Source organism: Carassius auratus, chromosome 1, assembly GCF_003368295.1.
Source record: "Carassius auratus strain Wakin chromosome 1, ASM336829v1, whole genome shotgun sequence".
NCBI lineage: Eukaryota > Metazoa > Chordata > Actinopteri > Cypriniformes > Cyprinidae > Carassius > Carassius auratus.
In genome coordinates, this window is record NC_039243.1 from 122,904 (window position 1) to 411,261 (window position 288,358).

Genomic DNA, 288,358 nt, shown 5'->3' on the forward strand with positions numbered 1-288,358 from the left:
TCCTGATAATGTTTGGAGTTCAGACACACTCTCTCTGTTTAAATCTAGATTAAAGACAAAGATAAGTTACTACCAAACATTGTAGAACTTTAATTTTCTGTAAAGTTACTTTGCAACGATTTGTATCGTGAAAAAAGCGCTATACAAATAAACTTGAATTCAATTCAATTGAATTGACAGATTTGTCATTTTTGAGCGAACTACAACTTTAAACGTCTGTACAGAATATGAGTACAAGTATAAACATTTGTCTGACTCATTCACTAAAGGCGCACACAAATTAGACCCATATGGCACTGTGCCGTGATGACTATCACATTGCATCACAGGAAATAATCTTATGGGATGCGTCTTTTGATAAACAGAACCTGTGATGATAAAAGGACTTTGGACTTAGGGACATATTGCGGGGTTACAGTGAAGGAGTGGAGAGAAAGAAGAAGAGTAAAGGAAGGGGGGCAAGAGGGGGAAAAGAGACAAGAATAACAAGAGAAGCCAACAATGTGACAAAGAAATGAAAATGATAGAGTGCCTGCGAAGAAGTGATGAGTGAGAGAGAGAGCATAAATAAGAGGTTATTTTGATGTGAGTGCCTCAGTAGGAAGACAAAAGAGAGGGGGTGAAAGAAGAAGGGTGGTTGGCAAGGTTGGGAGGCCCTGGCTTAACTCTGAGTCTGTCTTCTAATGGGCTCAGGGCTCCCTCATTTTCAAAGCCAGAGGGAAACAGACTCCAACCTCAGCATTCCAACACACATACTCTCCCAGACCAACCTCGATCTCTCGCTCTCTTTCCGTTTCCCTTCTCCCCATCTTACAACAAACATTCTCATCCTTGCGTTGCCTTTCAATTCAACCTCAGCCTTACCAAACACACTTTCCCTCTCAAACCCACTTCACCCTTAAATGAATAGTTCACCCAAAATGGAAATTCTGTCATCATTTACTCACCCCTAATATCTTCCTAAAACAGTATGACTTTCTTTCTTCTGTGAAACACAAAAGGAGAAATGTTGCTGTGTGTACTTTTTTCAGTACATTTGCATTTAATAGAGTGCTGCAGAGATGGTGTATTTTTGTAGGCCAACCCATATGTTAGTATCCCCCTAGTTCTCTTGATTAAAACCCAATAGGATTTTTTTTCATTGGCTTTTGGATTTTGCAGAAAATAAGCTCTGTGACCAAAAGAAGTTTATGCTCCTCACATGTTTTTTACATCAAGACAATCTTCACAAATGAACACAACTTCAATGGCATTTGAACCCCAAATACAATTGCCAGAACTAAAAAGCTGCATCCTGCATCACAGTCTAAGAGTTCACTATCACCACCACCACCACCACCAGGTTTCCGAATATTCTTTTAATTTTAATAGAATATCTACAGGTTAGATTTTTTTATTTTTTTTTGAGTTTGCAAGAGCTCGAGTATAAACAAAATGACCATGTAAAGGTGCACTATAGCCAGTAGTTGAGTTTAGTATGATGAATTTCAATGTCCCCAACAATTAGCCACTTTTTAAAAAACACCTTTTTAAAGACAAATAAAAATTGGGTATCACCATTGCATTACATGTTATAGAAATAAAACGTGAAACTATGAATGTGAACTTTTGTTAGACTTTATTTCAGGCATTTAACCAAAAACACATAAAAAAATGTGTGTCATACTAAGTCTTCTGAAGTCATGTGATGGCTATGTGTAAGGAACTGACTCTAATTTAGTCATTTAGCTATATGTACAAATCATGAACCAATCATTCTTTGGCTTCAAATAATTTCAGTGAACCATCTGATCCAATCCTAAAAACTTTTCAGATTGATTAATTCACAGCATTCATTCACAGTGCGACTTGCACATGCCATATAGTGGAAAATTGTCAGTGAATAAACACTTTTTGTACTATGTTGATGTCATCTGTGGACTTGGAATATAGTAGACAAGTTGAGTACTTTTATGCTGACGCCCGAATCCTCCAGTCCCTATTATAATGGATATATAAATGCAAACAACGACAACAACAACAAAACATTTTGTAAGCCATTCTGATTTGGAATAACTTGAGACAGAGTAAATGAAGACTTGAACTGCACTACTGCCTCATTAGCATATACTGAGTCATTGTTCTGTTGGTGCCTTATTGTATTGACCATTGTACAAATAACAGCAGCAAACTGTCACTGGCTCATAGGCACTCTGACATGCATCCCATGATTTATTGTTGTAAAACCAAGCCACTGACACACTTTTTCTCTGTGGCAATGCCTTCATAGACTGCCGTCTGCTGCCTCACCACAGCCTGCAAAGCTTCTGTCTCACCTACCTTAAAACCGCCTCACTACTCTTCTGAGTCCCATCAAAGTGCCTCATGGGTTATATTGACTCAAGAGTGAGATGTAAAATGTTATCAAATGTGTCTCTCTAATTACAGACACTGGAAGTTGATTAGTTGGTGTATACGTGAACTCTCCTCCATCTCACACATCAGTTTGTTCTCACCCTTCAAACACCACAATGCATCACAATAGCAACCTCTCACTCTGTCACCTTCCTTTGGCCTTGTTGAGAATGCATGACATGATAGCACACATAAACACACATAAGGTGACTCCATCACATCCATGTTGTTCATTAGAGAATTGCTTGGTCAGGACATTTTAATTAGTTGGTCTTGCATCATTTTATCTCTGTTCCAAAATCTAGTTGGCTGATTCACAACCTTTGAAGACACCATCCTAACCATCATGGAACCTCATAAGTGACTGATCTGGAATGCTCATTATTAACAGAAACTCAAATAGCACTAACAAATAGGCCTGCTGTTTTCAGGTCTAAGGCTCAATTCCATTTCCAGTTGGAACAGCCATTTATGAGCACTATTCATACATAGCACACGTTTAAGCTAAGAGTTTAAAAAGCAGACTGCAATATTTTACAGATTCATAAAAGATGAATCACTGTCTGGCCAACTGAGATATTCGGTAAGGAGATAAAGGTTGGGATCACCATTATTTTGGTAGTATAACAGCACACATTAAGTGAATTCTGACACTGTATGTTGTTTGCTTTTGGCATCTGATCACAAAATTAGTTTGTCTGACATTAGCATTTTGCTAAGCTAATGACAATTCAAACAAAGCATAGAAATGCAAACATATATTGGGTAAACTAATAAGTCTTTTTAATCATGTAGAAATATATATATATAATATATATATATATATTTTTTTTTTAACAATGCCTTGCAGTATTACATTTGTAATAATCTTGTCCTATTCCAAGAAACAGAGAAGTTTCCCCTAATGTTAGCATATTGTGCTCATTTGGTTGTTTTTGAGAACTAATCAATAACAACAGAAAACTCTTTCTAGGCTATTTTTTTTCTACACGAAAACTAATATTTAGAGAAAGTTCAGTAATTATTAGCTGAATCTTATGGAACTTATGGTTTGATTAAGCCAATCAACCAAACTATCTGGGGATGTTCAAACAACTAAGTAGATCAATAGCATCTAAAACAATATTCAAAGTGCCCATCACTTTTCCAGTAGTTTGTGTATTCTGGACATGGATTAATGATTGAAGTTATTATTATCATTATTATTTTAAACATTTACAAATAATTAAAGGGATACTCCACCCCAAAATGAAAATTTAGTCATTAATCACTTACCTCCATGTCGTTCCAAACGCGTAAAAGCTTCGTTCATCTTCGGAACACAATTTAAGATATTCTGATGAAAACCGGGAGGATTGAGACTGGCCCATAGACTGCCAAGTAAGTTACACTGTCAAGGTCCAGAAAAGTATTGAAAAGCCATCAGTTGTTCAACCGTAATGCTATGAAGCGACGAGAACACTTTTTGTACACAGAGAAAACAAAAAATAATGACTTTATTCAACAATTCCTCTCTTCTGTCTCTTCTTACATCACCGTAGCACCATTTTGGTGAATCTGAGCTGTACACAGGCGGCGTACGCTCTTCTGTGTCAGCCGCGTTGCACTGATGAGCTTGTTTCCTTCAAACCAAAGCATAAATAAACGTGGAAAACGTATACTTGTGGCCCTGTGAAATAACCCTTTAAAACCTGTAGCTTGGCATAACTACACTCATTATATTTTAATAATTTGATTGTTCCAGTTTTGTGTGTGTTTTATTGGGATCTTGTTTTTTTTAAGTGTTTTGACATATTTAATGCTCGATTTGTCTAATTTTAGTTCATTTTAAGTCATCTTGAGGCTCTCTTGTAAGTTTGCTGAGGGCCCCCGATTGAAAACCACTGATGTAGACCACAGAAGTAACTGCTTTGAGAACAGCATGTAGCAACCACCCACATCATTTGGGCTCCATGGTGAGGTGAGTTTTGCACCGTCAAGCACCACTCACATTTTCTTCAGAAAATGTACAAAATATAGATATTAATTCTAGCAACTGTTCTACATTATTTAGGGCCAAATGGGTGAAATTATTCTTGTCAGTTCTGATTCAAACAGTTTTGACATTGTCATGAAATATTTGCTGAACCTTGTAATGGGAGTGAGTCTGGATGCTAGTGTTTTAAGATGTGTGTTAACAGGAGAGAAATGTGCCCTTGACTGCTGGACTAACATATCTGGCTCTCCACCTTCTCTTCTTTATCACTCCTTATTCTCACATGTCTGCTGGGCAATGCCAGATCAGGACAAACTACAGTGTTCAGGGAACTGTACTACTGTTTCAGTGCTACAGCTGGGCAGCTCCAGGTGAAATAGACCACCAGTCAGTGGGCAGGCAAATACATTACATTTATGCATTTAGCAAACGCTTTTATCCAAAGCGACTTACAGTGCATTCAGGCTATAATTATTATTATTTTTTTCAGTATGTGTGCTCCCTGGGAATCGAACCCACAACCTTTTGGAATACTCTACCACTGAGCCACAGGAACACATATAAGCATAATAAGCATATATACATGCACGCACTCTAAAGCAACTATGAGGCACTTTAGAAGGTAGAATATAAATCATATTTAAAAAATTATATAAATATGCTTACTGGTGCAAGATAATGATATTTCACAATGCATGTCACAAAACAACGGTTTCATTCCATCATGTAGCTGAAAACAATAGAAATGATCCCTCAAGAGATGCAGAAAAACGACTAATCACAACCATTGTGAATTGTAGCGCTGGCTCCGGTTAGATGTTTGTTTTATAACCAAACTTCATTGTTGACTGAAAAAATATCTCTCACGCAAACATGCATTGCCAAACCGACATTCACTTATCTATTCATTTCTGGAAAAAATAAAAATAAAAATAATTTGTATATCCAGCATATATCCAGTAAGTAGGAGTTAGAGCTAGAGAAACATCACCTCTTCTATGTGCGGTCAACCTCATATAGCCCCTCTGAACTATAAACACATTTTCTCTGTATGTTTCGAGTTTATCTCATTCCATCCAGCGGCTTCAGAAACCAAGAGTTGGAATCAAAAACACACATTTCAAGAGAAGTCTATGCTAAAAGATGTGCAAAAGATTATTAAATCCTCTTTAGGTTGCTAAAAATTCTATAGAACCTCTAAAATGTTTACTCAAACTCTAGTCTCTTGGCTGGGTAAAACACCAGCTAGGACTGATGATGAGAACCCTTTCTGAAATATCAAACCCAATAAGGAATCCTCTAATTTGCTTCAGCTTTGCACCATTTTTATTCAACTTGAATCAGTGTATTGAACATTGCCAATCAAACTAGGGCACTCAAAAAACTTGAACTGACCTTCAAATCATTTTGTACATTATTTACACTAAATAAATAAATTCTGACTGACCTAAGTACAGAGATATGGAAATATTTGCTCTATTGCTAGAGAACATAGCAGATGCTTCTACAATTGTAAATGACTTCATTTATGAATTATGAAATGCATTTGGCCTTTTAAACAAAAGAAGACTGCAATCTGACCATCTGATGTGCAACACATCCACCTTAAGATGCTACATTGTGCTGTATTCTCTTATAAGTAAATCTATATACAAGACAACCAAACTATTTGACAAAAAAGTGCATTCAAATATAGATATCACCAGATTTCTTCACTTATTTTTATCATCACAAGTGAAACTGCAAAACTTTAAGATCAGCAGTAGAGGATACCTTTTACCAACATCCTGTGAAGTGCTGCTAGCATGCTTTGAAACCTATTGCTTTCTTAATGTTCCTCAGATGACAACAATAGTGTGATAAACTGTTGGTTGTCTGACAGCAGACTAGTCACACAGGAAACCAGTGGGCAGACAGGCTTATACATTGCTCCAGCTTTGGTTAACACTTCCTGTCACTGGATGAAGCACTTCCTGTTTTAGTTCCAGCTGTTGAAAGCACCTCTCAGTGTAAGTTATAAGCACGTAACTGTTGCAACAAACTGCTGCAATTGCATCTTACCTAATTGCATGCATTATATTTTTATATTTTTGGGGACTTCCTGGAACTTAACAAGCATCAAAAACTGTTTTTTTGTGTGGGAAAGAGATTTTTGACAATTCATGAAACATGTATTTTATTTTATTTTATATATAAACTACCAATTTGCATCTTTGGGTAAATACATGATAATACGATTAAAAAATTCTAATATTCCTTTAACATATACAGCAGGTGGGCCAAATAAGATCTGTCAATAATTAGTATACAGATAACTGCTGATATTGTGGTGTATCCTGATGCAGCAGAGTTCTGCCCAAAACTCATGTGAGGTTAAAATCTCTTAGCAGAGCAGACCACAGTCTAGACCTAACACGTATACTACATTTTTTTTTCTTTTCTGGTCATAGATCGTCTAGCCTAGTTTCCCCAAAAGCAAACCAGCGCCTGTGTTCATATCCAAATAAAAATTGAAAGGATCAAATATTCATTATGATTTCATTTTCATGGTAAATCTTATAAAAACATTTAGTTTAATGTGTGCGGTCATTTTTATAAAATAATGTCATTGATAAAAAAAAAAAAAAAAAACTGAAATCCCCTGACGTTGTATTAAGGGTTAATGTGCTAAGATGTAGTGAAACAATGTTTTGGTCCCTTTCGTTCAACAAGATGACAACGTTGCTGAAGTAAATATTTGTCGCCATCTGCTGGTCATTGCTGCAGTAGCACACGAGTCCATTTCATCCGAGTAAAAGCAGCAGGGGGCGTGGCATATATTTAAGCAACTCATCATCACCACATATGCACTTGCCTCTGCAAGCACGCAAACTGTCCTGTCTGCTCGCCGCCTCTGTTTCATCACCGAACAAGGACTTTTCTGTTCCTGCACACTTCAACACGCAAGTTTGGTGGAAAGAGAGCTGCACGAGCCAGTCTCCTGCGGGGACTTCAAGGTGAGAACCTGAAGAGCAATCAATGTCTGCAAAAGATTAAAAGAGTTGTGTTGAAGGCACGCGCGCTCTAGTAGCAGGAAACACCTTGCGCTTTCGAGTCGAGACATCTGCGAAGTCAAATATAAGATACTAACAGGAAATCAATAAACGATTGAAAAAGAGGCTAACAGGTAAGTTTTGAGTCGTTCCACCTGAGATGCTTGTAGGGTGCAACAGGTGCGCCCTGTTATGAAGCACATGAAGCATATTTTGGGGTTGCAAACATGGAAGTGATGGAAGTTCCTTTTAACCCTTTCAGAGTCACGTTTCTCTGCTGGTGGTGTTTTTGTCCAAATCGCAAATTATTGTTCGATTAGATGCTGCTAATATAATATTGATTGATTTTCTGTAATGCATACCGTTTTGTCTTCCACTGTTTTAAATTATAGCTATGCTTCCAACACTGAAACTCAAAATCACTGCTGATTGTCAGCTGTTATTGACATCATCGTCACCATCATCATTATAGTACACAATTTGATAAAAGCAGCCTGGATCTGAAATGGTTTTGTTTTAAGTAACTTTCAATAGTATATAAACTGTATAGTCCCCCTGTCCTTGAATGTGACTGGTCTGTAAATGGGGTACAAATACTCACAGGAGTGTTCATTGTGAAATGCACACAGGTGTGATGGAGTGGCGTCAGCAGTCTGCAGTCAGCTGTGAGCTGGCGTTCCAGGAGGCACAGAGATGGATTGAGGTAATGACATTATCATCAAGCACTTCCTCCATCTGGCTGCAAAATTGCAAGTCTTTTCCCCCTTTAACCTCTGGTGAGGTATGATTTTTACTTTTGCGCTCCGGGAATTTAATGCTTTGCATATGCGACTCCATTATAAAAGTTTTTAAAATAACCTGACAGTTGTTATTGGAGCTTTAGCTCAATAAGCCCAGCTTTAGTTTCATGTGCTCTTTTTAGAATGCCAAAAATAAATAGACCGTTTGGTGCAAGTTCTCTGGAAATGCTTTATCTCTTGAATAATGTTATTTTAGGAGGACTAATGAAATGGAAACTCATGATGTTCCCTTCTGTCTTGAATGCTAATGTTTTTAAAGCAGTCTTCGATAACCTGCACCATTTGTGGTTGTCTTCCTTTATCAGCTTTAAACCATTTGCAAAGTAAACAAAGTGCCATCAACTTCATCGTCTTTTATGAAACCGTCGATTGTTTTGAATAATGATGTACGGTTTTGTTTGCTTTTATCAAAGTGCCTTTTATTACGTCACTTGCAGTTTGCAGCAAGACAATTTGTTCTGTGTTTGCAATGCAGTAGTGTTTTACAAACCCAGTTTACAGTAGCTTTGCATGATGAATGCTGCTTGTTTTCAGCTAACTGCACTGATGAAGTCTCGCCCCTAAGATCTAACCACCATTTCCCGGGTGAAGTCACTCCTATGCCACCTAGAATAGAGGTGTTATTTATAATTTCTTTTTGCATGCGATTCAAACAGAAATAAGAACTTCTCTATGCTTTGAAGTGTTTTTGGAAATGTATAAGCCGGGATAAAATAATGCAACTGTCAGTAGCTCTTAGATCTTTTAGATTGTGCCTCGGCTCTCTCGGGTCTCTTTTGATGTGGACCGTACACAAGCAGCCATTGATGGATTACATTCCATGTGCTCAAACAAGCTGATGATCAGGATGCAGAATTGGGCCGGCATCAGCCATAGATGCTTCAGTGCATCTCAATCTGAACACAAAGGACCCCTGAGTTGTTTGCCGATTCTGCTTGCCAAATGTCCACTCCACCACATGACTGGTAGCCTGTTCCTGTAGCTCAATTGGTAGAGCATTGCGTTATCAAGCGCAAGGTTGGGGGTTCGATTCCCCGGGAACACATGATAGGTAAAACTTGATGGCCTGAATGTGCACTGTAAGTCGCTTTGGATAAAAGCGTCTGCTAAATGCATAAAGTTATGTGCACAACATGACAGAAATTTTCTGAAAAATTAATGCAAGATGTAGTCAACCTGGCTGAATGATGGGAAGGATTGATTTCTGATTGTGCCGTCTGAGGTTAGCAGTGGAGAGAGTTTTTAGTAGTGCGTTTTTTGATAGTGTTTTAGATAGTGTTTTTTTTTTTTTTGTCTCATAGTTTGTTTTGCTTGCTTAATGGCAGTAAAAGCAATAATGTGGTGTGCTATTGCATATGATGACTGAAGATCAGAACGTGCTGTGAAATATGTCTGGTTGGTGTAGAAAGTAGAATGTCTCGTGTTTGAGAGGGCCTGTGGTTTCCTGTCTATGGACATTCACTCAATGATACTAATTCTTACTCCGTAACCGGTATGTGTTGCTGACAGGATTTGCTCTTGTTTTTATTAATAAAGTATTATATATGTAATGTTACACTAAATATAAACACTTACATTTATTTATTAAGTTTTGGGCCTGTAAATTATCTTTGAATGTTTTTCAAAGAAGTCTTCTGTTTTTCAAAGAAGACTTTGTGCATGTGATCTGTTTTGGTTCTTTCATTAACAGGAAGTGACAAAAAAGCAATTTGGAAGTAAAAGTTTTCGAGTGGCTTTAGAGGACGGGGTCCTTCTGTGCGAGTAAGTAAATTTTTTTCAGTTTTTTTTTTTTAAATTTTTTCTTTTATTTCTTTAAGCATAACAATATGTTGGTTTGAAAATCAACATGACATTTTTTTTGTAAGTGTACTTAAAATAAATGTCATCTGTTTTCAGCCTGATCAACAGATTGAAGCCGGGCATCATCAGACGAGTGAACAGGCTCTCCACTCCCATTGCAGGCTTGGTGAGCAAATATAAAAGCGTCTTTATCTAAGAATTGGAAATTAGTCAACCAGTTGGTCTCTAATGAAACAAATATTTAATTATCAAATGGTTCAGGTATACTTGTATAAACCCATGTGAGTCTAGAGGTTTCCAGTAGTAAATGCTGAGAATGTGTGGGATAGCGCCCAACGACTATCTGCTTTTCTTCCCACCCCTTTTCTGATCCACTTGTCCATCTCTTGTGACGGTCTGTTCTTAGTGGAGCTTCGTCGTCCACTCTTCTCTGCCTTCGCTACTGCCTAAACTGTATTATTTCACTGGGTGGTTAAGAATGGAGGATGATGTCTACCTTTTCATTGATACTAGCTGCAATTGTCAATTCTGGTCTCTCTTCAGGACAACGTGAATGTGTTTCTCAGGGCTTGTCAGAAACTAGGGCTTAATGAGGCACAGCTCTTCCATCCGGGAGACCTGCAAGATGTGTCCACACGTGTGACTGTCAGGTGAGCAGAGGGAAATGAAAGCAGAAATTCTTATTGCCATTTATATACCCCCTTTGTTACACTGCTATGAAGTAAATGGTTGATCTGTTATGAACTGTCAAAGCTGGATTTGTCTCCTGTGCTTTCGAATGTCTCGTTTGCATTATATTTCAATAATTCAATAAGCCTTAAACATCTGATGCAAACCTCTCTATCTGTATTTTTACTGCTTTAGCTGTTTATGTGAATATTAAGGAAGTATGTCTTTTATATACATTTGAATACATTTGAATAATGTCTGCAGTCCGATTACATTTAAATACCAAATGAAAGGCTGGATGGGTCCTGTCACACATTATATGTCCAGCATCAAACTCAAACAATGATACCTGACCGACCCAGACAAATGTTTTAGCCAAGTTCCCTTATGAAAATGTATTTTGAATAAAATCTAAAGGCATTCAATGGCAGAGCAGTCATTCGTGATGCATTGACTCCTAGTCTGTCATTATTATGATCGGGGGCCAGAGAAGATGTATTCGGAGCATAAACCTCTCTTGGGATTAAACATTAGTCAACTTGAAATGACTTTCATGGCTCAGTTCGCTTTCGATGGAATTGTTCGTTTTATCTATATAATGCATGATTGGGGAAAATATTGAAAAGATTATGAAGACAAACGTTCCGTGATGGAATAACATTGTGAAGATATTTAGAAGAAATAAATTGTTTAAAGGGGCCATATGATGCTACATGCTCTTTTACAAGCTGCTTGAACTGAAATGTGTGTGTACACAACCACAAAAATCCACAAAATCCACCTAGTGTTTTTTTAAATTAAATATTTAACCTGCTTATCTTTACCCATTTCTCAAATCAGGTCGATCTCAGATGCCTGTCGGTGTGATGTCACAAAACAGGCCCCTCCCACGATAGTTTAATTGACAGTAGCGTTTCAGCACAGACTGGACTGGCGTCTTACCTTAGACCCGTCCTGAGTGAGCTGGAGCAAATTCTGAGTCCCGTCCTGACTCAACCCTGAGCAATAAATCATGTTGTCCATCCCACTGAGAGCTTAAAGTCCCTACCATTGGTCATGTAGAGGGATGGGTGGAGCGGGGGCACAGTGACCTCTAAATTTAGCTCCATATGACTGTCCCTTCAAACCAAATCCTATGGTGAAGCTACAGTATAGTGGATCTGACTGCTGTTTTTAACCTACATACTTTCTCGCGGTCATGTTGGTTTAAGGCTCAATGAAATGACATGTACACTTTCACTTAACAATCTTAGAACCGCAGCTCAAGTTCTGTTTTCTTACAGCCTGTCTGACTTTTTCTCAAGTCAACATTTCGCATTTGTGTACTGAGCGTCTGGTGTTAAAATGGCTAAATTCCTTTGTAAAAACATTTGCTAGTTATTGGAGATGAACAGATGGCTCGCATGTCCAGCTTCAGCATGCTGTGGGAACAAGTATGTTCCTCTGGCAGATAGTTTAGAGTTTCTTTTGAGCACTTGCTGATTACCTTTTGTTAAATTAGCACTGCAAGCTCTGCATATCATGCTTATTGTAAATACAAATCAGTGTGCATGATTAGTGACTAACTGTAAAGCTTATGTGCTTGTAGTTGAGGTACATTTATAGAAATGACTTAATTTATTGGAGGGTATGGGGTGGATTTAGTTGCTGGTACTGTTAGTGTGAGCTGGAACTGATCACACATTTAACTTCCTTCTCTATTTCTGCTTAGACGCGAAGAGACAAGCAGGAGACTGAAAAATGTAAGTTTTTCTGCTATTAAGATCTTGTTCTTAATCGCAAACCAGTAACTTCTGAACTAAATGGTGCATGGCCTGTGTTTTACTGTGTGCCCAGTTTGGCCTTTGACTCTTTAGTTTGCATACCAAACAAGTTTTTTCTGTTATCTCATTGCGCTCTTCTGCAGAAGGTGTTATTAGGGTGCCATTTAAAGCCGCTTGATGCACTGCTTTGCATGCACTGTATGAATTAATGACTCAATCCAAGTACAGCATTTTGAAATGGTAACAATTGTTTAATTTAGAAAAGTGTTTTACTCCTCCATATGGTTTCAAATCACTAACTGTATATGCCCATGAGTCCCCGATTGTTCTCCAGTGCACTCGTGATTGTTTCAAAGTAAGTAATATTAGGGGCAAAAGATTCTTTGGTAATGTTGATTTACTAATATTTGATTTCTCATTTGAATAATTCATCTTAGAGATCCAACAGGCACCACAAAGCCCTGTTGTCTCCATTGTCTTATGTTTCCACATTCCTGTTTCGTTGGCCCCCTGTATGTACTGTGTGTGTGTGTGTGTGTGTGTGTAAACTGTTATAGTTGTCTAGATGAAAACAAGAATGTAACTGGGACACAGAAGCCATTCATGCCACACACAACCCTGAATTCTCAGAGGCTTTTATGCCATCTTATGTTAAAACTTAAAATTACAGATTCAAATTTGTCATCTTTGTTTTGAATTATTATATTTTGTCATTTGTTTGACTGTTTGTTTGAGGAACACTTTTTTTTCCCTCTCTTCTCTTTCTATCATGCTGGTATTTCATACAGGTTTTGATAACTATATACTGGTTGGGCAGAAAGGCCCAGTCTGATCCGTTTTACACTGGACCACAGCTGAATCTAAAAGCCTTTGAAGGTTTGCTGGGCACAGCATTATCTAAGGTATTTACCTTTATTTTTATTTTTTTTCAATATTCAGGGATAAGTTGATGTGTTCATGACCTAAAATACCTTTTTAATAAAATTAAACTATTTATTTTTTATTATTATATAAAATAAAGTATGTATTCATCAGCGTTGTTCCACAAAAGTAAGAAATGTCTGTTTTTATAGTTTAAAATGCCTTCAATGTAATGAATTTACTAAAATATTTTAGTAAATATTTAAACAATGAACAACTCAGTTGTCACACAAAAAAAAAAAGTTTTTATAGCATAAAATACCTTACTTTTAAAAATATTTAGTGATTATTATAGAAAATATTTATAAAATGAGGATATGTCTTAGAATTTTGAAAATTATGACATTTAATAATTTGCCAAATTCTAAGACATATCCTCATATTATAAATATTTTGTTTATAGCTTAGTACCTTAATTGTTTTATTATTATTATTATTATTATTATTATTATTATTAAATATTTATAAAATCAACAAGGGTGTAAGTCTGAGATTTTGTTGCGTAAATTTGTAAAATGTCTATTTGATGCTTTTTATAGCTTAAAGGGGGGGTGAAATGCTCGTTTTCACTCAATATCCTGTTAATCTTGAGTACCTATAGAGTAGTAGTGCATCCTTCATATCTCCAGAAAGTCTTTAGTTTTATTATATTTATAATATAATAATTTTTTTCCCGAAAAACATGACCGACTGGAGGCGTGACGTGTGGGCGGAGCTAAAGAATCATGAGAGCGAGTAGGCTTTTGGGTTGAGAGCGTTTGGAAGCTGTGACTTTACCGTGAGGAGAAAAAAAACATCATCCAAAACAAACCATGGCTAACAGTCAGATTCAGCCGTTTATTTATGATCCAGAATCAGATCCAGAGGCTGAAACGGAACAAGAGCAGCAGCAGCAATGACTCACTAACAAGGAGGCAGAGATATTTTAAGCAGTCTTACTCACTGCCTGCGGTTCCAACACACGATCGTGACCCTTTTTCGTTGGGATTGCATCATCCGTAAGAAAAAAACGATATGCAAATTGGTCGTCAAACTGGACCTTGTTTGTAAAACAAGCATCTTCGAAATGCAGGGAACAAACAAAAACACTTGCACAACTCTGTCGATGCTCTGTAAAAATAAACTCCATCCACTGGTCCCTTAATGTGTTTTTTTTTTTTTTTTTTTTTTTTTTTTTTTTTTTTTTTTTTTGTAATCTGTGCAGGGTTGTCTTGCCCTGGCAACCAAAAACACACTTGTTTTGTGACATTTCGCGACGCTCTCGCTCTGATCAGTGAATCGCTCTGATCAGTGAATGCCTGTTGTGCTCTCAGTGCTCTGCTATATGGGAGCACGCGCTCTTCCGGGAGAAGTGACCTCAGGACCCATATAAGGAAATTCTGCTCCATCTAACGTCACACAGAGCCATACTCGAAAAAAAAACTTTCCGAAACTTGTGACAAACCGGAAGAGGTTTTTTTGGAACAAAAATACTCCTTCAAACGTACAACTTAATTTTTTTAACTTTGTCCATGTTTAGCATGGGAATCCAACTCTTTAACAGTGTAAAAAACTCAGTATGCATGAAATAGCATTTCACCCCCCCCCCTTTAAAACACCTTGTCATTTAATTTTAAACATTTCACACAGTTTTACAGTTACATTTCTGTTAAATGTTTATGCATTGCATGTGTGTTTTACAAAGGTCATCATTCAGGTCCAGAACTTCCCATTAGTTGTGGCTACTGATAAAATGATTCAGTCAAGCATAAGTCAGTGTTGTCGCTCCCCGCATAGTAATAATCACTTGCCGACTTATTACTCTGTATGTAAGTGATTTTTCTTCAGTCAGTAAAATAAAATAAAAAAACACGGTAAAAGTCTACTGGAGCTCATGTCTGTTCTCTAAAACTCATTTTTCAATCCTCTCTGAGCTTTTGGCACTTTCTTCACTTTCTTCCAGGCTCTGGAGGAGTCAGTGCAGTCCAAGTCGAGTGTGAGGGACAGTGGGTACGCGGAGGGCTGGTTTTCTGACCGGGAGGATCTGTTCAGTCTGAAGCAGTCGGGCTACAGGAGGGAGGACTCAGTCGAGAGCCTGGAATCAGTGGAGTCTCGCACACTCAGTCTGGCTTCAGACTGCACACTTACAGCCGGCAGTGAAGGTAAGACTGGATGTGCATGCATGTTGATATTATTAAATGTGTACAGTAATACCCTTTTTTACTGTACTTGTGATTTTTTTTTGAGTTGGCCATCACTGTGGAAATTTGCAGTGGACAATGGGTGTGCTAGCATGCACTGATTTTCAGCAATCTGTCTGAATTTAAAAGTCTGTTTATATACACACCTTCAGAAGTTTTAGGTCAGGAAGTTTTATTTTTAAGTGATTTTCAGAAATTTCCTTTTTTTTTTAATGTTATATTCGTAGTATCCTGGAAAAAAAAATCAGCATATTAAAATGATTTCCGAAGGGTCATGTGATATTTTAAATTGTAATAATATTTCACAACTGTAATAATTTAAATAGTTTTTGATTTACAAGAGACTTCTGTTCTTGGTTTTGGTAATCTGCATTCCCTAAAATCTTGGTAATCTGCATTCCCTAAACTGGGGATCTGATTCAAATATTAGATATGGTCATTGAATCGATTCAGAACAACATTTCTGTGCAAATCCAGTCTGTCAGTTTGCAACTGAGAAAGCCACTGTGAGAATGTCACTGGAACTAACTAATATAGCTACAAAAATTATATTATTGCCTTTTCCGAATATATTGTGACTATTCATTGTCCTCCATTGACCACTTTGTAAATAAATCAAGCACATAAATGTAAAAGTTTGAATGACCCAAGTAAATATACACATTGTGACCCCAGGAATGTGCACAAGATTTTTGAATCCAGTTGAGCAAGTAGTTTCGCCCTAGGTTTGCATGGCTATATTCATTTTTACATCAGCCCTTTAAATCCGATTGAAATTGCATTCCAATCAAACTCATTTGGATCAACGGAGGTGTTTAAATGAATCCTTTTCAGTCCCATTGAGGCATTTATCAGATTATTAACAGATTTATTAGGTTGCATCCAAGTGTACCAATTATTTCTTTACCTCAACTGAGCAAAATCATCAGACATTTTCTTCAGAACATGATGGTCCATACTGTTGCTTAAATATCTCCAAGTGTAATCCCCAAAATCACAGTGTCTTGTTTACTTTGTGACTTCCATATTGCATCTCTCAAACACTTGAATGTACCGAATGTTCGCTGCTTCTACCTTCTCCCTTTGCCCTATCCATTCACGTAAGTGTGACATTGTTGATCGTTCCACACCCATTCTGTAATGCATAATGTGCTGTTTAAAATATATGAACTCTACACTCATACAAAAAAAGACAGTGACATCATGTAGCCTGCAAGAATATCCTGGTTTCTCAAAAAAAAAAAAAAACTGTTCTAATGAACAGTCAGTAATAAAAGAACAGCAAAATGAGCCATAGACTCTTTAATAGTAACTGCTCTAGACCTCTTCACATGATGTCTCGCTTGACTGTTGATCTTGTTTATCATCTTTCTTTTACCCTCTTGTGTTCTCCCAGGTTGGGGTAGTGACGCAGAAGCAGAACATTGCTTCAGGATGGCAGAAGGCAGTAAAAGTGATGCCCCCATCAGAGAAAGAGTGCATGTCCCATCTGCCCTGAGGAAGATAAGGCAGGAAAACCGGCAGGGAGACAGGAGTCATGCAGGCAACCTCACTAGGTATGATTACTCTCATTACTGGCTCACTTCACTTCAGAAACTGACTCTGCATAAAACTGTGGACTTTTGCTTATAACATCTAAACTTACAACAGATATACAGCATGGCGTCAAGGGGTTTTTAATTTTTCAAATGTTTTAAATTCACTTATGTCTTTATATAGTAAAGTAATGTATAGTAATATAATAAATTACAATAAAACACAAAAGCATTGATGTAACTTCAGTTTCAATATATATATATATTTTTTTTTTGGGTTAAACTTTTAATATTATTTGTCTTTTAATCAGGACATTGAATATCATTAAGAGTTGGATACATTTTTAACTTATTTTTAGATTTCAATATATATGTGTGCGCGCATGTATATATATGTATGTATATATGTATGTATATGCGTGTGTATATATATGCACACACACAGTATATTGTCCCGTCCTATTCACCATGTGTTTAGTTCAGCTGATCACTCTCTGGCATTAAAGGTTGACCTATTAAAACTATTTTTTTCATTTCATTAAACGTTTATATCTTGCTTGAGTTTTGAGATCATGCAGGATTGCTGTTAAAATAAAAAAAGAAATCTAAATTATTAATATCCAATTATCCAAATAAAATAGTCTTTTCTTTATTATTATGATTTATTATGCAACCAGGTTGGCTTTAGCAAATATATTGTGCGTGTAATTGGAGGTGGTTTTCATAGTCTGTCCACCATCTTTTTGCTGTAATGAAAGTGGGAGGGGCTTATACCATAACCTTCCTCCAATGGGCAAGCAGTTACCTGAGTGACACTGACGCGGATCTCCCTGAACCAGACCTTGTGCAGGATGACCTAGCGAGTCGCAGATTTCACTCTGTAACCTCCGTGGCCCGTGAACTTTGCGATCCCTTCAAAGCCTCTAGCCCCCAGGGTGACCTCTGGTGACCCCAAGTGCTAGGAAGACACTGCTCACCTTGTCAGATGCCTCACAGCTGGCCGCAGTGCCGCCCCAGAGATCAAACCAGAGGTCAGAGTTCAGAGAGTGTAGTAGTGCATATATATATATATATATATATATATATATATATATATATATATATATATATATATATATATATATATATATATATATATATATAAATATTTGGAGAAGGATATTTTATGCATATTAAAATGCCGATGTGCAGAATGTTTATATGCAAATGTGTAAAATATTAAATAATCACCATAATCTTTTTGTGGGGTAAAAGCAATTTATACAGCAGATATCCAGCTTCTGTGTATGTTTGCACCAAAACTTTGCTTCCTTTTAATGGAGCATTATTTAAGCCTAATGTAGCGGTTGTGGCCGAATTGAGATTGTAACATTCTTAATCTGGTAACATGCATCTAAACTCTGAGCCTAATTTGAGTGCTTCCTTTCCCCAGCCTTATTTATTTTTAGGTGTGAGATGACTTAACCAGAGCAGTGTAGGCCTGAGCACACCCACTGTAAGCACAGATAAAATGCTGGTCTGGGTTAAGCTGAACTTAAACTTGCAGCTTTTATGGTACAAGACTGAACAAAGTCCGTATTGCACATATACATCAAATAACTGTGAGAACAGCCCCTAAGACTGCATTTGCGCATTCATTTCTAGAAGATCTGAGCAAAATGAGACCTAGAACATTTGTTTTACGATACGGTGTTTTACAGTGGACTTTAAGCAAAAGATCTCCAATAATGAAATATCTCTGGGGCGTTAATGGAGCTGAGTGTTAAAGAAGATTTTAATAGTTTTGCTTCATAGTTGTCATGATGTAATCAATTATATGCACTTTCAGTCTTGACAACTGCGGGTCTTGATGTTGTTCATTCAGTGGAATGTTTGTCTATCTGATCAGTCATAGTATGAGGTCAAACAAATTGTACTGAAATGTCAAATTAACTTTTTTTTTTTTTTTGGGCCAATAAAAATGGCAACTCAGTTGCACATAATTTGTGTGTATAATTTATATGTATTTATTTTTATTTTAGTTATTATTTATAATAATAATAATAATAATAATAATAATAACAACAATAATTTATTATTATCAGCAGCTTATCTTGTAGGCCTTTTAGTTGCTTTCTACAAAAATGGTTCAACCTATTTTTGTTTGTGTGTATAAAGCTTGTCATGCAGATTTTGAAAAGCATGAGTGGGTAAATGAATTATTTTTTTGTTTAATATATGAATATTATTTGTGTGCACTATTCTTTTGAAGCGTTCATCCATGGGCAGAAACAAATTATATAAATGTACAATTAAAAAATAATTTTACATTCACATATTTCATGGTTTCCCAGATTTCCCATGAGACCCTCTCGGTACACAGGGTGAGTTCAGCTAGTTTTGATGTTGCTTCAGTGTCATCTTGCAATAGCAAACGCTTGATTCCTTTTGCATTTGGGGCTTCATTACACAGGCTTCTTCTGAATGGGTTTATTTATTTTTTTAAGGACTTGTCCCTCAAGAAAAATTATAAAATCAACCACCACGCAGTATTTTACAAAATGCTACGTTATAAAGCAGTGCCTTGCATGTTGTCTCCTGCAAAAATATTTGTTTTACGGCATAAACTGTAATGTAACACTTGTTATATAGTGATATTTTACTATTATACTTCCATCATTGTGTGGAGTTTCTGCTTGTTCATCTCTCTATTTACTTGATGCTAATGTCTTTATGACAGCTTTTACAGGGACAGGATACAGTTCAGATCTTAACCTCCAGATGTCAGTGTAATACAATTATAATTGCTTAAAAGCCAGCATTGCAAGCTTGTTTTCTTTTTTGTTTTTTTTTGAATGGAGATTATCATTTAAATGAGCATGTCCATCTCCACTCAACAGAAGCAAATCTATGGGTGACATCCCACTGGAGCCCATTCCACAGGAATCTGACCACTGCTCCAGCTTTGACCCGCTGGGGTCACACCGTGTTCACCAGAGCTCTGTTGGAGAGGTGACCCTTGAACCCTCAGCCATTCAGAGGGTTCAGCAGGAACAGTTACAAAGCATCCGGGACAGAATAAAGGAAAGTGAAGCCAAATGGCACGAAGTAAGTGATGCTTATTTGCGAAGTACTTTTTACATCATGGTGGTGGAACTACTTATCACACAGACTTTGTGCAGGCAACCTTTACTTACCCTCATGTCGTTTCAAACCTGTCTGTTTCTTTCCTTTGTGGAACACAAGATCAGAGGTGGAAAGAGTACAAAAATATTCTACTCAAGTAAAAGTACCATTACATTAATGAAATTTTACTTAAGTATAAGTAAAAGTACCAGCCTAAAAATCGACTCAAGTAAAAGTAAAAAGTAGCTCATTTAAAATTTACTCAGTGTTAAAATTACTTAGTTACATTTTAACAGTGGGAGGGAGTCAAAAATGGGACAGGCCAAGGGTGTCAAACTCAGTTCCTGGAGATTCACAGTGCTGCACAGTTTAGATATAACCCTAATTAAACACACCTGATCCAGCTAATCGAATCATTTAGGTTTATTTGAAAAATACATGATATATGTGCTGGAGCAGGGTTAGAACTAAACTCTGCAGGGCTACGGCCCTCCAGGAACTGAGATTGACCCCCCTGGGATAGGTCTATTAATCTCAAACTAGTTGTTTATAATTAAAGGAATAAGTTATTTAGAATAATAAAACATTTGGGCTGTAACCAGGCAAATCAGTATCAACAAATTCATCTTTTAATGCAGAGGAAATGCAGAAGCTTCATCGGAAGTGGCATTTAAATGTATTACACTGTTTAGTGCAGGACAAGAATGCATTTAACCTGCAGTTACAAATGCATGAATAATGTTTTGATATACAAGACATAAAATGTTGAATACTCATTTGAAATGATAAGAAATTAATTATTTTAAAAATATCAAAAGATACTTTAAATGTGAAATTAAAATGGCCAGTATGTGTCAGCAAGTCACTGTTAATAAGCGAGTCATTGCGATTGAACCGAATCATTTAAACGGTTGATTCATTCAGGAACTAAACGGTCATGTTGCTCAGAGATGCAAAACTGTGCTTTGGTGGCTATGTTTGGAATTATTTTCTGTTGTAGAAATAGAGCTAAAAAAGCCAATATGGTGTCTAAAACGCAAGTCTCTTAATTAACTTGTTTACTGAACTGTTATATATTTGTATGTATAATGATTTTTGGAGGAAAAGACGGCATTATTTGTGTGATTCTGATTTAATATATGAAATTATATAAATATGTGAATTTTCTGCCCATATATCTTCAATTTTGTGATCATTCTAAATGCATTTTAGGAGACTGAATCACACAGTGAAAGAACCCACTATAAATGTGCGCACAGCTGCGCACATCATTAAAACAAAAATTATGATATTATCGCAAACGTTATATAAAGCACACTCCTCACCACTGTCTTTTTGGCTAATTTGTGCAAAACCTCTTGCTAAAATGTCAAAGCTTCATTTTAACCACCAATGCAACGATGCAATTATTTAGCTTACCTCTTTTTTATAGGTTTTATAAGCTGCTAGTTTGGTCTTCCTAGGCAAGTACAGCTTACACTGCATAATGGAGCATACATATGGCCAGGGGTTCACTTAATTTCCTTCGAGTTAGACTTCAGAACATGACGGGGTTTAGTTTTCAGCGGTGTCTGCACCACTAACGCCTGTTTTGTCCGTCTGCATTTTTCTTGTGATTTTAGCGCCAGTTTGCCCTCCTGCCCATTATTTACTGCCGTAGTTTCCAGGGAGCGATTCATTTTTTTTTTTTTACTCTGTAATTGTGTTTTAAAATGTAGCGAAGTACAATACTTCAAACAAAGTATACTTGAGTAAAATTACTTTAAAAAGTATTAGTCCACAAAAAAGATACTCCCAGTAACGCGAGTAAATGTAATTTGTTACTTTCCACCTCTGCACAAGATTTATTAAAGAATATTGGTAACCAAACAATTGTTTGGACAAAAACAGTATATTGTATATTGTTAATATATTTCTCAGAAATGTGTATTTATTTTGGCTGTTTTTGGAGCCTTGGGTTGTCGCAGAGGAAAACTAATTTCTTAGGACATCCGATTCTGGAACATTTCTCCTAGATGTTGCGGTTTCTCAGTTGGCATTGTGGGAGTCCTCAGAGAGCCAAATAATACCCGGAATGGTTGTTGACAGTCAGGATCTTTTTTTTTTTTTTTTTTTTTTTTTTTTTTTTATAAAGGTCATTCATATGTCACACTAATGTTATTATGAGACAGATTTTTTTTTTTTTTTCTTTCCAGGTATTTCTTCATTTATCACTTAATTTTCTCATCGGTCATTGCAGGATCTGAACAGGTGGAAGAGCCGGCGACGTAGTGCGAACTTTGACCTCCACAGGAAGCGTGAGGAGAGGGAGCAGACTGAACCCATTACCGATGGGGGAGAGGCCAGTGCCAACAGGACTGCACAGCTCACCGGGGTGCCAGAGGAGAGGTAATGCATTTTACTCGCACAATCATACATTTTCTGTTTGTTTTAGTACACTTATTTTTTTTCAACCACAAATTAAAATTATTTCTTTATGCAAAGTGACTGACAAAGTAGGGAATTAAGCAGAATGTCTGAGCTTCTGTCTTCTACACAATAAAAGTGAATGGGGACCATGGGCTGTCAAGCTCCAAAAAGAAGAAAAGTAGTTCTGTCATGACAACTCTCAGAGAGTGTAGGATGCTAATATACATGACAATGTTAATGTGTTTGGTCTTGGTGGAATAGATCTGCTACGCTGCTGCTGTGGCAGAGCAAGTACTGAGTCCTCTGAAACAATGGAGCAGTTTTGCGTTAAGAACAGATTAAGAGTCATTTACTGAAATTGTTTATTGACAGCCACGGTGGCCATTTACTTTCATTATATGCAAAGAAGGGGCTCAGTCATTTTTTCTAAATAATGCATTTCGTAACAAAGAAAGTGAGTTATGTGGGTTTTAGAAGACATTATGCTGATTAATAATGACTGAATTTGTATCTTGTCTCCAAATAATCTTGAAAAGCGCTGGCAGAATATAATTTTTATTTTATTAGATTTTTTTGCATGTGCTACAGTATATGCTGATTTAGATCATGATTTGATAAAGATCAATCAAACATGCCCATAAAATTAGTGTTGATGGTAATTTCCATCTGGATAAAATTGATGCATGCGTACATATAAATGGAATAATATGGTCTTTGGAATAATATATATATATATTTTTTTTCTTTTTTTTGTGAACAGTGCAATTTCTAGTGAGCCTAATTTATATAAGAGGCATGTTAGTACATAAAGAATTGCTGTGACTTTACTTAAATATTGGAGACAGAGCACAATTTCTGAACTGCACCTGCAAAGCTGGATTGTGGGTAGTTAGGGGACAAGTCCCAGGCTTTTGCTCTGACACACCAGATTAAATGCGCCACAACGGTTTAGTGAATCCCATTAGTTGATATCACTTGACAATAAGGTTGCATTTGTTAACATTAATACTATTAGAGCAGTCTTTATACTGTATATCAGTTAGTGCAAAGCATGCATGTGACTTCACAAAACACTTTTTCTTAATGTGTACCATACTACTGAATGCAACCAACAAGGAAGAAAACTTGGCTATATTTATAAAACAACATCAACAAATGATTTAGTCCATAATACCTAAAGCATTAGCTGATGATAACGATTTGAATGTTACTCTAAAGTGTTTCCACTTGGTGTTCACTTGTGGATGATAGAGACATTTGATAGTTACACCTGTCCTCTAAGCCCTCTCCACCCCCTACTTCACTTCCCACCCTTTAGTGCACAGGTGACCACTAATAGCCATGTGCTTTCCAGTAGAGTCCTGCCCCATCCTTAAACACCTGCCCTGGGATCAGATCAGGCATTCAGTCTAGTTACCATTTCACTCTCTTCCAGCTCCAGCATGCCTGGACCCATGAGTGATGCGGGCTCCAGTGTCAGCAGTACTGGGTGGTCCACCAGCTTGGCTTCACCCCTCACAAACGGGACCTCTTTTGCTCCGACCAAAGGCACGGATGCTGAGACTACTGACTCGGCTGGTGAATTCTTCACCCCTCCAGCAGCTGTTGTCTCTACACAGAGTTCACGGAGCAGCCAGGCTACTGGGGATCCAGAGCTCTATGAGCAGCAGGGTCCAGACTTCAGCCACCGCGTGATTCCCCCGGAGAGCTTTTGTGCAGGGGGAGCGCGCATATCTGCCACTCTACCCAGAGGTTTCAGAAGGTCCGAAGGTTCCTCACGCCTCTCCACAGGTGTCACACCACGTCCATTTGGAACCAAACCCTCCAAAGTGTCCTCACTGCCCAGAGTATATTCCGTAAGTTGCCATTGTTAGTCTCACACAATATAGATCATGTGTTCTTTTATTCAGTAAAAAATAAGGCTTTTGATTGTAATTTAATAATATTTTTGCTATCTCTATTTCACATGGTAACTGTCTATTTTCACACAGCAACTAGAATGCTTTCTCTGTGGTGTTCTCTTTATAGTGTAGTTTTATTTTTCTTTGCACTCTAAATATTTCACTCCACCAGGACCATGATGCCCTTGAATAAAACTTGAATAAAACTGCTTATTTCATGCCTAAAAGCAGGGGTCACCAAACCAACTTGGCTCCAAATTGCCTCAGCACAGCTGTCTGGAAGTTTCAGGGATTGCTAGTAAGACTTTGATTAGCTGGTTCAGGTGTGTTTGACTCTGCAGGACCAAGTTCAGTGACCCCTGCCTAAAAGGTTTGACATTTTAATGTATATAAAGGCTCAGTTTCTGTAAGGATGGGCAAAAGTACCCGAGTACTTGGAAGTGAAAATAATCAATCATGAAAAGCATCACATGATTTAAAGTGTTTTTTTTTTTTTTCTTTCAAGCAGCCATTATAGCTATTTGACTTTACAGTATTTTGACCAAAACATACTGACTCAAACTGTTTCAAGTCATTGAATATATAATGACAGTAAACTGCAGGGGCTCTTAAAGTATTCTTTCAGCGCTGAATACTGACCTACAGTAATTGTTTGTTTCTAAACGGTGCTTAAACACACCTGATAAAAGAGTGAGGGATGAGGAAGAGTGATAGTTTGTGTGGTGTTGTGTGTGTGAGGTTTAGTGTTCCTCCTCAACACCTGATCATCTAGCGGCTGGCTTATGAATAATGGATAAAGCCACTACTACTGCACTCCGGGTGCTTCATGAAACCCAAGCTGTGACTTTATTGTGTGTGTTCTCTTTTCCATGACGAGCTTCTCAACCATGCATGGCCGCATGTTGTGTTTGGTCACTTTGTCTTAGAAAAAAGCAATTATGTATTCTCTGTCAGTTATTGTATTGTATGTTGTTCTTTTTTTTATTAAGAATGTGGCTTTATAAATTTGAATTGAAGATTAAAGTAAAAAAGAAATGACACCTGAAGGTAGTTTGAGAGGTGGAGCAGGTTATTTGTGTTTTTGCTTTAACAAATGCATATATGAAGACCAGGGAAGGGATAAAATTAATACATAATAATGATAATAATAATAATAATAATAATAATAATAATAATATTAATAATAATAATAAAAAGTGATCATGTTCCTTTGAGGCATAATCCATTTTTACAGTACTTTTTAAATTGATCATTTCCTTAGAATGCTCACAAGGGGAAAACATCTAAACCATCAGTCTTAGTCTCAATATCAAGTAGAATTTGCCATTGCTGAAGTGATCGTAGAAGGAAGTTACCACTATTTGCCTTTATCTTTGGTTTCTACAGATGGATGACTCTCATAAAGGCCTGATCTGTGGAAACGGAGATAATTCAATCATCCCCTCGTACCTCAGCGGTCAAGGAAAGGTCACAGCCTCTGTTGACAAGGGCCACTGTCGTTCCAGCACTCATCCAATCCACCCTAAGAAGGAAGAAGAAGAGAGAAGAGATAGAAGGTCATCAGCACCTCCAATTAACTGTTTTGTCACTAAAGTGACAGTGGCTGCCTCTAATGTGCAAACATCTCCCGTTGTCGCCGAAATCAGGGACATTAAGGTAAGTTGCATACAGTTATTTAAAATGTTTTTCTCATAAAGAAAAAAAAAAAAAATATATATATATATATATATATATATATATATATATATATATATATGACTGTAGCTGACTGTAGCTGATTTCTTGATGATGGTGTCATGGGATCCTCAGGTGTCACTATCTCTCTCTCTCTCTCGGTCTCTCTCTCTCTCTCTCTCTGAGGTGGGTCAAAGTGAAATGCGAGTCTGCTTGAATCAGAAGCCTAACAGCGGTGAAGACTTCGGATTCAAGGCTCACTGGGACTCAACTGGTGCTTGTGTGAAATCTGTTCAAGCAGGTAAGACTTCTAATTTAAAATGGTTCCAAGCAAACGGTTTAACTAGAAAATTGCCATTAATTTGAAATGCATCCAGGCTTTGCCATTGAAGTTAATAGATGGTGTAATGTGAACTGTCTGTCAATCAATCAGGTTAGATTTAGAATATATGGATGTTTCTTTCATACAGAATCTCCATTTAGAGAAACAGGATGTATTGGTGCAACTTGGCGGTGTTGTGTGTGTGTGTGTGTTTATGGATGAATGGAGGTGTGTAGACAAAAACTGTATTTATTTGTGTGTGTAATATACATATATAAAGAGAATTTTAATAACCTAAAGGTTTTTTTTTTTTTGGTGCCTGTATCACCAAGTATGCTTTTGTTGATCCACACGGTGTCATTCTCAGGATTCTGGCGTGAGACTGAGATGAATGATTTATAGAGAACAGTGAAGGTGTTTCTTACTGTGCATTAGTCTGATTGGTTAAACTGAAGAAGTCCTGTGGGGAGTCTGGTCCTGAGCTTAGGAAATATATCTTCATGAACAAGAGGAGCTTTAGCATTCATCTGTGTGCTTCGAAAAGCAGGTCGGGGCAGCCATGCACGCAGTAACTATAGCTTAAAGCACATCTCTGCTAAATTAGTTTTTGTCTGAATCATTGTATAGAAGAAAGAATGAGAGCCTTTGGTTTTGCTTTTTGTTTGGGAGGCTTTTAATCCGCAGTGTCGTGTGGCGTTATTGGATCAGGATGGGCTCAGGTTGATCTCCTGCCCCACAATTCTAGTAAACACACACTAACCTACATGTAGAGCCTCCTCACTGATGTATGATGAACCCGTTCTGTTGTTTTCTGTACCATTCAGGGCTGTCAATCTGGTAATTTATTATTATTATTATTATTATTAATTATATTTATTATTATTTTTCTTTTTTTATTTACTATTTTTATTTATTTTTTAGTCAATGGATTTTGATCTTTTTATAGAAATAAAACCTTGCATGCACAATGCACAAATGCTGGTTTCAGTCATTAAATGTGGTAAAATGTATCTGCACCATAAATAAATTCAAAACCGCAGGCAGAAGTAGATTTCTGCAACAGTGCACTTGTCTCACTTGCACAAAAATGATGGAATCCATATATGAAATAAATGTCCTTACACTTTATGGACTTGCATGTGGTGTGATGTATTACCTTACATTTAATTAATTATAACACTTTATCTTAAGGTGTCGTTGTTACAAGTTACATAGACTTACTATTATAATAACAAGGACACCATAAAATAGTGTTTTTTTTTTTTTTTTTTTTTCTGAAAATGTATTTCACATTAAGAACAAATAATTATTGAGTTACACTTTATTGTATGGTGTCCTAAAATATGTTATATATTAAAAAAAAAAAAAAAACCTTGAGTAATATTAATCAACTACATGTACTTACTATATGGTTAGGGTCGGGATTTGGGTTTGGCTTAGGGTTACTTGCATGTAGGCATGCATAATTAATTGTCATTATTATAGTATGTAAATGTAGCATGTTTAACAAGGACACCTTTAAAGTAAAGTGTTACCAAAAATAGTAATGCTGTAAATTATTGCAAATGGTAACACCCCAATGGGAGCCCTAATCTGTGCTAAAACGGATTGTTCAGTTAGGTTATTGGCCTACTGGTATGGAAGCTTGTTGACTTTATTAATCCCAAAGTGACTAGTTAAATCAGTTGTGGGCACACATAGTTGACCCGATGAACAAATACTGGGGGACAGGTGAAGACATAAAGGTATATGGTGACCTGTAGCATCAGAATATTAAAGGTATATGGTGACCTGTAGCATCGGAATAATAATATTAGAAATGCACAGAAGACTAAATACACTTAAATATACTACTACTAATAATAAAACATGTTGTTAAATATAAAAAAAAAGAAAAGTAATTGAAATGACTGCTAGGACCATAAATATACTGTGAACTATTTACTATGAAACTGTTACATAAAGAACTGTACAATTTAAGTTGAATTGAATGGAAGCCTTTTAGAACTAGATTTTTCAATAGTTGTCCTATTGGTCCAGATCTGGAAGTAAACTTGATTCTGTACACTCACAAACACTCTCAGTTTGGCTTAAAGGCACCTTTTTTTTGTTTTTGGACCTGCTTCACTTTCTTATCCCGCATCACACAGGCAGCCCGGCAGAGTCGTGTGGTCTGCTGATGGGTGATGAGATCGTGGCCCTGGCTGGATGCAGGGTGGCTGAGATGAATTATGAGCAGTTTAAGAGCAGTATGGACACCGCACAGCAAAAGGGCACTTTACTGATGGACATCCTAAGACACGGCCAGAATGGTGAGGGTGTGGAACCTGTTTGTGAGAATATAAACCTGTTTAAAGGAATGGTTCACCTTAACTTTACTCGCCCTTAGGCCATCAAGATGAGTTTTTTTCTTCATCAGATATGTTGTTATATCAACAGATGTGGAGAAATTAAGCATTACATTCTAACTTTATTCTTGCTCACCAGTGGATCTTCTGCCGTGAATGGGTGCTGTTGGAACGAGAGTCCAAACAGCTGGAAAAAATAAATAAAACACAATCCGAAAAGCCATTTTTAACTTCAAACCATTGCTTCTGTTGCTAAAAGACAGATCCTCTTTCCATAATAGTGCTTCACCAGTGATAGTCTATTGCTTATTGTCCTTTCACATTAAAATCCAGCAACTAATTTGTTTAAAACTGTTTCTAAACGCAGTGCTTGCTCTGTGCATATTTCTCTCCTGATTAAGACAACAACATTTTCACTTGAGAAAGTGATATTATTGATAGGGGACTCAGATCTTAGCGGGAAGTGAAAGTTACTAACTTCTTGATGGTAGATTTGTTTCCCACAAATCCACAGCTTATGGAATACTTGTATCACTTGTGGATTATTGCAATGTTTTATCAGCTGTTTGGACTCTCATTCTGACGGCACCCATTTGCAAATGATGTATTGGTGTGCAATTGATGCTAAATTTCTCCAAATCTGTTCCCAATAAAGAAACAAACTCTACATCTTGGGTGGCATGAGGGTGAGTAAACTTAACCTGCATAATTTAAAATGTCAATTTGTTTACGTCTTAATTTTGGTTTGCTACAAATGAATGTTTTTAACACGTCCCACTCACAAATGAAATGGTTATATATTTTAAGTGCTTCTTAAATCAGACTTTTTACATTTCTTGCACAGTTCCTTCTGCTTTTGTCAGATGCTTTATCTATTGCTTTCTGTCACCGTGGGAAGGTGGTCTTTCTGTCTGTAAGTCAGTCTCACTGTCCGACCTGAATGGTCTGCATTTTTTTTTTCTTACCATTGGATCATTGATCTTTGCTTCAGCTTCATCGAAGGGAATAATTATGGGCACCCTTTAATTTCATTAATGGACATTTATATGAAACAGTATAATTTTAACCACTTTCACAAATTACAAATCATGAGGCTAAATCACTAACAAGTTCACTTATACGTGACTTCGTGACTTGGCATTTCTGATGTTTTCGGGTACTGGACAGACTGGGGCAGTGACCACCCTTCCCTACCGTACAAGAGCCATAAGACCATCAATTTGACCAGTGCCAATTCAACCCTTACAGGACAGCCCGAGCACGGTGTCTCAATCAGCACGACCTCTCCGGTGGAGACCGTGGTGAAGGCACAAGTCAACGGACAGCCTGCCAATGGGAGTCAGGTCAGGAATATAGTGAATGTGTTGGATTGTCCGAAATCAATCTATTTAACTGCTGCTCTTGTTGTTTGAATGTGTTCATTTTCAGTACTTTCAGTAATTACCAAGTTGCTAATTCATATGCTTTCTTGTGCAAGGAATAATAAAAGGGTACGCTGTCGTTCAATAGAACCAATAATATTTAGTTTAAAGGAAATTAATACTTCGATCCAGGATGCAGTAGATTAATAAAAAATGACAGTAAAGACATTTTATTATTTGTATTGTTTTTAAGGGAGTGCTGTCAAAAACAGTGAATGGACGTATTCAGGATAATCCAGATGCTCTAAGAAACAAAGGTGGGTGCTTTAAGACCCTTTTTGTTCGGGCAAACTGAAGAATCTTTGTTAATTTAAAAATAAAAGTTACCAAAACATTTGAAAATGACTCGTATCTTTCCAATGTTCTCTGTTGTAGACTATGAGAACATAGTTTTGAAAAATAATCGAAGAAAGTTAGAATTTTTCATGCGACAAGGTAACGGCATTCACTCAGGCTGTAGCAATTGAATGCTATGCGGGTAATTGATCACTGCAGCTTGTTCATTTAATTATGCTGTGACTTATTTGTATTGAGCACACTCTTAATGGAGTGCATTGGTGAGGTCTGTTCTGTGGAATATTAATATCTAAATTCAGTCAAAAACAGATGGGTTTGCTTATTATTCTGCATTCTAAGGGCCTGACTTACTAAAGCATTTAGTACACACAAGAAATCTGTTTCCCATTTAAGTTGGGATGCTCTTTTCACACTGCTGTATGTACCAAAAGCTCTTAAGTCAAGCTCTAAGTCTGAGCAGGAAGATCTGAAAGTGCTCTGTGGGTTTCTGTTGCTTCCTGTTCTTCTGCTCTGTCCTTCAGGTGCCACGGTTAGCTCCTGGGTCTATCTCTGTGGTAAATAAAGCTGCGTGCTGCCTGTGTGCTGTGATGCACTGTAATGCGTCTCTATGTGAGGACTACTGTCTGTTACTCTTTCTCTTTCTGTCGGTCTTCTGTATCTGTGTAATCCCTGTCTTGTGTCTTTGCACAAAATATTACAATGAGAATTTCATGTTCGCTAGTTCTTTATAATTTAGTCTTTCCACCCAGAAGTGCCCATCCGCGATTTGATTCCTCGCCAATTCAAGTGCTTTTAATTCTGCAGCATGCGCTACTCCTCAGAGGTGTTTTTTTTACACTCTCTCTCTGTCTCGCATGTTGTTTAAAGCCTGCATACCAGCGTTTGAGTGTGAAATTTGTTGTGTGCTCACTTGACCGTGGTGGCTTTGGTTACAGTTTTGTCATCTGAGCAGAGGGTGTGTGTCAGAATCCATTGAGCGGCATGAATCAACCGGTTACAGGCATGGAAGACTCATGCTATGTGTGTGCTCTGTTAATGCGATTTAAATACATAATCATTGTCTCTACCTTTTTTTTTTTTTTTTTTTTTAAACTAGGTGGCTCAGAGTCTGCCATCTCTGATGTGAGTCCCATCTGTCATTTTCATTTAGTCTATCAGTATTAAATTCAGTGCTGATAGTTTAGCTTCTGGTTTCTTTATCGGTGATTTCAGCTGCAGGTTCCCTCCATCAGTAGCACCTCATCTCGCTGGTCATGGGATCATGAAGAGGAGAGGAGGCGGCAAGAGAAATGGCAGATGGAACAAGAGCGCCTCCTGCAGGTACCACCGAATTTCACACACATTCTATACTGAATCCCAGATCTTGTACACGAGCAAGAAGTTTCAGTATAGATTTCGTTTTATGGTGGGATTGTTTAATTTTGTACATTTGTATTTTCAGTTTAGTTAATATAGTCCCTTGTTTATTATAGTTAATAAATTGTTGCATCATTTTATAGGAATAGCCTACTGCAGTAACGCCCGTTTCACACACTTCTGTTTAGAGTGTGTATGCTGTGGTGCTGAAGCAGCACAGGCTCATAGTGTTTCACATAGGATGCGTTTGCAGTCCGCTACTGATCCATGGCTGTTTGCCACAAACACAACATTATAATTTTGTTATTACTGAAAATGCTCTTTTTTTTAGAATTGCAATTCTCTTTTTACACAGTGCAATAATGCACTCATAGACAGCTATCCACGTTTAAACACAATAAATACTATAAACCATGCATTATACAAAGCATTTTACTTTTAGATCTATTACGAATTTGCTCTAGCAGGTGGTGAAACATTTAAACATAGCTTTAAGCCTACTTTTCTTATACGTTAAAAGGTATCACAAACCTTTTAAAATAAACGTACAAAAACATCTGACTCTCGTGCCGTTTCTTTTGCGATTTCCTTGTGGACTTTTGTCTGAAATGGTTTCAGGAGAAGTATCGACGTGATCAGGAGAAGTTAGAGGAGGAGTGGAGGAGAGCTCAGCAGGAGGTCTATGGAGAGGAGCACAGTGCTACTGAGGTCAGAAGATTGTCATAACTCTTGCTTCATCTTTCTCAAATTTCTCTCATGTTAATTGTAATGTTTTATACAGTGGTTCCATGGCTTTTTAGACTCTCCAGCATTATAAATTGTGAATAAGAATAACAACACTGTTATTATTTACCTCCTGCCGTTTCTAGGAGGAGATATGCCCTGATGTGCTGTCCAATGGAAATACCACTAATATTCCACCTTCCTCCTCCAACCAATTCTTTGCTACCACTTCAGTGGCATCCAATCAGAATGCAGAGAAGGTGGAAGAAACACAGAACAGACTGACCGCTGTGCATACAGCAGCACGACAGCATTCACTAAAGTCAGAAGTGGAGTGTGATTCAACCACAAAGAGCCTGTGGTAAGAAGTATGCCAAACAACAGTTGGAAAAAAAAGTTGTAGATGTTTTTTGAAGTTAATGCCAAAAACGTTTTTAGCTGTTTTCCAGCATCTCATGCCATGAGCACCATATTTTTAAGATGCCAAAATTAACAGTATTAGGTATTAGTTTTTTTCTTTAAGCATATAAGCTTATTTGGCATTTGTTGTTTATTTGGTCCAAGCATGTGTATGTACATCTTATTGCTGCTTTGGTCTCTGTCTGTCTGTCTGCTTCTGCTCTGTCCTGCATCAGCTCAGAGGAGTGCTACGGGTTTGCAAAGTTTACAGTTTCTGACAGGTTAGTTTGCTTTTGGGGCTACATTGTTCTTTTACTGTCTTTTGTGGCATAAGAAAGATGTGGCGATTTGTACGTACGTGTGTGTGTATGTATGTTTTTTTTTTTTTTTACGGTTTCATTATAATGTGAAGAGAAATCTAAACAGTTCCAGTTCAGATTACATTTCCATTTAGTAATACAGTATTTCATGTTAACCTCATCTCTCAGTTCTGTCCCCATTGCCATAAGAATGCAGGGATTTATTGTTGCAAAACTTTTAACAATTAGTTTCCTCGATTCCCAAACAATTAACCATTGTAATTAAAAGTAAAGTTGATGTGACACAGTGTTAAACATGCCTCTGTCCCAACTTTTTTGGAGTGTGTTGCAGCCATCAAAATGTGTTTTATATTCACAAAAAGTTAAGTTGGCCAGTGAAAACTTTGGAATTTCTTTGTGCTTTAGTCTATTAAATAAAGGTTAAAGAGAATTAACAAATAACATATTCTTCCATAGCATTATGCATAGCATTTCACAAAACGTCCCAACTATTCTGGAATTACGTGTGTGTGTGTAATTAATGTATTAATTCTGCATAGGACAAAGTCAAAATCTACTCCTGCACTTCAGAGCCTTCACAAACAAGATGCTAAAGGTCTGAATAGTTTATATTGAGTTATTTTTATCCAAATTCCTGAATATTCGAATGCCAGGTACAGTACTAGTCTTCTGGGCCTTGTCTCTTCATTGGCTGCAGGAAGCGGTAAAAAGAAGGGCCAGCTGTCGCAGACAGAAAAGGAACGTCTGCAGATCCTGCAGGAGATGAGGAAGAAGACTCCGCTCCTCACTGACAACAGTTGGATCCGTCAGCGCAATGCCAGCCTCAACAAAGAGCCCATCTCTGTGGGAACATCTGTCAGGAGGTCCTGATGAATGAACTCTTTTATTATATTGTTTAGCATGGGCTTACTCTGTCAGCTCTACTCTACCGTGCACTAGTGTGGCACTTGGAATAATGGCTGCTGAAAATTGAGCTTTCACAGCAACAGAAATGAATTGTATTTTAAAATGTATTCAAATAGAAAACAGTTATTTTAAATCTATAATAATGTTTCACTACATTGCTGTTTTCACTGTATTTTTGATCCAATAAATGCAGCTTTGGTAAGCATAAGAAACCTCTTTAAAAGCATTACAGAACCTTACCTCAGCCCAAACTTTTGACCGGTAATGTGGTTTCCTTTGTCATCCAGAACACATAATTTTCAATCTTGAAGGCTTTAATATCTCGATCTCTGCATCACAGATATGAATCTCTGGACAACCTCCAAGCAACCAACTCCTGGTCCAGGCAGTCCTACACTTCAGGTATCGCAAACAGGCCCCATTCTGCTTTGGGAAACACTGGCCTTTACAGAGGCGGACGCAGCAGCCTGAGCCCTGGTTCAGCCATCTTCTCTACCGGTCTTAAGCAAAGCTCCAACGTTCCCGCTCCACCCATCACAACTACGCCTGAGCCATCAGGCCCTGGGTCCTGTCCACACTCTCAGCAGCATGGAAGGTATGGGCTAGTGTGGGATTTCAGAATGAAATGGTTCTTTGCGTCTTAACTGAAGAAATCCAAAGCATTGTTTCATGTAAATGCATTTTCAGTGTGTTGTTTTTTTCTTTAAGAAGGATTTCACTCTACCTGACCTTTAACCCCAGGTATTTAAGAAAACATTGGCTATACTCTGAATGCAATACTAGTATACTGCAGTGTATAATGTAGTGTACTCTTACAGCTCAAAAATTTGGAATATGTATGATTTTTTTTTTATTATTATTATTATTATTATTATTATTATTATTATTTAATAATGCTTATATTCACCAAGGATGCAATAACTTGATTAGAAGTGACAGTAAAAACTTATATTCTTACCCCAAAAAATACAAAATTAATTTTACTCGAATCCTGGAAAAAAGTAATTGTTTCCACGAAAATATGAAGCAGCAAAAATGTTAACGTATTCAATATTTTTTTTTTTTTAATGGCAATTATATGTCACAGTATTAATGTTTAACTGTATTTTTGATCAGATAAATGCAGGCTTGGTGGGCTTCTTTCAAAACATTAAAAACAAATCTTACAGACCCCAAGCTTGAACAATAGTGAACAGTATATGCTGCAGTGTATATTGTATTGTAAAATACATATATTTTTGGCTATGTTATTAATATGCAATCAAGATCGAAATGTTAAAATTGTTATTGATTAATTTTTTTTTGCACTGAAAGCCCAAGTGGAACATATTGCATTGTGGGATACACTGTCACACATCATGTTCTCATCATGTACATTTTGCAAATTCAGTATTTCATGCATGCTTAAACTTACTGTGTACAGTGTACATGCAGTATAGTTTGGTAGTATGCTATTCCGAGCCTTTCAGTACTCCGCCACCAACCTCTTCTTTTAAATGTAGTCGAATCAGTGCAAGGGCAGAGCAATGCAGTCTTCTGTCAGACATTGAACTCTTGACACTGGCATGTGGTGCCTGTAGGCTGGTCAGTGGCAGGCGGATGTGCTCGAGGTGCGAGCAGCCTCTGGGGAAGGGAGCTGCCATGGTCATCAGTGCCCTGGAGCTCAGCTTTCACATTGGTTGCTTCAAGGTGAGACTGTAGGTCACCTTGAAATGAGAGCGTGGATTGGTTGCACCTTTGCTGGATTTTTTACCTTCGTCATTTGGGCCGACAGGAGATCATTAGTCACCTAATATCAGCAAATGAATCTATTTTAGTGTAGGCAATCAGATTACAAACATGCAAAACAAATTGGAAATGGCATAGATTTGTCTGAAGTCCTGACTTGAAATCCAGGGGAAAATTATGTAAAGGAATATAACAGTAGTGCTTTAACTCTAACTTGTGTTTTTCTTAGTAAGTTAATAACATTATCAAATTGTTTTCTGATTGACTCATTGCCAATAAACTTGGTGAAATGAACTCCCCTTTGGCTAAACTCAGCATAACCAATACCAACCATTGCATCACCAGAACCCTGCCCGTCACTGATCACACAGGCTTTTCCAAACACAAAACCACTGGATTTTCCGGAATGTTACTTTTTTGTAAATCCTCTGAAATGTTTTGTTTCTGTGCCAAAGCAACTTACACGAGCATAACTCCCATACCCACAAGTAGTTTTAGTTTTGCTTTAAATAAATGAAGTAGAGGCTTTATTTATTTCCGGTTTAGAATAATTGTTTATAACGAATGGTTTGATAACTCTTTTTAATACTTATATTTTTCATTAATCATCTGTTCCGTTAAATTTAAAGGGTTTGTTGTGGAGTGAGGGGAAACAGAAACGTTTGTGTACATGAATATATAAATACTTTTTTACCGTATATTACATTATTTCAAAATAATACAACTATTTATCTAGTAATAGAACTTTACTTCCACAGCATGCTGTTTTTGACCTGGTACGACCTATAGTCAAGTGTAACTTTATTTTCTGGAAAATCCAGTGTTTGCTTTGGTCTCTTGCTTTCCTTCTAATGAAGCTTGTTCCTTTTAGATTCCTGTGTCCGGTTGCAGGGGTTGTTTTGTTTACAGTATCTCCTAGTTTCTTCGCTGCTGCGCAGGACCGTTGCATCACCGCTTCACCAGCCTTCACTAAAGAAATCACCTTTGCAAATCTAACTAGCTATGGTGGAGGATCTACCCACACTGATTATTGGATTGCTTATGATTCAATCATTTTACTTTGGGAGGCTTTGAATTCTTTGGAGTCATTGGAATATAGGGTTGTATCCTGTCATCCTGATGTGTGTCCAGACTCGCTGTTTCTTGTTGATCTTGCAGTGTGTCGGCTGCAGGACTGAACTTGGGAGAGGGGCTGAGTCCGGAGCTCAGGTCAGAGTCCGACACGGACAGCTCTTCTATAACAGCTGCTACAGCAGAATCAGAGGTAAGAAACAACCAACGTGCCATTTAGAAAACCAGATTCAATTCAGGGCTTGCTTTGAATAACCATCTATTAACTTATCTATTAAAAATACCAACCTGCAGACTAGCCTTTATTCTTAAATTAATTACACTGCTAACGGTGCTTGGCCCTGATTAAAACCAGCCTAATTGCAGACATTTTACAAAAGTCAAAATCTTACATTTATATATAGATTTTTTTTTTTCATGTACAATAATCATTTTTATATCATTATTATTATTATTATTATTATTATTATTATTATTTTGAAAGATGGTCATGAAATACATTTTAATTAATTATTCAGAGATGATCTCAACTGAAACTCTCTGAAATATATCTTTCTCAATGTGATCCTCAGTGTCCACAAATAGACGACTTTCAGAAACCTTTGCTTTTAGTTTTTCGGGAACAACATGCTTACTAAAAGACTGCATTTTTTTCTCTTAGTCTGTTCCTCCATCTCCAAGTGACCAGAATGCATTGCAACAGATCATGGAGGAGTGTACCACAGAAGCGGCCTCAGGAATCACAGCTATTAACACAACCTAACCACTGCAGCAGGCTTTACCCACTGCTTTGACAATCATATAAACTGATATTTCTCTGATTGTTCTCATGGTATGGCCGCTACAAAGTGACGAGTTCGAACATGTTATTTTGATCATTGCTGAAGGTTGTTTCTGTGCTGGCTGTCATCAATGTAGTGAGATGAACATGCATTACTGAACAGTTATGCATTCCATGTGGCAAGTAATAACAAGTCTGATGTCTCTCATGACTTCAAAGAACTGTTTTATGTTCTTTTTTTATGTCCTTGCTGATAACTAATTTCTTTACCATATCATCCCCTTTCTTTATAATACAAGCTTTCCTCTGATAATTATTTAATAAATGTTCTAGCACACTTTATTTGGCACTTTTTCCCTTTCATTGGTAGAAATCACATAGTGGTGATGGTAGACGGGTTAAGTTCCAGTTAAGAGGAACCATATGCAACATTTTTAAACAATCTGCTTTACAATAGAAATGTATTTGGTCTGTCTTCCTAATAGATGTTGCAAAGTTTAATCCAGTAGGTGGCACCCTTGTCGTAACTGCCTTTTTTTTTCTTTTTTTTTCCTATTTAGATGAAATATTCTGCCAATCGGATGGCATGCATATAAAGGTTGTATTTCATATAGTTGTAAGATCAAATGACTTGGAAATGCTTCTTTTCACGCCCCATAGGCCAGACTTTTCTGTTTGAAGTTTACATGTCTCTCTCGTTGTATGTCAAAGTCTAGTTCTAACTGACTAAATGAATTAAATTAAGTGTTGCCTTGGAAATAAAGCATAATTTTAAATGGAAACTACTGTGCTGAAACTAATTTTACTGAAGAACTAAAGCCTATACTGAAGCCTATTTTTATCCATCCGTATCATTATCTCTTTATATCCTAGCTGAAACGGACGCATACTTTGTTCCAAATTTGGATAATTTAAGAGTTTCTGTAGAACATGGCCAGACCCTTTTTTTTGCCTCCTGTCATTAACTTGCTCCCACAGTCATTTGCATTCCTCATTCCTACAACTACAACATTATTTTCAGTTCCTCTACGGTGCAGATTTGTCAGACTTAACCGCCCTGTGCAGTGTTGGAATAATAGAAGCTACCTGCAGAGCTTTGTTCTGTTTGTTCTTTTAAAACCCGTATGACCAAGTGCTCCAAAAACAACCCAATATTTAAACAAGGAACACCATCACCAACCACTGAAATGTGGTGGTGTTCTGGTGTTTTTGTGATGGATTGCATACCAGGTGCATATCTGCCACTTACTGTACTGGAGTGTGAAGCACTGGATTTTTGGATGAACAGTTACTTTAAAAGTGGTTTACTGCTTTTATTGACCCCAAAATGTATATTCTTTATTTTGTTTACTCGCACTCATGTATATACAAACTCTTATGGCACACAAAAGACTAATATCCTGGAATCTCTTTTTTGTAATTTAAATAAGAACTGGTGCACAGCAAAACAAAAAGTCACCGTAATTGTTCATACAACAGTGGGTTGGAGCCGTCATTCACTGAAGATCCAGCTTAGTTTCTTCTTGGCATCTTGCGAAATGTGTGGGTACAGAAAATAAAGTAATCGCTCAAATTAATCCGTTCACCAGAGTACCTAAATCAGTCAAAATGATTTCATGAATCCAACTGTTTTTGTTCTTGAGTTCATCTCACTGAAAAAGTCACAGAGCGATGGACGATCATTGAATATAAAAGTTTATGACTACATCAGAAACATACAAGCTTGGAATATAAGCAAGTTTGAAAGCCAAAGACACCATTCTTTCAAAATGCATGGGGGAAAAATATGTATGTCTTCTAAATGTCTTTATTTAAAAAAAAAAAATATATATATATCGATATAAAGCCATGAGAGAGTAAAGACCTGTATATTAGTATCCAGATAGACAATAAAGTGTTTAATACTTTCTAATCATGCTGCAGTTTTGTAGTCTGCCACTTAAAATACTTGTGGTCATTATGCTTGGTGAATTATGTTTGGCTGACATTGTTTTTATTGTTCATAAACTGAAAAAAAAAAATCTGAAAGTGATTCCAATGATATTGCTCCTCCGTGCCATTACCGTTATAGTAGACTTCACTGTTCTCATCCAATTAAAACCGTTCTCATCAAATAAAAAAATAAAAATTCATTGTAATTATCATGCTTAAGTTTAATATTTGCACAATTGCGTCAATTATGATAAACAGATGGTGCTCTTCCGTCCCTCTCCATACATGCAGATACCTCTTCCCTCAGCAGTGCAATCTTCCCAGAATTGTTCTGGAAGTCATGACCTTAGTGCGCTAGCCGCAAGGGTCCACATCACCCATAAAGCACAGCATTCCGTTCATGCGTGCAACCAAGTCTCAGATGTGTCCTCATGCTTAGTTTGCTAGGGATGCTCAGTTCATGCAATCTGAGCTTTATATCTGCTGGCTGAGGTCAACAGACTCCCTCTGAGAGACCAAGGAACAATTGGGATCATTCTTCACCTGATTTAAATATACCCAAATAACACTGGAATTGAATTTTGTATATGGTGACATAAAAGCCAGCTGGGGTCGCATGATACTAAACAAAAGAAGACCTTCTTTAATACTGCATGCCACGGTTTGTTTTTCTTTGTCCCGTGATTGCAAGTGTCTTCCTATTTATTAGCATAACCTATTTCGCCCCCCCTTCCTTGTTTTTCTTTATGCACGTTGACATTTAATCTCTCTGTCTGTTGTGTTTTCGAGATCTGTATATTTTTACCATTCCCTTCAAGCTAGTTCATGACACATGGCCTTTTTGAAGGGCACAGTAGCACTTCTGTGTCTTTATATGGGAGTGCAGTGAGTTTAAATTTATTTAGCTTATTTTTTACTGCCATGGCAGATCAAGAGCTGTCCCTATAAACCCCTAAAGCAGAATAAGAGTTCTCAGCCAACTGAAGGATGTCTTGTTTTCCCTTGCAAAGCATTTCTGCAAACAAGAAGCAGTTTGGGTAGCTTGGGAACAGAGTTGGAGTAAATACAGGATGGTTTGGAAAATACCTCCCGCCCCATGTATGTGCGTATTGTGGTCTTTCTGTGTATCCCTAAGATAAGGCTTCTCAGAATATTACAGGAAAGTCTGAATTCGCATTACCACAGATCAGTGAAATTGTTGTGTAGATGAAGGCATGAAATATAAAAACCTCATTGGTCTCAGCAAGCACTGTCCTGTTTAATGTTTTTGTGAAGAGAGTATTCCTGGAAATCCATGTAAACTGAAAATTTGAATGACTGAATTTCCCATAGGAGTGAATGGGAATTCAGGACACTTGCTTAAACTATAACAACGTGAAGTTACACATAATGGAGGAGTGTTAACAGTTCAAATGTAATTAAATGTCCGGTGGGTCGAAAGCCTTTTCACACTTTTTTTTTTTTTTTTTTTTTTTTCTCAATTTCTCCAGACTGTATTTTCTGGGTATTCAGAAGCAGGTGGGATTTATAACTTTACGCCATTTTTTGGTGGCATAAAACACAAAATAACACCATTAATTCCCTCTGTCCACCAAATGTTGTATTTATTAAGTATAGTTTAGCATGGACGGGTCGTCTTGTGTGATCTTTGGTTGGGTCTTAGAAAAGCAGGTCATGGACAGGGTTTTGGGCTTTGGCCTCTGGACAGACCACAGTCTTGAAAAACCTCCAAGTAATGACTAGTAACAATTTCCACTCGCATGAGCACTCCTACAATCCTGCATTTTTTTCTAGACTTCTTCTTTTCTTCAGTTGATATTAATAAAAGTTTCTAAACTGGTTTTGGCTTTGTTTCTAAACCAGGTATGTCAAGCTCATTTGCTAGAGGGCTGCAATCCTACAAAGCTTAGTTCCAACCCTGCTTCAACACACACACACACACACACACACACACACACACACACACACACACACACACACCTGTAGTTTCAAATCAGCCTTAAGGACTTGATTAGCTGCTTCAAGTGCATTCAAATAAGGTTGAAGCTAAACTCCAGGACTATGGTCCCTCCATGTGTTTAACACATCTGAAAAAGTCCTTGTATTCCTTGTTTATGTGGTTAATTTTTTTTTGTTAGCATCTTGGAAACTTTTCCTCTCGCTAATTTCCCACAATGTTTTTGCAGAAATGTTCTGTTTACTCTTCTTCATAGGGATCCATTGTGGTTTTACACTTTACGTTAACTGGACATGTTTGACACTCTTCATTTAAAGGAAACTTGACTGATGTCCATTTAAGAACATTAATTCATATGTTTGGTACGATGGATCACATCTACTATCTCAGAGGCTGATACAGGTCCAGGTCCAATTTGTGTGTACTTGACTACAGTAACCAGCTAAGAGATATAGCACCTGCTTTGTACGGCATGTAGGAGGGATATTCTGACTCAAAATATGTTTTATTATTAAATGACTCCATACCAGCTGTCATTCTGTTACCTACAGACAGTTCCTGGATTAACATGTTTGTCCAAAAATATAGACTTAACCCAATCCCTACCCCTACCCCTAAACCTAACCATACCCATAATGTATTCCTTAAATCAGTGTGCAATGATAGCTGATCAACAAGGGCGTAGAAGCACCTAACCCTGATTTTAAGCCTAAAACAGATATTTCCTGGAAAGTTATATATCAATTCTGATTGGTTGATTGGAATGTTGACAATGATGTTGATCCAGGAACATGTTGTACTTGGTGAAATCACACTCATCGTGGTAGGATACAGAACTTTTCTGCATGGAGAAGGTGGATGTCATATCATGCACTCAAATAAAACCAGTGGACACAATATTAAAATGTCCATTATGCGCGAAAAATTAAGATTCAACCATATTGCCTCTATGCAGTTGGGTACAGTATTAATAATAAATAGATTATTCGGGGGGAGAGCTAATATTTAATATAGTAAAATAATTCAAAAAGCAGGTGAATAGGACGGTGAACAAACATTTCTATGGAACTGCTACAACAAGCGCCCCCTTATATATTATACATGTGCATTTTGCTTTTTTAGTTTAGTTTTGATTTTGTATGAGAGGTGGGAGGGAAATTACACTCACACACACACACACACACAAAGACAAAAACAAAAGAAGAGCAAATAAAAAGAGGAATCCCTATAAAGAAATGCAATGTAAACAGAATTAACGAGAACTGTGTTAAACTGAAAGATTTTATCTCATGAACTGCGCACTACAGGAACGGAGGGATGAATATCCAGATGCCTTAAAAGAATGGAATCAATTGAGAAATGTTCAAGACTGGGACAAATGTGGAATATATTTAAATACCAAGAGACATTTGTTCTTTCTCTTCGGTCAGTATTGTAGGCTTTGTGGTAGTGATGCCATGCATAAAAAGCTATTTCCATTGTTGTGTAACGTTCCGGTTTTAGAAAACTGCAGCGTGAGCTAGTTTTATCACACTACCCAGAGAATCATTTGAAACGAGCTGGTTTTTTTATACATGCAGAGAGAAAAAGGAGAATGGGCTGCTGCTGATCCATGTGTATTAATGCGAATGTGTTTGTGGGCATGGAAATGGCCGTGTTGAGCAGGTCAAGTGCACTGCCATTTTGTAAATGTCACAAGCTAGCATTACAGATCAGTGTCTTCTGTTGACCTGAGATTGTTTTTCTCGCTGGGTCACTGATATTTCAAATCAGAGAGAGAGAGAGAGTGTGTGTGTGTGTGTGTGTGTGTGTGTGTGAGATCAGCCCACACAGAGCTCATTTCACACGCTCTTTGAGTGTGGAGAGTTCACAGCTGTGCAGCAGACATTCAACCCCTCTCTGGTATCGTTAATTGCTCTATTATTTTTTCTCATTGCTTTAAAATATTCTTTGCTATCTCTTGATTGTAAAGGTGTCTTTTAAATAGGGTTGCACCGAGGCCTCCATTAACACACTGTGTTCTCTTCTTATCCGTTTTGAGGGGGGAAAATAGGAGAAGGGCTGTGCCAAGGGCTGCAGGAGGAGATAACACTTTTGTACAGAGGCCTCCATTAGAAGGATAATTACTTGGGCCTTGAGTCAAGACATAGAAATGGCTTGGTTAGATGTTTTATTGACGGAGAAGAAAATGATCCATGGAGGAAAGAGGTTCAAAGGTGGAAAATATCTAAAACATTGCATGCCCAAAAGTGATAGAATGGATTAGTGTGCACTTGATCCTTTAAGTTGCACTTACAGTTTGCAATAGGTTTGCATGGCTTTTAGTGTTATGCCACAGTGTATTGTGAATGCATTGTCCAGTTAATTTCCACATTTCATTAAGTTGTAATGTTGCTTTCCATTTGACCAATGGTTTTCCATGAATGAGCCCTGTGTACCATTGTGGTAAGCTTTTAAACAAGGTCAGATCTACCATTGCATGCATTGTATCTAATGTAGCTCTTTCTAAGACCCTGATAAAAAGTATCTTCTATAGCACGTGTCCAATGCAGATAATCTCATACAGTTCTTGCTCAACTCTTGCAACTTCTTCCATAACTGAATCATATCTGCCATACATCTCTGCCTACACCGCAACAAAACTTATGATTGAGTCATCTCCACATGAAGAAATTCTACTTGCCCATGTTTTGAATTAGTTAGTTTGATATTTTCTGTTTTTTTTATTTTAACTTTTCTTTTAGTGATGTTCTTGTGCATTGTCATTTTGATCTGTGATCATATTTCTGTTTAACTTTTTCTTTTTATTTAGATTTGCTATTTATACCTGAATTTTATATCCATTAAAGTTTCTATATTATATTATTATTTCAGATTTATTTTAATTGACAGACAAGTTTTAGTTTTTATTAACAAAAAGGATATCTTAATCACATCCATCCTTAAAGGGTACAGGTAAATAAATACATTAATATTGTATGTGGATACCCTTTTATAATTTACAGGTTTGGCTATATTTCAGCATTCTATGCCAAAAAACATTTAATTTTTATGCCATACATTGACATTATAGTGTGCTTCCAACTTTGCTGCAAAAGTTTGGGGAGGCCCGTTTTCTCTTTCAGCACAACAACAGCCCTATTCACAAAGAAAGGCCAGTTTACACAGAAACGGTATACTGGGTTTTGTGTAGGAGAACATGACATGATACAGATCTGATGGTTGTGACCTAGAACACCTTTAATGAAAGACAAGGTGCAATTAACATATAGGCACATTTATGACCCAAGGACTGGTTTTTATTAAAACAAATTTCAACTTCAGGTTCTATTAAACTGACATGAACTTCATGGATTTTTATTTATATATTTAATTGTATTTTTTTAATGCCTTCTTCACCTAGCTTTAGTGAGAAAATAAGTCAGACAAAATATACTTTTCAAACAATACAAAAATTGTGGTAGTTGAAAAACACTCATAAAAATACTACCATTCAAAAGTTTGTAGTTGGTAAGATTTTTAAATAAGTCTTCTGCTCACCAAAAAAAAAAAAAGAAAAAAAAAAAGAAATATATATATATATATATATATATATATATATATATTCTGTTTGAATATATTTTAAAATGTAACATATTCCAATTATCAAAAGGACAGCATTTATATGAAACAGAAGTCTTTCCAGACAATTTTGATCAATATAATGCATCCTTGCTGAATAATGAAAAAATAAATAAAATAAATGGTACCCTGGATGGTACATTTATAAAAAAACATTAATTAAAAAAACACATTGTGTCACGTGCTAACATTAGTTAAGTACATTAGTTAACATGAGCTAACAATGATAAACAGCCTCTTTTTTAAAAGCATCTATAAATAATGATTTATTTCAGCATTTACAAATACATTATTAAAATGTTTTTGGACATAAGAATGTGAGGGAGTGACACAGAACATACTGAGACGGCTCCAGTTCGTGGCCTGATCTTAGTTTGTTGTAGTGTTTCAGTGGTTAATTGTGGGGTTTGGTGGACTCTTTTGTATTATTTTTTTTAAGATTTCCAAATTTTTCATTGCTCATTGTTAGCAATTTTATTAAATGTGAATTAACATATTTCCCAATGCTACCTTTTAGTCATATTTTCTTTTTATATGGTCACCACTGATTGCTAGACTAACCACTGACTCTCTTTAGACAAAGGAGTCTTCCCATTAGAATGTGAGGGAGTGACACAGAACATACTGAGACGGCTCCAGTACATGGCCTGATCTTAGTGTGTTGTAGTGTTTCAGTGGTTAATTGTGGGGTCTGGTGGACTCTTTTGACTTGGGGTCAGTGACCAGCCAACCGCAGTCTTGGCCAGTTGTCATGGAAACAATGGTCCAAGAAGTCAGACAGCTGAGGGGAGTCTGGAAAGGTATGTAGATGACTCACCTCACTGTTTGTGTGCGTGTGTGTGGGAGTATTCTTCTGAGATTTTCAATTGACTTCTCCACTGAAGGTTTGGCCGTGTTTTCCTTTGTTTTGTTAAAAAGCCTGCAGAGATTCTGATATCACTAGGTGGAGGACATGTACAAATAAGATTATGCATCAAATATTCACAAAGTTAGATTTTCATTTGGCCTGTTCTTTTTCTATCCCTTGAAACACGTCATTAAAAAGTGCACAGGAGACAAAAAAGGGTAAAAAAAAATATATATAATGAGGACTTTTTTTCATAAACACAATTTGCTTGGGCCAGTGCATTTCAATGCAATTTGCAGATATAAATAGCCAGACTCTTTTTCATTAGTGTGTCAATGCTGATGAAATCTAATGTAATTCTCTCTTGTGTCTGCCTATTGCATTATAATGTTTGTTCCTGGTGTCTCCGGAACAAAGTGAGACCTCAGATGATGGTCAGCTACACTAGCTGTTGTTATTATTTTGCTCAGCCAGGCACATTTGGACCCTTACTACCCTCATTCATACAGAATTTTTAATTTATTTGTATTTCTCACAGCAAATCACTGTCTCACTGTAGTCTCATCTGGCTCTATGTGGGGACTTTCCAGTCAAACCCAGTACCTCTGAAGGCTTACAAGAAAATTCACTCATTATGCAATTTTTTTTTTTTTTTTAATCTGCATAATGAAAAATGAAGACTGGCACTTGGCAAGCATTTGTTTGTGTTGGGATTTTCTGTAACAAGGCCAGACTCTCTCTTTCTCATTATCTTGTTGCTTTCCCTGTCCTTGCTTAGTATGAATGATTGTGTGTATGTGTACAACAGAAAATGTAATACAGACATATAATATCTAAAGGTGTTAGACTAGAAACATGAATCTGGAAAGACAGCATTTGTCTGTTATTGTTGAACTGGCCTCTTTTACAAAAACAGCAATACTGTAATAGTAATGCTATATTTTATGAAAGCTGTGTAGGTTTACATTGAGTACAATGGAATAACTACATAATATGTTGATGACATTATAATACTTGTATTCAGGGAAAGGCATTAGAATGGTTTAGATCCTACCTGTCAGACCATTACTGTTTTGTTTATTTAAACAGAATTATTTGGTTAATGCCAATAAATGATGGAGTGCAGCAAGGATCTGTTTTAGGCCCTTACCACTTTCTATATACATGCATCTCCTTGGAAATATTATGCATTATCATTATTATGGTCATGATACTCAGCTATATATTTCATAAAGACATAAAAATGTGTTAAGACAAACATTTCTTATTGGACCAAAAAATAATAATCCTTCAATCTTAGAGGCATTGCTTATGTTTTTGAATTCAAAAAGTTAAGAATGTAGTAAAAGATTTGATGACCAGAAATTAACCTTGTATTATAGTTATATCAGATCAAATGCACATGATTATTTTCTTTAAATATTATGAATAGCAGCTATGCTAATTTTCTCTGAAGCTGCTGTGAATCAATACTGTATGTATTATGAAAAAAAGTGCTATACATATAAATGCGAATTGAACTGAACATTAATTTTACTCATATGGCTTTGGGTTGCTAATATTTTATTATGTCCATTATGCTCACCAAGGCTGCATTTATTTGTTCAGACATATAGTAAAATACAATATTAATATTGTAATATTGTAAGCAAAGCAGGTTTTTTCAGCAGTCATTACCCCAGTCTCCAGTGTTGCATTATCCTCCAGAAATCAATCTAATTTCCTGAAAATTTATTAACCTTAATTAATAAATGCTGTTCTTAGTTTACCTATCAAAACTGAACCTTTCTATAAAGTGTTACTGGAAAAGAAAACACAAACAACAAACAGTTGTATAATAGTGGAAGATCAAAACTCATTCTTGTCTCTACCCTTAAAATCAAAGCATCCCGTGATGCCCATGCTTGCAGATGTTGGTCACTGAGCAGTTATAGTCCCCATAGTACTAATATACCATCGCATTTGAAGGCAGTGACAGATGGGAAGACACAGCTGTTATTCACCAAGGCCAGAGGGTTAAACCCAGAATCTTTCCATCTCAGACCCAAACATGTCAGATCTCATATCCTTATGCTTATGTGGATCATTCTGTCGTAGCACTGCTGCATTCCTGATAATGGAAATATTTATTTCTCAAGGCGAATGATATTTTTAAAGGCTTTTTATTTTAGATGAAAGCTTAGATTTAAAAGTTCAGCTTTAGCTCATAGTATCTTTTGCAATAATATTCTGAGAACATTTCATTGTATTCAAGGTCGAAGCAGTGTGGATGTATCTCTGTAGGGACTGCATTCCTTTTAGCCCTGAGCTCCAGGAATATATAATAGTGGCCTTTGTTAACAGACAGAGATCATATCATGATTTTAAAAGTCGGAGTGTGCGGTGTCTGATTATCTTCTGTGAAATATAATTTCCACAAACAAGCAGCCCCTCTCAAAGATAAGCACTAGCGTGAGTAGAACTGATATAAGCAGCATGGCACGTAAATTAACATTGATATGAATAGTTCCTGTGATTATGCAGCTGATCATCATTTTCATCCTAAAATGTTGTGCGTCACGAATCGCCATGGAGACTGTCAGCAAAGCCTCAGTGAGAACGTCCATCTCTTGTGATCAGAATTGTTGAGCTAACCCTACAGTTGAAGAAATAAGAAAGGTCTTATCAGTGCCGGATATAAGCTACAGCTCGAGCAAATGTGAGCATCTGCAGAATATCTTGTCTAGTAGTTCCCCCAAGCTAACACTATCCAGACACAGGCACATTTGGCTTGCTTCGCATGATGACTAACTGGCTTTGCGTGCAACCCTGCAACATCTCTTTTCTACCACTAGGGTTTATATGCGGCATACTTGGGAGAGTTCATAAACCTATTCTAACACTGTGTTGTAGAATAACTCCTGCTGAAGCTATATTCCTGTCCAAAACAGTGCATTATTTATGACTTTTAATGGTCAGACATTAGCCTGAGGTTTCAGCAGATGCTAGGCCTGCACTAGAGCACTTGTTTGCCTTTAGTGTGAAAGAGACTTTAGGGGAAACAATTAACTTTAACATAATCATAAACGCACTGTATGTTACTGTACATGGATAGTTTTGCTGTTTACTGCACTCATTCTTTGTTAAATGGAAGCTAATGAAACAAAAGTCGAGCACATTCTCAGAAATAGCTTATTTCCATTTTGAAAAATAAGATGGATGTAAGTCTTTGCAGGCAAGATGTTTTTGTTCATATTTTGGTTAAAGAAGTTTATTAAGTTATTATAATAAATAGGTTATTAAAGTGAAAAAGTGATCTGACGTGTGACCAAGTGGTGTCCCATACTAGGAATTTGTGCTCACAATCCCAAAGTTCACCAAATTATTAGCTGAAATGAATTAACTTTTAGCTCCTTTCATCTGTTTTTCGGGTGTATTGACATATGTGCAAAAATGTTAAGGACAGAATATTAATTCTGACAACTGAGACGGTTATGGAAGTTATGGTGTGTTGTGAAAGTGTATTTCCTGTCCATAAGTTGATTATCATCATTACACACTTACTTTATCTGTCACCTCCCTATCCAGCATGGTTATGTGCGCATGTGCATAAGCCTCAATTTGTATTTTTTTTAGTTTTTTCATATGAACACTCTTGAGTTCTGGGACAGTAGATTTCCTGGCCTTTTTACGGTCACCAGGGGTTCCTTTTTCTCCAAAAGAGCCTTGTGTCAGAGCCAGCGGGGGCGCAGGATGCTGGGAGGGGTGCGCCTGAGCGCCTGCTTTTGTTCCCCGCCGCTGATTGATGCCGGCGGCCTTTACCATGCTCAGAAAGAGCAGCGTGAGGCTAACCGGACCTCCACGGTGCGGAAGACACAGTGAGAGGGGAAAGCAACAGCGACATTTACAGAGGACACTAGCACAAGCTAAAAATTCCCATTTAGTGACAGATTCAACAGCTGAGTCCTGATAAAATTTGAATATTAACTATTATATTCACACATCTAGTCTATGATGAGTGTGTATCCATCGAAGCTGATACTGTCTGCCCTGATGGCAGAACACCTTGTCTTTTATAACTGATCCGAGGTCAGATTCCCTCCTCATAATGGAAATATACACACTAAAGACAAGTTTAAATCTTAAGTCATCTTAGAAGACCACATTCTACCCTAACCGTATGTGAAGGAAAAGATCCAATCTGCTTTTTATTAAACCCACAAGGCTATATGGAGGAGCTTTATCTTGAATTGATTTTTTTGATGCACTCAGTGATTGTTATGTTAAAATACAATACTGACCGGCTCCTGCTGAACATGCTGAGATGTATTCATCGAATCCTCCTCATTTTAACAGTCTGCAGTGAAAACTCATGAATCATGCCCGTGGTTTTACACAGAGCCTTTTTCTATTGCCTATATTCTCCACGATCTTTGTGTAATAACATAACCTGGGCCACTTTCAAAGAAAATCTGCTTTGTGAAAAGACGTCGAATCACATTTGGCCAAAGGCAATTATTAGTTAGGGGTAAAAACAAACCTCTAAATCCTTCTCCTTAGACTGGTGGATTATTGGACTTTGATTTGTAGTGTACTTTGTCTCTGATGTACAGACCCTGGGCAATGTTCTGCTCCAGAAGCTTTGGGATGTCCCCCACACTGGCACCAGCAAAGGACTCCCAATTTTCCAAGCCTCCTTGTGACCACTATGCTATACCGTACATGCTGCCAACATAATGTGCAGGTTTGTTGTACAGCCCCCAAAAAATACCTTCCTTATTTGAAGATGATATGATCAGGCTCATATTTGCACTCTAGATATGAACACAAAGCAAGTATAGAAAAGTCTCATTTGAATAATGACAACATCCTCTTCAACATAGGCATTTACAGGTGCAGGTGGCTCGTGCAGCCATAAAGCGATTTTGTAAACACACCAAAAGTGGTTGTCATGGTGATGACGGGAAGTCTTCGCCATCCTTCTGATTCTCTTCTGTGAGTCAGACGGAGTTCGCCGTTAAAATTGCCCTCATTAAGCGCGGCGATTGTCTAAACATATTCAAAGCCTTATAACTGACAACACTAGGATTCCTGATTCAGCCACTCACCCGCGTTGGTTATTAGACAAACAGAATGAAGGTAGGAACCGGAGAATTCAGCAGGACATTCGATTATATTGATCTTGGCTTGTCGCTATGGAGTTGGTTTACATAGAGGCAAAGGCTCTCTGTGGTTTATGACAAAGGCTCCTGGGGAGATATGTCTGAATGCTGGAAAATCCTCTCGACCATTCATAACTGTGCACTCAGGTCCTTCTCTAAATAAACAGTGCGTGCAAATATTGAATATACGGGGACATATATATTTGTCTTGGTCAATAGCAGGATAAAAGGCAATAAAGTGTAAGCATCCTCTCCACATTTGCTGCAGCACTGCATGGCATTTGTCTTCCAGGTTTTCCAAATCTGCGCAAGACCATTAATGTGTGCTGTCATTCATTTAAATGTCTAAATGATCTATTCATGTAATATGAAGCTAACGATGTTATATTCTAACAACATTTCCTTCCCCCAGTTCATTATGGAAATATTTTCTCATAACACAAGGCCTTCTGTCAGTGTTCCCTCTGCAGCAACGGGACTGGAACAAAACACAATCTAACAGCTGTAAAATTTGTAAGAGAGGACAGTAAAGCACTTGGGATTAATGAAATAATGAATGAACTAAACTTAGGGTATGTTTACACAGCAACATTCTAAAAACAGAAACGTTTTCCTTTGCGGTTTTGAAAAGCTCCACGAATACCGACGGCATCATCAAAATGATTCCTGTTTACACGGATCTGTGAATATTACTGAAACATGGTATTATGCATGCCAGTCACTTTGTAAACAAACACTACGCACCTGCATATACCTATAGACTGAACACATAATATGCATGCGCATGAAATGAAACCTGTATTCAAAAGTCTGTCTAAACATCACACAGGAGTTTTTTCCAAAAACGTCTTCATAATCCATCTTTAGTGTGTTTAATTTTGGCTGACTGAAAGAATAAATGAATGCATATGTCTAAAGGAAATCAAAAGTGCAAACAGAGTGTCTTCCAGTTAAGGAATGTAATGACCAGGACCATCTGCTGTCTCCTCCATAGTGTATGTCTCCGGTCTGGCAGAGTATTCCACTGAATTATTACAAGCCGTAAGAAAGATCCACAGATACTGTTATTTAAAACACTGGAAATGAGTTTTAAAATATATCATTTATCTTTTCTTTGTCTTCTGAAAAGGGAAGGTGTACTTTAGGGTAACATGCATGTTGAAAACACCTTTTGCGTATAACAGGAAACTTTTGTTATAACTGAAAGGCACAGTGTAATGCTTTTCCGAGATTCCTAACCTATTATGCACATCCTTGTATTTCCAGAGTGTAATGAAAAACTTCAGCATGGTACTCTTTTCTTGACCACATAAATCTAGACTTACCAAATTATATTGCAACTCTGGCCTTTAGTGTGACCATGATAGCAAAGCAGGCTGTTTTTACTTTTGTGTTTATAAGTATGGTAAGATCTATTTTCAAACAAGTTAAAGCAGAGGGAAGGATTTATGTGTGTTTTGAGGAACAGATGTAATGCCATGATGGTTTGTCACTTGTGTGGGTGGAATGCAAAAAGAAGGAACCACAAGTGTGACAAAGGTATATCTGCAGAAATTCTTATGTCATTGCTACTGTAGTGCATTACCTACACTGTCATGCATGGCAGGTAAAATTTTGAAAGGCAGTGTGATAATATTGCAGTATGAACAATTGTGTTGATTGCAAAGTGCTTTGTACACTGATCTAATCAGTAGGTTAATAATGTGAAACAACGGATGAAATAGGCCTATTTTTTAATTACTCCAGAATATTATCTTACACAACTCTCACAATGCAATTCACATTCAAAATTAACACTGAAATCAATGTGCTTCATTTTGTTTGTATATACCGCTTTACCAGCTAACAAAACCATGTTCTATGAACATTTTTGCTACTTTAACAGTCCCATTAAGTTATAAAAATGTTGTTTCTGAATGTTCTCTGAATGTTCAAAACAAGTTTTTAAAATATTTCACAATTTTCTTGGCTATGCAAATGTTAAAACATAGAGGGGAGATTTTTTATTTTTTTCATTTTACAAACATTTTGAACATCTGATTTTTCATGAATGTTAAAAAAACAAGCAGTACGTATTAACGAAAAAAAACAAACAAAAAAACTTTTTGAGAGGATTTTTTAAAAACCGGATATTATCTGCTTTCTCTCTTCCTCTTGATACAACTTCCTCTAGAGAGAGAATTTGTTCCTGTCTCTGTGACACTGACACTCTCCAGGTGGCCCAGCATCGTCAGTCATTTACTGGCCATAACACCTCACAGTTATAAAATAAAAGCATGTTTATGTGTACTATGATTTTCAAACCACTGATATTTGCATATTTTGGTTATATCTGTGTAACGATGAAGAGGAAGTGTCTAATGCCCTTTAGATGGTGTGTGTGTGTGTATGTGTAATCACAGGACTGCTGGCAGACACAGGCCTAGTTCCTGTTCTCTGTCTCCTTGTAGTCCATCTGTTTCCTCAGGCCCGACAGAGTTTCTTCTCCACTCACATTCACATCTCCTTTTGCTTCTGAGCCTCCGCCCACCAAATCTTGTACCATCAACAAAGGGGTTCAGTTTGTGCACACCACAGTCTTTAACATTGTTATTTCACACGGTCTGGGACAGGATATCAACTGTGATCTAGGTTTGCAGTAGCCACAGTTTTACAATAACTACGCATAGCTTGTTTGGCATGTAAATTTCATGTGCAACATTTAGTTAGAAATCTGTAGTATTCAGAGTCTCCATCCAAATTTGTCTTTCATGATAAGTTTATTGTGTGTGAAGCTGACAGACATCATGGCTAAGAATAATAAAAAAAAGATACATAGTAGTGCAAATACAAAAAAACACAAATTTAATGTGACTGTTCAGTGAAAATCAGAGGGAAGGGAAGTATATATTTACTCATTGTGGAACAGGTTGCTATTTTACTACTGGAATGACATTTTACTTTACTGTTGTGATATAGCTTCTTAATGTACTGTACTCTCAGTAAAAAAAAAAGAAGAAAGTAAATAAATAATGATTAAAAAAACGTAATCTCATATGAGGAAACTTTTAAGTGCAGGAATTGAATGAACTTTTAATATCACAAAATGTACAGAATGTAAGTGTTATAAAGTTTGACTTAAAAAGGTCGTATCATTGAGAGAGTGCTTCCTACAGTCAAAACCTGAATACTGAAAACTGCTATCAGTGGTTGTTTGAATTTTGGGAACAGACTTTGGAGATCAGATATTATTTAATTATTACTCTCTCTCTCTCACACACACACACACACACACACGCACACACACACAATATGCACAAAACGTCTGCCCAGCGATTGTGAAGGAAAAAAACGACACATTCTTGGTGCGCAACAAATGGAAAGATGAGTGTCCAAAAAAAAAAAAAAAAACGTGTTAGAATAAACGTTCCCAAAAGTGAGTGCTCTTCACTCCCTGCAAAAGACGTACTCGGTGTAACTCGTCCAGATTTTGTCCTCGTTGGGGTCGTTACTCGCGTACGCGCAGGTGCCCGTGGAACTACACGCGACCATGTGGAAGCCCACCTCCGCCAGCCTATCAAAGGCTTGCTCCAGGAAATTATACTTGAGGTAATACCGAGAAGTGTATCTCTCTGGGAGTCTGTCGGGGTCTCTGCTCTCGTTCAGCGTCTCCCCGAAAACTTCTTTGGCGAGCGATGTTTTCCCGCACACGGTGATTCTCGCCACCCGTCGAAATTTGGCGTCTTGTTGGATGTCTCGTCCTATGGTATAGGAGCCCCTGTACCCGATGGTTATGTAGCCGGATTTCCTCGCGTCCAGGGACGGAGAGCGAGGACCGGTGCTGGAGATACTCATGCAGGCGAGCGCAGCCTCCTCCGGGTCGCTCTGGCACACCTCCTCGCTGATGGAGTTCTCCTTACTGACCGACGGTCTCAGGCGCTTTGCCAGCTCTTGAAGTTGGAAATATTCTGCCTCCTTAAGAAGGCTCGCCTTCTCTTTGAAGTAGTCGGGCAAAACCAGAGTCTGGTCCCGCAAGTAATCCAAAATATATCTGAACAGAAAGCCATCCCTGTCCAAAAAGTAGCGTCCTTTGCTGTCGGTGGTAAGTTCCGCGGGTTTTTTCTGACTGAACATGGTCCAAAGTAAAGTATTGGGCACGGAGAGTAAAGTTGAGTGGCGAGTAACGTAAACTTGCCCCCCGACATTCAGCTCAATAATTTCGGGGAATTGCTGGGAAGCGTCCGCGCGACTCTTGTCCATCTCTGCACAGCTGCGCGAGACCTCCGGTGCAATCACGGGACTGAAGAAGAGAGGAATATTTCAGCTTTGTTTATGTGGGCTAAACACAGTTACGTAGGAGGAGGAATCTGACGGCTGTATTAACTCTTTACTACCACCAGAGGTGGGTAGTAACGAGTTACATTTACTTCGTTACATTTACTTGAGTAATTTTTCGGGGTAACGAATACTTTTCGGAGTATATTTAAAGATGGGTACTTTATACTCTTACTTGAGTACATTTTTTGGGAAAAATCTGTACTTTTACTTCGTTACTGTGGGCGACGCCCCTCTCGTTACTTTATCTTAATGCAATAAATGCTTCAGTTTATTCCAAACGCGCCGTCTACTTTTCTCTGGACAATGAGCGATGCCCATTCGCGAATGATTCATTCTTTTGAGTCAACTCTGTTCAAAGGCTTGATCAAACCAATTGGCAAACGAGTGAATTGGTTCATGAATCAGTTTGATTGAGTCGTTCAGTTCCATGCTGCACACGCTGAGCTCTGAAGCGGTTCACTCAAAATTGTAACGTTTAAGAATATTAGCAGCGTTGAAAACGGGGCTATGGAACTGCACTGAATTGAAAGCAAATCTACAAAGGCTATTATTTGCTTGCGATGGAGATCCTTATTAGATGAACGCGTGTGCTGTCTACTGTTTAACAGGTAATAACTTGGGCTACATTCGATTACAGTACACGATACCACTGTGATATTAGTTTGTTGTACGTGTGTGGCTTATAACAGGTTGAATGCAGCTTCCAAAAGACAAAGAATAGCCGATTAAGATTTTATTAATTTTAATACAATCACACCAGTGCGAGTACGTTCAGCAAGTCATATCATCAGCTGCTAAATTCAGATCTGTGATCGCTTGCTGGCGCTGAGCCAGAGACAGACGCGTTTTTACAGCGCTGCGCATTAACCAATCACACACGGTTCTGTTGAGCTTTTGAATGCAATGGCCAATCAGAGGTGTTCCGATGAGTCATCGCTGAAATGCCGGTGCTTCCTTCACTCGCTCACTTACTGAATACCTCTTTCTGCCGAATTCTCTCGTCAGAAACAACAAAGTGCAGATGTGTGTACGAATCTATAATTAAGATATTGATTTCACAGTGTTAACAGTTTCAGTGATTTTAATGGTAGTTTCTGAGAGTGAATGATATCTAGACTGTCAGTGAAAATTATGTTTAATAATGTAAATGTTATTTGCTCTCTTTCTGAACAATGAAAGATTAGTAGCAATATTTATATCACATTAACTTTCAATGTTAAATTCACATTTAAAATAAAGTCAGTCGTATTAAAAATATGTTATGGCATGACACCTATATTTGTTACTTAAATAAACAGACAGGGTTTTATAATAAATTACATAAATTGGATTAAAGGCTGATGAAATATATACATTTATACACACACACATACATTACATACATTTTTTGTCTATATATCTATATAAAAAAAGGCTCCGTATATATGACCCAAAGTAACTAGTAACTAACTACTTGAGTAGATTTTTTATCCGATACTCTTTTACTCTTACTCAAGTAACTATTCAAGACTAGTACTTTTACTTTTACCTGAGTAAATATTTCTAGAATTACTTTTACTTTTACTTGAGTAAAGTTTTTGGGTACTCTACCCACCTCTGACTACCACCCGTTTTTTTTTTGATGTTTCTTGTGATCCAGTAGGCTTCAATTTGAGAATGTTCCAGAAATCAATACAATTTCGAATGCAAGCATTTTTAATGTGGATTCCACGATCGGAGAAACAAATCTGTTCTTTTGATTCCTGACAAAGTAATAGAGCATCTGATTTTTTTTTTTTTTTTTTTTTTTTTTTTTTACTGTCCTTGTACAGTGTAATTGTAGCTTTCAAAATGCACTTAATATAGGTTAGGATTAAAGTTGCCTATTATTAGGCATAATTTATTTTTATTAGGTTAGGCTACTTTAATGAGTAGGCTACGTGTAACGTGTAACAAGGACACTGCAAAATGGTGTTACCCTAAAAATTACTTAACACTAACTTAATACACTTAGATGTGTTAAAGGTGTTGTCATAACGTGAACACATTTGAAATTAGGAACTACTAGAAAAACAAGATGCACTTTCGTTAAAAAATACACTGACTGAGCCAGTGAAACTTTCCTATTTGTAGATCAAAAATACAAGTTCTTTAAAAAAATTTTTTAATACTATTTAATTTTATTTGCCCTGTGGATGTACGGTCAATTTCTGCAATGAGATATCCTTTGGAAGTTGTTTAGCTTATGCTTTTATATATATATATATATATATATATATATATATATATATATATATATATATATATATATATATATATATATATATACAGTATTGTTCAAAATAATAGCAGTACAATGTGACTAACCAGAATAATCAAGGTTTTTCGTATATTTTTTTATTGCTACGTGGCAAACAAGTTACCAGTAGGTTCAGTAGATTCTCAGAAAACAAATGAGACCCAGCATTCATGATATGCACGCTCTTAAGGCTGTGCAATTGGGCAATTAGTTGAATTAGTTGAAAGGGGTGTGTTCAAAAAAATAGCAGTGTGGCATTCAATCACTGAGGTCATCAATTTTGTGAAGAAACAGGTGTGAATCAGGTGGCCCCTATTTAAGGATGAAGCCAACACTTGTTGAACATGCATTTGAAAGCTGAGGAAAATGGGTCGTTCAAGACATTGTTCAGAAGAACAGCGTACTTTGATTAAAAAGTTGATTAGAGAGGGGAAAACCTATAAAGAGGTGCAAAAAATGATAGGCTGTTCAGCTAAAATTATCTCCAATGCCTTAAAATGGAGAGCAAAACCAGAGAGACGTGGAAGAAAATGGAAGACAACCATCAAAATGGATAGAAGAATAACCAGAATGGCAAAGGCTCAGCCAATGATCAGCTCCAGGATGATCAAAGACAGTCTGGAGTTACCTGTAAGTACTGTGACAGTTAGAAGACGTCTGTGTGAAGCTAATCTATTTTCAAGAATCCCCCGCAAAGTCCCTCTGTTAAAAAAAAGGCATGTGCAGAAGAGGTTACAATTTGCCAAAGAACACATCAACTGGCCTAAAGAGAAATGGAGGAACATTTTGTGGACTGATGAGAGTAAAATTGTTCTTTTTGGGTCCAAGGGCCACAGGCAGTTTGTGAGACGACCCCCAAACTCTGAATTCAAGCCACAGTACACAGTGAAGACAGTGAAGCATGGAGGTGCAAGCATCATGATATGGGCATGTTTCTCCTACTATGGTGTTGGGCCTATTTATCGCATACCAGGGATCATGGATCAGTTTGCATATGTTAAAATACTTGAAGAGGTCATGTTGCCCTATGCTGAAGAGGACATGCCCTTGAAATGGTTGTTTCAACAAGACAATGACCCAAAACACACTAGTAAACGGGCAAAGTCTTGGTTCCAAACCAACAAAATTAATGTTATGGAGTGGCCAGCCCAATCTCCAGACCTTAATCCAATTGAGAACTTGTGGGGTGATATCAAAAATGCTGTTTCTGAAGCAAAACCAAGAAATGTGAATGAATTGTGGAATGTTGTTAAAGAATCATGGAGTGGAATAACAGCTGAGAGGTGCCACAAGTTGGTTGACTCCATGCCACACAGATGTCAAGCAGTTTTAATAAACTGTGGTCATACAACTAAATATTAGTTTAGTGATTCACAGGATTGCTAAATCCCAGAAAAAAAAAAATGTTTGTACAAAATAGTTTTGAGTTTGTACAGTCAAAGGTAGACACTGCTATTTTTTTGAACACACACCTTTCAACTAATTGCCCAATTGCACAGCCTTAAGAGCGTGCATATCATGAATGCTGGGTCTTGTTTGTTTTCTGACAATCTACTGAACCTACTGGTAACTTGTTTGCCACGTAGCAATAAAAAATATACTAAAAACCTTGATTATTCTGGTTAGTCACATTGTACTGCTATTATTTTGAACAATACTGTATATATATATATATATATATATATATATATATATATATATGACCTTTAACCTTTATCTACCACTAATCTGAAATGTAGAACTGCAATGTTGTTTATGCAAAACAGGCGCCTCCATGTCTATATGACAGCAGATCTTCTAGCGACATCTAGTGGGTGAGGAGGAGAAGCAGGATCATATATCGCTCTACTTCTGTTTCTGAAATTGATGCTTCTTTGTTAAACATCTCGTTGGATTCTCGGTAGACATTATGTAATAATAGTTTTAACCTTAAAAAAAAATCATAAAAAATAAATAAGGAAGTTACAACTCTGAAATTCTAACAGTCATTAGACGTATGTATGACCTGGATAGCTCCATTTTAAAACAGAGAAGAGATGTTCAACAGTGTGTAAGGTGCACACTCTGTCTGTCCAGTAGGGGGAGCCATCTACAAAAAAAAAAAAAAAAAAAAAAAAAAAACAAGACTGTTCTCCATCCTGTTAAAACTTTAAAGTCTAGCAAGTTAGCACTATAATAATAATACTTAATAATTCCGATTATTATTTCACAGAGGTAAATGTAACTGCCTTAAAGTGAAAAATGATATGCCTACACGAGACACTTACATACATTGTCAAAATTACAAATAAACAATTTTTAAACAAAAACACTTAAAGTATAGGCTACACAGCACACTATATTTAATCTCCAAAAACAACATCAGTTCTCAGATTCAGAAAATGCAACACATATAGGCTTCTGGTTAGTCTCCTGTAAGCAAAACATTTGATAAACAAAATGCAAAACGCTGTCTAGAGAACGGTCCACACATCACTGACTCCTAAAGAAGCGCTTCTAAATTTCCCAGAAGGCCCATTCAGTGTGCTGGAGTGTGGGAATAGTTCTCCATCATCAGACCACTGAGACACACTTCTGACTGTGGGCAGATGGGAAACCGCTCTTTGTTTATAAAGCATTTCCTTCACCTCAGTTGCTACAGTTCATGCCTTCAAGCAAAACGGATAGAAAAACGAAATATTAAGACGCGATACATTTTCATTTTACGCGCAAGGTTAGCTAAATAAAGGTTCAGTGTGTTTATCAAAACAACTGATGCAGGTACTCTGGCTTTTTACACGATCTGTTATATACTGTCATCTTCATTTTCATTTTTTACCAACCCAGTCAGAACGATATATCTCAAAACGGCAGAATATTTTCTTCCTCTCAGTAATTGCCCAAAACAAATTGAGATTTCAGTAAGCAGAGCATATTATTAAACAATTCTGACATGCAGCAGTGTGTGGCTGTACTAGCATATTTATTTAGGTATTTATTTAATACATGATTTATTTAACATGTATCTCGTGACTCGTGTAAGGAAAAACAGTGCAAGTTTGCCCCTTTGTGGCCGATGTGGTACATTGCGATGCACGTAAACACTGTAAACAACATTTAGCTTCATTTAGGTCTTTGACAGACATGTGCAAACACATCATTGCTCACTTGCAGATCTTTTTTGGTTCAGCTCTTCAAAATTTGAGGCACCACTCTATATCAGAATCTAACTACTGACGGTTCAAAATAGAGGAACCCCCGAGATCTGAAGAAAGCACACTTCATTACACAGCTGCCTTCCTCTCGGAAATGCTGAGTCTGACACAGGAGTGAAGTAATTTCATGATGCATGATAGCAGGGCATCTGTGTGAGAGTTGCAGTATTGATCCCATGTATTTCTGTCTATTAGGAAAGGTCAGGCGCTGTTGGGAGAATCAGATAATTAGGCATCTGTGAAGATGAATATCGCAGTGATGTTTTTGTTCATTGGATGGTGTCCGGTGAATAGACTGGGCATGTAGCACTTAAACCTTAAATTTCCTTCTGTTACGCCTCCACATCATTTCCTATATTGGAGCGGAGGAAAAAAAAAACTGTTCAGTGAGCCGGAAATAATGAAGGTCATCTGCAGATTAGCTATTTGCTGTAGTGGTACATTACTCATATGATTAAATAATTCAACCTGGTAGCAGACATTAACAGTCACATAATGTTAGCTAAAGCCTGATGCTTAGATATTTTGGCTAGAATTATTAATGTATGGATTTCTAATGTAATCAAATTGGCAAAACAAGTGTTGTCTTTTTTTAAAGAGAGTCTGTATCCTGAAGTGTGATATGTAATATATATAATTAGGGCAATTTATCAAACGAGCTGCAACGTTTTCTAATTGATTTAATTTCTCAGCAGCTAGTTTGTTCCATACAGACTGACAGACTCATTTGTAAACATAATGATAAGTCAATGAATCACCTTCTACCAGTCTGGCTTTACATACAGTTTAGTCTGACAGTTTCTGGAGTTAATTTTCACTGAAACAATGAAAAACGAAAGGAACACAATGATTTTGGAGCCATATAATATTTTTGATGATAAAGTTTTAGGAAAATAATTATAAATGATTATAAATAATAAGAATGTTTTCTTAACAAAAAGTCTTTCATCAGTAGTCATTAAAGAAAATGTAATAATAATAATAATAATAAATAAAAGGAACAATGATTTGGAGTCATAGAATACTTCATTGAGGAATATTTTGTTTAAGGAATATAATTCATTCTTAAATCAAGTCTTTCATCGATAGCTATTAAAAAGGTCATATGATGCGATGCATAAAGAAGATCTGTAAAGTTGCAAAGACTAAAGTCTCAAATCCAAAGAGATATTTTTTAATAAAAGTTAAGACTGAAACGTAGTTTAAACACACCCCCACGTGTCTATCTCACGATGTGGGAAAATTTGCATAACGCCGCCCAGATGTTCACGCAAAGAAAGAAGGGGTAACTTTTATTCTTGCTGTAGTATTGTTGTTGCTGCCACCACCATGTTGTGGAGATGCTGTGTGTTTCATTGTAAAAGCAAAACTACTGAGGAAATACATCAAATTCCTGCTGTGGTTCACCAGATTCGCTTTCACCGTGGATGAAGAGGAGTCCAGCCTGGGGTCGTCACACGTGGTTGCCGCTAACCCGTCGCCCGATCACTCTAGCCTGTCGTGTGTGACACTGTGTTTCATTGTGAAAGCGAAACTACTTTGTTTGGCCTTCCAGAAGAGTAAATAACTAGAAATCAGTGGTTAAGTTGTATTTACAACACTGTTTCAGAACAGTTCAACCCAAATATTCAGATATGGGCAGCACATTTTGTGGAGGACTGTTTTCTGATCCTGGGAGAGTAGACTACAATGCGTCTGTGCTCAAAAACTGTTTCTATAAAGTGGTGCAGTTCTAACTTTACAAGGACAGTCTGGTGCTTCTGACTCACAGCCTGTAAGTTTTTTATATTTAAAGAATTTGCCACTGATGATTCAAACGCGAGTATTAAGTAGTGTATGGTAGCGCTTGTTTTTTGTCATTTCTCTGATCACAAATGTAGACATGGTATTATGTTGATGCAGCGCAATACGTAACACAACACGTAAAAATACTTTAATGTTTTTTTTACCTTGAACCGCATAGACACATTTCATCACACTAAATACACAACATAATGTTCTTTCTGTGCATATGACTCCTTTAAATAAATGTATTAATGGTAATAATAAAAAGCTGCGGGTCCCAAGAACATACCTGGCTGTGTACTGAAAGACTGCTGCACAGCTGACAGATGTCCTAACAGTTATCTTCAACATCTCGCTGAGCCAGGCAGTCGTCCCCACATGTCTCAAATCCACAGCAATCATACCGCTACCAAAGAAATCACCTGTGTACTGTCTAAACAACTAGCGTCTCATAGCACGGACTCCAATCATGATGAAGTGCTTTGAGAGGTAAGTCGCGCACAACATCAAACCAGCTTCCCCAACACACTCAATCCGTTCCAGTTTGCATATCATCCAAACCGCTGTACAGAAAATGCAATTTCCTCCACCCACTTAGAGAATAAAGACTCCTATGTTAGAATGCTGTTCATCAACTTCAGCTCAGGATTCAACACAATCCCACAACAGCTCATTAATAAACTAAACTTGCTGGGCCTAAATACCTCCCTCTGTAATTGGATCATGGACTTTCTAACTGGAAGACCTCAGTCAGTCCGTGTTGGCCCTTAATGTGTAGAAGACAAAGGAGGTTGTGATGGACTTCAGGAGAAACTCCCCTGACCACCCCCCACTGACCATCGACAGTTCAACTGTGGAGAGATTCAGCAGCTTTAAATTCCTGGGGTGCACATCACAGAGGATCTCACCTCCATGGAACACCATGTCACTCTCTAAGAAGGCACAACAGCCCCTACACTTTCTCTACCAGCTGAAAAGACCAATTCTCCCTACACCCATCCTCACCACATTCTAGAGGGGCACAGAGACCATGTTGAACAGCTGCATCACTGTCTGGTACGGGATCTGGAGTGCAGCAGACCACAAGACCCTCCAGCGGACAGTGAACACAGCTGCAAAATATCATCAGTGTTCCTCTCCCCTCCATCCTGGACACGATGCCCCAGCAACGCCAACAGTATTTTGAAGGACGCATTCTACGGTATCTTCCAGCTCCTACCATCAGGAAGATGGTACCGGTGCATCAGAACCCGCTCTGCCAGACTGCTCAATAGCTTTTTACCCCAGGCTGTGAGAGCCCTGAACTCAAATCACCCTGCCCTCCTCTGAAACCCCACACAAACCCCTGTAACATGGACCATCTCTGTGCTTGCAGGATCCTTTAGTTAAATGTATAATATGTATAAAATGTATTCTATAAAAAGACTATATATAAATTTTAGACCCTGCTTAAAGGTTCACAGTTTAAGATTACAATTGTAACATACAATGTCATAACATTTTGATCTAAATTGGGGGGGGGGGGGGGGCATTAGGACTGCCGATGCATAGGGCCCGGGATCTTGTGCAGTCCCCTGCTTACATGACTCCTAAAGAAAACAAAACAATTGCAAAACAATAAAATAAATACAGATGTTGAACCTTTCAACTTGGATTTCACAGGTTTTTCAGTTTGTATTTATGTTCCGCTTGGACTCGGAACTGCGACTCGAGCACCGCACCAACTGCACAAAACGCCCCCAAAATGAGCGAGCCTCTTCACACAGGGAGGCGGCAAGTGGCAGAACCGGTGTCCACACCACGGTCCCATGATGGACGTTACCAGTAGGTTAGTTGTGTATTGGTTTAGACTGTTTTACTTTATTGTTGTATGTCTATATTTATGTAGCACCGTGGACCTGTGAGGCACGACATTTTGTTCCACTGTATGTCCACATAGCGGAATGACAATAAAGCTCAACTTGACTTAACTTGATTTAAGAGAGAAAAAAAGAGAGTAATTATACTTATTATAGCTATTATTTTAACCATAGTTATTATTGCAATTATATTTATGATAACTATTTTGTTACAACTATACTAAAATGTAGTTAATTATAGGGTTAGTTAACTTCAACATCCGCCTGCACATATACATTTGATATCTGGATATTTATCTTACAAAAAATCATGGATTCGCTACAGGGGGCTTTTATTCACTCCCTGGAGCCGTGTGAGGGATGTTTTATTACAGATACGTGCACTTTATTTCACGTCTTCTGAACTGTTGACAACAAACACCTGCTTACCCCATTGAAAGGCATGGAAGAGCAAGGACAATATTTAATATAACCCTGATTGGATTATTCTGAAAGAAGAAAGTCACATACACCTAGGATGCTTCGAGGGTGAGTAGAAGATCAACAAATTTTCATTCTTGGGTGAACTACACCTTTAATATAGCAAATTAGTATAATTATATTTTATTATATTTATACTATAATTATATTGCAATGCTATTTTTTCTGCCAATTTATAATTCAGTGTACACCAATTGATGGGTTATGATCATAGTTCTGTGAAGAGATTAGTTGCTCAAATATCTAGATTTCATGTTCACCTTCATGTGTGTTTTAAATTAAATCTTTACATTGTTTGATATGGGCCTTGAAATTAAACGTACAAAAGGCTCACTGGTCAGCAGCAACATCTTTTAAAATCTTGCAGAATTCCTCTAAACAGTGAATCAAACCCTTATGTCAGGTGACACAATGGACTGTGGGCTGAATTTTAATGTAACTCTTTGCCCTGATATATCAACATGTCAGTCTTCTCCTCTCCGCTCGTCACGGTTTGTTTTTTCCCCAGTCAGACCCTTGCCATTTAAATGAAAAAATCCCACGAATTTGTCTGTGATTTCGTGTCTAGCCCTGTCATGCATAAGCAATCACTCGCTGGTGTTGGTGTGTGGTCTTCTGTTTTTTTGAGAAACAGATTGTGGCATGTGCATTGGTAATGTTCAACTACATTCTGAATATTTTGCAGCAGTTTGTATCCTACTGACTACTCTATTCTTTCTAGTGTTTTGTCTAAAACCATAAAATACTAAGAAGGGCTCAGCTGGACATACTCTGATTTTATAGTGCAGATGTTGGTCCTGCCAGTTTGCTTGTGTAAAATATCATCCTTATATTCTATCCTCATAAAGCAGAGGGCAGCATTGATCAGCTGTGCATGCTTGTCAAATGAAGCCTCACTACACAGAAGGCACTGAAGTACATAAACCCCTTAAATTACAGCTCACTCGGTTAGAAATATCATCCTACTATTTCACTCTGACAGTGTATTCAGCCTTTATTGTTGGCTTAAAGTCATATTGACCTCTGCCCTTTGAGAAAAGAGCCTTTTCCCCAGATGTCTTCCATTTGGAGATGCCTGTTAATTTCAGCACAGAGTGTCTCCGTCAGGATGCAATCCAGTTTATGTGTTACTGCAGACATATGAAAGTCTAATCAGCCTTGACATTTTCAGTTCTTTATCTGTATTTCCTCTTCTGCATCTCCCCTGTCTGTCTGCTGCGGTTTTGTGGAGGTAAATGAGTCCTCATTAAATCAATAGGGTGTGTGTGTGTGTATTTGTGTTTAGGTTGGGCTAAGTTATGTCTTCCATTTAGTTGTGCATTGGTTGATTGAGAGCACTGCATAAAAGAAGAGAACATAATTTGATGTATAGTCTCATAACTAATAGGAAAGTATACCCTGAGGTAGGATCTCAGAGAAAAGCAATCCACATTATAAATGTGTTTTCAGTTACACAAACTGTCAAATTTGAGAGAAGGTGACATGAAAGTCCCCCATAAGGCTTCAAATATTTCTTCAGTTGCTTTCCGGTGGTATTTTATAGGTGGTATTTTCATACCTTCCTTCTTTCTCTCTCTGGGAGATGTTAGTCACACAACATTAACTTCCATCACTTCTCATGAGAGTCTTGGCATTTTAGAGTCTAAACTGCTGAAGCAACACAGTGATTAAAACAGCAACACAGAACACACCAGAAACGCTATATAGTAATTTACTGCTTTAAAAATGATCTTTATGGAATAGTTCATCCCGAAAACTCCCTATATTTCCCCCAAAAAACTATGTTGCTCTTTCTGGTGTGGAACACAAAAGGATACATTTAAAATATATTTTCATATACAGTGTATGCGTATATACTTCAAAGTAATACATTACAATACATTACAAGTAATTTGCATTAGGGCTCTTCTCTATAGAGATATGGCACATAGTCTTGGAGTTTGTACTCAACTAACTGGGGCCTAGGTCAGGAAGCAGACAGACTGGCTAAACGGAACGTCTGCTAGCTGCCTCACGTCACAGAGGTCAGCTAATTCTTAGCACACAGATACTTTTTCACCTATCATACTATAGAGACTGTGTCTGTTCCCTGACATACAAAAAACTTCCAAAACAATTCAAGGGTAACAGTTTAAGTGATGTTCAACAAATAAAAAACAGATTATATAATAAAGCTTGACTTAGCTTAATGTATATAAGCTCACTTTCTACAAAAGCGCTTTTTTGTAAATAATATGATCACAGATCACAACTTAGATGTGCTCTGATTGACAGACACCTGGCTAAAACCAGATGATTACATTATTTTAAATGAGTCAACTCCCTAAGAATACTGTCACGAGCCGTGTCCAAAAGGTAAAGGGACAGGTGTTGCTACAATATATATTTCTGGGACAGAATGACGGTGAGTAAATAATGAGAGGATTTTTATTTTTGGATGGACTATCACATTTTAAGAGCAACAGGTGATGCAGGGGCCAGAAACATGCAAACATAATACAAGTACTTGTGTTGAATTAATGAGGAGAGACTAATGAGGAGAAACATACAGTAGCTATTAACAGTACAGTATTTTTTTCTCTCTCATTAAATACTGATATATAATTATATTTGACTTATTAATTATTCAGAAATCACACAATTATTTAGAATGAAAAATAATTCATACTCAATATATCATTATAATATGATTTAATTCAATCTTGTCCTTTTTGGTTATATCAAAACAGACAAAAATAAAGAATAAATAATGAATAAACTTTGCAACCTCAGTATGCTTCCTCAGATTTGATGTCAGATACTTGGAGACAGAAATGTCCCTGATGAAAGTTATAACTGAAACACATTTGCTCGATGCACAAAAACAAAGATTATTGGCTCCTGCATATCAAGTGTGCACGTTTGAGCTTCCGTTTACCATTTTTTGTGTGCATAAGATCAAATAAAAATGCATAAATTGAATGAGTGTACTTTTCAAGTTTAAATAAAATGATAAGGAGTTTTCTTCAGAAACATAATGAAGTAAAAGTACAAATAGTTTAAATTGTACAAAAATAAAATACAAATCCTCTAAAATAATACTTAATTATAAAAATTAATTAATGTTACAACCCCAATCATTTTTAGTATCCCCAGCTCAAGGTTACCATTCACCTGTATTTTGTTGAATTTTTAAGTTTTTTGGGTGAACTATCCCTTTAAATAAACAGCGTCTGATTGTGTCTTACTTTAGACATCTTGAAATCCTTTCTCTCTTGTAGAACAGGGGTAACCAAAATGAGACTGATGGTAATGAGTGGTGTATTGGAGTATTTGAGCTATATTTAGAAGATGTCATTCCTCATGCAAGGGAGCTGAGGGGAGTAGATAGTTGGACGATGCACACATTACAGTAATTCTGCCTGAAATGTTACCAATTTAAATTTAAAGCCATACCCTATATGACAACTAATTAAATTTGAAGTTAAGCCCAGACTCTTTGACAATCAGATATTTTTTATTCAGTTATTTATTTGAATTTTGTTTTACTTTAAAGATGCTTTGATGTGTTCCCAGCCTATTAACTAATTAAGAAATAGATTCTAAATAATTATAATTATAATAATTACAATAAAATATTATTATCATATTTAATAATAAAATAATAACTTATTATTATTATTATTATTATTATTTAATAAAAAAAAATTACATCAGAGAACCATAAACATGCAAAGGCATTTCAAGTAAATAGTTTTATGTTTAAAGGGTTTGGCTGACAAAACACAACCGTATGCTTTTCTGTCAATATACATTGTGTATTGTGAAAAGTGCTTTACAAATTTTTTTGACTTGCAGTATATATGGAGATATGATGGCTGTACACACATGTAAAAAAAAATTATCGTTAATATACATACATAATTTTCCTAACGCTCCATAAAAAGGCAATGCTTAAACAATTTATCTAATGCATTATTTCAGCCTATCCTAACATTTAGCATATTTGAACCCTGACCTCCTGCTTCCTCCATCTTTTCCCATGTCCACTGTCTTCATTCTCATAGACATTCTTAATGGTTGGGCTGTTCACCTTCTCTCAGGGTTACAGCTGAACCCCTTCGCTTTTCAATCAGTGCTAATGGATCTGCTGGCCTGCGTTCAGCTCAGTAAAAAGCTTCCCTACACACACACACACGTTCATACACACTCCAAGATGCTTTCTCTGCCCCGAGAGAGTGGGCTAGCATGCCAATGAAGGGAAATAACCCGAAGGATGTTCTCATTAAGTGTTTTATCTCAGTGCGTCATATCCACTACTACTTGAAAAACTTCAAGGTGCACTAGCTATTTCAGAAATAAGCGTTGCTGGTTGTAAATATTATGGAAGCCTGTCTTGCGTCTTCTGAGTAGAAAGTGCAAATCACTGATAAAAGCTCTTGTCAATTCTAAAGGGGTCAAAGTTTGTTGCATTCAGACGGCACAAAAGCTTCATGTTTGACTGGAATTTCTTCAGATGGCCCACCCCCATCTGAGTGATATGCTGATATGAGAGTTGAATAAGAGCGCATGGACTCTGCTTGTTGCCTTTAGGGGGTTTCTTTGTGTTCCCAGCACAGGGATCTCACAAGAGGACGCTACTATTGAATTAATGTGTGTGCATGAGCAAGAGGTAGTACAGACCACGCAGGACTTTTCGTGAATGATAATATAACATGAGATGAATGCTTTGTACCTGATGATGTTTAGCCTGAAATCTGCATCAACTGTGTAATGCTATCATGTCAATATTGACCAAAATCTCAGAGTAATGTTTCAAGCACCCTGTTGAATACATAATAACTTGACACATTCACTTTAAATTCCATTTGCATTTAATTAAAATATTTTTTCCTATTGTGGACACTTTTATGGTCAATATGTATGCACAGAATTGATATGAAGCTATGCATATAGGATTTATATGATTGCTTGTGCAGTTGTGACCTGTTGTGTCCGGTAATAAAGGGTGTGATTGGCTGACATTTGATCAAACATGCTATTTAAGCATCATTAATAAAGAGCTTAACAAGTATACAGGATTTTGATAAATCAGGTTCATTCAAGCTACTAAAATGGCTCTTATAGATCTCATGTCAGATTGTGTTTCTCTGAGGCCATAGCTGAGCGTCGTGGAATCGACCCGGTCTCATTCCTCTGCCATGTACTTCTGGGACTGTGACTTGCTGTATGTGTCACAAGCTGCAATTATTGGCTTTGCTAAAGGGGATGAGATAAAGGCCCTCTCATCTAATCTAGAACCACTAAGACTTAATGAGGGAAATAGAGCGGCTGGCATGTCTGTGTGTCTGTGTGTGTGTTCACGTGCCTTTATGTTCGTCTGTCTAACTTGCACTCTCTTTCTATCTTTCTAAATTAGTCCCTATCTCCCTTATCCCTCCATCCTTTCATCCCCCTTTCTTTCTTTGTTTCCCCCCCCCCCCCTCCCCTCCGCCCCCTTCTCTCTCTTTGGCTGCCTCCATTTTTCAATTAGATGTCCAGCAATTACATTATAGAGGCCATCACTTAAGGAACACATAAATAGTCCTCAGTCGCCCTGCTGGCTGAGAGTAAACGAAAGAGATGAGATAATACACGTTTACGTCAGAGATGGAAGGAATCTGCTGCATCATAAAAATTTGGGTTATCATCACTTTATGCATTTAAATAGGATTTTAATGTTATAACACAAATAAACTGAAAATAATTATATGGAAACTAAATTACTTTAATGAAAAAATAAAATAATAAAAATTAGCAGATTTATATCACAGTTTTTTGGTCCAAGACAAAGAATCTCCATGAATCAGTCATTTTAGACCTTAGTCACAAATGCAGTGTTTAAAGGATTAGTTCACTTCCAGAATAAAAATGTCCTGATTATTTAATCATGCCCATGTCTTCCAACATGTTCACATCTTTCTGTCTTCCTTCACAAAGATTTTTTTTTTTTTTTTTTTTTTTTTTGTAGAAACATTCCAGGATTTTTCTCCATAATAGACTTCATTGGTATCCAAACGGTTGAAGGTCCAAACTGAAGTTTCAGTACAGATTCAAAAGGCTCTTTACGATCCCAGCCGAGGAATAAGATTTGCTAGATCGTTATCTAGAAAAACGATGTAATAAAAAAAAAAAAAAAAAAAGGTAGGGTAGAGTGAAAAACTCATTTTCATTTCTGTGACGAGTGGGGCGGGGCCGAGGGATGTGAGAACGAGCGAGGCCGGTGGAGTGATTGGGAAATGAGCGACACCTGCGACCCACCACAGGTCTGGTGTCCCACAGAGGAGATGGAAGGATATAAAACTGGAGCGACGACAGTGAAGGACGAGAGAGGACCAGGTCTGGGCTTAATTTTATGTTTTGTTTTTAATTGTGCGCATCAGTCATCCGTGAGGGGCTGATGTGCTGTTTTGTGTTTATTATGAATTATTAAAGTTTCATTGGATTGTCTGCCGGTTCCCGCCTCCTTCTTCAATAAGATTATGAAGTTTTTATTATTACAATTTCCAACTTCAAAATCATCAAATATCATTGTTTAACCTTTTTTTGTAAAGGACATTTGATTTTCTTTGCATGTTCACTTAATTAATACTGGCGCAGTACTTCCAGCAACGTCACGTGTGACCTTTCCAATGTGACTGTAATGCGTGAGCGTGAGTCAAGTCAAGCATTTATTGGTTAAAATAACAATGATATATATATATATATATATATATATATATATATATATATATATATATATATATATATATATATATATATATATTTTTTTTTTTTTTTTTTTTAAATGACAGATTGTTTCACTAGATAAGACCCTTACTCCTCGGCTGGGATCATGTAACTGTTAGAGCCCTCTGAAGCTGCATTGAAACTGCAATTTGGACCTTCATCCCATTGGTAACCATTGAAGTCCATTATATGGAGAAAAACACTGGAATGTTTTCCTCAAAAACCTTAATTTCTTTGTGACTGAAGAAAGAAAGACATGATCTTCTTGGATGACATGGGTCATGAGTAAATTATCAGAAATCTTTTATTCTGGAAGTGAACTAATCCTTTAATATAACTAAATGATATTTAACTTAATAAAAGATGACAGTATAAACATGCAGTTTGTGTGCAAAGGGCTCTATTGTTCATCCAAAAATTAGAATGACTTACCCAAACGTATTTTGTTCCAAACCTCTTTGACTTTCCCGTGTGGTAAAGATATTTTGAAAAATTGATGCTTTTGTTTCTAATACTACTACTAATAGTATTATTATTTCTTTTGTTGTTGTCCATACACTGATGAATATTTATTAAATATATTTTACAACATCCATTTTTTCCCCATTTTAGAAAGATTTTCAGTGTTGTGCCAGTAACACTTTGAAAAGACACTGTAAGAATGGGGCTGACAGTGGAAATAAAGGATTTTTTGGATGTTACCTCAGAGTGTCTTATTTTAGTTGGTGTTTTATGTAACACAAGTCATGTATGACATTGCCATGTGACTGTCAGCTGGGAGGTTTGCAGAGAAATCTGTGTCATCAGGATGACATGGGAACAGGTTGTGACAGGTTTTTATTCAAAGACATGGAGGAAGAGAGTGGAAGTATAAGTCAATAAAATGTTCCCTAAGGACTAATGTATTTTAATGCCTGTATTCCTCCTCTGGGTCCTTTAAATTCATAGCTGTTCTTTCAGATATTGAACAACCACATATACTAGCTTTTTAGAGACATCAACCTGTTTGAATTGATCTGAATGCACCAGCTAAGTGACCAAGACTATTAAAAAGCTAACGGTAGAGATTGATTTTCCAACAGCAAACCCACTTGCTAAATCTAGCCCAGAGCTTCTATTGCTGACAGCTATTTCTGATACTGATGTGCCCTCAGGGTTGCTTGTTCTAGTCGACCCGTGTCAAAAAAAAAGGGTTCCTTGTCACCACAGATGACTTTGCTGTCTGAAACGAGAAAGAGCGAGTGGAAAAACGAAGAGTGTTTGGTCTGCAGGAATAGGACGCATTCATGTAAAAACGTGTTATGATGACATTCCACATCTTCAGGGAGTAAATATTGTGAGGAGATGTTACTCTACAAACAGTCATAGTGCTGATTTATGACCAGTTACATATTACTTTGAAAGATTCTCAACAAGCTGCTCAAAAATAAGTCCCAAAATCATATTTGTGGTTAATTTTTCAATGGTATATTTTTATAGAATCTAAATGGTTATATAAGTGGAATCCCTAAACTTTATGCAGATTTTTTAGAAATTGAAGAATGCACACAGTCACGTTTCACTAATGAAACATCATATTTCATCAGTGAAACGTGATCACAATAACAGATGTTGCTGACAAGTTTCATTGATGAAACATGAGCAGAATTATTATTGCTATTAATCTTTTTTTTTTTTTTTTTGTTGGTGAAGCTTCCTGATGTAGATTTTCAAATTTTCCAAAAGTCAGTACCAAGAAACATCAACACATGCTCCCAATTACACATAATGTGTAAAACATCCAAACATTTTGTTTAAAAAAAAAAAAAAAAATCACTGCTAAACATATTAGTGTTTTACTGCTCTTTAGATACAAAAGCCCTTGATTACACTTTATTGTAAGGTGTATTTGTTACAATGTTATTACACAAATTAGTAAAATAGAGTTATTAATTAACAACACATACCTGGTTTTGGGTTAGTGGCTTGTAATCATGCATAATTTACTGTTATTACTATGTAACAATGACACTGTTAAAAACAGCCTTTTTTACATTTTATTTTAGTAGTCAAAATTGTCTAGGAAAGTCAAACGTAAACAATTCTTCGCTATTCTTTTACCTTATCTGTAGTCTCTTATCTTTCTCATTACATTATACCTACTGTCTTCTGGTAAAGCCCAAAGTTTCCCAGCATGCCCAATTATTCCCTCAGGTTTAATGAGAGCCAATCTGATTACACCTGCCTCCTTCAATAGGGAGATGATTTCTTGACAGATACATGAAGACCCTGGCATTAAGAGAAGTAGAGCTGAGGCTGCAGAGGAGGCGTGTCCAAAGATCATCTTCTGCAGCACACTGGAGACCATGTAGCCATTTAACGAAGAATAGAAATAAACGGAAATTCTCACTGGCGCATTTGGGGTTTTTGAAGCTTTGTGTCTTGAGGTTGTTTTCTCATTCATTTAAGTAGTGCTAATAAAAGACTGCATGATCTATACCCGTTGCTGATTAACACTAAAGGAAATTGTTCAGATAAATAATGACAGGCGTGATGAACACTGCCTGCAAGTTTCCGTCACAGGCTGTGCTCCGAACCGTTGTTGTTGGAGATTTGATCGATTGAACCACGAGAGAGGACAAATGTCCCTCACTTAGGCTGATTCAATTAGATGCACCATATTTCAGCCGAGATTCTTGAACCTCAAGCATTTCATTGCTGATTTGTGAGCAGAGACGTGATCACCAAGAAAACCAGAGACTGCTCACATATGAAGAAATCTAAAACGGAGATCCCGGACGAGCATTGACAAGAGGATGCCACTAAATTGCTAACCATGAAAGGTGTTCAAACTGTATTCTTTGGTGAGGAAATTGTTGTCGAGGTTTTACCACACACCTTGGATGGTCGCAGACACCTCCTCAGTTGGAAGGATAAAAATGGCTTGACTTTTGGCAAAGTGTAAAGTACCGCCCCCATTGCGGTGCTTATTAATCACCACAAGTGCTCTTCGCTGTTCTTTTGTGAATAGGATTTCTGGCATATTCAGCCTAAACAATGTAATGGGATTAAATTTTGGAAAGCAAGGACAAAATAGAGGACAGGCTCGGGACATGTTTGGGTGGGGCAAAAACAGCGTCATCGCCCACCCCCAGGACACTGACGCAGTATATGAAAAGACGCATAAGAGGTCTGGCCCAACCCCCTCTTCGCTTCCCTCCGCCTTATTCACCCAACCACCCCTGCCCCGCCCCACCGAGACCAGCCGAGCACTTAATGTAAATAACGTACTGGCTATTTTTAGAGTGCCGTCTCTTAACAGTGACATTGGAAGATGAAGAGAGTTAACGTCATAAATCGTCACGTTTTCAGACATGCGCTTTTTCGTAACTATGTACCCATTGGCTCTTCAGCAGTCTGCAGATCGGTTCAGGTTGCGAAATGGCATTAGACTGGGTTTGCTATTAGAAATGGGAACAAAAATGGTCATCAAACACATTTTTTCATGATGAATTTGAACAAATTGGAAAATGGCTCATGACTTAAGAGTTTTTGTTGACTGTACAACTTTGAAATAACACACCACTATGAAAGTCTTAACAATAAAATTTATTCTCTTTGAATAATCCTATGTTTAATCTGTAGGCCACAATTAATAAATAAATATAGATTTGTGTTGGTGGCTCCAACCCATCCAAATAAATAAATGTGTGTATATATATATATATATATATATATATATATATATATATATATATATATATATATATATATATATATATATATATATATATATATATATATATATATATATACATATAACACTAAAGTGACACTTAACATTTTAGTGGAATACTGGACATTTATATTCACTGGAGTATAAATACACACATAACAAAAACTTCTGTATCACTAAAACCAACAACACAGCAGCTGGTTCATTCTAGAACCAGGTACAATGACTTCTTTTGACATACGAATGACTTTGCAAATCACAAAAGAATAACACAGCACAGACCCCGTGGGTTATTACATCTGGCAAATCATTTGCAGCTACATTCATTTTCAAGTACAACAAAGTGACGACCGGGTTTGCATAATGTCCAATCATCCCCATCTAATCAATGCGGCTAGTTAGACGATTACAAGGTTATATATATTTTTTCCATGTTTTTTTGTTTTCCTGGTCACCTTAATATTGCACTATGAACATGAAAAAGACATTTGCCACATGTGCACATATGTCACAGTTGTTAAAGGTAGTTTGTAGATGGGAAGCACATCACTTGTTACGTATATAATTACATATTTATGAAACTATAACTGTTTAGCTACATTTGATTTTTATGATAGGATGAAGGGATAATCTGCACTAATATGCATCATGGGAGTTTGACGTAAGTAATGTCCTGACACATAAACCTACACCTATTATTTATTAATATATAGCTATGATTGGATATATTGTAATCACTGTGTTACATTTTCTTTTTTCGTTTTCAAATCCTGACTGATCTGTGTCCAGACACAAGAAATCAAAGGGACAATTCACAGAGAAATGGACATTCTGTCATCATTTGAAACTTATGTTCATCTGTGGAACACAAAAATATCATTTGAAGAATGTTTCAAGTGCTTTTTATTTTATTTTATTTTTTTACACAATGAAAGTCAATAGGGTCCTTTCGTGGATTGTCCAAACATGACTTTATTTCTTCTGTAGAGTTTTTTTTTTTTCCTCTTTTTTTCCATCCATACAGTTAAAGTCAGTGGGCTTCAGTGTTATTTTTTAACACTGATGCCCATTGAGTTTGTATGGATGAACAAAAAGAGAAAGAAATAAAGTTGTACATGTTTGGAATGACATGAAGTTGAGCAAATGATGACAGAACATATTTGAGTGAACCTACCTTTTAATATGATTATTTCTCAAGGATTATCACAGTATCTCAACATTTTCTTCAGCGGGGAAAGGAGAGTCACTGAAGGTTTGTACATCCCATCAGGAGTTGAAGAGCTTCTCAGGGTAAGTAACACCATCAATGTCCTAATATTACTCAAACCATCAAAATCACTGCTGTTTTCTTCTCTGGTAAGAGTTTCAGTTGCTGTCTCCACAGTATCTGAAAGAAGTGATGGAAATTCCAGAAAAGGAGTATGGAGTGAATTATGTAATTAAAATCTGATATTTCTTTACTTTTTGGGTGAAGCCTTGTCCTTCACAGCATGGAACCACTAGAGAGTCTTCTCGGGATTGTCCATAAGGTCTCTACTTGATCTCATGACTGGGTGACTCCGGGCTGGAGTCCTCCTCTTCGGTCAGGGTTTCCTTCCTGGTGAAGGTAGCAGCTAAAGTAACACTAAGTCTTGGCTTGACTGGGGCCATTTCATTCAGCCCAATGATGTTCCTGTTCACCAGAGTGGTCTTGTCCATTATTTCGGCACTGTGCTTCGCCACCACTGCATCCAAGAAATCATATTTAGCCGACAGGGTGCCACTCTCGAACAGGTACTTAAACAGGTATGAGAAAGCCACATTGCTTAGGAACGAAGCCAGCATGGAAGCAGTCTTAAAGGGAAACCTCTGCATCACCAGGTATTCCACCTCCTTGGTCACATGATGGACCTTCTCCTCAATGGTCCATCCAGGGTAGTAGATGAACGGAGGCAGTCTGAGATATGGTTCCCCTCCACCAATTCGCAGAATCAATCCAAAGATGTATCCAGCAACCGAGCCGTAGGTGTTTGTGCCACGGATGAAAAGAACGCAGAGGAGTTGGGGAAAGATGATGACGTAGACCAGGTCAGAGCTCAGGTACCATAAACCATAAACGGTCCCAGTCAGGAGAGCCATGGCCGTCGCAAGAGCCCCGAACACAAAGATAGTGATCCGCATGACCCATACTATCTCACGGTCGGAAGCCTTGAAGTCAGTACAAAGATGAGACAAGAACAAGTTAATGAAATGGTTCATGGTTATTTAATTAACCTGATTTTCAGTTTTTTTAATTATTGAAAAACACGGTAAGACTTTAGTATAGGGTCCAGTTCACACTAATAACTAGTTGCTTATTAGCATGTCTATTAATAACATATTGGCTGTTTATTAGTGCTTATAAAGTACATATAATGCATGACATCCATAATCCTACCCAATACCCTAAACTAAACAACTACCTTATAAACTATTAATAAGCAGCAAATAAGGAGTTAATTGAGGCAAAAGTCATAGTTAATGGTTAGTTAATAGTGAGAATTGGACCCTAAAATAAAGTGTGACCAAAAACACATTTTTCATACAATAGATGTCAGTGTGGCCTAATGTTGTTGTGATGCATCTAAAAAGCAGTTGTTTTGGATGCTATTGACTTTCATTACATGGACAAAGACAGCTGAGACATTCTGCAAAATATCTCTTTTGTGTTTCGCAGAATAAAGTGAGCAATATGGTTCTTGAATGACATTGTGTAAGTAAATGATGACTGATTATTGTTATTATTGACCTATCCCTTAAACTACTTTATCCATTCATTAGTATGCATTCTACATTTTATAGTCATTTTCCAACGAGAGTGAGAGAGAAAGAGATGTTCTAGCTCAGTATGTTTGTCATATTTTCCAGTACAACTATTATAACTCTTAAATCAATGCTACTTGACAAAATATCATAAAAATTTAGTAACTTCAGTAGGATTTGTGCATTCAGGAGTTTGTTGTGAAGGTAAACAAATTCCCTAAAGTTAATAATGCAAATGCTCTCTGCTGTCCAACAGAAAGCTGCTTGGTCTGAAAATGACTTCTGAGTGAGCTGTGCTTCATACATCAATACGTCATTGACAGTGAACCTTTTGCCTGCAAAACTATGAATGTACATTTAGACAAAAATCTGTTACTGGTCATTTTCAGCCAGAACATTTATTGTTAACTTTAACCTAAAACACAAAACAATGCAACACAAATAAAATACAGGTAAAACACCTGCAAAATCAAAACAGAAAATTCCTTTACAGACTTTTCTTACAGTGAAGATACATTTAGTTCTAAAAAAAGAATTATTATTTTCCTAAACAATTATCAAAATGTAATGACTTTATTCTTAAAATAAGAACAAATATCTGGCAGTGGGGGGGGGGGGGGGGGGGATCTTTGAATTAAGTAAAATTTTCTTACTCCACATAGTTTTTCCCCTTCTTTAAGTAAAAAAACTCTCTTAATTTTGATAAAATGGACTTCTAAAGTAAAGGTTTTTTTTTTTTTTAGAATGTGTAAATATTTGTACTGCGAAACAAGGCAAAAAAAATATTGCTTTTTTTTTCTGCAGTAAATTAAATTTAACTGGCTCTCACCGATTGCCGGAAAGCGAGCTGGTAGATGTTCCTAGCGAACATGGAGCTGGCCGACAAGATGGATGAGTCAGCGGATGACATCACTGCAGCAGAAACTGCCCCCAGACCAAAAAAGGAGATATAGGCTGGACACAGGTGCTGTAGCACGATCGGTAGAATCATATCAGACTGGTCCTTCTGCATGGGAGAAATTGGCCCATAGGTTGTCTGGTTCCAATCTATGAAGCAGAACACACTTAATATATACTGTGCAATAATCACCAGCATAATTATTATATTTTTATTTAATTAAATATAATATATATATATATATATATATATATATATATATATATATATATATATATATATATATATATACTCATGTATGATGCAATATATATATATATATATATATATATATATATTGCATCATACATGAGTTGAATACATGTTAAATGAAACTCAGACATTCTATTTTAAATTCTTTTTACTTAAAATCCAAAAGCAACAAGCCTTGATTAATCAGACTGTTATTCCCAATCAGTTAAATAATACGTGTCTGCTGTGTCTTTGATGCTGAAAGTCTGTTGATTAAATCTGGGTGCTGTGTGCCTCCCTCAGATGTAATATTTACTGGGTTCACATCGTTAAATGGATAATCTGTTAATAATATATGAGGGAGACCAGCTGTTGTTATTTACTCGTTTCTTTAGTGATCTGAAGGGAACATGGTTTCCACCCGGGGCTGATACAGCCTGGAGAACACCTCCCACAACACACCAATGCAAAACAGACTGTTCCCCCAACAATCAGAAATAAGTGATTACATAATTAGAATTACTGTCAGTATATACTAAATACAGTACACGCTCTAAGGGGAAATGGCTTAAGGGGTTTAGGACAAGGAAACATAATATACAGGAAACAATAAGAAAAATACTTTGATGCACATTTTTATTTGGCTGAGCTGTGAATAATTATTCAGTGTGAGGGGTATGTTCTGGAGGGGGAAAACAACATAATTAGTGTATAATTAAGAGCCCTTTTATATTATCTGTTTAAGGAAATATTTCTGAACTAAAGGGTCCCGTGCTGAAGAAGTTTTATCCTTGAAATATAGAGAGTTATATATATATATATATATATATATATATATATATATATATATATATATATATATATATATATATATATATATATATATATATTTATGTATTTATATATATATATATATATATATATTTTTTTTTTTCAATGATGTATTTATTTAGCACTCTAAGGTCTAGATATCTTTAGTGGATACAGCCTGTAAATTAGACTAATTATTTAATTCAACATGAAATAAAGTTGCAAATACACTATTGTGATGTAGAGCCTCGAAAAAAAAATAAAATAAAAAAAAACACCAAGAAACCGTTGTTATTTGCTGACTGCTACGATTTCATTAAAATTACAGTTTGCCAGAGCAGGGTTATTATAGTTATCTGAACTAAAACCATTAAAAAACATCTTTATTAAAATAAACAAACATATCTAGAAAAACAACAACAAAATGACTAAAACTTTAACTTCAAATGAAAACAGAAAATATAAAACAAAATATTAAACAAATTCAATATATTAATAAAAACATTATGATAACTATAATGATACTAAAATGACAGTGCAGGAAAGGAGAGTACTGGTGCACACATCACCAGAGAAGAGATGCCGTTGCGAGGAGGGGAAGGGAAGTTAATGTTAATTAAAGATTACAAGGGCAAAAAAAAAAAAAAAAAGGTTCGTTTTACCTGTGGAAGCCCCTATGGCTCCGATCAGGACAGAGGGAATAGCCATGATGATACAACCAAAGGCAGCCAGGAAGGAGAGGACTTGAGCATAGGAAGCTGAAGAGGCAGAAAGAACCCTTTGAAAATACACCTGCCAGGGAATCCCCCCCAACATCTAGAAACAGAAACGTCATTTTAAATACAGATACAAGACAGCAGGATTCAAATGCATAACATTAAGAGTGCATTATCACACTATAAATGTTAAAACTAATCTAAATATGGCAACCTACAGGAGAATGGTGACATGGCTGGACAAAAATTACACTTCAGTTTCTCTCTCTCTCTCTCTCCAATTATTTTGGTCTTATTTAGTTTTCCTCCCTACGAATGACTGCATTGTTCACTAAAGTGAGAAATTAGGTTTGGCCCTTCAGAATCAACAATTCTCCATTGGCAAAAACCATTGTGTCTCCATCCCATCATGCTACAGTGGGTTGTCCACTCACCAGAAGGCAGAAGTTGTCAGCCCACATCCATTTGTCAGGGCTTTCTATCTTCCCAAGCCATGCGGTCTGATTAGCATTGAGCTGCTTCACTGCTGTCACTCCGATGTCAGACACAGCTGGGTTTGAGAGTGCAAAAGGGACGCTCACCCACTACGAAGAGAACATATTCCACTCTATTACTATGTAATTGACCATTTATAACATTGTTATACTCTTTATTTAACTTAAGGTGTAGCAGTTAAAACCAGCCAAATAGATTTTGAAATAGATTTTTACATTTCAACATCAATTTAATTATGAATTCTGTTCAGTTGATCATGTTAAATTCTTAATTTGTATTAATTATTATTTTTATTGAATGATGTAATAATACTTAAAGTGAGTCAATGAAAAGCAAATGATACATAACTCAAATAAGGAAAAATATTTGATTTCTTCTTTTTGCTTCTTTATACCTGTTACTTGTATCAATGAAGGATGGTTAATAAGCCGTTACTGTCAAAACTGCACAGCAAACAGCCACTTTGATAAATCACAGAGTGTTCTGTGCTGCTGAAGACATGCAGACATGATTTAAGATGAAAATGACGCTGTCAGTGACTTCATCGTGTGGTTCTGTGAAGCCTTACCAGTCCTAAAAAAATACAGAAGAGCTGGACAACATCAGTGTAGGCCACTGAGTAAAGTCCTCCCACCAGTGTGTAGAAAATGGCAATAAGAGCCGAAATAATCACAGACATATTGATGTCGATGTCAATGATCACACTCAATGTTGCCCCTGTGATGCAAACAAAGTTTGTTTAATTAAAGCTTTACTGCTGTGTTTATTGAATATGTCCTAATACAATTTCGAAAGAACTTGCAGATTTACTGACTGCGTCTTTTTAAGATATAGTTTCCCTTTTTTTTCTTACCAAGGGCAGATAAGATGGCGGCTGACCAGAACATTTCCCCCATTAGTGCAGGGATGAATAGCAGACCACCCATCCTTTTACCATACAGTTGCTGGAAGGGGTCAAGCATGGTGACGTAACCCCGGGAGCGCATGGGTTTTGCAAAGAAAAGGCCACCTTGACATGAATCAATTCAAATATTATATGTTTGACAGATACATGCTTTGGGTTCTACTAACTTTAACACGGAACACGTTTATACAAAGCTGCATACACATGCAACATACCCACAACAAGGCTGAGCGCGTATCCAAAGGGAGCCTGTGCCCATGCCAAGCCGTACCCGGGAAGATACACATTCTCTGCTGTGCCGTTGATATAACCCCCTCCAACCCAAGTTGCTGGAATGAGAGGACATTTAATCTGACTCGGCACTATATATATATTAATGATGTTAGTTAACATAAATGTTTGAGTATTGTTCATTGTTCAAGTTCGTTGTATTTACTAGTACATTTTTAAAATCAAAGTTGTATCCGTTAACGTTGTGTGTGTGTGAAAAAAATAGCAGAATTAGCAACATAAATTATGAAATAATTAGTAACAGTACCAGTATGTACAATACCTGTTTAATGGAATACACACACACACACACACACACACATCTCTCACATCTCTCTCTCTCTCTCTCTCTCTCTCTCTCTCTCTCTCTCTCTCTCTCTCTCTCTCTCTCTATATATATATATATATATATATATGTGTGTGTGTGTGTGTGTGTGTGAGTGTTTTTATACTCCGTTTATATGTTATAACAGCAAACAGGATCATGTGTGTGTGTGTGTGTGTGTGTGTGTATGTATATTTATATTCCATTTATATGTTATAACAGCAAACAGGATCATTCAATTCAAGTGGAGAAAAAAATACATAAACCAAACGAATTAGCAGTTATAATACAGCAATAAAATAAAATGTAAGTAGACTACATAATGTAGTATTACATTTCATTTAGGCCTACAAATGTTCGAAATTTAACTTCCGAAACTGATCGTCTACTTTAATGACGTAGAAAGATAAAGACATCATCTCATCACGGTGTTAGCTTTTTTCTTCTTCTTACAGGCAGTAGCTAAATTTTTGTTGCATGACTAAATCTTTAAAGATGTTAAAAATAAAATAAAATAAAAATAAACAAATATAAAAAAAGAAAAACGTCATTCAAATACATTTACACATACGGCAAAACACTTTTTTATTATTATTATTTAGTTCTCTCTGAAACTCACCTGTCATGGTAAATGCGCCGACAAATAATCCAATATCCCTTCCGCCGACCATAATGGTCTCACTGCGATCAACTCCCTCCATCACGCCGGAATTCTTGTTTTTCCATGCTGCCCAGATTCCAACTACAAGGATCAGCAAGTAGAAGATGACAATCGCCACCAACCCCTCCACATGGATGTTCATCTTCTCTCTGCTAAAGTCGTTGTATCTCGAAATAACCGAAATTCATTGAGACCTAGGGAAAAGAGACCAAAAGAGGTATGTAAGAAAAAGAAGGGAGGGCTAAAAAAAAATCTGACTAGTTCGTTTCTAAACACAGAGCTGATGTAGAATTTAGACAAAAACTCTTAAAAATATATATTTAAACCGCCTATATTTATTAATAGTCTTTCAGTCACTTCTTCTTCTTCTTTTTTTTATTTCATACATTTCATTCGGAGGGTTTCCAACTACAAAGTTCAACATCATAAGAAAAGAGCCTCACCTTTGTGAATCAGCCGCCAGTCACTCAACTGCCACCAACAGAGCAAAACAGAGCCCAACTATCGCCTCAGGAGAAGAGCAGTAGGCTACAGCACATTTCAGAGTCAGCCAAACTTACTGTGAATCTTATAGGAGCAGGTTTCGTCAGAGGGTAGATGAACGTCAGAGAGATGTGAATGGGGGCTATTTATGAATAAAGATGTCAGATCGTGCAAAAGAGCCGCGCGTCACTGGAGGTTATCAAGTCAACTGAAAATCGCTAGACGGGGGGAAACTGCTGTAAATCAAGAGTGGTGAAATATCTCGGTTCCATTCATGTTTTTTTTTTCTTTTCTTGACTGGTAATTTATGGCAGTCTGTATGAGTATAAGCGCACGCTCTCAGCAGTGGCGGAGCAGCAAGTGCAGGCGCTGTCCAGAGTGCTGAGGACCCAAGCAGCTCCAGCCCCACAAGCTCTTCAGACACCAGCCAAACCTCCATACAAGTGCAATTTCTATGTAGACAATGTATGCATGTATGTCCATCTATCTATCTATCTATCTATCTATCTATCTATCTATCTATCTATCTATCTATCTATCTATCTATCTATCAATCTATCTATCTATCTATCTATCTATCTATCTATCTCATTATTATTATTATTATTATTCTGACGTATTTTACACGTTCTACGCATGTTATTTGTTTTAAACTTTTCTAATATAGGCTGAGAACAAAGCATTTAATAAAACCACATTTGTTAATTTTGTTTCTAACGGAATTTTGAAGTGTTAGAATTTTTATAACAATAACACATTTACTCAAATAAAAATAATAATAAATAAATAAACAAATAAATAAAAGGACTCGCATTTATTTAGTTATGTTTTACTCTTTTTGTGCTGTGTTCATTGGTTCTAAATTCTCACATAATTAAACAATTCTTGACATTCTGCCACCCAGTGGCTTAAGTTGGTTCTATTCATTGTTTCTTCAATGACAGAGAGAGAAATTTTTATATATAAAAAAAGAAAAAAAAAAAATAATTTCGTGAAAAAAAGAGAAAGAAATATAACTATAAATAGAATACTCAGGAGAGCATTAAAACCGACTTGAAAATCACTAGTCGTATAAACACTCTTTAACAACAATAATAATAATAATAATAATAATAATAATAATAAAGGGCTGAATAGCACAAGAAATGGTTCATTGGTTCGTAATCATAGGGGAACCTCTTTCATAAAACAGCACGTTTGTCAAATGGTGCTTTGTAGAACCGTAAGAGAAACCCCATTCTCCATCTTAGATTTCAGATGTTACTCCACTCGTGTTTGCTATAAATGAGATATTCACTGCAAATTGTAAAAGCTTCAATTTGAATCAGTTTTGAATCAGTTTTATGCTTTCTGAGTTTAACAAATATTGTGTGGGGGCCCTGAAAGGTTTCCTTATGGGGGCCTTGGGGCCAAAAAGGTCAAGAACCACATTATCTTCTGGAAATACATTATAATTTTTTTTTTATCCTTTCCCCAACTAAACTAAGAGAAACTTTAAAGAGCTATAAAGGGGCTAGCTGGTTCTTATGGCAGTGGTGCTAGCACCTCAACTGCCCCAAAGAACCACTGAAGAACCATTTGTGTGTGTGTGTACACTTTAGCCAGGTCAGACCATATAGAATTTGAGCGAATGAAAACTAGGCTGTGATTGATAGACTGCAGACCTTGGAACTGTAAAGGACGGAGATCACGTGATTTATTTAGTTTTCCATCGGAAGGACGTTTAATTAAACTTAAACAATCAATCAGACACACTGTACTTCAGTCAACCAAAGCCTCTTGACGCCTTTCAACAATTAAACCTGCCGTAAGAGTTTTACTAACATTCGGTTTTGTGGTAGCCTGTACAGTTTGGTCATGAGAACTTTTATAGACACTGGACATTATACTTGGTGAAACAGGATTCCTGCGGATTAATCTTTAGAATGATACTTTTTGGGCGCTATAATTATACTCTCAAGTTTGACAGTTCAGGGTTTAGTTATGCGTGCATGGAGGTGTAGCCTAACAGTCTATTCTCAACAAAAATGTAGGCCTGCTAATTTCCTTGAGAAATAATAATCTTCCCTAAAAGAGAGAATCTAACTCTCCAAACGAACCAATTTGATGGACTCCATATATCTTCCACCTCAGACAAGTCAACTAATTTAACTGGTAATATTTTGACAGCCTGCCGAGTGAGTCCCAATTATAAGCAGACGGGATCGAGCATGTTCATACAGATGTTGCAGTTCTTTGTAGTTTAGAAAAGGCTTGGTCAAAATCCCTCAACAGTTTTCAACAGCGTCTCTTGTTCTAGCACAGCTATAATATATAAAAAAAGTTATCTGTCTGGTTAAGGAGAATAAAGGTTGATAAACAGTCAGATAGGATAATGAGGTATTTTATTTTATTTTAAAAATATGTATCTGGAATCACTTGAAAATGATGTTTTCTGATGTTTTCTTCTAGATCCCTCGGTGCATGGGAACAGTCATGGTGCGCAGATTTTGCTCAGCTAATGAGCACACTTCACATCTGCTTCTTGTTCTTTGAAGTGAGTCACAGAGATGAACACGCACTTCATGAACAAATAAATAGCAGATTTGACTAAACTGTTAGCAATATTAATAATAACAAACACCAAAACTAATTATTTAATGTAAAAACGTGCATTTAAATCTCCAATAGCCTAACCTTAAATAATAACAGGTTGGCAATGCCTATGCATGTACATGTAGCTAATGCGACTCGGGAGATACATTTGTGAAGAAAACAATTTACACTTAATCATTTCCAAGAAAAATAATCTTAGGAAGATAAAGAAATTCATACTGTGTACATTTTATTTCCTGGTAAACTACCTGTTGTCTGTCTTTCAAAGGTGAATTACCGAATAGAGTGTTACTGTCATCTAGCGGTCGAAGTGGCCCTTACGCAGCCGCTGCATATGAACGGCAGGTTCTTCATTTTCAGTTTTCCATAACGGCTACCGTACATTCGGAAGTTCGACGCAAAAGAAACTGCACTTCTGTTCAGGGCAGCAAAAAAAAAAAAAAAAAAAAAAAGACAAAGAGAAGGAAAGTGGCAAGCAGTGGGTCCCGCATCAGCGTCACGTCTGTTACGCATGGCTAAACGAGCCGATCTGACACAGACGCACGGAGCTCAGAGTCTCCGCTGTGTTTTATGTCTGCGGTCACTTCTTCTCGGGGATCTGCACGGTCTGTCTCCAGTACTGCCTGTTCACTGGAACGGGAGATGGAAATTCTGCATATTTTCAATTAACGGGACAGTATACCCAAATATTAAAATTCTGTGATCAATTACTTAGGCCTACTCTTAAGTCGGTCCATACCTGCATGATTTCTGTGAATCACAATTTTTTGTGTGTAGAAGTTTAGGCTGACTGTGACTTCCACTGCATGGAAGGTGGAAAACTGTAACATTTATCTTAATATCTTCTTAGAAAGGCACACAGGTTTGGAATATGAGAGTGAGACAATGATGACTTGATGAGTTTTCATTTATGGGTGAACACGAATACGTTTATTCATTTAATGCTATTAAATTTTCTTAGAATTAGCTGGGCATTGCAGCTGTGGTCTAGGGGAATGAACTTGTAAATAGCGTTATTTTGCTAGCAAGGAAGATTCCTCCACTCAACAAACTTAAGCAAAAATTGACAGCGATGCATTCCTTTTACAAGTAGCCTTCAACAGATACAGTTCTGGCACAGATGCAACTTACACTACAACATACATATATCCCAAGAGTTCTGATACACAGACCAGCACCACTGGGGATTTTCAGTGTTTATACAGTATCACTCTGTTCAGACACACTGTCAGTGTGTATTTAAGTGGATATGATTCTTCAGTGACCGTTTCTTTAGGTTACATGGTTATATCAGTAGGTGGCAACAAGTATGAGTGCTAGGAGCACGTTATTGAAACATTCCTTAAGTTGTTTCTGTGCGAAACGAAACAAGTGGAATGTAGCACTGATCCTGCTTTGGCTTTGGATCCATTTTCTTTGGGAGAGAAAAATAAAGTGCCAATATTGCTTATAAAATGGAAGCTACTCTTTGGGTATATTGAACCAAAACTAATTCACACTCGTAGTCGTGCACCTGTTCTGTTAATAACACTTATATCATTAGACATAATTAAATGAGATGTAGCTCCAGCTGACGTCTTCAATGAATGCATAGTGCAGCCTTGGCACCACTTAGTAAAAGACATAAAATGTGCGCGATTCCATAAAAACAGCAGATGGCACTATGATTAGATGAGACTCTGCCATTTTCAGTAGCCTATATGACCGTGCTGATGTTGGGGTTTTAATGAGAAAGTGCATTGAATTTTCCATAACTAATCACGGTTTAGACATGTTGTTTTTTTTGTTTTTTGTTTTTTTTTTGAGAGAGAGAGAGAGAAAGAGAGAGAGAGAGAGAGAGAGAGAGAGAGAGAGTTTATTCCTTATTAATGTAATGCTTCGACAATACTGTGCAAATCATGCCAAAAAAGCTCATTTGAATTTGAGAGAGAGAGAAATCATACACAGACCAAGCCCCAGAGTTAGTTTATTCTTTAAACATTCTATTACAAGATCCCTTATTGATGAATACTAATAATACAAAAAAACTTTTGCTTTGCAAATATTATGTGAAATTGTAATCTGTCTAGACAACACGCGCACACACACACACACACAAAATGTTTATGGAAAATAAATAACTCCAGAACAAAGAGAAGTGTTTCCTTTGTGATGGTTTGAGGTGTCATCATTTCTCATTTTCATACTGTTCAGTGGCGACATGCATACAATGCATGAAAAGTACATCATAGCAAAATAGTGACTAAACAGCAATACTGTACATCACTACAGTAACAAGCTTTGACCAATTTCTCATTCCATAGCAGTGGAATAAGCACTGCTTGGGAATGTTTTCTATTCATAAACAAACATAGCTAAGATATAAAATATTAGCCACTGTGCCCCAGCTGTCTGAGAAACCTGTTACAGTGAGTTTCTCAACAGAATTACTTCACAGCATTGGCAGCCAAGAAGTGTAGTGTAATTCATCAAGAAAGAAGGTGCAATGATCAAATATTAGATGCACTGTCACATTCATATTTACACATGATTATAGCATAATAATAGCTCAGGTGATCAAAAGTGGTGAAATATTTTGTGATCTTACTCACTTGGAGGTACTCAGAAATGTATATGGCCAAATTTAAATTTTTGTTTAAATTCTAATGTGCCTGGGCAGCAGGGAATCTGTCAATCAATTATTGTGCTAATAGGTTAAACTTCACTGGTTTTGTGTGGCTTTAAAAGAGAACAACTGTCAGAATAATGTTTGTGGTGAGATTTAAAAAGAAAAAGTCTGGACTGACAACTTGTGATCAGATCAACTGAGACAGTTGTTCATACCTAGAGCAAACAGGGCCATAATCAAAGCCAAACAGTTTATTACACTACCAACCTAACTGACAAAGACCGTTTTTGTGCCCAAAGTTGAAACTCTGTTGTGTCTGGTTCTGCCATTGCAGCTGCTGAGCTTGGCTGTTTTCATATTTCAGGAGGTTTTTACGTTTTCATCGTTCTGATTTGATCTGTTAAAGGGAGGGGAAACAGAAGAAGGATTTAACTCATTATACATTTAGACTTAAAAAAAAACAAAAAAAAAAAAAACGGACCAAACTAAAACAATGGGTAGAGGAGAACAGACAGCTGTGAACTTCATTGTTACTGACTTCCTCAAATGCACCTCTAACAACAAAGGAGGAGGGGGGGCTGAAATAGTTTTGCATCAGTTTGGGCTGTATCCCATCTTTGAGATACCATCGAAAGATTATTTGCTTTTGAATTTCTTCTATAAGGCCAAAGTGAAGTGGTGCAAGAATAAATACAGCCCAAAAGGGATTTCTAACATTAAAGTTATATTTAGCTGTACAATTAACCAAAGATCACACACATGTAGGAAGTTAAGCTTCGGTACTTACTGTGGAATTTGTTCTAGGAGTGAAATAATACAAGAATATAAGAGGCATTTGAACACTATTTATATAGTATATGATCTTTTTGTGTGATATCTTAAAAAGCATTTCAGTTAATCTCTGTAGAAAATAATAATTCAAAGACAAACAGGAAATTAGACGCACAAAACAAGGAATAGGTGTATTTACCTTGCAGCCAGTCTACACCCTCCTGAAGACCTTCTCCTTTCACTGCATCACTTGCACTGTAATTTATTTAATATATGCATTTAATATGTATACTGCATGTGTATATCATATGTACAATAATGTTCAAACATTTAGGGTCAGTATGATTTCTTTTTTAAATGTTACGCAGGGACAGATTAAGTTGATCAAAAGTGGCAGTATAGCTTCATATACATTGTAACAAGGTTTTATTTCAAATACAATTTTAACTTCCTATTCATCAAACAATCCACAGAAAAGTATTACTGTTTCCACAAAAAAAAAATAAGCAACAACTTTGAAAACAAAGTGCACTGCTAATAATAAGACACGTTTCTTGAGCATCAAATTAGCTTATTCTATTCTATTTTTTTTTTTTTTTTTTTTTTTAAGGATCATGCGACACTGAAGACTGGAGTAATGCATTTCACCAATAAATTATATTTTATTACTACAGAAAATAACTCATTTTAATAAAAAAGTTAACCATATTACTGTTTTTACTGTAGTTTTGAATATACATACTGTCCAAAAAACAGTGATCATGATCAATCTGTATAAAATAAATCAAGATTTGGAGAGGAAAACCCCTTAAACAAATACACACACCCCCTCTTTTTTCAGACATGGCAGGTTTACCCTGAGGAGATATTTTCAAATTGGTCACAGATATACTTTAGGATTGTGATATTGCCATCAAAATTGAACATGTCTCATGCAACCTTTGTAAAAACCAAAGAGCAAATTACCACCTCTGGCTCGCTCAGGGTTCCTCTGAGAAATCTAATTCCGTCCAGACAGGAATGCTTGTCACTGCTGTATGTAATACTTTTCCTCATTTATTATGACATTTGTTGAATACTGTAACTAAAGCTAAATCTGTTGCCTGCTGCAATAGCTTGATGATTTATGTACTACTTCTGACATGGCATCCAAAGTACAAAGTACAATACATTCAAAGGACTGTACAGTATGTTCAAATTTTGGTTGCCAAAAATTCCATGAAACTTGTGAACTGTGAAAATTATGTGATCTAGGATATTTCACGTATGCCAATGTAAAGATTGTACATCTGTCCCTCACAGCCTTGTTTTCATCAGTGTTCAATTCAGAACCTGACTGAGGTCTACAGGCTCTCTGACTCCCCATCAATAATAATTTCCATGATCCCAATCTCACCCAAATCAGTATATGACATTTCAAATGTGCAATTAATAACTGTTACTCAAACACGGTATAGAAATCAGAATAGACCTTTACATATTTTTTCATTAAGCAAATTATTTAAATGAAAGCAGACCACAATCTAACGAAAAATAATTTTTTTCTTACCAGATATGCCATGGTTTGTCCTTAATATTTTCCAGACACAAGAGCTGGGAGACCTTTACTGCCGACAATGCATCCCTGAGGTCCATCTTGTTAGCGAAAAAGAGTATAGGTATCCTTCTGTGCTTAATATCTAAGCATGCCCAGAAAAACAAACATATATGAATATTAGGGTGCTTTTAAAGGACTAGTTCACCCTAGTTCACTAGTGAAAATGCACTCCTCCTCAAGCCAACCAAAATGCAGATGATTTTGTTTCTTACAAACATGCTATTTTTTTGCTTCACAACACGTAAAGTGATGAAATGCAGTCATGGATTATGTCAGGGAAAGGAACAGGATCCAACTGCGGTTGAATGAATGACACGTTTTATTAATAAACTCAGAGGACTTAATCCACAGGAGCACGAGACAGGCAGCACTCTGCATGAGCAGCCAGCTTGATGATTCCTATGACGACAGCCGCACAGCAGCGGGGAACAGAGTTGGAGGCAATGCACAGGTAAGTAGAGACAGCCGCCTGATAGATGTGGGTTACTGAGTAACGAGAGGCACGGTAGGGGAAAAACAAAAACAAAAACAGATCGACTAGACAGAGGGAAAGATACAAAAACGGAGTCAGCAAACTATGACAAGCAACAAGAAGCTTACTTAAGCAACGCTTACGGACTGACACAAGATAATCAGAGCAAGACAGGGTGCAGGTGAGGGAGAAAATGTTAACAGGGATAACAAGAAGGGCGGGGAAAACATAGCGAGAATAATGAAACACCTGGCGAGCCACCAAAACCCAAATCATGTGCTCCAGGACAGAAAAAGCCTTAGCCCCCACTGAGATCATGACAGTACCCCCTCCCCCAGGAACGCCACTAGGCGACCTAAGGGGGGGGATTACCCCGTTTACGGCAGAAGTCGTCGATCAGCGACCGATCCAGAATATCCCGAGCCGGAACCCAACTCCTCTCCTCCGGACCATAACCCTCCCAGTCCACCAGGTATTGAAAACCCCTGCCACAACGACGAACATCTAGTAATCTCCGAACAGAATAGGCAGGAGAACCATCCACTAGACGAGGGGGGGGGGGGGTGCAGGGGTTGAACTGTTGGTATTAAGGTGGGCCCTAAACACTGGTTTAACCCTGGATACATGGAAAACAGAGTGAACCCGACCAAGAGAGGAGGGCAACTTGAGCCGTATCGCAGCCGGATTAAGGACCTTGGGGATCTGGTATGGGCCAATGAACCTGGGTGCCAACTTGCAAGAGGCAGCCCTGAGAGGCAGGTCCCTGGTAGACAGCCATACCTTCTGACCACAGACATAACGGGGCACTGGAATCCGGTGGCGATCAACCGCTGCCTTGGTTCGTCTAGAGGCCTGGACCAGGGCCTTCCTAGCCTTCCTCCAGATGCGACGACATCATCGAACAAAGGCTAGGGCAGACGGAACTGCAGCATCGGGTTCCTGAGAGGGAAATAAGGGAGGAGAGTAACCAACAGAACATTCAAAGGGTGACATACCTGTGGATGCTACTGGAAGAGTATTATGGGAATACTCAATCCAAGTGAGCTGTTGGCTCCAGGAGGCAGGGTTACGGAATGCCAGGCAGCGGAGAACTCGCTCGAGATCCTGATTGGCTCGTTCACACTGACCGTTGGTCTGAGTATGAAATCCTGATGACAGACTTGTAGAGGCCCCAATCTGTCGACAAAATTCTTGCCAAAACCGGGAGACAAACTGGGGACCCCTTTCAGAGACTACGTCCACCGGAAGGCCATGGAAACGGAAGACGTGGTCAATTACCAGTTGGGCGGTCTCCTTGGCAGAGGGGAGTTTGGGTAGGGGCACAAAATGAACCGCCTTAGAAAAGCGATCCACCACTGTGAGGATAACAGTGTAACCATTCGAGACAGGCAAGCCAGAGATGAAATCTAAGGCAATATGTGACCAGGGGCGAGAAGGAATGGGCAGGGGTTGAAGTTGGCCAATGTAGGGACGGTTAGAGACCTTGTTCTGGGCACAAACTGAACAAGCCAATACAAACTGCCTGACATCCTGGCCCATTGAGGGCCACCAAAATCGCTGACAGATGGCAGCCAGAGACCTCCTGATTCCTGGATGGCAGGTAACCTTAGATTCATGACCCCACTGAAGGACCTCAGGGCGTAACACTGCCGGCACGAACGACCGACCCGCCGGACACTCAACTGGTACTTCCACCCCTCGTCTGGCCTCCTCCACCCGCCGCTCGACGTCCCAGGAGAGAACCCCCACCACTACTCCTTCCGGGAGTATAGTCTCGGTAGGCACCTCCTCCCCCGGTCGCTCGAACTGACGGGACAGAGTGTCAGGTTTGACATTCTTAGTCCCAGGCCGGTACGAAAGGATGAAATTAAAACGGTCACTGCCAGGAGCTCACGATTACCTATGTTGTAGTTTCGTTCAGCCGGGTTAAGGCGATGGGAAAAAATATGCACAAGGGTGCACCTTCCCATCCCTACTGGAGCACTGGGACAAGACTTCGCCTACCCCAACCTCCGACGCGTCCACCTCAACAATGAATTGCCGTTCAGGGTCTGGAACAGAGAGAACAGGAGCAGAGATAAACCGGGACTTTAAATTATCAAAGGCCTCCTGAGCCTGAGTACTCCAGGTTAACGGTACCTTAGTGGAGGTGAGCGCCGTTAGGGGTGCAGCTACCTGGCCAAAATTCCTGATGAATTGCCGATAAAAGTTGGCAAATCCCAAGAAATGCTGCAGAGCCCTCCTGGAGTTGGGGACTGGCCACTTGGCGACAGCCTTGACCTTGGCCTGATCAGGCTTGATCTCCCCTGCTGAGACTATAAATCCCAGGAAGGGAACAGACTTAGCATGGAACTCGCACTTCTCCGCTTTGACATAAAGCTGGTTCTCAAGAAGCCACTGGAGGACCTGGCGCACATGCTGAGTGTGTACCTGAGGGGTTGGAGAAAAGATGAGAATGTCATCAAGGTACACGAAGACAAACCTATTAATCATGTCTCCCAACACGCTATTGACCATGCCCTGGAAGACAGCCGGAGCATTAGTAAGCCCAAACGGAAGGACCAGGTATTCATAGTGTCCCGTGGGGGTATTGAAGGCTGTCTTCCACTCATCGCCCTCACGAATATGGATGAGGTGATAGGCGTTGCGGAGGTCTAATTTAGTGAAGACCTTGGCTCCCTGCAAAAGTTCAAAGGCAGATGACATTAATGGTAAGGGGTACCTGTTCTTTATAGTTATGTCATTTAACCCTCGACAATCAATGCAAGGACGCAGAGAGCCATCCTTCTTCTTGACGAAGAAGAACCCAGCGCCGGCAGGGGAGGATGAGTGGCGGATGAGTCCGGCCTTTAAGGATTCCTGAATGTATGCGTCCATGGCCTCTCGTTCAGGACCCGACAGGGAAAAAAGGTGACCCCGGGGTGGAGAAGTGCCTGGAAGGAGATCGATGGCACAATCAAACGGCCGGTGAGGAGGCAGCGAGGTGGCTCGGGACTTGCTGAAAACCAGCCGCAGATCGAAGTACTCCGCCGGGACCCCAGTGAGGTCAGCAGGCTCTACCTGCAACACAGGAGGCACAGACACAGGAGAAGAGGCAGGACTAAGGCAACATGCATGACATGACTGACTCCATGAAACAATCTGACAGCGGGACCAATCCACATGAGGGCTGTGCTGAGCCAACCAAGGATGCTCCAGAACAAGCCTGGCATGAGGGGACCTCAGAAGGTACAGCACAACTGACTCATGGTGATTGCCCGAGACAACAAGACTTACACGAGGAGTGGTGTGGGTGATGGTGGCGACCGGCTGACCAGAAAGACCCCAGACCGTGATAGGAGAAGTAAGAGAAATGGCTGGAATGCCCCAACTCTTGGCCGTGCAGTAGTCCAGGAAACTGGCTTCAGCGCCAGAATCAATAAGTGCCTTGCAGGAGTTACCTGAGCCCTGATACTTGATGGTGGCAGAGAGCTGGGTACGTGACTGAGGGGAGATAAGAGGAGAAACGCCCACTAGGACTCCCCGGTTGACTAGTGGGCTCTGGCTTTTTAATGGGCACGACTGAACAAAATGACCTGACCCTCCACAATACAGACAGAGCCCCTTCACCAGCCTATGTTGTCTCTCTTGGGCAGACAAATGCAGTCGCCCCAACTGCATGGGTTCAGGATCTGTCTGGGGTGATTGAGGCGGTTGTTGAGTCTTGAATGGCTGGGTATCTTCTAACCCCCAAGATGGACGGGAAGTCAAGCGTCGTTGGCGTAAATGAAGACGGCTCTCGACACAATTGGCCAGGTCAATAAATCCCTCCAGGGTCTTGGGCAGCTCGCGTGTCGCTATCTTGTCCTGAATGTCAAAACTCAGCCCCTCCCGAAACATAGCCCGCAGTGCCCCCGCATTCCAACCAGAAGAGGCCGCTAGAGTCTTAAACTGAATGGCGTACTCCGTAACAGAACGCCCACCTTGACGGAGCCGTGCGAGTTTTGAAGCAGCCTCATCCCCCTTCACGGAGCGATCAAACAACTTCATCATTTCACAGTGAAAGTCCTCAAAGTTCGAGCAAAAATGGGCCCTCGCGTACCAAACGGCCATTCCCCACTCGCGAGCCTTTCCCGTCAGCAGCGTGATGACATAAGCGATCTTCAAACGCTCTGTAGCGTAACGGCGCAGTTGCAGTGCGAACACCAACGCACATTGGGACAGAAAAGCCCGACATGAATTCGGATCTCCGTCATACAAGGGCGGATTATTAGTGTGCTGCTCGGGCTCGAGCAGAGCGAGAGGCTGGGAAACCGCCGAGGCGGCGGATGACAGAACACTTTGTAGTTCACGGATGCGATCACTTAATTCGGCCATCTGGGCAGTGAGTATCTCTACCTCCCGAGTGGTGGACGACAGCTGGCTGGCTTGGTGGCCGAGGAGAGCACCTTGGTGCGCGATAGCCGATCGAACGAACTCTTCACCCGCTGGATCCATTTCTGGTCAGTCCCTACTGTCAGGGAAAGGAACAGGATCCAACTGCGGTTGAATGAATGACACGTTTAATCGATAAACTCAGAGGACTTAATCCACAGGAGCACGAGACAGGCAGCACTCTGCATGAGCAGCCAGCTTGATGATTCCTATGACAACAGCCGCACAGCAGCGGGGAACAGGTGGCAGATCAGCGCTGGAAAGCCTTTGCCAGAGTTGGAGGCAATGCACAGGTAAGTAGAGACAGCTGCCTGATAGATGTGGGTTACTGAGTAACAAGAGGCACGGCAGGGGAAAAACAAAAACTGATCGACTAGACAGAGGGAAAGATACAAAAACGGAGTCAGCAAACTTTGACAAGCAACAAGCTTACTTAAGCAACAAGATTACTTAAGCAACGCTTACGGACTGACACAAGATAGCAAACACAAGGGCATGATAAAGGGAAGATAATCAGAGCAAGACAGGGTGCAGGTAAGGGAGAAAACGTTAACAGGGATAACAAGAAGGGCGGGGAAAACATAGGGAGAATAATGAAACACCTGGCGAGCCACCAAAACCCAAATCATGTGCTCCAGGACAGAAAAAGCCTCAGCCCCCCCTGAGATCATGACAGATTATTGTGATTGTAATGCTACATTTCTCCAAATCCATACTCTTAAAAAACTAATTTATCAACATCCTAGAAGGCCTGTGGGTGACTATATTTTCAGCTAGTTTTCATTTTTGGATGAATTGTTCCTTTAATTTAGATCTGAAAATGATGACTGAATCAGAGAATGAAATATGTACCAGGGTGATTCAAAAGGGTATCCAATTCTTCTTTTGCCACAACCATTCTTAGTTTATCCCCACTGTCAATGACAAATATGATGGCCTGACCCTCTCTGAAAACAAACAAGATAACATTGATAAACACAAAAAAACACAGATTGATTTCCAAGTGGCAGATGGCTCTTCATTAGCTTAGTAAAGAGAATCAGATAAGCTTGAATCAGAGAAACCTACTTGTAATAGTGCTCCCACAGATTTCTGTATCTTCCCTGCCCTGACATATCAAACACTGTGAAAGAAAGACTTCGGAGAAAACAGATATCGTGTTAGTAATATTTTGAAAATGGACAAAAAATGTTATCAACATTTTTATAGTTATGGCTTTCAAATATGCACCTTGAGGTCTTAAACTTTTCTATGTTGAAACCTATAGTTGGTACAATGTCTTGAGCATGAGCCTGCAAAGAAAAAAGGCAAGATCACAACTGTAAGCTCACATACAAAACAGAGGTCAAAGAGAACGGAATAGTCAAAAACCAAACTTGTGAAAACCATGTTATTTTACATTGAGTCTGACATACATTGGATGGCTTTAGCTGGTTGATGATGGTAGTTTTTCCACTGTTGTCCAGACCTAAACACAGCACGTTCACTTCCTTCTTCTTCAGGCCCAGCCACCCTGAAAGCTTGTCAAAAAGCCCCATTTGCCTGTTTGGATGGGACGCTTCTGGAAAGAGACCACATCAAAGACAAGCGCCATTAGATTATTTATTAGATGCATCCAGAGGCTGACTCCCACTTGGGACAACAGAAACATCGCTTTTTTTTCAGTCTCTATAAGGCACCAACTGCTGAAGGGAGCAGATCTCAGTTGTTTTAAAATACATAAAGAAATATACAAATACTAAGATCTACTTCTACTACTGTTTTTTTTTATAGATTCCAGCTAATTGTGACACAAAGTTGGTAAGATTTTTGAGTGTTTTTGAAAGAGTCTTTTATGTTCAACAAGGCTGGATTTATTCAGAAAAACAGAATATTGAAATATCATTACAACTAAAATTTACAGTTTAATCGTTTTACCATTTATTTTCAACAATACATTCCTGTGATGCAAAGCTGAATTTTCAGCAGCCATTACTCCAGTCTTCAGTGTCACATGATCCTTCAGAAGTCATTTTAATATGTTGATTTGATGCTCAAGAAACGTTTCCTATTATTATCAGTGTTGACTAGGGTTGGGTAACGAAACCTGGAACCAATATGGCACCGGTACCTATGGAACCAATATGCACCGAACCGAATCAGAACGAAGATTTCAGTGGAGATCTCCTCCCCGTCTTTCAGCGCAACACAGTGTATTTATCGATAGTTACAATATCTGTATCTGTGCAGTTCTTTGTCATAAATACAGTTTACATAAGGTCATGAGGGAGCAGTCGGTTTCTCATCTACTGTAAAGTTTTCGCTTGTCACCGCTCATCACACCACAGCTGTTTCCTCCAGCGAAAAATCAAGCCCCTTATGAACGCATACTTTAATTACACTTATTTAAATATGCTTAATCTAATTATACGTATTTTATGCATACACTACTGTGCAAAAGTCTTAGTCTTGGGCAGTCTGTTGTCAGACTGCTTGTGCATTCAACAATATCACTAGATTATTATTAAAATTAATGGCAAAATAAATGTTTGGAAAAGTAAACTGATATTTCCCACTGACATACTAAAGCAAAAGATCGAAAATAACTGGCTTAAAACCCTTTTTTGGGGTTAACAAACTAATGTGCCTAAGACTGTACTTTACAAATGACATTGTTGCTAATTTATTAAGAATGAGCATACAGACATTCACGGAACTGATTAAAGACAGTGACAGACAGCAGTCATTTTAACTAAATATCAGAGTGAGTGACAGAGATACAGTAGAAACATTATGTGTGGTTTTGTATTAAATAATGACCCAGATCATGAAATACATGTATTAGCCTTAGAGTGTGTGAATGCTATGTATTCATTTTAAATCTTTTTAAGGTTATTGTTATTATGTCTTTTAAGTTTTTATTTTTCAATTATTTATTTCTTTATTTCTTTTTATAGAAGTATTGATTCAGGCACCGTTTCGGCACCAGTACCGTTATAAAAGTATCGAAATGGCACCGTTATCGAATATCCCAATCAATACCCAACTCTAGTTTTGACAGTTGTGCTGCTTAATATTTCTGTGACAACTGTAAACAGAAAGTCTAAAAGATCACAGCATTTGTTTGAAATATATTTTTTTACATGAACAGTTACTTTAGAATAAAATGTCTTTAATGCAGTCTTGATGAACACACACACACAAACCTTTATTTTTACAGGCAAGTAATTAAGAACAGGTTCTTATTTACAATGGCGGCCTGACAAGTGGAATGACCACTCAGGGAAAGGGAAGTAGGGCTAAAATAAATACAGAACTGCTCACACCAATATTGTTATAGTAATTTATTGTTTTATGTATTATTTTATTTATAATATTTAATTATATGAATTCTAAATTAAAATATACACATATACATACACACACATATATATATATATAAAATACACATACAATCTTTTTTCTTCTCCATATACACTGATCAGGCATATCATTATAACCCCCCTTCCTAATATTGTGTTGGTTCCCCTTTTTTTGCCCAAACAGCAGTGACCCGTCGAGGCATTGATTCCACTAGACCCCTGAAGGTGTGCTGTGGTATTTGGCACAGAGATGTTCGCATTAGATCCTTTAAGTCCTGTAAGTAGTGATTTGGGACCTCAATGGATCGGACTTGTTTGATCGGCACATCCTACAGATGCTCGATTGGATTGAGATCTGGGAAATTTGTGAACCATTTTTGCTTTGTGGCAGGACACATTATCCTGCTGAATGAGGCTACTGTCACCAGGGAATACAGTTTCCATGAAAGGGTGCACACAATGGTGGTGGATGGCAGGATCCAATGTTTCCCAGGAGAACATTGCCTAAAGCATCACACTGCCTCCGAGGCTTGCCTTCTTCACATAGTACTGTACATCCTGGTGTTCCCCAGCTAAGCAATTGCCATCCACGTGATGTAAAAACAAAAAAAAGATTAATCATCAGGCCACCTTCTTCCATTGCTCCATGGTCTAGTTCTGATGCTCACGTGCTCACTGTTGGCACTTTCTGCAGTGGAAAAGGGGTCAGCATTGGGCACCCTGATTGGTCTGCGGCTATGCAGCCACATACGCAACAAACAGCGATACACTGTGTATTCTGACACCTTTCCATCAGAACCAGCATTAAATTCTTGAGCAATCTGAGCTACAGCAGCTTGTCTGTTGGCTCCTCATGTGCACCAATGACCGTGTCACCGCCTTGGACCACTTTAGACAGATACTGACCACTGCAGATCGGGAACACCCCACAAGAGCTGCATGCAGTTTTGCAGATGCTCTGACCCAGTCGTCTAGGCATCTCAATTTGGCCCTTGTCAAACTCTCTCAAATCCTTGCGTTTGCCCATTTTCCCTACTTCAAACACATCAACTCCGAGGACAAAATGTTCACTTGCTGCCTAATATATCCCACCCACTAACATGTGATGAAGATAATCAGTGTTATTATTCACTTCACCGGTCAGTGGTCATGATGCTATGCCTGATCGGTGTATAGTATTGCCCTATTGTTTTAATAATAAATTATGCTATAATTAGAAATATTTTAATATTTGATTGAGATCGGCATCGTTGGCTATCCGCAGCTGGTTTGATAAGAAAATTACCTTGCTCCCTTTTTTAATTATCAGTTTTAAGTGAATTAACTTTAGGATTAACTAGAGGCTGTAGAATTAACTAGAGGCTGTAATAGTACATGAACCTAATTATCTTGAATCTGTAAACTCGCGGTATTTATATGCCAGTATATAGGGTCTAGAGAGAGCACCCACCTGTTATATATAGGATATAGGTATATAGGAATATATGAAAAGGACATACCAGTTGCATATCTTTACATGCCATCCATCCAATAACCCAACGACAGCAAAGATAGTTGCATTAAAAAGCTCATAACCGTAAAGTTACCTCTTAAACAATGCCGAAGATCAGAAACACATAAATGTAAAAGCGTAACGGTAATCTACGAGAAGAGCCTGTAATCCTCTGAGCTCATTAGCTGGAGCTTCACATGTGCGAGTACGCGTACGCTCAAATAATCAAAACACGTCCGTTCACGCAGTCTGTTCTGTTAAACATTCATAAACGTCCAGATAAAAACACACGATTATCATTTTCTGCTAATCTAAGGTTATTGTTTACATATTCGTTGCAGGTAAGGGCTAAAGTTAGCTGGCTGGCTAACCTGCACTGACGGTCTGCTGAACATGGAAAGATATTTCTTATTTTTCTCCACCGGCTCTGTTCAGGCTGTATGATGTCTGCTCCTTGGTTAAAACGTGATTTCGAAAGCATTCATATGATTGACAGTACGGGCAGTGAAGACGGAGAGCAGTAAACACACTTAACTTACCTTGCGTCCTGAAAACCGTACTAAACTCTTCCACTCACACGATCCGTTGCTAGGAGACCGATGACGCCTTTTCACTCGACTCACAAGTTTACTCAATAGCGTCATCACATGGACAAGAGTAGTTTTGCGAAAAAAAAAAAAAAAAAAAAAAAAAAAAAAAAAATATATATATATATATATATATATATATATATATATATATATATATATATATATATATTATATATATATATATATTTTTTTTTTTTTTTTTTTTTTGTTTTACCTTTATCCAATACCAATTAAAACTCAAATTATAAAAATCGGATGGTATGAATTATTAGAACCTAAAATAAGTCATCTAATCATACACAAATTCACCAAAGTTTATTGTGTGAACTTTATTATTATTATTATTTGCCTTATTTTCCTACATCCGGTAGTGTCAGTGAAAACAGTATCTAACTGTGTGCATTTAGTATACAAAATTAAAAATTAGTATACAACAATAAAAAAATAACCTGTGGAATTATCCTTAGCAAAAGAACGAGCCTATAAGCAAATAAAAAAATGGGATCAGGAAGAATTGTAACACAGGTTAACTAAAGCAATGCTTGTTACACAACATGTTTCCATTAATGCATACTCAACATTGTTCTCTGTGTCACATTTATACACTTGGCAATCCAAAGCAAACCACATATTAGGCAGAGTATAGAATTCATTTGATAATTTTTTTTTGCATTCCCTTTCATAAAATGCATTATCGTGTCATTCTTTACACTATACTGTACTGCAGGGGTTCTCAACTCTTGCCCTCGAGGTCCACTTTCCTGCAGAGTTTAGCTTGAACCCTAATCAAACACCCATAAACAAGCTCTTCAGGATTGTTAGAATATTAGGTGGGTGAGTTTGATCAAATTAAGGAGGTAAACTCAAGGAAAGTGGACCTCAAGGGCTGGAGTTGAGAATGCCTACTCTTCTGTTTGAGCAAAACATGTGCATTAATGAGCACCGTTATATTGTTGTTGTTGTTGTTATTATTTTTATTTTAAATCAAAATATTAACTAATTATGCACCCATTCTCTGCAGAGGATCCATTTGTGAGCAAATGTTCTCCAAGTTCTCCAAATCTGTTCCCACGAATAAAAAAACGAATCTACGTCATGTGGCCTAAGGGTGAGTACATTTTCAGCAAATTATATTTTTTTGGGGTGAACTATTCCTTTAAGACACACATATGATCTAACTACTGTTACAAAAAGCCCAAGGCTTTTTATTTTACCATTTGAGTGATTTGGAAGTATTTCGACCACATAACTTTGCTGTAGCTTCTTCGTGATTTTGTGCTGTAATAATTTAGAAAGCAAAATCGCAGTCCATATAATAATTTTGTTTTGTTTTGTTTTTTGGATTGTGATGCAATAAAACACAGAAATATCTGTTATCATTTATTTTTACAAACATTCAACCTTTATCACCTTTATCTCTCTGTACTCTTTATAAATTATAAAAAATAATGTACAATTAGTTTACTATGCACAATACATAAAGACCTGATTACCCAGAGTTTTCCCTTGCCCAGCTGGAAGTAAGCACTCGCTTCTCTTGCACTTTTGATGCTTGCACATTGCAACTTGAAGTTTGTCAAGTGGTCTCAATGTCCTAGACATATGTTCAGGTACAAAGAGCCAATCGAAGGATGGGGGCCTGTATCAGCTAATGAACATGGTACTGGTATTGTGCATTTGTATGTCTGGTGGAAGTGAAAGAGATTGAAAATATGTATGTTGCCATTAAAGTTATGCGTGTATGTAGGCCTGCGGTGTTGGGAAAAATACTTGCCAACATGCAGAGTGCTATACTGTCATGTTCTCTATATGAGAACATTACCTCAGGGATTTTCCAGTGACTATATGTCAATAGTTTCATAGTCGCAAGGCAAACTGATTAAACATCAGAGGTGTCTACAGAATCTGTACACCAAAGTAGACTGAACAAATGTGTGCAGTTCTAAAATCTTGGTCTGAGTGTATTTGTTTAGGTTTGTTCAATTTGACTGTGGTGCACAGGAGTAAAAAAACGGCTTACAGTCTTCTGAAAAAGGTCAGACTTTTACCACTTTGCTGACAGCCTGAGGAAGTCAATGGTTTTGTGTGGTGTTTTTTCTTCAAAAGAGCAAGATAAAGCTCTCCACGTCCTACCTTGGCTCTTTTCTTGGTTTTCTAAAGACTGGACATATTGCTTAGAAAAAGAACTAAACAAAATGCAACCAAAAAGAAACAAAGTCACACATACATATAAATATCAGGATAAATATCAGATGTAATAAACAATGTATAATAGTCATTTAAAGCTGAAGACATTCAACAGATCCATAGTCTCTTACTGTAGAGGCTCGATGAATAAACCAGGAAAATCTCTTAAGACACATTATTTAATACATTAAAATAGCAAATACGCTATTCAAAGTTCTCAGGTTTGGAGTCCAGTCAATCACAGAACTTGCAGGATGATTGACAGATGACATCTTCAGAACAACAGAAAGGTGCCACTGTTCCGTTGTTTACTGTGGTTCCTCCGGGTAAATGGTCCAATTTTCCTGTCACACACAGTTCATCAAGACAAACAATTCACGGCATTTAGCATGTTTCTTCATGGTCTTTGCGACTGCTTTCCTATGTATGGGTTTCAACTGGATGTCTTCACTGGATTTTGATAGAAACAGAGGCCGTGGAGCACTTCTAATTGACAGACAGTCAGTCCGGACCTGAAGGGTGTGTGCGTGTGTTTTGGGGGGTCTAGCGATGCTGGGAAAAGCATTTGTTTATATAGTATGTGTATGTGTATATGTGGATTTTCATACATGGAAGCCACTCTGTTGAACGTGGAGGAACTGCAGTCGTAGTGCTTGTATGCTGCTCACTATCCTCCTCTGGTGGCCAATCAGTGATACTCCGATTCTTCTCACATCACTGTTGAGAAAACAACAGGATGAGACTTTAGAAACTGAGGCAATGAATTGACAAGGTCATGAGTATAAAGCGAATATGAATAGAATTAAAGGAAAACAGTATATGACTGCGAAAAAAACCAACAGGCTTATTATTATAATTTTTTTTAATGTGTTTATTTTTTTACGTGGCTAAAGATGAACTAGGGTGAAAGGCATATTTGATGTTATTCTCTAACCACTTGATGATAGAGAATTTGAAATATTTCTGAAAGCCTGTTTCTACCACTGAATAAAAAAATAAAATAAATAAAAACAAGGGCAAAAAACTACAGTTTATGACTTTTTATAGCACAATTCTAACTTTTTGCATGGAGAATTGTGTGATATAAACTTGCAAATCTCAGAATTGTGTAATTTTAACTCACAATTGCACGGAAAAGGTACGAATTTTGAGGAAAAAAAGTTTGAATGGCCTTTTATACAAAGGCCAGAAGCACAATAACTGAAATAATAAATAGCTAGCTGAATTTTCCTGAATTTGTTGACATGACAGTGTAAGGTTCAGATGGTCAATATAGTTTATTAGGTTGGGTATACACCTTCGACATAACCACAAAATAATCACCAATAAATATTATATGAATCATATGCTATAATAACATATGATATGTTATTATAGCATATGATTAATATTTATCTTTTATTATTCCAAGTCTGGGGTAAAAGGCCCCCAATTCATTTATATGAGTTTTAAACAAACATTTTTTTTTTATGATTTGTTTTCCTACAAAACATGTTCTATCTATGTCCAATAATAATAATAAAATAAAATAATAATAAAAACATTTTTTTTTCTTTTTACAATCATACACCATGGTAGTAGTGAACAGCACTTTTTTTTTGTTGTTGCTTAAATTAAGGTATGCCGTTTGCTCAGTTCAAATGTAAAATTTGTTTGCTTTGCTAGATGACAATAATAGCAAATTAGCATATATCGGAATAGTCTTTTAAAGCAAGCCAACTAAACTGAACTAAACCCACTAAAAAGATTGATCATGATAATTTTTGCATGCAAATCAACACATAGAACTTAAATGGAGTGTAAAAAAAGCAGTGAGCAGAACTTCATGCAGTAGTTTTGAATCAACTCACTCAATACTCATGGTGGATATGGAATCCAGGGTTGTGTACCCTGCTGCTATGAAGTTGTTCTTGTATTGACTCATTTTGAGCGAATCCAACCAGTCACCGATAGATATGAAGAGAGGGTAGTCTGGCATATCCTCAGGGGTTACTGGGAAGCTGTTTAAGAACACATTACAGTTTGGCACATGTTTCTCACAAGGCAAAAGACAACAGTTCAGTATAATAAGAGTTATCTTCAACAATTTCAGTTTCAACACTGACACTCAATTTGATTCTAGTAAGCAATTAAGTAAACAATAAAAATGTTGATTTTAAAATGTTGTTGTGATCATTCTACCTATTTACATCTTCCACCAGTGTGAGCAGGCTGCTGGGATTGCGGATCAGCTTATCCAGGAAGCTGACAACATCATTAAACTGTGGTCGGCGACTGCGTTCCTTCTGCCAGCAGAGAAGCATGAGCTGGTGCAGCGCCACGGGGCAGCCCATGGGTGCAGGGAGCCTGTAGCCCTCCTCAATAGACAGAATTACCTGCAGGAAGACACACAGAACTCTATTAAGATTCAAATTCTACAAGACCATTGTACTTTGCAAATGCAATTTAAGGATACCATCATTGGTATAAAACAATTCAGCCATTGCTAAAGAAACACTTCAGCCAATTAAAAACAGCAGACAATTAATTAATTAGAGGACAGTAAAGTTCCAGGTTATAATTTAACAGAATATGTTCTTGAATTTGAAGTAGAAGTTGATTTTCACATTGGAATTAAAGGTGCAATTCATGGAAGCTTGCTTCTGCCATGGGAATAAAGAAAATACATAATTTACATTTATATTGAATTTGATACTGCATTTTATCAACTTTTATGAGACGTAAACTCTTTCATTCTTTCTTTCTTTCTTTGCTGAAATAATATATATATATATATATATATATATATATATATATATATATACACACACACTCACAATGTCATATTTGTAATATTGCATCTGTATTTTGTTTTTTTTTTTATTTTAGAAATATATTTATTAAATGCATGTTGTTTACAATATATATTTAGACTAACAATCTGAAATACATTTTGGCCAGAGAAAAATAAAAATGCCTTATGAGACTATTGTTCATAATTTAGTAGAATTAGAATAGACCAAGTGACTCACATCTTGGTTGGACATCTCCCAGTAGGGCCGCTCTCCATATGACATCACCTCCCACATGACGATACCGTAGCTCCAAGCATCACTGGCTGAGGAAAACTTTCTGTAGGCAATAGCCTCTGGAGCTGTCCAGCGGATGGGGATTTTACCCCCCTGACGAAACAAAATCTTTTTTTTTATTATTATTATTATAATTATAATAATAAGAAGCATCATTTTGTGTTTCCTAGGCAATCAAAGCTTGTTATGGAATGATGAGTCATAATTGAGCTTTTCTTGAAATGTAAATGTATAAAATTACACACTCCGACCCTTGTATCAAAAAGTTTGATGTATTCAGACAAATTTATCTTCTTATTATAAATCTAATTACTCAACCACTCCTCTGAGTAAGCCTTTATCTCATGTTATACTGCTTAGATAAACTCAATCCCATTCAATAACACACAACGAGCAGAGTAGTGCTAAACTCCAGAGATTCAGGATCAGCTTTGGCTGTCTAAGGAGCACAGCTTTTTATGAACTCTGAACAGCCCTGAATTTAAATGAACCGATATTGAAGTGGGTGTATGTGGCTTACTGTGGTGGTGTAAGCTGCCTCAGGGTCGTCCTCCAGCACCCTGGACAGACCGAAGTCCGACACCTTACACACCAGGTTGTCATCCACTAGAATATTTCGGGCTGCCAGATCCCGGTGGACATAGCCGATGTCGGACAGGTACATCATACCTGAGGCAATGCCACGCAGCATACCAACCAGCTGGATCACGGTGAAGTGTCCGTCATGCTTCTACAAAAGAAGAGGAGGAGAGGCGAGAAGAAGATGGGAAAGAAGAGATGGAGAGGTTTATCACAATGAACAATAAAATAAAATAAAAACACCTTTAAACCAGACCAGAGAGCATCAACCAAAAAAAAATAAAAATAAAAAATCATTAAAGCTTATGATTATGTAGTAGCTGATGAACACTTTACAGTAGGTGCTATAGAGTATTTTTTATCACCTTTTATCCTTCAGTAGTTCATTTTAAATCAGATCATGACTGTATGTGTAACAAAGAATTAATGATTGAATGAATGAATAAACAAATAAACAAATTAATCAAATAATTTGTGGTTCCTTTTTTGATGTACAGTTGGTTTTATGGTTGTTGAAGGCATTATTGTGCTGAAATGTGGATGAAACAACATAGTTCAATATTTTCACCATTTTCCTGCACTACTATTCAACACTTCACTACATTGTTACTGAATCTACAACATACAGAAACCAATGGACTCCGGTTCCTGAACAAATGACTTGCATTAGTCTGTTTCTTTTAGTAAATCTAAAACAGAACAGTTTTCAGTAAACAAATGAGTTTGAGTCCAATGACAACAATAAAACTAAGAAATAGCTTTTTTAAAATTCTTTTTGGTGTTATTTCTTGCATTGCCGAAATGGACCCCGGCCTCTTGATTAAGAACCACCAGACAGTTTTATACTGTCAGACCGCAGGACGTCAACTTTCCAAAAAGCATTTCATATCAACCATCGATCTGCTGGCAAATAACAAAATGCTCTTTCTAGACAGATGCTGTTTATGAGGAATGCCAGGTGTGCTGTGCCAAAATCATGATGCATTCTTGTACCCTCAGAAAAGAGTCCAAGGAGCCATTCTCCATGTATTCCACCACTATCATCACAGGCCGACCTACAAAGAGGAAAACAGGACACCTGTAAGTAAGTTATATAGAAAAAAACAGGGGGAAATGGGACAGACATTGCCATATTACTCATCTCTGGCTTTGCATATTTTTCTTTCTAGTGCATCTGTAATTTTATCTTAACTACGCCAAACAGCTTAATTAATCTGTAGTATCATGCATTGACTGGTAGAATATATGAAAAACCTAAGAATCACGCACTGACAGGTTTTTTTTTTTTTTGAGATTGAAGACAGTTTGATTTATAGCATCAAATCAGCGATTGTGGGTGTATCAAAATAGTCAGACAAACATATTTATTTCTTACAAAAAGAAGGCAGCTTTTGACTGATGAAGTTATTATGCAACAGTTTCATCCAAACAATTTGCATCCCCAATGAACATCTGTTTTATTTATGCATTTATTTATTTATTCTCTGCCCTGCTATTATAAGACAGAGTGATTTTGCTGAAGTTGCATTAAACTCATTACTGCAAGGTATTACACAACTAGTCAAAAGTTTGGGCTAAGAATGTTTCTTTTTTAAAGAGCTTTTATTCAGCAAGGATGTATTTATACGTTACATTTATAATGTTACTACACACACACACACATACATATATATATTTATATATATATTTTTTTTAAATAAATTTTGTTCTTTTGATCTTTCTATTCATCAAATAATCCTGAAAAAAAATGCATCAATGTTTCCACAAAACAAGCAGCACGACTGTTTTCAACAATGATAATAATAAGAAAAGTCTCTTTAGCTGCAAATCAGCATATTGTAATGATATTTTACAATATTACCCCAGCCTTGCTGTGAAGAAGATACTTCTTTCAAATTAGCTGTATGAAACTTCAGAATGCAAAAGAAGGCAAAAAGTTTCTTACTCTTTGTAACCACACCCTGCAGTCTGATGATGTTAGGATTATCAAACTGTCCCATGATGCTCGCCTCTCGTAGGAAGTCCCGTCTCTGTCGTTCAGTGTATCCCCCCTTCAGAGTCTTGATAGCCACAGGAATTTCCTTCTTTCCCGGGATACGAAGCTGGCCACTGCACACCTCCCCAAACTCGCCTGCAGAACACATTTATCTACTGTCATAGCATTTAGGGTTACTGATTGCACTTGTCACCACTAGGTGGCAGTCGAACTATATCGGAGACACAAGTTCACAAATCTTCCTTCTTATCTCACTGAAGATTAGATTCTAATCCAAGTCTTCTGAGAATAACAAAGTGATTTTTCATAGAGGCATTTAAGAGCTAAATTGTGAAAATGCTCTGAAATATATTTTAATTAGACACATAAAAAACCCAAAGCCTAGATGAAGAGACTAAAGGACAGAGAAAAAGATAAATGAGCAAATTGGAAGATTTTTTTTTTTTTTAATCTTCTAACCAATTTTTTTTTTTTTTTTTTACTCATGACACACTTTTCATTTTAGATATTGCTGCATAAATAGCAGGAGTACATTATGGGCTGCTGAGTATCAGACTAAAGTGAGCTGTAAAAAAGAGCTCTGACCTGCTCCGATGACTCTTTCGATTTGGATACGAGATGGATCGATTTCCTTGGCAAACTCATGAACGGCCTGTGAGGGGTCCTCGTAAGTGTCCGGGTCAATGTAAGTCTTCGATCCTGGGAATGGTACTATAAAACATATAAAAGGTTGAAATCTTGATATATATATATATATATATATATATATATATATATATATATATATATATATATATATATTTTTTTTTTTTTTTTTTTTGAGCAAGTTTAAACTATAATTATACAATATGTGCGTATGTGAGTGAATGCGTAAATAAGGCCTCATACCATGTCCATTTTGATACTGTGTTCCTTTTTTGTCTTCTGACTTTATCTTAGATTTTATATACCACTGACACCTGTTCAAAAAAAAAAAAATGTAATTGATCAATTGTTATGTTGATGTACTATACATATACAACAATTTTAGAGACATCAGCACTGTCCGTGGTCCTGAAGCCAGCGTCCCTGTCCGTGGTGCTGAATGGACCAGTCATGATCGGCAACGAAAAAGCTTCTCCAGGGAGAACATCTCAAGAGTGTTCATTTGTGAATTAATTTCTTTTTGTCGATAAATGAAGACACTGATTCTGTCTGTCATCAATAGCTCTTGATTTATGTGAGAGCTGCTCGCAACAGTCTCCCTGCATGGTGCCATCAGCTCCTGAAGCTGTGCTAGGATGTGATGGCACCGGGGCTGGCCGAGTGAGGTTTCACACAGCGCATTGCACATGCTGATATTGCGAATCACAGGACTGTGTGGCATGTTTAAGCTTGCTGTCAGTCTCACAGCAGGCCATTTCATGGCAGCAGACACAGCCGCTGACAGGAGGCTGCAGCATTCCAACTAATTAGGCAGCGACATGGCCCAACCAATCAGAAAATAGGAAGGTGCTCCATGGCCAACAGGCCTATTAGGAGATGGCTGGATAAGCAAGGAGCTAAATTAAGGGTAAATGAGTGAATTAAAGTAAAGACATATTCATGACATCCACAGACAGACCGATAGACCCATAGATAGACCAACAGACAGACAGACAGACAGACAGACAGACAGACAGACAGACAGATAGATAGATAGATAGATAGATAGATAGATAGATAGATAGATAGATAGATAGATAGATAGATAGATAGATAAATGATAGAAAGATAGCAAATGCATATAAACACAACATCTGTTCATCTATCCTGGAGTGTATTTACCTGCCCCCTCATTATTTGCGCCCTCATTACCTGCCACTGATGAGAAGGAAGAGGGTGAGAATGATGAGGAGAGAAAAGCCCCCCACTGTGGCTGTAACAATCACCAACACCTGGCCCTGATCAGCTGCCTCCTCAGAGTCTGACAGAGTGAAAGAGTATGTGTGTGAGCAAGTGAATGTGAAAGAGAGAGAAAGAAAGAAAGAGAAAGAAACACAAAACAATGAAGTCACTTTTAAGTTCATGCTCGGTTGGTCAGTGGGGCTTCCATCAGACTTGAATTAGAAATAGACTTAATGCCAGGAGACAGGTTGGTATGTATTTAAATAAATACAGTGCACTTAGATCTGCACAAAAAGCAGAACTGGAATCACACAGCACTTGAGGTCATTCACAATAAACATAAAATGTTCTCTGCTAGCATTTGTTTAAAATTCTACTCACGTAGCTGACATGGTCTGACCACCGTCTCCGAAAATTGGACATAACTACAGTGTTTTAGGCTAACAGGTATTGAAATTATATATATATTTTTTTAGAAAAATGCTTACTCTCATCTCCTGTGGCGAACTCAAACTTCGGGCTGTAACTGCTGTAGCCGGCGAGGGTACGGGCGCGCACATGGAACACGTAAACCGTGGAGGGATTTAGCCCTGTCACTATCACGCTTGGAGACTTTGTACGTGTAGAGGAGTAGCTTAACTGTTCCTGTTCCTGAACATAAAGATAGAAAGAAAACAAGCTTTTTTAATTTAGCATACTGTTCATTATGTAACTGATGTTTTCAATCTTACGGCATCTTTACACAGCTGAGTTAAGCCTGATTCTGATTGTGTGAAAGCCACATAAAAGTCTGAGTAAATAATGCCATTTACTGTCACCCACTTCAAAATACACACACACACACACGTTTGTTTTTTGTGAAAAGTGGGGACATCCCATAGGCGTAATGGTTTTATACAAAGTTGTGTCCTGATATGTCACAAAAACAAGAGCACACACACACACACACACACACACACTCTCTCTGTATCAATATTTGCTAAGAAAACCCTACAGCTGCAGATCAAGTAAGAAGGTAAGATGTTTTATATTTGTACAGTTACAATTGCTGTGTAAATGCACTTAAGTCACTTCTGAGCAGCACTCAGTGTAAAGACACTTAACTGTGACTTTAGGACACTTTACTTTGCGGTGTAATTTTATCATCTGAGAAAGAAGCTGGTAAATCACCTTTTCATAATATTTTATCTCATAGTCCAGGATGGCAGCATGTGGTTGCTCAGTTTCCTGCCAGGAGAGGGCAATACTAGTTTGAGATGCCCAGTCTTTTCTCACCACGCCAACCAGAGATGGACCTGAAAGGCATACATAATTAGTTAGTGTTGGTGGAAAGTTTTTTTTCGGAAGTTACCGGGCTTTCCATATGCAATATTGGCTGGAGAGCCACAGTCCTGCAGAGTTTCACTCCAACCCTAATCAAACACATCTGAACATGTTAATCAATGTCTAAAGCTTACTAGAACGCTACAGACAGGTGAGTTTTTATCAAGGTTGGAGAAAAACACTGGTCACCCTTCGTCTACGCTTTTCTACACAGGTCACTTTACTGCCATCTAGTGATGATAAACAGCACATACTAAGCCATTGTCCCAACACACAGGTTCTATAATGGGTCCTTTTACAATATGATACTTAAACATAAACTTTAAAATGCTTGGGTGTTTCACATAAAAGAACAATTCATCATGTACTCTCTCTAATTATTCTTTCCTTTTCTAATAGTTTTTTAAAATCTTGTTTTTATTCTCAATTCTCATCTCTTATTGCACGCAACTATCGCTAGTTGCACTTAAGGATATTTGTATGTTGTTCTGATTTTTTAAAATGCATTACATTTAAAAAAAAATCTTAATTATTAAATCACATATAGATACAGTTACTTTATGCGGTTTTTCAGCTGTAAAAAGAAAACTTTGGACATCATAACACATGTGCTGGCAAAATAAATTAACCACTGATACTACGCTTACATTTGAGTGAAAGTTTTTTTTTTCTGTTTTTTTTTTTTTTTACCACACAATTGGTTTTAAAATCTTAAATATCTTTGTAATTAGCCAGCTCTGCTTATGCTTTTATAGTGTTCTCAATCATGGCTCAGTCAGGTGAAAGAATACAAGAAAAACACCAGGCAAATTAAGGTTTTGCAATTTGTGAAAATTATAAGCCTCTGCGCTTAAGATGACGGTACATGTACATGCACACATAAACATGCTCAAACAATCATATATAGCACAATTTTTTTTATAATAATAATAATAATGAAAAACTGATGACTGCTTCTTTCTAATACTGTACACTTCAAGAAACCATTTCGTCCAACCCCCCCCACACACACACACCCTTTCACCTCAGCGACTGAAGTGCCACCCACAGGTAGGTGGTGTCGATCTCTAACTGAATCATTGAGCAGATTAAAGTAGTGGGTGAATAGCAGTATCCTGACTGATTTAATTTCTCCCAGGTAAATATTCACTCTGGATATTAATCAATCTCTCCAAGTTAAAACAGATGGGAAAATATAAGGCATAGACATAGAATGGAAGGCTTTTAGGTGTAGAAAGTTGCAGAGAGCAGCATTCAGTGATTCAGTGATGTGCAGTACTGGGCGGCACTGCCTGAGGTCCTCTGGGGTATCAGCAAAAGTGATTTGGAGAGAGAATCTGAGAATAAGACATTAGTTCGGCTAAGGCTACCACCTGGGACACAATCTCTTTCTCTGTCAGTCTTTCTCGGGAACCACAAGGACTTTGTCTAAATGTGTGATGCTGTCTTCCTTCCATCTACTATGTCTCTGCAAATTTGCTGTGTGGAGATATACTGGAACGGTGTTTGATGAGACCCCCGTGTTGTTTGTCTGACACGGCGGGAGATGCTACGCATTGAATCTCTCTCATGAGAGGCAGCTCATCTTTTATTGAGAGAGGACGGCCCATACAGCTCGCGACATCTGACTAATTTAGACGTGCGTGAGGAGGAGACTCACAGGTTTGCACAGAAATATTGAAGAAAGTGAGTGCAAAGAACAGGCAGCACCTTAATAAATGATGAAGCCTTATCATGTTGCTATTTACAGAGGTAGAGATTGATTTCAGAATGAAACTTTACACAGGAACACAGAGGGCAAAAAAGTTTTCTGATTCTGTGACTGCCTGACCTTAGCTCGAGTTGTCAGCCAGTGAAACGACAGGAGACTGAACTTGGTTGGATAAACAAAAACATGATATTATGATTTAAAACAGACCCAGTGAAGAAGCGCAGAGAGTCTTAAATCTTTAATGACAAATTGTATAATCAGTCAGAAATTATTCTGAAGCACATGCACTTCCATTAAAAAATCTTGGGTCAGTAAGAATATTATTATTATTTTTTAATTCTTTTATTTAATACTTTTATTCATTAAGGAAACTTTAAATTGATTAAAAGTGACAGCAAAGGCATTTATTAAAAAAAAAACAATCCCTACTTTAAAATTAATGCTGTTCTTCTGAACATTCTTTTCATGAAAGATACCTGAAAAAAAAGAATGTTTCAAAGATTTCTGAAGAATATTAACTATTTTGAACACTGTAATCAACATTATAATCAGAAATGTTTCTTGAGCAGCAAATCATGTGACACTGAAGACTAGACTAATGACTGCAGAAAATTTGCATCACAGGAATACATTATATATATATATATATATATATATATATATATATATATATATATATATATATATATATATATATATATATATATATATAATTATTATCATCATTATTAGTTATCAAATAAATGCAGCCTTGAGAATAAGAGAATTTGCATGAAATATATCAATATAATTAAATGTATTGTATGCTCCAAAATGTATGTATAGCTGTAATTTATGTACCGTAATGTATGCAGTTCAAAAAGACTAATTTGTTGCGGTACATTTTGTTTTTCAACATGACCACATTCAGTTTACGTAATTCAGCTTAACTTTGGGTTTATTTGTTACTTTTTCTTGAAAACAAATAAATGAAACTAGAGGTTAATATCTGGGCAACTTTCAAGCTTACTGCTAGGCCATGATTCTGAAGTACTCAGAAAGCTATGATGACGTTTCTGACAAAAACATGAGCATTGCATTTGTTTCCTTCTTACACATTACACACAGAATTGTTAATCCGCCTGTGCAGTGTGCTGAAGCGCCATTACAAGCCTTAGATGGTAATTAGTCTAAAGCACCAACGATCTTGCGAGAAGAAACGGAATGGAGAAACTGCTAACACAAACACATCCAAACATATAAATTCAAAAAGAAGAAAAAAACGAGGCACTTAATGTACAGTCATTATGCAGAGCTGACCTGCATTTTTATTTTAATTAGCTGTCCTGCTCCGCTTAAGAGGATCTTCCATTGACTCCAACCAATAATTTTTTAAACAATTTTTACATTGCATTCTCTTGTAGAGAGTTTAGCAAAAATGACTCTCAGAGGAAATGTGGCACACTTTAATAAAACACGCACAAAAAATGCACATGCTTGTGATAACAAACAAGTTCTTGTTTTGGCTCTAGAGGAGGCATGCAAATGGAAACTGTTCTTGCATATAGATTTCTTGCATCTTAGATACGTGAGAGGAAGCGAAGGAAAAAGAGAGCTTCTTTAATGCACATTTTCCTTCTATTTCCCATTGCTTGACAGATTTCACTCCCCCCCGCCCCATCCTAGAATTATATACAAGATTAAAAAGAAAATGCTTCCCTATAGCTCTTATAATCTTCTCCTCTAAGTGTATCTCATCCTGTTACAATAAGTGAACACACTCTTCTGAGAGTGCTGAACCTGAGCTCACCACAGCTATGCATTAGAAATGTTTAGGTGGAGCTGTGGCATAGCGGTTAGCACAAATGGGAGATGTAGGTTTAATTCCAATCAATTAATTGAATCCAGCTTTTTTAAATATGTATATATGGAATAAAAATGGAACAAATTAAGCATGCACAATTATCCATGTATAAATTCCATAATAAGAAATTTTCTTAAAGCCTAAAGCAACCTATTACCTTAATGTGCACAGTCAGCGGACCACCTCACACAACCACTTTTACTGAGAGCATTTTGGGATTATATACACAGTGGAGAAAGCGGTTTCTCACTGGAGGAAGCAATGTCATGGAGAGACACATTAATGGATTGAGTCGAGTGGATTACATGTAGATTATTGTGATGTTTTTATCAGCTGTTTGGAGTTTCATTTTGACGGCACCCATTCACTGCAGAGGATCCATTGGTGAGCAAGTGATGCAATGAATTTCTCCAAATCTATTCTGATTAAGAAACAAACTTTTAGGGGGTGAGTATATTGTCAGGGGATTTTAATCAGGTTTTACAGAGTGAGTCAAAATCTAAACATGTGAAACGTGTGCTTTGTGTTTTAAACAGATGTTTGATCTGTCTGGCAGTGAATGGGTTTTCCAGGTGCACTGAGAGATCCAACACATAGTTTAACAAGGCCATGTTTGATTTGTTCTCAGCAATGAAAACAACTCAAATTCAAATTCAGAGATGAATAATGAGAGGCGATGGAGTATTTGTCTAAACACCCTCAAAAATCATCCACCGCCAGATACACATCTGAGTCTTTCAGAGGTTCACAAACAAAAGCAATTAACTGGAGAATAAAGCAGCTGCAGTAAATATGCAGTCGATATGGCAGAATTTATGAAGAGCACAGACGGATACATGTAATTACATATGCATGTGAGATGTTCACACGCTTATTCATTCTTTTATGACTGTGTGTATGGATGCATGGGTCGTTAGATGTTTATCGAGTGTGTAAGGGGAGTATAAGAGTCTGTGCATGTTTGCATGATTTGAGAGTCAGAGCGCCTGTATATGGGCCAGTTGGTATTTGTTTCAATTAAACTGGCTTTTTGGCAAACATAGAAGGGCATTAATAAATCGAACACAAACATTCTGAGCTGAAGGAGTCGGGTCATCATAATCAATACTAATTCACTCTTTTGTAGTTCAGGGGTTATTAACAAGCTACAGTGAATTAGCGTCCCACCTCCCACTTGCCGTGATGCATTTCAGTACAAATGCAAAATCTGTACGCTTCCCATATTAGTATGACTTGGACAAAATTAAGACGCTGCTGCAGTTGTGTGATGTGCTTAAAAACTGAAGAGCCTATCAAAACATCAGCTCAGTTCAGCTCCTAAGACAGCTGTAACAAGCAAAAACAAGACGGAAAACACAAGAGAGAGGCTGAACAAAAGTATAAAAAAAAAAAAAAAAAACAGTATATAGTCTCTAGGTATAATAAAAAAAAAGTTGCTTTGAAGTGGGGGAAAAAAAACTGATGATATTCTGTTCCCCTCCCCTGTCCTACCAGATCTTAATTACTGCACCTATGTGGGCCATTATGTGCCAACACCTGACCTCAAGGGAAAAATTTGTACGTTGCATAATTTTTCACTTTGAGCTGTTCTCACAGGCAGGAAAAATAAATAGCTAGATAAACAAATAAAATCAGAGAGACACCGAGAGAAAGAGAGAGTGAAGGAAGAGGGTGGTAAAAACCACAAAAATAGGCTCTCTGACACCCCCTTTCTCTTTATATTGGGTAAAGACAAAACAACAAAGATTAGAAGAAAATTGCAAAAGTGTAAATATGTTCACAAAGCTAGATGTCTAGAGAATAAAGAGAAAGTGAACTGAGGGAAGAAAATGATGACTTGAAAAACAATGTACTCTACTTTACTGCAACGGAAGCAGGGTTGCCGTTAAATACAGAGGAAGCAAAAAAAAATTAAGAATCTGTGTATTATCCAGGTGGCACTTCTTTGGCCTGCATGGATTGATATACCATTGCAATGTACAACAGTAACAGAAGAAAAGTCCAAAGAAGTAAAACATCCATTGGAAAGATCACTGTTAACAGGCTAGATTTATTCTGCTGGCAAGTCTTAGTCCTCCAAGACTTCATAGTTGAAAAAAACCTTACACAACTAAAACTAAAAATAGCTTATGTAGAAGTCCTTCACTGCATGTATTTGATTAAATGTAAAGTTACCAATTGTCGGCTACAAAGAATCTTTTTACGATTTTTACACAGTAAACGTGATAATGGAGCAGAGCGTACAGTGGTGTTATATGTAGCTGAAATAATTAATTGGTAACACTTTACCATAAGGTTCAATTTATTAACATTAGTTAATGCTTAATTACAGTATGCTCCTGTGAAAAAGAAGTGTGCTTAATTATTTTGAATGTGCACTTGTAGTTTACTTCCAATATTAAAAGCATAAAGAAAACTATTTGCATTTAACACAATATTAACAAAAAATGTCAGTTAAGTGTTAAAAGGAGTTTAGTTTTTACTTAAAGAGAGTTAAAGTTTTACTTTAAAGTAAATTTTATATTATTACATTTGAATCTTTGTTGTGCTGTAATAGGGGTTGCACATAACTAATCTGTCTAGTCAACTAGTCAACTTCAATGCTCTGCCATGAACCTTAAGTTTGACGTCGACTAATCGCTGGTCCTTTAGAGGGCGCAACAGGATAAGAAATATTTGAAGGACTTTCACATTCCCGCTCAGTTTCCTAACAGTTAAAATAGCAAATAAATGTATACTCCAAAAGCTCCACAAGACATGTGTGATTATATTACTGTTTGCTCGAATTTGAATGGCTTATTGTTCAAGTAAATTAATCGCTGTTCTAATTTAATACGCTACTGCTCTGTAATGCACACACATAGGCTACAGACAGTAGCTTGTACGTCATATGCAAGTCGTGCGACAGAATCAATCCGTGCGGAAATGTATTGTCAACACTGTTCTATGATTTCTTAATAAAATAGCCTAAGTTTGAGCTTATATTTCTTAACTAAATCCCACAGCGTCACTACTACTATAGAGACTCTGCCATGTAGAATTAATACACACATGCAATCGCTCTCACTAATGCATTCATATAAATGTAATCTTTACTGAGCATCTTTATCTATATCTGATTTAGAACGAGCAGAAATCTGTGACAAATAAAACAAATGCAAAAGAACTGATACAAATTAGCTGTTATAGGAGCAATAGCCATATCATAGCTGTGCACAAGGAGTTTTTCACAGCTCCAGACTTAGTTGTTCATTAATGACGTAATCAGTGACTAATCGACTTCGACTCGACTTTCATCACATAAAAGTTGACTTTAAAAAATCAGAAGACGTTCAAACCATATGCTGTAAATAAGTGCACTTATTTTGATGTGTTGACTGTCATGGGTATTCAGTGTTTTTGTGTTGAGTTGTATCTAGGGCTATTATGTTGGAAATATTCCTGGGCTTTTAGTTTGCGTTCTCTCTCTTTCTGTGTCTTCTTCCTGTAAATCTGTTCCCTTAGATACTTGTGATTATCACCCTGCATTGTTTTGCTTCTGGATTTTCCTGTGTATACAGTATAGTCCTTTGTTTCCTGAATTTTTTTGTCAGGCCTTGTATAAATATGTTTTGTTACACTATTCTCATTTTGCTGCAGTGTTTTCTTCCTTTTCAGTTTAATAAACAATTCATCACAATCTGTGACACTAAAAGGATAAATGAACACTGCAAGCCTTAATGCATATATCAGAGATGTCACCATGATACTTACATCTCATTGTAACTCCACTGACTTCTTTAGAAGCTATCATCCATATTAAAAGAATGACCAAAGAACTACTGATTTATCTTTGAAGTGACTCCCATCTATGCAGAATTGCGATGAATGATGGTCTAAAGTGACGTTAAGTTCGCACTAATTCTGATATGACTCCAGATACAAATTACAAAATATTGGACCAGCATCTGATTTAGGACTAAACTAGAAAGTGGCCCAAATCAGAATAAAAATATCAGATTCTATGTGGTTTGTCCTAGTCCCACTCTGATCAGGGAAAATAAATACATAAATAAATCACATACAGTATGTGCAAAAAAATTCCCTGCAGTCATAACCTAACAATGTGCAAACAAAGTACTTGATCATTTTAAGTAGTTTATATTATGTTAAATGCACTGAATTGCAAATGTATCACTACAAATATGTAGTTACAAATATATTTAAATACAATAACAAGTTTCAACAGAAATGACAAATGCTGTAAAAGTATTGCTCATCATTACATTAACTTGCATCTAACTAAAGTTAACAGAATCGTGCTGCAAAATGTTGCTAAGTAGTAAAATAATGAAAGCATATTTAATATTTAATAAACAAACAAACACAAAAGGAGCAGAAGGTTTGAAGAATTTTATAAATGACAGGTGTTCCAGTTTTGCAGAAATCAGTGCAGTTGTCTGTGCTGATCCGTGTGGGCCTGCTCATGGGAAATCACACCGAAATACAGAAACATCTGAATAGGCCCAAACGGAGCAGGCCGGTTTTATATCTTGACAGACCAGAATCAGAAAGACAAAATCATTATGACGTCTGACAGGACTAATCTGGGCTTTATTAAGTCCATAATTGCATATTAACATGCCAGTGATATCAGTTGGCTAGAAAATAAATCTTCATTAGAGTTTAAACAGGTGATTGCCATTTCACTCTTACGGGCAGTGTTGTTGACAGAAATTGTACAAGAATTGCAATCCATCCATCATCCTCTTAAATTCACGATGGAAAACAAAAACAGAAAGATTAGGGAAGATAGAGAGAGAGATAGAAAAGAAAAAGAGAAGACAGATGGCACCAAAATTGCAACAGTTCTCGCGTCTTTGTTCTCCAATTCATTGACAATGCCCAGCACATATAAATTAGAATTCCAACATTCAAACAATATGTGTGCAATCATCGTCAGCCTGCCACTCACTCGCAAAGACACAGTGAAGTTAATTCTCCAATGCCCTTCAGGGGAGAAAGAAAGCTCTGCTCAGTCTCCAGTGCTTTCAGGTTTGCCATGAGGGTCAGAAGTCTAGATCTCTGTCTCTGTGTTCAATGGCACACAGTCTGTCAAAACGGAGACAGTCACCCTAGTCTTTCCCCTTTCCCTCTTTCCTTGTATCTCTCAATCTCTCCGTCTTTCCTTAGGGGACAGTGAAATGCCAGTGTGTGTCTTTGCCCCTACTTGGCTCAATAAGGGCTATGGACATTTTGGTCACAGATACATTCTCACCCTCTCTCCATCATTTTCAATTATTGCTGGTCAAATTTTCTGATTTTCTTAATTATGTTTTGAACACACCTGATTAACCTCTCACATGTGTGTGTAACGGAGGCCAGCTGGTAAGAGCTGTAAGTAAACCTCACTCCCTTGACCTCAAGAGGTATAGAGGCTGTGGTCTTTAGTGTCCTTGTTAGCATACTTGCCTCCCATGCCGGAAACGCCGGTTTGAATCATACTCCTACTTAGAGTAGGTGGAGTAAAGCCAGAAGGGTTACATGCATGTTCTTTTAAGGTTCACTTCAGCATTTTTTTTTCAGCACATGGGTACTATCATCATCACAGACACATGCGATTATATTTGCAGAAATGCAAGATTTCTTTTCGAATCTCCAAAGATTCGTAAAAATTAATTAATCGAGACCCATAAAAAGTTATTAAAAATGCTTGCTCTGATCTGTTTGCTCTGCACCAGTGAAAACGTACTGCTTGTAATGTTTTTACAAAATATTTACTGTTAATAGTTTACTGGTGCTATACTTAAATATTAATTGCTTTGACCTTTTCAGTGTGTACTTTCTGGCTAAGAACTGTTTAGCATTTTTCTTATGCTATATTATTTATGAACATATAGGATATGTTTTGGACAAGTTTGTATAATATTTGCCTTCAAATTTCATTCATCTTTTCTGCAAAGACATTTAACAAGTCTTTTGTATTACATTTACACCATGTTGACCCTTTTATGTGTGGTGCACTTTTAACAGAACATTATTTATTAATGGAAGTTTGCAAGTTTTTAATAGGTTTTAAACTTTAATAGAATGTTAATTAAATCAGGTTCTAGTAACATTTTTAAACTGTATAGTTTAATGTTAAAATAATTGAAATTGTTATCTTGAATTGGTCAAATATTCCAAAATTTTTAGATTTTGTCTTTTGGCATATTTTCCACCCCCCCCCCCCAATAAATTATCAAACTTGTATTAATGATAAATGCGCACACACACATACATGTCTGGGAGGTGCTTTGAGCCTCCCAGCTCTGTCTAAATCTGACAATGAAAGGCTCTGTCAAGGCCACTGTGGCTAAAAGCCTCCAAAACACCCAGGGATTTAATGTTAAATAAATGACAAACAGCTCAGGTATGAGGGTCTTCGTCAGTACTCAGGGGCCAGAATGTCTGAATGAGGACAGTTTGAGGAAGAAGTGTAAAGATCACAGCATTAAAAAATCTAAATGACTATGGATCTACATAAAGTAACTTAACTTATGAGAGTTTGCTTTCAGTTGCCAGCATGCAAAATGAAAAAAAGTGTCAGTTATGCTATTTATTTTCTCTTTTCTTTATTAAAAGTTTTGTATGTTTGGAATGTTGTGTATGGAATTACAATATCATAGAGATTATGCCTGGCTGATTCATTTTTAAAATGAGTTTTGGCCACCTAGTTCAATATCTCAGAATGCCATTTTATTAGTGTGGCTCTTATTGGTGACATACAAAGCTTGAATAATTTAAGATTTTTACACATTTTTCATATGAGAAAAGCTTTTTATTGAATAACCTCTATATTTCAGTGCAACAGACCTAATATATATATATATATATATATATATATATATATATATATATATATATATATATATATATATATATATATATATATATATATATACATATATATATATACTATATATATATATATATATATATATATATATATATATATATATATACTGTATGTATATACCCGAGCATCTGAGAGTGGGACAAAATAACAGATGCTTCCTGGAATTGATTTGGTCTGAAACTCTACAGATAAGTATAGACAGAGAGAAAATGAGACTATAGATATGGATGGACAATCATACAAAGGCAGCAGAAATATAATTCCCTATATTTACAGATTCTTTTTCACAGAACTATTGCCATATACTATATTAACACAGCTATGCTATTAGAATTTTAAACATTTACCATGGTAACTGTCCCTGCATGAAAAACTGGGTGTAAACCATCATGATTTTTCCAAACGTAAATATATATACGTTATATTTATATTGTTTTATATTGTTATACAGTTGTAGAATCCCTGTTGGGGGGGGGGGGGGGTGAATCTTGCTTAATTCCCAGATGGGTCAGGCTGGTCTGTTGGCTGGTTTTAAAGCGGTTTTGGACACTTGTCTGCACATGCTAGGAGGCCAGCTTAAACCAGCAAAGAACAGAAAAGCTATAGGCTGATTTAAGTGTTTTTTCTTTTTTTTTTAGCAGGAATGGTGTAGGGAAAAGATTATGTAACTACACTGTGGGAAAACAAAACAATAGCACCCCAAGAAGTCAGTGGCAGCATTGGTAAGCTGTTTCAGAGAATTAATCTGTGAAAACCCAGCACTGCTGGCAGAAATGGTTCTAAGTGAACGTGTATGCTGGAGGACTCAGGGGAAATGTGTGTGTGTGCTTGTCTTGTTGGTCTGCCAATGTGTCAGCAAAGTGTGCGATACATGCATGCATATATCAGTGTGGCCAAGCATGTGTGTATGTGTGCGTGCTGTGCAATTGAGAGCTCTGACATTATGCAAGCCCACAAACATTCTGACACCTTGCATTTGACAACTCCATCCAGAGCCTAAAAATAATAAATAAATAAATATACATTTCAGAGTTAGAAACTGCACAACATGTAGCCTCTCAGTCCCTGGAGAAAAATAACATTTACATTTCATATGTCTCACACAAACTCATCCAATCTCCAGGAAAGCCTCAAACACACATTTCTAAAACATGCCATCCACCCACCCATCCAAAAGGAACGGCAGCTCAGAAACCGTGTTCAGCATTAATGTCTGTGGCACTTTCAATTCTCCACTAGTGTTTCTCACACAACATTTCAGTCTGACAGTACATTTGTGCTGTAACTCACTCTGGCTGTGGGCTTCACCTTAAAGACACGGCTGGGTCAAACAAAACCTGCCAACCCCTATATCGCTTTATGCTTACAGTGAATGACTGCACTTCCAAAAAAATTCATTGAAAACTCCATAATAAAGCTTAACACATTCACATTACTGTATAGTTGCATCATACTGTGAGCTTAAAACCCCTATTGGCTGAGCTTATGTAAAGCTGCGGTTTGTAATTTTGTTACCATTAGCAAGACCAAGCATAAAAAAGCATCGACCATTGTTTGGAAAAACAGGACATCACCTCCAAGGTTAATGTAACTAACTGAAAATAATAATAAAAATAAATAAATAAATATTATGATTATCATACATTTTTACAATCATTTACAGAAGACTTAATGTCTCTGTTACGAATGGTAACCCTCATTCCCTGAAGGAGGGAATGGAGACGTCACGTCAGATGACCGAAGAATTGGCATATCGACTGATAGATCAATCTACTTCAAGTGTAAACTAAATGAGCCAATGCACATTGGCATGCAATTATTGCATCCAGCTGCAGCTGATCACAGCGTGAGCATAAAAAGGCAGCAGGTGCAAAGCATACCTGGTTTTCGCTGAGGAGCCGAGCCAGTGACCTGGCCTCTCAGAGGTGGTACAGCAGCCATGGTGAGGGGACATGAAATCTCCATTCTCTCCTTCAGGAAATGAGGGTTACCATACGTAACATAGACATTCCCTTTCAGTTGTTCACTCTCTGTGTCACATCAGATGACCAACGATTTGAGATTTCTATCAAAGCTTCATGGATGCTGCCCCTTCCAGTGCCCTTTGCCAGCCACCTGTGCCCCTTTTGCTGTAGGCTTGGGCTCGCAACAAGAAGTTCCATTTACCATTGTCGAAACACTACCCACTCAGTGAGATTGGATAACACTGGGAAAATGTACGTGTTCCACTTGGAACAGAGATGCTGCGAAAGCTACATCCTTCCTGAAGGAGGTCTCTACACAAATAATCGTATGAACATCCGTTTAGGTGTATATGGAAAATTGGAGGTTATTGTAACCCTCTTGGAAATGGCAGAAGTCCGCCAGGGAAACACAATCCAGTAAGCCATCCTCTGCTTAGCTTTGTGTCCATAGCATCTCAAGGCTCGGACAGGACAGAGCAAAGCTAGGGCTGGGTTAGCGCTTGCAGGTTCACCACCTGATCCTGAGGGGAGTAGTAGGAACCGTAGGCACATAGCCAACCCGGGCCTCAGGATTACCTGGGAGTCAGCCGTAAGCATAAGCGCCATTTGAGAAGGTTCAAGGCAAGGCACACTACTAACAACTCTAGGCAATTGATATGCCAGTGCAGATGGGAGCCCGTCCATACCCCACGACACTGCATGCCCATTGTATGTGGCCCCCAATCCAGTGGTGGAGGCATAGCAGTGTGCTGCTGTAGCTGCCATACTCCCCAGGAACCTCTGAAATAGTTTCAGTGGGACCGCCGTCCTGCCCTTGAACAAATTCAAGCAGGTCAGCAATGACCACGCACATTCCTCTGTGAGGTGTGCTGTCTGTTTGACCTAATCCAACTCCATACAGAGAAAAGAGATTCCTTCACATCAGGTAGCATTTGGAGGGAGGAAGACTGTGCTAGTATAAGCCAATCATCAAGATAATTTAGGATGCAAACACCCTGCTCTCTGAGGGGCACAAGAGCCGCCTATGCAACTTTCGTGAAGAGATGGGGGGACAGGGACAGCCCGAAGGACAGGACCATGTACTGATATGCCGTCCTGCAAACTGCAGAAAAGATATGAGGTGTGGAAGGATCGACACATGAAAGTATGCATCCTTCAGGTCAATCACTGCAAACAGGTTCTCGACCAGATCACCAAAGAGGCGGGTCTGGGACACCATTTAGGAACCGATCTTTGTTGGCATCCCTTATATCAACCAGACACAGCCAGAGATGGCACTCCTTGACCACAAGTGTGGAAATTGCACTGCCCAGAGAACTCAAAGTGATCTTCTTTGCTCGGAGCACAAGGTCAGTGGCAGTTCGGAGTTATTTCAGAACTTCCAGATAGTGACCACCCTCATGCAGGTCATTCAGTACCTTGGCCTGGTGCACCTGCACCTGAACTTGAAGAGGGTCCAGTGCATTCCTTTGGCCACTCAACTGGATCGGACTGCTAGAGGAGCGGTGGGCCCCAAAGGGTTGGTTCCTTAAGGGGTTTGCCACTGGTGTGATCCTCAAAATGGCACTGCTGGAAAAATTTCTCACCTGTCGGCTGCCAGAATGAGCCTTAGATTGCGATGGTGGCAATGGAGCTCCCCCACCCCCAGCCTTGAGGAAACGTAGCCTGTCCCACAGCTCAGCGACAGTCATCTTCCCGCGATGGGAACATGACTCATCTGCGAACGCCGCCTCAGTTTGTTTGCCCAGACACATGAGGCAGTGATCGTAACCAACATCCAGTTCCAGGTAACGACCGAATGCAAAAACGCAATGGGTGAAATGGCATCTTTAAAAAGTGTGTGTAATTATTTTTTATGTTTTTTTGTTTCTGGTATATGAAACACCTTGACACCTTGTGCAAATTAATTAAAGGTTGTTGTGTTTCATTAACCACTGCGTGTTAGTAGGGTTTTATACAGGAAAAAAAGAAGTTTCAGATCTATTTAACAGAACATGCTTCAACCACTGTGAGAGGAGCTGTTGGTCTGATATTTTTGATGTAATATGAATGTCTCTGAGTGGCAGAAAGAGTTCACCATTATGGCTTGTTTGGATCTCTTGAATCATAATACCTTGGCTCAGCCGTCTGCATGGCAACAACCTCTGCTCTTCTCTAGCTTTTTCTGCTCACTAACACTGCAAAGGTTCTGGCTAGTATGGTTGGGGGAACTGGAGGGTTATTGGCCCCTTGCCCCATCATCACCCTTGTGGAATTCCTCCACCGAGTCCAGCCCAGTCCAACAGTCACTACCCCAACCTGACCTCTATTAACATTTAATGTAGGGCTAAATAGACACAGGAGAGGAAGATTCACTGTACTGCAAATGTTACAGAGTTATATTGTAATGAGCTCTAAATTTTAACTTTGGCAACTGAGCTCTAGAAATACTTTTGTGTAGATGCAGGATAACAGCACTACATACTGTGTGAGAGCTTTGCCATTATTAAAGCTATTATAAACATGACATTCAATATAATAATTTATTATCAGGGAGTTTTACAAAGAATACAAGACCAAGATCACCTCTTCTTAGACTGATGTAAACCTCTATGAACTCTATACAAATTTGCCCTTATAATAACTGGGCAATTAAGCTATACGTTATGAATGTCATTGCATTAAATAACAGCAACAAATTTAGTTGCATTTTTATAAAAGAATCAGATCTTTCATACATTTCAAGCTAACAAAAATGATATTTTGGACATTTTCTGGTCAGTCTTAGTGAACAATGTTTTAAGTTGATTTGATGAACTATACCTGTGGTTCCTTTAAATATGACCTTTATTACTTTCCAGTATTTTTATTTTTATTTTTTCAGACAGCACATCATTTGAACATTGCTATCCACATCAGGGCTCTTCAAGGGGGTTTTAGCAATTTGATCTAAAACTCATTTTATGTTTTAAAGATGTTAAACAAAATACAATATTAAGGTAGCATTCACCATTTATACATTTATATGTAATCATATGGTAAATTTTAAATTAATTGATTTGGAACATTAATAATTATTTTATAATTATTATATTTTACAATTATTTTATCATTTTGCAACATTAGCTTTATAAACTATGTAATTTTTTTAAAAGGGCTAAGTGTTCCAGTTCGTCTCTCGAGTCCAAGATCATATAGTCTTGGATCTGTCACAGATTTAAAAGCATTTAAACTCAACCTACTCGGCCAGGACTCTTCAAAATGTCTTCTTTTATGTGGAGGAAAGAAAGTTATACAGGTTTGGAGAATTATGAGTGTGAGTAAATGATGACAGAGTTTGAATTTGGTCTTTTTGTCCATTTAGGAGTCCCTGTTCTAAATCAATTAAAATTTGTATATTTTAAAATTCATATAATTTATATGCAAGTCTCTACATTGTGGGGGTTGGGGGTATCTCACTACAAAACTGCTTTAAATTATTCAGATGCTATATCTACTCTCTGCAGCTCAATTTCTTCCCTACGATCGGTCTCTTTCCCTCTCCACAGGTGTTAGATTGTGAGCTTGAAGGATGGGTATGAAGCTCTTCGCTGTGATTACAGCTCATGAGGCAGACTGATCATATCAATCAATCTTTCTTCCTCACTGATGCTGATGAGCTTCCCTGTCATTACAAAGAATAAAATGACCCTACCATCAGAGTATAAGACCACCTGATCCAAATATGAGTTTTTACCTCTCACACTTCTCCAAACATAAAATCATAAATATGGATCACCCAAAGATGAGGAAACAGTTGAATCGCTATGCTTTACCAAAACACAAACCAATGAAGGTGAAGCACAACCCAGCCAATGAAAGTGAGCATTGAATCATCAGTCAGAGCACAGGAAATGGGCACACACAGAGAAACTGATAAAAACGTTGTGAGAATAGGTCCTGAGAGTCGAGAGAGCCGCTCTGTTGAGTCTTGGCCAGAATCTAATAATGAAGTTTGGCCATATCTGCGGATACAGCAGGCTTTTAGATAAAGCTGTGTATCTCTATTAGTGTGAAACTGAGCTTAGGCCAGGAGACATCCCACATTTTATGTGCTGAGACAATGCCTCTCCAGGATGAAATGAAATTTGCAGTTATCATCATTATCATGATGAATGATGAGAGTCTGGCCAGGATGGCATTAGTTATGAATATCTTCTGCCAGTGGGTTGTTTTTTTTAAAGAAAGCATGCTAGCAGGTCAATTGCTCATAACACCAGGAGAAAGTGGTTGGAATGAGAGTCTGAGATGCTGTCATTTAACCAGACAAGACTGTTTGACATTACAGTGTACCTACAAATTGGGCCAATACTAAATTAAGTAGATAAGAATATATATGTTAAATGTTTAAAAGTTTTGGGTCAACACATTTTTTCTTCTTCATTTTTTTTCTTCTTCATCTTTAATTTTTTTTATGCGTGAAAAATTTTCTTATATTTGTGAAATAAGTCTCATGCTCACCAGAGTCTTACTATATCTGTTATAGGTATATATTATTGAACTGTTTGGTGCGACATCCGCAGTTAAGTACATGCTTGTGAATTGCGATTTTGCCGGAGTCTACACACTGAGATGAGGAAATGTAATAAAAAAAAAAAATAAAAAAAACCATTAATGAGATGAGGAAACATGCATTTGAAAAAGCAACACATGCTAAACATCTTCCCTTGTAATGTTTTTATAAACCTGTTGTCCAACAAAAGAGGACATTATAACTTGTTTTTACTCCAGTCGAGTGTTAAAATAACTTCTTTTTGTGAAAATGTGGCTTCTTATCACAGAATAAGGCAGATCATATATTCTATACTGTAATAAAGGCTATATCAATTAGCAATGTATTATGAATATACTCAATTATTCTGAAAATACCCAAGATGGCTTGAAGGACACAGATAAATTCTATATTGTCACAGTCCAGTGATTGTCTTTTTGTTTCATCATCCAAAACGTTTCTATCTTATTTTTATTCAGTCACCGTTATAACTGGATGTATTTGTCCATGTTAGGGATTTCCTGGAGCGTCATCATTCTATTACTACTTTCTATTCTATTACTATTCTTCTCTAATGTGAGCATTGTCTGTGAGTATATCATCACAACATAACTTTAAACTTAAAAAAGCCAAGAATTTCAATGATCCACTGTTCAGTTCAAGTTAGTTCAGTGCTAAGAAAATAAATACAGTTTGTACTCACCAGCCTGCTCTGTGCTGACGGTGATATTGGCAAGCTGTCTCTCAGATCTTCCCAAACCTGACACTCCATTAAGAGCCTCGATTTGAAACGTGTAATTGGCATGCGCCACAAAGTCCTGGACCACCACAGAGGTGCTTGTGAGCCCCGTGGATTTGGGTATGAAGCGTACATTGCTGTTGCATGGCTCACAGGCCTGGCCATCGGCTCCACATCGGAAACAGAAGACATCATAGGTTACATCCTTCCGACCACCTGTGTCGCTGGGCGGAGTCCACTCCAGAAAGAGGGCGGTCTCATTGATGTTAAAAACCAAGTTTCGAGGAGAGGAGGGCAGTCCTGAAAGGAGAGACACACCTGACTCATTAGCAACCATAATTATCATGCTGAGAGAAATCCATCTGTGAGAGAGGAAAAAAAGCCTATTTGTGCAGAATATAATGCAGATTAACAATTTTTTATCTTGATTTTTTCCAGCTGTCTCAAAAACGGTGCATATGCATTAACTTATGAATCCTGCTAATTCCTTAAAAACTCAGTCCCTCTGGTTTTGCCGATATACAAATGTATCTACTCTGGTACCCTGGTTCTGCTTCCTATAGAATTCCGGCTCAGAGCCAGATACAGGGAAGTCTGCATTTATCTGCTGTTTCACAGACCCAGCTAATGATGATAATGACAATATGTCCCAGACATGATTATCATAGTTAATGATAATTGCACCCACTCGTGAATAACAAGGAAGTAATTATTCCTCCTCTCCTGTTTTTTAATGCAGATTGCTGCTGGTGTTGAAAAGATTGAGTTTGGTGAATCATTTGGGTAAGTGCAATGGTGGGGGGCAGAAGGAGGGAAAGGGAAGAGGGTGATGAAGCACTAAAGTGACTGAAATAACTGGAATTCTGATCGATAGAATTAGAAACAGTAAGAAGGAACAGAAAAGATAATGAAAATTACGAGAGAGCATATTTATCATATTGTTATTTCTTTCCTAATAACTTGCTCAATTAGTAATACTTATTTAATTAATTCATTTTAATTTAAATCTCGATTTTTTTTCTGCACTGTTACTGTGTTTTACCCTTTTAATCTTATTTGATACATATACATTTTCTCTGGGTAACTGAAACTGCTGCCATAAAAACTTTCACATCTCCTTTATAACACCACACGTTCACTCTCACTTCATACAAACACAGCTGGTGTCCTCTTACGTCTCAGTTGTAGATGATATTGAAAATGACCTTGGAGGACTTCAATATAAATACCACTGTGATATAGTTTTAGTGTTTGTCTTGTTGCTAGGATGATCCGATCACACACTGATATTACAGGATAGAATCTGGCTTGTTTGAAAGTGCTTAATGGAATAGTTCACAGGTTTGTATCTTCATAGGAACAGATTTGGAGAAATTTAGAATTTCATCACTTGCACACCAAATGATCCTCTGCAGTAAATGGGTGCCGTCAGAATGAGGGTCCAAACAGCTGATAAAAACATCACAATAATCCATCAATTAACCTCTTGTGAAGCGAAAAGCTCTTGAATTGGTAAGAAACAAATCCATCATTTATGTGTTTTTAAAGGGTTAGTTCACCCGAGAATGAAAATTTGTCCATCTTCTACTCACCCTTGAAAAATCCTAGGTGTATGTGACTTTCTTCTTTCAGATGAATCCAATCAGGGTTATATTAAATATTGTCCTTGCTCTTCCAAGCCTTTCAATGGGGTAAGCAGGTGTTTGTTGTCAACAGTTCAGAAGACGTGAAATAAGTGCACGCATCTGTAATAAAACGTCCCTCACACGGCTCCAGGGAGTGAATAAAGGTCCCCTGTAGTGAATCCATGCGTTTTTGTAAGATAAATATCCTCTCACATCAAGCTCCACCAACATACATCATCTGTTTAGAACCGTTTTTTTATGTTTTAATTTGTAACTTGTTTTTATCAGCTGTTTGAACTCATTTTAATGGCACCCATTCATACAATTTTTTTCTATTGAAGAAACAAACTCATCTGCATCTTGGATGGACTGTGGCTGAGCACATTTTCATTTTTGGGTGAACTGATTCTTCAACTATTATTTGCTTATTTACACCATAATAATAATAATAATAATAATAATAATAATAATAATAATAATAATAATAATAATTATTATTATTATTATTATTATTTTTTTTTCTTTTATTTTTTTTTATTGTTTTAAGCTGCCACCACTTTGGAAATACAAATATGCTGTTTTGTCAATGCATTTAACACACACTAATGAAAAAGGAGCAGTAGGTTAACTAACGTGTGCAGGCCATGGTGGGAGGGTCCTTGCTGGCTCTGTAGTAGCTCCTTTCGCAGTGACACTGTGACGAACCCTCTGTGTGGCTGGAACTGTGTGGGGGACACTTTGAACATTTGATGTTTCCTGCAAAGGCTTTGTAGAACCCCGGTCTGCAGGCTGTGGAGAAAACATAAGAGGAAAGTTAAAGCTGTGCTTTTCAGGATTAAGTAATAATACAAATTAAACTGAACCTTTAAACTGAATTATATGGCATGCCAACTGTTTAATCAAATGAACAATTAATTAAATATATATCCGTATTTACTGGAAAACAAACAAACAAAAACAATATAAGTCAGTATAAAATATATAAATACTTTTATACAGCAAGGATGCATTATATTAATTCATTTATTAACTATTAACTTTTATCATTATATAAAGACATTTATGTTATACAAGATTTCCATTTTTTCAACATTGCTAATAATCAACATATTAAATTGATTTCTGAAGAATCATCTGACACTGAAGACTGGAGTAATAGCTACTTAAATTCAGCATCACAGAAAAATAATAATAAATTGAACCTTTGTAAGAATAAGTGACTTCTTTCAAAAACATCATCTTTGCAATCATGTTCACACAAGACTCTTTCTAGCTTTCCATATCAGAAAAATTAAATACTTTTTATATTATTTACATGTACATTTATGCATTAAGCAGATCCAAAGCGACTTACAGTACATTCAGGATATACATATTTTTATTATTTAAATATCATATTGTTGGCTTTAATGCACGTGCAGAAAAACATCCCTAAAATGGCCTGTTAAAATCTGGACACGTATAAGGCAGATAAAAAGCGAGGTAATGTTTCAACTACCCCATCAGTCTCCATGGAACTGGTAGCTTAAGAGTTACATTAAAAGCTTCTCCTTCTCCTTCTCCCACTCTCAGTCCTTCGCTCTCTCCAGTGTGCAGCCTAACTCATTTGATCGTTCCTATGCTCCAAACCATAGCAGCTCTTAAATACTCCCCGTCTTGGACTTAGACTCCACACTGAAAGACTCGCCAAGGCCCAGGAGAGCAGCCAGACGAGACTGAGTTAAGTGGTACAAACACAAGCACACATACTTACACATATCACAGTAAAAGATAGCAGATCTCTTTCTGTAGTGTTTCTCTCTCTCTCTCTCTCTCTCTCAAACACACACACACACACACACACACACTAGTTTTACTCTTATTTAAATTTGCTCCTTAGAGATTGGTAATTCTCTACAGCCACAACATTACAGGCATTGATCTGTTTCTCTCTGACTCCAGACACCTTCTCCAGTAACAGGGCCATTCCCGGAGAGCTTCCATAGCAGCCTTTCGTCCTTATTGTGATGCAGAGAAAAAAGTTCTATACACAGGACCTCTGTTAGCATCTTTTAAAATCAGTATAGGCGTTTGGCAGCTTTCCTAGCAAGGACAACAACTCCAATGTATAAATCATTAATGAGCGTTCTTACTTTTATTTAGTTCTGTTGTAAACAAAGTCAACTTCTATTTTTACGGAAATGGAGAGCATATATTATTGAAGTACAAATACAACAAGCATTCAAACAAATGAGCCACCATCCAGTAAAAAAAAAAAGAGCTCTTTCATGATTTGCACATTAAAGTGAAAATTGAATCATAACCCATTTTATTTTCACTATAAAACATATTTTGAAGTGAAACAGGATACTGCAAAGGCAGTGTATTTTTATCTTTAGGGAATTGACTGGAAAGATGTCCATTATATTCCAGATAGGACAAAGGTGGTTACAAATTAAAAGTGGTTCATGACATCATCTGAAAAGGAACACATTTAAAAAAGATAGTTATTATAGAAGAAGTAGATCTGCCTCAGTGAAGTGAAGACCAGTGATACCAAGAACGGTACGATTCTGCAGCATTTACCTTTCCCCAGAGGATCCACAGGCAGCCATGCTGCAGAACGGTTCAGCTCTCAAATATCAAAGGATGCAAAGCAGGATGAGGCAGTGCTGGAGGCAGGCGTCAATGTGGACATTTGGATCTAGGAAATTAGTTCAATTTGAATTTGCTCACATTTGTAAAATCACTCCAGGTACGGCTCTTTACGAGGCATGTAATTACACAGAGGGAAAAAAAGAACATTGATATGGGTACGCTGGGAAAATAAATCTAAAAAAAGCATAAAAACAATACTACATTCACCTTTAATTAATCTTCATTTTCAGTAGTTTATTGGGTTTTATTATTTTTTTTATGATTTCTATTTTTTGGAACAATTAAGACTCAATCACATACCACACATACTCCGCAGTGTTTCAGGTGCTAAAAGAGCAATTTCTGTTATTTTCAGCTAAAAATCAGATGCCGGATCTGCTAATGTCCATTATTCCGATGGGTACCTTCTAAAAAGCCAATTAAATACAACCCTCAGTGCCAGTTAATGGACTCCGTAATGGCTATGTCAATATGAATATACACGTTTTTCCCCCTCAGTCAGACATGTATTGAGTATCAGCTGACATACTGTCTGAGCAGGGGGTTAAAACAGCAGGGGAGATGAACAGGAGACAGTAAATTAGAAAATCGATCCAATTCCCTGCAACCACTCTCTAAACTTTTCTAGAAAACGACTCTGGCTCTGGGTGCGAACCTGGGAAAAGTTTTTTCCTTGTCTGACCTCCAGTTTTGAGGTTTTTACTTAATGGTCATGTAGTGCATAATAACCATGGTGAAGAGGTTAGGTGGTCCATTTGGAAGAAAGTGGAGTGTTTTATTATTCCGGGTGTGTCTGAATTGTTACAATGACAGACAGCGTAGAGAGTAAGCCTCTCTTTCTCTCTCCCCCGGCAATCATTCCATCTCGACGGCACTTTGCTTGCCCCCAAGGACAAGACCTTTATGACAGGAGGACAAGAGAGTGTCTGTGTGGAAGATATAGTTCTAGAGATTCTTTCCCTCCCCTTCTCTCTTCGTCTTTTCTCTGTGTCTCTTTCCCTCTCTTTCGATGACAGTTTTGGGGCACTTTCCAGAGCCACTGTGTTTGTGTGCATAAGGTGTGAGGGTAGGAGAAGATGGGAACTGAGAGAAAGAATTTTAGGAGTGAGTGAGGAAGAGATGCAGTCCCACAGGTAAACAACTCCATCGTTTGCACAGGGGACTGCCGGTACAAAATGCAATTATGATTTTGTATGCGGTTTAAAATTCTCATTTGCCTTTAATGAATGGAGCTAGTGACCTGACGGTGCAATGCAGTCTAGGCCTCATCATCTCTCTTCTCTCTCTCTCTCTCTCTTGCCTTTTTTTGGTCTCTTTATCTCTTTTTTTCATTCTCTCTCTTTGTCCCTCTATCCGCCCACCTCCCTCTCTGTATCTCTCTGTTGACAGTCTATCTGGGTATGGAAATAGGCATTGGAGATTGCCTCCAGCAGTATGTCAGTCCCCAGAGAAGGAAATAGACCCATGATAGCACAATTACTTAATACGCTAAAAAGCTGGAAATAATAGCTTTGGTGTGCGAGGGAAAACAAATCGGGGAGCTTTGATAGGCAAAAATAATCTGCAAAAAAAGAAATTCAATCAGCGGTCCATTTCGTGCAGCACCGTATCCTGCTGATTCGACTAATTTGTGTTTTTTTCTTTGTTTTTTTTTTTTTTTTTATCACCCTCAGCATTTAGATATACAAATCCCATTGAATGGTTTTCCTGAATGCTAATCATATCTGTCAGTTAGCAGTTGGCAAACAAAGGGTAGCGTGACAAATTGCTGGAATATACCCAATGCTTCCTCACATGACAGTTTTACAAAATGGGGAGTATTAACAGTCATTATTCAATTTGGAAAGGCAGTCCATAGTTAAAATTGTAATCTACTGCTAAATGTGTTAAGTGGCTTGCGAGTGTGTGCTGCCTTCTTGCCTGGAGCTAATATTGAAAAAAATAATTATTAGCATTGAGTTTTAGCACAAATTATTAATTTTTAATCGTTTAATCGGTATTTAAAGGTTATGAATGTGATTTTCTACCTCTGGATGAGGAGATGCATGTGTCTTTTCATGCCTTAGCAAAGCATAAGGAATTCTGCTTTCCATTTATCTGTGTCAATTTGATGTATACATTTAAGTGGCTGCTAATGCAGAACTTGCCATTCAGTCCAGTGTGTAGTGGTATTGTGGAGTTGGTGATATTGCAATTCCACATATGTGCCACTGAGGAGGACACTTAACCCTAGGCTGCTCCAGGGGGGCTATACTTGCAAATAGTTTACTCACTAAGACTGGGTGGTATGGTGATGGCGCATGTACTACACATCCACCTTATTTTTTATGTATGAGCGGATGCAGCCATCCGTAACTTTGGTGTCATTCGCTTCCAGTTATTTTAGCTGTACAAAAACAGTCCGCTATTGCTATTTGCTATTGCAAACTGGTATCATATTATATTATCGTAATCCCATTGTTTTTGTAAAAACACTGTTTTGTAGTGCAAACAGTTATACCACTTACATCACTTTGTTTTTCTTCTAGGTATTTTTCTATGGCTAATGAATTGCAAAGAAATTCACTGAAAATAGCTTTTTTCCACGGTGCATAGTAGTGCAAATGGTATGTTTGCAGCACACAATTCAAACAAATTATAACCAAATTATTAAAAGTGTACACAGCTTAGTTGATTTTAATGGGAGGAAGTTAGTTTTGGCATGTCATGCCACAATGCATACAGGCATCTCATTGCATACAGGCATTTTATTACTATTTTGAGTAGTGTTTGTAATTTGAGTATTGTTACATGCTGTAAATATGTTTCTGTACTGATGGTCAAGTTATTCATCTGTTATGAATTATTGTTGTTCAGTGATGTGTCAGGGATCAATCCATATATAGACATTTTATATACATAACTAAATTTTATTGGGCAATATATTGCACTAGAAATAATCATGATAAATGATATTGAATTTTTAAGACCATTTTACACCAACGATAATAGAAATGATAATGATAATGATAATAGAAAACAGCCGTGGGAAATCCCTTTAAACTTTTGAAAGGATGCTATAACAAACATATCGCTTTCACCTTTTGACAAGTAATGACAATTTTTTTTTTCCAGTATTACTTTTTTGTTGATATAGTAATTATAGCCACAGGCCTATCTATATAAAATGAAATTAATAGGTTCCAAATAAATAAATAACGAGACATTGTTCTATGGTTATGGAAAAATATACAAGATTTCAAACTTTCACATTTTGGAGCAATACATTATCACTACTTTTCAATCATTCGTGATTGCTAGATTAGCAATTATTTTAGAGCAAAACATTTACTTTATATTCCTTACAGAAATGTAGTTGTTATTTCCATTAATTTGCACAAAATTTTTAATTTACTTTCTTTTTTCTTCTTTTTTTTCACTATCATTTCTTTACAAACACTACATTGTAATAGCTTATACAATCAACTTGTTAAAAATTACTATAGCACGATCTTGTAAAAGTACTGTAGAAATAGTAGCTCTAGATAAAAAGTATATCCTAAAACAACAATGTCCACATGCTAAAGTTCTTTGAAACTACTTTTGGCAGATGCTGGTTGGTGGACAATATGTCTGATGCAATGCTCTTGAACTCCTTCAGCTCACAAACATGTCATTGGCCTTTCTCTCTAAATTTATATTCTGCTCATTTTTCCTTCTTTCATCACCTCTTTTTTCCCTGGTTCCCTCCTTGTAAATTCTGCCATACTCCCTTCTTTCACCTCTAACACCCCACTCTCCTCCCATCGACCACTTCTTTCTTTTCCTCTCAACCTTTTGCTCCCTCCATCATTAAACTTTAAGCTCTCACTGTATTTTGTATTTTTTTTTTTGACCATGAGTCAATTTTTTTTTTCTTTTTTTGGTATTAAGGAATGGAAAAACAAAGTTAATGAATTCTTAATGAGGAGCACCAAGGCTGGAGGTGACACAGGGAAAAAATACTTCCCGCCCCCTGATTGATGATCATAAGAGACTACTCAAATAAACCAAACCGAGTGATTTATTTCCTGCTGTGTAAGACCTCAGCCACTGGCATATACAGGAAACACATTTGACAGACACTGAGAAACAAAGCGTTGGACAGCAGCCATCAGTTAAATCTTAACTGCGTGGTCCTTAGGCGGCCGTGGTTGAACTTTTGCTTTTGAGAGTTCAAGGAAATGCTCTGGTCATATGGTAGATCTAAGACAGCTTCGGGGGTCTGAAAGATGGAAACACACAAGCTATTGGAATAGAAGTGGAATAAGTTTGTGCTTAAGTAGGCATGATAGGGTAAACACTGACCTGATGCAAAAACCTTACATTGCTTAGCAGTCGCTACCAATTATTACAATTATCATAGTGGCCAACCTCTGACCTAGACGTAAAAGTACTATTCCAGAGAGAAAACACACTACAGCACAACGCTCACCCATCTGACAAGCTTAATGAACTTCTTACACGCTTAACGAGCTCTTCCACACATACTGGCATTCAGTCGATTTGGATTCAATTATCATTTATGGTGCAATCAAATCTAAGCCTGTTTAGAGAGTATAATAGGCTCCTAATTGAGAATGATAGTGTTATGCATTGGGCATTTGAACTTTATCCTGTATAGACATTTAAAAGCACCATTAGGCATGTACAAATTAGTAAAATACAGCTAAAGGTGAATGTGTGAGCATCTTGATGTTTTGTCCTGAAACAATATTGTATTTTACTGTCAGTTTTTTGTGTCTGCTGAATCATACAGAAGCAATATTCTCAAGATTTGATTTCATCTGCTTTTATTTGCATAAAACCAACACTGCAGAGTTGTTTAGGTGAACCTTGGAAAAGCTTTGATATTTGATGCTGTTCACTAAACACAGAAGATTCTATCTTTGATATATTGAACTCTGCATTATGCTCTATTTTTGGAGAAGTAGGCATCTTAACTGCAGATATTGAGATGTATAACTGTTGTATCAATAAAAAAATTCCTTCCCTGAGGTGCAAAGGTGCCTGAAAGGCCCTGGTTCTCTCTTTTCATGCCCTGTGCTCAGTGCACTTTACTGCAGGGCTCAATCCAGAAAGAATCCAGGATAGAAATTGCATTTGAAATGAGTCCAAACAAATGCCACTGCCAGATGATCTGCAAGGTTCTTTCTGTACAAAAGTGAATGGATAAATGAAAGCTCAAGATATTTCTAGATATTAAACTTGTAGTATGTTGACTGATTCAATATATAGTAGTTAGAAGCAAGAAAACGTTTTCTTTTTCAAATCCATATATTGTTTTGATATGTTGATATAGTAATTATAGTGACAGGCCTATCTATATAAAATGAAATGAATATTTTCCAAATAAATAAATAACGAGAAATAAAGCCATGGACATGTATACCATAAAATGATCATGTGTGCACTAATAAATGAAGTGGTGTCAAGAAGTGTCCAAAAGTCTGAAGTCAGCACTTATGCTACTTATTTAATGTAATTTTTTTACTACAAACTATATTACTAGTGTAACAAACTGTATTACATCCAAAAATGCAGTATTAGTAATAAAGTAGGTGGAAGATATTTGGATGTCTTTCTACTTGAGCTGAGATTTTGAAAGTACACATCCAGTTGACACTTCAATATTCCATGAGGCCATGGGAGAGTAGATGTGAATAGCAGTTAAGTGACTCAACTGACCAACTGTAAGTCACATGTCAAAAGCCCCTTTCACACTGCCGGGTCCCTAGATTTCACACTGCCAGTGATTACCCAGGATATGTGCGTGCTTTCACACACAACCCGTAAAGATCCCGTAAAAACATGTGACATCAGGGCTTGGCATGTAAAGTACGAGTCGAAAACGTTAGGCACGTTATACTTTCACTGAAGCAAGCAAACAATCTCGGCGTCTGTGCAGAAAGTGAGGAAAAAAACTGATCTCTGCTTCACAACAGTTTGCACATATTTTTTCGTAGCGATTGTTGATCTTCCTTCAAAACAGCTGGTAAAAGAGTTGCGCGATAACGCACGTCATCACTTCGACGAGGCATTAGATCTGGCTTTTGTTCACACAGCGCTCGTCCCGGGTTGACCCCAGCAATGCTACTAGGTCCCCGACCCGGGTTCAATGCCGGAATCAGACGTGTTTGCTTTCACACAGAAGGTGACCCGGCAATGTTCCGGCAATTTGCCGGGTCCGACGTTCAGTGTGAAAGGGGCTAAAGTAAACACTGTGGATGAAGCACCTGGATTTCATTCATACAATGCATATTTAGACCATAAAGAACATAACACTAGTATCTACTTAGAACGTACTACCACTTTAAAATCCATTTCACTGATCCCCCCGCCCCCCATAGACCAGCACAGAAAACGTTAAGTCAGAAAAAAAGTACCAAGACTTTTATACAGTAATCAATCTGCTAGTGCAGAAGAAACCTGTGGCACAGAAGAATTAATACTGCTGTACAATCATTTTATTGCTTCTCTACATTTTAGAGTAAATTGTACTTAATTACTTAGTTTTTTTATTTTTTAAAAGTTGTACTATTATAGACCTATGATGAAAAGAAAAAAAAGTATGCCCAATTAACACCAAAACCATATCCACTCTTAAAGTGCTTTTGTGAAGGGCCTGTGTGATGGATGGACATCTGCACACTGGTGTAAAAACTGTTTCAAGTGCCCACAGGCAGAACATGTTATAAATACAGTCTTTATGACAATTATGATTATGAGGGACTGGAGGAATATTTAAAAATCAGCATTGTGTGTAAATGACTTGGATTCTGCCTGTGTAAAGGTGTATGAGAAGAGAGTAAGGCAGAAAGAGAGATGGGAGAAGCCTCTAAACGTAATCATTTCAAACGATGAGCTGCCACTCAAAGGAGAGTGAGTGGGTAACTGGGTGTCATTTGCAAGTAATTAAGTGAATGTGAATGTGTGAATTCAAACGTATGCAGATTTGCTCATTAACAAACTTTTTTTTTTATCATAAGCGTCTCTTCGGGCAAAAGAGCATAAATGGCTCTTCATTTATAGTGGGACGTGAGCATGCACAAATGTTTTTAGTAATTTTTTTTCTTCTTCTCAAAACCCAATTCCCAAAATCAAAGTGCTGATCCTGTCTCCACCTGTCTGACTTGGTTTCCCAATAACCCTCCCCACCAAACCCTGGATGCATGCAGGCACACACAGGGATCATTTCAGCTCCCGTCTGCTTTTAGTACTGCAATATGAATTTTAAATATTGCCTGGCCAGGAACAATAAGAAGGGAAAAATCATCTATATTTACATAAACAGCCAGGACCCATCACATTTCACAATCCAGATATATATTTTACAGAAAGCAATTCCATTTCTTCTGAGAACAACATTAAGGGAGAACTAATCCAAAACCCTCAATTTTGAGGTTGCACTTTTTCTAATTTAACAGTTTTAGAGGAAGGGAGGTGACACAGATGATAATCATTGTTTATTTTGAATATGGGTGTGATGAAAGTTATGCATTTAGAAATTGCGTTTCTTGTTTATCTTTCCAACTCAATCATGAGTATGAAAGTCTGTGGTAATGAGTGTCGGCTGAAACAAAGCCCAGGCTTCCATCCAGAAAACAAAGAGAACATATGGGACAAGAGGTAAGAGCAGATCATTCATCAAGAAATCCTGATGCATTTTAAGGAATATCCTTCATGCCCTAAAGGCAAATTCCTGGAAATAAATAAATGGAAAGACAGATGAAGGTTGCATTTGTCTATTCCAAAGAAGAGATCTCCCAAGGACATACCCATGGACATCTCTTAATGTATAGATCTCTGATTCTGGTTACAGGTGGATGAAAAAAAGCTTTTTTTTAAAAAAGCTATGACATTGTGCTTTGGAATGTGACTTTCAGCACATGGGCATATTTTCTGAGATGAACAGTTCTGCCAATTAAAAGTGTTTGGAGTGCATTTATCCAAATGAATGTCAATATAAGATTGTCTTTGTCCATACATGAGTGAGTGCAAGTCAATCAACACTAAAATAATTTTTGTATGGTTTAGAAAGATTATGGTTACAAACTCTCTCTCTCCACCTCCATGGACTTTATGCTTTGCCATATATTTTATCTTTTATATTTACTTAATATCAACATGTATTGACAAGTTTTAGTAGGAATATACATTTGCATGAGATATATGTCAATAAATTATTAAACATACATAAACACTCCAGTTACTAAAGTAACCTCTGTTCCAGGCGTCTGCCATTGCTATGTGAACGCCCCCTTACGATCTGCTAGCAGGCCATCAAAAAACGCGTTCCAAAAAACGCTAGGGCTGGGCTAAGGGGGCTTAAGCCCCAAATATTTTGTTACCTTGTCTTTCTCATAGAGCAAAACAATTAATCAGAAAAAAACAAATGTGAATAAGACTACAGCTGCCGCGATTACCTAATCATGAGAAGTGCATATTACAGTTATATATATATATATATATATGTATATATATATATATATATATATATATATACAGTGGGGCTCGAACGTTTGGGCACCCTTTGCAGAATATGTGAAAATGCGAGTAATTTAAAAAAAAATAGAGAGATCATACTAAATGCATGTTATATTTTAGTTAGTACTGTCCTGAGTAAGATATTGTACATAAAAGATATTAACATTTACTCCACAAGACAAAAAACACGCTGAAATTATTAAAATAACCCCACTCACAATATCTTACTTAGGACAGTACTAAATAAAATATAACATGCATTTAGTATGATCTCTCTTATTTTTTTAAAATTACTCGCATTTTCACAGATTCTGCAAAGGGTGCCCAAACTTTTGAGAAATGTAACAAAGTTTAATGTTGTATGTAAACTGTGTTTGAGAGAGAGAGAGAGAGAGAGAGAGGTGTTCAGAGAGGAGTATGTTGGATGTTTAGCTGTTATTTGTTTTATGGACTCAATGCTGAAAATGTAAAACATTTCAAACACTGTTGGCAGAAGTGAAAAATAAATAATTTTATGAAGTTACAATTTTGTTTGATTCCATGATGTATTTTACTGAACATGAGTATTTACAATGCAAATTCAAATTATTTTAATTTACTGACAGTTACTTATATCTTGTCTTTTAACTTTATTAAGATCAGATTCTGCAGGTAAAATTACAATAATAAGGTGACTTGACTTGGACTTGACTTACTACAGGACTTGGCTTGACTTGACATAGCTTGTGACTTGACTTGCCCAAGAAAAAAATACTTGGGACTTACTTGAGACTTGAAGGTTAAGACTTGAGACTTACTTGAGACTTGCACATGTGTGACTTGGTCCCATCTCTGACTAATACTCTACTAACTGCTAGTTGACATGTAGTTGCAAAGTTACTTACTGCTAGTAGAATGTCTAAAGTGGACTATCAAAATAAAGTGTTACCATAATTTGTAGTGTATAATTATTCACAGTATTTAGAAGTGTCCACGATAACAATATTGTGCATATTCATTATTGTGATATATCGCATTACCGAATAATGGCATGTTACGTTAGAAACTGGAGCATTCCCTTTTGAATGATCTCTCCCATTGTGACGCTTATGGGGAATACAATGAAGACGCTATGTGAGCCCAGCCCCAGATGCACATGTACTGAGGGCTACTGTAAGCATGAGCCAATAATGAGACCCAAGCCACTTAGGCTGAGGACTACGTAACATAACCCTCTCCTCTAGAAATGGGATTTGCTAGATTTAAGCATATAAGATCAGTGCCTACATGGCAGGGATGTCCTAGTTATAAAATCTAGGTAGACAGAGTGGGCCCTCACACCCATAGGGCACTGCAAACCTGCTGAGGGTTAAGCCAGGGCTATAGCATCAACTATCCAGCAAGATAGTCTCTGTTTCGTAACTGTCAGCCCTTTAGAGCAGCCTCCAAAGCATCTGAGTGCCTAAATGGGCCAGAGCATTCAACATACACTCCAAGGGCCCTATTTTAATGAGCTACACGCAAAGTGTAAAGTGCACGGTGAAGGTGCACTTAGGGCGTGTCCAAATCCACTTTTGCAATTTTCTTAATGAGTAATGGGTGTTTTTGGGGCGTAATGTGCAATAAACCAATCAGAGTCTCATCTTCCATTCCCTTTAAACGCGAAGACAGAATGCTTCTCCGAAATGAAAAGGAGCTGCTTGTGTGCGAGCAAATAGATAGCCTAATTCTGATACATGCGATGACTGTCCATTATGACATGTAGGCATTTATATATATACTGCTGTGTGTCCCTGTGTTTAATAAGCAGTGTGTATGTGCGTTGCGGAACCGCCTATACTAACAAGCTCTTTAAATAACAAACAAAAAATATTGCGCCAGACTTTAGAACAGGATTGAGTTGGTCTATGGCGCAGTCTATTTTCAGCTCTTTAAAATAGCATTGTGCCAGCAATGTGCCTGAACACACCTCTTCTTTACACCAGCACGGCCATGGGTGCACAAATTAGCATAAATGCATTTGCTAATTAAATGACGTGGCACTGGACGGGAAAGTGCAAACAGCACTGGACTAAATCTAGCAAACACACTTGCACTGTGCCTTGCGTCACATTGCGCCAGCAGTATGATAGGGCCCTAAGAGCTCAAACCGGGCAGAGTGGATTAGGACGCTTCTCACCTTCTGAATTGGGGAGTGGTAGGAGGGTGATGACACAAATGCTGGGCCAATCGTCAGCAAGGGCATCTTGCTGCTTTGAAAAATAAATTGAGGAGTGGAAGTCCTGCTGAAGCGAGACAAGATCATTTGAACTGTTTGGGGATATAGTCTTCATTCTCTTGGAGCCATTTTGTCCCTGGACTGTATGTCTTCCCCTTGGTTCAATCTGGCTGGCACATGAACTGCTCTCAGCGAGAGGAGTTTGCCTTGTGACCATAAGAGGAGGCGTCGAGCCAACCTGTGAAAGGAGTATGACCTGAGACTGATTGATAAAGCTACAATCCTCATGTTTTCAGAACGGACCATAACGTGGTGCCCCCTTAAGACTGTTAGGAAGGTTTTAGGGCTAGCACAACCACCATTAAATCGAGGCAGGTGGTTCAGATGCTTGAGAACGAGAATGGGTCTAAACCCACCATCTTTCTTGGGAATGAGGAAGTAATGGTCATAAAAGTCAGATTCAGTAGTGTTTGTACTTCGGACCAGAGAACGTGAGCATTGTTGTCCCATGCCGAAAATCTGAATTGAACTCTGAAGTGAGGTGGCCTGTGAGTGAACTGAAGCTAGTAGCCTCGTTCTATGGTTTTTAGAGCCCAACATGACACATCTGGGATAACTTTCCAAGCCTGAAGCCAGATGGCAAGTGTTTTTAGTTTTTTTTTAAAGGTAGTTTGCCGCATGTAGTTTGAACCTACATATTTGCATGGTTTATATTCATATATGAATTTGTTCCAATTTTTTATAGGTTTCATTTGTTATTACTTTATGAAAATAAATTTCACATATGTAAATTTAAACTATATGTACATATATTAAATTTGTGTATGGGAAAATATGACATTGCCTGAGCATTATTTATTAATAATTTTTTATATATTAATTTAAATTATTATTTTGAGCATGATAATCGTGTCTTGTGAAAATCATGACCTACAAATCCACTGCAAACTGTTTATGCTTCAGAAAATCTATTGTTTCAATTCCGAAAAAGAGGAATAAGTCTTACGTACATTTCAACAATTAAATACCTTTTTTTTTTTGTTAATAATGCCACCTTGTCATATCTAATTTGTCACTCTCTTGTTCGAGATTCACTGATTAAAACTATGGTCAATTATCACCCACAGCATTAAGAGAGTGTGAATTGGTGGTGTGTGTAACATCTCTAATCATAAGCTACACAGATTCTGTTGGGTAATCAAATGCATTTAGAAAAAAGCTGATAGAGATACAGTTCATAATTATCATGATCTTCTGCTAGTGAGAGGCTGGGGTGGGGGTGAGTTTTCAAAAGGCATATCCAAATATGCCTTCAACCAAATCAGACTAGAGTACCCACATAAACCATTTGGCAGGAGAAGTAATGAACAACAAGACAGTGAGTGCCAGTGATGCTTCCAGTTCTCCTTGCAAAACCACAACCCAATGGGTTTTTGAAGGTAGTTGTGTGCCATTGTTCAGAAGCTATTGAAATCACAGAGAAAGACGGAATTCATTTATAATTAAAGTAATTTACGGTAAGAAAAATCCAGCTTGTGCTATCTTCCCTGTCATAATTCACTCTAGAACATAGTCTGGATGCCCAGAGTAGCTGTTAACATCTTAAAGGACAGAACAAGTGTAGTGGTAATTATGCAGCATTTTAATACCCATTAGCACTCCTCTTCATTACAACTTAGTGAGGGCAACAAAACAAAGTGAAGCAATTTTATGAAGCACAGATATTTAATCATAACAATTTGTTGCTAAAAACTAAACAACAGCATTTACAAACCACACAGTCAATATCTTGAGGTCAGACAATGGCATTTATTGATTTTACATTTATTTATTTAGCGTTTTATCCAAAGCAAGATCATTCCTTACTGTGAAAAGACAGTATTTATGTCATTCCATTTAATCCCAAAATACATTTGGGACCACAAATTCAATGGTGATTTACACCAGTTGCTAAAATGGATTGAGAAGAAGGAAAAGAAAGTCAGCATTGATAGCTTCTGTGGACAGGAGAACAAGGATTTAAACTCACCATGGATGGAAAAAAGCTAAATAAATAAACACATACTATAAATAAATTAAATAAATACATACTGTAAATAATTAATTTATTAAATAAATACATAAATGAACAAATGACTATTTATGTCTATTTACTTAAATATTTCACATTTAAATCAGGGTATTACTTGCAGATTATTTGTAATTATTTTTTACTAGAAACTTCAGAGTGAAAACATTTTCGACATTTTTTAAGGTCAAATTCTGACTATTAACTATTAAATATTTTTCCTTAACCCATTGAAGGCCACAGACAACATAGGTGCTGCAGTTTATAGTTGTCATTTTCCCTTTGCAAGTATATTTCTAGATGTTATCCATGTTTTATTTGTCGATGACATGCAAGCAAACAACCAAATAAAGAATAAAAAAAGAAAAATTTATTTACTCCCTTCCTGTCACATGAGACTGTCAACTTCCTACCCCTACTTTGGCGAAGGCAAACCTTCCCAAATAAATAAATAAAATGTTCATTTTACTAATATTATAGAAATAATAATATAATAGTAATATAATAGTCTTTTTTTTTCACACACACACATGTGTGTGTGCACGCACACACACACACACACACATAATCATGAAGGCCTCTAGAATCATCCAAACAAAAAAAAATCTTACAAGAGATCTATAGTTTTTATATACTTAGTCAAAAGTCTCAAAATGGCTGGGGAAATTAGGTATACTGTGTTAATAAATTACTAAATCAAGGCTACTGGTCTTGTTTAGTGCTTTTTGCTTTCATGATATCCCACCTAAAACATAACTTAACCCTTTAACTGACATCTCTACTGTTCAGTAGACCTTTTTTTAATATAAATCTGTCAAAAGGAGGAGATGAGGGAGCAATCTTTCCACATCTCTACTGCCCCACTTCTGTGTTTGCTTCTGCCATGGGGTGAGGATTTCCAGTTTTCAAGTGTCAGCTGCAGTTTACAAACTTCAGTCACATAAAGGAAGAATGGGAAGATAAAAGAGCTAAAGCATGGGATTAATTGATGTAGATGATCTTTTTCTTCATTTTATGTCTTGTAAGGGGCAAAATACTGAGGCCTCTTCATCCATTTTGAATGATTTTCATTCTAATAGGTCAAGGACCCTAATTCTTTTTTATGACTAGTAGCTTAGGCCATTATAATGTTGAAATTCAGACAAGTAATGAGTTCAGAAGTACATTATTATATGAATTCACCAACTACAGTAAGCCACTGAATACAATGGGCCTAAACATTCTTTAATTTTCTTTCAGTTATACTTTGTTCTGCATGGTGTTTCACCACTTTAAGACAAATGGATTTCATATGCAGCTTTTTTGGGTTTGTATCAAACCTTTATGGATAATAAATGTGTTTATGAATAAAGATTGATCGGTTGATCTTACGTTAGATGCCAAATGTTCTCCTCCTATTCAAATTTGACATCGAAGGGGTGCATACAACATATATATGTGTGGAACTATCATTGCTGCACATTAAAATAAGATTTTCAAGAAAAAAAATAAATAAAAAAAAAATAAAATGCAAATAAAAATAAATGTTCACATAGGACACTATTAACATGACTATATTCATGAATCCATTCAGAAAAAAAATTGGGCACAAATGGGTTAATTAAATCCCAATTTTGTACTTAATAGTTACGAAGTAGATATTAAGTTTATGTATAGGGTATTATAATGATATCTAAAATATGGAATTAATATGTGCTATATGAGTACTAATAAACAGCCAATATGCAAGTAATATGCACGCTAGTTAACCCTCTGGATTCGACTAACGCGTAAACACGTTATGAGGCATTTTCTCATAACGTGCAATACAAATGTAACAAATAAATGTAAATATAACAAATGTAACAAACAATGCTGTTCTTTCAATTTATCCCCCCCCCCAAAAAAAAACTGAACAAATATTCTAGCTCTTTTCAACATTAATAATAATAATAATAATAATAATAATAATTGTTTTTTTTTGTTGTTTGATTTTTTTTTATAGAAAATCTGATTCTTAAAAGGATTTCTGAAGGATTGTTGTGATTGGAGTAATGATGCAAAAAAATCATGTTTTAAAGTCAGCTTTGTTTTTCCTAATAAACTGTTTAACTGCACTCGAAAGTAGATATTAAATGATGTTGTGGGATAATTAAATATATTCTAAATAAACTACAAACATAAAGGCTCATTATGCAGCTCATTATGCAGGCCTTTTTCTTCTCAGGTGTAAATCACAATCATATTCTTGATAGTTGACTCCTACTCGCATATGACTTTTACAAACAAAAAGTGTTTTAGAAAGTTTTAATCAATACATTGTTTTCTGTGAGTGAGTAAACAAGATGTTTTTCACATAATTTAGAAAGAAAAATTCTAGGCTACAAGCTCCAGTTCTCAAAAGTCCCGGGAACCAATGTTCTGTATGTGTTTTATGGCCTTAGTAAACATTTGTACTAAAAAAATTGTACTTTTTACTAAAAAAAATTTCACTAACCATACATATTTTTTTTTTTCTTCTCAAAAACACAATCATGTACTTACATGCTGCTCACATATTATTAAAGCCCAGTTTGTGCTGATTACATTGAGATTAGACTTTAGCCATTTGGATGCTTATAAGAAACTGAGAAAAGGGCATGACAAAAGTTCTCCAGGCCCCCAAAATACCCTTAGACCTCAGAGGGTTAATAGTGAGAATGTGTCCTTAAAATAAGGTGTTACCCCATTTTTCAGGTAACAAGTTCACATCCCTTGGAAAAGTCAATGGAGGAAAAGCAGACAAGCAATAAAGAGTTTAACAGAGATGTTCCAGAGGTTTCTGTTAAATATAAATTTGAAACAAAATAAAGAAATGGCCAGGCACATGGTGGAGGGTGGACCAATATTCCAGACGTAGGACAGTTTATGAAAAGAAGATCAAGTGGTCCTCCTTGCGATTCGCAGAGGTGTTTATGAGAGTGAGTTTAAAGGAGATGCATTGAAGGAGATGCATTGAAGTAGGTAGGTAGGAGCATCAAGTGAATATTGAGATCACCAAGAATGATGCAACTTCTGGGACGAGAGTAAGAAGAGTATCAAGTTCATCTATAATGTATGTCTATAGCATTATATGCAAGGAGTGGATGGTAAGAAAGGAAGGGGGAGATATGAAATTTCCAAGATGATGTGATAAGACCTACACCCTCTCTATGACCTGAAGTGAGAGCAGTGAGAGGAAATGCAGTAGATATAGTATTGCATGTAGTAGCCAAAGTGACTTGACACTTTATTCCTACTACAAAATAGAAACCTTGAACACCCTGGTGAATCTGTTTCACAAATAGCATTGCTTTTATTTTATAAAATGTACTTTATTTATGTTTAAGGAATATTATGAGTCTGATAAAAGTTAAAAATTTCTGGGATAATGTTAATTAGGTTACTGTAAGGCACTTAGAGGGGAAGTACATTTTTTGAATGATTTAAAAGCAGAAATATACAGCTTATAATTGTAAATAAATATTATAGAATATATACATTAATTTTTCTGTTAGAGCTTTGTTCACATAATTTTTAACAATCATTTTAGGGTTTGATTTGTTATACTATGTTATCATTGTGATCAAATTAAAGCAAGCAGGCTGGGATGTAGGTCAAAAGGCAGGGGGAAAAGGAAATGACATAAAAGTCCAATAGTGCAATACATGTAACTTTACACAGAAAAGGTAAGTTAGCAATTTTTCACACTAAAAGCATTTAAACATGCATAATGTTTGCATCTTGTTGTTATGCAGTTAAAACACTGATTATTTTAATGTTTATGAAGTGCCTCACTTTAACCCAGGCTTTTTTCTTTTCTTTTCTTTTCTTTTAAGAATTTTTTTTTGTGGTAATCAACATTATTTGACCTTATGTCATTCCAAACCCGTAAGACTTTGATTCACTTTCAAAACACTAAGATTTATATTTGTTTACAATAAAACTTAAGAGTTTTAGATTATAGCATTTTATTATAATACATTTTAATTATTTAAAAATGTGTATATATATATGTATATGTCCACAGCTGTCATGGGGTTTCATTTTCAGCAGCATGTTTATATTCATAAATCTGTAACACAATTATAGACATAAAAGTATGCTCAGCAAACAAGCATTCAACAAGAATCCCCTTAAACCTTGTCAGGTTCTATATAATGGTAAGCTATGTTCCACTTTCACCTAACTTCTCATCTCAAAGGTGCAGGAAGTACTGACTACACACTCTGAACTTTTTAAAAACTTTGCGGTTGCACTTTGTTTCGATAGTTAGACATTCTACTGATTATAAGCAATTATTCAAATACCTCCAAATATTAGTAGAGTACCAGTAGACTTTTATGTTAGGGTTAGTAGAATAAGTTAACATATATTTGCAAAGTTACTTATAATTATTAGACTATCTAAAGTGGACTGTCGAAATAAAGTGTTACCACATCTAATTAAATTTAATCCACAGTTAACTTATACTAGTTTATGTTACACAATCAGAAGATGGAGTGATTGGGACATTGGGTTTAATTTCTTCCCCCCTTTTTTTGTTGTTTTTCTTTCACCTCCAGTGTGTAGCAGTTAATCCTAAATCATCATGCAAGAACAGAGCAAATTTTATTTTTCCTATCAGCCTCAGCTGTTTTTACTTCGCATCAATCAAAAGCTCATTTTGCTATGGCTGCATGAAAGCAGAAAAAATCTAAAAAACAATCCCCAAATATCAATTACTGGTTATAGAGACGGAGAGGGGAAAAGGGAAATGGAATCTATTGGCTCCCTGTTAAAAGGTCTCCAGCATTTCTATGCGAATGATACAGATTTACTGGGTTTAATCCTCAGCTATGAGAAGGCATTAGTGGAATTATTTGGGCATTAGTGTTAATGGAACAGGAGTTTGAAAGGAGCTGAACTTGAAAAGGTTTAAATAACCTCTACACGGTTACAGGAGGGGCCAGCGATCACCTGGCTATGGACTGAGTGTATTTCTTGATTATAAAGTCAGTGTCCCATTATATACTCACATGAATGTGTCACAATGTTTCTTTGGCTAATAGTGGCTTTCTTTTTCTCTTCAATTACATCTCTCTATATCCTGTCCATGTCAGTCTATATATCATGTGCCTTACTCTATCTCTCTGACACAAGGGCAGAGAGAAACTAGCTAAGTAGAAAATTAAGAAATAGCTCTAGATCACAATTTATTCATCCTTTAACTCTCTCTCTCTCTCTCAATCAAAATCTCTTACTTTGCTTGTAAACATAAGGACTTAAGTCAGTTTATCCTCATACATCTTGACTGATCTGCTGTCCAAAACAATACGTTACCAGAGCATTTATTGTACTTATCCACATAAATATGTATCTGATTTGGACGCGTGTTGGTGTCTGTTTAGTTCCTGTATTTCCTTATTTGGTTCTATTCCTGTTCTCATTTAGTTAATCATAATTTATTCTTTTCACCTTTTTTGATTGATTAAGTTTGATGTGTTTATATACCCTGTGTTTTCCTTTGTTTCTTTTTTCTTATGTTGAAGTTACTTTGTGGTGCTTAACCTTATAGTCTTGAACCTTAGAACCTGCTTGGATTTATAATAAAAGACTCACTTCTGGATCCTGTCGCTCTGTGTGCTTCATCCGCATCGCACCATGACAGACATGTAAAATCTATATAAGTCTAATCTACTAGTCCACTTTCTAAAGTCATAGTCATGTTCAGAATGACAGCCATTTTATAAATGTATTTCTACTTCATAATTAAGACTATTTTATGTCCAAAATATCTATCTAAAAAAAAGTAATGTCTTATAGTATTGAGAATAAAAATGTCCAAAGTAACCCTCTTATGACCCCCCCCCCAACCCCCCCCCCCCTTAAAAAAAAAACCCTTAAGGCAATAGGAAAATTTTGACATTTTCACTCCCCCCCCCATATTTTATCCTTTTTGACACCCCACCCCAGCCTCTCACTAAGCAGCACATCAAGATATTTTTTGAATTCACTTTCTAACCCTTCAAATAAAAAACAAATGACTGAATTTGTGTTATATTCCTATGTCTTATATCTTTTTAAGTAGTTCCTTTTACTTTTTCCAGAAGAGAGTTAAGAGAAAGAGAGAGACCTAACACTGAATTGAGCGATCAATACTGTAAATGAGAATCACATGTTCACAACAGGCTTAATGGTCAGGTTTGTGCAAGTGACCTGTGTTTAGTGATTCTCCTATAACTGTCTTTCCAGGCCTCATTTTAGTCTCCAGGGGCCCACGAGCCTTATTTAAGAGCTCTGTAGACACTGTAGACATCTCTCTGTGGCGCTGACCCAGAGGGAAAATAATAGCTGTGTAGGCACTTCGATTTTAAGTTTCTGTAGGCTGTAGTTCCACTTTTGTTCTTGTTTTTAATATATTTCACATGAAATTTCATTATTTTGTATACAATGCACAGGTTTCTGTATATTTGTTCACTTAAGCATGAGAACCAACTTAACAGATGAGAACAGACCTCAACTAAGGGACCGTGTAGGGGAACAAACAAAGGAAATTATGAGTTAATCAAACACAGGTGAACAAAATGACAATTAGGAGACTAAGTAAAACTAGGTCATAGGTTAACACAGTGGTTCTCAATTCCAGTACTCGCGCCCACCCAGTTCTGCATATTTTGAAGTCTTGCTTTATTCACACACGTAGAAGTGAGCTCCGTGCATGAACTGTGTTCCCATTGACATGGTCCCTACACATTGTTCATTGCTCCCTACTCCCTGAGCAGGGGAAATCTGTTGACGTTTACTTCACTTCGGAACATTCATTCATGGATTTGCGTTGCGCAACTTCTTCACACACGGACAAGACATCATATACCTCCATCATATACAATTTAAATCTAGCTTGAAATAAAATACTGCTGCAAAGTTCTCCACTAAATAAAATACTCTCAGTCTCAAACCAATATCACATAATAAAATATAATGAAAATTATAAATAAATAACTATGATTACAGTGCAGCATTACCAATCCCAGCTTGTAGGCCTGCTCACATTTAAAAAGTATATATAACTTTTCCAAAGTGTAAAGTGCAGCATGAACAGTTTCAGTTTTTAGACCTGCTCAGATTTCGTTATTGCGTTGGACCGATCTGAATTAAGAGCAAAGGTCTGTTTAAATGCCGACTGCATTTGAATTACAATAGTTTTCTTTTTCCTAGTTGTAGTGATGTTCACACTCGCGTGATGCCTTTTGAAAACTTTAGGCCGGTGACACACTGGCATATTGCACCTGTCAAACATAGTCTATTTTGCCGTCAATACTGTTGACGGTGTCCTTGCTTTATCAGTAGGCTTTATATTTATGCTCAACATGAAGTATAGATATTGTTGTCGTGAAGACAAGATCCTGGTCTGTCGGCGCCTCGGCGGCCTCCCTCTATGTCACCTACAGTAGCAGCAGCGCGCCAGCTCACGCTACGCAGCCAGTGTGTCACCGGCCTTAGAATCAGCTGCACGTGCTGCATGCGCTGAATGTGGAGACTTCCGCCACTTAATATGTTCATTTGGAAACACAAAAATGTCCCTATGCTCCGCACACAAAATATTGCATACGGTCATTCAGTACACACGTGCACTGTACCGAAAGTCCTGTACATGTACTGATACATCCCTTGTAAATGCACTTGCAAAGTTAGTAGAATGACTAAAGAGTACTATCAAAAGCATTACTTATGTCGGCATCAGCCGTAAAAAAAATAAATAAAAATAATAATAATAATTCTGTATCAGTCGACCACAGTTAAGAAGTTGCAGTTAAGGACAAAAAAAGTGCTTCTTATGAGCATGCTATGTTATATGACGAGTACATTCCTAGTATTTTCAACAGAACATTTCACAGAAAGAATTGTCTTTACCCTTTTCTTTTAAAACATAAACACATTGCCATAACTCAGGTCATAACTCAAGCAATATGTTAGGACAGTGCACATGCAGGCTTGTTAAAAATCACAGGCTGTGCTACCCAAGAAATCTTTTAATTTACCTCAAAATCCTCATTATCACAACACTCTAGAACTCAGAGCCAGATGTGCTCCTTTAAGAGCACAACACAGTTTCTTGGATCCCATGTTAATTAGTTGTAATTTCCCTCCTATAATCTTGCACAGCAATAGTCACACATTAGTATTCAAAGCTGCCCGCAGTCTTTCTCACCTTCTGAGAATGAAAATCAAAGAGATCATGACTCTTCACAACTGTCTCTGTGTTGAAGAGGGCTGAAAATAAGTGATATATTTTTGCAAGCACTGTTTTTTCCCCCTATGTGATTTTATAGTCTACAAAGAAGGAATTGAAGGAATACAGCAGGTGTTTGATTAAAATGGTCTGATACTGTATAGTTTTCATTTGAACACTTTTTTGCTGCTACTTAAGTTTCTGATTGAAAACAGCCAATTCAACTCAATTCTTTAGTCACACATTTTGGCACAATTCAATCAATTTAAATATGTACACATTTAAATTAGCTTAATTAATTACAACATTGGAACATTTCTATCTCTGCCCCTCCATATCTCTCTCTCTCTCTCTCTGTTAGTAGCACAGCTCCAGAGAAAAAATAAAATAAACATTTTAACATTTAAATCAAACTGTCATGTGTTTGTCTCATCTCTTCTTGACTTTATCAGCGTTTTAATACATCTTGTAGATGACCTGGGAACTAAGGTTAAAATGGGAAATAAAACGTCTTTTCCAACTTGAAATATACAGTCACAAAGAATTGTTTATTACACAGAATCTGTACCGGTATCAAATAAAAATCCCATAATGTATATAACATAAAAAGAATCTATCACATAATGTAAATAAGTTGTCACAGAATAACAATATGGGAATAACTAAATTTTGACAAAAATGTCAGATAGAACCTTATAATTCCAAGGAGACGATATGTCTTTCACACGTCCAGTTGGTTTTTCTTCATTAGTAACATTCAATTCTAGCTAATTGATGAGCTTACACCAAATTATTTAATAGTTATTCTTAGGTAAATGTGTTACGTGAGAATGTGTTACGTTGACAAGCTTTACAAGTTTTCCGCAGTTTGAAACACAGAATGAGCAATTGCATGAGACAATTCAGTAACTTGTACTGTAGGCTCTCTTATAAAATTACCTTTTGATGTAAATTCATGTTCATGTAGTTATTTCATGTTCATGTAGTAGAGAAAGATATAATGGGTTCACTTTTTAACTAAGGCACTAAAGCGATCGCACCTGTCGCATTAAAGAGTGCCAAAACCATATTTATTGTATTAATTTCATTATTAATTTGACAGACTTTAAGAGCTGATACTTTGTTTATTAAAAAGTATCAAAGAACAAAGCTTTTTGAGATTACCTGATGGCAAGTGCACTACAAATAGGCTAATATGAAGTTCACACATTAACAGAACACAGCATATAGACTAATATCTTGATAAGAAGCCATATTAGTAATGATTATGAGAATTGTTAATTATATTGCCAATATCCATGCAGCTGACAACTTTACCTGTTGCATTGTGTTTAAGTTGTGGATGAAATAGACACTGCTTTTGCGCACTTCCACTTCCTTTCATGTCTCTGTCATTTTGATCCCCCGCGCTGCACAACTGAGCTGCATTGAGCAGTTTAATATGTGAACATGACAAAAAATATGATTGCAAAACAATCAGGAAAACATTAAGTCATAACATGTAAATATAGTCACCAGTGGGGACCTCAGCAAAAAACTTCACTCACAAATAAATATATTTGGTCGAAAATGCGAGCGTTTTAGTTGCATTCTGGAGCCCTGTAATGAAAATGTTTTATCGTTGATGACGGATGAAGTCACAGATGAATAGTGCTGTTGTTCTCCATTAAAGGTGATTCTGATTGAGTCCTCTCACTTAAAGAAAATGGTAATATTGTCCATGCCTGTCCAAAGAAAGGAAATTATAGGAATGAATTGATTATTATCATTGAAAATGTGCAGAATTATATTGCAGCGGTTGCTGCTGAGATGCCGGGTCCAAGCATGGCATTTATTGTTCTGGAAAACCCAGTGGGAAGTTCGGAAGAAACTGGAAAATTTGCTGCAAGTGAGAATGAAAAGGTTAGATTCTCCCCAGGTGTAGCACAGATAGTGGAAGAATTGAGTGAGTCAGATGATAGTAATGGTGAAAAAGAGGATATGGTTATAGGTGAAGAAAATCGTGAAGTTTTGGTTCCAGTGTTGAATGATTATGGATGTTTTTTTAAAAACTCCAAAATAAAAAAGGACGTTCGTGGAATGCTACAAACAAGGCAAAAGAAAAGATGGTATTAGTTTAAGTCAGATAGTAAAAAGAGACATTTCAGAGTGCATTTTCGGTTCTAGTCTCCATCTGGGTGTTTTTGCCAGTCAAATTTACACTGTTGATGACATTAAGTCTTTTTTTTTTAGAAATATCCTGAGGAAGGTGGAAATAGAGGAGCACTTTCCAGATAATGCAGTTCATTGAAAAAGTAAAGACTTTCAGAAGTGAAAATTGTTCAATTGACCGGGAGGTGTACCATCTGAAGAAAATTCTTACGAAGCTAAATACTAAGTCAGAGGGTTTTAAAGAATAGCTAAAATTGGTAGCTTGGTACATTTGGTAAGCTTTGCTTTTTTTATATAAATGTAGCGAGAGACATTAGGAAGAGAGTTCAAGCTTTTGAATTGATGAAAAATAAGAATATTGATATGTTGTTTCTGCCAGAGACACATACCTGTAGTCATTTAGAAAATACAGCAGATTGGATTAGAGCATTTACTGGTTTGGCTATATTAAGTCATTATACCTCACTAAGTGTTGGTGTTGCAAGGTTATTTTCAGGACATTTTATTCCACACTCTTATAATGTTGAAGTTATTAAAGGTGCCATGGAATGCAAAAATAATTTTTATAAGGTGTTCGAACACAGTTGTGTTATTAATAAGACACTCATTGTTTTATTCATGCCAAATAATCATATCAAAGTTTTAATTTAGTTTGGAAGCAATATGTGAGGTCAGTGATCTGGTCACCATAACACGTGAACATGAGCTCTAGAAGCTCCGCACTCTTCTGAGAAGAGAGCAAGGATGCCAGGACATGAAAAGCAACATAAAAAAAAAAAAAAAAAAAACTGTAACTATGGTATCATGTTGAACCACATACTGTATGCAATCAAGGAAGAGGCTATTTCAACTTATAAGTTAGCATTATTGATGTTTAAAGGAATTTTCATGGCACACAGACACAATATACTTGGGTTCATGCTCGGCAAGGCTCATCTTTGGCAAGGCTTGATAGATTTTATGTTTTTAAACATCAGTTAAGCATGTTTAGGTAATGCATGATAACTCCAGGATGTTTTTCTGACCACAGATTGATAATGTTTGTTATGTGTTATGACAAATAGTTACATAAAGGGAAAAAAAGTGTATATTGGCAAGTTTTTAACTTAGATAATGTTAAGACTTTGAAATCCACTTTTTTTATTATTGCAACAGTAGTGGGATTTTGTAAAGGTGGAAATTAAGCAATTAAGTCAGCAATATACTCAAGATGTCACAAAGGAATTTAAAGCATCAGTGAGTGTCTTGGCAGAAGAGTTAATGAAATTACAACATGTTCCAATATTTACAGAAGAAGGCAATATCATGGAAAATGTTAAGACGAAAACTAATTTGCTAGCTGAACTGCTGGGTTTGACAACACAAGGTCCTATAATTCGATCTCAGCATCAAAGTGGTCAGTTAATGGACACTCCTTAAAAAAAAAAAAAAAAAAAAAAATCAGTTTTCAATCTGTAGAAAAAGAATGGTCAGATGGTCGTATCCATGCCTTGTGGTCTGAAACTGGGGTTTTATTGACTAATCATGTATGTATTAGGGAAATAACTGTACAGTTATACAAAAGTGAACATATACATGTTTTTTTTAAGAATTTACCTCAGATAACTGAAGACGTTTATAATGAAATTAGTGAAACTGGAAAAACACCTGGAATAGGTGTTTTAACGGTTTAATTTTATAAAGCCTTTTGGTCAGTGGTAGACCCAGAATTAGTTGCAGTTTTCAACGAGGGTCCTAAAATTTAACTTATGCCATGTAGGTGACATAGGGCATTTATAACGTTAGCAAAAAAAAAAAAAAAAAAAAAAAAAGGACTTTGGGGTAATATCGATTGACCAAGAGAAGGCTTTTGATAGAGTCGAGTATCTTTATTTAAGGAATGTTTTGAAAGCCTTTGGTTTTGATTCTGGTTTTATTTCAGCTAATAGAGTCGAGTATCTTTATTTAAGGAATGTTTTGAAAGCCTTTGGTTTTGATTCTGCTTTTATTTCAGCTAAGTTGTTTTAAAATTTAATGTTGACTTATGCTCTCAATTTAGAGTGTAAAGGGGTGTCAGCCAAGGTTGTGCACTGTCAGCAATGTTATATCCCTTAGCATTAGAACCTATGTTAAATAAAATTATATCTGATGTGTCTGGATTACATATACAATTTTAAGTTATCAGCCTATGCTGATTATGTGATTGTTTTAATCAGTGGAACCAGTGATGTTAATGTATTCTTAAAGATTTTAGAAGCTTTTAAAGTGATTTCTTTTGCCAAGGTGAGTTGGAAAGAAAGAGAAAAGAACCAAGGCTTCCTGATGGTCTAAAGTGGACTAGAGTTGGTTTAAAATATTTAGGAAATGTTTTTTTTTAAACATTTATTTAAAATATTTTTAGGAAATGAAACTGGAATTGAAGGAAATTGAAGACATTGTTGAGAAAGTTAAAGCATGACTGGATAAGTGGACGTTTTTACTCCCTAAAATGTCCTATAAGGGTCACATCTTGATTGTTAATAACCTAATAGCCTCTGCACTGTGGCAAAGTTTAGCCTGCATAGATCCTCCAGCTGATGTGTTAGCAAAGATCCAGTCAGTCTTGATTGACTTTTTCTGAGACACTTTGCACTGGGTACCAAAAAGTGTGTTGTTCCAGTCAAAAGAAGAAGGAGGACTTTGGTTAATACATTTGCAGAGCAGAACGGCTGCTTATACTGCCTTCAGTATATTCTAAGACTTTTATTGTTTCCCACGGAGTCAAGTTTGGTGGGTGCTGTCTGTGCAAATCTCTGGAACATTGACGGTTTAGGACTGGACAAAGCCTTGTTTTGGTTGGATCATAAAAGATTAAAACTTTTTTTTTTTTTTTTCGCCATTTGTTTATTAACGCCTGGTCTCTGTTCAGGATTAATAGAGGAAAACTCTTTTTCATTCATTGATGTATTGTGAAGGTTGAAACCTATTTTTGATATGCTGGAGATGTTTATTTTAATTCTTTCAATATCATGACTTCAATAAAAATGTTCTCTATGTAAAAATCTGTGGTTTTAAGTATGTTATAAGTAGTCTTTGGAAGTCTTAGTTCATGAATTTCTTGTTGGGTCAAGCAAAGATATCAATTTATGTCACTAGAAAAGAGATAATTGACAAGAATATTAATAAAAGTCAGTAGCTGTTTTGCTACTAGATGTATATTGCATGTATATTTATTGCACTGACCATTTTTCCTGAATTAAATTTTGAGTGTAATTCAGAAGAAGTGAAGCGTGTTTGCTTGTTTGGAGTTATTTATTTATTTATTATTATTAAAAAGTAAATCAGATTTCAGAATAATCAGATTTATAATTAGAATCCCATGCAGAGAAAATCTAGAAAACACAACACTTGTATCCATAAATCTATGCTTCAGAGTGTTGTCTCCTGCAATAATTAAGAATCGAAAGCTCTCCTGCCATCTATAAGCACTGTTCCTCCTCATTTTAAAACATCACCATTTCAAGTTGATTTCTAATATGTCACGGGCAACATGATGTCTTATTTGGGTCATGATAGAGCTGCTATATTATGTACTCGAGCTTGGGGGTCTGAAATTGAAAAAGCGACAAGGAGACAGAGTGTCAATTGAGATGTTGAAACTGTCTGACAGAAATTTTGAGAGAATGTGTGGTGCACTGCTTTTGTTTGTGTAGACAGCCCTGTTTGTGCATTCTTCTGTACATTTGGGAGTTTTCTTTTTTTTCTTCTGCCTCTGCCTCCCTCCCTTTCTCTCACTCAGACTGCTTTGATCACTCTGGCCTTTGAAGCAGCTCTCTAAAAAAAAAAAAAAGGAGGGGGAAGCAGAAGTCATTGTAAGTTCAGGCTTCAACTTGGTGCGACGCAACTGCTGGCAAACTGCAGATCTGCATAAGCTGAATATTTTTGCATATGTTCACCTGGGCGAAGGAGAGAAAAAAAAACAGTTTGCACTTATTAAACACCTTAAAATTAAACGCATTATACATCAGTTTGTCATTTCAATCAGGAGCGGGTTCTTCAGTGCCACTGAATGTCTGGATTTTGGCTTGTAATAGTACTTGTTTCTTGCGATAAACAATTGGGTTTCTTCCTCTCTCTTACATCTCCTATCAAAAGACTTCAATATCAAATCTAGAGGAATTGAGCTGCTTGCTAAGTAATTCCTCCACTTTATAGACTAAAAACCAGAATTCACCCAGCTCAATTAGAGCCGTAGAGTTCTCCCATTCTTCTGCCTGACATGTGAACGGCTAACTTACTGAATTATTCCACACCTCCAATTACTGCACAGCTACAACAGAATACAGCATTCTTTAACATTCAATTCTCAATATTTGGCTCTGTAACTCCGTTTCTGCACATCCTCCCTATTCTGATGGTTCTCATAAGCATGAATCATGAAAGCATGAATCACTCCGAAGCTTCCTCCATTTATCCCTTCACCTCTGTCAATGTCATCTCCTCAGCGGAGGGATGCCTGCAGTGTACAATTATCACATTGGAAAGTTCTCCAGCTCTGCATCTTCATCTGCAACTCTGAAGAGTCTGGCTGGGCTTAACGAATGAGTAAGCCGAAGTGAGAGGATTCTTCCACCCCCGTGCCGCCTCAAGGAAACAGGTGCCTTGTAAACTGAGAGATTACTCAGCTAAAAAGGGTTTGGGTTCTGTCAGACAGAGGGAGGATCTGGGGCTGCGGGCTGGCGTGGTGGTCTGAATGCTATATGGAAGCTAAAGGGTCGAGTGGGAAGCGCAGATCCACTCACAGGCATGAAAGCTCTGCAGGGGCAGGACGGAGCAGCACTCCAGCTTGTTTGTGCAATGCAGCGCTGCCTGTGATGGATGGCCCTACAGCAGAGAGTGCAGTACAGGTACAAATGGTGAGAGAAGAGAGGAGAGCAGCGTTTTGAATACTATACCGAAGGAGAGACACGCAGCCAGACAGTGCAAATCTATCCAGGAAATATATCTGACGCTAAATCAATCCATACAAGGTTAAATTCACCACCACACACTTTTATTCAGTTAAATTCTACTCTAAAGAAGTTAATTTAATGCTAGTACATTTTAGTATGTAGACTCAACTGATCTAAAGTCTTATGTTTCTCAGTCAAAGGTTCTCCATAGCCAGACTGATTAAATGCAGGATCACCTCAATTGGAGGTTAACGCATGTGCTCCAGAAATGTTGAGCCGTGTTGCTTTAGTGAGTTGGGTTCAGTCTGGGCTATCCCTCCTCCTTCTACCCAAACAGGGTCCGGTACTTGGTCTACTAGTTCAGCTTGGAGATTTTGTTAAGAAAAAGTAATGTTATCAAATGGAACAGCAAATTGTAGGCTTTAGTAATAAAAAAGTACAGCTGGATTCACTTTTAGCTTGCTTCTAAGAATGGAACATCACAAGTTTTTGAGAAGTCATCTGGCAACTAAAGTTTTTTTTTCCAACAATTCCAGCCCATATGGAAATGTAATAAATGACATATATTACATATATATCAAGAGTTATATTGCATATATGTTGCCTCTAATTATTTTTATTTATTATCTATTATTATTTTCACATACATTTTCTGGGTAGGTGAGGATGTAAGTTTAAAGGGGGGATACAATGGTGTTTCATGTATTCAGAGTTGTTCACAGATATGAGATATGAGATATGAGATATGAAGGATGCAGTACTACTCTACAGGTACTCAAGATTAACATGAGATTAGGTGAAACTGTGTATGTTATTTAACCTTTAAGTGTGTATATCTAGTGATGAGGTTTTTATATATTATGACTTTATATGCAGCAACCATATCATGTTTACAATATATTTATATTCAACATTAATCAGTTTTATAATGTTAATTTTGGAGTTCTATCACTTGATCAAGAAAAAGCATTTGATCGAGTTGATCATGACTATCTTTTTAATGTGTTGAAATATTTTGGGTGTGGTGACAGATTTATATCTTATATTCAGTTGTTGTAGTGTAATGTTTCTGTTATGGTTAAAGCAGGTAGTGGATTAAGTGAACCAATACCTGCGCCGAGAGGCATTAGGCCAGGATGTAAACTTTCTGGACAATTATATAGTTTGGTCATTGAACCTTTGTTGTGCAGATTGAGGAAGAATCTTAAAGGATTTGTAATTCCAAATTCAAATGATAATTTTAAATTGTTTTTTATCAGCGAATGCTGACGATGTAACAGTTTTTATTACAAGTCAAGAGGATATTACAACTTTAAATAAAAATATTGGAATATATGAAAAAGCCTCTTTTGCTTGAATTTATTGGTCTAAAAGAGAAAGGTTTATTATTGGTAAGTGGGAAGGTACTGGGTTTCCTCAATTCCCGGGTGGGTTATGGCGGAAACAGGATGGATTGAAAATATAAGAGATTTTTTGGGGAATTATCAATTTCAAAAGAAAAATTGGGAGGGTCTGCTAGAGAAGGTGTCACAATTGTCCTATGGGGGAGAGCTCTGGTTGTAAATAATCTTGTGGCTTCAGTGTTGTATCATAGGACTATAGCTATGGAGCCCCCCGAGGAACTTGTTTCTAACATACAAAGGGCTTTTGTTATTTTATTATTTTTTTTTTTTTGGAGTGGACAGCACTGGATCGATGAAGCTACACTTTATCTACCAGTTCAAGAGGGTGGTCAAGGCTTGGTGGATTGTGGGGAGTAGGATCCGGGCCTTTCGGATACACGCTTTACAGAGATTTTGGATGTGACATGGGCCACAATGGTAAGTGCAATTTTGAAGCAGACAAGAGGACTTGGACAGGAAGTAAGCCTGTCAGAGGTTCCACCTTTTTATAAATCTATGCTACTAATATGGAAAACTTTTTTTAGAGTGGAGCGAGACATGGATGATTATGGACAATGGACTCCAGAGGAACCATTGTTCTTTAACCCAATGATCGAGACAAAACTGCTGTCCTCTGTGGGTGTGATATATTATATTACTAAGATATTAAGATATTACTAAGGAATGGTGTTACGAAACTTGGACATCTTTTGGATGAGAGGGGGGCTGGAAGTCCATTAAGACACTTCAATTGATGACAGGTTTTAAGTCCTTACGTCTTGTTTCAAAGATGAAGGAAGAAATTTGTAATGTATTAAATGTTGTTTTTGTGGGAAGCAGGAAGATTGAAAGACCTTTTTAATTAGCTTAAAGTTTGGTTTAGAAGATTTAATGAAACATTTTCTGATAAAGTATTTATTGGGGGATTGAAATAAATTTTCTCAATGAGGAGGAAAATGCGTCTGTCCATCTGTGTTTATCTCTCCCAGTTTCCTGATGCTATTCAGCACACCGGCTCCATCCCTAAACACTGCTGCTAATATTTACACATCAGATCAGCATGATGAATGATGCAAGTTTGATGGGGGAATAATGGATGGGCGAGCTATGATGGCCTATAGCCAGCCGTTTATCACTCTGAGGGGCCTGACTTGGTCTTCTGAATATCAACACGAACAGCTTTGAAAGGAAGCAGAACTGCTTCACATTCTACGTCAGATGACTATATGGATTTATACAGGATTTATGAGTGTGGCTTCAACAGGATTTGGTGAACAATGTGTAGGAATCTGAGGGGGGATGTGTTGAGTGTGTGCACAAGTTTATGGGTATTTATGCGTGTCGGCATCTGTATACGTCTGGTTTCCCACTAAGGTGTTAGATAGATGAGAATAACAAAAACAAACAAGTTATCCTGTAGCTACTGTGTCTGGTTAAATATAAATGCACACACATACTCAAACAAATGCTTGTGGGTAAACATTGTCTGAATGCACATTTCGTTTCATACGCATCACTCCACTTGCTGAGAATTAAAGAGTCTGCACAGAAAACAGACACACTACCTACGGCCATGATATTCCATTAAAGGTAATCAACTTTTTTTTTTTTTTTTTTACAGCAAGCCATGGGGAACATTTACTATCAACTATCAAACATGCCAAGATATCCTCTCCTCCCCACTAGGGAGTAGACTGCTGGTTGAATTCTGTTGGCAGCCTTTGAAAATAAATGAATTCTTATGCAATTTGCATTTCCATATGCAATTGCTCTCCTTACAACCTAAAGCACTGATTTATTTTCAGATATCTCTGTGAACACCAGTGTTGTGGAATAACTACTTTGCATGAATAAAAGTAATGCTGTAACTAATTTAAAGGGGCAGTTCACCTAAAAAACAAAAAAAACAAAAACGTAGTAAATATTTATCTTCATAATACAAATGAAGATATTTCCTATGAAACCTGAGAAATTTCTGCCCCTCCAATGAAAGTCCTTCAAAGTCTTTTGACAAGACATTGTAATAGTAATCTATATGAATTGAGCTGTTTAATCCAAGTCTTCTGAAATGACAAGATCACATTAAATGATGAACAGATTTAATTTAGTCTCTTATTCACATTTAAACTTTGCAAATCATATATGGTAGAGTGTATCTCAACCTTTGCTTGACACACAAAAACAACCCTCACTGGTTCTTGCATGTCAAGCAAGTAGATTTGAGCTTTCATTTATCATATTCTGTGTGCTGCATGTATGTGAGCTGACCCTTTCTTATATTCACAAAGGAGAAACCTGAAAGTATAAAAATAATAAAGTATTATTTCATTAAGATCCTTAAATTCAATCAAACTGATCAAAATTATGTGCAGTAACAAATTCTATAGTAAAGTTGGCATCAGTATGGTGTACTCGCTCTGTAGGAAAGAACACTTTATTGGTGCATTACAGGACATCTAATTTGTGCTTTTATTATAAAAGCCTCAAAATACTTTAGTAACTAATGTAGTTTTTTATGTTTTTGTTTATGTCAACAACATGCTACAAAACTCTCATAGCAGCATGATTGACTACAGTTTTTGCCAATGACTAAAAAAAAAAACATAACCATAATCAATGTGATTCTATAGTTCTGTTTTCCTACACAACACACAATGTGTTTTGAATACATAATTCATAATTCTATTAGATATTGCATAAATGCTGTCTTGATATTGAAAGAATACTGAATATTCAGCTATTCTGACTACAAATCTGTAATAATGCATTAAAGGATATACTCCCCCAAAAAATGCTTACTCTTCTGCAAACTGAAGAAATAATTCAATTTGCAATTAGTCTCAGCAATGCTCTCTCTCATATTAGAAAGCCAAATTTATTCTAGAAGTTTTTTCAAAAATGTTAATGTCTCCATGAAATATCGCAAAAATTACAAAAATTACATTTTACTGTAACATTGGAGTTTCCATGGTAAACCAGTTTGCATTTACCTGTTTATGTGATAAAAAAAAAAAAGGTAGATCCATGGGATGACCTGCCCCATGTTGTTTAATCCAAGATGATAAAGAAAGAAAGGTCAGGTTTCCAAATAACGCTAATATTTATTATAACAAACTCAAAAGGCTTAACAAACTCGGGACAAAATGCAAACAAAAACATGAACAATGCCAGACCACGAGGAAGAATAAGTGAGCAATATAAATACACAATGGTGATGTACTAAATACAAACAGGTGTGCTCATAACTTAATCGTGAATAAAAATATATAAAAAATACATATATATTTTTTATTTTTTATTAGAGATTCACTTCATTTGGATTGTCCACATGGAACACTGTTTTTTACTGTTTAAATGCTGCTGTTCATTGCTGTTTTCAACTCATTACGAGCCATATGAATTACAAGGTTGTTGTTTGTATTTAGCTTACATTTATCATGTCAAGTTGTAGTCGAGCTCAATCAAGCTCGATACCAGACTTAAAACAATGCTGGAATTGGTGAAATCCATTGGTATAAAAATTTACTAACTCTATAGTTATTATTATAGGGGTCATATGATGCGATTTTACAATTTCCCTTTCTCTTTGGAGTGTTACGAGCTCTTGGTGCCTAAAGAAGATCTGTAAAGTTGCAAAGACTAAAGTCTTAAATCCAAAATATATTCTTTATAAAAGTTAAGACTTGTCCACGCCCTCCTAAAATGCCTCATTTAAATACACGCCCACATGTCTACATCATGATGTGGGAAGATTTGCATTATGTCACCCAAATGTTCACGCAGAAAAAGAAGGCGCAACTTTCATTTTCTCGCTGTCGGTGCCATGTTGTGGAAAAGCTGTGTTTTCGTTGTGAAAGCTAAATGACTTTGTTTGGCCATCCAATAGAGGACACAACTAGAAATCAGTGGATAAGTTGTATTTACAACACTGTTCCAGAACAGCTCAACACAAATATATGTGTGCAACAAATTTTACAGAAGAGTGAGGACTGTTTGCTGTGAGAATAGCCTATAACGTGATGTTTTATTAACAAATTTCTGAAGGAGCACGTGCAGATAATCAACGAGGCATCAATTCACCAGTAATCGCATCCACTATCCAACCACCTGGAGAGAAGTCCACTATAAATAATCATGGCAGCCTCACCTTCATTCTCTCTAGTCTTCCATCATCCCTCCACCACCTCGAATCCTCACCGTCGACCCATTCCTTTGGGGAGTACTCAGCATTCGGGCCAATGCTGAGCTTGGAGCCCTCTCCCTGGGCAGCACGCCAAATACGCCTCCTATTCTTCTCACTTTATTATCTTCAAGGCGAACTTGTGAAACCGGTGTCTGTTTCTAAGAAGTGGGACAGTTCTATATTTGCAAAGACAGCCTAGGGCTTGTATGTAAGTACGTTTACATATGTAAAGGATTTGCCACTGATGATTCAAATGCAAGTTTTGTGTTTGTTAATTATGTCCCCACTGGATGCAACAAATGCTTCATTTGAAAAAGGTTTTATTGTTTTCGTCTTGTCTTGACAGGACACATATCATCACAGTATGGTAAGGGATATAACATTTCTGTCAAACCTTTGTGGCATTCAGCCAATCACAACGCACTAGATAGCTGGCCAATCAGAGCAGCTCTCTTTTCAGACTGAAGAGCGTTGTAAAAAAACAACGCGTTTCAGAAAGGTGGGGCATAGAGCAAAAACAATAATGTACAGTATGTGGAAACTAATGTGTTTTTTGAACCTTAAACTGCACACACATTTCATTACACAAAATATACAAAAAAATGCTCTTTTTAGCAGCATCATTTGACCCCTTTAAGGTTTAGTTTCTAAAAGCATCAAACATATGATTCAAATAAAATATATAAATTAGTAGACAAACAGACCAGGGATATTACAAGTTCACCTCAATGAAGATATGTAGACGTCTAACAAATAAAAAAATAAAAAAAAATAAACTTTGGATGTAAGTAGATAATTTAATTTCCGACGAAGAGATGGCTAAAGCATCTCCGTAGTGTGTTGGAAATAAAGAAATAGAAATGAGGCACCTGTAACTTCCTGGCATTTACATTCAGTTTCCGTGTAATTAGCTACTTTTGTTAGTATGTGGTTGTGGTAAGTATTTTTTTTTAAATGTTTGTTCGATTTCACGCCTGACCGTAATTTAACTAATTTAGCTTGGTGAACTGCAAAAGCCTCCCCAACACTACTGGACACCCCATGGAATAACTGTCACTACTGTAAGAGGAGCATTATGCCATCTCTTGCAATATTTTATAGTTTTAGATTTGTAGATGGCAGCTTTAATAAAGCTCTCTTCATCCTGCTAAAGACAGATGTCTTCATTGCATGTGGCATAATCAATTCAGTGGCTGCTTTTATAACTGTATACTGGCACAATGTAGATGCAATATTTTCGGGATATTGATGTTTTTTTTTTTTTTCATTTTTATTCTCTAACTTGAAAAACTGTCTGTTGAAGTTCTCTAGAGTGATGCCGCTTACTAAAACAGTAAGCTTTTCTTCATTCCCCTTCACCTTGGCTGCACTGCTTAAAGAAAATGTTTAGAAGTATTTTTGAAAAGAAACCACCTTCAGATTCAGAGCAGCGTTTGAAGCTTCATGTTTCTGATATGACTAAGCAAAAACAAAGGAGATGGAAGGAAAGGAGAAAAACACTCTCATGGCATCTCCTGCTGTGCAGATGTCCACACATCTGCTGTTTCAGTATTAGAGAAGAAGAGGAAAAAAAACTGCAGAGAGGGACAAAAATAAGAAATAAAGGAGGTCTGTTACTCTTAAGTTTGTGATAGAAGTTGGAAATATTTTGAATTGTCTCTATAATTGGGGTAAAACAGCAAAGGGACAGAGAGTTTAAAGTTTCTGCTTTGCTTCTGTACCACTGTATAATGTGGAGTAGTGTCCATAATTCAGTAGGAGGTCTGGCTAAGGTCGGGGGGGAAAAAGAGAGAGAGAAATAAAAAGAGAGTGATGCAGTGAAAATAAAACAAAAACACAATTATAAAAATAAAGCATCCCCAGATGATTGTGGCAAAGTCAATTAAGCACATTTTGTATGATTCATCATTGTGTCTTTAGCCTCAATGACCTCGCGCAGGGGAAAGAACAGAACGTTTGATGCTGTGAAAACTATACTAGAAGAAAAGCAAAGAAGTGTCAGAGAGGCTCAGTTCTGCAGAAAGGATTAAGAGTGCTGCGGGTCAAGCTTGTGTGCTTCTATACCAGGAATGGCTGTATTTAGCAGATGGTTTAATTAAAATGCACAATGAGGGGGAGAGAGGGAAAGAGAGATAGAGACAGACTGGCAGAAGAAGAAAGTTAGAGGGAGAGAAAAAAAGGAAAGAAAGAAGTAAATTAGCTGTGAATCTAACAAATGACTGTAATTAGTTGGTAGCTGCATGCTGAGATGCAGAAATGGGGCCAGTCACAACTGCACCTTAACTGGAACACAACAATTCCGAAGTGCATACTGAAAACAAATAAATGGAAGTGCTTCCAAACAGTCTGATGTCTTTGTTGTTTTGCTCATTGGCACGTTCCAGGAATATGGTACAGTACAACATAGGCCTTGACTAAATTTTTTTTTTCTTATTCAACTAAATATGACAGGAGCTGGTTTATTTACCATTTATTGCCTTATGCCCTTTATTGCACATATTTGTGACATGTCTAAAACAGTTTAAACTCAGTAGCAACATTCTTATTAGTTTATACAAATGCTTAAAGGCCAAATCGAAGCTATGCAACCCATAAGCTTTTGGTATAGCATTCCTCAGTCACAAAACCTTTTTCTATGGCCACCTAGTCTCAGCATCAGACATCACACCTATGGACCGTTGGGTAAACATCTGATGCATATGGGACACGAAAGTGGAAACACTTCAGGAGTGTCGAAGTCATGATTGGATTAGTTGAATTCCGTGATACACATGATTTCCGTGATACGTGTGTGTAGCATTCTTTAACGTTCCGCCTGGAAATAAAGATACCATGGCGCCAAACCCCCTCACGAAAAAAGAAAGCTGTTGTGTTTACAACTGTAATGACGAGCGCTTATCAGGATCAATTAAACGCTGGATTTTCAAAAGTATTTAAAATATTTAATGTTCACGGCATAGAATATTTAAAATATGTCTGAGAGTTTTACACACCGGTCTGTTATTGTTCTAAACAAACTGTGACTGGTTGTTTGACATGCCAAAGAAAGCTGTCATGAATTCCTGGCTATTCGAGACTAATGGCCACCTAACTTGATGCCACTCATCAATTTAAATCCTCAAACAGGACAAAATCTGTGCAACCTCTCTTTCTTTTGGGACTTAAAGAAAGGAGGAGAGAAAGACAACAAATAAATACAAATCTGTAAGCGAAACAAAAAGAAACCACCACCATGGAAGGATAGCCTCACGAAGACCTTTACTGGACCAGGAGCAAAAAAAAACAAGTGTTTCAAATAAGGAAGTGAGGGCAAATAAGGAAACTGTCTTGAGAGTCAAAAACTAGTCTGACTCTAGTAGCTCAAAAGGTAGTCCTGTCAAAGCCTCAAGCATTACAAGTCCAAAGATTGAATGAATGCAGGAAAGAAAGACTTTAGCTATCCAGTCCTATGCATGAACCGATATACAAACATGTAATTTCCTAAAGATATTAAACAGAAAAATGTTCAGCAGAAATAGCTGCTCCAGCAGTAAAATACTCCTGCATAAATTCCTGCACGGGAGCCACCTCGCAGTGAATTGGTTCACTCTGTGTTGTCTGTACAGGATGTAAATAAATTGTATTTTGGAAGCATAGAGACATCTCATAGATCATTCAGAATGGCCTCAGTAATATCAGACAAAAGCCTGAATCCAAAAGAGTGCCCCATTCAGAGGCCAAACTCAAGGTCTCCAAATATCTGTTTGTGGGTGTTATTGCAAGCCCAAAACCTGAGATACAAAGTCTTTTGTAGCCAGGATTCTCTAAGCAGATTTCTCCAGAAGAGAGACTCGACTCTCCACAGAACAGATGTTAATATCTACAGTATTGTTCAAAATAATAGCAGTACAATGTGACTAACCAGAATAATCAAGGTTTTTCGTATATTTTTTTATTGCTACGTGGCAAACAAGTTACCAGTAGGTTCAGTAGATTCTCAGAAAACAAATGAGACCCAGCATTCATGATATGCACGCTCTTAAGGCTGTGCAATTGGGCAATTAGTTGAATTAGTTGAAAGGGGTATGTTCAAAAAAATAGCAGTGTGGCATTCAATCACAGAGGTCATCCATTTTGTGAAGAAACAGGTGTGAATCAGGGGGCCCCTATTTAAGGATGAAGCCAACACTTGTTGAACATGCATTTGAAAGCTGAGGAAAATGGGTTGTTCAAGACATTGTTCAGAAGAACAGCGTACTTTGATTAAAAAGTTGATTAGAGAGGGGAAAACCTATAAAGAGGTGCAAAAAATGATAGGCTGTTCAGCTAAAATGATCTCCAATGCCTTAAAATGGAGAGCAAAACCAGAGAGACGTGGAAGAAAACGGAAGACAACCATCAAAATGGATAGAAGAATAACCAGAATGGCAAAGGCTCAGCCAATGATCACCTCCAGGATGATCAAAGACAGTCTGGAGTTACCTGTAAGTACTGTGACAGTTAGAAGACGTCTGTGTGAATCTAATCTATTTTCAAGAATCCCCCGCAAAGTCCCTCTGTTAAAAAAAAGGCATGTGCAGAAGAGGTTACAATTTGCCAAAGAACACATCAACTGGCCTAAAGAGAAATGGAGGAAAATTTTGTGGACTGATGAGAGTAAAATTGTTCTTTTTGGGTCCAAGGGCCACAGGCAGTTTGTGAGACGACCCCCAAACTCTGAATTCAAGCCACAGTACACAGTGAAGACAGTGAAGCATGGAGGTGCAAGCATCATGTTATGGGCATGTTTCTCCTACTATGGTGTTGGGCCTACTTATCGCATACCAGGGATCATGGATCAGTTTGCATATGTTAAAATACTTGAAGAGGTCATGTTGCCCTATGCTGAAGAGGACATGCCCTTGAAATGGTTGTTTCAACAAGACAATGACCCAAAACACACTAGTAAACGGGCAAAGTCTTGGTTCCAAACCAACAAAATTAATGTTATGGAGTGGCCAGCCCAATCTCCAGACCTTAATCCAATTGAGAACTTGTGGGGTGATATCAAAAATGCTGTTTCTGAAGCAAAACCAAGAAATGTGAATGAATTGTGGAATGTTGTTAAAGAATCATGGAGTGGAATAACAGCTGAGAGGTGCCACAAGTTGGTTGACTCCATGCCACCCAGATGTCAAGCAGTTTTAAAAAACTGTGGTCATACAACTAAATATTAGTTTAGTGATTCACAGGATTGCTAAATCCCAGAAAAAAAAAAAAATGTTTGTACAAAATAGTTTTGAGTTTGTACAGTCAAAGGTAGACACTGCTATTTTTTTGAACACACCCCTTTCAACTAATTGCCCAATTGCACAGCCTTAAGAGCGTGCATATCATGAATGCTGGGTCTTGTTTGTTTTCTGACAATCTACTGAACCTACTTGGTAACTTGTTTGCCACGTAGCAATACAAAATATACTAAAAACCTTGATTATTCTGGTTAGTCACATTGTACTGCTATTATTTTGAACAATACTGTATGTAACGGAAACAGGTCAATTTAGCTCAAAGGGAATAATTTAAGATTTTAAAGGGAATTTGAACAGAATCACTGTTTCACGGCTGCTCACGGAGACGCGCCTGCGGTTCAGTGAACGAGCCGTTTAACATCAAATCTGCACTGGATACTAATATCCAAAGTATAGTGAAAACACTATCAATTAGCACAGTAACAAGATCGGCAGTTTAAGACATTAACTTGTAAGCACAAAACACAAGATACTTCTCTTTTCAACATGAATAAGGCTTTATTAGATAAATCTAAGACATATAAACTAATCTAACACATAAACGCATGCACACACACATTCACACAAGTTGCAGGAACATTGAAAGTTAGGGAAAGATGAGTTTAAGAGAATGGAAATATGGAATCCCAAGTTTACAGCAAAACGTTAAATTGCATAGACATGAACAACCATCAATCACGTAATTAGCGCTCGCATTGAGTTCCTCAATCAGGTTAAAATTATATTAGATACACCAGTAAAGGTCACAGTCTGGAGGTAAAGTTACTTGCGTCTCCTGTGAAAAAGGAGTCCCGGTGAAAGGGCTATCCCGAGGTCGTTGATTGGCTGGAAGTGACGCTGAAGTGACGTCTTGGGAAGCCCGTGGTTGTTGAGCATTGGCTGAAGATGGAGTTGTGTGGCTGGTTGGAGTTGAAACGCGCAGACGAGGTCGACGTTACAAAACTTAACTCAGAACACGAAACTCTCAAACGGAAAAGAAAAGAAATAAAGTTTGACCAGACAAGGTGGTGTTCCTTCTCATCGTGGCTAAGTAGCAGCAGGCGTGCAGGCTGAAGCACGCTGCAACCGCGCTCAAAGATTTGTGATGACAAAAAACATGGCTAATAGCAGAAACACAGCTAGACCTAAAAGCAAGAAGTATTTAAGCTGGCCTGTTGGACACACCTAAAATGTTTTCTTGACCAATCAGATATTGTCTTGGCTCGGGGGCATCACAAATGTTTATCTTACCAAGCATGTGGTCCGAATTTTCCCACTCTTGCAGGGTCTAATTTTGAACATGATTCCTATAACACGAATATGATATATTTGACAAATAAAAGATTGTCTGTGCTAATTCAAGCAAGCAAATTCGATCACACACATACCAAACATAATTATGAATCATTAAGCTATGCCATAGTTATTAAAAAAACATACACAATAAGAGATTATAACATGATAGTCAAATGTGTGGGTTACACATAAATGAATATGGAGTGAAGCGATGGACTGATTCATTTATAAGTCATTTTGGAGTTCATTCTGGTCCATATATATATGTACAAAATACATTTTCTTTGTCATTCTCTGACATAGGGATGTTCTGTGGAGAGCAGAGGATACAAGTCCCCTCCCCCCCTTAGGAATTTCAGTCTGGTTCTGCTAGGTGGGGGGAAGTCAATGGAAGTGTTTAACTCGATCTCATGGGTTCACATGTGATGTCAAGCGTTGCATTTCCATTACAAACAACACATTTGACACCAAATTTCTCTTCTTTGAATTGAAATTGTAAATAATTGTTCTAGTGGTGTTGATGTTGAAAGCTGTTGTGTTAACAAGTTGGTTGCTCATCTTGCTTGGGACTTGTGGCACAGAATGTTTTATGACTTCCTGAGGAATTCGGCTCCTGATAGACTCTTTAATTCGTCTGGTTCGAGTCATTTCTGTTACATCTATTCCTAGAGGGGCTGGGATTGACATGTAGAGAGAACCAAAGGGAGAACAGTGTCATCTCCCTGGACACAAACAATCCAACCTCCTCTCTGCCAAACTTTTGTGCTACCTCCACTCCATTGACCTCTGTCTGTGATACAAACTTCACAACATGGAAGCCCTGCAGGTCTGGGAGGAAGTAATTTAAGGCCAGGACGATCACCATCCACTTCAGGCAATTAACGTGGCACTTGAGCAGACTTCCAACCATCATCCTTCCAGGTCCGAGCAACTGCATGTAACTTAGAGTATTCAATAAGCAGGCCAATGAGGACAAAGTCTTTTGCCATTGACTCACCACTGAAATGGTCTCATTGTGCTGCGGGCACAAAGGTAACACTGGAGACACTGACACCATGAGACTGTGATAAAGGCCTACATGGACCCCTGCCCTGCTTCTTATTGATCTGTCTGAATGTCTTGATGACAAGCCACTAGCTCTTGTGATTTTATAGCTAAAAGCTATAGCCCTTCTAAAAAAGCCAAGCGACACCCATGCTTCTTGTGTACATTTCGGAGAACCAGGACAAATATTTAAATCGATCGCTCAGGCATTTAAGAGGCACTGAAAGGAGGCACCGAAATCTGCATCCTTATTCGGTTCGGTGCATACTAGGGCTGCACTAAGTGTCGTTTAAGCATCGATATCGCGATGTACAAATCCACGATAGTCACATTGCAGGATGTGCGATGTAGGCTGTCGTAGTTGATCTGTTATTCAATAACTGTACGGGCCAGCTGCTCCCCTGCCCTTGACAAATATGATTCGCGGATTAATTGCACAGCTTAACCATCATAGAGTGAAAGTTTAGTGTTTTTAAATCCTGTCAGTTTAAAAGGGCAGAGAGAGAGAGAGAGAGAGAGAGAGAGAGAGAGAGAGAGAGCGAGAGAGCGAGAGAGCGAGCGAGCGAGCGAGCAAGCGAGCAAGCAAGCCCCGGCCAATTGACACGATGGTGTTGATGTTTAAATAATTTAAAATGAGAATGTAAGTGTGCTCACATTTTTGTTTGTAAGAAAAAATGAGATTAGATTTCATATCGCAATTTATATTGAAGAAATAAAATATCGCAATGTGATTTTTTCCCCAATATCGTGTAGCCCAATTCCATACCCATCCCTACTTTTAAGAAATATATTTTTTGATAAACGAACCCAACACTGGCTATGTCCTTGCTGGAGTGTGATGTGATTTGTGTCATGTGCAGGTGCGATGGATCGCGTACAAACCAATATGGTGTCGGAATGGTATATATTTATACTTCTCATCCAATCACAATCAAAGTCACTTCATCTGGATGGCGGGATTTATCTGGATAGGTTTTTTTTTATTATTTTTAAAATGTAAGGAGTAGAAAGTACAGATAATGTAAATGTAAGGAGTACAAGTAAAAAGTAAAAAGTTGGCTGAAATATAATTACTCCAGTAAAGTATAGATACCCAAAATTTCTGTTTAAGTAAGGTTACAAAGTATTTGTACTTTGTTACTTGACACCTCTGTTCAACACTCTCACAATTTGGAGCTTTAATAAGGTCGGAGCAGCATCCAAAGCATCAGCTTGTTATGCAGAGTTGAAGTGAACCTATGGAATGCAATTCTGTTCGGTCCACTTTAGTTAGGTTCTTTACATCAAATATTAGCCACAAAATATGAAATTAGGCAACATCAAAATAAATATCCAGAACTTTGCTCATTACAGTCAAACCACAATACAGATTTAAAGTAAACTAAACTCAGATCACCTCCTGTTTATTTGGAGGGTCATGAACATAAACAAAAAACTCCTTAGATTTCTTAGTTTACATAAAAAAAATGACATGCTTGATCAGCAGAGCGCCAATAAATCCTAAAAAAAAAAAAAAAAAAAAAAAAACGGCCAATCAGGCATGCACATTGATGGCTTGTTTCATCTGTTCGAGAAATTATCAAAAGTATTTCTTTAAGCGTGTTCTTTGTGTCTAAGCAAAAGCATTTCTTGTCAAATATCAATTTAAAATGTCTTAAGGTTGGGTGCCACATCATGCCCCAGATGAGAGAAATGCATTTTTTCCAGATTTGATGTGTTTAAATATAGCTAAATTTCAGACTAGGTTAATTTTACAATAGCCGATGGTAACGGTTGGAGAGTCCAGCACTCTGGAGCAGAACTTAAATCAGCTATCTGGCATTTTCTCGATTGGTTCAATGCCTCTGCCTAGTCTCCTTCAGTCCTGGGGCAAAGTAAACTTAAAGTGAGAACATACACATGCAGCATGTACCTTTCCAACAATCCCTCACAGCTGGCAGAATAGAGCATTGATGCAACACTGTGGAGAATCAGAACAAAACAGGGAAGGGGAGCAAACGGCAGACAGGTGCTGGTGTAATGGTTAGAAATCTGGAGCAGATACGTGAGACCTGGCAGAAGAAACAAAAATATATAGAGACATGCTAATTGAACCTTGTGCTTTCCGGTTTCAGTCACACCTGATAAGGATCAAGACTTAAGAAGGCTCCTTCCAAGGCCCAAGAAAACAAGAGGCTTTGAAAAAAAAATCGCCTTTTGCAGGCTTAAAGAATCAGCTCGGCTTGTGTTTTCCATCATCCATATCATAACATATAAAACCAAAAACTGGTTATTCCATTTCCCAGACACTCGTGTACACTATTTTGGTTAACTTTACAACCTGAGTGTAGATTAATATGAAAAATCTGACAGCTCTGCATATATGCAAAACAAAAACAACAACAACAAAAACAACACACTCGTTATTTGATCAAACTGTTAATTATAAACACAAACTCATTAAATGGCAAAATAGTCTCAAAGGGGACTTTGGATACATCATATTGCTCAAGCACCGCCCATGACCACTGACAGATTGTCCCATATAATCATCTTCCATAGAAGAGAGGGGTGGGGTGAGCAGAGCTCATTAGCATTTAAAGAGACATGCACCAAAACAGATTGCTGTTAACAGGTTTTTGACAATGTAAAAAGGGCGGTGTTTTACACAACCATTGAGGAATTTTAACCAAAGTATGTTACAGACATTTCATGAAGAAACTAAAAAATCATACCAACTCGTGGAAATTGGCATCCAATGTCCCCTTTAAAAACAGGGTAAGCGGTTTACAGTGTATGTACTGTATTATGCTAGTATCCCATTCCAAACATAGACATTTTTTTTTTTCAAAAAGGTTTCTGAAAGACTCCATCACCACCCTTTTCATCCTCTATTCCATTTACCAGAATCCTAAGTTTGAGATGCTGAAATGTTGTATTGCTCAAACAGACAGGACAATGTTTTGAAAGAGTAGCAAAACCACAGTATTCAAGCTGTTCAGGAACACAATCTAAAATGGCTTACTTCTAGTTGTCTCTGTATATGAAACCATGATAGGATAAAGTCTTGTAACACAAAAAATTCCCAGAGCATTCGTCCAGCAACCGTACTGACAGTCTCTCCAAGCGTACAGAATATTAAAATCATTCATGATACATTAGGCAAACAATGCAAGTATGACATACTGCATCTGCTGGGATTCTGAAGTGTGCAAACAGTGAACCCTTCTGCTTTCTCATAATGCCAAGGGAGCGGAGAAGAAACAGATTCAGAAAGTTGTTCAGAGAACAGTGGAATGGGCAGTAATTTTTAATTGTTTAAGAGCTACCAATAATGTTGTTCATTGTGGTTAAAATTAACTTTTTTTTTAACAGGGAAACACAATAAATTGTCACCAATATTAGAGATTCTCTTCATTTATTTTTTATACATTGACATTGGATATTTAACTTTGCATACCATTTTGCCATCTTTTTAAATTATTGTAGACTTTGAAACATCTGATTTAATTTTTTAAGGTTTTGTTTATTTTTTATTTTGATAAAATAATATATAATTTTCATATTTACTACACTTTATTCAGATGTGCTGCTACTTGGCAAGATTCTGCATAGATTCTTAAAATCCAGTTATTTCATATCCACAAATCAGTTTCGAGGGAAGGCGAACTTTTTCCCAATGTAGATTTTGCAAGTAAATTTGTCACACTGACCAACAGAAAGTTGTTTTGTCTAAAAGTGTCCTCTGTTTGAGTATGGTTTCTTGCATTGCTACACTATTGACAGTGGACAAAAAGGCTTTTTTTTACCTGTGAAATTTCACTAATGTGGCTGCACTTTTAGCATTCACAACATAACAGTATTAGCCAGAATTTTAAAACTGTATTCCTATGGTGTTTTTTTTTTTTTTTTTTTTGTACTTCACATCAAGAATATACATGACAAAGCCAACGTAGAGCTGACACATCTGCATCGCTAACAAACAAACTTCACCAATCAGGAAGTACTGTAAGTAAGTTCAGTACATGCTCTGAAAATATGACAATTCATCTGTCTCTCTCTACCTCTGCTTCTGCCCCTGACACACACACAAACACCATGCTGAGCAACTGGTCTCTGATGGGCAGGGGAGAGCTGATTACGGATTCACTTTTGCAGCGGGAGCCGCCCTGACACTAGGGATTTGATTATGGCTTTGACAGGAGCCAGTGCGATTGCAGCCTTAATCTGAGGAGTGATCTGCTTAGATAATGTGCAAAGAGGGAGAAAGAGACAGATGTGACAGGAAACGGGGGAGGCAGGTAGTGGAGATACACTGAACAGCCTTGTGACTGCAGAGCTTTAGATTTGATGTACTGACTAAATCTAAATCACATCACAGACAGCGTGCTATCATACGAGTGATACTTCATCTGGTGGATCTTAAATCCTAAGAAAAAGACTGAAACAAGTGCCTCTCACACTGCAGAATCTTTAAAGCTTTTGAAGAACGGTTGGAATGCTCAGCTATTGATAATGAGGGGAATGTAATGATGCCTTTGACTCCCACTGCCATCTTCTATTCTCTCACATGTACAGAGAAGCTCCCTACAGGCTGCTGCAGCGTGAACCGGATCAGTCACTGATGTCTCTATCATGACTGTCCCGTCCTCTTACTATACAGGAGATCACAGCAGAATTCTCTCATCTTTTTTTCACCTGCTGTCAGGAATGGGGCTTTTCTCAGTCAATCACAAATGGAAAAGAGTTGGGCGGTATGACCAAAATCTTAAGGATGAGTAATTTTGTATCTTGTTAACTTTATATTTAAGCAATGTGCCACAAGCAAGCGCTGTTGTACTTAATATCTTCTTAGTATTACTTTTATGCAACCATACAGGAGCAGATATCGAGTAGATTTCAGACAAAAGCTGGCCTGTTCTCTACCAACACAAACAATTCCAGAAAAAGCAAGGAACAGTGTCAAGCTTTACACACTGGCAAGCAACATTCAGACTGGAAAACAATATGTGAGTGGAATGGAGTAATTTTCCCTCCCGGCTCAAATCATTCTGTAATCACACTTTACCTCCACTCCGGCTTCCACCTTTCCAAGCAAATCTGAAGCCAGAGAAAATTCAGATACTGTAACTTTCAAAAATAAATAAATAAATAAATGCATAATAATCCCAAGCAAAATCACTGTTCACATACACAAACACAGAGGACACAGTAATGTGTACAGCAGCCTTGGAACAACACTTAACTAATCAAGGGTCAGAAGGTCAGAGGGCCAGAGCTGCAGTATAAACCACAATAGAGATGTTTGATGTACAGCCAGTTTTTATACTGTATGTTTCATGACAAACATATGTTTGGATGATCCATAATTAACTATTTTACTACTGGAAGATTTTCATCTCATTACGTAGATGCTGTTAATCTTTTCATCTAATAAAAATGTATTCTAAAATAATAATAAAAACAATGATAAATAATAATAAAATTTTCTCAAATATCTCAACTCAAATATTTTCAAAGTTTATAATAATAATAAGAATCATGTTACACTGAAAGTCTGGAGTATTGGCTGCTGAAAATTCCGGTTTGACATCACATAATTAAATGTAATTTTAAAATATATTCCAAGAGACAGTTATTTTAAGTTGTATATAATATATAATATTGTAATTGTATAATTATACAATCTAGGTATATGTACACTACTGTCCTAAAGCAGAGACAGAAAACGAAGCAGGATTTAATGTTAGAACTCACCAATACAGAGACTGTCACTCTCCTCATAGCCTATGCTGCAGACACAACGGCCCAGTGGCACCAGCCAATCACCATCAGCTCCACAGTACAGCCTAGGTGTGTCCCGTTCCTCAGCATTCTCAACACACGCACCCCTGACCTCCACCAACGAAGATGAATCCACCCGAGGTACAGTGTCAGGGAAGGCGGCAAGGTTTCTCAGGGTAGATGGGCACTTTTTGTAATAAACTCTCACAGACACCAGGGCGATACATGCGCCCACGTCCTGGAAGGCCAAGTAGAAACCCTTACGAGCTATTGGACCCACTTCCCGCACTTCGGTATTCAGCCTCAGAACGCGGTCGCCCAGGTCTGTCTGTGTGAAACTTTCGTCGGCGGCAATAGTATCGATTTTGGCGTAGTCGTTGGGATTAAAATGAGCATTGGCACCATGCGGCTCATCTATCTCAAAGTAGTGGAGGTTAAAAGTTTCCTTACAAGTGCCAGAGACCCAGGGAATGCTGTTACAGTCCCGCAGGGTGAAGCGAAGCTCCACGTAGATCTTCTGCGCAGCCTGACGGGGTATCCAGTTTGTACGGAGCCAGTTGTTCTGGTTGGGTTCCATTACATGGCACACCTGGAAGGTGTGAATGGGACGGTTATGCTCATCCATCTCCGTGATGGCATCCCACTGTGGAGAGCAAAAGACAGAGGTATGAGAAGATATATAGTGGGATAATTAGAGAAAACTAAATTCCTTTTTTTTTTTTTTTTTTGCTGTGTAAAATTCATATAATATACATTGAATGGTTATTTATACACATTAATATAAAATACTGTAAAGTACACTAAACTAGCTTTCAAAAGTTTGTTGTTGGTTAAAAATAATTTTCCGGATTTCCGTGTTTTTATCATTATACGGTAAGTGGCCCTATTACACATCAGAATCTACAGAATCTCAGGTTTCAAAACACAGGCAAAAAAAAACGAAAAAAAAAAAAAACGAATCAGAAGCAAGGAATTGTGTCTGTAAGCAGATGCGTGTGTAAAATAGCATGATCATTAAACATTAAACAGCATATAAATCCAAACTGGTTAATGATACTGAATAAAATGTTGTTGAAGTGGTACAGGATTGTGTAAGCTTTGGGGCGTTGATGGAAACAATCTCCTCCATCTATGTTTTGATAATTGATTAGAATCTGATCTGGACGTAGTCTTTGACAAAAACAATATATATTAGGGGTGTAACGATACGCGTATTGGGATTGAACCGTTCGGTACGAGGCTTTCGGTTCGGTACGCGGTACGCATTATGTATACCGAACGGTTCGTTGGACTAATTAATTATATATATAAAAAAGAGAAATATAATGATAAGCGCTCAACAAGGTAGCCCAATAACCCAAACGACGTAACAGGCAACGCCCCTGACACCCATGAAGAAGAAAAAAACACCAACTTATAGTTATTTGTTTATGTTAGGCCACTCAGTCAGGCGCTCGCTCACTCAGCCCTTTAATCTATAATGGTGATGGCAAGAGAGTGGTGGATAAAAATAAAACAACGGTATGTCGCATCTGCTACATGACAATAGAGTACACCAGCGGGAATCAAAAAAAAAAAAAAAAAAAAAAAAAAAAAAGCACCAGCGGGAATACTTGAAACATGTCAACTCATTTACGCCGACATCACCTTATTGTGTCAGTATCTGGGAAAAGACGAAAAAAAGGAGAAACATACACGCAACAAACTATCCCGGCAGCATTTAGACACCGGTACACCAGGGTGTCTACACAGGGAAATCAAAGTGCACCCAAACACCAGACCTGTTGGTTATTGGAGGATCTTCTATTTCTGGTCTGTTAAATGCATTAGACATTTTGCAACGAGCCTTCAGCGCGTGCTGAGTGAGCGAGCACCTTAGGGGCCATTCACTTATCGTGCCTAAAAACGCGTGGAAAACGCTAGTCGCGCCGCTTTCTCCTCCTTTCCTAAGCAACAATGACGTGCTCTCTCCATGAGACGCGGAAATTTCAGCAAAGAATAAATGGATTTGCAGCTCTAAAAATCGCTTGCAGTAGGCTAGCTCTGCTACTAAATTAATTAAAAAATTGCAATCCATATACAACTATGATCAGCTGTTCTTTCATCTTGGCTGAGTTTTCAACGTTGTTACGGGAAAGGATGAAGCTGATTGGTTAGTTCTTGTCACATGACCCGCGGTGTGCTTGGGGCATTCTGAAAAGTTAAGATGTTTTTACATTTTGCTGTATCTAAAACGTACCGAACCGAACCGAACCGTGACATCAGTGTATCGTATCGAACCGAAACGTGAATTTTGTGAACCGTTACATCCCTAATATATATATATATATATATATCTTTTTTTTTTTTTTTTTTTTTTTAGCTTTTTGTTGAAAATCTTGCTTTTATTTTTATGAAACTTACCCACAATCAAGTGTTGGCAAAAAAAAAAAAAAAAAAAAAAAAAAATGGTAGTGGCTGGATTTTTTTTTTTTTTTTAAATAAAGAAAGAAAGAAGTCTCATATGTAAAGAAGTCTCATTTGTTTGATCAAAAATACAGTAAAACAGTAATATTGTGAAGTACCACTATGATTTAAAATAACTGTTTTCTGCAGCCATTAATCCAGTCTTAAGTGTCACATGATTCTTCAGAAATCAATCTATGGTGTTGATTTCCTGCTCAAGAAAAAAAAAAAAAAATATATATATATATATATATATATATATATATATATATATATATATATATATATATATATATATATATATATATATATAATTAACATTGACAACAGCTGTACAGATTTATATTGTAACAAAAACTAATTTTTCCAATTTTAAATTAATTTCATCATGGAAATGATTGATAAATTATGATTTGTAAGTGAAAATGTTCATAGACAGATTTCACAAATCTGTGCATAGAGCTGGGTAGTAACTGATTAAACGTAATAGGGATTACAAATAGTTTCCAAAAATGAGGTACTTTATATTATATTACATTATATTTTGAAATACTCATAATCTGACTACAGTTCATTTGTTTTATTGATAACATAATTCAAAATTCTTTACACAACAGCAATAAATTAATAATAATTTATTTATTATCACTAATTCATTTTTATCTTTTAAATGTCCATTTCTAAAATAGGCTACTGCTTATAAAGTCTCAGAAAATCTTCCAGTTTTGTGGACATTCACATAAAAAGAACAGTCATAAATCTGGTGGCCACACAGCATTTGACCACTGGCTTTACAAAAACCATTTCAGGTTTAAGAAAGTGTTTCAACATTGCATCAAGCACTGATGAACACATACATTTTTATTTGAATTATGGTGGGTTATTTAACCATGTATTACTATGTCTTATAAAGGCTTTTGTTTTCCAAATAATGTTACATTAAAATTATTTATTTTACTTTTAAATTTGGAATAAATTATTAGTTTTCATTACACTCATAACCGAAGTCTCAGAGGGACAGAAGGCGGAAGGCTCTCGGACTAAATCTAAAATCTTAAACTGTGTTCCGAAGATGAATAGAGGTCTTACGGGTTTGGAAGACATGAGGGTGAGTTATTAATGACATCATTTTAATTTTTGGGTGAACTAACCCTTTAATGCACTGCATGTTTTTAATTAACAACAAATAACAATACTCTTTGTATTTTATATCAATATGGTACAATATTATGCTATCTAAATCAATGTGAGTGAGTTAAGCCAAAAGTAATCTAAAAGTAATCAAAAATAGTCTTATCATAGTACGTTACTTACTATAATTGAAGAGTTAATTTGCAAAAACCGATAACTCTAAGATTTAATTGATGCATTCCAATCAATATCAATCAAACTGCAGTTTGATTGTTTTGATAAAGTAACAATAATTAAAAAATGGTAACTTTAAAAATTAAAGTTAATTGAAGGTATGTTTTTTTACATATTTTTAGCAAAACTACATAACTTCAACTGTATTTTTTTGGCAAAAGCAGATATCACTCTAGTTAATCTTTGTAATCTCCTCAGATGACAATGTAGACGCCTGACTTATGTTGTGATTACATGCAATACAGGGACCCTCTCCCTTACCACTTTAACATGCTGCTTTAGCAAGGTTCCATGAAAAAGTTTCTGCTTGTATTTTCCTTTTACACTTCAAAGAAGATATCACAGGTTCATCAAGTTCATTGAAATGATCCATCCTCGATCACTTTTAGTCAGCTTTGACACAACTCCTTTACTGCCTTACAAGGGCAAAGTGAAGTAACTACGCAAACAATGAAACTGATAAAAATGTCTTTAAAGTTTTTACATCAGCCAGTCGAACACGCTGTGTGTAGATTAGTGGCAATGCATTCATTTAAAGCCTTTTTAGGATGAATTTTTTTATAGATAAAAACCATGACCATTGATGTAACCTTTGACCACTAAAATACAGATACTGCACTCTGCCTTTGGATGACCTTACACGACAAAAATACTATTGCAAAAGCAAAGTGCAGTATCTAAAAACTAAATCAGATATTAAAAACTAGTTTATCCAGCTTTCTTTTTGTGTTTCTTACTATGTTGATTGTTTTTAATAACTTTAATAGTTTTATTGGTGTTTGCATGTTGTGTATGTTAAAATTACTCCGTAGTAAGCCTCAAGATCATCTTATCGCAATGCTCCTTTCACCACAGAGTTTTGCTCATTTTATATAAAAAATAAATAAATAAATAAAATAATTAAAGACCAAGTAGTTAAAATTCACACAATTTTCACTTTTCCTAACAATATAACTAGGGCTGCCATAAAGGACAATAAGGGATAATTGTGATTCTTTATAGGAAAATAAGGTGCAGAATAAGAGATGCTCAAAATATTTGTACTGTACCACATCCATGTCTGCAGTTAAGTATATAAAAGGTTTATACAATTTTCTCAGAATAATAATAATAATAATAATAATAATAATAATAATAATAATAATAATAATAATAATATATACAGTATATACAGTGTATGTATATACATTGCATGTTTTCTTGCCTAGCTGTAAGTTGTGCTCATGAAAATAACGTTGTTTGCATTCACCTAAATTGATTTACCAAAATCAAAACGCGGACGGTGAGGGGAACTGCTGGCAGTGCGAGTCCTGCTAGCTGTGAACTGGGAACGACTGGGCAGCAGAGGATTCCACTTGGTCATAAAGCCTTCTTTGAATGTGTTAACAAATGAAACGGTGATTTGTGCAAAATGAATGATTACTTATCAATTAAGAATTTGTTATTTGCATGGTCTGTTAATCATATGGCATATGACTGTGAATAGGAGACAGACTGTTTTCTGTATAACTTTCATTTTTTTAAATCACAGAAAAGCAGAGAGATGTCCAAATCAACAAACATCAATGTGATTATAAATCAGCAATTATGACACTTTCGTTTCTCTGAAATGGGGCAAAATTGAACCAGGAGACTTTGTCGCAAGATAGAACAGAATTCACAAAGCCCATTTTAGGACTTAACTCAATTTTAACCAGATGTGTAGTTACTGCGCTTTGCCTTTGGATGGCAGTTTAGATGAAACTCCTCTCGAACAGCACTTCTTTACGAAGTGACTAGCAGCCTTGTCACCTGACCTGAATACTGCTCGCAAATTTTCTAAAACTGACTTATTGGGTTGCGTACATAAAGAACAAAGGTGCTTGTCGTTTCTGCTGTAAAACATGAACACATGATGCCTTGACACTGGGCAATACCAGCTTTTGTGACAAAATGTGCAGATGGTTCAGAACATGCTATATTTATGGAGAATAATGCATGACAGTCAGATAATTTTTTTTATTTTCTTTTTTATTGACGTTCATCTTTTTTTACAAATTAACATTTTTTTGGCATGAAATCAGAAACGGATTACAGTTTGTAAGTTATCTACCCAGCTCTGTCTGTGTGTACACAAAATTACTAAATTAGACCCAATATTTGCCCCTTCTGATAGCAACATATCACTACCGATTTATTTCAATGTCACATACAGGCAATGTTAGTCTCCTTACTGCCAGTTTCAATAGACTTACATCATTTTTTAGGTAGCATTTCTAGACTGTAATGTGCTACCCATATGCTTGGTTATGCTGAAGCTGTGAACACAAGGCATAAGAACTTAATAGATTTACTAAAGCCACAAGCTACAGCTGAATCAAACAGTAATGACAGGACATCTGGCCATCACACTGCTGCTCTGCTTTGAATGACTTTCTGCATTGTTCTCTCTTTTACACGTCCTTTTTCTCTTTCCAAACATGTTGTATTGCTCAAATTAGATTCCAAACACTTCCCATATCTTGTTATAACACTCTCACTCTCTTTTCCACCTTCCCACTTTCTTTTCACAAACTCTCACTTTGTTACGACATTCTTATTTTCCACACATTCAGTGTTTTTCACATACATACAGTAGTTATTTTGTACTCCCACTTTTTTTTTTGTTTTTTTTTTACACTTAACTGTTTTCCCACACTGTTTCTCCTCTTCTTTCTATGTCTTCAGCCTAAATCTCTTCCTCCAATCATCTGTTTCCTCTTCTTTTCGTTTATTTCTTATCTTCCGTAATCTCTCTCCCTCTGATAATAAATTAGGATGCACTTCATTAGCAATAAAGTCTCCACTTATTCACTTTCATTATTGCAGTGATAAGCTAAGCCTTCCTTAATAGCCTCTCAATCAGAAACTTGCTGTATCATAGCTCTTATGTGTGCCGATAGCTCCTCACAATAGTCCGCTGTTTGCAACCAAAAAGTTTGATTTAAGGAACATCTAAAGAGGTCAAGTCAGCTCATGTTTAATTTATATATGTAATTTGCAGCTTAAACAGAATATAATGGCATTAAAATGCTTGTGACCAGGCCCAGGTCATCAGTCCTGCAGAACAACTACATAAAGACACATGGACACAAGATATGTAAACATATCTGTAAATAAATAAATAATTAGGGGATACTGGGGCAAACTGTCATGCATGGAAGTTGTCGGAGGAAATTGAGAAAATGTATAAATATGTCTTAGCCACTGTAATGACATTTTGCAACTTTTATTTGCAATATTAATATATTTATGCCCCTTTAAGTATTTCCAATGTTTTTTCCAAACATTAGCAACAACATGTGGCATGTGAGATGAGCCAGGAGCTGCAGCTGTCAGACATTCATTCATATGTGACCCAGCGTGACTTTTTACTTTGTTACTTTTTAATGCAAGCAAAATATACCATTCACAGCTACTAGCCAACAGCCAAGTAACTGTTTCATTTACTCACCACAGCCAGTTTCTACTCACATGTTAAACATGTTAAAGGGTTAGTTCACCCAAAAATGAAAATTATGTCATTAATGACCCTCATGTCGTTCCAAACCCGTAAGACCTCCGTTCATCTTCGGAACACAGTTTAAGATATTTTAGATTTAGTCCGAGAGCTTTCTGTCCCTCCATTGAAGCTGTGTGTACGGTATACTGTCCATGTCCAGAAAGGTAAGAAAAACATCATCAAAGTAGTCCATGTGACATCAGAGGGTTGGTTAGAATTTGCTGAAGCATCAAAAATACATTTTGGTCCAAAAGGAACAAAATTTATGACTTGTGTTATCAAGTTATATTTGTTATTGGGCGCACCAGAAAAAGTCGTGAACGCACTCACAACTGACCCGGAAGAGAAGACGATGCTGAATAAAGTCGTAATTTTTGTTCTCTATAAAATCGATATAAAATCTATCTATTTTATAGATGTGACATTTACACTTGAATGAATGTGTAACCAGGATTTTATTAATGTCTGGCTGTAAATGTATTTGAGAATATTTGTTTATTGGGTCACACTTTGGTATTGGGACCAGTTCTGACTATTAACTAAAACATTACTACAACCTTTCCCTCAAAAACTTAAATTCCTAATTTGCTGCTTATTATTAATAATAAATAATAAGGTAGTTGTTAAGTTTATGTATGAGGTAGGATTAAAGGGATATTTCACCTTTAGTTGCTCGTCCCCATTGACTTCCATAGGATGGATAAAAAAATAAATAAATAAATAAATCAGTGGGGACAGCAACTGAAGGTGAACTATTCATTTAAGGGATCTAAAACATGGTCATGCATAATATGGCATTAGTACTGTTTGTGCTATAACTTCTAATAAATAGCAAATATGCTTGTAATATGCTAATAAGCAACTAATTAATAACGAGAATTGGTCATTAATGTGCTTCTTTTCATTGTCTTATGCAGTTGTAGGTTTATAAAATACCTGTGGAGTTTAAGCAAACAATTTCCTGTTTTTATAAAAAGTAATAATAATAATAATAATAAATAATAAAAAAAAAAAAACGTTCTCTGATGCTGATGATAATGTTTAGCAAACTTTTCATTATTTCCAGGCAGGTCATGTAATCCATAAAGTCATGAAATAAATAAATTTACTTCAGAACAGCACACCAACTCTGGGTATTTTGACACATGCCCTGATCCTATAATCTCCTCTCACCCTGCCACTGCCTCCCAGCTTTTTGTTTCTCATCAGCTTTTTTGTTGGTGGTAAAATGAGGCATTTAAAAGAATGGGGAGGCAGCGGCGTGCTTTCGGTCTCCTGCTAGAAAGTGGCCGGATATATCTAGGAACACAGCGGCGGGGATGAGATATCAGCACGCACCTTAAGATGCTACACGCACTGATAAAAGTGGCTGAGATGGATGAAGCTAAAATCGCTGGCTACACATCACATTAAGTTGGCAGGGGTCCACAGAGAAGGATTCAAAAACAGCACAGATCGGTGTGATAGAGACAACATGGCGGAAATGCATCTTGGGGATGAGTGGGGGATTCATTGCTTTTAAAATGGTTTAAAAATGGTTTCTATCAGCAGACGTCAAAGATGCCTGACTCTCCTTTGATATGTGTCATCATTTCTCCACTTGGAAACTGTGAAAAAAGGCATATCACTAGTGCAGTCGCTGGCAAGAGCCACACACACACAATAGGACACAGGATATTTTAGATAATGTCGGTACACTGTAATGCATATGAAAATCAATACGCTTATAACAACACTACATTTGAATCTGTCAGTGGTGGCCCTCTATTTGGAATCCAGCTTTTATCTGACTGCACTTGGCCTCTCTGGCTGTAAATGAACCTTTTCAGCAAGCACCTCTGAACTAGCATGTCAATATGTACGCTCAATAGGTTAAAAGCATCTATTATCACAACTGATTTCTGTTTGTCAGAGCCAGTTTAGTATTGATCTTTAAAGCTTTGATTTTTCAGCATTTCCTGCATTGAAAGTACACACTTTGAGACTCCATAATAGAATGTACACAACCCAAATAAAGGTCTGCTATCAGAGGAGTTGGGGAGGGTCTATCAATTGCAAATGAGCCCTGGGCACATGGAAATACAATTAAACTTGAGTGTGTATTAAATTATCTTTTAATTATTAAATACACATTAACCTTGAGTAATGGAAGTGCTTTGGAGAGAGATACCGGCACTACCTTTGACTTGATAATTGATTAATTGACTTCCACTTCGAATGACATCAATAAAAACACAGGATGAATGACAAACATTCATTTCTGGGTCATGGATCTCTTCGTCATTGTGCAATGCCTGTGGCTCAAACTCTTTATTTATTTATATGCTCTCTTGATGTTTTTCAGAAAAAATGTATGGTAGGTGTGGGATTTGTTTAAATTGTTTTCCTTTAATTAAATAAAATCAAATATTAATCCATTCAATTGGTCAATTCATGTTTAATTGTATAGTGCTTTAAACATTACACATACAGTTTAACGGTTTAACATATTCATTTAGAGCTAGTGATTAATTGTATAAAAAAAATATTTGATAAAAATGTAACAATCAACTAATATATTAATTAATTAATTATATCACAACATAAACTATGCAAAAAATGTTAATTTAAATGCACAGTTCATTTACCATTTATTTTTGTGCTTCTGTACTTTCACATATTTTAATGTGCAATACTGTATATAAATACAGTATTGCACATTATTTACTATTGAAAATCATTTTAAAATGTAACCAATACAAAAACTCAGGCCGGAAATTATAGCAGTTTACTTGATAACAGAAATAAATATTTATGGAAGCAAAAACAAACAAACAAACAAACAAACAGGCCATTGGAAATTTAAACATGCAAAGATCTGAAAAATATCACTAAGGTCGACATCCCGTGGTGCACTGTAAATTTAGAATCTCGCCGACTATGATTAGTTTCAGTAATGATAATATTTCAGTAATGATAAGAATTCTTGTGCAAGATATCTCAAGGAGTGGAAATCTCATTTTGAACATGCAGTCTGGATTGCAAAAAAAAAAAAAAGGACATGAACATTTTTTTATTTTTTTATTTACCTCTGGGTAAAGTCAGACGTACATCTATATGCCTTTAGGTCGTCTCCTGCCTAATCTATCCTTTGTCTTATTTTGCTTTCATTAAATTCAGCCTAGACTCAGATGCAATCTCTATTCTGATATGACTTTTTTTTTCCGAATGAAAAAGCAAAATCAAAACCTTGTTTCTCATAAGAAAAACTAGAAGGAAAGAGAAAGAGAGTGATAGAGAGAAAGAGAGAGAGATATAGAGACAAGAAAATGTCATCTCCCTTCAACAAAGAAAGTAAGAGGGACAGTGGATAAAGATGGAAAGAGATATTGCTGAAATCTAACATCTAACAGCTGCGACACAAAAGGAAGACAGTGATGAAAGACTGCATTTATGGGCTTTATCATGTAAACAACAAAAAAGGGTTCCTTCCATCCCTTCCATCATGCACCAGCAAGGGACAAAGGGAACAAGAGGCCGACGAGACCTGCGACATCAGGGTCACTCTGGACGGTCAGTAACAACAAATACCTACTTCATTATGACTCCTGTACAAGAACTTTCGCAAGGAAACAGCAAAGGGACACATTTGACATTTTGTCTTTGCTGTTACAAAGAACAACACCCCCCACCCCCACCCCCCCAATTACAACTGGAATGGCCACGGCTAAAGTTTCCTTCACCAATATACAAAAATAATAAGTGGAATTCCATAATTACTGTGATATTCGAGTTTTGTGAAAAAGAAAGTTATTTACATAGAAAGAAGGTGTACTGACTTTAATTAAACATTTTTAATTTAAAAAAGCAAAAAAAAAAAAAAAAAAAAAAACATCCATCATTAAGACATTTTAACTTTAAATTGTTGTTTCCTGCTAAAAATAAAAGTGCACAATCCATAATAATGCTTTCTCTAGTGATAATGTTGTCCTCTCACAAAACCTAATGACATATTTGTTTAAAACTGTTTTGGATTGTTTTTGCTTGTAACTAGTGCTTGATCTGTGCATATGTCACTCCTTATTCAGATATGAAGACTTGAGGGAACAATATGATTGATTATTTGATTGATACTCGTTTGAAGTTAAACATCTTGATGAATTTGTTTTTTACAAACACAAAGCTTTTTACTTTACAACATGTTAATTGATGGACTGGAGTCATTTGGATTGCTTGGGGATTATTGTGATGTTTTTCTCAGCTGTTTGGACTCATTATTCTGATGGCACCCATTAACTGCAGAGGATCCAATGGTAAGCAAGTGAGTGAATGAAGTGACATGTGGCCAAGTATGGTGAGTTATGAGATATCCACAAATCTAGTTTAAAACGAGTATAAAGACAGTGTTATCGGTCATAACGCAGATATAACGCAGACTGGACAAAGGTGATTTTCAAATGCAGTATAGTTTGAAAGTCTGCGCGTTCAGACAAGCGTGCCAGTAGCACTTAAAATGACAAAAACACACACAATTATGATTTCACAAAAAGTGATTTTTTTTAAACACGGCCCTAAATGAGTTATAAAGTCCAAAATAATCGTAAAGAGCTTGGAGAAAAGGAGAAAACCTGATGTGTCGCACATCAGAATTTAAAGAGACAGCGTTGCTTTTAAAGTGAAACTTGCTGAAGTCTGTCATTGATTGAAATCAGAGAAACTATAAGAGAATATATAAGAGAAATCAATTGACTGTTCTAGTCGCAGATTAACTTTTGTTCCTTAAATAAAGATTAATCTGTATAGTTTATGCATATACAATTTATAGTTTATGTGAAGATTGTTTTACATTGAATTAAATTAAAAGTTGTTATAATTTTCAGAGCCTAGATAAATGTTAAAAAATAACAATTATACTGTAATGTTAAATGGCTATAATTAATGGCTAAATTTGAGAAGAAGATGCGTTTAATAGTGACATCATCAGCAGTATTATCAAAAAATGTGTTAATAATGAGACTTTGTAAAGAGTTGTCATTAAATATTTAAAATATACCATCTTTATGTTGTTTCTGCATTCATTTGGATGTTCAGTATGAATTGATGAAGATATATTAGCAATCAATTAGTCACGATTAAGTACAGAAAATGGGTGATTAGTTTTTTTTTATTACATTTTCTGATTGACAACACAAATGTTAACCTTTCATAGACGTTGCTGTTGGTAATATTAATTAATTTTACTGCTGAATATGCATATCTCTTCCATAAAGAGATTTGGATAGCCCCCAAACCCCTTGACCCACTTCAAATTTTCAATACGATTATCCGGTCCTCAAATGAAACTAATTGAATAGCCCTGCTCTAACCACTAGGCCAAGACTGCCCCAAATGTAATTTAATGATGTAATTATATTTTTTTTTTCCAAAATAAGAAACAAACTCTTGAATGGCCTGAGGATTTGCACACTTTCAGAAAAATCCCTTTTTTTTTTTTTTTTTTTTTTTTTTTTTGTGAACTATTCCTTGAAAGTCCTTGAACTTTTCCTTGGAAGTGCTAAGCAAACAAGACAAAGATTCTTGTACTGAAATACAACATTCAAAAGTGGTGCAACTGTTTAGTTGTTTGAGCATTCTGGCCATTAGTAACAAGAACAAATTAAACAGATTGTTCAATGTTCAATCTATTGTATTACCTGGAAAGCTTTGCTGCTGTTCCTGACCAAAAACACAAGATACAACATGTATCAAGTCCGACCAGACATGTAAATGAGAAGCAACACCAATTTGTCACTGCCTGTAAAGCAGAGGAGGATGGCTATGTATTGCACTCAGACCAGGTTCTCATGCTCCAATTGGACAAGTTATGAAAACAATGCTCTCACAACCATGAAGATATAGGGCGAAGCGTTACACTTGAGAAAGAGAGAGAGAGAGATAAAAATAGACGGAGGGACAGTGATAGAAAAGAGCAAATGCAATACTGGTACTACGCAAAAGTGTCTCAGTTTTACAATGTTGCATTTTCAGGACAATGACAATTATCAGTAAACCACAAAATATATAAATTTACAAAAATATTCACAGTAAAAAAGGCTGCTGTGGCTGTTAGAAATTCACATAAAAAAAATATTAAGCTGTTTGTAACCTTATAGCAGGGGTGTCAAACTCAGTTCCCTGTGGAGTTTAGATTCAACCCTAATTTAACACACTTTATCCAACTAATCAAGTCCTTCAGGCTTATTTGAAAACTATGTGATATGAGTGTTGGCACAAAACTCTGAAGGGCTCCGGAATTGAGTTTGACAACTCTGCCTTATAGTATTTAACTAAGTGATATAATTTACCAATCTACTTGAACGAAAATAAAAAAATTGCCTTTACCTTTAAAGTTGCAACGAAATGGAAGTAGTGACTTTCTAAAACAAGTTACAAAAGCTGTCACGGGGCAATACCCTTACAAAATGTACAATTTTGTACCTTACTTATTACCCCTAAAGAGTGCATAATAGAAACTTGAAGGTACATTTTAGCACCTTTTAAAAAGATACAGTTGCATATAAACAAAATGTGCCACTTTATTTTAAGGTCCATTTCTCACCATTAACTAAATAATAATGACTTGACTTTTGTCTCAGTAAACTCCTAATTACAGTTTATTAATAGTTAATAGTTAAGTTTATGTATTGGGTAGGATTGAGGAGTAGAATATGGTCATGCAGAAAATTATTCATAAGTACTAACAAACAGTAAATGTGCTAGTAATATGCATGCTAATAAGAATCTAGCTAATAGCAAAAATTGGTCCCTAAACTGAAGTATTACCAAATTTTTCACACACCCATTTGATCAGTGGAATCAAAGCTGCAGATTGCTAATGTTATATGTCAGTATAGATACAGTCTATTCAGGTAAGGGAGTACATGAATTGCACAAAGCACAATGCTTAATCTGCTTACTTAAACTCCATTAGTGTATTAATCTGATATCTGCATCATGTTAACAAACATCCCAATATTTGAACTGCTGGCACACCTGTTTGATAACATGGAGTCTCAAAGAAAATATACTGGAAATATTGAACTCTGTCGCCCTATCTTACACAGTTGTGTATTTGCATTGCCTGCTAAAAAAATAAGATAATATCAGGTAATCACATCATGAAAACAGATTTGAATAGATCACATCAGTCACTTTTGGATCAGGACTATGAGTGCAAAATGCTGCAGCTTCAAACAGCAAAGGCTGAGTAAGACAGAAGGAGAACTCGCTTGTGTTCTAAGAGATTTTCTCAGGATATTGGTGAGGGTTAAAATCGAGCTTGGTGTTTAGTGTCAGTTGCAATTATGAAATAAAAGGTGTTCTAAATCAGTGGGAGCTCTGGTTTTCTCTGAGAATACGAAGTAACACTTTCTGAACTCAATCAATAACCACCAAATCAGCCGCACATATCAGAAAGCGCATGCTGGTGTAGGATTATCAGATTAGTACTATTGTGTTAACGTTTATATGGACTGGAATCAGGGGAGTGCGGTCTGGGCCAGCTGGAGACTTAGTGGAAGTGTAATTCATACAAACATTTTTTTTTAATCCCGAGAATAATCAAAGACTTGAATTTAGAAAACAATGACAATTTGATAATCATTCAATAGAATTCATACTATGTAAAAAATGAGGAACAGATAAGGATTTCTAAAGGCAAAAACTGACATGAAAATGTTCTTATTTATATGCCAACTGAAAAGCATGGGCATTCCAAAATTCTATGCGGCAGAATTATCCTGCAGTGTTTGGTCAAACTGTTATGTAAACAAGTTATGACCGCCACTGCGTAAATCACTATATTTCAACATTAAAAAAACAAATTGTATAATTGTAGAAACACAATTATTACAATATCATGAATAAATAGTTTGGAACCTGATGTTAAATGCATCCTTTAATATTAAAGTAAGTTAATATGCAAGTAATATGACTCCCTTGTCAACAGCATTAGCTAAGATTATTATCCTTAAGAATATTTTGGTATACACTTTCTATGAAACCTGTATTAATAAGATATTATAAGGTTATTCTTAATGCATTCTGGTGCACACATATTGACTTATAAATATGGCTCATAATGTGTTTGTTAGTTACTGTTAAAAGTGTTAACAAAAAGTTTATTATAATTAAATTTAAAGACAAATCCACAATATTTGCAAAAAAACAATATTTTTTTCTTAGAACAATGACCGAGGTATTTAACATCACATATGTGTACTTTTGTGCTTATATGGGAGCATTCCGTAGATGTAGTTGATATACATTGCAAATTATTTCAAGATGAGCTATGATATGGGATGCCTTTAGGAAAATAGTCATACTTTAGTTCGGGGACCAGTTCTCACTATTTTGACTAACTATTAACTAGTTAGTGAAATTGGTCCCTAAACTGAAGTGTTACCGTAAAATTTTTGTGTGTATAGACAGTTTATAAATCATTAGCAGGGGCAGTTTGGAAATTGACACGCTCACATTAAGGATCATACTAATTTTTAAACACCAACCAGCTGAGCTTCACTGGTTGAGGTCCAGATTTTGTTGTGATGTGATCTGATCACTAAACACCAGATCTGTCCCGCTGAAGGTCACTCGAAGTCTCATTACAGATAAGAAATTAACACTCAAAAGTGTGGCTTTCTGTCTCATCTTGACACAGCTTATCCTAAAACAGCATGTATTAATCATTCATGTCCCAGTGCAGCGCTCCCTTTGAAAATAGACGGACAGGCCTTTTTAGAAAAGGTCAACCTTTCAAATGGCCAACAGGGAATGAGAGGGCGTTAAGAGATCATTAATCACTCTTTGATTGACAGAATCATTTGTATCGTAACTACAGCAATGTAACCACGCTGACTGTTTTTTAATTATGCTGATTGACTATAAATTGAACATCACTGATGACTGTCACAGCTTTTTAATCTTGAAAAGGACAAAAGTATCAGAGCCATGCTAAATGAGGTCAACGATCAGCTGTTGTTAAAAACATTATTTTTTTTTTTTTGCAAAAAGATATTTGCATTTGTAGCGTTTCTTCTTTGGCTCTTATAAAGTACCATTCAAAAGTTTGGGGTCATAATAATTTGTATGTTTTTATTTTTTAAACAAATTAATACTTTTACTCATCAAGGATGCAACAAATTGATTAAAAGTGACAGTACAGAAATGTATCATTCATAAAATCTTTCTATTAAATGAATGCTCTTCTTTTGAATCCATCAACAAATCCTGAAAAAATTTCATTGTTTTTAACATTCATAATAAAGATAAATAATTCTTAAGCAAAAAAAAGCAAAAAAAGAATATATATATATATATATATATATATATATATATATATATATATATATATATATATATATATATATATATATATATATATATATATATAATCTCAAAATATTACTGTTTTACTTTATTTCTGATCAAATAAACGCAGCGTCTTGGTGAGCTTACTAACCCTACATTTCTTATCGGTAGTCTACATTTGACCTTTCACCATTTTTTTGTCACTATATGGTGAAGAAAGTGTTATAATATACTGCACCATATAATATAATAATATAATATAATTAGGACTGGTAAGCGATAAAATTTTAACCGTACATCAGATTTTGAGAAATTACTCTGAAAAGATCATTTAAAGTCAATGTTGTGCAAAGGATCAAACAGAGATTACAAAAAGTAGGTTCAGCAAGAAATATTTTGTTTGATAAAATGTATTACATATACTCTTTTGGAACATGTGAGTAAATTATGACATCATTTTTGGTTTGGGTGAACTATAACTTTAATAATACATTTTCTTAAATTTTCTTAATTTTCTTATCATTACTATGAAAATATTAATACATGTGATTCGTTCAAATGGCTGATTCATTTAGGAGTGAAGTAAAGGGTTCTTTATGAATGGTTCATTGAATCATTAGGCTTGTTCGCCTTGTTCGACATCATCAGAACCGCAAGAGCTTTAGAGAGCACACGGCTACTTTTGCTGCTGAATCGCTCTCGGGGTACTTTGATGTCATAAACCGATCGGTCTGTGCAGTGCCACTTCAAAGCCAACACATAAGCCAATGGTTCAAACGTGCCAAATGGTTCACCAAATTCGCTCAAAACGTGGATTAAGAAATGTAATGCCGCTGTGGGTTGCTTGGAGATGAAAAGTTCTGATTTGTCTTTATATTTTGGTTGGCAAAACTGAGTAAAACAGACAACATTGTGTCTAAAATAACACTATATTAACTTCTTAATGAACTGTTGTATGAGTATCACATTTGCACTATAGTGTGATATTGCACTTAGCCTACTTCTCGATATAATATAATATAATATAATAATATTTTAATATAAAAAATTCAGTAATGACATCTACAGTACAGTTCATTTAAGTATTTACGAGGGTTAAGATACAGTAAGCATATAATATTTCCTCAAAGTAGAGAAGTGCGTACACTACATGAGGATACCAGGGTTCTGTGACACATTAGGTAATTACAGCACAGAAACCGGGGACTTACAGTAGAGTGGAGCCAAGAGAATAGTCAATGGAACAATGGAACAGCACAAACAAACCTGTTTCTCCTAACAAAGAAGGTAAAGGAGAGAGTGGCAGAGAGAGAGAGAGAGGTAGTGAGACAGAACCCCCACAGGATATGTCTGTGCCAGAGTAAACAAAACATACACGCTAGTTTCCCATCTCTAGAAATCAAATTAAATGGCAGGAAAAGTCTCCCCAGACTGAAAAGGGTATGTTCCATCTGGCTCTGGGAGATGAACGAAAAAGGCTTTGATTAACATGACATACCCTGACCTAAAAGAAAGGACCAGAAAAAGACATTGTGGTAAACACTAATAGGAGAGGTATATGACCCAGGATATTGTAGCATGAATTATTGATTCGATCAGAGGTATGTACCAGCCTCTTACTGCATGAAAAAAAAAGAAGAAAGAAACCCCAAGTGGTGTTTACTGGTAAGATGAACTCGCTTTCTTTGACATGATGAGCACCTGTGTAAGAGCAGAAATAATATGAAGATGTGCACTGCAACTCCACTGGGAAATCATTTTATGTGCTACAGGTCATTTTACACATCCTCAAAAACAAAAAAAAATACAAATAAAAAAATAAAAAGCATTCACTCCGTGGCCTGACTCTAGTTCCTCCTCTACAAAACTTTTATTCACGTAAGGCTCAAAACTAAGACGGGTACTTATAGTCAGCCTCAGAAAAAGGGCAGTGATCAAGCATCCATCATACTGCTCTTTATCATGAAATTGATTTAATAATAGTAGCTCTACTATTAGAAGCTATTCCGGGCTGTGAGATCACACTTGACTGCTTCATACAAACTGCTTCTAGCCCAGTGGTCGTTTCTTTTTCTTTTTTTCATGAGAGCGCACTGATAGGACAAAGTCAATCGGAGAGCCACTTTAACCACAAAGTATCATAAGTTACATCCAGTCATTAATAGCATGTCTGCTTATCAGTCTATCATCCCTGAACATACCATATGCAATGCAATGCAATGCAATACAGGTCAAACGTAACTGAGACAAGATAATTTCCCTTAATGGCAAAAAAGCAGGATTACCTTACTGCTGGGAAGACCTAAAGTTATTTTTTTCTACATTAGCCTATCATGTATCTAACCATCCATGAAAAGCATATTCGGCGTTAAGAGCTTGAAAAATGATCAAAACTGACAACACAGCAGTGAGTCAGTGGCATGGACGTAAGGGCAGAGCAAGTTTAAATATCATTTCTTGTCTATATTTCCATCATGTAATGCCCCTATATTAGGTATTTAAAAAAAAAAAAATCTAAATTATTTGTAATAGAGTAGACACTGTCTGACCGTATATCCTCACCGGATGTGATACTTGTTGTGCTGTGCCATGCAGTGGTGTGCTGTGCTGCACTGAAAGTCTGTTAAAAGTCTACACTGGACGCAACAAAGCGACCACTGCAGATCATTTAAACATTGTGTAATTATTTGAATGGGTTATGTTGTAGCCTTTCTTGTTCTGAATGTTTTTATAAAATATCTGTATTGACTGCATGAACTTATAATCATATTATTAACTGCCATGCGAGCCACAAATTAAAGCTTGGCTAGCCACCGTGCAATGAGTAACACTGTTCTAGCCCTTTAACTGGTTTTCATGTCTTGGAAATTCTCTCTTTAGTGTTCACAAAAATGTAATTGGTCAAAATTTAATTATAAGGACCCTTTAATAAACTTTCTGAATAGTTTCTTAATCACTATTGCAGTCTCAGTGGCCTGTTCTGATTAAATTTCATTATAACAAACTTTTTTTTTTTTTTTTTTTCACACACCGAATTGTGCAGTTTGGATTAATCTGATATAAATAGTATATGCATGGCCATGGTTGGAATTCATTCAGAAGGAGCTATATAATAATTTATTTTAAGTAACTGTGGTACATTCTTACCTAATGTAAATACTGCAAGGGAAATTGTATATAACATAATAATAAGTGTTACTTACCCCATTTATTGGGTAGGTCTTCCAGCTTAGTTCTCCCAGCACAGCTGTTGTGTCCAAAAGAACCACTATGAAAAAGACACACACACACAAGATGACAACTAGGGTCAACTATAAATGTCTTCAATACACAATGAATCAATAACAAAACAGTCACATGAAAAATTAACATATAGAACATTTAAATTAAGTACTTTAAGCAAAGTAAAGTAAAGTAAAGTAAAATAAAATAAATAAAATAAAATTAAATTAAATTAAATTAAATTAAATTAAATTAAATTAAATTAAATTAAATTAAATTAAATTAAATTAAATTAAATTTAATAATTCATCCAAAATGTGAATGAGGTCTGGGGTCATCCAAAATAAATAAATAATAATAATAACTAATATTAATAATAATTCTGAATGACTCATCACACAAAGCTATAGTATGGCTTGAGAAAACTTGAAGATATGTTTTATATTTGAATTAAACATATTAGTAAATGACAGAATTTTCAGCAAAAACAACAAATCACCCAGCAAAAAAACAAAACAATTACAGTATCACAGTAAGTTATAGCACTGCCTTAAATGACATATGGATACAAAGAAAGTACAAATAATCAGCCAAAAAAGATTCTTAATGGATCCCTTGTGCTTGACATCGTTAACAGGGACAAAATACATTATATCAAAAACCACAGCGGAAGAATATACAAACTAAACTACCAATCAGAAATGAACACACTGCATGCTCATTTTTTTTTTCCTCTTTTAAGCAAATCACATCCACTGCCCCCAGCAGGTGACTCAGTACACAAATAAATAAATAAATAAATAATTGAATACAATTTTAATTTTTTCACCCACATATGCAAGTTTGATATGATGAATGTGCAATTCCCTTTGTCTCTACACCAGGACTTAATTACAATGTCTATCAATAAAAGTGTGTCACAGGCAAAATATACTCATGACACAAAGTCAGGGTATGTGCCATTCTCTCGACTACTCAGCCATAATTCATTATAACCCTGCGGCCTTTATATTTATATTACTTTACATAGGACATTATATTTTTGTGAATTTCTCTGAAACTGTACATGCCACAGTTTCACCATGACCTCTTCCTCTCCTTGGTCTCCATAAATGTCTGAAATGAATTTAGTTACAATCTTATGGAAATATGATAATATTTGTAATTATCATTTAAATCTGTCTAATTTATAAATTGTGTGTCATGAATCAATATCTCAGGAAAATGTTATGGGGTTTCAAATCAAAATATGACTTTCTGTCATGAACCAGGATGTTGATTTCAAACATGTCCGTATATGAGGAAACCGGGGCATGTTTATTACGCATTTTGGGAGATGAACAGGGAAATAAATTATATTTCTGTATTCTATGAAATATTATATATTATTATATATATTATTATATATATTGTTTATGGCCATTTTACACACATTTTTTAAGAAAGAAAAAATGTGTATTGAAACATGTTTATTTCAATGTTTATTCGGTTCATTGAATCATTCTTTGTACAAAATTTGGTAAAAAAAAACAAAATCTGTTGTTTTTGCCTATGCATGTTCATGTTCATTGACTTCTTAAAAAAAAAATCTTTAAAAAGTCCTCTATTGACATTTTTTGTATTTATTATTATTATTATTTTATTTTTTATTTTTTTACATTATTTTTAATGCTCTAAACAATGTAAAGACATGGAAAAAAAATCCTAAAACTTTTTTTTCTCTGGTCTTAAGAGGTTACAATAAAAATTGTATTTCTGGTTGAATAAACTTCAAAAGTAAGTGTGACTCTTGATTTTGGCCTATGAGGGAGTGATCATTATTCTCACTCAGCAAAGTGGTCTGTGTGTAAGACAGCTTTCTGAATATGTGTTGTAATACTGAGATAATAATCAGCTTATCCATATATGTGTTGTCAAAGAGTTAACGTAATGATCCTCGATGAGTGCCTGTCTGTAGAGAGCCTGCAGACAGGCTGAGCACTACTATTTGCCCTGATCAAATTTTCTTGACAATGCCTGATAATTCTGCCTGGAAGTGATGGATCTGTGATACTAACACACCCAAACACAAAAATGTGAATTAGAGGGTAAGGCACTTTGGCCACTCATCCTAAATCACATTACACCTCTGTCTAGACATAGTGTCTCTGTCTCGAGACATATTATCCCTAAATTTCCGCACTCACTTTCTCCCCGAAAATGAAGGGAGATTAAACATGTCTGCAAGCATATTGGGATGGAATGATCAAATTGGAATGACTTTATTAAGAGATATTTACCAGATTAGGCCTAAAGCCAGTGTATGATGCACACTGAACTGAAAGTTAGGTCTCGATGACGGAGTAGAAATCAAACAATACAAGAGGAATCTTTATCAAAACCACTTATTTGGTCTATAATAGAGCAAAATCTGAGACAATCAGAGCCCCTAGTGTTACTTAGTTTTTTTCTTCTGATGTTTTAGTTTAATTTTGATGCCTGATGTTGTCTTTTTATTCAAATTATCCATAACCATGTTAACTAGTTTGTGAAATATCTGATATTCTGATTCAGTAGTAGTATAAAGTATGTTTAAGCATGCAATTTGCTTTTATTTATAATGTTGGTGTCACAAGGTGCGTTCGACTTCATGCAGCGGCACGCAAACCAATCGCAATTGGACTTGAAGCAGTGCATGTCAGTTAGAAATTGTATCTGTCTTGAGATGGCGCCGACACCACATGATTGTCACGTGTGGCCTAAAAGTACCGCAAGAGTGTTTCGAGAGCAGTCAGCTGACTTAGCCGCTGCAGTTTCTCCAGAGTGACTGCAGGAGTGCTGATGACGAAACAGCTGTTTCACGATTGGCCAGATACACCGCATGACAACGATCACGTGTGTTTCAGGTTATTCAAACCTTTTCAGTTCCAATAATGGCCACAAAACTATGTTTTTAGAATGGTAAAAGCATTTTTCTTCTATTGTAGTCCCAGTGTTGTATTGAGTCACATTTGAGTATTGTATTGATTGCACATTGAGTCGGTGTGGCATGGAAGTGATCAGTTTGTGGCACTGCTGAGGTGGTATGAAAGCCTAGGTTTCTTTGACAGTGGCTTTCCCAGACAGTTACTCATTCCCATTTTTTGGTCTCTTGTTTCTCGTTTTCCTTTTGACAATACCCCATAGATTCTCTAGGGGGTTTACGTCTGAAGAGTTTGCTGGCCAGTCAAGCACACCAACACCATGGTCATTTAACCATCTTTTGGTGCTTTTGGCAGTGTGGGCAGGTGCCAAATCCTGCTGGAAAATGAAATCACCATCTTCAAAAAGCTGGTCAGCAGAAGGAAGCTTGAAGTGCTCCAAAGTGTACTGGTAAATGGGTGCAGTGACTTTGGTTTTCAAAAAACACAATGGACCAACACCAGCAGATGACATTGCACCCCAAATCATCACAGACTGTGGAAAACTTAACACTGGACTTCAAGTTACTTGGGTTATGAGCTTCTCCACCCTTCCTCCAGACTCTAGGACCTTGGTTTCCAAATGAAATACAAAACTTGCTCTCATCTGAAAAAAAAAGTCCAGTTCTTCTCCTTAGCCCAGGTAAGACACCTCTGACGTTGTCTGTGGTTCGCCATTCACCAGTCACTTCAACTGCTAAAGAGAATAAATATTGCATTACTTTATAAAGGCTAAGGTTATATGAAGATTCCCAAGACATTGAAAGTTCCTAGAGACACAGCTCTCAGCCTTATTCCTTAGCTTAAAGTGTATTTTTGCCAGAAAACCTTTGAGGGTGTTGAAGAAAAAGCTAAATATCATAAAATGTATAATCGGAGCAACTGAGAAAAACTTCCAATCTACAGCCAAAGACTTGCAAGATGACCCGATGGAAGGAGGAAAACCATTTCAATGCAGTGTGTAAGAAGAACACTAGACAAGTATGGCCTTCATGTTGAGACATCTTGATGAATACCACTCTTGATCAAGAAGAACAAAAGGCAGTCTTAAACTTGATAAAATTAATTTGTGTAGACCTGTGGAGCTCTGGAGGAATGTTATAAGGAGTGATGTGACCAAACTGTAACTTTTTGGACCCATGGATCAGCGCTATGTCTGCTACAAAAAAGGCAAAGCTCTTAAGCACAAGAAGAACATCTCCATCGTCAAACTTGGAGGTGGATCAGTCCTGTTATGTATTCTTTGAGGTATCAGGCCATTTTGACAAGAATTGTGATGCCTTGGGAGCAAAGACTGAAGCTGATAATCAATGGACTTTTCTGCAGGACAGTCATCCCAAAGTACACATCCGAATTTACCACTGCTTGGTTCAGGGATCAGACATAGAATGTACTTTGAGTGACCTGTTCAGTCTCCAGGCTTAATTCTCATTGCATGTTCAGAGTTTATTTCAAGTTCAAGTTTATTGAACCATTGGTGTCCCAGATGGATCACTGTGCATCCACACAAGAGCAAGGTTAGATAGGCAATCCTGGCCTGATCATGGGAATAATTGTGGATGCATCTCAAAGAAGAGTTAGCATTGGAGTAGATATCTGCACATTGTGAGAAAGAGGAGGTGTGAGGTTGTGAGATCTTTTGCTACTCAACTTCAACACATGCATGGGCTTACTGTATGTGTAACAGCTCAAATTAATTTTGTTTTTAATAGAGTTTCTAAAGGCTTAATTGTGTTTTGAGACTGTTTTATTCCCCACCATGCAAATAAGTGATTTAAAAACAGCAATGTTGAATAGGGGTTAAATAATTATGACATAACAGTATTATTAAAAAAATCTTATAACTCAAAAATATTACATTATATATTGACAATATCACTTTTAATATGCCAGTGAACTGTTATAGATGCAATTTTTATTTTATCCTGGATCTTCAAAAAAGCTTGTATTTGTAAAGTACTGCAGTCTCTGAGGGGTTGAGTAATTTTGATTGCAAATGTATAAATATATTTAACTTTTTGTGATAAGGGATCATATGAGACTCAGACCCCCATAGGGACAAGCTACAGTATGTGCAGTCACCATCATTTACGGGAACATTTCAGTCCCTGTCACATCCCTCTCCTCATGAGCTGTCATATGATCCAGAAGGAAACTGCTATTAACCCACAGGCATATTTGGTGTTCCTGTAGTACAACTGGAATTCATGTGGTACAACTATCATCTGAACCTCAGTGTTGGACATACTGATTGCTAGTACAGCATGAAAAACCTAAATCTGCTCTTCGCAGTTTTCACTGTGATAAACAGTGTCACTTTGCCTGGCTAGAATGGCTCTTATAAAAAAATAAAATTACAAAAAATGTATATATATATATATATATATATATATATATATATATATATATATATATATATATATATATATATATATATATATAGGTTACTGAGGGTTTGACTCATGTCAGGAATGCAGTTGCAGTGTTCACTCATTTAGCCAGGCTTCCAGAGAATAAATATGTATTTGTTTTGTACTAATTTGTCTGAATAATTATATAATCAAACTATATATTTTATGGAAAAGGGGTTATCAGTTATCAGTTTGAACTTTGTTCTTTTTTTTTTTTTTATTATTATAGCTGTATGAGACATGTGAAGACCAACACAACTGAACTGCAGTGAATTGGGGGGAAGTCGTGGCCTATTGGTTATAGACTCATAATCCAAAGGCTGTGAGTTCGAGTCTCAGGTCGGCAGGAATTGGAGGTGGGGGGAGTGAATGTACAGCTCTCTCTCCACTCTTAATACCATGACTGAGGTGCCCTTGAGCAAGTCCCTGAACCCCCAACTGTTCCCCGGGCGCCGCAGCATAAACGGCTGCCCACTGCTCCGGGTGTGTGTTCACAGTGTGTGTGTGTTCACCGCTGTGTGTGTGCACTTTGGATGGGTCAAATGCAGAGCACAAATTCCAAGTATGGGTAACTATATTTGGCTGTATGTCACTTTCAAATTTCACATGCATCCACTAACTCTCACATATGCCTAATGCCACCATCAGTTGCTATATGTTAATTAAGTTCACATTTTTATATTATAATTTTCATATAATCTGCAGTTTGTGCACCGATTAAAGATTAAAGATGCACTGATTAATCTACTTTAGTAGCTCTGGCCTAACTATTATAGCAAACATCAGTTCTGAGTCTTCAAATGTTTTAATTTTTTGTGTAAGAGTAACAAATGTTCATAGACAAGTGAAGGAGGCAGGAACCAGTGAACATTTAAATACAATTTAATAACAAAATAAACATAAAACTGAAAATAACGCAACAGCCCCTCATGGATGACAGCCATGGACAAACCGAACCTCAATAAGATAAATAGTCCAGGCTTAGTTCTCTCTTGTCCTTTACTGTCGTTACTACTCCATTTATCCTTTCAGAGCTCCTCCGTGGGAACCAAGACCAGTGAGTGTCACAGGTGTTGCTCATTATCATCCACTCCACCAGCCTTGCTCCCACAACCAAACACCCCACCCAACAGACGAGGAGAGAGAAAATGTTGACGGATGAGGATGAGGAGAGACAAGAGAGGGAAGATAGAAAAAAAAAAATATATATATATATATTTTACAGTTCCCAGACACACTGCTGCTCCTCCCTCAACCAACTCACTCCAGCCAAGCACCTCAAGTGTCCATGGTGGCAGACTGCTCCTATGTGTTCGATGCCACCATGGATTCCCCACAATGGTGAGAGCTCTCTGACTGCGTGTCCCTCCTTTCTCCTGGGTTTCAGCACCAATGCTGAACAGTAAACTTTGAAGTGTCAGCTTTGCGAACATATGTCGATCGTGTATCTCATCAGAAAGACTGTTGGGTAGCAGCCTTTTTTATTTTGTGTATGTCATTTGTGTCTTCATGCCAAAAATGGGGGGTGACACCAAACAGATTATCTGCAACTAACAACTCATTAACAACAACTTTATATTCAAGTATTTAATGCATAACAAAGAGATGCATCTATTCAACCTTCAGTGCACGATGACGACGGAGATATATAGACTGTCACATGTTAATGTCTGCTGAATGGGCTCCATGTTTTAGGCTTAGCGCTAGTAGCTGCTGCCGTGGCTGCTTCATATTCTTTTTATACAGCTGCACCACCATGACAACTTTTCAAGTGAGATATAAGATTTGTTGAGTTAAAGCTTGACGCCTTGTCCCCTCCTCTCCGAATAATTGCTGAACATGCTTTGCAAATAGCAATAGCATTGTCCTCTGCAGCCACAGAGAAAAATGTCCAGATTGGTGAAGACAAGTTCACAAATGATGACATAATGAGCCATTTTAAAGCTGCAGTCTATTGCAACCAGCGGATGAATCTCGGATTAATCAGACTTATTGACTGATTTACCAGCAAACATACATTATCGGATCTATTTATAGGATTTAATTTATTTATCGAAGCAATAAATAATGTTTGTCCATTATAAGTTGAGGCTGGCTCCTCTAACTATGGCCTTTGGAAATGTGGAGAACTCTATCTTCAGTAAACTCTCTGTCAACTGACTGATCTTCAAATTTATTTCCTGGTCTTCATTGAGCAAATTGGTCTCTCTATGGAGTTTAACTTTAACTGTACTACAAAACACACATGAAATAAAAATATAAACTACAACCACCTAAAAAAAAAAAAAAAGTGAACAGCGCGATTTAAATAGAGTAGAATAACCTCAACAGCCTGAAATTAAAACAGTGCGGCAAATTCAAATTACCAGCCCTTAGAAGTAGATAATATGGCTGGCAAGGGTAATGCTGCCAATGGCAAGATGCTTTCCAGATGGGACTATTATTAATGGTCTTATTAGAAAAAGCAGAGCGGGCTGTCTTGCTGCAGCCGAATCTTTGTAACTAGTGTTGACAAGATCCGCAAGCTTCATTTCAAACCAAATCAGCTGGTGAATGTTTGTTGTCTCTCTCCCTCCACCTCAGTGTGGAGAGTGAGACATCAACAGAGACTCATCAGAAGTGGCAGCTAGCGCCTATGTCTGTCTGTAAAAATCTGGAGTCCCTAAAGTAGGCCACATGGAAAGAAGGAAAGGATTTAAAAAAAGAAAAAAGAAAAGGCAGATGGAGAAAAACCTGGAATATCTGGGCTGTCTCTATAGCTTAGATCTTTGATGTGTCATATAAGAAGATCTGGATCTTGTTTTTACCATGTGTTTTTAACCTATTGATGACTGAATCCCAGTATAAAACATCCCATGTGACACATTGAAAGGTTAAATCCAAATCTAAATTCATTCAGCATGAAGATAGCTTTAAGATATGCCTATAGTTAAGAAATCTTCCAGGATCTACAGGATTATAAATGAAAGGCATCAAACACATTTAAGGTTTATTATTGGATTATACGTTAGGGCTTCTCTATCTGTTGAAGCATTAGTGGAAGGGAAGATCATTGCAAATGACCAAATGTATGCAACACCGATGTAAAAATTGTATTATTAAAAATTAGGAACAAGTGGTGGAGTGAGGCCATCCTTAAAAATATTCTTGTTTGCCGTAACCCGACCGACCCTGTCAATTTAGGACATTTTTTATTTATTTTTTTGCTTTTAGTCCGACCGATTTGCCGATTGTAAATTTGTGTTAAGACCAGAGGTGTAGTGGTAAAAAAAGAGGTGGGTAAACTATAAATTATGGGTGACCACATCGTGGTCACGGTAAGGTGGGCCACCGCCTACCGGTGTATGTGTATCCTGATGACATCGCTATAGGCTATCATTTGATATTGTTCCCTCATATAGGTCACACAATCACTATTCAATTCATACATTCATCTAAGTTCTTGTTAAAGAGACTCAAGAAGGATTAATAAGGTTGAAATCTATAAAGTTTACTAAATGACAAAACAGAGAGAACAATTTTTTTAAAAGAGGAAATAGAGAGTGATTAGGGATTTGGGATTATTTTCATAGTCGATTAATCTGTTGAATATTTTCTCAATTAATCGGTTAGTTGTTTGGTTTCAGAAAAATGTGGATCAGTGTTTCCCCAAAAGCCCAGGAATGGTCCTCAGATGTCTCGTTTTGTCCACAACTCACAGATATTTAGTTGAGAGGAGAGAAGACACTAGAACATATTCACATTTAACAAGCTGGAATCAAATATATATATTTTTTTTTTACTTTTGTCTTTCATATATTTTATCAATGACACAGACTGCAATGACACAGACAGCTTCATTGCAGAAGGACATCCTTTTGGTCACGTGGTTCACGTGAGATGAATGACAGCTTTACAAACTAATGATATTGCACTGATGTCATAGCTGACGCAAATTAATAAGAGGGGAGTAATCGTTAGCTCTGTTAGCTGTTTTAGCTCTTCAGATCGCAAATATCAGTGTAAAATGAATAGAAATATTATTCTGTATGACGAAATATTTTACAAACATGTCATAAAATTATTATCTCTTCAAATGTGCGCACCATTGGACTATAGCCCTGGCAGATCGTGGATATTGTGTGTATACGAACACAAATAAACCGGAGATGAGATGAATGGCTGCTGTATGAGTGATGATTTCTATTCAAAATAACGAACGTTATTATTATTATTATTAATTGCCGGATATCCATGTTTGAATCTTGATGCAGTCTGTTGAGTGTCGTTCATTTTGAACGAATCTTTAATATGATTCAGGACTACCGAGTTGTCTCAGAGAGTGATTCGTTCATTTTGTGTTGACTGCACATGCGCATTACACAACATATGGGTTCTGAACATAGACAGTAAAAGAAATGGACACATGGACCCCATTGGAACTCAATTGAGACAAGTGAAGCCCATTTTTAGCGTTTTTTAGCACTTCCGTTTCTGACGCGCAGACTCAAACGAATCTTGACGACGTCAGCAACCTGTCTGACAGATGTAAATCTTCTAGTAGCTGTGCGTGCAAACTGCCATCGTTAATCTTGCAGAGACGGCGAGCTTGAGCGGGGAGTTCTTTGGCGTGAGTGAGCAGGAGTAAGTATTTTGATTAATAATTTTGTATAGTATTTTAAAATGTAATGCCATATTAAGTTAATTGCCTGTGAGCTTCTCCTCCTGTCTGTACGGTAATGCAACAGAGAGTCGAGTGGTTATGACGCAATCGTTAGCCTATTTTTTACAAAAACTGTTTATACGGGGCAATAATGTAACATAGAAGGTAATGGAGCCCTTTATACATTGTCGTGTATCTTTAGAAATAAATAATGGACAAACGGAGTCTTTAAACGCCTCAGTTGTAAATTTACTCGCTGTCAAAGTGACGCCAAAATGAATGGCAGTCAATGGGAATGCTAACGCAAGTGAAGTTCTGCTACAAGATGGCAGCCCCCACCCGACTTCAACTTCTGCTCGACTTCCTTGCCGCCTGGTTCTGAATCGACAGGTGAGGTCCGAGTCTTTTATTCTTCATGTTAGTCCCATAGAGACGGGGAGAGAAAAGATTAGTTCATTTTGCTGAACGAGACTCAAAGATCCGAGTCAGTAAAATTATCTGAACTTCCCACTACTACTGACAAGTTGCAGCGCAATATGAAAGACTTAGTCTTTAACAACAAACAACCTATGAAACTAATAATGAACAATATGAAACTAAAACGACATAAGCTTAATTTAAAATGTCATAGGAACTGTAGGCTATTTAGAGGTGGATAAACTCAATTTAGAGGTGGATAAACGCAATTTAGAGGTGGATAAATGCACTTTGGAGGTGGGTAAACGCTATTTATGAATTTTGGGAGGTGCGTAAATGGCGTTTACGGGCGTTTAGCCTCCATTACATCCCTGGTTAAGACCAACCAATAAAGAAATAAAATAACATTAATTATATTTAAGTAAGTATTGTAAATATATAAATTTCCTAGGCCTACATACAAACGAAGGCTGTCTTCCTTAATTTAAAAAAAACCCTGTGACGTCATCTGTGTTTACACTATTGGTCAACGGATGTCACACTATGGCCTGTGCGTTCACTTCGTCTAATACTCTTGTTCACTGTCAGAGTCAACGGTTCTCACTTGGTAATGATGGCTGCGGCTGCAGTAAACAAAATGTTTTTTTTTTTTTTTTCATTTAAAACCATGAGATGCAGTGGGATGGGGAACAAAAACCCAACATAAAGTGTTGAGATATTTTATAAAATTAAATTAAATACATTAATTTTACATGTCTTTCTAAACATGCTCATAAGGGGCTCATAAGGCAGCTTCCTTAATGCACACCTAAAATTTGAATGCAACGTTTTTGCATTCGAATGTGGATTTTTATTTTAAATTCGATGATTTTTTTTTTTTTTTTGACAGCCCTAGAATCGCCTATGCGATTTTTTATTGTTGTTGACATTTCTAATCGTAAACACAGCCATGTTGAAGCCTGCATTTTGGCAGTCCACTCTGCTTATTTTTTTTTTTAGAAAATGTTGCACTCCTGTTTGTCATTGTGCACGTAACTTCATACCAATAAATAATCAGAAATATTGGTCTTTACATTCGTCCTACCTGTTGTCCGTGGATTTACCTATATTTGGTGTTATTTGCTGTATAAAACTTATTTAGACATGCAAAATCGATTTTATAATCGGTTAAATGAACACTTGTCACTCAAATCAAACAGGATTTTTTTCACAAAAGTGTCAACCCAAGAAAGCAAAGTAAACGGTCTCTCATTTGTAGGTTGCATTGATTCCTAGTGGTGGATGCAAGTAAAACCTCATTTTTTTTCTTCTCACCTGAAATTCATGCAATGAACATGTTTATCTATCTATCTATCCATCTATCTATCCATCTATCTTTCCATCTATCTATCTATCTATCTATATATATATATATATATATATATATATATATATATATATAGTATGCTTGAAATAAAATTTTGTGAAAAGAGTAGCAACATCAAACAGAGTGTGCAACGTTAGCTCAAATGGCATTCCTGTTGTGTGTCTCAGCTGGATGGCTTTCATGTTGACAGAGACAATGACTTACTCAACCTACTGTGGCACTGGTGAGAAAAGCATTCTGGGATATGAATAGATTGTAATGCTTGTCAATCTCTGCTTTGGAAGCAACGATGTAGTATTGATTGGTCATTGATCTTCAGTCAAGGGAGAACGAATCTAGATAGCATGGTGTAGCTACTGCCATTTGTCCTTAAACAATCATCGCTGTGAAGAACAGATTAAAGCTATAAATCAAATCATTTTCCTAATCTGTACTAGCCAGTACTGACAGGGTTAAAACTGATTCTAAGAATGAAATTAACACAAAATTAAGCACTGAACCAAAGCCTACAAATATGATATAAAAAAGCTGTTGCTGAGGCCATACCCATTCAAAAGGTACAAAACTATACCATTATCAAACATACATTGCGGAAGTCAATATGAAATTTATTCGGTTCCTCTCTAAGTTCACAGTCACACACTTTTATGTTATTTTTTTATTTCATTTTTAAAGGCAAAATGGCAAAAATGGAAGTCAGTTCTGCAGATGTAATTCTCCAATTCATACGCAAATGCTGCCTAGTACTCAAAACCTGAAACATTTGTATTATGACATTAAGCTCTGGACTCTTCCAGTATCAATCAGTTGTGAAACTATTCACTATTATTCAACTTTATTAAAAATAAGCTTCCAAAAAAAGCCCCTTTTATCAATGCATGAAAAAGTATTTTTTTAAAGTATAAAATCCAAACATCAGTCACAGTAAATTCATTACATAAACTCTGGACTAGAACCAACAGTATGCACTGGCTTATTAAGCTCTGACATTTAGCCAAACGATCTAAACAAATTCTTTAAAAACTTGGCTCAGGGAGATAATAATGATTGGTAAGAGAAAAAGAGATGCGTGTGAGTGTGACAAGAAAGCCTAGATCCATGCAACTCATGCCCCCCCAACACCCCCCCCCCCCAGATGAGAGATGAAGACGAGAGAGGTGACATTTGGAATTTGAATGTCACAACCGGAGAAAAATGGCCCTTTTTCGAACGCTTGAGATAAATTGATCTGATAAGGACAGCACTGCATGCATTAGTGGTCTTTAACCGGGCATTTAGTGTGTCTGAGACAATGTGGAGGAGTAGGAAAAGAAGGCACAGGGGTTAAGGCTAAGATCACATTGCACAGACAGGCCCTGGAAATGTCAAGGTGCAATTTACAAAAGTTGAGTCAATGGAGAGGCGCGAGCAGGTCTGTGCACCACAATACGCAAAAAGAGCTAATCTCTTCCTTTACTTACACTATAACAAATCTGGGTTTTATTCAGCTTTAATAAATGTAATATCTGAGCAAGAGGGACGGCAGATGTCCAGGGTGTCAATGCAATGCAGGTGGAACCGAAACAACCAATTCAAAAATGATGACAATTAAATGACAAGATGATATTTGTATAACCTTGATCAGATGAAAAGAACAAGAAAACAGGCAGACACACATAAATGCACATATAAATACCATTGCTGGCAGCACAAAGCCTAAAACCTGCTCCCTTCTCTCTTTTTGAAGAGCCATTGAAGTGTTGAAGGTATAAAGAGAGAAACCTCAGAGGTTCGCCTCCACAGTGTCTATAAAATCAATAAGTGCACTCGAATGATAGCAGCACAAACAGGGCAGCGGGCATTAAGGGGCCTCTGTTACAGCACACGAGTACTATTTACATAGCACTTCCTGACACACACACACACACACACACACACACACACACACCAGTGTAGCTTCAGTGCTGCTGTAACACGCTTTAATCTGTGGCTCTCTGGAGAACGAAATGCAGACGCATATGCCTATATTTCCAATAAAGTGCAACTTTGTTCTGAGCAAAAGAACAAAACTCTGACTAAGCCACGTGACTGCATCAGAATGGAAGACAAACACACACAGCTAGAGAACAGTCAGCAGTCAACAGTCAGCTACAAGAATTGTGTGCCATTCAGAAGTGTATCGAGATTACTTTTATATTCCTGTTAAATTCCTGAATTTAAAATTAGGTAGCAAAAGTATGCAGAACTGCAATTCGAATTTGAATGTAAGGAACTCACATAACTGTAAAGTAAAAAAGCTAAGTAGTAAAATAGTGTTATATTGTTAAGTAAAGCAAAAAAAAAAAAAAAACTAATAAAATAATAATAATATTTTAGTAGTTGAAATAAAACTGAAATAAAATAAAATAAATATTAGATACTTAAACTTAAAAGTTCAAAATTTTGACTCTCACAACGTGTTAAACTGTAATTAAGAATATAAAAATGCTAATACAAATAACAAAAGCACATAATAAAATGACTAAAACAAAAATGTATTTAATAATAAATTAGACATGAAAATATAAAAATAGAAGCATTTTTTTTTTATTACATTTTAGGCATTTGGGGGGGGGTTTATCCACAAAAAATTAATTACATTCAAGGTACACATTTTATCATGTCAAACACTTCTTGTAATTCGAACCCTTTACCTTATTGTTGCTATCATCATCTACTGTTGAAGTTTATTTAATTCAAATTTAGTCAAATTAAAAGAGATATAGGCTACATATTAAATTCAGAATTTTGTCTAACCCTGGTATAACAGTTATATAAATTTCATCAATTGTTTCTCTGCTTCTCTAACAGAAGTACAATTCATTTAAAGGATTACACACACTTTATCATCTACCATTTTGACCGCTGACAGGCATATATGAAAACCTAACCAATGTCTGAGGAAGAGGTGGTTAAAAAAGCCCTTGTAAAACACTTAGGCACCACTCTGGAGTGATTAGAGGAGAGCTTGAGAACATTGCTATCTTACAGTGATCTGATACCAATTTTGAAGTTTCTCTTGGTGCAAGATGACAGCTGAGCAAGAGCAGTTCATCAAGTATCAGCACGAAATGGTAATCTTAACCAGGACTTATTACATACCTTCGCTTAAATAGTGACTGGATTTACAAGCGGGTCAAAGTGGCATTTGAGATTCAGATATGAGTACGAGGAGGAAAGAAGACTGAGCTTATTCAGAGTACAGTCTTCTTTTAAATGGATTTTAAGGGCTTTGAAGAGTTCTGCAATGAATGTTCCTGCAAAATGAGATAAAGATAAGCATTTGAAGTTTCTAAGAAATTCTAATGCTACAGTAAATAGCATAAAAGAGCAGACTGTTCTTATATGCCTGTGAAATAGATAAATATATTGTGAGGTTATGTAGGGTCATCTCTGCATGCATACTAATTGGAAATTAGCTTCAGTGTTAATCACAGGACAGGACTTTTGTTCAAGTGAACTCCAAACCCTCAATTTCCATTTTTATTTGTTCACATTGGAAAAAAAAAACTGTCTCCAGATCTATTGCCTAATTTGTGATGGTTAAAACTGAGAAAACAGTGACCTGTTAAATAGCCGCTTTCCATCCCAGCTCAGGAAAAAAATAAGGATGACTCATAACTGGATAAAAAGTTTTAAATGTCGTGCAAGTCAACTCAGATGGATTGAGTGTTCTCTCTTCTGCACATCCCACACAGATACGCTCCTTTCCTCTCTCTTTTCACAACACAGTCACTTGTTCTTGTAATGTTTGTATTCAAAATACTGCCATTTAACTATTTTCCTATGTGAATGACCATTGTGAACTGCGAGTGTAAACAGAAGGGAGTAGTTACAGGCACACAGGGGGGAAATGGAGCAGGTACAATGAGACACCAGCATTGCAGTCCTGTCTCTTAGATACAGTAGGTGAGATCCGGGTGTGCTGTAATGTAGGGTGAGTAAGTTAGGGTGACCATAATCATGCATGCTCAGCTCTGTGGTGTTTATACATTTTCTCTGTAAAACTCTAAAATATTTACTGGACAAAACACAATTTTAAGGTAAGAAGTTACATTCTACATCTGTTTTAAGCTTTGATGGTGATCACAGCAATGAATGTTAATTCCCTGGGGCAGTACTCTAAAACATACAGTACATCTTAAATACTTAAGATATGTTTTAATGTATTTTTTATAGTTTTTATCATTGTTATCATCAGATCATCATCAGAACCACCAAAGTCCTCTTTTTGACAAGTTTTTGACAAGGAGGGTGGCACTACTTTTCAATATACTTCTACTGGATCCACAAAGGTGGCACAAAATTGGACAAAGTCACAAATATGAGAGTGACCAATATGCAATCACATGTTTAATTTTTTTTTTTAACATGTGCTTTGCATGTATTTCTGCAATTGTTTGCAATTTTGTTTGAATTTAAATTTTTCCCATGAGCCTATCTTTACCTTTTTGAATAAAATAAAACTGGTTGGGTTGGATTGGGGATTGTATTTCTGAGCAAATGCATGACATTTCCACAAATTCATGCACAGAAGCATGAAAAAACACTGAGTTAGACACTGAATTGTTTTACAACATTATCCAATCTTCCCTACCTTATGGGTACCCAGTTTGTATGATGCTGAGCATAAGACTGGCTATAGAACTACAGAATGACAGTAAACACAACTTTTACAATCTGTCCTGCACAAATCAAAACAAACTATAATATTCCGAATTGCTGGCACAACTGTCATAGCCACCTGTATATAAATCTGTAAAGCTCTGACCAAACTTGAAGACTGAATGCGATTAGCGTCTCATTTGCAACCAATACATTCAATATGCATACACACTGTGCACATGCGTAGGTAATGGTATAGTAACAACCTATTAATCACAATTCATTATAACTCACCTTGGTTTGAATGGCTGGGGTCCGACAAAACCAATCCGGGTAAAGCAAACATGAAGAAAAATCTTTGATAAGTCATTTTTTCTATCCAGTTGTGCACGCAAGTCGGTGACAGTTTCTAAAGAAAAGAGTCCGAGACAAAATATCCAGTCACAAAATTCATGTAACTATTGTAAACGGTTTTGCGCGTCAACCTCCTCGTTCCCCGCACCGCGAAAACGCGGACTCAAAGCGACAGATATGCCAGCCCATTACGCACAACTATCGGCGGCACTTAAAAAAACTTACAGAATTGACATAAATAGGATAGCGATTGTGAGATAACTGATCCCTAATGCTGTAAGGCTATCAGCACCTGAAATAATGAACTAGACTAAGTGTGTTCTCCAGTAGTCAGTATCCATAAACGGGCTTTCCCCTTCTTCATGCGTTACACGCGTTTCTCTTCTTGGCACTGTGTGCCGTCGACACGAGCCTGTATTACGCGCTTAAACTAGCCGAATCAGTCTCGCGCACGCACACAGACCTGGCTCGAGAGCTTCCAAGTAGACGACGCGTTCTTGAGGTGAAAAGCCCATGAGTTTTGCGGATCTGGAAGGAAGACAAGCTCATCAGCACTAGAGGGTGTTCGTTTCCACACTGTGCCGTGCCGTCCCTCTCTTCTGTCAAGGCTAGCGAAGTCAGGCGTGCTTATTTAAATCAAAGCACAGTAAGTCTTATTTGGTCTGCGTCTCTTGTAAGGACCGGAACAGACTCAAGCTGCATTATTTATCTATGCATTAATGCTGATGCGTTTTCGTCAGGAATAAGACATCTACTGTCTGTAGATTTCATTCTACTTTTAATATTTTGAAACATTCTTAAGCCCTTTTACTGTTGCAATTATAGTCATTTTAGATTCACCCTGAACTATATTAATGCAAGATTATTATTAATGCACTGTAAAATATTGGCAATATTTTGAAGGAATTTGCAGTAATTTATTACAACTTATTTCGAAATTTGATTATGAAATTTATTCAGAATAGTTTTTTTTTTTTTTTTTTTTTTTTTTGTCATAACAAAAAATGTAATGTATGTTGAATACTACTGTAAACCGTTTTTGGGGATAAGTGTTCCCTTTTGTCTGGAAACTTGGACCTTATTTATTTTAATTATTTTTCCCCCTATGCAGTTGATGTAATAGTGCTTCAGAACACAGTGTGGTTGCACTTTGTTACATGTAGAACAAAAACTAAATTAAATAATTGACTCTTAAGGCTGATTGGCAGTCTGTTATTGCAACTCGCAATACTGTACATATAAGAACAGAAAATATATAATACTATAAAATATTATTTTGGTAAGACTATTGTTGTTTCTGATTATATTGTGCAGCTGGAGTTTTCAACCAAGCACGGACAAATACAGCATTCAGACTTAGCATAACATACATAGCAATGATAAAGAAAATAAAGAAACATATTAGGTTAAAAATAAATAGACAAGTAAATAAAAGAAACATTACATGTACGTGATAGCAACAGTGAAAAGTGACAACAACAACAACAACAACAGTAACAGGAAAATAGAATGTGACATTATACAAAAATGCAACCACATAATTTATCCATGCGTCAATGCATGATTGGAATCTAAGCACTAGCAAACTGCTGTAGACACTACACTTGTTCTGGAAAAATAGCAGCATTATATAAGATTACTGCTACACTCCTGCTCTTGTTCACTAGGAAGTCACACTACATTTTTTTTTTACAGTGTAGAGTTCACCTTAGAAAAAAAGGGGGGTTTAATTTACACTTAGGGCAACTGTGCAAATGCATGACCTGATTTATCTGGATCCTGTTTCTTAATGATGTCCTGCTTCTGAGAGTCAACAGTATATCTGCTTGTCACTCCTGTGTAATTCAGACATCTGACTGGCGTCTAATGGTCTCAGATGTGAAAACAACTCCCTCCTTCACCCTCATATCCTCTACATACAATCAATTCATGATGGTTATTTTTGCGCAGCCATTTAAAAGTCACCCGATGCCCTCATGCACACACAGTATGCTGAATGTAATTTATTGATTGACTGGAGACTTGAGGTTTTGAGGAAAACAGGTTTTTGATATAGGAGCTCGCTTGAATTACAGTAGGTTTTGCTAGCTAAGCAGAAGTATTGAATACAGTGTGTGAACATCCGATATGTAGGCAAGTAAACAGTGTTGCCAATATAAAGTATAGAAGTCATAACTCTGAAGAAGTTCACTTCTACACTCTAAAATATTACATATAATTTACATTAATTAACATTAATTTACAATAAAATGCTGTATTTCCCAATTTCACTGTGAAATCATGACAGGAGTGGGTGTGTGAGCAAGGAGGGGCACAAAAACAAAATGCAGAGCATTCCTCTCCTTGAAAGACTGGTCTCTTACCTCGTGCATGCAAGCTGGTGTCCTCATAGTTCCAGGAAGGGAGAGTGGAGGAACTCCTTTCCGAACACTGCCCTTCCTTCACAATTCCCCAACACAACAAGGACACCAGACCCCCCCCCCCCCCCCCCGTCTATTTTGGACAGTCCTTCCCCTTTGGACAATTTTATTCCCCATTTTGGAATTTTTGTTTGTATTTTCTGTTAAATAAAAGCCGCATACCATCATTCCATAAGATTTTCAGGTCTGGCCAAGTATCCAAAAGCAGTGACCCAATCTTTCCCTCCCGCATCCGCTCTAAAGCAGTCCAGGATTGGCCTCTATAGCCACAAAACCATTCTAACTGATCTTCTAACACAAAGAATTTGCTGTGATTATTATTAAGATTATATTCTTTAGAGGTATAACCACTGCCTATTAATTACACTATTTTGTTACACATTTTGTTATTTATTATCTGCTTTTGGAAGAAAGAATGTCAAGTATCCACTCAAGAAAGCTCATGACAGAGTGTCAGTGTGTGCTGCAATCTCATTTAGTATGCTGTCAGAGATTTTCAGTAAACATCTAAAGAGATCTGACATACTGTAATAGGCATAATCGTTTCAAGATAAACAACACAAATAGTTTTTCATGATCAAATGTTTGTTCATGAAATCTTTTCACTGTATTTACTAAAGGCCAGATCTTATATTTCATAATTATTTTACTTACAATATTTGAGCCGAGCTATAACCAAGGCTGTGTTAAATTGTTTTGCTATCTGTTTTCATTTATTGTTTGAAAAATAACAGAGCTATCACAGATCTGTATTTCTGAATCTCCTCAGTAGAAAACAAATAGACATGCACAGTAAAAGCAGTGCAAAAGTCTGCACCGTGTGTGTGTGTGTGTGTGTGTGCGTGCATGTGAACAAAAACCTGTTTGTGCTTTTGATTTCAAGAACATCACACCTAACACTGAGATGGTGACAAGATTCATCTCCTAGATGAAAAATGGATGATTGGCTGGGAAAAGAAAACATCAAATGATGGTTAAAAGAAGCACAGCTGTTTGGTTTTCAACACACCACTAGATTCCTGGACTCTCGTCTATGAAGCTGTCACTTGCAAGATTGATAATGTACTTGCACTAGCAGTCTCTTTAAACCTGCCAGAGTTTTCACTATTTTCCTAAAAGATGAAAGCCTCCACACTATGTCTTTCCACAGGCCGCCATAAGAGCGCCATTAAGCTTTTAGACCATGCAGTGCTTTAAAAGAGATATTCTCATTTGTTGTGGGGGGTCAATACTGAATCAGTAGTTCAACAAGTTCATTGCATATATTACACAAAGTTTGGACCAAATGTGGATTCTGGTACTGTATAGTGTCTTCAAATGTATTTTTGTGAATTATCTTAAAACATACCCACTTTCTTATACAAAGGGGGAGATATGGAGATGCTAATGTGAAAATGGTCTCTTGGTATTTAGGTCTATAATAGCATGGGTCACGGCACTAAAGTTTGACCACATTCTTCTATACGATAGGCACCAGTGCAAGCTTAATTATGTCTGATTACCTTTTATAAGTGACTGTGCATGAGCCCCTGCTCTCGTAATGAACCGGCATGAAATCATTAAAAAGTAATTGTGCGTTCGTCCCGGAGATAAGCCGCCATGGCGGGACAAAGCGATCCTGACACAAAGAAGATTTCTCGGCGCAGGATCCGCATGCAACATCCCACCATGACTAATGGCGTGTAAACTCTAATCTGCTGCAGAAAAAGAACAAGAAGAGAGGAAGTGCAAATAAACAGAGAGAGTGTGTGCTTGGCATCACTGGACAAAAATCAGCCCAAGAGAACAGCGTGACAGTGTTGATTAAATAGTCTATCAGTCAACTATTAGCACCCCTACACAATCAATTCTCATTTAGATCATTACAACTGGTCGATAAGCAACGATCTGAATGTGATTCTAACTTTTGAGTTGCTCACTGACCCCTTGTTTCCCCTGTGTCCGGTTATCCCATCAGCACCATGGACAGCGACACTATATTCTTATAGAAGATTTGCAAAATCGACAGATGGAGATGAAAGGACTCTGACTTGTTATTATTTCGTTAATTCATGCCTGAATGTTTTTAATGCAGACATCCCACTCATGCCCATATCTAATCAATCCAACATACAACGGTTGTCAAGTTAACAAGAATAATCAATTTTCTGAGTCACAAATTTTCACACAGTGTTACACGAAGATAAAACAAAACCTTTAACTTCCCCTTATGGTTCTCAGCTTTAGACAGAACACCTGGCGTGCTTGCTTTAATTACTGTATTGATTGATTTTGTGGCCTGCTGAAGTGTGGCTTGGGGGGAGATTCACTAGAAGAGGTGATACACTGTTCTAAGAACAGACGCACTTAATGAAACAGACACTGATGGGGAATTTATAGCCTTGTGAGTGTATTGATTTAAAGACCAAGAATAGAGTTCAGAGAGGAAGACTGACATGTAACAACAAAAAGGGCATACCTGAAACCAAAGGATTTCAGCTGAAAGGAGCCCTGTCAGTATGTGGTGGCTGATGAGGTCAATAAACCAGTCAGATAATCGACAAAAACAGCCTTGCCTCAGATAACCCCACAACCTCTTTTAAGAAACAATTGCCTAATTTTCTCAACCGTGTTTGGATACCAATTACACACAGCACTTTAACTACTTCATTCAATTTGAGTATTGATTATATGTGGGTGTTCTTAGATTTAAGGAAGTCAAGGTAACAGCATGCGATTTTCTCGACATGACCTGCTGTTTGAGCACAGTAGAGCAGAATGACGTCTGACCGGCGTGTTATTTGTGTTGAATTTTACTAGGCTACCAAAGGGTCACTGTAACATGCCATGAGAACAGAATGTAAAAGAGTGAGCATATTGTAGTACCATGTGAAATGTCTTGCAAAATTCTTCCTTAGTGTAAAATCCCCAATCTCACGCCATCTGAACCAGTTCTTTACATAATCATTAAATTAATAATTCACCCAAAATTAAAAAAAATTGCCAAAACAATTACTCACCATCAGGCCATCCAAGAATAAGATGAGTTTGTTTCTATATGGCAACAGATTCAAACTGTTTGCTTCCAGCTAAAATATGGTTCCTCTATACTTAATATCGCTTTAAAAAAAATAGTTGACTCATGTGAAGCAGGTGAGAAATACGTAAAAACAGTCCAAACTGTTAAACAAATATTAAACAAATATATCTGTGCATTTTGTTGTGAGAGGACAACAGGGGATGGACGTTTTCAATGAAAGAAGTGTTATTGGATCATTGACTATCATTTTGACTATAAGTTGCGATTTAAAGTTAAAATGCTTTAATGATGGATTTTTCAATTTCAAAAGTGTTGGTCTTACAAACACACAGCTTTCACTTGAAAAGATGTTAACTGAGCCATGTGGATTGAACGTGGATTATTGTGATGTTTTTATCAACTGTATGGTCTCTCATTCTGATGGCACCCATTCACTGTAGAGGATCTATTGGTGAGAAGGTCATATAATGTTACTTTATCTTTTCTTTTTTTTCTTTTTTTTATCATCTACATCGTTGAATGCCTGAGGGTCAAATCTTGAGTCAGTTTTCAATAATTTTTGGGGGGTAGTCTCTTCCTTTAAATCAGGCGTGGGAAATGTTGATCCTGAAGAGCCCGTGTCCCTACAGAGTTTAGCTTCAACCCTGAAAACAAACAAACAAAAAATGCCTACCTGTATCCTGAAAAACTTGATTAGCATGTTCAGGTCTTTGTTTAGTGTTGGATCTAAACTCTGGATCCTTTGAACCCTCCAGGATCAACATTCCCAACCCTGATTTTAAACCATCATAGCTGTTTTCATGCTATTTTTTCATGTCAGTCTATATTTATACCACACCTGTCAGTCCACCCACTCACTTCTCATTAAAAACGGATTATTTGGATATGTTCCTTTGTCCATTATGTTACTTACCACTTTAAACAGTGTAGATTTGAAATGACTAGCTCTTGAAATCCACTCACATTTGAGTGTGCACACACTTATCCTATCATAAAACAAACCCTCCACAACATAATGAACTTATGGCGACAGATTGAAATTGTTTCCCTCTCGCTGTCCCCAAGGACTACAATGCAATATGCTTCTTCAAACCTTTGTGTAATTACAAAACAATTTATTCATGCACATATTCTAATGAATGTTTACACATATTTAGAACATTTGTAAAACAGTTTGCACAATTTCAAACATGAACACTGACATATCCTCATGCACCTTATCTGTTAAATCAACACATATGCATGATCACTTTGTCACACTACATGTCCATATGCTAGGCTGTTATTTATTTGCATGATGCAACTCTCAATATGGTGTTTTGGCCATAACAGCTGGACCCACAGCTGCGGAAAGGACTAGCCACAACATCAGTACCAAGAGGAATGGCTGACTCACTTGGATATATTTTCCCATGATGCACAAGTATCATGGAAAAGCAGCTGACTAATGCAGACACTACTGCACAGGATATTCATTCATTCATTAATATATTAAATCAGCATGCATCATTCAAGATGTTTGATCTGTAATGTACTGATATTTCAAGGTGGAATGAATTGAGAAGATTAATTATATATATATATAGTGTTTAATGAAGACATATGTCTTAAGGTCAAGTGATGGCACATGTTTGTTGTCAGCACACAGAAGGAGACAACAAAGGTAAGATCTACACAAAGTGTTTTATTAAAGCTTGAGTTGAATGATTATTAAAGGTAAGAGATAAGAGTTCAGTAACTTTAGCGTGTAACTCAGCTGAACAGAAACACAGTCCTTGATGTTTGAAGGTTGTTGGATGGCCAGAATGCCGAACAGATGACTGACGAAGGATAGGATCACATGGCAGGTAATTAGAGCAGGTGTGTAGTTGGGTAAGTTGATGCATGTTAGAACAAGACCAGACACTGGTGTGGTGAAGGGAAAGTGACTTTATACAGGGCTTGATTATGTATGGAGAATCAGAACTGGGAGGGTATATATAATAATAATTTCTTATTTTCTTATTAATGAATTAAAAACTTTTGAATGGTATATATTTAAATATATTTTGGATGTCTCTCATTTTGTGTTTGTTACACTCATGTGTGTGTTGCCCTACATTCGATACTTGACAAATTCAGTACATAAGCCTTAAACCACTTGTAAATACATAATCTAGCAGAAGCCTTACCTAAACTTGACATACTGCTACAGACATCACCGTCTAGCTAATGTTGTCATCCAGGGACAGATTTAGACACACAAAGACTTAGAATGTTTTGGAAATAAATTGTATATTGGAGAACTGTCCAAGAATCCCCATACCGTCTATAGCTGACTGCCTGGTCAACCTTACTGATGGAGGACAAAAATCTATATAGTGATGATCAAAATGCATACGGATGAAACATATCAAGACAACAGACATTCCTTTAGAATATGGCATTAATATGTGCTTAATTACTTGGCTAATATAAATGGCTTATATTCTAGTAATATGCATGCTAATAAGCAACTAGTTAAGAGACCCTAAAATAAAGTGTTACCGCATTAACTTATTTATGTCAGTTATTGAAAAATGTATATATTTAGTTAGATTTTTATGTAAAATGTCTATTTTAATCCAGCATAATTTTAATTACTGAAAACAACTGTAATGGTTTTAGATTCAGTTTTATTTTACAATAACATCACTTCTGAATATTATTATCATTAGTAACAGTAATTTGGCAATAAATATTTTTATACAGTTGTAACTTAAAACAAAGTTGTATGTACAGTTCTGCTACAAGATGGAATATACCGGGTAACTATTTTATTTGCAACTAGTGGTTCTGTGGCTCAAAACTTTGATACCACTAACCTTGGAAACTTTTTAAAGCCATATTTGTGTCCAATTAATCTCAGACGGTCAGTGAACAGACCTCTCTTCTGAATGACTTCAGACACACTTGAATAAATGGGTGATATGGAATGAATGTAAGATCTATTTCATGCATTCATCACAAAATCTGTGTCATTTGTTAATATTTGTTCATACAAGCCAGCAGCAAACGAAGGTAAAAACCTTGAGTCTAGCCATGTTGTGTCATAGAGGCTCAATATCAAAAAGCGTGCAGAATATAACTAACCTTTCCTTGGAATTTAAAGGCCAAATGGTCAAATTTCTATTTTTCTTTTTTTTTTTCCTTTTTTAAAGGGGGGGGGGGGGGGGGGGGTTGAAATGCTATTTCATGCATAAGTTTTTTACACTGTTAAAGAGTTGGATTCCCATGCTAAACATGGACAAAGTTTCAAAAATTAAGTTGTACGTTTGAAGGAGTATTTTTGTTCCCAAAATACTCCTTCCGGTTTGTCACAAGTTTCGGAAAGTTTTTTTTGAGTATGGCTCTGTGTGACGTTAGATGGAGCGGAATTTCCTTATATGGGTTCTAAGGCACTTCTGCCGGAAGAGCGCGCGCTCCCGTATAGCAAGGCTGAGCAGCACAGACATTTCACTGATCAGAGCGATTCACTGATCAGAGCGAGAGCGTAGCGAAAAGTCACAAAAGAAGTGTGTTTTTGGTTGCCAGGGCAAGACAACCCTGCACAGATTACCAAAAGAGAAACAGCATTAAGGGACCAGTGGATGGAGTTTATTTTTACAGAGCATCAACGGAGTTGTGCAAGTGTTTTTATTTGTTCCCTGCATTTCGAAGATGCTTATTCACAAGGCCCAGTTTGACGACGGATTTGCGTATCGTTTATTTCTTAAGGATGATGCAATCCCAAGGAAAAAGGGTCACGATCGTGTGTTGGAACCACAGGCGGTGAGTAAACTGCTTCAAATATCTCTGCCTCCTTGTTAGTGCGTCCGCCTCCCATGCCAGAGACCCGGGTTCGAGCCCCGCTCGGAGCGAGTCGTTGCTGCTGCTGCTTTCGTTCAGTTTCAGCCTCTGGATCTGATTCTGGATCATAAATAAACGGCTGAATCTGACTGTAAGCCATGGTTTGTTTTGGATGATGGGTTTTCCCTCACGGTAATGTCAGAGCCTTTAATATGTTTTTCAACGGCTCTGGGTAATGTCACAGCTTCCACATGCTCTCAATGCAAAAGCCTATTCGCGCTCGTGATTCTTTAGCTCCGCCCACACGTCATGCCTCCAGCCGGTCGTGTTTTTCCGGAAAAAATCGGTACAGACTATCTTTCTCTTATGAATATAATAAAACTAAATACTTTTTTGGATTTATGAAGGATGCAGTACTACTCTATAGGTACTCAAGATTAACAGGATATTGAGTGAAAACGAGCATTTCACCCCCCCTTTAAGACTTATCGACCTTGGCACACAACACAGAGGGGTCTTCATCGTTCTTCTCTAATAGGATATAATCTCCTTTATCATTATTATCACCATTAATTTATTATAATCATTATTATAATTATTTTTATATTACTTTATTGTTTTGTGGCTCTTTATTATCATTTCAAGCTACTTTTTCAAGACAGTTGCATCATCCTGATATTTTTTTTACTTTATGAACCCCATAAAACACTTAATTTAAATACAGTAATTCAAGCATGCTAATCATGAATAGGTGTACTTAAATTACTGCATGCATGAATTACATTTGAAAGTATTTTTGAATAAAATAATAGATTTATATTTCCCCTCTTATAAACACTCCCTGTGATTTGTCATTTTCAGCTTCATCTGTTCACAGGTCTGATCACACTTTGGTATGAACCCGTCAAACTTTATTTATTTATTTATTTTATTTTTATGAAAATAACTAAACTTTTTTGCATCTTTCCTCTTCCTACTACGCTTCCTACCTTCCTACCAGACATATCTGTTCAAAATTTTGCTATCTGGAAAAAAAAAAAACAAAATAAATGAAGAGCCATTTAAATGCCAAGATAACAATGCGTAGAAACCATTAGATATAATTAGAAACAAACTAAGCCAGCTAAGAACATAAGAGCACATAATCATCTCAGGAACAGTCCCTTGTGAATTTCATGACATAAGGTAAATAAATCTCACATTGCTCATTCCTCAGAACTCAAATTCAGCACTGGGCCTTTCATTGAGTGTTTCAAGTGCTGACTTGCACACAGTTCAAACTTTTTTGGTGCTAAAAATCATTTATTTATGCAACATTTTGAGAAAATATATACTTTCTGTCACAAGTCATCATCAGCATCCGGAAGAGACCTGCACAGAGCACTGCACATATGATTTCTACATTTGATAGATAAAATACTGGAGTGTCACATATCATTATGTACATCATATGTTATATATTATAATACATATTTGTCTAGCGTCAAATGCTCACCACAGATTAGGTTAAGGTCAGTTGTGTTAAAGTAAATGCTGGACTAAAAGCCCCGAGGGACATTGATCAGTGAAGCACTTTTATGACAACAGTTTTTTTTTTTTCATCCAGTCATTCATTCATTCATTCATTGATTAATTCATTCATTCATTTGTCACTGGGTGACTAATCCGGGCGGAACTGTAGTGTGGGAAATATTTCCGCCCGGACCAATTTAAGTGAAACATAAGCTCTGTTCCGGTTGGCCCAAGGTGGGGAAATTATCCAAAATACATGTCAGGTGTGGGAAGAGGGCGTGTTGGATACCGATTGGAGGATCGGGAAGGATGCAGTGATATAAAAGGGGCTGGTTTATGAACAGGAGTAGGTTTTTTTGTTCTGCTGTTGTTCCACGGGATACGGAAGTGGCTGGTGTGGCGTGGATGTTGCGATTTACGGGCTGCAACGGAGAATCCAAGGAAAATGGATATTGGAAGTGCGGAGGAAGTTAAGTGATCGACCTTTTGTATGTTGTGTTTACCTCTTATTGTGGATTGAGTTGAAGGAGCGATCCTACGTTTGGAAGGCCCCTGAGTGAAGGAGATCATTGAATTCGTGTTGGGAGAGGACAACACTGTGCACTGGTGGGTGAAGACTTTACGAACATTTCTTGTATATTGTGGAGAGTGAATGACGGATGTGGAGGGAGACTAACCGCCTTTAAGAAAGGATTCCGACTGCATATCTCTCCATCGCAGTGGAAACCCCCCCCCCCTCTTGTGTTGATCTGATAATCCTCAGTGCTTGTGTGTTTACTCAGTGTTGATAGTAGTGCCTTGCGTTGGAGATCGCTGGGAAAGACGGAGAGACTCCGGTGTACGATATATCTGCCTGCTGTGGTCTGCCCTCCTGCCTTTGTCCATCTGACCCGCCCTGTCAGGACTCTGAGCCCGAAACGGGAATACACCACCGATCTTCTTTCACTGAGTGTGTGGAGTGTGGTGAGTGCTGCTATATTGAAGTGTACACACGAGAAGAATTGTAGTGCCTTTGTGGTGTGTGGTGTTTGTCCGTGGTTGTGTCCCTGGTCGTAGGAAGAGGCCTGACGGAGAGGAGTAGTGTATTGGTGGCAACCACAGTCTTTACCTTAAGTAAGCTGGAGCTCGGACGTGTTGGAGGCGCCTCTGGAGGAGGTTGGATGTCGTTGCCCACGCAGCAATCCCTCGAAGGACAACAGCCGATCCTCCCCCGTGTGCCCCCTTGTCAAGCTGGGCGGGAAGCCCAGTATTGTTTGCAGTTTCACCTGTAAGGCCCACCAGCCGTCAGTCATCGACTAAACCCGTATCTGCTTGGAATACAGACCTCTGAATATCTTCAGTGGTGAGTAGCGCATTAACAGCCCAGCCCCGTGAATACTCACCTGTGTATTGAACACTGTACTTACTTGAGAGCTAGAACTCCTGCACGCTAACAGCTCAGCCCTGTGAATACCCACCTGTGTATGGAACACTGTACTTACATTGAGAGCTAGAACCCCTGCACGCTAACAGCTCAGCCCTGTGAATACTTACCTGTGTATGGAACACTGTACTTACATTGAGAGCTAGAACCCCTGCACGCTAACAGCCCAGCCCTGTGAATACCCACCTGTGTATCGAACACTGTATTTACCTGAGAGCTAGAACCCCTGCACGCTAACAGCCCAGCCCTGTGAATACTTACCTGTGTATTGAACGCTGTACATACCTGAGAGCTAGAACCTCTGCACGCCAACAGCCCAGCCCTGTGAATACCCACCTGTGTATTGAACACTGTACTTACTTGAGAGCTAGAACCCCTGCACGCTAACAGCCCAGCCCTTTGAATACTTACCTGTGTATGGAACACTGTACTTACTTGAGAGCTAGAACCCCTGCACGCTAACAGCTTAGCCCTGTGAATACTCACCTGTGTATTGAACTCTGTACTTACCTGAGAGCTAGAACCCCTGCACGTCAACTGCCTAGCTCTTGCTTTAAACTCACCTGGAGTGGAGTCGGCGGGAAATTAAGGGCTGAAGTGGAGTGTTGTCGAGGAAGGGCTGAAGAGGAGTGTTCTTGAGACTGGAATCCGTATTTGTGGATAAAGAATAGTTCGAGTCATCATTAGTTTTAAAGTTCCCTTACCCCTTTCCCCAAACTTTTAAACAAATAAAATTGTTACATTTTAATCTTGGTTGTCCGTCCATTCATTGGGGTGTTGTGGGACCTCCTCGAGGTGGAAGTTAGAGGGAGGAGCGAGACCCGTTGAATTGGTGGTCCGCTCCGGCCTGTGACACATTTATTCTGTTAGGTGGGAGATAGAGGACCAAAAGGCGAGATACTCAATCACAGTCTTTTTAATGAAAATGATAAACAGTCATAGAATCAACGGGAAACATAAATCCACTCCGGAAACAGAGGTATCAGTCAAAACAGAATTCTTAGCTCGTAAACCCTGAGCATTAACAAAAGGTAGCGGCAGCCGAGCCAGGTGCTGTGGAAGATCCCAATAGAGAATACATCGAGAGACGATGCCCGCAGAGAGAGTGGGTACCATAGGCTGGATATTGTGTCCATTCAGGACCTCAGCGTCTGAGTAAGTAGAGCACAGTAAGGAGCGTGAAGAAGAAAGACTACCAGACAAACCACACAGGACAAGACGGGACAGGATTTGACTCAGCAGGTAGGAGATGCGTCTTCGGCATTGATAGCTAGGAATAAACTGACAAAACAAATAAAGTGGAGGTAGTAATAGCTATAGCATAGTAGGCCACCAAAACCGTTGACGAACACATGCAAGAGAGCCCAAGGATGGGCAGACAATTTAGACGAGTTTCCCCACTGGTGGACAGTGCCGCAAGTGGCCACAGGAACAAAAAGGAGTCCCCGACCTCCGAAGTGTCAAACTCGACGATAAATTGTTTCGAGATGTCGGGACAGAGTAAGATAGGAGCGCAAGTAAAAAGCATCTTTAGCTGGTCAAAAGCTGCCTGGGCCACCTTTGACCATCTGAAACGTGACTTCAAAGAAGTTAGAGCAGTAAGGGGTGCGGGCAATTTGACTTACGTATGAAATGACTGTAAAAGTTAGCAAAACTGAGAAAGCATTGGAGCGCAACCTGAGAGTCAGGAACGGACCACTCGGTGACCCCTCGCACCTTCGCCGGATCCATACTGACTCCCTTTGCTGAAATGACTGAGCCCAAAAATGTGACTGATGGTACATGAAACGAGCACTTCTCAGCTTTGACAAAAAGTAGATTCTCCAACAAACGTTGGAGGACTCGACGAACGTGTTGGACATGAACTTGGAGTGAGGGAGAGAAAATGAGAATGTCATTGAGATAGACAAAATCAAAAATATTTAGCATATCTCGTAGGATGTCGTTAATAAGGGTCTGGAACTCAGCAGGGGCGTAAAGGGGGAATGAAAAAAAAAAGAAATTGTCTCTTTATGATTTCCCGAGACGGTAAGCGTCAGGGGCACAGTCCTTTGCTTAATCCTAGGAAGGGAGCTACCATCTAGGGCAAAGAGAGGGGTGGATTCTTTTAAGTCTAAGAGGGGAGTACTTTGCTTTCGAGCCCACAACTCATCAATGAAATTACCCTCTGCCCCCCGAGTCGACCAAGGCCATGCAGGAGACAGACGAGACGGGCCACTGAAGAAGTGCAGGAAGGGTAGTACAGGACTTGGATGGAGAGGACCTAGACATCCGCCTAGTGACGAGCTCTGGCTTTTACCAGAAATGGTTTGCTGATGCACAGTACATGGACAGGCGATTGAAGATGTGTCGCTCGCGCTCCTTGGCATAAAAACAGGGACAACCGAGCTGCATGGGTTTGGGGTCCGTGTCGGAGGCTTGAGGGACTGTACCAGTAGACAAAGTCGAGAAGAGGGCAGCTTTGGTACGGCGTGCTCTAGGGAGCAGGTCAAACCGCTTCTCAATCCGGATCCCCAGATCGATAACAGCATCAAGTCGAGCAGGTACCTCGCGCATGAAGATCTTGTCCTTGAGATCAGGATTAAATGCCTCCAGGAAGCGCGAAACCAGAGCCGGTTCACTCCACCTACAGGATGTGGACAGGGTGCGAAACTCTATGGAGAAGTGAGTAACAGAGCGCCTACCCTGGCAAAGGGAAGAAAGGAGTCATGAAGCCTCCTCTCTGTGGGCTGACCGTTCAAAGACACGGATCATCTCTCGCTTGAAGATTTGGGATGTGAGAGAGAATACCGCTATAGATAGATAGATAGATAGATAGATAGATAGATAGATATTACAGTAATATACAATAGCAAATTACTATATTTAAAAATTGTATCTATTCCTGTGATGAAATCATTTATTATATTATAAATGTATTTACTGTCACTTTTTATCAATGTAATGCATCCTTGCTGAATTATATAATTTCTTATTTTCTTATTAATAATAATAATAATAAAAAAAATAGTATCTATTTAAATATGTTTTGGATGTCTCTCATGTTGTGTTTGTTACATTCATGTGTGTGTTGCCCTATATTCAATACTTGACAAATTCAGTACATGAGCCATAAACCCCTTGTAAATACCTAATCTAGCAAAAGCCTTACTGAAACTTGACACACTGCTACAGACATCACCGACTAGCGAATGTTGTCATCCAGGGACAGATTTAGACACACAAAGACTGTTAGAATGTTTTGGAAGTAAATTGTATATTGGAGAACTGTTCAAAATCCCCATACTGTCTATAGCTGACTGCCTGGTCAACCTTACTGATGGAGGACATAAATCTATATAGTGATGATCAAAATGCATACGCATAAAGCATATCAAGACAATAGACATTCCTTTAGAATAAGGCATTAATATGTGCTTAATTCTAATAAAATGGCTTATATTCTTGTAATATGCATGCTAATAAGCAACTAGTTAAGGGACCCTAAAATAATTTTAATTCAGCATTATTTTAATTATTGAAAACAACTGTAATAGTTTTTGATTCAATTTTAGTTCACAATAACAACACTGCTTAATATTATTACCATTAGTAACAGTAATAGTACATATTGGTAGTAAATATTATTTCACAGTTGTAACTTAAAACAAAGATGTATGTACAGTTCTGCTACTAGATGGAATATACCGGGTCGCAACTAGTGGTTCTATGGTTCAAAACTTTGATACCACTAACCTTGGAAACTTTTTAAAGGCATTTTTTTGTGTGTGTGTGTGTGCAATAAATCTCAGACAGTCAGTGAACAGACCTCTACCCTGAATTACTTCAGACACACTTGAATAAATGGCTGATATGGAATGAATTTAAGATCTATTTCATGCATTTGCCACAAATTCTGAGCCATTTGTTAATATTTGTTCATACAAACCAGCACCAAACGAAGGTAAAGACCTTGAGTCTAGCCGTGTCGTGTCATAGAGGCTCAATGTCAAAGCGTGCAAATATATCAAAGAGCTAAACAGTGTGGTGAGTAGATGCAAGATTCATTTGGCTCTCTCTTCAATCTATCCTTATAGAGTCTGTATCAGTTTCATGGCTAAAAACTCACGGCATCTGGCACTAAATGTTCCTCTAACTTTCCCATTAGAAACATGATGCACATTTTGCATCCGTACCACTGTAACTTCAGTGAAGCTGTATATGCTTAACATCACTGTTCCATCTCTAACTACAAGAGAGGGGACACAGCTTACAAATGACCTGTTAGCAGAAAAGAAAACACACAAGAACAAATCAATGCATTCATGATAAAGTGCGAATTGAAAGATCATATAGCTTGCTGAAAGTTAATTGGTCTAAAGTTTTAGTTTAATCTACTTGAGGCCTGAGGGGTTTTACAAAGGACAAACTGTAAACAAGTTGCAGAAAAAGACCAATGTTTGATAACCAAGAAATGCTTCCCTTTTAGAAATGACAATAAAAGCGTCATTAGTGTCCTTGCAGGGGTGCACAGTCAATAGTATTGATTGGAAACTGAGACATAAACACACAGACAGACACAGAGTCAAAGACATACAACCCAGCAGTGCACTGATGTTGTGATTTTACTTCCAGACACGGTCAAAGAGATGGAGCCGGCAGCAGCCTTTCCCCCCATATGGGTTATGATCCTGCTGGACCCCTGGGTCTCCCACCCTGTGTCCCCCAGCAGGCTATACACTTCGCCTCAGTTTCTCCCACACAGCACGACACTAAGCTCCAATCTGCTGCTTCAGCCCTGACAGCTCAAGCACATGTTTTCCACCCTCCCCTGAACTCAAGCTGGGAGAAGGAGAGAGGAAGGAAAGGGGTATAAATGAGGGGAGGAGAGCAAGCAGAGGAAGGAAAGGGAGTCGAGATGAATGGCAGAATTTTTTTTTTTTTTATGATCAGTTTTAATTACAAGCAGCCAGCCTGGTGGGGAGGATACGGCCACTCAGCATTCAGAGGGATACTTATAACAACACCTGCTCCGGGTGAGAAGAGGTTTCAATGACCTTCTCTACCTCTGCAGTGCATCTTTGCAACCTCTCTTTCAACTTCTTTATCTCAGGTCAATGGCATGCTGTAGAGAATATATATATATATATATATATATATATATATATATATATATATATATATATATAAGAATATATAAAACCTCAACTAACCTTTCTTTAGAATTTAAAGGACAAATTATTGGATTTTTTTGTTTTTGTTTTTGTTTGTTTTAGTTTTTAAGACTTATCGACTTTGGCACACAGAGGGTCTTCATGGTTCTTTAATAGGATATAAATTCCTTTACTTATTATTATATTACCTTATTTGATTGATATTTTTTTACTTTATGAACCCCAGAGAACAGTTTTAAATGAATTTTAATACAATAATTCAAGCATCCTAATCATGAATAGGTGTACTTAAATTACTGCATGCAGGAATTGCATTTGAAAGCATTTTTGAATAAAATAATAAATTTATATTTCCCCTCTTATAAACACTAACCGTGATTTGTCATTTTCAACTTCATCTATTCACAGGTGTAATCACACTTTTGTATGAACTCGTCAAACTTTGTCTGTTTTTTTGTTTTTTGAAAGAAAAAAAAAAAAACACTAAACTTTTTTGCATCTTTCCTTTTCCTACCATGCTTCCTACCTTCCTACCAGACGTTCAAAATTCTGCCATCTGGAGCAACAAAATAAATGAAGAGCCATTTAAATGCCAAGATAACAATGCGTAGAAACCATTAGATATAATTAGAAATGAACTAAGCCAGCTAAGAACATAAGAGCACATAATCATCTCAGGAACAGTCCCTTGTGAATTTCATGACATAAGGTAAATAAATCTCACATTGCTCATTCCTCAGAACTCAAATTCAGCACTGGGCCTTTCATTGAGTGTTTCAAGTGCTGACCTGCACACAGTTAAAACTTTTTTGGTGCTAAATAGCATTTATTTATGCAACATTTTGAGAAAATATATCCTTTCTGGCACAAGTCATCATCACCATCCGGAAGAGACCTGCACAGAGCGCATAATATATGATTTCTACATTTGATAGATAAAATACTGGAGTGTCACATATCATTATGTACTGTATATCATATGTCAATATATATTTGTCTAGCATCAAATGCTCACCACAGATTAGGTTAAGGTAAATTGTGTTAAAGTAAATGGTGGACTAAAAGCCCCGAGGGATATTGTTCAGTGAAGCACTTTTATGACAACAGGTTTTTTATTTTTATTTTTTCACAACGGATGAATCTGAGGCTAATATTTCATAATAAAGTTTTCATAACTCCTAGCCAAAATCAATAAAATTTTGTCACTAGAAGATGTTTTTATTTATTTATTTATTTTTTAATCATAGAACAGGTCTTTTTAATGAAGTACAGCTTGTTAAATTAACAGATTTTTCCTTGTAACAGTAGAACTGTCAATTTTATTCAGTTCACTCAGATTATCAAACATGATTAAGTTTACAAGAGCAAAGAAAACATCTATTTTAGAACAAATAAATTTTAACACTCATGGACTGAAATCAATTATAGCAACACAAACATCATGATGTGTGGCCACGTGAATTGTGAGAACCAAAGAAATGTATTTTATTTTAATATTATCAATGTTTTGATTTGATTTGAGTTTGAATAAAGCTTTGTGTAGGAAGACTTACTTCTAGTAATATGGATTAATTTTGCACTACTTTTATTTCTTTTCAAATTTAGTCAGCCAAGTCATTTCACTTCTGGAGATTATAACATTTGGACACCGTTCATTGTCATCATTTGGATTAAAACTGCTGAAACAATATGTTTTTTGTGTGTGTTCCACAGAAGAAAGACAACTAGTTTAGAACTAGAGTTTATAAGAGTGCTATTGCCTTACAAACTCCTGTCACCTCTGTGGCACTGATTAAACTTAACATCACTGAGTTTTACAGAGACTAAAACTGCACCGCGTCTATCTGTCATCCACACACACACACACCTGTGTGTCTTCTCCTCTCTGTCTTTGCCAGCCACTGACACACATCTATAGATTATGCCTCCCTCTCAATCAATGCAAACCCACTTAGTCTACAGAGATGAGTACAAGTGCATTTCTCTACATCTGCGGTGACTTCTTTATTTTCAACACCAAAGCAAGGTCATTCAGGCTCATCTAATAAAACTGAATATGACGCAAAGATCTGTCTTTTCGTACACTGCACGTAGATGAAGAAGATGTCAACTGTTCTGTCATCACTTACATCCCTGTCAGGTGGGAAGGACAAATTCATGCAGTGAGCCCTAGCAGTCTGAAAGCATTGGAATTGCAAAGAGGATTGTAGGGATCTTTTGTATAATCAGCCCTGGGAATGACTATTGATTTCTGTTAGAGATTTCTGGAGAGGAACCAGGGGCCTGATTGTACATTCATGCCATATAGATATTCTGGCAAGTGTTGAATTGTCTGGCTTAGGCATGTCACAAGCTTCTGGGCCAGGCCTCGCTGGAAGACAAACACACACACACACACATGCAAAACACTCTCTATCACGCATTTTCTCCCCCCCCACACACACACACCCTATTGAACTTTTTCCAGCAATGGCAGTGGATTGTGCAAAGCAATTAACACATTCATCAATTGGGAAACATTTGTAATAATGAATTGTGCAGCTTCCTGTCCATGTCAACGGCAGATCTATTTTGTCCGCATGCACAGAGCTTTAAATGGGTGTGTAAATGCTTCCAAAATGAGGAAGTGTTGAGAATAAAGGATTGTGGAGAGATTGATTTAGCAGAAAAGGTGACTCGATCATGACAGCTTTGCAGAATGTTGAGCTAACAGGGATGTGCAAATATGTCTAAGCACAGCAAGGGAAGTGCAGGTGTGCATTCATATACCTGCTGCTGTTTCAGTGTGAGTGTGTGCCAGGACATTTAGCCAAAATCTATTCACTCTGTTCCAAAAATCAGGCAAAAAAATATATATATTTTTTTTATTTTATCCACTAAAGACAGCTTTCCAGAATGTATGAATGCATGGTAATGAGCAATGAATCACACACACACACACACACACACACACACACACAAACTACAATACTTCTGTACACAATATATAAATATAAACATACTGTGACATCATGAGAGGTTCAGGATCTTTGGTTTGAGCAAGTTCCCAGTAAACACCACTCTTTTCATTATGCAGGTGTGTTTAAAAAAAAAAAAAAAAAAGGTTTACAACTGAATTCTCTTCAGCTCAAAAGTAACTTGGTCTTTGTTTCACAGTGGTAGGTGTCCTTTCTCCAGGCGCCACACACCTCAACAGTTTCTCAAAACCACTATTAGAGAGTGCTGCTGGTCTCATTAGCTGCAGCTGTACTCTCATGCAGCTTGGGTTTTGTAGTCCTTAACAGACGACCATCTTCCTCCAGCCATCTTAGGGCAATGTTTTTCCCCTTTAAAACACGCCCTCTTATGATGCCACATACCCCCCTCCTCTGCTTTGAGGCTCTTGGTTGGCAGGCCATTGTGTAGAGGACATCCTTGCGAGATAGGGCATCAGCATTTCCATTGCATCGTCCAGGCCTGTGGACAACAGAGAAGTTGAAGGTTTGCAGACATTAAAACCATCTAGTTATTCTGCCATTGCTCTCCTTATTCTGGCTCATCCATCGCAGTGGTGCATGGTCTGTCTTTAACACAAATGTCCACTTCAATAGGTAGTACTTGAGTGCCTCTAGTGCCCATTTAATAGCCAGGCACTCTTTCTCAATTGTGGCAAAATTTTTCTTGTGCTTTGCCAGTTTTCTACTGATGTACAGTACAGGATGTTAATCGCCTTTATTTGTTTGAGAAAGGACTGCTTCTAGACCCACCTCAGAGGTATCAGAATTCTTTTTTGAAGTCTGGGGATTTCAAAATCGGTCTGGAAAACAACATCCTCTTTAACTGGAAGAAGGCCTCTTCTGCCTCTTTGCTCCATTATGAAGTGTCCGTTAGTGGTTAGCTCTGTGATGGGTGCAACCAGACTAGAAAAGTTAGGAACAAATCTCCTATAATAATTGGCTAGGCCAAGGAAGGATTTGAACTGTCTTTTGGTTTGTGCCCTTAGCCAGTTCTGAATGGCCTCAACTTTGGCTTCTTGAGGTTGGACTACACCCCTGCCTATTGTATAGCCCTGATACTCAGTTTAGCCGTAGGCAATTATACATTTTTGGGGGGGTTTGCAAGCCGCCTCTCTGAGGGAATCCAGTACCTTCTGCACCATTCCAAGATGGCTTTCCCAGTCTGAGCTATGGATTACCACATCATCTAAATAAGCAGCAGTATACTGCTGGTGGAGTTGAAGAACACGGTTCATGAGCCTTTGGATAGTGGCTGGAGCCCCATGAAGGCCAAAAGGTAAACGAGTATAGTGGCATAGACCTTCTGGTGCTGCAAAAGCAGTATTCTCTTTGGAATCTGAAGATAAGGGAACTTGCCTTATTAGATCTAGCATTAAAATGAAGCCTGCTTTACCTAGCCTGTCAATCAATTCATTAATGTGGGGCATAGGGTATGCATCAAACTCATTTAACTTCCTAAAGTCATTGCAGAACCTTACTGTGCCATCGGGCTTGGGGACCATCACTACAGGGTTCGACCACGCACTCTGTGACTCCTCTATGACCCGTAACTTAAGCATTTCCCGCACCTCTTCCTTGATGGTCCTGTAATTGACCTCCCCTACCCTCTCTATGACCTCAAAGGGACCTTGCCAGGTGACTAGGAATTTGCACTCTACTGTGGGCACCAGCACCAACACCCAGTCTCCTGGCTGAAATTCTCTAGGCTGAGCCGGGCGGTTATATATATTGTTGTTCCAGTTGCACTTTCTCTATATGTTCTCGTACAATAGGGTAAATGGCTGCCATTCTGTCTCTCATTTCCTCCACATGATCAATGAACGACTTATGGGGACAAGCCTGTTTCTCCCATGCTTCCTTTGCTATATTCAGCAAACCCCTTGGCTTGTATGGGTACAAAAGTTCAAAAGGGGTGAAGCCTGTAGAAGCTTGTGGTACTTCTCTAATTGAGAACAGTAGATCGGGTAAGAGTTGATCCCAGTTTCTGCCATCCGTGTCAATGATCTTATGAAGCATTTGCTTAAGGGTCTTATTAAAACGCTCGTGAGAGGCCCCACAATGTCCATCCCAATTCTCTCAAAGGGGGTTTCGATGATCGGTAATGGAATCAAGGGACTACAAAAATAAGGTTTTGGAGCTGACTGCTGACACTCCGGGCAACTACAGCAGTAGTTCTCTACTTCCTTATGCAAACCAGGCCAAAAGAACTGTTTTAAAACTTTTTCTTTGTTTTTTTGTGCCCCAAGCAGATGAGTGTTGGCTAGTTGCAGTAATGTGGTCCTATGGGTTTGGGGCACAAGCAACTGCTCTATAGTCTCCTCCCCCTTTTTTTATTTGGTAGAGCAACCCCTTCTTAATTGCACAATATGGATACATTATTGGAAGACTACTGGTAACTATTCCATCTACAACTTTCACATTTTTCAAAGCATTAATGAGTGTATGATCATTCAGTTGGGCTGTTCCATACTGGCCTGTTAACATCTGATGCCCTGGCACTTTTGGACCGCTATCACTCTCTTGATTTGACCCCAGCTCCTCGGGTTCTGTCTGTAACTGTACCCTGTATTTAGTGACGGGCTGTGGTGGTGGCTCATCTGCTTGTTCTGAGGCCGACTCCGTCTCTTCCGGGTTGTCTCTTCTATACATCCATGTCTGCACTGGAAGGGAGTGGTGTGTTAGAGTTTGGACATTTTGACTTTTGCGATTTATTATATTTTGTCTGACTTTACCCCTGGGCCGCTGTGGTTCTCTTGTTCTGCTTGTTCTGCTCCACAACATATGAAACACAGGACAATCTCGTCCAATTAATACCTGTACCGGCAGGGATCCCACCACCCCAGCTCGAATTTCATACTTCCCTCTAGTCGTGACTAGTGTTACTGCAGATGTGGGGTATGTACAGGTCTCACCATGCACACACAAAACTGGAACTGGGTTTTCTGGTGAGATTTGCTTTGGGTTGACAAAGGACTGATGCACTAGGGTAATCATGCTTCCAGAGTCCAGTAACGTGTAAGTTCAGCATTTCTGCACTGGCTTAGTATTTTTCATCTTCTTCTATTAATTATTGGGGTGGACTTGGGTTATTCAGACTGACAAATCGTTTCACTTCAGCGGGTAAGGCTCTTACAAATCTGTCCATCACCAAGGAATCAACCACTTCTGTTGCTGAGTGACCACCAGGCTCTAACCATTTCTTAGCCAGATGCATTAATTAATGCATCTGTGTACATGGTTGCTGTTCTTTCTTGAAGCACCATGCATGGAACCTCTGGGCCCTCCCGAATTCTGTAATACAACTGCGACTTAATATTTCTTTCTTTAAAGAGTCATACCTATTTGCCAAGGTTGGGTCGAGATCTAGAAACTTTCTGTGATTCTCCAGATAGAAATGGTGCCAATATTTTGGCCATTTTTCTCTGAAAGCAATTGTCTCAAAGGCATGCAAATAATCTTCAACATCATCATTATCTCCCATTTTAGGAATAAAGTCACTAGCCTGTATCCTGCTAACATCTTGGGCTTGTCTAATCTCCAATTCTTTAAGGTTATTAGCCCACTTTTGTTCCTCTAGCAAGCCAGCTTGGATTTGCTGCTGCTGCACTTTATTACTCTCTATTGTTGTTTTCAGTAACTCTTCAATTTTACAATCAACTGCATATTTATTATGAAATTAGTGTGTCCTACATATATGTATAATTTAAGTATTCTGACGTTTCTCTCAGGACCTCTGTATTGAAACTAATTGTGAGTAATAACTGTAGAGCAGATGTGTATAACACACAGTTTGAATTGTTTATGAAATAACTATATGTATGATGTGCACTAAAGGGGTGGTCACATTTAAGCAGCAGCATCATTGGCACATACATTTCAATGAGGGTTGATGCAAAGTTGATGCAAATGAGCAGTGATGGAGTGAATAAACTACCAATGGGAGTGCAGACAATGAATAAAATAACTACACCTTCTTCAAACCAACAGCACAGTGGTTTAGGGACCTCAGTGATTTATCTTTGTCAGTGTGAATGTCCTGTAATGATGTTCCTTTTCAGTTAGCATACTGCCAATGTAATCAGTAGGAAGTGAGGGAGCACACTAGGTTTTGGAACAGAGCTTCTCCCCATTGATTCTTCCTCCTCCACAATCATCCTCATATATTTCTGGACAGGTAATGTGAGATAATTATACTTGAAAGCACTCAGCTACACACATACACAACCACACACCAATACATAAAAAAGCAGATGGATGAAATGTCCTGCTTAGCATTGACAAGAGCTCTTTGTTAACTCTTTTGCACTACACCGCTAAAAATACATCTGCCTCCATCCCTAGTGTGTTCTCCATCTCTTCAGCTTCCCTTGAGAACCTATTTGTGCATGTGCATAACAGTGTGTGCGTATGCATATGTGTGTCTTCGTGTAGGTGGTTGGTGATAATGCAGCACTTAAACCCAAACTGTGGTACTTGAACCACATAAACATTTACTTCTCCAATGAACACAAGGGAGCGATTTTTGGTGAACTCAAGTACATATCTCTGCTTTAAAATAATCTTATACATTTGATGCTCTACATCCACACAGTATTCAGGTACAACTCATAGAGGAGAACATTCTGATGGTTTACTATTTTGTTCTACAGATCCAGGTAACAAGTGGCTTCATCTACCACTGAGAAACTGCAGAGTTTGCCTCTGGAAAGTTTCTGTAGCAGGTCTGGGAAATTACAGCATTTGCCTGCATTCAAAATATGGCGTGAGGAGGTTCAATGGATTCATTGCTGTATATAATTTATTTGTCTATATATACATACAATATATACATGCACATGTGTTACTGCACCTGTTATTATAAGGACTTCCCATAGGAGTAATAAGATGTGTTCAGCCAAGATTGATAACAAGTAATAGTCAAGATATATAGAAGAAGACTTACATATAAATAGATATACAGATAGACAGACAAACAATAACACAAAAACTGTATATTTAATTTTATTCTCATCATTTAAAGCTAAAAGCTAAAGTTAGCTGAAGTTCTGATCACTATGGCAACCGTGGTGCAAACAGAGTGCAGGGAAGTTTGTTACAAAGAGAATTATACAATGACAAAAGAAAGAAAGAAAGAAAAAACCTGATACTCCTTTTCTACCAAGGAAGTTTGAGTGCTGGTTCAGAGCCATAGCCTAGTTACAAATTGGTTCTTTGTTTTTTGAGACCCAAAGCACCAGCTCCAAACCAGGAGTGGTTTGAATGTAAAACCAAAACATTGCTGGTCTAGAAGTAAGAACCGCTTGCGTCTGGGGCTGGGGGCAGGGTTACCGTGACCAACAAAATGAACAGAAACTTTTTTAATGGCCAATTTTAAAATAGCAGCTAAACACAAACGCATTGGATTCACTGTGTTTGGATACCAATGATCTTGACCAAACAACAGATAAAAACAGTACAGAATTAGTGCAGCTCTGCCAAGCCTTAGGTCTGTACATACTAATTGGCAGGATCAGAGGGGACTCTTTAACGAGGTTCATGTGCTATTCAGGGCTTGGAGCTAGTGTAGTTGACTATAACATCATCACTAACATGGACCCATCCTTCTTCAGTGCATTCACTGTCATACAACAACCTGCACTTCCTGACCATAACCAAATAATTTTTTTTTTAAACATATCACGCACTAACACAAAACATACTCAAAATCTTTATAATGTATCAAATCCAGCAAAGATACAGATGGGCTTCAGACAGCACAGACAAATTTATTAAATCCCTCAGTTCTGAAGAACTGAAAAATCTAATAAGTAAATGTATATGTATAAAACTAAAGATTGTGTTAATTTGGTTATAAATTAAATATATAAAAAGCAGTATATAAAACTGTGTTGAAATAGAAAGGCAAAAAAAAAAAAGATAAAAAAAGGTTTTTAAATTATCAAATCTGAAACATACTCGGTTACTAACATAACATCGGTTCCCTGAGATATGGGAATGAGTACTGTGTTGCTAAGATGTTCACGGGGAAAACTACTTTTTCTCAGATGACTAAAGCCTTTTTCAATCACGCAGTGTAAATACAAGGCTATTGGTTCGTCCAGTGATATAAAAATCTAACCAATGGCTCGGGAATGGGGCTGCACAAAGCGACTGTAGCCCTCATCTGGGCTGAGTTGAACACTGCATTCTACGTGGCTGAGGAGGAAGGATCTGTGTGATAGTAGCTCGATCTCTGTCTGGGCCAATATGAGCCAGTCATTGAGGTAATCCAATACGCATATCCCCTTCTGTCTCAGAGGGGAAAGAGCAGTGTTTATAAACTTCATAAAAGAGTGGGGAGCTGGAGACAGTCCTAGAGGGACTGTATGTTGATATACCACTCCCTCAAAGGTCGAATTTCAATAATCGTATGTGATAGGGGGTTATCTGAATGTGAAGGTATGCATATTTCTGGTCCGGGAAATGAACCAGTCCTCTAGGCAAACTTGTGAGAGGATATATCTCAAAGTCGTCATCGTGAACAGCTGTTTCATGAAGGTGTGGTTCAGGTGTCTGAGGTCGAGGATGGGCCACAAGTCACCATCCTTTTTGGAGACGGGGAAATGGTGGCTGTAGAAGCCTGATTCGCTCTAATCTCGGGGAACCGTTTCAATGGCTCCTCTCACCAATGAGAGAGTAGGTCATCTTTGTGCGTCCGTGCTCTGAACCAAGGTGGAAACCACACCACGGAACCACTGGGGTTTTCAAGCAAATTAAGTGTATAATATAATTTTTTATTACCTCCAAAACTCAATCTGACACTCCAGGGATGGCCTGCCAGGTCTCGGCCTATGTGACAAGGGGTTGGATCAATTCGGGTGGTTGACTACCTTGACCAGTCCCTACACTCATGCAGGCTGGTTGCGTGGGCTCTTTTAACACGGGTCCATTGTTCACAAGAGAAGTTATCACAAACACACTGCCGTCAGCAGCCAGAACTGAACGGCTTGCTTGGAGGCACAACAGAGGCTGCTTGGGGGGTAGTCCAGCTCTTGCGACACTTGGCTCCCTCCTCTTCCTGTCCCACAGATCAGGAGAATGCCTGAAGTGTCGGGTCCAGCACTAACTTGGGCAGGGGTCCATGACAATTAGAAAAGAAATGTTGCTTGGCCTGGAATTTCTTTCAAGTTTCAAGTTTGTTTCATTTATTTAGCACATTTTAAAAAAGCAAGCATGGCTGACCAAAGTGCTGAACAAACAAAGACATAGAACACATGGCAACCCACTTATTCATCCCATAAACTCACAATGATATATATATATATATATATATATATATATTGTAATGTTGTAAAGGATCGAGGTGGGAGGAGGCTTCATGAGGAGCGATGAGCAAGGATACGCAGGTGATCACAGATAGCTGTGCTCAAATTAATCCACCTTGTACTTAGTTTTTTCCTGACATTTGGAGCCAATGACTTATTACCTCAATTCATGAGAGTGGAAATAAACTGGACCCCAATAATTTCAGAGGCAGTTGTGTGAGCAGTAATCTGGGGATATTGTTTAGCAGCTGTATTTTAAACAATAGAATAGTTTAAAACTTCCTTAATGAACACGTCTTGAGCCTTAGTCAGACTGGGTTTCTTCCATGGTTTGTTGATTTAAAAAAAGCTTTTGATTCTATTTGGCATGATGGATTATATTACAAACCTTTACAGAGTGGTGAAGAATCAATGTATTCAAACAACAAATGTGCAATACAAATTGGCAATAAATTCCAAAGTATTGAATTAAGTATTGAACCAGTTCCAAATTTGATGTAAAATCTTTGATTGTGTTATTCATCCCATTGGGCTGTATGGAAGTGAGGTATTGGGTCCACTCAGTGATCAAAGCTACACTAAATGACAGAATGAAGATCTACGCAAAATTCTGCTAAATAATTCTAAAACTGCAAAGGAAAACACCCAAAATTGTATGTAGGGCAGAATAAGGCTGATTCCCATTGATATATATATAATGCCTAAAATGTTGGATGCATCTAAAATCAAGTCCCACAGAATTACTACATTTTAAAACGTTACAAACCCAAGTACTGAGCCCCTGAAAAAATTCCTCAAAGTCAGCTGGTTCTGAGGCTTACTCACCTGAATAACTCTTCCAACACTAACCAGTCTCAGACCAGCACTGCTTCTCACCCAATCATCAAAATAAATCACATGATCAAACAATCTAAAATTTATTTCTGAAACATTGAGATCGAGAAACTAAATCACAAAGTAAATTACAATTCAACCAAGTGCCAAAATACAGGCTCTGTAAGCACAGTCTAGCTATTGATACCAGCAGACACAAAAAGATCTGGGGTGTGTTTCCCAAAACCATAGTTGGTAACCTGTCAGCAACTTAGTTGGTTGGCAATGGGAAATTTAAGTTCAAACTTAGTTAGCAACTATGGTTTTGGGAAACGCACCCCTGGTTACCAAGAGATCAAAGAGTTTGTGTTCACTGTAAAACAGGAGAGATTGAGAAAAAGGTGCACCTTAAATGAACAAATAAAAAAAATAAAAAATAAAAAAAAAAGCTTTTACAGCCATGACTGAAGAGGAACAATTAGAGATAGTATTAGGTGAGGTATAGACAGCAGCACTGGCTGCTAGCTATGTGTGGATGTGCTTCAAGGTGAATGTGTGTGGTGTGTGTATTGTATCTGACCTCAATGTATTTGTGTACTATCTACCACAAGTGATCCACAGTGGGTATTTATACGGTGAACACTGGAATCAAATGTTCATACATGTTCTAATTTATATTATCTATCTTCATAATTTGTTACACTATTAATAAATGTTTAAACTATTATGATGTTTTATTCTGTTATTTTGATCTTTTCTTTGTTATCATGTTACAGTCGCTCCAACAAAGCAAATTAGAATATGTGTGTGTGTGTGTGTGTATATATATATATATATATATATATATATATATATATATATATATATGCCAGAAGGCATTTATATTTCTGTCCTTCCACAATTTCCCTCTCCATCACTACTTGTATCTAAGGTGTTTAATATTTAATGCAGCAAGAGCTTGTGGGTCACAGGCAACCCTCAACAGTTCATGACTGCGTGCAAATATTTACTTCCACAGCAGTGTGATGTGGGGTCAGGGGCAGAGGAGCACTGGAATCGCTTAATACATGCACACACTTCACATTCAAAGACCTCATCTGACATCATTGCATCTGACACTGGATGATTACATGTCGCTGTAAGTGAGTGTGGCAGTGGGTTAGTCTATGAGATCAGGGGTTGTGGAATAAACAGAGAAGGATGAAACCAATTGGAAATAGGTGGGACAAATAATAATGGACAATAGTGAAATAGAATATGGCTGCATGCAAAGAGCATGCATACTTGCGTGTCAGTGAAGTGACAGCAGATTTGATGTTTATTTGAAGAGACAACTGCATTTTGTGTGTGCGTGTTCATGTGAATGGACAACTCTATGCTGTGTTTGGGCTTGAAAGGGTAGAAGCACTATCACAAGTCTGCAAGAACATCAAAACACAATTAACGGCTGACATGAAGGAAAAGAGAGGGAGAGATGGAGAGGGAGAAAGAAAAAGAGCATGAAGATGTGAGTTGTTATGACAAGATGAACTGCCTTGAAGAGACTACATAACACCCCTAATTCCTCCGCTCCCCACTCAAGTATTCTAGAAACTACATCCACTTATTCTAGAAACACCCTACAGCAGTTTATCAACACTCAGCAAAGGATTATGGCAAATGCTGCACTCGATGAGAATCCTAGCTTTTATCTGTAACAATATGCAAAATGAACAGTGCTTTTCTTCCATGTCTGCAACAACAAAAGCTCCAAATTTATCTCTCTCTTTTTTTTCATCTTCCGTTCGATTTTTTTATTTTATTCCTTCAAATCTGTTTTGAGCTTTCATCATCATTTAGCACTAAGGATTAAAGCATAGAGAGGGAAAGATGGAGAGATGGAGAGACATTTTTTAACTGGATCAGAGCTTTGGGAATCTTTCACAGGTGTGTAGGCGTCCAACATTTTGTTCTCGTACTGTCCCAAACAAGTTAAATTACCTTCTTTCATCTAAAGAGGTGAGGGGGATTGAGCCCTAATTAAGTTTGATACTGTTCTCTCCTGTGTAAGGAACTTTAAATAAGTTTTAGACTCTGAATTAGATTTGACATTGAATTAACTGGTTCGACCCTTGAAGTCCACTCAGACCAAACTGAGCAGAACATTGCTGCTGGTCAAGTGCTTTCATGCATTCTGAGTGTCTTGGTGTTTTCATATTTACTTTTATATTCATACTTACTGCAGATGCTTTTATTCAGGTAGACTTCAATAAGTAATATAACACAAGCATTCCATTCTAAGAAAACTCTCTGAAGTGCTGCAGTAGAAATTCTAAAATTGTGATGGTGATAAGAAAATATTTTTTTTTTTTTAGTTTTTGAAAAAAGTTATTTATTAAAAAGCAACTGTTTCAGGAAATATCTCATCAGATTTGATCTGTTCATTTAGTTTAATGTAATTTCAATTAATTTTATTTAATTTGCTCTTCTAAACAAAAGCGTGACCTGAAGGATGCCATGCAAATAAAACTGAATAATTTGAATTTTCCTTGTTTTATGTATTATATATTATATATGAATCAAGGGCAAGCAGAAGGGAGATGCATTCTTTATAATTTCTTCAGATTATTTGTAATTGTGTTTCTCATTTATTTTTGTTCTTGTGTATTTTACATTATTATTACTACATTCTAAGAAAACCCAAGTGCTGCAATCCAAGTTCTGGATACAGCAAAGCAAACAGTCAATGTTTTTATACAAGCAATTGTTGTCAAAAATAATTAATCAGATTTTATCCGATTAATTTAAACTTGTACTGTATACTGTTATACTGTAACAAAATGAATGTAGCCTATGTTTTATATAATTTTATTTTTATTCATTTATTTATTTATTTTTTACTTTTTTTTATTAACAGAACTGCATACAGTAATTATATGCTTTACCCCTTTTCTTTTACATTATTGTTAATTTAATTTTATTTTATTTGATGAAGTCTTTAGACATTTCATAAAAGTTGCAAGGGACTTAGCTGTTCAGAATGGGTTTAAATTATAATTCCACCAGTGAGGAACAGTAAAAGTTCAGAAAAGTTGGAGGGCATGCAGATTTTGCTATTAAGGGTACTGTAAGTAGGATGTTGCAGAGGCAGGAGTTGTTCTGTATGTACCAGTGTCTCAAACCAGTAATGCAAAGAAAAGGTTTAATGTGCAATCGTTTGTAGAGCTAAATGATGATGTTGTGCTGTATTGTTGGGGTGGATGAGAAGACAGGTTCTGTTTGCATCCAAAATATGACCAGACAAGCCAAGATTTGTGCAGTTGCATTGTTTGCATTGATACATATTTATTATTAAACACTGAACAGACAAAGCAAGGTTAAAGCACCCATATCATTCACTGTGCACTGACACAGATGTCCAGTGGACATATATCAATCAATCAATCAATCACCTTTATTTATATAGTGCTTTAAACAAAATACATTGCGTCAAAGCACTGAACAACATTCATTTGGAAAACAGTGTCTCAATAATGCAAAATGATAGTTAAAGGCAGTTCATCATTGAATTCAGTGATGTCATCTCTGTTCAGTTGAAATAGTGTCTGTTTTTATTTGCAATCAAGTCAATGATATCGCTGTAGATGAAGTGACCCCAACTAAGCAAGCCAGAGGCGACAGCGGCAAGGAACCGAAACTCCATCGGTGACAGAATGGAGAAAAAAACCTTGGGAGAAACCAGGCTCAGTTGGGGGGTCAGTTCTCCTCTGACCAGACGAAAACCAGTAGTAGACAGAACATCCATCAGTGGAGTCATAGATTTATCAGCTTTCTCCACCTCTCTTCGATGCAACAACCTCACAAAAAAAAAAAAAAAACAACATGATTTCCTGCATGAGACATATTTACTTGAGTGATATTATATGCTCATGATACACACACGCTGCCGTGAAGATAAATTGCATTTGATCTGTTGTGCATGTTTCTGAAATGGCCTGGGAATTGTTATGGAGTTTTGTTAAGGCACTAAATCAAGGTTAGACGTTCTGATCACTCAGTTGTTTCACCAGAACAAGCCCTGATACACCTTTCTGTGTTATTTACAGCTTTGTTCAGAAACTTAATTCTGAATGAAGCTCCCACTGTGTTTAATGCCCTGGATTTCTGTGCGAAGTTTCTGCTGGGTTTATTTGCTGGCTGGCAGAATGAATGCTGGAGCAGTAGTTTGTTGCATGTTTATTCAGCTTTATACTTCACTTGCTTCATATTAACTTGTTAAAACACTGACATGGCATGGCTGACATCTATTGAGTGTAACTGTGACATCTGATGCTTTCCTTCTTATTCACACCATTACATGGTAAAGAAGAAAAAAAAAAAAAATCACAACAAAACGTTAACAAATAGACCAAAATTTTCCCAGCTGATTAATTACAGTACATTATGACAGTTGTTTTGTACCAAAAGTATTCTGAGATGTCACATTTAAATATACAATCGAGCATTGCCTTATTAAATATGCATTAATTGGCATACAGTGGGTTGTAACGATCAGCCTAACTGGCTGGGTTACAAAGTTTAAAATGGGTAAGATTTAACTGTGTGAGAGGTTTATATGCATTAAAATACGGACATAAACAAAAATAAGTTTAGTAAGAACGGTGGATTTACAATGTTCACATAAAAGACTTTAAAACACGATAAAACCAGCTAAACTCAGTCTGTTGAAAGAATACAGTTTGTTTGTCCATACCCTAAAACAGTCAAAGAATCCCAATGTGGGTGTCCACCAGTGTATATACAGTCCATGAAAAGTGATAATCCAATTGGTTGCAGAGTTGTGACTGGAAAGGTAGGACCACAGTTTGGAAACTCCACAATCCAGCAAATTCTATTTATTGACTCCCTCTGTGCATTCCAAGCTGGATATATCACCCTGCAAAGGGCACTTCGAAATGAAAACAATTATGGCCGCCATACTGAAGGGCTGTTCCAAATCGAAGTGCTCAAAATTGGCCACTTCAAAGGGCCCTTGGGAAACAAGGATTTCGAAAGAGTATGACTGATGGACACTTCGGCCTCCCATGATACTTTGCGCACATTCTTTGAATGACGCCTCCATGTGGGCACGTGATGATGATGTAGAAGAGCACTTCAAGAAACAGTTGTTTGGTCCCCTACTCCCTTCAACTCTTCGAAGCTCTCACTCCGGAGGGTAAACCCTTTGAATCGATTAGGGCAAAGGGATGAGCCCTTCCGAATGGAATGCAGGGCCTGTTTGTTTGGCATGCTGCTGTCTTTATACAAGAAGGGTCTTTATGCAAAAAGCAAGAGAGTGTAATTTGAGGGGGGGGGGGGGGGGGTAACTTGATGAAGGGGGTGTAACTTGATTTTGTCCAAATGACATAGAACCACACAAGAGGTCAAAACGAGATGTTGTGAGGCTGCATTCGAAACCACATACCCTCTAAGTAGGCACTTAATTTTAATAAGTACTAACTTAACGAGTGCTTAAAGGTGTACAAACTCTACATTAATAAATGATTAAAGGAATGTATAAAAGTTAGCATCAAAGTAAATACATATATGTACAAGTCGACAACACATGAAATAAAGGTTCATTTAAACTTGTTGCTCTAACAATCATGTATTTACAGATGGTGAACCCAGCATCTACTGCCATCTCAACACAGCTGTGCCGATTCTGCTGCTGCACTGTGCTTCTCAGTCTCGCTCTTCTCAGTTGGGATATCGTTAAGCAACAGAATGAGAAAGACAATGATGACGGCTCCACACAACCTTGAATCAAGTGAATGGGCAACACGTGCTCGACAATCTGGCTGCCATTTTGTCTGCTCCAAAAATTCATGTGCTGCTCTCCATGAGCACGACTACCTGTAAAACATTTACACAGAGTGAAACATTTTACATCTAATGTTGTCAGCTTTCCATTTCTTGCCAAATTTCATTCATGATCAATTGCATGCATTTTTTTTTTTTTTTTTTGTAGATTTATTACATTAGTAGTGGGCTAAACTACAGAAGGTTGCTTGTTTAAAACCACCAGTATGTCCTTGAGCAAGGCTCTTTTCTCCAGGTTGATCCAGGGGATTGTAGGTCCCTGTAATAAGAGCACACTGTAAAACCTGATGAGTAAGTTCAACTTAAACCATTTGAGGAAACCGATTGCCTTAAATAATTTAAGTTTATTTACTCAAACAATTTAAGCATGAACAAATATTTGATTTGTGTCCAAGTAACTCAGTAACTTATTGTTAAAATAACTTGGGTAAATAAAGTTAATAGTACTAATTCCATTAAGTTAATATAACTTAAATCTATTAAGTATTTTTGACTCAAATGTTGCATCTCTCCAAACTTATTAAAAATGTGTTAATCTAGTTTATCTGTTTTAAGTAAGACTAACTTAAATCCCTCTTCTTTACATGAATGTTACCACTTAAGTTTCATTTACTCAGTTCAATTCCACTAAAGCAAAATATTATGTATTAGTTGTTACAACTTTAAACTCTGTTGTGGCTACTCAATTCATTTGAGGAAACCGATTGCCTTAAACCTTTTAAGTGGCATTAACACAATAATAAGGATAATTGGGCATGAAGTTTATTTCTCCTCTTCTGGGTCTTTTGATTTTGGCCCTGGATGCTGCACCTTCTGGATTGGTCCTGCTACGTTTTCCAGCATTCACAGCCACATCCTTTATGCCAGCCCTGCTCAGTTTGGTCCTGTAGTTGCCCATTTTGAAGCGCAGCCTGTTCTTCCAACCCTCATACCCTGTTCCGGAACCTTTTTCTTTTAGGCAGGGGTGTTTGCGCACCAGAGCCTCTGCAGCCATGATAATATTTTTGGTACTGGGATATGCTTTATGCTTATATATTTCAGCAGCCATTCCATCCAGTATGTTGTGTTTTTGATCCCTAGTCAAGTTTAGAGTTTTCCCCTCTTTGACAAATGCATAGTTGCCCTCTCTTAGAGCATGCTCCACCTCGTAGGAGAATGTTGGAATAACAAAGATCTCTGGCCATCGGCAAAGACGATCTAGTGAATCTGTGTTATCAGACAACAGTGTATCATCTGTGCTGGTTGAACTGAGATCTGGCTCAAGATATCTAACTATCTTAATGATTGCCTTGAATGGTAGGTCCTCGATGTTTCCTAAATTGCATAGGGCATTGTCAAATTCTGGGTCTTGAAACTGAAGCCGAAAGTCATAGGCAAGGTTCAACTTATTTTTTATCTCAATTATGAGGGCATTTACAGTCTCAGGACGAGAGGGCAAAATAAGCCTCTCAGCATTGACATCATCAAGGATGACCCTTAGTCTCAGGACATCAGTCGCTTCCATTTACACTGTATTAGGGAAGCCTGTAACATAAAACAGACAGAGCTACTCCAGGTGATGCCGCTGTTTTTCACTAGCTGCCTAGACCACCCACACATTATCCATCTGTAGCTTCATTAACCATACAGGCAAGAGAGTGGTAACAATAAAAACAATAAAAAAAAAATCACACTCTCCCAAAATGTCAAACAATTTTTTTTGTTTTAAGTAAGTATTGGTTAAACATTTTAAAAGTATGGTATAATTGGGATACCACAAATTTGACCAGCATATTGCATGTATTTACCTTGATGACACATTGGTCATAGTGTAAAATAGACATTACCTTTAATTATGTTGTCCAGTGTATTTATTAAAGGGTTAGTTCACCCAAAAATGAAAATAATGTTCCAAGGACTTATGACCTCTGTTCATCATCAGAACACAGTTTAAGATATTTTAGATTTAGTCCAAAAGCTTTCTGCCCCTCCATTGAAAATGTAGGTACGGTATACTGTGAACGTCCATAAAGCTAAAAAAAAAAGACATCAAAGTAGTCCATGTGAAACCAGTGTGTTAGTTAAAATTGTTTGAAGCATCGAATATACATTTTGGTCCAAAAAGAACAAAAACTTTATTCCACTCTTCATTTTCTTAAGCTTTGCCCTCAAGTGTGTTTACGTAGTATAACTGCGCAGAACTTCTGGGTTCTACGTCACCACAGAGGTTTACTATTGTCCGACACTGGTCATGTGTGTGATGCGCGTGACGTACATCACAGAAGCACTACGCAGTTATACTTACGTGAACACACTCGAGGCCAAAGCAGAAGAAAATGAAGAGTGCAATAAAGTTTTTATTTTTTGACAAAAATGTATTTTCGATGCTTCAAAAAGTTGGAGCTAACCCACTGATGTCACATGGACTTCTTTGATGGTGTCTTTATTAACTTTATGGACATGGACAGTATACAATGTATACATTTTCAATGGAGTGTCAGAAAGCTCTCGGATTAAATCTAAATTATCTTAAACTGTGTTCCAAAGATGAACGGAGATCTTGCGGGCTTGGAACGACATGAGGGTGAGTCATTAAATGACATTATTTTTGGGTGAACTAACCCTTTAAGGTGATCACTAGTGTTCATTGAAGGTCCAGACAGATCTTTAGCCTCCCTCAGGTCCCTGATAAGGCTAGTGATAGGCTACTCTCTTACTCTGACACAGGAATGAAATGTTTAGCTGTCAGAATTAGCTTGCTTGAAACCCTGTAGGCAAACAGTGGCATTCGGTCAGTTAGCTGACATACAGATTTCACTGTATGGCCCTTGCTTTTATGATCTGTTAGCTCATATGACCGCAAATGCTCAACATACCAGGTCTCATAGTCTTTCAGTACAAAGATGATGTCATTTCTGATAAGTAATATGTTTCTGATCTCTTTAAACACAGGCACGGCAGCATGTGTCCCAGTGCAAACAAACATCCCAGCCACAAAAGTTGTGCCTTCAATGGTTACCTGTTTTGTGCCATATACACTGCTGCTGTCTGTGATGCTCGATATTAACACATGTGTATCAGTAGGCAATGACTCAACATAGACAGACTCCACTTTTGAAGTCTGCACTGGTGGCTTGAAAAATCTTGGTGATGACAAATAGAATGCCATCATGTTTTGGTGTCTCTCTGCCATAGTTTTCAACACATTTTTGTAGTTATGAGAGCAACGAGCAACTGCCTTGAAGACTTTGTGCTTCCCCTCAAATCTCATTGTCCACAGGTGCACCAGAGGACCAAAGCACTTTATGAGATGAGGATAATGCTCAATGTAATGATGCTTTGGCCGTAATCGTAAGCTGGGCAATACTTCCTGAAGCAGCTGCCTGTGATCTGAAATCTTACAGGCCATGTACTGAATGGTATCATCTGTGTAAGTATGAGACATGGCAAGTTCAACTATATCTTTTAATTCCATTAGCACCTCCCAGAATTTGTCTCCTTCAGGTACTCTGGAGCCAATGAGAACAGGTAGCAGTCTAAGCAGAGCGTGGTTCTCATGCCCATTCCCGCCGATTGTCCCTCGAGTGGCAAAACTCTGAGGAATTGGGGCGGTTAACCTTATCAGAATGTTGGAAGGGAAATGACAGTATTGCCCTATTCAGCTCTTCCAAAGTGAAATACTTTCTTGCAATCAAACCCTTCAAAGAATGTGCCAACTCAACAGGAACCACACCTTCAAACAGGTCATGAAGGATGTCAGGTGGAAATCCTGTGATAGGATGAAAATAAGAGAGATGATCAGAAAGAACACAACTTTGTTTTACACCGCAGTTCTCTTCACTCTCACTGTTCTGCATTTTTTTAACAAGGTGATCATGCATATTTTTGGTTCTCATCTCAAATCTACCAGTGATTGCATTTGATGTTTGCATATCTGTCTGGGTGGCAAGACAAAATCTGCAAAAATATGTAGCCCTAAAACTCTCACTGAAACCAGCTAGCCCATGGGCAGCCAGGTTATCAGCCACAACAGAGTACACTGTGCCTTTGAGACAGTGACCAAATGTCTCAATGTAAACACCCTCATTTTCAAGAGCTTTTAGGTCACTCAAGAGAGGCGCAAAAACCTTTTCATACCCAAACTGCCGTACATCATTTGAGTTGCACAAAAGAGTCAACTGAGTAGATTGGAGTGCTGAGCGATACTTTACTGGGAGGTTAGCTAATGTCCAATAAACTGCACATACTTTGTGTATTTTTTTTGATGTTCCTAGAGGGTTTGCAATTTCAAAATCATCAACATAAAGAATAATTGACAATTTTTGACCCTCATCTGAGAGAAGCTCATTTTCCTGGAAGTAGGAGCCATCACAGTAAGACGAATACTGTCCAGGCAACTGTGAGGTGGTTTCTTGGACTTTCTCAAGTACGTCTGTTTTTTTCAACAACAACTGCAAAGATGTGAGAATGGGCACATACATAAATGTACGCTGTGACGACTCAATAAGGTACTCTACAGGCTTGGCAAATGGAAACTTATCCTCATAATATGACTTTCTCCTCTTTGCTGTTGACAGTGGTCCTTCAGAGGTAACAGAAGTATACAAAATATTACTCTCTGAAACTGCCTGGACAATCTCACTAACAAGTGTGTCAGTAATGGGGCAGTTATGTTTTTCCAGTATTTTGATTAGAGATTCTCTGAAAACTGGTTCTGACAGTGAAAACAATTGATCAATATGCTCAATGATTTCTTGTGTTGCTCTTGTGGATACATGGAGAATAGTCTGCATTTTCAAGAAGAAGGCAGCCAGATTGTACTGTAACTGCTCTGTTAATCCTTCGTCACTTCTGCCTGCTACCGGGGCTGAGGCAGTTTCATTTTCATCTGAAAGCTCTTCCTGATCATGTTCAGTGTCATCCTGGGAAACATTCGAGACATTTTGCACTACAACTGCCACATCATAGTCTGATGCATGTTGGTGTTCTCTGCACTTGTGTGAATTGTATGTTGAGTAAACATTTGTTTGAAACTTGCAGGCCCTAAATGGACATGGCACTGTTTCTTTCCGTCTTAGATGCCCCCTTAGATGAATAAACATGTCACTCTCAACAAATGGCTGCTTAAAATCACACACAGGGCAATGAAATGCCAGATTTAAAGTCAAATCACTGTTGTCTCTGCCTACCAGTCTTTTCTCCAAATGTACTCTTGACAAATGTACCTTCAATGAGTTATAAGTGCTAAATGTACACATGCAGTTGTTATACAGGCAAGGTAATGGTGAAATTGTGGAATACTGGCCATGATATAGTCTGTAATGTCTCAATAACTGTATTTTTAAGGCACTAGAAAAAACACACAATTTACATTTCCACATAATTTATACCAGGAATCATATTACCAATACTTAAACTTATCCACAAATTTAAGTGCACTCAAAACAACTAAGTTATTACTTCATCAATTCATTTTTGAGTTAGGTTAAATTTATCTGAATGAGTCACTCCAAATTATTGTGATGTTTAAGTTATGTTAAATTACTTCTTTTATTAAGATGGGCTGTTAGGTTTTACAGTTGTAAATCACTTCGGATAAAAGCTCCATGACATTTTTTTTTATGATTCTTTTGAAGCTTCTGAACATCAGCCTTCATTGTATAAACAGAAACCAACAGAACAAACTTTACCAAAATCACATTCTTAGTGTCTTTTTGTCTTTCTCTAGATCCTCTCGCTGGCTCTGGGGTCACTGAGAATGAAAAAGACCACAGCAGCATCCGGTCCAGATGAGACAGTAAGGGCAGGTGGAGTGATGAAGCATCTCATCGGACCATTTCCAGGATGCTGCTGTGGTCTTCTCCGTCCTCACTGCATACACCAGTCTGCAGACATTTCATATCCTACAAAAAAAAACACAAACACAATACAAAATGTCTTTTTAACAGCATAAGGTCATCTGATCTCTGTATTAGAAGTAACAAAATTATCTTACTTTATCCCTTTTTCAACCTTTCCTTGCAGGTCCTGCTCCATCATAAAAGATATGTAGCAAATGCACAGAAATCAAGAATAAGAAAAGTGCTGTAATAGTTGTTTAAAAGTACACTAATTAAAGTAAACTACAATACATTTAAAATGTTTTATTTATTTTTGTAGTGTTTTTACACAAATCCTTTGATTGCAGCATTCCTTCAACAGTCACTCAGCACTGGATAAACACTTGTGTGTCTCAGAATCAGAATCAGAATCAGAAATCAGAATCAGAAAGAGCTTTATTGCCAAGTATGTTTGCGCATACAAGGAATTTGTTTTAGTGACATAAACTTCCAGTACACAGAGACACCAACACACAGACAAAAAAAAAAAAAAAAAACAAACAACAAAAAAAAAAAGGTAGTCAAATAAATAAGTGTATAAACAATTGTGCTATAAATGATAATGGAATAGGATTGAAAAAGATGCAGGGATGTACTAGGATGGAGGGGTAACAAATAAATATAAGGATGTTGCACTTTGTTTGCATAAGCATAAGTGGGGAACATTTAACTGTTCATGAGGTAGATTGCCTGGGGGAAGAAACTGTTTTTGTGCCTTGCTGTTCTGGTATTTGCGGCTCTGAGACGCCGGCCAGATGGCAAAAGTTCAAAAATGGGGTGACTTGGATGTGAGGGATCCAGAGTGATTTTATGAGCCCTTTTCCTCACTCTGGATGTATACAGTTCTTGAAGGGTGGGCAGGGGAGCACCAATAATCCTTTCAGCAGTCCGAACAGTTCTCTGTAGTCTTCTGATGTCTGATTTTGTTGCTGAGCCAAACCAGACAGTTATAGAAGTACACAGTACAGACTCAATGACGGCTGAGTAGAACTGTTTCAGCAGCTCCTGTGGCAAGTTAAACTTCCTCAGCTGGCGAAGGAAATACAACCTTTGTTGGGCCTTTTTTACAATGGAGTCAATGTGATTGTCCCACTTCAGGTCCTGAGAGATGATGGTTCCCAGGAATCTGAATGACTCCACTGCAGTCACAGGGCTGTTCATGATGGTGAGTGGGGAAAGTGCAGGGGGGTTTCTCCTGAAGTCCACGATCATCTCCACTGTTTTGAGCGTGTTCAGCTCCAGGTTGTTAAGACTGCACCAGACAGCCAGCTGCTCAACCTCTTGTCTGTAAGCAGACTCATCACCGTCCTGAATGAGGCCGATGACTGTAGTGTCATCTGCAAACTTCAGGAGCTTGACAGAGGGGTCTTTAGAGGTGCAGTCGTTGGTGTACAGGGAGAAGAGCAGAGGGGAGAGAACACATCCCTGAGGGGCACCAGTGTTGGTGGAGCAGCTGTTTGATGTGAATTTCCCCAGTCTCACTAACTGTTGCCTATCTGTCAGAAAGCTGGTGATCCACTGACAGATAGAGCTAGGAACAGAGAGCTGGGTCAGTTTGGTCTGGAGGGTTGTTGGGATGATGGTGTTGAAAGCCGAACTAAAGTCCACAAACAGGATCCTCACATAAGTCCCTGTTTTGTCCAGATGTTGCAGGATGAAGTGCAATCCTATGTTGATTGCATCATCCACGGACCTGTTTGCTCGGTAAGCAAACTGCAGGGGGTCCAGTAAGGGTCCAGTGATGTCCTTCAGATAACCCAGAACCAGTTTTTCAAATGACTTCATGACGACAGACGTTAGAGCCACAGGTCTGTAGTCGTTAAGTCCTGTTATCTTGGGTTTCTTTGGGATGGGGATGATGGTGGAGCGTTTGAAGCAGGAAGGTACTTCACACAACTCCAGGGATCTGTTGAAGATCTGTGAAAAGATGGGGGCCAGCTGGTCAGCACAGATTTTCAGACAGGCTGGTGTAACACCATCTGGGCCTGGTGCTTTTCTTCTTTTGTTCTTCTTGAAGACCTGGCGCACATCATCTTCACAGATTTGAAGAGCAGTAGGTGTGGAACGGGGGATTGCAGGAGGTGTTAATGGTTGTGCAGGGAGATGGTCAGAATGGGTGTTGGGGGTTTCAAATCTGCAATAAAAGTCATTCAGGTCGTTAGCAAGCCGTTGATTAGCCTCAGTGCAAGGGGATGGTGTCTTGTAGTTTGTGATGGCCCTCAGTCCTCTCCAAACTGAAGTTGAGTCGTTGGAAGAAAACTGGTCTTCCAACTTTTTAGCGTAGTTCTTTTTAGCCGCTCTGATCTCTTTGTTCAGTGTGTTCCTGGCCTGGTTGTACAAGACCCTGTCCCCATTTCTGTAGGCATCCTCTTTGGCCTGACGAAGATGTCTGAGTTTTACTGTAAACCATGGCTTATCGTTGTTGAATGTTAAATAAGTCCTGGTAGGAATGCAAACATCCTCACAGAAACTAATATAGGATGTTACAGTCTCTGTGAGTTCGTCCAGATCGGTGGTAGCAGCTTCAAAAACACTCCAATCAGTGAGGTCAAAACAAGATTGTAAATCCTGCTCCGTTTCGCTGGTCCATCTCTTCACAGTCCTTACTACAGGTTTAGCAGATTTAAGTTTCTGTTTGTAGGATGGTATAAGATGAATCAGACAGTGATCAGAATTTCCCAAAGCTGCTCGTGGAACAGAGTGATATGCGTCCTTTATTGTAGTGTAGCAGTGATCCAATATATTACTGTCTCTGGTGGGACATGTAACATGCTGTCTGTATTTTGGCAGTTCACGGGAGAGATTGGCTTTATTAAAGTCCCCCAGAATGATTAAAACAGAGTCCGGGTGTTGTTGTTCTGTCTCTGTGATCTGATCAGCAAGTTTCTGTAAAGCTGAGCTCACGTGCGCTTGCGGATGGATGTAAACACTAACCAGAATGAACGAGTGAAACTCCCGCGGCGAATAGAACGGCTTGCAGTTGACAAACTGCATTTCTACATCAGTACAGCACATCTTCTTTAACACAGTTACATCTCTACACCACCGCTCATTGATGTAAAAGCATGTCCCGCCGCCGCGCGATTTCCCCGTGGATTCTGATTCGCGATCCGCTCTGAACAACTGAAAGCCCGGCAGATAGAGCGCGCTGTCCGGTATGGTGTCATTCAGCCAGGTTTCCGTGAAACACAGAGCAGCAGAGTGAGAGAAATCCTTATTTGTCCGAGAGAGCAGAAGGAGTTCGTCTGTTTTGTTGGGTAGAGAGCGGAGATTTGCCAGATGGATGCTAGGCAACGGCGTTCGAAATCCGCGCTTCCTGAGTCTGACGAGCGCTCCCGCTCGCTTCCCCCGTCTGCGCGTCCTGAAGCGTTTGATCAGCGCCGCCGCTCCTCCGATAACAACGTTCAGTAAAACGTCTGAATAATTTAAATCTGGTAAAAGATCTTGTGGTGTGTTCTGCCGAATGTTCAGCAGTTCATCCCTGGTGAAACTGATAGTGTTTGTTAAACAAAAAACAGGAAAAACGAACAAAAACAGTACAAACACTGGAGAGCCAAGCACTGAAGCAGCCATGCGCGGCGCCATCGAGTACCGAAAAAAAAAAAAAAAAAAACATACAGTCTCACACTGTATGTCCCTGTAACATCCAGACAAGAGTCAAATGGACAAATATGACAAATGGACAAATAAAATAGATAACTTTTGTTTAGTCATATATAAGCCACAAACACTCATTCCCAAAGAAGCTGGCTTTTCACAGAGTGCTTTATCCAAGCATGTTAACAGAAAGTTGAGTGGAAGGAAAAAGTGTGGAAGAAAAAGATGCACAACCAACCAAGACATTTTGCACTACAACTGCCACATCATAGTCTGATGCATGTTGGTGTTCTCTGCACTTGTGTGAATTGTATGTTGAGTAAACATTTGTTTGAAACTTGCAGGCCCTAAATGGACATGGCACTGTTTCTTTCCGTCTTAGATGCCCCCTTAGATGAATAAACATGTCACTCTCAACAAATGACTGCTTAAAATCACACACAGGGCAATGAAATGCCAGATTTAAAGTCAAATCACTGTTGTCTCTGCCTACCAGTCTTTTCTCCAAATGTACTCTTGACAAATGTACCTTCAATGAGTTATAAGTGCTAAATGTACACATGCAGTTGTTATACAGGCAAGGTAATGGTGAAATTGTGGAATACTGGCCATGATATAGTCTGTAATGTCTCAATAACTGTATTTTTAAGGCACTAGAAAAAACACACAATTTACATTTCCACATAATTTATACCAGTCAACAACAAAAAATAAAACCGTCAGTTTGCACAATTTTGTCAAAGTCTAGGCAGTGGACAAACTGTTGACCTTGTATTTCCCTGATAACGTTTTTTTTTTTTTTTTTTTTTTTTTTCTAAAAACGTTACATTGCGGAGAGGGGAGAACGTGACTGAAAGCGCCAAATCGCGCCAATTTGGGCCCAACCTAGCCCTAAATACTGTTTAACAGTTAGCTAATGTTAGGTCATTCCCTTGTGCGATTTTATAGTAACCTCAGTTAACGCCTTAACTTTAAGTTACTTAAAAAAAGGGTGAGGGCATATTAGCTAGCGAGCCAACATAGTTTGCTAACGTTAACATAAAACTTTCACAAACTAACGTTAATGTTACTTAGCCAACTTAATGAATGAGTCATTTTGTATAAACCACTAAAGTGAGAAAATGAATTAGGTTAGAAAATTAGGTGAGAAAATCATTAGGTTACCTCGTGTGGAAGACAAAATTGTAGCGGTGTCCTGCAGGAAATAAATTATGTCACTGTCACCAGCAAGACACACACAGCAGCAGTGCAGGGGGTCGGCGTTGCGAGCTTCCAGTGCCGTGCCGCGTGCAAGCTTGTGATGCAAACAGATAGAAAATGTCACGTCTTCTGCGAGCCGCAGTTTGCTAACATTAACAAAACTTTCACAAACTAACGTTAATGTTACTTAGCCAACTTAAAGTTGAATCAACAAACATTTTTTTTTATTTTTATGAACCACTAAAGCAGGAATTGGTGCAAGCTAACGTTAGTGCTAACACTTAGTAACATTCCGATTCAAACAGTTTGCAAACCAGTAAGATTAATAAAATAACAGAAAATCATTAGGTTACCTCGTGTAAAAGACAAAGTTGTAGCGGTGTCCTGCAGGGAATTAATTATGTCACTGTCACCAGCAAGACACACCCGGCAGCAGTGCAGGGGGTCGGCATTGCGAGCTTCCAGTGCCACGTGCAAACAGATAGAAAATGTCTCGCGTTCTCTTCTTCTACTTCTTCTTGGCTGTTGGCATCCAGTTTAATGGTGCACGTGTTCTCTTTTCGGCGCTGCGTGCTCAAAGACAGCAATGTGCATATTAAAGGAATACTACGCTTTTTTTTTTTTTTTTTTTCTCGAAAAAGGCTAATTTAACATCTCCCCCAGAGTTAAACAGTTGAGTTTTACCGTTTTTGAATCCATTCAGACGATCTCCGGGTCTTTAGAAGAATATATATATATATATATAGCTATATATTTTTTTCCTACTATGGATGTCAATGGGACCAGAAACATAAAGTTTCATAGGGTCCAAAAAAAATATTCATTTCGCTTTTAGACAAAAGGGAAAGCAACACATTCTCACATGTGAGAAGCTGTAACATAAAATGTTTGTTATTTTTACTTGTAAATACTTACACATCTAGACTACTAAATCAAATCTTTATGTTTTGGGGCTGAATAATTATTAGTACTATAATCGACATTCTTTAGTTTCATTGGGCACAATATGATGAGTTTTAAACACAAAAGACTTGCATTTTGGTGATGATATAAAGTCAACTTAATAAGTCAAAAAATAAGTCAATGGAACAAACTGGAATCATATTACCAATACTTAAACTTATCCACAAATTTAAGTGCACTCAAAACAACTAAGTTATTACTTCATCAATTCATTTTTGAGTTAGGTTAAATTTATCTGAATGAGTCACTCCAAATTATTGTGATGTTTAAGTTATGTTAAATTACTTCTTTTATTAAGATGGGCTGTTAGGTTTTACAGTTGTAAATCACTTCGGATAAAAGCTCCATGACATTTTTTTTTATGATGATTCTTTTGAAGCTTCTGAACATCAGCCTTCATTGTATAAACAGAAACCAACAGAACAAACTTTACCAAAATCACATTCTTAGTGTCGTTTTGTCTTTCTCTAGATCCTCTCGCTGGCTCTGGGGTCACTGAGAATGAAAAAGACCACAGCAACATCCGGTCCAGATGAGACAGTAAGGGCAGGTGGAGTGATGAAGCATCTCATCGGACCATTTCCAGGATGCTGCTGTGGTCTTCTCCGTCCTCACTGCATACACCAGTCTGCAGACATTTCATATCCTACAAAAAAAAACACAAACACAATACAAAATGTCTTTTTAACAGCATAAGGTCATCTGATCTCTGTATTAGAAGTAACAAAATTATCTTACTTTATCCCTTTTTCAACCTTTCCTTGCAGGTCCTGCTCCATCATAAAAGATATGTAGCAAATGCACAGAAATCAAGAATAAGAAAAGTGCTGTAATAGTTGTTTAAAAGTACACTAATTAAAGTAAACTACAATACATTTAAAATGTTTTATTTATTTTTGTAGTGTTTTTACACAAATCCTTTGATTGCAGCATTCCTTCAACAGTCACTCAGGACTGGATAAACACTTGTGTGTCTCACACTGACAAGAGTCAAATGGACAAATATGACAAATGGACAAATAAAATAGATAACTTTTGTTTAGTCATATATAAGCCACAAACACTCACAGAGTGCTTTATCCAAGCATGTTAACAGAAAGTTGAGTGGAAGGAAAAAGTGTGGAAGAAAAAGATGCACAACCAACCAAGAGAACCGCAGCATTATGAGGATTGTCAAGCAAAATTGATTCAAGAATTTTAGTAAACTTCACAAGTAAAGCACTGAGGCTGGGGTCAAAACATACAGATGTGTCAAGGAATTTGGCTATAGTTGTTGTATTCCTCTTGATAAGCCACCCCTGAACAACAGACAATGTCAGAGGCGTCTTACTTGGGCTAAGGAGAAGAAGAACTGAACTGTTGCCCAGTGGTCCAAAGTCCTCTTTTCAGATGAGAGTGAAGCTCATAGATCAAGTTGCTTGACATCCAGTGTTAAGTTTCCACAGTCTGTGATGATTTGGTGTGCAATGTCATCTGCTGGCGTTGGTTCATTGTGTTTTTTGAAAACCAAAGTCACTGCACCTGTTTACCAATACATTTTGAAGCACTTCATGCTTCCTTCTGCTGACCAGCTTTTTGAAGATGCTGATTTCATTTTCCAGCTGGATAAAAACAAGAGACCAAAAAATGCAGATGAGCTGAAGGCCACTGTCAAAGAAACCTGGGCTTCCATACCACCTCAGCAGTGCCACAAACTGATCACCTCCATGCCACGCCGAATTGAGGCAGTAATTAAAGAAAAAGAAGCCCCTACCAAGAATGGAGTACATGTACAGTAAATGAACATACTTTCCAGAAGTCCAACAATTCACTAAAAATTCAGCATCGCGTTAGTTCAGGCAGGCCACGTTAGTCAAGCTCGCATCAGCCGACAGCCAGCTTTTCTCGAAGTGTACCAATCCAGTCTCAACACCTATCACAAGTGGTCTATTTAAAATTCCCATTCTTCAGCATCTCTTTCATTGCATTGCTGCTTGCAACTAACTCTGTAATCCGACCTGACATTTGTTTTTCCTTTACAGTCACTTCATTGGAAGATTTGTTTTTTATCACGTTTTGTGTTACAACACATGTAATTGTGAATTGTAATTATGTATGCATATAATGGTTCTGTTCTGTACAGGGGGGGGGGGGGTTGTCTTGCTGCTCTCCATGCTCTGTCCAAGCATGGTTGCATGAGTTTTGCCTAGAACATAACCATACCGCCAACACTAACTGTATGCAATATGATTGTAATTAATATACTTGACGAAAGTTGTCCTGATTTATTTATTTATTTCATTTTTTTATGAAGTATTCTAATATGTTGAGATAGTGAATTGGTGGGGTTGTTTTAAATGTGAGCCAAAATCATCACAATTAAAAGAACCAAAGACTTCAGTTACTTCAGTCTGTGTGCATTGAATTTATTTAATACACGAGTTTCATAATTTGAATTGAATTACTGAAATAAATTAACTTTTCCACAACATTCTAATTTATTGAGATGCACCTGTATATGTGAGGGCCGCAAGAAAAAAAGCCACTCTTCAAGAAAGGCCACATGCAATCACGACTGAGCTTTGCCAAAACACACCTTGAAGATTCTGAGGCAGATGAGACTGAAATTGAATTATTTGGCTTCAACACTAAACGATATGTCTGGTAGAAATCCAATACAGCTTACCATCCAAATAACAGCATTCCTACAGTAAAGCTCCTGTTATGGGGGTGTTTCTCTGCAGCCGGGACTGCAGCACTTGTCAGGATAGAAGGAAAAATAGATGGAAAAAAATCTGCTGCCCTCTGCCAGAAAAAAAAGTTTAATATCCTTGCATGGTCTAGTCAGAGCCCAGACTGAAACCCCACTGGAAATCTGTGGAATGACTTGAAGAATGCAGTCCACGAACACTCACCATCAAATTTAACTGAACTTGAGCAGTTCTGCTTAGAAGAGTGGGCAATTATTGCAAAGTCTAGATGTGCAAAGTTAGTAGAGACAGAGACATCTCAACAGACTAAATGCTATAATTAAAGCAAAATGTGGTTCGACAAAATACTGACCAACTATACCCAACCATTATTTTCTATACCCATTATAAATGTCTAGCACAAAAAATCTGAACATTGGATAAAATCTGTGTTTATTTTGTTGAGATATAACAGAAGGGGAAATAATGAAGAATAATAGCGTTTGGTGCTGCTGAAGTTAATGCGGAAAGAAAATATTTTGAGAAAACAAACTTTAAACATATGTATTGTAATACAAATCTGCAGATGCAAATAGATAAATTAATAATATATAATTATCTGAAAATAAGTCTTATTTATTTTTTTTATTTTACATTTTTCTTGGAAAACAAGAACAAATACTAAAAAGGTTTTCTTTGTTTTCACTCAACCAGCCTGAGCAAGAACAGAAATTCACCCTGGTGAATGTGGGGACTGGAACAAGGTTTTATAACTGTGGCTTCTTCGCTGTCCCAGAGGTCCTGACAGCATTCAGAGTATGTTTAATACAACCACATTTTACAATAAGGAGATCAAGCCCTGCCTTAGGCTCACACTTCAGCTCTAAGACAGTGTGGTTTAAAATAGGATACTGAGTGTGTGTGGGTCTATGTTATATTTATGGAGCTTACCTCTGCTCTCTCTTTGAGTGGTAAGCCCTGCTCTTTTCTGGTCATTTGATAAATAAATGCTCTGAGAGTCCCAAAGCTGGTGACTCCTCTGTATTATCAGCTGGAAGAGGCACATTACTGTCAACATCACTGAAATGTTTACAGCGGTACCAAAATAAACCCAGCTCTGTACACCTGAAAAGGAATTAACACACATAATACCATGAATACCATTAATAAAACAGAAGTGTTAAATCAAAGGATGGCCCAGATAGAAGCTTCACAGACACCACTGGAAAACTACACAGCTTAAAGCTTTATCTTAATATAAAACATCTTCCTCCACATGAGTTCTAGACTTGAAGCTGTATAAATTGCTTAGAGTAAAATGTTCTTATGCAACTGCTAAAATAACACATCTTGTTTTGCTTGCCTTTTGTATTCTGACAGAGTTCATCAGTTCATCTTCTCATTTTGTCTCTCTGCTGTCAGTTCCCTGAAAGTGCTCAAAGACATACAGATATACACAAAGACATACAAAGACACGCCACGGAAGCTTTGTATACTCAGAAGACAATCAAAACTTTTTCAAAAACATTTGCTCACTTTCCTGGACTCTACAGACTCGAAAAACAAAGTAAGCCTCTGAAAAAACAAAAAATTGCAAGAAAAAAAAAGGCAAGGTTAAGTGGATTTGTTGACTTGAACATGAAAAGCACTTCAGTAAAAACACACATATAAGTAATGTCAGCCAACTCCTCCACATCTCCCATTCCTGAGAGAAGGGGATATTCATGTGTGTGGGCTTTAAAGAGTAGGATTTAAAGACAATTTATAAGAAGAAAATTCTACGTATATATAATCACCTTAAAATCTCCACATAAAGAACACATGTAATACTGCAATAGTAAGTTATACTGAAATGTTTGCAGTACTTCTTTCATCTCAACAATTAACAGTTTAGTGACAAATGAGATTGTCTATTATAAAGAAATATTTTAAAAGCTAGTTTTAAATAGTTATTAGAAATTAACGTTTTATATTCATATTGGAGAATATATATATATATATATATATATATATATATATATATATATATATATATATATATATATATATATATATATATATATATATATATATTGTTTTTAATTTGATATAAAAATACATGAAATCAGTCCTGGAGCAAAAGTATGCGTTGAAAGTCACATGTCTCATGAGTTTCTATTTCAAATCTGAAGAAGATACCATGAAAAATTTGATTCCTGCAACCATTTTTTCTGAGACTATGTCTTCCCCCACCACCACCAAAATAATAATAATAATAACAATAATAATAATAATAATAATAATAATAATAATAATAATAATAATAATATATATATATATATATATATATATATATATATATATATATATATATATATATATATATATATATATATATATTAGGGGTGTAACGGTTCACAGAATTCACGGTTCGGTTCGATACGATTCACTGGTGTCACTGTTCAGTTCGGTACGGTTCGGTATGTTTTAGATACAGCAAAAAATAAATAAAAAAAAATTGGCAGATAAATTTCCTTGATTTTTTTTATTTATTAAAACTAACAAAGTATGTTTTTTTTTTTTTTTTTTTTTTACATTGAACAATGATGGAGCTATTCTAGACCCATCTTCTATGGTGTTTTCTTAGCAGCATACTGTATACAACAAAAACAGCTCCTTATAAAAAAAGAAAATTTATATTGTTGTAGTAGTTATGAACAAATACGAAGATGTAACTTTTTATATGGAACTCTATAACTCTTTATATTGAGTGTGTTTTTACTCAATTGGTTCTCTATAGGGATTATGTTTTTTGGAACAAAGCAGGAATTATGGTCTGGCTGAAATGGGCTCGTGAAGGAATATTGTAATGGGGCTCAATTACACTAAGCATGTTCTTAAAACCTGCGTTTTCCACTACAGAGTAATGCACATCTGAAAGGTATGTCCAGAGCAGTGAGCCTTAAGATGAATCCACAGGAAGTCTAAAATCACTTTTAATCAGTCAAAACTAATATCTGGCTTCAACTCCATGCTGGTTCATCATCAAAGACCAAAGCACCATTAACATCCACTGCTGAGAAAAGGTCAAGAAACGTCCCTCAACATGACTCCAGCGCTTAATCACAATCACCAGAGCTTTGTATGGGATTACAGTACAGGAGCTGAACTGCACCTCCCTGCCCCAGAGAAACCCTCTCTGTCCTAGGGTGCTTCAAACTCAAAAACCCCCTGCTACCGTGATTTCCTCTGGTGCTTAAGCTGGGAAAGCACATCGATAAAAGTGTCTCGGCACACACTTGGGCTCCTGTTGACATTATTGATCCAGAACGCGAGGGGGGGCTGTGCGAACGGATTTCGCTATCGGATTTTAAAGGAGGCAGGTGAAGAGAGTATTGAAAGGCCTCTTGCGCTCTTCAGAAATATTAGATACGGGGCCACAGGGAGCTGCAGAAAGGCACTGCTTGTGTCGGAAATGACGGCGAGAGATAAGGAAAAAGCAAGAGGTAGGTTGTCATTGGGTTTAACCTCCAAAACGTGTATGCAAGAAATAAATTGAAAGCTTTTAAAGGAAGAATGCATGACAGTATAGTTGGCACAACACAACAACACAAGGCCAACAAGGCATATAAAAATGCTGTAGTAAAAACTTAACGTAAGAACTTTGAAAGTAAAACTGTTGAAAATAATAAAGGTTTGGGTGTTTTTAAATAAATAAATGAATAATAAAGTCAGCATTATGATCGTCTTCTCTATTTTGATGCAAAAATATGTGTGTATGTGAATTAAACTAGAGCTCAAACTTCAAACATTATGTTTTGTTTTATTTGTGATATGGCAAGTCTTCTGAATCATACAATAGATACTGTATGTGTGGCCATTACATTTAGACTTATTCCACCCAGTTCCACAGTTGTTAACTACTGTGATTGGATCATTTAGTCAGTGAGTTAAACTCAAGGAACAAATAGGTCAGATTTGCTAATTAATTGTTAAATGAATAGTTAACCACAAAATTATGATTTTAATAGCATTTATTCATAAATTAAGTATTGCTTTGTGAACAGGATCAACAGGTTCATTGAAAAGACATGACTGAGAAAATGATTCAGTCACAAACAGAATGTCGCAACTGCATCTCATTATTGCAACAAGAAGAATAAGGGTGGATTTCAAAATATTTTGTGAATAATGTAGTAAGTTTCAATCTGTTCCTCAAAGCTGTCATTCCCACAGAGCTTTTGTATTATTTAAAGCCCCTATTTACTTACATTCACATTTACATTTAGTCATTTAGCAGACGCTTTTATCCAAAGCGACTTACAAATCAGGACAATGGAAGCAATCAAAAACAACAAAAAAGCAATGATATATAAGTGCTATAACAAGTCTCAGTTAGCTTAAATGCACTACACGTAGCAAGGGCTTTTAAATAATATAATAAATAAAAAGAAAACAGATAGAATAGAAAAAGAATAGAGCAAGTTAGTATTAGAGTTTTTTTTTAATTTTGTTATTATTTATTTCAAGCTAAATCTAAAAAAAATTACTGCTGGGATATCATTCCAAACAATATCAGGCCAAAATGAGGTACATTTGGAATTAATTTCAGAAGTATGAGACTGCTTATCAATTCAAACTTTCTGGAAAAGTTTGCTCTGGCTGGTAAACACCACTACTGTTGATATTATTACATAGTACGTAATTCTCTGGTTCATTTCAATCATGCATCATGCAGAATGATCAGCCCATTTAAGTGTACACCAGCTTGATACAGTATAGTGCAAAAATCAGAATTGGCATTAAGCACTATTGAAGTATTGAAGTGGAAGAAAGGTTCAAATATAAACATGGGAATTTTTAAAAACACCATAGAGTCAGTGGATGACTACCTCATAAAATAATATTTCAGCGCACGCTTTTAGACAAGCTGTAAGCCCACGGAATACAATAATTACAGTGCTCTCTAATTTGACAAGTGTTCCAATCATCACATAAATTCCCGCACAGGAGATTAAGAGTAGACACTTAATCAATTCCATCTGCACATTCCGCCATGTGTGCTGTTTTGCCTGACACCGACAACAGATCACAAACCTCATTTTACCTAAACTAAGATCAGCCAAATCATGATCATGGCCAAATCCATTACCATTATTAGAAAAGCTGAGGAGCAGGTCTCAGATCAGTTGCCAAGGTCAGCACCTAGCCAACACCCATCATGGTTCATGGGGTATAATGGGTTTTCTTCTAGTGGTGAAGGTAAAGAGAGAGGTCACAGAAAGGACAGCCGAGGGACAGCAGAGCTCCCCTCTTCCCATTTCCCAGCTTCGTCACGGTCCCTCTCTCTTAACTCATGATCCTGAGTCAAGGGCTGATCTGCCTCTTCCCCAAGGACACAGACGATTCAAGAAATCATAAACTCCACTCTGCTGATGCTCACGCTCATACTCCAATTTCCCTTTGAGTCTGTGTGTTTTTGTGTGACAGTGAGAGCAGTGTTAAACAAATATGCATTTTTTTTTTTCTTATGTTATTCTCAGAGGCCACATTCAGTCTTATGAAAGCACGAACAGGGTCATATTTGACAGGCACCAAAATGCCAAGAATACGACAGCTTCCACACACCTGTGCCCAGAACCAAATTCTCTATATTCTCGCTAAGCTTATTTGGGTGAAGGGTATGTAATGCAAGGTGACTGAACATTAAATAAATAAATAAATAAATAAATAAATAAATAAATAAATAAATAAATAATCCTTTCTGACATTTAATTATGAGACTGGGGCTAGTTGTCACATTTTTACTGCTGTATATCTCTCAGGGCAAAAAAACATACACTATTTTATTATTAATTCATTGTATTACAAGTATAATGTATTCATTCATAAACATTCATTAACTTTCAATTTAATTAATGTAAAGTTTTTAGAGAACACCACATGGTATTTTTTAAAAAATTAAATAAAATAATAATCTGTGATGTTGTTTTCTGTAATTTAGACTTGCCACATTAATGTGATTTTGAAGACTTGCTAAATATTGTCAAATGTTAGTAAGCAGTGATATAAAACAGCCGGGTATGTATAAATTGCTAGAATTTTTTTATTTTTTATTAATTAATTAGTAAGAAACAGCAAGTATCAAATTTTTATGTTTTTATTATTATTAATTATAATCAATTAACAGATTTTTTTTAATAATAATAATAATAAAAGTTTCATATCATTGACCCAGTTACACCAACTAGCCCTTGTGGCGATTTCCTCATGTGACGACTGCCTTTAAAAATAAAAATAAAAATTTAGATTTTCAATAAACAGAATTATTTTTCCTGAATTTAAGTTTGGTTAAGTTATTCAGAAAGAACTTTCTAAAATTCCCTGTGTAGCAGGTTAATTTCGCTCAGTTGTTTCTCACAGCTGCAGACGGTTTAAACCTTGTAAAATATGACTGAGGTGTTTTACAATGAACAAAGCAAACAGTATTTACAACAATCTGTCGCCATTGTTCCTCAGTGTCATGTAACATTCAGTGAAAGACAAAATGGCTCCAGGTTTAATGGAGCATCCTAATTAGAAACCTCCTTTGCTCTGACCTTTCTCAAATGACCAGGGAGGTACAAAACAGCGATTATATTCATTTTTAACTTAATGTTTAAACCTGCAGCTCAATAAACAACTGAAATACAACACAGAAATGGATTAAAACATGATTGTCGACTTAAAAAAAAAAGACCTTGTGTTAGACCAGATGTGAATTTATTTGAAAGTATTATGTTTTAGTTTACAAAGCCTAAGACACTAAGGCTTTTAGATTGTAGTTTGAATGAATGAAAGAATCTGAAAGCATACAAAGTTCTCAAATGATTATTTCATATAAAACTACAAACTTTAAATTGTTATCAATTAATCAAATGACAGAACTCCAGCAAGAGACTCTCAAAAAATGATTCTGGTGGTCTTACAGCCCTTGGAAATGACACAGAGAGCAAAGTTTCCCCTTCTCTCTGTCTTTAACCCCCTCTCTCATTTTCTAGTGGCTCATTGACTTTGGAGACACAAACTCATTAAGCTGCTTCTATTGCACTGACTCAGCTTCTATGATATAGGTAGGGTTTGCTTCATTACTCTTCTCTCTAATTATTGATCTTTTTTTCTCTCTTTTTTAATATTGAGGGAGCTTTCCACAGATTACACACACATAAGCACCATTTTATTTTTATTTTCTGTCAGTCATTTTTTTATGGAAGAAATAAATTTGATTTGCTGTGAAAAGAAATTAAACTTAAAAAAAAAAATATTCTGAGTGCAATACAAGTCAACCTTATTCGGAACAAACAAATGGAAATGGTAATAATTTTATTTGTATACTGTTAAAAATGTTTAATTGTTTTTTATCAAATTAATTCAGTTGATTAAAATGAACCAAATTTCTATTCATCAAAAAACACTGAAAAAAGCATCAGTTTCCTCAAAAATGATTTCTGAAGGATCATGTGTTACTGAACTTGACTTCAGTAATCACTGCATAGCAGGAATTAATTACATTTTAAAGCATATCAGCTAATTAATACAAACCAATATTTCACAGTATTACTGTTTTACTGCCTTGATGCATTTACCCCGAGAAGGTTAGTTAGTGTATTGTTTCTATACTTTTGAAACAGTGAACATTCTAATTATTATGGTTTGGCCCCAATCACTTCTTTTATAAGTGTTTCGCTGCATCCCAGATTCATTCATTTGTTTGTTTGTCCCTTCATTCATTCACTTATTTAGTGCAAACAGCTTTTTTTTGTTCTGAACTTAATTTGTACTGAAACCAGAATATTCAATTTATGTTTTCAGCAATTCTTAGTCTTTCTTTCGAATCTCAAACAAAACTAAAGCTTTAGCCTGACCATGAGATTCAGATGATGCCTGAAGTATGCATCAAAAGCCCAAGGATGAACCAAGAACGTCTCTTACAGTGTGAGAGGGGTAGATCTTACAATTAGATCCATCCCTTCTGATTAACACCTTCATTATATACTTCAGAGGTCTCCTTTGTGTGAGACATCCAAAGCTTTCTGCAGACTTGATCTAAGTGTCTTGCATGCTGATGACCTGACGTTTAATTAAAAGGTCCTTAATGAGTTTACGGATCACTGAGACTCAGTATTTACCCTATATTGCCATGTTTGAGGTCGAGACAGCTACCGCTGAGTCTGCTGGGCAATGCTGAAGGTGACCGCAGCAAGATGTCAACAACTTCCTGTAAAAGCTGTCATCACTTTAACCAGCAGTTGTATTGGGCCCAAAGTCTCCTTTTTTTTCTTTCAGAATAGGTCTTATTACATGTTGCATTATAAATAAAAGACATGGGAGGAGACTTCATCATTTGATCTCATTTAAAAGTATAGTACATCATTTTCTGGTTTCAAGCTCCATAGCACAGTCTTGGTGGACGGCAAAAAGGTTATTTGCTGTAATGAACAAAAACTGTAACGCGCAATCTATTATTCTAACGGTAAAATAGGTGGATAAATGTTTTAGCAGGAGATTATATAAAAATACACTTATAGTTTGAGAGTGTGAAAGTGTATTTTGACATCGTCTTTCTTCTCCCTACCAGAGAGAGAACAGTAAGGCTCCAATCCTCAGTTTTATCATAATTTTTGAACCGAAATGACTCACAGATCAATGTCACATTTCACACAGTCGAAATCAGATTTACAAGCTTTAGTCCCTGAGAGGAGCACAGATGTGTGTTTCCCAGATTTATGTCTGTGAAAATACTATATTGGTAGAGAGAAAATAAAAGTGAAAGAGTATAATACACTGTGAAAAATGTTGACCTGCAATTGTTACCTTAAAGAGATATTTCTGCCTGATTTACCCCATAACATTTTGTTTTGTTGGTATAAACTAATGTATTTAGGCTGATTCAGTGACATTAAATAATATTTTTTCTTTTGAATAAAGCCAGTTAAATTAGATGTAAAATAAATAAATAATCCTCAGTGTAGATGTACAGGTGCTTCTTAATAAATTAGACTGTTGAGGAAAAGTTCATTTGTTTCAGTAATTCGACTCAAATTATGAAACGCATGTATTAAATAAATACAAATACTCTGAAGGCTTTCATGTCCGAGGTGTTATATTTAAAAAAAATCATTAAAATATATTTAAAAATTATAAATTATTTTATGCCTCAAAAAACTTTCCATTCGACATTATGATTCATTTTTAGCCACTTTTCACAATGTTTTATGTATACATTTTTACTTCACTTGTTGCCAGACAAAGAAAAACCATTGCAAAGTAAATATTTATTACAAATGAAAATAATTTATAATTTTTTTTTTACACATTTATGCTCTCCTGTGGCATCATTCCCATCACAGTTTTGCCCCAAAAGTTTAACAACTTGTGTACCTGGTTACAAGGGGAGAACAGATGTTGGTAAGGGACGAGAGTGAGAGTGAAAGACATGATGTGAAAAGAAAAAGAACAATTGAGGCAAATACCATATTCAAACTGTAATTTTGTCAAATTACGCAAAAAAAAAAAGAGAGCAATTATTGTGTAATAGTGCATTTTGATCAAATTAAAATAAAATTAGGCTTAGTGAGACAAAACCGTTGACCATATTATTCCAAAATGTTTAAAAAGTCTGAATTATTTTAAGTTAAGAGCTAAAAGTGCTAAATTGGCTATAACTGAGGAATTTTCTTTAGTTAGTAAAGAGAACGGATGCATGTGTGTGCGTTCCCTCCTGAGAAGCTTGTGCATGCTGATTGTAACCCTCTCCACATCTCATACTGAAATGCTCATTAACATAAGAAGGAACCTTTCTCCTCTCTGTATTTATATGGGTCACTGAAGTCTTGCCAGGGTGACCATTGAGGTTCTCTTTAAAGACATGTCACCTATAGCTAAAGGCTGCTGCCTGCATCAGAGTCTGGACCTGACTACAGACTTTAAGAAGTTTTCTAATCCTGATTAAGTTTTTCTTATTATAATTATTATTCCTGTCCATCACATTGGTAACACCCCCTCCTACAATCCCATCTGTCTCACTGAGGATATGGCAAGACACACACACACACACACACACACACACGTTTGATTTTGTGGGGACATCCCATAGGCGTAATGTTTTTATACTGTAGAAACTGTATATTCTATCACCCTTCACCAACCCTACCCCTAAACCTAACCCTCACAGGAAACTTTGTGCATTTTTACTTTCTCAAAAAAAGCTCATTCTGTATGGTTTATAAGCGTTTTGAAAAATGGGGACATGGGTTATGTCCTCATAAGTCATCTCTCCTTGTAATACCTGTGTCATACCCATGTCATTATACAAAGTTGTGTCCTGATATATCACAAAAACAAGAGCACACACACACACACACACACACAGAGACAGAGTGTGAGAGAGATGAGCACTGAGGCAGGTCAATTGACAATTTATTTATTTTATTTTTTTCAAAAAGACAAAAAAAATTCAGAATATAAAAAAGATTTATATTAAAGCTAACCCATATTACATAAAAAGTCATTATAATAAAATATGTTACTATTAAAATCAACAAATTTTCCTAAAACCATTCATTCTTCTATTTTGCAATTTTTCTACACTTAAAAATGAAATTATTGCAAATTATGTGGTCAGCAATAATATAAATATCTCTAACATCTTAATATCATGTCATATCACTCATTAATCATATGTTTATGTAACATTTTTCAAAATCCTTTTGTTCTGTTTATTTTCAAGTTACAATTAGATTCTGAATCCCACACTGTATATATGTTAATGTAGCATACCGAAGACAACAAACATGTGACAGTAGCAAAGTTATTCCAGTGGGTACCAAATAACACAACCTTCACTTTGAACTTCACATTTTCTATTAGTGCCCATGTGAAATAAGAACACTGTCAAAAACACTGCTGTTCTGCTTAAGAGAAGTTAGTATGCTTGTTCTCCCGCTTTCTAGAGAAATATTGCTTCAGAATTTGCACATAGCAGTATTTTAGTGTTGGCACTCTTGTGTTTTAATTATAATTTAACAGTTCATATTTAATTAGAGCTGTTTCATCAAAGTTGTTCTAAACTCGAAAAGTGAAACTGTTTAAATTAACGTGTATCATGCTTTTAAACGAAAGATTGGAAATACTGAAGATAGAATTCAACAAACAAGAACAGAGTAACTTTAATATGTAGAACAGCAACCTACTGAGAGCAGGAAAATAAAAAAGTCCCACTTTATATATATATATATACACGTTAAATATTAGTACAAATTATGCACACAGTAAGTATGTGTTTAAATTAACCCTTGTGTGATTTCAAGGAAACATTTAATATGTTACACTGAGATATTTAAATGAGATATCCTTTTTTGCAACACTTTACATTAACAAGGCAACATGTCTGAAATACACACACACACACAAACACATACATAATTTCCGCTTAAAATAAGGAATCTAAGATATGTTTACAAAGCATAGTAGTTACTGAATGTTATTATGTTTCAAAATGCACAACTGGTTTGCCTCAGGGTTACATTATGACATTCAAGCACTTCCAAGAATGGATGATAAATTTATCTAATGCAGAATCAAATATTGTGTCCAGCCATTAAAATCACAGAGTTGTTCATCTGAGATACTATACTGAAAGTAATCTCCATGTACTGTAAATGTCACAGCGATAGTAATAGCTAAACAGCCAGAGTACAATTTACGAAAGCCATTAAAGAGGAGAATGCTGAAATGATTTTGCAGGCTGTGCAGAAAGGCCTGACACAGCAGATGGTAGAAGTGAGCCCAAAACAATTTAAATGAAATCAAACAGAGAGAAAAATAAATAAATAAATAAACCGTGCCAAATTTAACATTTGTATTTATCCCCCATGTTCAACTCAACTTCTTATTAAATTTGTGTTGATTTTGGGCTGTGATGTTAAATGAACATCTCAACATATTTGTGAAATATGCATCTTAACCTGACTGTAAGGCTAAAATGTAAATTTCTTGAAAACGTATCCCTCAATTCTGATTGGTTGATTGGAATGTTGTTCTAGAATCAACAAGGAAGTTAATCCAGGAACATGTTGTACTTGGTTCAATCATGTACACCCTATGAAATATAAATGAAATGAAAGAAGCCTTTTACATTTCATCTCTGCATGAATTTTGATTGTGTTTGAGCTCTTACGGAGAGTGCGCAGTGCTGTCGAGTTCTTTTAGTAAATGCCTGTACAGAACATCAATGATGATTTATGAGAATTAATTAGAAGCAGCATATTAATGCTAATGCTATTAACCTCATGGAGTCTGACATTAAAAGTGTTTTTATTTTTTTTTTTATTTTTTTTTATCTTTTGAATGTGTGTTCATATCTCTATAAAAAGGTTCCCATTAGAACCAAAAACTAAATGTCATATTTGAAACTTTTTAAAGTTCTATAAATAGATTTGCTTATAAAACGTTGTACTGAAGTGTTTTTCTCAAATGTTCTAGGGTAAAGGACAGTACGGTACACAACAGGCGTTAACATGAATACACACACACACACACACACACACACACACACATACATATACGTTGGGTTACCTGATTTATGGGGACATTCCATAAACATAATGGCATTATGTACAAATTGTATTTTCTATCCCATTACCCTAACCCTACCCCTAAACCTAGCCCTGACACAAAACTTTCTGCTACTTTAGATTTTCCAAAAAGATCATTCTGTATGACTTATAAACTTGTGTTGCAGAAATGAGTCGAACCAGACAAATCAAAGAGTCTATCAGAGCTGTGTGCATTGAAACGAGAGCCGAACTCCTCAGGAAGTCATAAATCAGTTCTAGTGCCACAAGAACCAAGCAAGATAACCAACCAACCAACTTGTTCACACAACAGCTTTCAACATTAACACCAATAGAACAATTATTAACAATTTTAATTCGAAGAAGAGATTGTCAAATGTATTGTTCGTGATTGAAATGCAACGCTGGACATCACATGTAAACCCAGGAGATCAAGTTAAATACTTGCATTGACTTCCCCCATCCAGCAGAACCAGACTGAAATTCCTAAGGGGGAAGGGCTTTAAACCTTTGTCTTCACAGAAAAGTCCCTTTGCCAGAGAATGGCAAAGAAACTGCTTGTTGTACATTATATATGGACCAGAATGAACTCAAAAAGACTTATAAATGAATCGTTCCATTGCTTAACTCCATATTCATTTATGTGTAACCCACACATTTGACTATCATGTATAATCACTTATTGTGTATGTCTTTTGATAACTATAGGATACATAGTCATGTCTAGTATTGACATAATCGAATTTTCTTGCTTGATGTTGTCCTGACAATCATTTATTTGTAAAATATATCATAATCATGTTATAGGAATCATGTCCAAAATTAGACCCTGTGAGGCAAGAACCACATGCTTGGTAAGATAAACAAATGATTTATGATACCCCAGACCCCAGACCATATCTGATTGGTCAAGGCAACATGTGAGGGGTGGCCAACAAGGAAGTTTAAATACTTTGGACACCATTAAATTTTGCTTTTAGTTCGAGCATTGCTTGTGCTATCAGTCATGCCTTGCTTTTAGTCTGCTTTTAGTCCCTTGCTGCTGTTATTAGCCATGTCTGTTTCTAGTCTCTAGCTATGCTTCTGCTAGCTTGTAGCATCTAGCCATGCGGTTAGTCATCATTGTTCTTTGAGTGCGGTTCCAGCGTGCCTGCCTGCTGCTACTATGCCACGATGAGAAGGAACACAACCTAGTCTCGTCAAACTTTATTTCTTTTCTTTTTCCGTTTGATAGTTTCGTGTTCTGAGTTAAGTTTTGTAACGCCGAGTCTCCGAAGCCTGACCTCGGATGCCCGTTCAACTTCGACCAGCGCACACGACTCTGCACTTTCAGCCAACGCCCAAACAACCACGGGCTTCCCAAGACGTCACTTCACTACTGAACTTCCAGCCAATCAGCGACACCAGGATACCCCTTTCAACGGGAGTCCCTTTCACAGAAAACGAAGGCAACGTATCCCCAGATATTTGTTGTGCTGGTGTATCTAATATAATTTTAGTCACATTGAGGAACTCAATGCAAGGGCTAATTACGTGATTGATGGTTGTTCATGTCTATGCAATTTAACGTATTGCTGTAAACTTGGAATTCCATATTTCCATTCTCTTAAACTCATCTTTTCCTAACTTTCAATCTTCCTGCAACTTGTGTGAATGTGTGTGTGCGTGCGTTTATGTGTTAGATTAGTTTATATGTCTTAGATTTATCTAATAAAGCCTTATTCATATTGAAAAGAGAAGTATCTTGTGTTTTGTGCTTACAAGTTAATGTCTTAAACTGCCGATCTTGTTATTGTGTATTGTGTATTGTTATTGTTCTTAATTGATAGTGTTTTCACTATAGTTTGGATATTAGTATCCAGTGCAGATTTGATGTTAAACGGCTCGTTCACTGAACCGCAGGCGCGTCTCCGTGAACAGCCGTGAAACAGTGATTCTGTTCAAATTCCCTTTAAAATCTTAAATGATTCCCTTTGAGCTAAATTGACCTGTTTCCGTTACACTTGTTTTCTCATGACAACCAAGATATATCCCCATAAGGTCAACCTTTACTGATTTTACAATGAGGATACCAAGACCATATATATTTATTAACACACACACACAAACACACGCACACACACACACACACACACACACACACACACACACGCACACACACACACACACACACACACAATACCTCAGACCCTAAAAGAAAACATAGATAGCATAAATAACTAAATATTTTTATAAAGATTCATGAGCTTATCCAAAGGGACTGAACCTACTACAAGATGATATCAAAGGATATCAAACATATTGGGCCCTATCTTGCACCCAGCGCAATTCACTTTGTACACCGACGCATGTGTCATTCCTATTTTGCACCCGCGCAAAGCGCGCTTTTCCCTCCACAGAAGCACGTCGCTAAACTAGTGAATGAACTTGCGCTCCCTGGGCGGTTCAGCGCAAAAAAGGAGGCGTGTTCCGGCGCAAACAATCCCTGGTGCTATTTTGCTGTTCCATTAAACAATTGCGCCACTGACCAGAAAAAACCTAGTCTAAAGTCAGTGGCGCGTTGCGCGTTGTTCATTATGCTATTTTAAGGGCACATGCTTGACCATAATGTATAGCGTGCACAACGCGCATACACTTTGCTCATGTAATCTACACAGATGCAACAGTTATTTTTGCAAATCATAAATTGTTACACTAAAAAAATATTAACACATGAGATGACGGAAATCATTGTGGTGTGCCACGAAGATGTGAAAAAATAGGCATAAATCTAGCTTACAAATTATTCAGGCTACTTGTAGTAATTAATGATCAGACCTGTTTGCCCAATAGTGGCAAGACATATATGTATATAAGGACATCTGACAAATTGGTTTGTCCGTCAAGAACCAGTAAAAAAAAATAGATGAAACAATTGTGGCTATTTCCTCCCACGCCTGTTTAACCGACGCTATTTTGGGTGGGTTTCTCCCATCCCCATACAACACAACTTCTCTGTCTTTCACTGCTCTTACAAGAACATCAGTCTCCTCGGCTGTGAACCGCTCCTGGCGTGCGCCTGGTAAATACGCCATAATAATAACAATCCATAATGGAACTTGCGCACCTGCTTTTAAAGGGAATGTTGGATGACGCTCTGATTGGTTTATTTCACGTTACGCCCAAAACACACCTATGAATAATGAAGCTACTTCAGACCAACCCATTTTAGATTTGCGCTGGGCGCAAGAGCCATTTATCCCGCCGGGAAAATAGCAACAGCGCCGAGACCCGCCCACAAACTTACTTGCGCTTCGCGCTTTGACACTTGCGTTTCAGATCGTTAAAATAGGGCCCATTGTATCCATTTTGTCACGTGTCTCCTATGGCAACAAGGCATACAAACTCAAGTCTGGTAGTTTAAGATCCTCGTTCATTTAGTCTACGATGCCCAGTTTTTCCTCCATGACTGTTTGCAAAGTCGGTAAGTGTATAATTCTATGATTAAATTATATATATATATATATATATATATATATATATATATATATATATATATATATATTAGTGCTGTCAATCGATTAAAAAAAATTAACTAATTAATCGCACAATTTTTTTTAAATTAATCGCGATTAATCGCGATTAATCGCAATTAAAAGACTGAAACTTTTTGGATATGTAAATGTAAAATGTAAATAATTAATGTAAACTCAAGACAAAGAAACTATTTAAATTCAAAATATGATTGTTTATTGGAATTTTTGTTTAACTTGTAACACAGATTTTCTCATGTAAACAACATACCTGCAATAGACCATCAATATCCTCCAAATTAACTGTTGGCTTGAAAGCCATATTTATTACAGAAATAAAAACACAGGCATGTAAGTACCATTTGAATTTCAAAACAATCAATGCCAATAATAGACAAAAATGATTTCCATGTTGAATTCTAAGTGGACTGCAAAAAATTCCAAAGTATAGTCATTGCCAGTGCTTTAAGTGGGCCAGTATGCACCGGTACCGCCACTTCCAAATATATAGCTCTTGAGCGTACCGCCACCTCTCCGTGCGCCCAGAACGTGCTTGTAGCGTACCGGTACGCTCATTTGGACATCTGTTTTAATAGAGGTTTTAATCTTTCACCTGCACTGCCGATTTTCAGAGCGCCCTTCACAATGCAAGCTTCCTAATTCATTCCACCCAGAGCAGAAACTACATTACCCATTCACCCTTAAGTTATACAAGTGAATAGCGCATGTGTCGCTTTTCCCACTGTAAGTGTCAACAACTCAACGTGGCCGGAGAAGGTGTGTGAAACTCGTTGTGAGTTATACTAAAGCAAAATCTTGAGTATTTATTGTCTGATAAACATTAAAAACTGTCTGCGGAGGTTGAGTCGTCCTGCAGCCCCCGCTGGCTGTTCATTGGCTGCAGCATCTTTTTTCTAAGTTCTAAAAAAATACCGTAGACGGCAAGGCACAAATTTAGATATTCATTTATCTAATTAATCTATAGCCTATGCACAAAAACAATATGATCTTTTTGTCCCCTTTTTGTTTTAAAGCTTGAAGAGAGAGAGCGCAAGTTGCTGCAGCTGAGGAGGACAGTGATGCACGCGCACAGGAGTGATTGACAGTTCGGCACTGTGTACAAAAAAATACTCCGCTACACAATTATTTCGTTTATTTTCGTTTAAGCTTATTAACGTTAGCTTTACAGAAAGGTCTGATTTACGCACTGTTACAGTCATTGTTTTTTTTTTTTTTTTTAAACAATGACATTTGAGTTCATGATTTTAATGTTGCTGTTTCTCGTGGCAGACTGAAGAGTAATCCGGCAGAAGTTTTATACTGAAACTTTCCGTCTAAAAGTCCTTCCTTGGTCTTATCCATATTTCTTTGCACGTTGAACACACATAGGCCACAACTGGAAATAAAAAAAACTGCAACCGCGTTAATTGCGTTATTTTTTTTTAACGCGTTAAATATTTCAAATTAATCGAATGCGTTAACGCGCTAATTTTGACAGCACTAATATATTAATTTTCAGATTTTCAAAGTTGTGTAGTGTATTCAGAGTTTAAAGTAGATTATGTTCATTTAGCAGTTGCCTTTATCCACAGTGACTTAATGTGTTTTTGGCTGCTCTAGTGTGCTTACATAATGCTTGTAACATTTTTGCATTTCTCTCCCTGTGCATGTGTGCATATATCCATGTGTGCATGTGTGCGTGCGTGACTGAGTCAGACCAGTGTTTGTTTTGCCCTGTTGTGGCTGACTGGGCTCTGAGTGTAGATTTTGTTTGCTACTGTTTTGATCGCTGTGTGTTCCCTGCAGGGACAGATTGGAGGATGCAAAAAGAGAGATAGATGGAGAGAGGGAGAGGTAGTGTTACCTAGTTGAGTGGGGGGGAGTTGAGGCCACTAGCATGCCAAGTGTTCCCTCCAGACCCTCAGGCTGCTGCCTACAGCTCACTCACCACTTAGTGCACACAAGCGTGACGAGAGGAAAGAGGATGCCCTGAATCTTCCATCATTCCATTCTTTTTCTCCACATCGCCATTTCTCACTGATTCTTAGCCTGTCTCTGTCCTTCCAAACATCACAGAATTCATCTTTCCATTCATCATTGCTCATCTTCTGCTTATTTCTCTCACTCTCTCTTTTCCCTTTTCTTTCAAACTAGGGTTCGGATTTGACTTTCAGTAGTGGGTTGAAATGCTGTATGAATTGAACTCTTCAAAGGAGGAAGTGTGTAACACATGCTCTAATCTGGAGATCAACTGAGAGGACAGATGCAGAAACAAGGCCTTGAGCCTGATAAAAACAAACAATAGAGACCCAGATCATACTGAAAATCTTATTCACTGTATTATTTATATTGTAAAAAAATAATAATTATACAAGGAAGTTATATTTTATAATGTAATATTTTAGAAGGTAAGTCTCACATAATAGGATCAAATAATTTTTCAGATTCTTAAATATTTTCGACTCATGACTCATTCATGATATTATTTTATAAAAACCAAACCGAAACCTTTATTTCATTTCAAGGTTTAATTTAGATTTTCAATCTCAGATTTTAAATTATATTTCATAAATTGGCAAATTGGTGGCTAGTTCATAATAGTTTACACAATTTGATTTTTATGTTTTCGTGCAGTCTGCTTATGCCCCACTGTCGGTAAGGTTTTGAACTTTCAAACTTCTGTTTTTCTAAAAATCTTACATTTCCTATGACACAAAAAATAACTTAATTATTGTTTATTTTACAGTTTAAGGGACCATTTGAATATTAATAAATATCAATTAATAAAATAAAAATAAAAAAAATACATAAAACCCCATGTTACATGTTTTAAATGTTGTCCAAACCTAAAAAGAATTTCATATTGAACAATTTAGCTGGAATGCTAAGGGTTTATGGGTTCTGAATATGCATTGCAACTTTATTTGTTTACTATTATATAATTGTTTCACTGATTATTAATATTTTATTTTTACTTTTGTTGTTGTTTTATCATTATTGTTAATTGTCTGTTATATTGTTTTGTTTAAATCTCATCTTTTTTTATTTTTGTTCATAGTCACTATTATTTAGATTTGAGTGTTAAGTGTGTAAGTGTTTGTGCAACCTCTTATCCCAATAACTATTTTGTAGCTAATTCAAAAATCTGCAAAACATGAAATCTGTAGTTGCCTTAGTGAATCTATTGGCTGAATGAGACATTTTACATTTGGTAATGTGAAATTAGGAGCATGTGATATGTGCATCATTTTGTGCCACTGTTTGTGATATTACAATATTACAACCGCAGGAGCACCAGAGCATGAGCGTGCAGGGAATTTAAGGACATCTACATTTCAAACACAGGTTTTATTAAAACTCGTGAAAACATGCTCCAGCTGATTAATATTCCTACAAAAAATTTCAACAGTGCTGTGCAATTAGCATATTATTCAGATGTGTAGGAAGTCACCGCCCAAGAAAATGTCAGATCAAAGTGCCTGAAGATGAAAACTCTACCCAGGCTAATTTACACTCGCCTCCCTTTTGTGTTCTGCGCTAGTGGTATTAAGTGAAGAGGGCTTGTAACAAAATGTTTGAACACACACACAAACATGCACATGTAAACACAAAAGACATTATCACATTCAACAGTCCTTATGTACTGAAACTGGTATAACTGTCTGCATGACGGGGGCATGTTCTTCATGACAACAACACGAAAGGAACCGTGTAACAGCTCTCTCTCTGTCAGCCACAACGCAGCCGTGTCGTGTTTACCACAATTTCCAATTTCAAGGCTTTTTCTGTCCTCACAGACAAGAGCTGCTCACCTACTGAGCTTGCTTCAGAAGACATAATAGATTGTAATTGAGCCATCTAGTCCCTTTGGTTGTTGACCCTTTAACAGCAATTATCATCGTGCCAAGTTTCCATCTCTAATGCCTCGGCTTTATATGGTCACTTTCAGCCCACTGGATTTCTACAACATCATCTTTATTGCAGCACCATAGCATCTATTGGTGCCACAAGACATTAGACTGATAAGGCAATCAAAACAAGTTGATTTTTTTTTTTTTTTTTTTTTTTTTTTTAGTGACCAAGATATTGGCTCTGGAGTAAAATAAAGGATGCTTTTTTGGGCATGACAATAAGCCCAGCCAGCTCAGCCAAAACTGAGGCCATTTTTTTTTTTTTTAGTTTAGTGTAAAGTCAAGGGAATTGTTGTTTGAACATAATTGAATTTAAGCCTCACAAGATCTGAGATTTCACTCAACATTTCTGATTTCATAAGCACTTAATTGTGTTTCTGCCGTTTTAAAGCTGCATTGCCAATCTCCCAGTGAAACTATTTTGGCAGAGATGTTGTACTGTGAATGACTTCACTCTGTGCCCTTTCTAGCATGATAGTTTAAGTAATAGTTGACTGATTTAATTTCAAACCTTTATGGCTGTATAACAACAGAAGACTCTTTGAAGAATGTTGGTAACCAAATCATTTTAGTGGCCATTGACAGTCATACAGGGTTCTATGAATTTTTGTTTTTGGGTGAGCTACCCCTTTAAAAACATATTTTGTCCCTGGTACCACCACAGCATTGGAAGAGCAGCAGTAAAGTTAGGCAAATTAGGGGCCATTCATACATAATGCAGTTTTGCTTTGAATAATGTGAGATGTAGGCAGTGAAATGGAGAAATGTCATGCGCAAAACGCCAACTTTAAGGCTGCTCTGAGGAGGCTCTGTGTCAGCTCAAATTCTGTGTAAAGATGAATGCCCCTTAAATCCATTCTAAAATATGGTTGCTCTGACCTTATGCTCTAATATCAGAGCCACTCAAGTGCTGTATTTGTTTTGTGCAGATGGAATGCAGCATCGGTGCAGTCTTAAACATTTTCATTGTCATATTGGCATATACATTTTATTATGTATATTTTTTAATATTTCTTATAATATATTTAGAACGATCACTCATATTTATTTTATTAAATTTATGTCTCCTCTGTGCGTAGCTCAATTCGTAGAGCACTA

General features: G+C 37.2%; 5 protein-coding genes across 12 annotated transcripts; 1 reads left to right on the forward strand and 4 right to left on the reverse strand.

Moving 5' to 3' along the window:
- The first annotated feature begins 7,097 nt into the window (after positions 1–7,097).
- On the forward strand, positions 7,098–38,170 carry LOC113109830 (LIM domain only protein 7). Of its 6 annotated transcripts, none has more exons than XM_026273650.1 (29): positions 7,098–7,365; positions 8,031–8,104; positions 9,892–9,962; positions 10,098–10,167; positions 10,545–10,651; positions 12,382–12,412; positions 13,222–13,335; positions 15,297–15,495; positions 16,931–17,090; positions 19,403–19,432; positions 19,949–20,156; positions 22,414–22,562; positions 24,019–24,439; positions 25,871–26,140; positions 26,345–26,459; positions 28,631–28,792; positions 30,077–30,171; positions 30,443–30,506; positions 31,643–31,668; positions 31,759–31,866; positions 32,521–32,610; positions 32,772–32,986; positions 33,261–33,305; positions 33,884–33,939; positions 34,042–34,207; positions 34,591–34,845; positions 34,959–34,991; positions 37,137–37,242; positions 37,711–38,170. In XM_026273650.1, exons 2-29 carry the CDS (start codon positions 8,036–8,038, stop codon positions 37,810–37,812), a joined length of 3,537 nt encoding a protein of 1,178 aa, XP_026129435.1. In that variant the 5' UTR covers positions 7,098–7,365; positions 8,031–8,035; the 3' UTR covers positions 37,813–38,170. The 6 variants fall into 6 exon arrangements, with proteins under 6 accessions (XP_026129435.1, XP_026129606.1, XP_026129845.1 ...); XM_026273821.1 differs by having other exon boundaries at positions 34,962–34,991; XM_026273739.1 differs by lacking the exon at positions 7,098–7,365 and adding an exon at positions 7,384–7,535.
- A 15,898-nt stretch (positions 38,171–54,068) lies between these two features.
- LOC113110115 (BTB/POZ domain-containing protein KCTD12-like) lies at positions 54,069–55,634 on the reverse strand. The gene has a single exon (XM_026274159.1). The coding sequence runs from the start codon at positions 55,565–55,567 to the stop codon at positions 54,755–54,757; it is 813 nt and encodes a 270-aa protein (XP_026129944.1). The 5' UTR covers positions 55,568–55,634; the 3' UTR covers positions 54,069–54,754.
- Positions 55,635–76,158: 20,524 nt separating this feature from the next.
- Positions 76,159–84,714, reverse strand: LOC113110261 (high affinity choline transporter 1-like). Its single transcript, XM_026274391.1, has 9 exons — positions 84,238–84,714; positions 83,753–83,988; positions 82,754–82,867; positions 82,488–82,643; positions 82,203–82,351; positions 81,574–81,723; positions 81,086–81,239; positions 79,314–79,531; positions 76,159–77,890 (listed from the first exon to the last, which is right to left on the reverse strand). Exons 2-9 carry the CDS (start codon positions 83,934–83,936, stop codon positions 77,237–77,239), a joined length of 1,779 nt encoding a protein of 592 aa, XP_026130176.1. The 5' UTR covers positions 83,937–83,988; positions 84,238–84,714; the 3' UTR covers positions 76,159–77,236.
- A 4,107-nt stretch (positions 84,715–88,821) lies between these two features.
- LOC113110344 (ADP-ribosylation factor-like protein 6) lies at positions 88,822–102,179 on the reverse strand. Of its 2 annotated transcripts, none has more exons than XM_026274518.1 (8): positions 102,106–102,179; positions 98,149–98,294; positions 97,964–98,025; positions 97,802–97,870; positions 97,586–97,680; positions 91,801–91,930; positions 90,451–90,506; positions 88,822–89,877 (listed from the first exon to the last, which is right to left on the reverse strand). In XM_026274518.1, the coding sequence occupies exons 2-8, from the start codon at positions 98,269–98,271 to the stop codon at positions 89,852–89,854; spliced, it is 561 nt and encodes a 186-aa protein (XP_026130303.1). In that variant the 5' UTR covers positions 98,272–98,294; positions 102,106–102,179; the 3' UTR covers positions 88,822–89,851. The 2 variants fall into 2 exon arrangements, with proteins under 2 accessions (XP_026130303.1, XP_026130377.1); XM_026274592.1 differs by lacking the exon at positions 102,106–102,179 and adding an exon at positions 101,938–102,033.
- A 1,344-nt stretch (positions 102,180–103,523) lies between these two features.
- LOC113110470 (ephrin type-A receptor 6) lies at positions 103,524–219,310 on the reverse strand. Of its 2 annotated transcripts, none has more exons than XM_026274706.1 (18): positions 218,610–219,310; positions 201,899–201,963; positions 182,012–182,681; positions 133,078–133,233; positions 130,784–131,119; positions 113,023–113,147; positions 112,341–112,503; positions 111,823–111,931; positions 110,875–110,945; positions 110,572–110,697; positions 109,936–110,121; positions 108,984–109,045; positions 107,932–108,141; positions 107,355–107,504; positions 106,525–106,718; positions 106,194–106,343; positions 104,952–105,060; positions 103,524–104,687 (listed from the first exon to the last, which is right to left on the reverse strand). In XM_026274706.1, the coding sequence occupies exons 1-18, from the start codon at positions 218,683–218,685 to the stop codon at positions 104,652–104,654; spliced, it is 2,994 nt and encodes a 997-aa protein (XP_026130491.1). In that variant the 5' UTR covers positions 218,686–219,310; the 3' UTR covers positions 103,524–104,651. The 2 variants fall into 2 exon arrangements, with proteins under 2 accessions (XP_026130491.1, XP_026130457.1); XM_026274672.1 differs by having other exon boundaries at positions 107,355–107,519.
- Between the last annotated feature and the right edge of the window lie 69,048 nt (positions 219,311–288,358).

Bases quoted from the DNA above. Each gene is read 5' to 3' on its own strand.
- LOC113110115 (XM_026274159.1), bottom strand. From the start codon at position 55,567: ATGGACAAGAGTCGCGCGGACGCTTCCCAGCAATTCCCCGAAATTATT.
- LOC113109830 (XM_026273650.1), top strand. From the start codon at position 8,036: ATGGAGTGGCGTCAGCAGTCTGCAGTCAGCTGTGAGCTGGCGTTCCAG. The intron at 19,433-19,948 runs GTGAGTTCAGCT...TCCACTCAACAG, and splicing joins AGACCCTCTCGGTACACAGG to AAGCAAATCTATGGGTGACA. The intron at 30,507-31,642 runs GTGGGTGCTTTA...TTTTTAAACTAG, and splicing joins AGATGCTCTAAGAAACAAAG to GTGGCTCAGAGTCTGCCATC.
- LOC113110470 (XM_026274672.1), bottom strand. From the start codon at position 218,685: ATGACTTATCAAAGATTTTTCTTCATGTTTGCTTTACCCGGATTGGTT. The intron at 110,946-111,822 runs GTAATGAGGGCG...TTTTTTGAACAG, and splicing joins TTCCTTCTCATCAGTGGCAG to GTGTCAGTGGTATATAAAAT. The intron at 107,520-107,931 runs GTAAGCCACATA...ATAAAAAAAAAG, and splicing joins AGGCAGCTTACACCACCACA to ATTTTGTTTCGTCAGGGGGG.
- LOC113110344 (XM_026274518.1), bottom strand. From the start codon at position 98,271: ATGGGGCTTTTTGACAAGCTTTCAGGGTGGCTGGGCCTGAAGAAGAAG. The intron at 97,871-97,963 runs GTGCATATTTGA...TTTTCTCCGAAG, and splicing joins GAAAAGTTTAAGACCTCAAG to TCTTTCTTTCACAGTGTTTG. The intron at 90,507-91,800 runs GTAAGAAAAAAA...AATAAATTACAG, and splicing joins GACAAACCATGGCATATCTG to TGCAAGTGATGCAGTGAAAG.
- LOC113110261 (XM_026274391.1), bottom strand. From the start codon at position 83,936: ATGAACATCCATGTGGAGGGGTTGGTGGCGATTGTCATCTTCTACTTG. The intron at 82,868-83,752 runs GTGAGTTTCAGA...CTCTCATTCCAG, and splicing joins CGGCGCATTTACCATGACAG to CAACTTGGGTTGGAGGGGGT. The intron at 82,644-82,753 runs GTATGTTGCATG...ATTCATGTCAAG, and splicing joins CGCGCTCAGCCTTGTTGTGG to GTGGCCTTTTCTTTGCAAAA.